The sequence below is a fragment of the Myxocyprinus asiaticus genome, chromosome 30 (genome assembly GCF_019703515.2).
Source record: "Myxocyprinus asiaticus isolate MX2 ecotype Aquarium Trade chromosome 30, UBuf_Myxa_2, whole genome shotgun sequence".
Taxonomy (NCBI): Eukaryota; Metazoa; Chordata; class Actinopteri; order Cypriniformes; family Catostomidae; genus Myxocyprinus; species Myxocyprinus asiaticus.
Window position 1 is genome coordinate 34,666,286 of NC_059373.1, and position 288,358 is coordinate 34,954,643.

General features: G+C 38.7%; 5 protein-coding genes across 8 annotated transcripts; 3 read left to right on the forward strand and 2 right to left on the reverse strand.

The window, feature by feature from the left end:
- The first annotated feature begins 10,232 nt into the window (after positions 1-10,232).
- rims3 (regulating synaptic membrane exocytosis 3) lies at positions 10,233-123,174 on the forward strand. Its single transcript, XM_051664015.1, has 7 exons — positions 10,233-10,387; positions 34,940-35,228; positions 113,589-113,730; positions 114,585-114,697; positions 115,315-115,416; positions 115,531-115,670; positions 120,151-123,174. The coding sequence occupies exons 2-7, from the start codon at positions 34,979-34,981 to the stop codon at positions 120,361-120,363; spliced, it is 960 nt and encodes a 319-aa protein (XP_051519975.1). The 5' UTR covers positions 10,233-10,387; positions 34,940-34,978; the 3' UTR covers positions 120,364-123,174.
- Positions 123,175-131,634: 8,460 nt separating this feature from the next.
- On the forward strand, positions 131,635-192,544 carry ptp4a3a (protein tyrosine phosphatase 4A3a). 2 transcript variants are annotated; one of them, XM_051664017.1, is made up of 6 exons: positions 131,635-131,725; positions 157,856-158,365; positions 159,110-159,202; positions 182,426-182,556; positions 186,509-186,583; positions 191,240-192,544. In XM_051664017.1, exons 2-6 carry the CDS (start codon positions 158,261-158,263, stop codon positions 191,355-191,357), a joined length of 522 nt encoding a protein of 173 aa, XP_051519977.1. In that variant the 5' UTR covers positions 131,635-131,725; positions 157,856-158,260; the 3' UTR covers positions 191,358-192,544. The 2 variants fall into 2 exon arrangements, with proteins under 2 accessions (XP_051519977.1, XP_051519976.1); XM_051664016.1 differs by lacking the exon at positions 131,635-131,725 and adding an exon at positions 134,808-134,952.
- A 29,226-nt stretch (positions 192,545-221,770) lies between these two features.
- Positions 221,771-224,977, forward strand: LOC127421186 (XK-related protein 8-like). Its single transcript, XM_051664014.1, has 3 exons — positions 221,771-222,146; positions 222,764-222,957; positions 224,145-224,977. Exons 1-3 carry the CDS (start codon positions 221,839-221,841, stop codon positions 224,879-224,881), a joined length of 1,239 nt encoding a protein of 412 aa, XP_051519974.1. The 5' UTR covers positions 221,771-221,838; the 3' UTR covers positions 224,882-224,977.
- Positions 224,978-226,452: 1,475 nt separating this feature from the next.
- Positions 226,453-257,555, reverse strand: LOC127421174 (eyes absent homolog 3-like). 3 transcript variants are annotated; one of them, XM_051663993.1, is made up of 18 exons: positions 257,440-257,555; positions 251,413-251,536; positions 251,031-251,080; positions 250,246-250,352; positions 247,524-247,587; positions 246,979-247,088; positions 246,635-246,754; positions 244,747-244,826; positions 241,787-241,967; positions 241,339-241,508; positions 240,786-240,869; positions 240,613-240,702; positions 240,457-240,515; positions 238,891-239,051; positions 236,294-236,408; positions 235,978-236,099; positions 235,582-235,682; positions 226,453-227,608 (listed from the first exon to the last, which is right to left on the reverse strand). In XM_051663993.1, the coding sequence occupies exons 2-18, from the start codon at positions 251,443-251,445 to the stop codon at positions 227,537-227,539; spliced, it is 1,719 nt and encodes a 572-aa protein (XP_051519953.1). In that variant the 5' UTR covers positions 251,446-251,536; positions 257,440-257,555; the 3' UTR covers positions 226,453-227,536. The 3 variants fall into 3 exon arrangements, with proteins under 3 accessions (XP_051519953.1, XP_051519952.1, XP_051519954.1); XM_051663992.1 differs by lacking the exon at positions 226,453-227,608 and adding an exon at positions 229,464-232,021; XM_051663994.1 differs by lacking the exons at positions 226,453-227,608; positions 246,635-246,754 and adding an exon at positions 229,464-232,021.
- A 1,229-nt stretch (positions 257,556-258,784) lies between these two features.
- LOC127421493 (serine/threonine-protein kinase Sgk1-like) lies at positions 258,785-266,029 on the reverse strand. Its single transcript, XM_051664575.1, has 12 exons — positions 265,835-266,029; positions 265,035-265,110; positions 263,055-263,162; positions 262,868-262,925; positions 262,695-262,778; positions 262,482-262,613; positions 262,252-262,364; positions 262,010-262,133; positions 261,808-261,903; positions 260,931-261,086; positions 260,744-260,833; positions 258,785-260,647 (listed from the first exon to the last, which is right to left on the reverse strand). The coding sequence occupies exons 1-12, from the start codon at positions 265,902-265,904 to the stop codon at positions 260,480-260,482; spliced, it is 1,275 nt and encodes a 424-aa protein (XP_051520535.1). The 5' UTR covers positions 265,905-266,029; the 3' UTR covers positions 258,785-260,479.
- Positions 266,030-288,358: the final 22,329 nt, after the last annotated feature.

Here is a 288,358-nt window from a genome sequence, read left to right on the forward strand (position 1 = left end):
ACCCTATGATAGGGCTCTCACAGACATCTACTATATAGGAAATAGTGAATGAGTGAACAAGTGAGCGATTTCGGATGCAGCTCTTACGTGCTACATTGGTTAAATTGCTTATAGTAAACACGTAAAAAAGGCCTATTTTCTACCATTAAAAGTATAATTTTTTATCACCATCTGGCTGTACACTTTTTTTTAAACACATTTAAGAAAGTTACTGGTTCAATAAATCTATGTTGCCATGTTATTATGAAATTAATAGCCTTTTCGTTATGACTTGTTTTGGATAGCAACAGCTACTGACTCATAATGGTGTATGTACAGCAGGGGACGCTGTTTGACGAAAACTAGACTGAGCACAACTGAAAGAGATGCCTCAGTCTTGATGAGGAATGTGCTGAATCAGTGCAGGGAGATTGTTGACACAGACACTGTGTTAGTATATATTGAATCTGGTCCTGTCATCTTATAATTGCTTTATTGATTGTGTGTAGGAGGTCTATGTGTTGTCTGGCTCAGAGATCTCACTATTGCACTGCAGTTTAAGATGAACTGCTGCTGAATGAGGGTGAAATTTAGCTGACCTTAGATTTATGCTGCAGATGCTACCGACAGGTCTATTTATGCTGCTGATATTCAGCAAAATTCACTGCTAACAAACTACATAGACACAAATAATGCTGTATACTGTATCTAGTCAGTGTTGGGTGTAATGCATTACTAAGTAATTAATTACTGTAATTAAAGTACTTTTTCGTTGAAAAAAGTAAAGGGATTACTCTTAATTTTTCAGTAATTTAATTACAGTTACTTCTGATGAAATTGCGTTAAATACTGTATAGACTATAGAACAATTCTATATAAAACAATTGAAATTTAACATCTAATGTTAAACTATATGTTTTCTAATTTAACGCTACCCCTTAAATTATTTGGCCAGTTCATGAATAATTAATTTGATTTATTTTGAATGAATTAAAAGATCAGTTTCATGTCTATCCTTATACTTTTCATCTGGTCGAGGTTGATAAGGGTTTAAGAAAGTAATTAGTAATAAGTAATGCAATTACTTTTCAGACAGAGTAATTAGTACATTAATCTAATTACACTGTATAAGATGTAATTACCCAACACTGTCTATAGTGTAGGCCTACAGCACAATGAAATCGTCAGTTTAAAAATAGAGCGAAACATTCTTTTTCTTCCCAAACTGCTGATATTATTTGAATTATTTGAACCTCGTTTGTGTCTCGTTTGGAAGGCTGCGTGCTAGGTAGGACGCGTCCTTTGAAGGCTGCAGTATACTGAGCGTCCTCCTTTAAACAAGCCTCGTTTAAACGAGACGGTCTTCGTAGGACAAACGGAAACAGAACGTAACATGGTTGCTATGACACCACGTCACTCTTTAACAAGTGCGAGCGCTTTCGAGTGAGAAGGGAACAAAGTCCCTTTAGAAGCGAATGTATGAGGTACATTTTAGGAGAGTTATAATGATGAAAAGAGAAAAGAAAATAGATTTTACAGGTGTACTTTTAGTCTAATACTTTCTTTTAATTATATATTAATATAATTATACATATTATATACTCTGCACCCATCTACTGAGGTACTTCAACTTGGGAATTAACATTACTTGCGTTTGAACATCATATTTACGGGCAAATTGGCATCATTTGTTTTAGACTTTTCTGTTGAAGCAAAGAATTGTGGGTTGTGAGTGCCTACGAAGGATACACCTCATGCATCCTCCGAATTCCCGTGAAAGAAGCTTTTCTGAAACGAGACTTTGATGTATGCAGCTGACAAATGCGACCTCCGGAGGACGCAGCCATCCAAATGAGATACAGCCATTGTCACGGTCCTGTCACTTTGTCAGGTTGGGTTTTTGTCTGATGGGACCATGACATCATCGCCCCATGTTCTGTCTTGTGTTTCGTGTCCTGTCTTCATGTTGAGCGTACGGGTCCAGGTATGAGTTACCGCCGTGCGCTCTTCGGTCGGTCTTGTTTCATGTCCAGAGCATGGTGTCTGGATCCTGACTTCCTGTCTGGTTTGGTGTATGGTCTGTCATGCACAATCATGCTCCATGTTCTGTTTGTTTTGTTCAAATTGTGTTGACGTTTTCTCCCTCATGTTTCAGGCACTGATCATTCCAACTTTCAGCTAGTGAGTGGCACCTGTCCCTTGTATGTTCCTGCTTATTTTAATCCCCTCGTGTGTCATGTTCTTTGCTGGTTTGTGAAATGTAGTCTGTAGTAGTCTGTAGTGATTGTTGTGTTATCATTATAGAAAGCTGTTTGGTGTAAAGTAACTTCCCTCACTTTCTCTGTCTAGCTGGTCCTGTCTTGTGTATCTGTTTGGTTGCCCGTTTCTGCCCGTGTGTCGGGAGTGTGGTTGCCTTTCAGTTTGCTGCGTGTCAACTGCTCTTCAGCGGAGGTTTCCTTGTGGCTCTGCTCCTCCCTGTCACAGCATGTGCGATTGCTGCGGGAGCACTCATCACAGAGGATTCCTCATAACGCTGCTGAAGTTATTAATTTGAACTGCAAATAAATCCTTTGAACTGTTCCTCTGCTCTTGGGTCTCTGTCTCGCTCTCGCTCTGTGACAATCATATGGCAAGATATGCAAACACACTTGTCTGGAAGCTTTTATTTGATGGAGATTATCTGATGCATTGCAGTTTTTATTTGTTTTGGAGTGCTTTCAATATGTGAAAACAAAAACATTATGATCAGAAAAAAAGCGTTCCCATAATGAGACATTAGGCAGCCACCATGAACATCTCTGGTTGCAGAAACATTATGTTTTGTGTTTTACTGTACAAGCAGTCTGTTCATAACAAGCATATATGACTCCATTAGGGCCACAAGGGAACATTTTATTGTTTAAAATCTGATTTTGATTGCATTCAACTCTGGTTAGTACTCAAGTGAATAATAATAATAATAATTCACAGTATTTAATCTCATTTAAATAAAAACACGGAATGCTGAGAAAGAGACCTGCAGTTGACCTGAAAACATCATCAGGGATCATTAATAAAGAAGGATATATGTAAACATCACTATGAAACTATTTGTCCTCTTTGTTTTATTCCCCTAGATTTAACATAAAACAATACATTTGTGTTTCCTTGACTGACACTGTATTTAGTATTATAATTACAATACTGTATATTGACACCTATACTGAAGCACTACATGTATAATACACTTATAATAAGAACAAACTTATGAAACACCTTAAAAAATTATTTGAACCTCTAATATAAAAATATGTACAATACCATTCAAAAGATTGAAAACATGAACATGAATTTATTTGCCAAACTCTCAGTATTATTATTATTATTATTATTTAAATAAATTATTATTAATTAGTTTATTTATTTATTTAAAAGTAAAAGTAATGGATAAGTTGAACCTAAAAAGTGAAGGAAAAGTGCTCAGCACATATGTGTTATTTCATAATTCTGATGACTTAACTATTATTCTTAAAGGTCGAATGTTGCAATAAAGAATGAGATGGAGTGTCCAAAGTATTTACTGGTAGAGTATGTTAATGTTTGTAGGGCTCTTAAAATGCTTCTTAGGCCATTGACCTCGATTACTGGTTAAACAATTAGACTGGTAGTCTAATGCCTTAACATATTTCTCATGCTCAGAGTCACAAAGTACGGGTTTCACCTTCTGCTTTAGACTTCAGAAACACTGTGTCCATTATGAAATGCATTACAGTTGCTGGGAAGAAGCTTTCTTGGGAAGTGTGGCACTGGGAATTTTCAGCTACATCTTCCTATATGGATTTATTCTTTCTTTTTTGTACAGTTGCCTGGACTGATTGTATAGAAAATAATAGAAAAGGAAAAAGAAAAAGAAAAGACAGATTGCAGGCAGAATTCTCAAATGTATTTTTAGCAATGGTGAAAGGCTGGGATGGTAGTCTATGAGTGGGTGAAAGGTCAATTTATGTGACCCCTACAGACAGGATGAGCATTTGAAATTCTTCCCTACACAAAGCCCTCTCCACTGGGATAACACTACCATCAGGATGGATTTCACAAACATGTCCAGGAGCAAAAACAAACATGGTTGAACCTCAGCCAAGTGGCTGTTGCTTTAATTCGGTTTAGCAGGTTAGAGCCTGGGGCACCAGTAATCCAATAGTACTCACTTCCAGGTGAGTATCCCTTCTCTGTCAGCCTATTTATATCTGCATAATCCATAAACCTCTTAACCCAGTTGTGTAGTAGCATCATGACATATTCTACACTGCAGTGTGCACTCTGCACAGAGTGGGTTTAAGAGAGCACTTGAGATAACAGCCTAGCTCTAAATGACATGTTCATTTGGAATGATTCATAGTGTTTTTTTTGACACTACCAGTGAAAAGTTTGGACACACTTACTCATTCTTTATCATACTATTTTCCACATTTTAGAATAATAGTGAAGGAGTTCCCATGTTAGCTGGACACCTGTTGACTGCTGTTCATTCTAGTCCAACTAATCCATTAATGATAATGATAATAATAATAATAATAATAATAATAATGATAATAATAATAATATATTTTAATTTTGTAAAGAAATTCATACATTTCCAGGCAACAGTTCATATAAACCTAATTTCGGTAACTCTTTACATGAATATTCCCTTTGTTAAGAGTCTTTACGTGGGTTTATTAACAACTATAATTCATTTACACATGTATTATTAAATCATTGATATGCGGTTATAGCAGCATGCAAGAAAGGGTGATTTTCATGCAGTGCCTGACAAATAGTTTGTCATTTTACCTCACATGTTATAAATGCTTAATAACACTTAGGAACATATGAAAATGTACCTTAATGTAAAGTGTCCACATATGAATAATTTATTAAGGAGTTGCCAATATTAGGAACCTATGTACATGAAGCTCAGTTTGGTTTAATGGTCATCAGGCTTTATTATATGATAAACAGTACACTGTGAATGAGCACAAAGACCTCAAAAGTGTTTTTGTAGAAGGCTTTAGGTAACTAGGACTAGGTAAGTTGGGACAGCACTCAGAGTAGCACCATTCTTTAGGCATCAACGTGACAAGGAAAGTCACAACACAAGTGAGTCAAGAAAATACATTAATTTTTAAACACAAAGAGGACTGTAGCAAAATGACATAATACCTAATTTTAATCTCACTATAATAGTCTTTTTTATGCACTACAGCATTGTGACATAAATCGGGTGTTTTATGTTTCTGATTAATGTAAGTATGAATAAGTGTATTTATTATGCATTTATAACATGTTATAATGTGTTAAAATGTTCACTATGTTCCCATGCACATGTTCCTCTTGTCATAAAAAAAAAAAAAAAAACAACAGTGAAGGAGGACAATAAACAAGTGAAGTCTAGTTATGTGTGCCTGGTCAGGATATGGGTGCATGATGATGTGAATTAACTCCATAAAGATCCCTAATATGGAAGCCCAGGAGTTCCATTAACAAAAGAATGAAGAAATAAATGATCCATTAATTTGAAAAAAAAAAATAAAAATAAAAATGAAAAAATAAACCAATTTATAAATGGACAAATAAATAGACACATTTAAATGTGTTTTTTTAATTCATGTTTTAAAATGTACTTATATTTTGCAATACAACTGCACATTAATAAGTCATTTTTAAATGCACCTTTTAAATGCCATTTTAAAAAGCATTTGGTAATTGCTTCTCTTCATCCATTTGCCAGTTGATTTTCTTCATCCATTTGCCAATTGCTTTTCTTTATTGTTTGACTTTTCCTTTTCTTTTACCATTTGTCAATCCATACCAGCTGAAGCCCAGGAGTGCCAATCAAAAAAGAATGAAGGAGTAAATTATCAATCGATTAATTTGAAAATAAAAACTTGAATAAAAAATCTGTTTATAAATGGACAAATAAAAAGAAACATTTAAATGTGTTTATTTAATTGATGTTTAAATTGTCATTATATTTAACAACAAAATTGTGCATGAATAAATCATATTCATTTCATCTTTAAAATGTCATTAAATGTAGCAAAAAATGAGTACATTAATGAGTCTTTTTAATGCACTTCAAAAGCAAAACTGCATTTTAAAAAGGTATTTGGCAATTGCTTTTCCTCATCCATTTGCCAATGGCTTTTCTTTTTCGTTTTGCTTGTCCTTTTCTTTTTCCTTTTTATTTTCCTTTTTCTTTAACCAATGAACTTTCGACTCAGTTATAAGACACACCCCCTCTCCCATGTGACACTCGAAGAGGATGTAAGACGGCCTGTCATTGGATGATGGTACGAGCAGTTTACATGATATTATTGGATCTGCACATAAGAAACGGATGCGAAACATATCAGAAGTTAATGGTGGCACGTTCACTGTTGCTGTGGAATAATGAACTGCCCTGTCATGGCTCCAGTGTTTGCCGGTTAATTCTGTTATTTGTTTTTCTCTCTCCCTCGTGTTTCACGTGTGGAGTCGGTGAGCTTAATCAGCATTTCCATGGGAACGCTGATCGCTTCCGGGGAGGCGTTGATTACGTTAATGGGTTTCTCACCACACCACAATTCAATGGATTGTTCTGGACCTCCACAGCACACACACACACTGATGAACACACTATCCTCGCCCCAGTGGTTTTCTTTTAAGTTCGACCAAGCTGGCGCTGTAGCGCTTTTGTGTAGACTGTTTCATTAAAGACTTGTGAGCTTTACCTCTGCTTTTGGGTCCTGTTTTTCCACAGCGTGACAGGCCCTACCTGAGCGTGCACTGTGATATGTGTCCAGAGCGGAGCTGGTAATCGTGACACTGTTAGCAGAACCAGCCTCCCGACCTGCGTCCCCAACTGAAACATGGCTTGAGTCGCTGGAGAAAGCCGATGGACTTTCCAGAACTTATACTGAAGAAAATGCACATCCCCTTTCAGTTTTATCACATTCATTAAAAAAAAACATTGTAAATATTTTCTTTTTATTAAAATAATTGCATGTGTACGATCGAGAAAAGGCGGACTGTCGGAATGATGGTCAGCTGATGATACAGAGAAAGCAAGCAAGCACACTTTTGTGGAACAAATGGGTGTGAAAAAGTGTTTGCCCCTTCCTGATTTCTTATTTTTTTGCATGTTTGTCACACTTAAATGTTTCAGATCATCAAACAAGTTTAAATATTAGTCAAAGATAACACAAGTAAACACAAAATGCAGCTTTTAAATGAAGGTTGTGACTATTAAGGGAAAACAAAATCCAAACCTACATGGCCCTGTGTGAAAAAGTGTTTGCCCCACCTGTTAAAACATAACTTAACTGTGGTTTATCACACCTGAGTTCAATTTCTCTAGCCACACCCAGGCCTGATTACTGCCACACCTGTTCTCAATCAAGATATCACTTAAATAGGACCTGCCTGACAAAGTGAAGTAGACCAAAAGATCTTCAAAAGCTAGACACCATGCCGAGATCCAAAGAAATTCAGGAACAAATGAGAAAGAAAGTAATTGAGATCTATCAGTCTGGAAAAGGTTATAAAGCCATTTCTAAAGCTTTGGGACGCCAGAGAACCACAGTAAGAGACATTATCCACAAATGGCGAAAACATGGAACAGTGGTGAACCTTCCCAGGAGTGGCCGGCCGACCAAAATTACCCCAAGAGCGCAGCAACGACTCATCCAAGAGGTCACAAAAGACCCCACAACAACATCCAAAGAACTGCAGGCCTCACATGCCTCAGTTAAGGTCAGTGTTCATGACTCCACCATAAGAAAGAGACTGGGCAAAAATGGCCTGCATGGCAGAGTTCCAAGACGAAAACCACTGCTGAGCAAAAAAAAACATTAAGGCTCGTCTCATTTTTGCCAGAAAACATCTTGATGATCCCCAAGACTTTTGGGAGAATACTCTGTGGACTGACGAGACAAAAGTTGAACTTTTTGGAAGGTGTGTGTCCCATTACATCTGGTGGTAGTGTGATGGTCTAGGGCTGTTTTGCTGCTTCAGGACCTGAAAGAATTGCTGTGATAAATGGAACCATGAATTCTGCTGTCTACCAAAAAATCCTGAAGGAGAATGTCCAGCCATCTGTTCGTGACCTCAAGCTGAAGCGAACTTGGGTTCTGCAGCAGGACAATGATCCAAAACACACCAGCAAGTCCACCTCTGAATGGCTGAAGAAAAACAAAATGAAGATGAGTGGGCCAAAATTCCTCCACAGCGCTGTAAAAGACTCATTGCAAGTTATCGCAAACGCTTGATTGCAGTTGTTGCTGCTAATGGTGGCCCAACCAGTTATTAGGTTAGGGGCCAATCACTTTTTCACACAGGGCCATGTAGGTTTGGATTTTGTTTTCCCTTAATAATAACAACCTTAATTTAAAAACTGCATTTTGTGTTTACTTGTGTTATCTTTGACTAATATTTAAACTTGTTTGATGAGCTGAAACATTTAAGTGTGACAAACTTGCAAAAAAATAAGAAATCAGGAAGGGTGCAAACACTTTTTCACACCACTGTGTGTGTGTATATATATATATTCTTTCTTCTTTTTTTCACACCAACCTGCTGTGTATATCTGTTTATGACGCAAATAAAGTTTGTACTTAATCTTTTGTTGTGCTCATCTTCATAAGATGTTTATTGACTGACAGGAGCTATACACACAGTAAATACACAATGTACACATTCTTGTATCACATTCCTCTTTTACAGTTGTAGTCTGGGTTTATGGATTTAACCATTTGAATTTGAATTTTGAATGAATTTACATTTTAATTGTACCTTAATCGATTATGTTATAGGCAAAATGTAATTGACACAGATAATGGCAATTAACATGTCAAAGATGTTTTTAGGCCAGACATTTTCTGAGAAAGAAAAAGCAATAACCAACAAGCATTTTACCCCTTCACTGCTAGAATTGTGTGAAATGAAACAGTCACTTAACATACATTTTTCTGGAAGAAGAAAAAAGACCTTCTGGTTGTGTAAACAAAAGATAACACTTTATTAAGCTTTATTAACAGAAACAGTTTAGCTTCCATTTCTTAGATCCAATAATATCATGTAAACTGCTCATACCATTGTCCAATGACAGGTTGTCTTACATCCTGTTCGAGTGACATGTGGAAGAGGGGGTGTGTCTTATAACTGAGTCGACCAGTTCATTGGTTGCTCTCATGAGTCAACAGTCCAATGGCATTTTTTTTTAACTCGATTCTCAATTGGTTAAAGAAAAGGAAAAGAAAAAGAAAAGGAAAAGCCACTGGCAAATGGATGAGGAAAAGCAACTGACAAATGACTTAAGAAAAGCAATTGCCAAATACCTTTTTTAAAATGCAATTTAAAAGCTGCTTTTAAAGTGCATTAAAAAGTGCATTTCAAAGACTCATTAATGTACTCATTTATTGCTACATTTAATTACATTTTAAAGATGAAATAAATATGATTTATTCATACACAAATTTATTGTTAAATATAATGACATATTTAAACATGAATTAAATAAACACATGTAAATGTGTCTTTTTATTTGCCCATTAATAAACAGATTTTTTTATTCAAGTTTTTATTTTCAAATTAATCGATTGATAATTTATTCCTTCATTCTTTTTTGATTGGCACTCCTGGGCTTCAGCTGGTATGGATTGACAAATGGTAAAAGAAAAGGAAAAGTCAAACAATAAAGAAAAGCAATTGGCAAATGGATGAAGAAAAGCAACTAGCAAATGGATGAAAAAAAAACAATTACCAAATGCTTTTTAAAACACCATTTAAAAGGTGCATTTAAAAATGACTCATTAATGTGCAGTTTTATTGATAAATATTAGTACATTTTAAAACACGAATTAAATAAACACATTTAAATGTGTCTATTTATTTGTCCATTTTTAAATTGGTGTATTTATTCAAATGTAATGCTTCTATTTATGTATCCATTTATAAATTGGTTTATTTATTCACAAATTAATCGATTGGTAATTTATTCCTTCATTCTTTTGTAAATGGCACTCCTGGGCTTCCATACCCTAATAACCGCTTCTGATTATTCTATGTATAACTGGCATCAGGGGACTAAATATTTAGCGCGCCAAATATTTCGCTCTTTCCGCCAGTGTGTCTACATGGTTACACACCTGCCCCAGAAGGGCCCAATGGGCAGGTGTGTAACTATGGAGACGCGCTCGCTGTTGGGAGGCTGGATCAGCAGGCGCGCGCCGCTCGCTCTTTAGTCAGTCGCTCTGTCGCGCTCTTCTGTGGATGCAAGCACCGTCCGAGCACCGGCACACGAACAGAAAACAAACCCAAACAATGACATTATTTGCAACAACACGACAGAATCACACCATTATCTGACAACTTGAAATAATTACGTGCCTCTTCTGCTCGCTGTTTGCCGGTAAGTGTTTTTGATATATTTGTGTGATCATAGATGATGCATTGAATTATTATGAGAGTAAAGCTGCAATTTAAAAGGCAATTAATGCACCAATCTCAGCTACTATGCATGCATCGTTTATGTTTTGTTTGAATGCATTTGTATGAACAATTCTAATGCAAAATGAATATTCTTTGCATGGCTATCGAAAACCTCTCATGCTGGATTTATTTTCGGTGCTGCCTATGTCATCTATTTACAATGTGTCTCTGTGATCTTTTAATGCATTTGAAAAAAATTATACCACGTTATTCTGAAAAACAGAGTTTTATCTTAGGTTATGGGTACTATATTTCACTGCATTGTCTCATATGGGACTTTTTGGGAGAAATTGCCTGATACATCAAATTATGATAACATATTCAGGGCTGTCCGATATCGGTTAATAAATAACCATTTGTGTTAAATGGTGCAATGCAAACACTGCAGTATTTCACCAACCTTTCATTTATAGGGCCATAATTCTACTGGTAGAGCAGCTTGCAAAAGTCATTAATTTCTTTATTAGACAAATCATTAGATGTTTCTATATAGATATATTTATATGAACATCTAAGGCAGCTTCCATATAAGTTTTACCCTGCTTTTGTGGATACACTGTTTTGAGTTTTGGCATGCTCTAAATAAATATTTATGTTGATTCAAAATAAATAGGATTTTTTTTCCTTCTGTGAAATACAATTTCAACAGAATTCCAGTGTTGATTTTTCAAAACAGAAGTCACTGCTATTTCTCACTGGCTGGTGGTAGATCATAGCTGTGTAAGTAACAAATGTGACTGATCTACTATGGGTCTGTTGAGCATTTGTAAAACTCAATTGACAGCTAATCAGCTCAACCTGTTGTTTAAGCTGTCTGTATCTATAGGTATATCATTGGATCAGTGATCCCTGTGATATACGTTTGTTCCGGCTCTGAGTCGATAGTGTTAAATCCATAAAGTGTTTGAAGGCCATAAGGGCGGTTGAGGGGCAGTTACACCTTTCACTGATTTAAGTACACCATCCATTTTCAGAGAGCTTTGGGAGGGCTGTAAATGCATTGGATTTATAGGTCTGTTCACAGTTGCCAGACTATTTGGTGCCTACACTGTTAAGTCAAAGGCAATATTTGGTTTAATGGGATGACTCTATCAAGAAATGCTAGGCATTTTCCAGTAAGTTGGCTAAATAATGGTTGCATGGCACTCTGATGTTCAGATAATATATCCATACATTGAGAGGTATAGAGACAGATACAAGTCCAAAGCCATCTTTACACTGCAAAGGTGGCACAGAAGCTGCATCTGAAGTGGCATATACCAAGGAAATGTGCATTTACACAGACTGTTTAATGTAGCCCAGAGGTGGCATCAAATTATTTCATTAGTTTACTTGTAGAGATCGCACAGAGATCAGAGAAGCAGGAAAGATGACTGACGCAAAACCCGGATGTCTGGTATGTGGATGTGCGGTTGTTACTGAGAAATATCAGACTGCTAGATGGTGCCATTGATCAGTCAGAATCAACTTTTCCAGAGACCTGTGTAATAAGGGTCGTAAGTGACCCAAGATACAGTATGTAATTGTGTCATAATATAAATTTAAGTTTCCATAAATCATATTTAAAAAACTACTGGAACTACTCTTTCAGATCAGAGTCTGCCATTGCTGGTTCAAACCAAATGATGCGTCCAAGCCTCTCAAAAACATCACTTCAGAACTACTAGTATCACAGCTTGGGCTGTTTCTAACATGTTAATGGAGAAGCAAGGATGTGTGTGTGTGTGTGTGTGTGTGTGTGTGTGAGAGAGAGAGAGAGAGAGAGAGAGAGAGAGATGGAGTGTGTGCGATCACCTGTTGATGATGCTGTAGTCTGTTAGTCAGCTTTCTGAAGATAATGTCATTTTGGTGAAATGCATCCTATTTTCTCAGTTGAAAAATAGCTGTTCAAATGGGGGTATTCCTCTCTATTTTGAGCTAGCCGGTGCACAATAGCGCAACACTGAGTGACGCTGACTCAATTCACGTCACCAACTGGCTCATATTACACACAAAAATGGTCTTTTGCCTCCACTTGCTAGCTAAATTATGTAACATCACAAAATTAAAGAGACAGATGGCTCTTACACATCTTCACTACTCTTACACTTTAGTCTAGAACGGCAGGGACACAAGCGGAGTGATACACACAGTGAAGCATCTGAGTGCTGATGGTGTGAGACATCATCATTGAATGTCTCGTCCAATCAGATTCGAGGACCGGAACTAACTGTTGTATATTGATACATATATTCTACTTTATCACGGCGATTTTCTGTGCAACGATGGTGAATTATCAGTATCCCACATGTGTGTACACATACATATTGTACTGTACATGCTATTTGATACTCAAGGTTTCTGTTTCTGTGATTGATTTGAGTTACATTTGGCATTGCTGCTTGACAAAGAAGCAACGTGGAAGTAAACTGTATCAAGTACAACACACTGACTGTATGATATGGCTGCTGTCTTGCTTCTGGGTATAATCCTGAAATTGTATAAGTTGTGCATCTATTTAGTTTCAATAAGTGCCTGAGAAAATACATAAGCATTGCAAATGTGTTATGCTTAGCTTAATGTGTGTTTGACAGCTAATTGCATCTTAATATAACATTTTAGCATGGAAGTAATGAATCCCATTCATCATTTGTTGCATCATCTCTTTGATAAGTAAAAAAATATAACAGAATAGGTACTATTTATATTTTGTTCTTAATGCCTTGAAAATGTTTTGAAAATTGTACTCTATCTGGGCATTTTGTAGATCCATTTGTGATAGATATACATGCGGGCCTCTTAAGACCTGTGGTATGTATTGAGAAACACCCTTTAATTTAAAGGTTGAAAACTGGCTCTCTTGTGTCTTTAAATAGATGTCAAAAACTTGGTAAGAATGAGATTTGAGAGCTAAAGCAAATATATTCAGATAATAAGAACTTAAATTTCAGTCACACAAAGCTGTCATATGGCTTCAGTAGACTTGGAATAAAGTGCACAAGTTGTATGAACGTCTTTTTATCTATTGTAAGCACTTCCTGCTATGCAAGCTCAATTTGTGAAATGTGTCAGAGCGCAATTTCTAATCAACTGAGTACACGTTGCATTCTCAGAGTTGCCACAAGGGACGCTATTGACTATAGTGGTCAGTAGCTTAAACTGTCTTCTTCTACAGTCAGCTTTTTCAGGCCAACTACTGGCTGTTTCCAGAGATTATTTAGCAGAGATGGGCCACTTCTATTAAAATGAATGGGAGAATGTCAGATTTTATTGCTGATTTGAAATATGTTCTTGATTGTCATCTTGACCAGCCATTTTTGAGATTTTGGTCTTTCTCAATTCAAGTAGATTGAAGCTGCACTTGCATGACTGGAAATAACCTCCCGAGAGCGTTCCAAAGATGGCAGACAGTGGATTGACTTGCTAGAAAGACTTTGCTGTTTCTCAATGTGCGTTCTTTTGTGTTCTTACGTTCTCACATTCTACATCATCATCCACTGCCGAAGTTTGATTCCAAACCTCAAGAACGCAAGTACCGAGAATGCAGGAAATTACCCAGATGTGTCCTTGATTTAGAACTTGGTACTACGGTGGCAGACAAAGGACATTTATCTTTTCTTTTTTTTCAAGAGTTTTCCACTGTAAGCTCGCAAAAGTCTGACAGCTCGTGAGAGTCTTTATACTCCGTCAACATTTGTTTGTTTTTTTGGGCATCATTATAATATAGTAATAAACACATGGAGAAAACAAGTGTTTACAGACTTTATTCTTTCAACGTGTCACTAGTCCTGCAAAACCTCACTGGTGTGATGATATTAATGCTGTCACTGGTGTGCCAGTAGTTCTCCCACTGGATTCAAATGTGCTGTAACAGTTAATTGCACAACAGCAAGATAGCAGCACATCTCAAAGCTCGCAATAGATGGGTTCTGTGTCCTCCTGTCCTTCCAAGTTTGTTCTTCTAAGGTATCTTGGCAAGACTTGTCTTCATAAGAACGCAAGTCCATTTTCTATGTTCTTAGAATTGAGAAACACCACTGTCAAGGCAGTATCTTGCTGAGCAAGTAAGTTAAATTTAAACTGTTGTCATGTTTTTAGCTAGATACCTCCACAATAACACATGGGATTTAATGACACGTACATTTGAAGTTAACTCTATGCCCCCCTTGAGAACTGAGGTTTACCTAGTAACACAATTGCACATGTTGAAGTCAACGTAAAAAGGTCTTTGCAGCCCAATTTACTTCCATAATCTGACGTATATTCAAGTGAAACAGGATATGCAATGGGGGAAAAAGTGTTGCAAGTTCTTGATGAAAGTCAAACTTTATTTATTTAGAATAATATGCAACAACAAATTGTGCACAATAAGACCAGCAGCATATTAAGAAAGTAAATAGGGTCAATTTTGATTTCATGTTGACCTTTAGTGTGTACAGTGAGCAGTGTTGGGTGTAGTCTGATCACAAAGTAATAAATTACTGTAATGTAAGTACTTTTTAAGTTGAAAAGTAGTATCAAGCATTACACTTTAAATTATTGTAATCAGATTGAAACCCAACACTGATTATGAGACCGTGCACTTGCAATGTGTTGGCCAAACATTCACATTCGCATTTGCATACTTGCATAGAGTATTATTTCTAGTCGTATTGTTAACTGGCAATCAGTATAGTGTGACCATCGTGATATAGATTCTGCAAAATTAAGCTCCTTTATCACATGGCATTTATGCATGTTTGAATGTATACATACCTCAAGGACTCTGTAAACATTTTCATGCACATTGAAATTTAGATATTTGAATACAAAGCCTATATTTGTTGATGCTCTACTGTGCAAGGCAAACATGCCCCCATTTCTTCCAGTAATTGCAGCATCATAACACTGGGATTAAACTCACAACCAAAGGACACATTAAATATGCAGGTACACTGTGGTCGACTGCAATTTATATCCCTTATATTTTTATTTCTACTCCACCTCTTTTCTAACTTTTCCTTAATAATGCAGTCTTTTGGTAAATATCCACCTTTTTCCCGGGGTTCTTACTGGTAAAACGAATTTGGGTGTGACTTCCACCGGAAGTCATTCTATAGCATTCCCTAGCTCTGGCTGTAGTCATTTTAGACCCTGTTTACAGCTGGTAATAATGATCTAATCGTAGATGGTCATCACTAAATATACAGTTGTAAATGGGATGCAAAATGTTTTGTGATTGGATCACAAAAAACACATACAGAGGTGGTCAAAAACCATATCGCATTTGAGGTTTAAAACGCCGTCCTGATGTACCCCGGATGACAGCAAAGCACCACCTCTCACCTGTCAATCACCCGCCGAACAAATGTTTAAACGTGCGGATTTAAAAGGAAATAACCATCCGATCGGATAACTTAAGAAAAAAATAAGAAAAAGCGATTACAAACCCAAGGACGAGAACTTCACGGCTCTTCGTCAGTGTGTCTGTCTGATTTGACAGCCTGATCTCATTAATATATGTAGCTATTTGTACGTTAATATGTGTAACATTTAAATGTACATGATTGTAAGTTTGGATAGACACTAAAACGCACAATATGGACTTTAGATATTTTAGATCCCTTTACCCTACCCCAACATCTAAACATAACCACATTTCAACAGTATAAAAACATGTAACAAGTAGATTAATGTACAGTAGCAATAATGTTTAAATATATTAAGTTATATATATTTTGTAGCCGCTAATCCCACACCTACTCCTAAACCTAACCATAACCATTTATTAAGCATATAAAACATGTAACAGGCAGATAAATTGAATCACAATATTTTATTCCAAAAAATGGCAAATTTCAGTTCAAAAGTAGTCCAAAAGCAATTGGGGTTTATGTCAAGTTGTCGAACGGTGGTTGATGGTTGTGGTAATGTGTTTCACTGTCACCTTCTGCATAAAGTGGCCGCCTTCGGCATATCACGGCACCATTTCGCGGCCCCCTTCAGCTTATCGAGGCCCATTTTGGCATATCGCAGCCCCATTTCGCAGCCGGCCCACCGGGAAAAGTCCCGGTTCTCCCGATAGCCAATCTGCCTCTGGTCCTGGAGAACTCAAACTCACCCGGGAGAATTCACTTCATCGCTCACTGGGTGGCCAAGAAAAAAATAGGATAAAATGAGATGAAGAAACAAAAGAAGGAGGGAAGTGAGAAGAATAATTGTGTCAGCAGCACAGTTCAATAAGAAGCAAGAGATTTGGACTGAAATGAAAGGAAGCAGTGAGGGAGCAGAGCAGGAACGGAGAATGACAGGGACAAGAAAAGAACACGGAAGGACTCGTCTGTGTGCTCATTTGCAAATGTGCTGCTTCAGAGGACATTCGGTTTTTATTTTCACAAAGTGTCCTCAGCCTCTATCCTCCCCTTGTTCCTGTGTCTTTTTGGGCACCCTGAATTAACGTATGCAGGATCAGCCTCCACAATCTCTCTCTGCCCCCTTTCCTTCTGTCTACCTCCCCTTCTTACACATTTTCCTAATTAGGCATAACATGATAAAACAATAAGCTATAAATCTCTTCCATACTAATCTGAGTTTCTGTCCTGCCATGATTGTGACAAGCCATGAGCGACAAGAGATTTTGGCAGTGATCTCAAAGAGACTTTTTAACTATCGGTCCACTAGTATGGTCCACTTTTCATATTATTCTGGCCAAGAAGCACCCATGCAGACAGGTAGCAACCACCTGACCGTCCTGTAAAGCATTGAATTCAAGTTTGCACTGTTTTTATGTACTGTTTAATTGCAGCAAAATTTGAAATCCAAGATAACTCAAAAATTGTACAGTAGTTCAGAAAACACAGAGCTGTTTAGCCATGACGTCAATTTATAGACAAATCCGGAAGGTAATTCGCAATAGGTTCCCTCAGGATTTTCCAATGGGTTTTTTAGAATAGGGATTTTCAATTGTGAGTAAGATAGGATCAGTGGTGAAAATGACTTCAAGAGTCTTTCACGTTTTGTTTTAGAACATAAATTACACAGTCATACCTCAATTGTGGATTTTGAAGCCGTTGTGCCTTTAAAATGCATGTTGCTTACCCGCTGCTAAATAAGGATTACAACAGTTGTCCAATTCGTAAAGCACGTAGCTCACATGCTCATGGAAGTTGTAGTCCTTAATTAGCAAAAAAAAAAAAAAACCAGTGGCTTCAGAGTTTATGTTTGAGGTATGACTGTGTGTAATTTATGTTCTAAAACAAAACATGGAATTCTGTTCAAATAATTTTAACCACAAACATTATTTTACTCATAAATCTTAAACTGCTGTTATAAAAACCCATTGGAAATTCCTGAGTGAACCCAGGGCTTAAAACTGCTAATTCCAAATTTTTGGACGACAACCTGAACAGCTCTATTATCTTTTATGTGTAAAGAGTGCAGTGCCTGACCACTTTTTCAGCCATCTTGGTTCCGGTAGTATTGTTACCATTTACTTCTTCCATAGTGGTTTCATAAAATTAATAAAAGAGCTCTAAACCATTTAGCAAACTCTGAGGTGAATCACAAATTATGATTTGAAGAAAAAAAGCACTTGAAGAGCTTAATGTAATTTATGATGTCATTAATTGCTTTTAAATATGAATACAATATGATGGAAAAATATAAAACTATAGATTTTATTTTAAATTAAAATGTTAATGTTTGCAAATATACAAGTAGATTGAGAGTGAAGGGATATAGGCTTGATTATGTCATACACAGTGCATCATGTGAGTAGGTGGTTACTGCTGAGCTCCTTTGGTGAGCTTTGTTCGCATTTCTCTGAATGGTTTATCGCTTCTTTTCATGATCATGGGAAGTGTAGATCTTCACCAGGAACTCCGCAATAAAACATACTTTTTTCGTGATTTTTTTCAGAAGATGAAATAATGCAGACTGATAGCTTCAACAGAAGCATATACCATTGATTAACAACCTCAGAGCCCACGGTAGGTCTGTCTTTCAATGTTTATAAGTTATTGTTAAAAATAAATTTCCCTATGTAAAAAATGAGTGGGATTTTTGCTTACGGAACCAGATTGTTGCACTCTACAGACTCTGTGATCAGAATTTCTGTCCACACAAAATTAATAAGTATTGATTATTTCATAGACAGAAAACATAGCAAAATATATACAGTTATGGATATCTCGTTTACTTGCTGTTAAGTGCCTCAAACAAAGTGTTGTGTGCAATATACGGTACGTCAGATGGTCAGTGAGCGGATTGTCAAATCATGTTCCTAGTGAAATCTCATTGGTTCAAATTCCATTTCCACACAGCTGTATTAAACAACAAATATGTTCTGATTGACTGTGACTTCATTGTTTTGCACAGCATTAATAATTTCAGTAAGGAAAGACAAAATACTTGTGCTTAAAACATGTCAAAACAATACATTTTTTGTAATTACATTTTTTTAGTAAATCTTATAATAACAAGAAACACACACACACACACACACACACACACACACACACACATATATATATATATATATATACACAACATTTAAGCCCCACAACCCTCCCCTCCCCAACCCCGCCTCCCCAAAAATAGAACAAAGCAGGTGGCGCAGTTGTAAATACCTATAAAACTGAGGTTTGTGGATCCCAAAATGTTGGACCAAGTTTTCAAATGATCTCAACACTCCACTTTCACATAGGTCACCTAGTGTAGCAACCCCCCTCACAATCCACTCTGGCCAGCAGAAAGGGGACATGCCAATACACAATCTTGGGTTCTGCCATATGCTCGAGGCAACATTTAAATAAGTGTCCAATTTAAACAATCTGGACACATTAGTCCATACCAAGTGTAAATGCGAAATAACTTTTCAGATTAGTTTGATAGAGATGCTTTGTAATGGTGAAATAGGGGCAAGAACTGCCTGTTCAATAACAAACCAGGGAGGGGCTCTCTCAGGTGGAAGCAACCAATGATCCAAATGTCTGAGACTGAACGCATAGTAATAAAACAAAATCTTGGGTAGGCCTAGCCCACCTTTGTCTATCGGCCTATGTAACTTATTAAAATGCAATCTGGGACGTTTACCATTCCAAATGAAGGACTTTGCTATGCTATCAAATTGCTTGAAATAAGAGAGGGGGACATCTACAGGGAGAGATTGTAGCAGGTAGTTACATTTTGGAATACAATTAATTTTAATAACATTAACCTTCCCAATCATCGATAAATGTAATGAAGCCCACCTCGAAAACCTTATTATTAAAGGGTCAAAATTAACACTAACTCAATCAGACAAATTTGCTGGGAATAAAATCCCCAAATACTTAATGCCCTGTTTGGGCCACTGGAAGGTGCCCGGCTGGAAAGCCGTTACTAGACAGTACGCTGTCAGAACCAAAGCTTCGGATTTAGACCAATTGACTTTTTATCCTGAGAACTTGGAAAAGGAATTAATAATTCTGTGGAGGCAAGGCATAGATCTAGTAGGTTCAGAGACAAATAATAAAATATCATCTGCGTAAAGCAGAAGCTTATGCGCCACACCTCCTGCAACCACCCCTGGAAAATCATCCTCCTTTCTTATCGCGGCTGCTAATGGTTCCAGGGCAAGACAGAACAATAATGGGGAAAGAGGGCAACCTTGCCAAGTGCCCCTATCCAGAGTAAAATAATCTGAAATTAATCCATTTGTTTGTACCGCTGCTACAGGGTGTCTATAAAGTAGCTTAATCCAACCAATAAATGTACTCCCGAACCCATACATTTCCAAAATCTTAGATAAGATAATCCCATTCTACCATATCAAACACCTTTTCGGCATCAAGTGAGATGGCAGCGACCGGAGACTGATCATTCACTACTGACCACATGATATTGATGAGACGCCTGATGTTATCAGAAGAGCTGCAGCCCCTAATAAACCCCACCTGATCTATATGTATAAGAGATGTTATAACTTAATCGGTTAACCAAAATTTTTGACAACATTTTTACATCTAGTTGGATCAGGGAGATTGGACAGTAACTTTACACTCGTTTGGATCTTTGTCCTTTTTAAGAATCAGACTTATCCGGGCTTGTGTCACGGTTGGAGGAAGCTTTCCATTCTTTAATGATTCAGTATAAAATTCTAACAAAAGTGGAGCCAGTTCTGTAGCATAGGATCTAAAAAATTCTGCGGCAAAACCATCTGGCCCTGTAGCCTTGCCAGTAGGTAGGGACTTAATTACCTCGTCAAGCTCCTCCAAGGTTATCTCAGAATCAAGAGAGTTTTTTTGCTCAGTCTTCAGTTTAGGAAGATCTAATGGTTCCACAAAGTTTCTAATATCTTCATCAGTAGACGAAGACGAGGAACTATAAAGATCAAGATAGAACACTTTAAAGGCATTATTAATATCAATGGCTGAGGTAAACATTTCACCACCAGCAGATTTCACTGAGGGAATGATAGAAAGAGACTCTCTCTGCTTTATATATCTATCCAAAAGCTTCCCTGCTTTGTCTCCCGACTCAAAGTATGACTGTCTTGCCTTGAATAACCAAAACTCCACTTTCTGCAACAAAATAGTATTATACAGTATCTATATTTCAATCGGGTTAATTCTCTGAGGCCATCAGATGACATACGGCGCTTCAGCTCTGCCTCTGCACTTTTAATATTTCCTTCCAACTCCACGAGTTCTCATGCTTTGGATTTTTTGATGAATGAGGCATACTGTATGATCAAACCCCTAAGAACCGCCTTAAGTGCCTCCCAAGCCACGCCCACAGAGGATACCGGGGACCAGTCTCCATATAAACACTGATTTCAGTCTTTAACATTTGTTGGAAATCACGATTTGGCAAAAGGGATACATTAAGGTGGCAACTATATGATTTAGTTTTCTCTATATGTGGCAACACCTCTAAACTCACCAGGGCATGATCCGAGACTAAAATGTTTCCAATTAAGCAATCAGCAACAGATGAAATGAGGCATTTGGATATAAAAAAAAATCTATTCTAGAATAAATCTTATTGACTGATGAAAAAAATGTATAGTCTCTATGGGTTCAAAAGTCTCCAAATATCTGTAAGACCAACTATTGCTCTGGGGGCTTACACGCTTTTGCTTCACTATGGTCAAGGAATGAGTCCATCAAAAGATTAAAGTCTCCTCCCAATATTATATCATGAGGGGTGCCAGCGATTTGCAACATCCCTTCAAGATCTATAAAAATGCCCTGATCATTAGCGTTAGGTGCATAAATATTATCCAAAATCAGACTTTGCCCCTGAATTTCTGCTAAAACAATAATGATTCTTCCTAATTTATCATTAAACTGTTTGAGACATTTGAATTGTAAATGTTTATTTACCAATATAATGACTCCCTTGCTCTTACTTGAGCCAACACTAAAGAAAACATGTCCACCCCATATCTTCCCAAATTTTTCAGCTTCCTATGGGGAAAGATGCATTTTTGAAGAAACACTATATCATATTTCTTACGTTTAAGAAAAGAAATAACCTCCTTCTTTTTATGAGGTACCCCAACCCATTCACATTCCATGTGGAGAGAGATAGTACACTCATATTAACATTTGACATTTTGATATAATAGAAAACATAAATTGTGTGCCAAAAACAAAATTATGAAGACCACATTTCAACATTAATGCAACAATAAAACCCCGAACTTCCCTCTGAACAAAACAAACAGAAAAAAGAAAAATGTGCACATTAACCCCACGCACGAAAGCGCCAACCAGCGTCAATCCCTTTAAACTCAAAGAGTCCATGTACGCCTACGAGAGCCCCTGCAACAACTTTGCCATCGGATTGCTCAATTTTGCCTCACAAATTTGTAAGGCAAAATTACATAACATCAAATATTTTGTAAAACAAACCCCAGCCAATAGGCAGAATAAACACAAAGAACGTTTAGATTCATTCACAGAACTGTCTCGAAGGTGTGTTCCTTAGCAAAACAAATTCCAGCCGATATAAAGCCGTTCATTTTCCTCGGACAGACAAACAAATCTTCAATGAGCCAGCTGATGATTGCAGCAGATGATGTAATCATTCCAATGTCCCACGAAAATACTCCACAAATCATACTCCAGCCAACAGGAGGCATAAGCACAAGGAACTGACAGATTCATAACTGTATAACTGTCCCGAAGTAGTTTTATTTAACAAAACAAGCTTCAACCGCTAGGCGGAACCAGCACAAAAGGAAACGAAACACACATCCTGGTTCCTCGGATGGTCAAGAGTCAATTCACTCAGAGGCCGCACAAAAGTATATCCCATGATTTACACAGTCCGCCAACTTTAAAAAAGACATCCTCTGTGTGGGCATGTAGATATTTTGCGGTCATCCGTAGTGTCTATTCTCAATCTGCCCAGGGAACTTCACTGTAAAAGTGATCTTCTGTCAATGCAAAAGTTTCTTTAAGGAAAAGTGTTAATCCACAAAACAAAACAAACTCCAGCCGCTCAGTGGAGCCAACGCAAAAAGAAACAAAAATGGTGCCCAGCTTCCTCCGATAGCCAGAGTATGTACAGTGAGTCAATCCACTCACAAGAAAAACACCCAATGGTTACTCACCCATTGTTTCAATAAAAGACATTGCCTGATTGTGACATGTAAATACTTTTCTGCCGTCCTTGGTGTTTATTCTCAGTTTGGCCGGAAACATCAGAGCAAAAGTGATCTTCCGCTGATGTAAGAGTTTCTTGCATTCCTTAAACCAATCGTGTTTCTCTCTTGTCGAGTTCGCAAAGTCCGGGAACAAGAAAATATTGTGATTCTTCCAAGAAAGCTTTCCTTTGCTCCTCGCCTGGCGTAACATGAGATCTTTATCTCGTGTCGATCTCAAAGATTTAAAAAATTTGGCCAGAATCGATTGGGGCCTTTCTTCCTCAGCTGATCTGTGAGCTGGGACTCTGTGAGCTCGCACGATTTCCAGCTTGTGGCCTGTTATGTCGAGCAGACTCGGGAAAAGCTCATCTAGGAATTTCACCATATCTCTTCCCTCCTCATGCTCAGGAATTCCAACAATTCGAATGTTATTCCTGCGGCTTCTATTCTCAAGGTCTTCAAGCTTTTCAAGAACATGTTCCAAATCAACTTTGGTCACGGGCAGATTAGCGGCTAATTCCCTCTCTGATGACTCCAAATAATCGATTCATTTCTCAACATCTGTCACTCTTGTGACTAACTCAGATAATTTTTTTCCATCGCCGTAATCGATCTACATATTACAGCGAGATCCTCCAAGTCCGCAAATATCTTCGTCAACATCACCGACATGTTGGACAATTGACGCTGGATTCCTTCTCCCGCCGCACCATCCAAATAGAGTCCCCGGTCCACAGGCCTGTCTGGGCTTTCATCTTGAACCCGTAAGTGTCTTTTAATGTCTCCAGAGCCAGAGGATTTTGACTTCTTTGCCATGTTTACCTCAAACAGCAAATGTGTAACTGGGTGTTTCAAATTTCACCGGATTATATCATGAAAATAATAAAAAACATTAGCAAAGTGCGCAGAGCTGTCTCTCACACGTCTGCCCTTCGCATGGCGTCACGTGGCTCCTGTCGATTCATACTTGGTTAGGACACATGGTAAGGAGGCTCATGCTCATCATATCAGTGTCATGAGGTTCTGGCAATTTTGTCGAAGCCCCATCCAGAAGGAGTGCAAACACATCCATCTTCAACATTGTGATGGTGATGTGGTTTTTATAGCAATCAGTAATGCTATTCATCATTATAATTAAAGCCTTGATTAAGTTTGAAATTTGTGATGTCAACAACATATTCAAAATGTTCAAATGCTGGTTCACAGAATTTGCAAGCACCAAGTGTCATCCAGCTTCACAATCCAACAGCTCCTTTGATTCTCGCACACACAAACTAATGGTGTGTTAATGAAGAGTGTGTTGTGGGTTTCTGTAGTCCAGGCTCCCTTTAGTTGTGTGTCTGTGTAAGTGAGCGTGACAGTAGCATTACTCATAACGTGACACAGCACAGCTTGTGCAGTGAGAGATACCACACAGACTGCATGTAGAGAGCTGTGTTTGATTATAGAGTTCACACATCCTCTCCATTTCTCTTCTCTCACCCTCAAGTGTGATGTACAAGAGACCCAGACTGAAATCATTGGCAGTATGCAGATCTGAAAATAAACTGAAATGCGTATCCTGTTCGTGACACCAAAATATACAATAATGAAAAAAGAAGCAACAGAATTATCGTTCTCGCATTAGGGTCAGCGGTATGACCAAAAGTTTGTCACAATATCAATAATTTTATTTTGATGTACTGTATATATCATGAAAAAATAGTTTAGACCTTTATATTACATAACCATGTGGTAATGCATATTTTTGGATAATCTGAATAAAATATTTAACAAAATAACAATACTTACAATATCTCATTTGATTCATTTCTGTTTTTATTTGGAATTCGATAAATGTAAAACATAACAAATGCATAATAAATCTCACATTTTATAACAAAAAAAGTGAAGAAAAGACAGGAATAATATTATCATCAAAACAGATTATTCCACCTTTAAATTTGGATTGGATAAGTCACTTTTGAGGCATTGCAAAATAAAAGCATAAAGAAAACAAAAAGGCGAACACATTGAAATAAAGCTAGTGTAAGGTGCAATATCTAAAAATGGTAATAAAAATCCATAAATAGAGTACAAAAAGAAAATACATACTCTTGTAAACAGGATTTCAATTGAAGGGTGATGTTTCGAGCATCCCGCTCTTCCTCAAACTTAAAATACATTCATTAATTCGCCATCTTAAAAAGTAGGCCTATAAATCACATGATATTCTAAGTCACCTGATAACATTACAAAAGCATATAATGTCATACATAAATAATATGCATGAAAGCAATCCCAAATATAAAGACATAATATATATAGCACACCATTATAACTCTTTGACAGTAAATTTGCTTATTCCTCTACGCTCATCGTTTTATCCTTTGCCATTTTACCGCATGCTTAATTTTTTTCCCTGCTTTTCTACTGTTTCAACTGCGTGTATATTACTGCGTGCACCCGTTTTCTTTCTTTTCTTTTTTCCGCTTGTCTACATCTCGCATTTCGACTGCGTGCATTCGTTTTCTCCTCTGTGTTTTACATGGATTATTGCATCAGTCTCAAACATCTGCTGATCAGAAGCACAACTGACAGCAAACAATTGCGTGAGGAATTCACATCGATCTCAAACCCTCGCCGCTCAAGAACAACCATAACATCAACAACAACAACAAACAATTGCGGTAAGTCATGGCATCTGCTCATATTATTGCTTCCTGCATTGCATGCCACATGTTTACTATAGCTTCTTCTGTCAGCTGTGAGGGGTTTACATGTGATAAATATAAGGAATTAGTCAGGCTGATGAAGAAGGTTAATGAGTTAGAGACACACATCCGAAATGCTAGTGGAGGTCAGTGAGAAAGAGAAGCCAGTAGATACTCTTTCGAATGCGGGCAGTACAATGAGCAACACACACACTTTGGTTCCGGCTGTAGAGCCCCCGCAGCAGGGCATTTGGGTGATGTCTCGGCAGCATACTCACTCAGCAAAGCGACACAACTCTCCCGTTCATGTTAGGGTTTCCAATCGATTCTCCCCACTCAGTGATGCACCCACTGAGAATCATATTGAAAGAACCTTGGTTTTAGGAGATTCTATTGTAAGGAACATGGAAATAGAGACTCCAGCCACTATTGTTAAAATGCATTTCTGGTACCAGAGCATCTGACATTAGATCAAAAGTGCTGGCAAATGCTAAACGTAGATTTTCTAACATTTTTATTCATGTCGGCACTAACGATGCCAGTCGGAGATCACTAAAGATAATGTTAAAGAGGTGTGTGAACTTGCAGAAACAATGTTAGACACTGTAATATGCTCTGGCCCCCTCCCTGCTCGACATGGTGATGCGATTTATAGTAGATTAGTGTCACTGAATGGCTGGATGTCTGAGTGGTGTCTGGAGAATAGCATAGGATTTATAGACAATTGGAAGAGTTTTGGGGTAGACCTGATCTGCTAAAGAGAGACGGACTCCATCCCTCCAGGGAAGGTCCTCTCTAGTAATGTGGCTTATAGTCATAGTAGTGATAGTATTTGACTAACTTCCCAGGTCAGGAAGCAGACAAACTGGCTAATCCTAACATCTGCTAGCTGCCTTGAGACGTCACACAAGTCACATAAACAACAACACATAGAGACTGTAACACCTAGATATCACATACAGACTGTGTCTGTTTCCCGAACCACCAAACACAAACCCCTCCCTAAATCATATAGAAAAAAATTTGATTTAGGTAAAACTTGAAAATAACAAAAATTTAAGATAAACATCATATAAAGGTAGGGCTACTAAACATTAGAGCTCTTTCAACCAAAGCACTAATTGTAAATGAAATTATTACAGATCACAGTTTGGATGCACTCTGTTTGACCAAAACCTGGGTTAAACCAGATGAATATATTAGTTTAAATGAATCTACTCCCCCAGGTTATTGTTATAAACATGAGCCTCACCTGAAGGGTCGAGGAGGAGGTTGTTTGGTGTTACTCAGAAGGTATAAGTTTAAATCTTTTTAACTAATAATGCTTAATGTGACACCATCAGATACATTTAAAAAATCTCTGTCGTCTTTTTCGCTTGCTACTGTATATAGATCACCCTTGCCGTATTCTGATTTCCTTGGTGAATTTGCAAATTTTCTATCAGATCTAGTAGTTACTGTGGATAGAGCTTTAATTGTTGGTGACTTCAACATTCACATAGATAATGAAAATGACACATTGGGATTAGCATTTATCAATATTCTAAACTCTGTTGGAGTCAGACAAAATGTTACAGGACCAACTCATCGCCATAATCATACACTAGATTTAATTCTGTCATATGGAAATGATATTGATACTATAGAAATTCTGATGCAGAGCAATGACATCTCAAATCACTAGCTCATATCTTGTATGCTGCTATCAGCTAATGCTACTCAATCTACACCATGCTATCATTCAGGTAGAACTATTCTTTCAACCACTAATGATAGCTTCACTAATAATCTTCCAGATTTATTTCATATACTCAGTAAGCCAAAAAGTCTAGAAGAACTTGTGAAAATATAAATACAGTCTTCTTTAGCACTCTTGATAGTGTTGCCCCCCTTCGATTAAAGAAAATTATAGAGAAAAGCCCTGCACCATGGTACAATGATCACACTCATGCTCTCAAGATAGCAGCTTGGAAAATGGAGCACAAGTGGAAGAATACAAAATTAGAGGTATTTCGCGGTGCATGGAAGGATAGTGTCTGTAGCTACAGACAGGCAAAAAGCTGCCAGGTCAGCATAATTTAGCAAACTCATAAAAAATAACCACAACATTCTTAGGTGTTTATTCAGTACTGTGGCTAAATTGATTAGGAATAAAGCCTTGACTGAACCAGATATTCTTTCGCAGTACAATAGTAATGTCTTCATGAATTTCTTTACTGATAAAATTTAAAAAATCAGAAATAAAATTGGAATTATGCAATCGTCTGTCACAGTACCACAAAAAACAGTGTCTCATAATTTTCCTCATGAGCAACTTCAGACGTTTGCTGTAATAGGTCATGAAGAGCTAAAAAAAAACTTATTGAAACATCAAAAGCCACAACATGTATGTTAGATCCAATACCAACTAAGCTCTTAAAAGAGATATTCCCTGTAATCTCAGAACCTCTTCTTAATAATATTAACTCCTCGCTATGTTTAAGACATGTCCCAAGAAACTTTAAAATGGCAGTTATCAAATCACTTATTAAGAAGCCACAGCTTGATCCTGGAAAATTGGCTGGTTATAGACCAATTTCAAATCTCCCATTTATGTCGAAAATATTAAAAAAGGTAGTGTCCTCCCAACTATGTTCATTTCTACAGAGAAATAGTATATATTAACTATTTCAGTCATTTAGGCCATATCGCAATACAGGGACTGCACTTATCAGAGTTACAGATGACTTGGTCTTATCATCTGATCGTGGCTGCATTTCTCTTCTGGTGCTTTTAGATCTTAATGATGCCTTCGACACCATAGATCATGACATTCTCTTGAATAGGCTTGAGAATTATGTTGGCATTTGTGGACTTGCATTAGCATGGTTTAGCAGACCACTACCACTTTGTCTGTGTAAACAAGGAATTGTCAAATCAAACAAAAGTTATGTATGGAGTGCCACAGTGATCAGTTTTAGGGCCTCTGCTTTTCTCCTTATATATGCTTCCCCTGGGAGATATTATCAGGTATCGTGGAATAAATTTCCAGTGTTATGCAGATGATACCCAACTTTATATTTCAGTGTATCAATGAAATGAAAGATTGGATTGCCAGAAATTTCCTTCTACCCAGTTCCGACAAAACAGAGGTACTAATTTTTGGACCAAAAACCTCTAAAAATTAGCAGCTAAAATATAAATTGACTCTCGATGGATGTACTGTTACATCGTCTTCTACAGCGAAGAACTTAGGTGTTATATTTTATACCAATCTGTCCTTTGAAAATAAAATTTTCAGTGTTTATAGAACAGCATTCTTCCACCTCAGAAATATTGCTAAGTTACGACACATGCTCTCTGTTGCTGATGCTGAAAAACTAATTCGTATGTTCATGACCTCAAGACTAGATTATTGTAATGCATTACTGGGAGGATGTCCTGCAAGTTCAATAAATAAACTTCAGTTGGTTCAAAATGCAGCAGCCAGAGTGCTAACTAGAACTAAGAAATACGATAATATTAACCCAATTTTATCATCATTACATTGGGTACCTGTTAAATTTTGTATTCATTTTAAAATTTTGTTAACTATGTACAAAGCTTTGAATGGTCTAGCTCCGCAGTACTGAAGTGACATTCTGCCACGTTATATTCCATCACGTTCATTACGATCGCAAAATTCTGGCCTGTTAATAGTCCCTAGAATATCAAAAGGAGGTAGATAATTTTCCTATTTGGCTCCTAAACTATGGAATAGTCTCCCTAACACTGTACGGAACGTAGACACACTCACTCAGTTTAAGTCTAGACTGAAGACTCATCTTTTTATCCATCAACTCACAATTAGGCTGCTTTAGTTAGGTCTGCCAGAACCGAAAACAATTATCATGCTCTATTACTCTGCAAAAAATTTAATGGCATCTACGCTAATATTATTCTATTTGTTTCCCTGTCTCAAACTCAGGATTCATATTCACTGGCCAGAACCACCTCCGTTCCTGCTTGGTGTCGGACTCCACTACTATGTGTCTGAGTGATGATGACTAAATGCAGCCGGTGCCAGCCAGACATCACTGCAGTCTATTACGGTGGACTTCAGGGGATGAACTGATGCCAACTCCAACCATAAGACATGGGATACTTCATATGCCACTGCCTGAACCTTGGACTTAGGATAGACCTCACCTAAATGACCTGCTGGTTGAACTGTGATGCACCTCACTGATTTCTTCCTGCATCACCTTGGTCTAATGATGGACTACACTCTTAAAATGGAATAAATACATAGACTTTCAATTATTTGCCAACAAAAGCCTTCATCGGCCAAGTAACAAAGGACAATGCATCAATGTGAACTTCTGCGGTTAATCCAGGCTGAACTTCAAAGACATTAGTCATTAAATTTACAGTTCATACAAAATTTTTGTATAAACACTGGCCCTTAACACTTACTTACTTAGTTTGCTAATTTTAAACCATGACCTGCACTGCACATAAATAACTAATATTGGCATTATATCCATGCCCCACAGTGAGCCTGATTTCTCCCAAGGTTATTTTTCTCCATTAACCAACATCTTATGGAGTTTTGTTTTCCTTGCCACAATCACCTTCGGTTTGCTCACTGGGGTTCTAAATACAATTATGATTTAATTATTTAATTATTTATTTTTATACACAATTTACAATCATATATAATCAAACTACACAATGATGACTCTAAGACTTTATAGATATTACAGTTTTTATTTTCTGTTAATGCATGATTTTCTGTAAAGCTTCATTGAAATTATGTTTTTTGTGAAAAGCACTATACAAATAAAAATGACTTGACTAGGCATTCTTATTCACAGTACAGATCTCAAAATATAAATACCTAGTAATATATACAGTAGACATGGTTTTAAAAGAATGGTCTAATGGCATTATAAAATACCAATATACACACCTGTGATCACACATCTGGATTCTGTATTACAGAGTTGCAACATTGTTTGGTAGCTATTTTTTTTTTAGTTTGTTAGACACTGCTCTTGTCTAACAAACACCTCTTAATAACCGATTCAACTTATTTAGGATACATCACTGTAACATATGTAAGTTTAATGTCAAAACTCAAACTTTAAACAACATTAAAAAACACATACACAGACACACATGCAACGTGGTCATGTGCGTCTCTCTCTCTCTCTCTAACTGCCGTCTCCGGCTCCCCCTTATCACCTCACGGCCCGGCCACGCCCTCCTCCTCGTCACACTCCTCCCCCGCCCGATTTAGGCCGGGGCACCACCGGTCTTACTAACCCCCCTCCCCCATCTGTGGAGGGGAGATGCTGCCCCTCCGGCCATTCTGTCAGCCGGTGGTCCACCCCGCCTCCTGTGAACCTGGGGGAGAGACAAGGGGAGGCGTGGGGAGAGGGAAAGGGCGAGTGGAGACACACAGATAGAGAGAGAGGAGAGAGAGAGAGAGAAGAACTTGCTCGCCGTCTCTCGGACGTGCTGTTGCCCAGTCCTTAACCGCTCCTCCACTCTCTGGTGGATGCCAGTTCCCTCCTCCCCTTCTTCGGCAGACGGCAACGAGTCCTCCGGCCCCTTGTGGCCGGCAGCGACCCCTCTGTCCCCAGGCAGACAGCCGCGGCTGCTCTGGCAGTGGCGAGGACTCCGCGACAGTGCATCCCTCCTCCCTCCCGGGTTTCGGCACCACTGTAACAGTATAAGGACGGGCAAGGAGGAGGCGGGAACCAGCTGAACAGTCAACATAAAGGTTTAAGGATAAAAATGGACTTAAAGCAACATAAAACAAAAGCAAACACAGGCACACATGCAACGCGGCCGCATGCGTCTCTCTCTCTCTCTCTCGAACTGGCGTCTCTGGCTCCCTCTTATCTCGCTCTCCTGCTGATCAGCTGATTCAGCGCCGGCCATGCAGCCTCATGGCCCAGCCAAGCCCTCCTCCTTGTCACAATCACACTTTGTATTTTTGTGTTCCTACATGTTTCTTTGTTGCTTACAGTACTTATAGCCATGTGGACACATCTACTATGGTATAAACGGTAAAGCAGAATCTCTGTCAGTTGACACATTTTGACATACCGTCATACCACTCAGCCCTAGTGTGCAATGGTTTTTTTAATGGATAATTGTTTCTGGCGATAGTGCCAAAGACGCTTACTTACATTGTCAAATCTTACATCTCCTTGTTTTCAATACAATCAGTTTAATTTTTTCCTTAACCAGTTGACTGATTAATAACTGTAATTACATGTATCCGTTGCCCAGAAATTGACGAGGCCAATAACAATTATGATTTCAACTCTATTAACTATAATTTGATTAATAACTTGGATACTCATGAGTCTCACACTCACCCTGACAGTAGGGTCAAATGCAATTGGTCATGACTTGCCTCAGTCACCATTCATCATTTTAACTACATGATGTTTGCATCTCCAGTGAGTACAGAAAAGTGTCTGGGTTTTAAACCAAGAGGAGCCCAGATGTCTAAGATCTTTGTCAACGCCACCCCAAAGATGTCAAATAATAAATTGTATCTCTCCAACCCATAAAAAGATCCACATAGAGATAATGTTTTGAGCACAGACCCAAATTAAGACATCCTTGTATGGAGAAGTGGGTTAACAGGGCAGTGATGGATGGGCTACCCCATTTTCTACAGTGACGAATGACGACCCCTTCACTTCTCTGAGATTTAAGCTCCTCTGCAGTGGAGAGAATGATTGAGCATTCCTGGGGAGGGTCATGTTGGAGTTTGCTTTACTGGTGAACTATTTCTGAATCTTCTACAAAACCCTGGTTCTGCTCAAGTCAACAAAATTGTGGAAACACACTTCCGAAAGGACAAGCTTATACCAGCTCAAATTTCCATAATGGTCCTTTAATGGTTAATTTGTGCTGGATTGGTTATGCTCTAGCTAGTGGACCAAACCAGCAACACTTAGCTGGTGAAGTTGTTTAACCAGCATGGTCTTTCCAGATCAAGTTAAAGCTGTTTGACCAAGGAGGTTATGGTGGTTAACCCAGTGCACCCTGATGGGGCCACCAGCACAATAGTATCCCATGATGGGGAGTCATCATAGTCTCGCTCGGGATGTGAAAGTTGTTCCAAAAGGTAGACAGCAAAATTATACTGCCCTCTAAAATACTTTCTATTGATCAAATTCTAAGACAGCATCCAGTGTTAATTTTCACACAGTTTTTTTTAAACATAAGTATTGTGTTTTGATGAAATTGTCCATTAAATTTAGTCAATTGCATATAATTTTAGTTGACAAAAACAGCATTTTAGTTGATAATAATCCCCAAAATGACAAAAAAAATTTTTTTATCAAACTGTAACCAAATATTCAAATATTTTGAAAAATGTATAAACTACTTTGTATTTATAAACTACAATTCTTTGAACATGTATCAACATAAGTAAAGAATAATCCACGGCTAGGTGTGCCTTAAGAAATGTAATGCACGTTCAATGCAAAGTGCATTAAAATAATTTTACGCACACTGCACTAGCCGTGGATCATCCCTTACTCACAATGTTTGATACATGTTTAAACAACTGTAGTTTATCAAAACCCACACCTAGCCATGGGTTATCCCGCTTATACCATGGAAACTTGCTACGGAAAGGCTACGGTATCTCAGATAACTCCTCTAAACGGTTGTAGTGAGCAGAATAGCATCTCAGAATGCACAACATGTTGAACCTTGAGGCGGATAGGCTACAGCAGCAGAAGACCATGTCGGGTTTTACTATACTGGCACATTTCAGCCCATTGTCATCCACTCGTCTCTCCCACCTATCCAGACCTCATGTACACAACCTAAACCAAACTGATTACTATGATAAAGACTTACTGTGCTTTCTGTTCATTTCATTTTCATTTCAAAGCAGTGTTAGGTGCAAATCCAGCTCTAAATTATTATTATTATCACTCAGGGAGGCAGGCTGATTCATTTCCAAGAGGGATGACTGTCTCGGACTGAGAAACACTTGAGTTAATATGAGAAAACACACATCAGAAGAGTGGAGGGGGAAGGAGAGCGCTAGTGTAGTGTGAAACAAGCAGAAGCTGCTCACAAAGAGAAATGAAGATAACAGATGGACTACACTTTTTTCATTCACTGCTTTAATTTAGCAAGCAACTAAATTTGAGCATCAAACCCATGTTACATTGTGGGAAAAATACATCTGAGATGTTTTATCAGAAGAAGTCTGATTTTGTTTGTCAGCTCACTCACACACTTTTAGATGTCATCCCAGTCCATCTTGTAAATAATTGATCAGGCCAGCATCATTCTGTGCCTGTGTGCCAGAACATTTCATACTGTTAAAAGCTGAGCCAAGCCTGCTGAGGAAATATGTGTGACAAATCACTATTTCCGCTCTTGAAAATGCATCTCTCAGTGTGTAATTTAATTGGCTTTTATTATATTTTACGTTTAAGAACATACATGTATTCAAGTTTTACAAGTTTTATATACTAGGTATGTATCATCACTTCAATATTGTGAAATTGGTAAAGAATGCCATTGTGTGGCCTCAGAGACATTTATGATTAATTTTTATTTAGTACAAATGAACACTAGAATAGCAAGCCAACAGACTTGTGACAAATATAAAGTCAGCTGCCTATTTACTGTCAATCTACTGATTAGGGCTGGCCAATAAATAGTTAAAAAAATAGTGTTTTCAATATTTTTTAGCCTTTTGACAAAATTAAATATCTCAATATTTATCTGTTTGTGTATATGTGTGTGTTTTCATTTTAACCAAACAGCTGTTTTTGAAATAAACAAAACACTGTTTGTACAGTTTTTCCACTAAATAAAGATGAGGAAGAATTATTTTGAATCATTTTTAATTATAAGCACCACATTAAAATCATCATGATATTCAAACTGTTAGTTAATTTCTATATGCAACAATACGAAATACTGAATACATTGTAAATATTTAATATATCGCCCAGCCCTAAATGCTGCCATGTTATTTTACAGAGACAATCCTCCTGCATGGTTGCATGTCAAAGATCTTGCAGGACTTGAACTTGCATCTTTTTAGTTATCAGCCAACACTAGGCCATAACCTCCCCAATGCAGCCCACTTTTTAAGAAAACATTGTTTCTTACTTGAATTATTCTTCATGTATCAACCTGTGATTTTTCTCCCGCTATCTTCCTCCAGCCTCAGTTCAGCACTGTGCCCAGAGGCTCGTGTAGAATCATGATGCTCAGCAGCTCTGTGGATGTACCCAGCCCAGGGGGGATGAGCGCAGTGGCGGCCAGGAATGTGGTGCGCAGTTCCAGCATCAGCGGGGCCATGTACAGTTTGGAGAAGAGCCCCAGCAGCACGGGGCCCGACGCCACAGGCCTGGTAGGAAACAAGAAGCGTCGCTCCAGTCTGGGAGCCAAGATGGTGGCTATTGTGGGGCTGTCACAGTGGAGCAAGAGCACTCTGCAGCTCAACCAGCAAGGTTTGAATATTCCTGTCTGGTTACTCTCTCTACCTTAGTGTTCCCGGTCACACACAGTGGCCCCAAAAAGTATTTGGACACTAACTTTGAAGAGCCCATATTATGCTCATTTACAGATTCATAATTTTAATTTGGGGGTCTACTAGAATAGGTTTACATGCTTTATGTTCAAAAAACACATAATGTTTCTCATACTGTACATTGCTGCAGCACCCCTTTTCACCCTCTGTCTGAAATGCTCTGTTGTAGCTCCTGTCTCTTTAAAGCCCCCTTTCTGAAAAGCCCAGTCTGCTCTGATTGATCAGCTGGCCCAGTCTGTTGTGACTGGTCAACCACTTAGAGCGTGTCGGAAATGTAACGCCCCTTACCCTAACCGAGTTTCTGCTCCCGAGGCTTCCTGAGCAGGGCGTTCCTGAGGCAGGCACTACGCAGATGTGTTACATAGTGACGTATCTATGTCACGGAAGAAAGGGCTGGACTGCAAACCAGATGTTTCAGGCAGTTCAGGAGCAGTGTTTTCTGTGGGAGAGAGTAACTCCCTTTGTGGACTTTGTGCTTTGTATTATTGCAGACATTTTACATGCACAAACTATATTAGCTATATTACACACTAAAGGAAAGGTAAAATCCCAAAAAGCATAATAGGGCCTCTTTAAGCATCCAAAAGAGGCCACTGTATATTCTTATTGTTTCCTTTGCCTCTGTTCACCTTCACTGTCGCAGCATGAACAATTTCACAGCTTAGTTTGTCATTTCTGCATGCTATTTAGTTTTTCTACTTCACTTCCTTTCATTTAATTTTGCTTTCTTTCACCTCCTCTCAACTTTCCAATTTGCTAGATTCGTAATATCCCTTTTTGACTTTACTGTTTCACATTAACCCTGTGAAGGCCAAATGTTAAAATAAGTGAGCAAACATTTTTTTTACCTTTCAGATGTTGTTATAGGAGGCCTCTGATGCAGAAAAAAAGTTTTTAAAAAGTTTTTACGTTTTAGTAATTGTTTTAATGACACGTTGTAATATTACAACAGTGGTCAGGGAGGGCAGCAGAAATCCTGTATTTGTACTTGCATTGTCTGAACAAATATACAGAACAACTAAGTGTTCGTTTGCACAGTTGATTGCTTATGTAGCCCCATAACTGTATATATCATGAATAATAATCACAAATCATATTTTTTATGAATTGTTATTTATTAATAAAAAATATAGGAAAACAGGAAAAAATGTTTTTACAAAACTGAACTTAGACTTAGTCCCAAAGTTCAGGTATGGTAGTGCCAAAGACAGTTCTTGTCCTCCGAAAAACAAAGACGAACATTGCACTTGTGGCATAGAGTATTGGTGTAGCCAGTTTTGCAGAGTCTGCAGCGTCCTCTTGTTGTCTTCACTGGTAAATGTGCAACCATGTCCCTGTGCACATCCACCGGGGGTTGTGCAGATGGCCTCTTAGCTGGGGTCCGGTTTGGTTCACTCCCATTTGAGGATAGTCTCTTGTGAGCATTCAAAGGGCTCCGTGATGTCACTGTCTGTGTTACTGGGCTGCCACCGGCTGAAAATGGTCACCCTCTCTTTGGTTTAATTGGAGTTGTGTTCACCTGAATTGGATTAGAACAGAATCAATTAAGATGTCAAAAATACGTTAAGATACAAGTCAGATATGTTATAAACAGTGAAATATTAAACATATTACAAACAGTAAATAGCAGAAATGCATTCTCACCAGGATAAGAGAATCTGCTAGTTCTGCCTGAAACTGTCTCCTGTTCAGCATCTCTTTTCGCAAAATCTTGAGCGGTTTGCAGTCTCACTTGTAGAGGAGCCAGGGGTTGATCACAGCAAGAATAATGGTGTGCCAGAAGATGTACAGGTACCACCGTTTCGATTTTATGCGGAACTTATATTTGGCAGCAAATTAATCCAATAAATCCACACCTCCCATGAATTTGTTGTAAGTTCCCACAATGTAAGGCCTCTCAACTTTTATGTAGGTTTTGGTGGCTTTGTCCCAGCGTTTAATTTTCTGCACAGGTTCTGGACCAGCAAAGGATGACACAAGTGTCACCGCCCTGTTGTCAAACCATTTGACAGCACAGATGTTGTGATTCCCCTCGACTCTGAAGTCAAAGCTTCCTCTCCCACTCTTCTTCAAGCTCTTCTCATCTGCAAGGTTACAGTTGGGTAGGCGTACCTGTCTGGCTGTTCCCACGTAATAAATTCCACAACGAAGGAGCTGAACTACCAATGGGATGTAGGTGAAATAATTCTCTGCATAGATTTTGTAATTCTGCCCTTCTGGAAGCATGGAAGCAAGCTTCATCACAACATCCCCTGACAATCCAAGTTCAGATTTGGCTCAATGTCCATTGACACTGCCTTGGTACACCTCAAAATCACAGACCATGCCAGAGATTCCACTTCTCACCCATAATTTGAACCCCCACGGGTGTGGATTTCCTCGCAGATACTGCTTTATGCCGCTGAATTTCCCCTTGAAAGGGATCATCATCTCATCCACAGAGTTGTGTTCTTCCAGTACAACCTGCAGACACCTCTCTCTGAATGAGTCGAGCCAAGGTCTTAGTTTCCACAGTTTGTCTGTCTTTTCTGTCTCTGGCACTGTCAAGTTGTTGACAAAATGTAATGATCTCAGCATTTCTTGGAATCTGTTGCGTGACATCACATCTGAAACTTGGTTGTACTGCAGGGCTGTCTCCCAATACATACTGACTCCAGACATTTGAACTAGGCCCATCTTAAATTCCAGTCACTTTCTCGATTTCTTTTTTATTGGTGTTAACAGATCTTCCAGTCTTTTGAAAGCTGTACTCATTTGTGTTTTGTGTCAGAGCCTGAAGCATGTCTTCTGACACGAACCTCTGGAAGTACTCAAGTGGTGTGTGGATGGAAACATCACCATTCGTGACATCTGGACCAGAAAAATCAGTATTGGGACTGACAAAATCCCTTTTCAGCCAGTGATACCGGTCACAGGGCATGGTCGGTTTCTTTGGTTGTAGCTCAATGTCCTCATAATCATCGTCTGGGCAGTTAGTGGGTTCAGTGGGTTGTTGGTTTCCTTTGTCCACTTCACCGGCATCTTCATCTGTTTTTCTATCACTTGCATCACTGTCGTCTGAAACCAACTCAAGGTCACTCTCTCCGTTTTGGATGATAGCAAGAACATCCTGCACACTATACACAGGTCCTTTCCATGCTGGTGGCATTCTGAAATTGGAAAAGTAGTAATTATTTAAAATCTATTCACACAATATTCACAAAATATTGTATTATTCACTCCTAAATCATCCCAGAGCATTAATTCCAATGCAACAACCATCAGCTAAAACATTCAGAACCATTTAGAATACTTCCACCTGTCCCAGGACAATGCAACAACCATCACCTAAATCATTCATTCCAATACAAGAGCCATCACATAAATCATTCCAGAACCTGTTTTTTCCCAACTGTTTCTGTCTAAATAGCTAAGCACAAGGCCAGTTCAATGTATTTTTGTACTGACAAGATACAATTTCAAATACTGCAACCAGAAATTATTTACTGACTGATTCAGTTCTGGCCTAAACTCAAAATTTTAACAAAGAAAACCTGTTTCTGCCAAACTGTTTCTGACTAACAAACAAAGCCCAGGGCCAGTTCAATGTAATTTTTTACAACTAGAATGTAGTAATTTATTCAATTCAGGTCTAAATTCAAAATGTTAACAAAGAAAACTCATTTAGAACTTAGTTATAGTGAATAATCAAAGACATTATATCTCTATTAGTATTAGTCTTCCATTTGGGCACATGTGAGAAGTGCAATGTGCCCCCCAACCCTTGAAAAAATGCTACCTGACTCAACCAGTGTTGTAAAATAGCAACACAAATATAATAAGCTCAAAATAATTTTTTTAAACAAATTTCACAGTAGCTAAATATCTACATGTTGTTCACATTGTAATAATCACTAAAAATAATATTTAAGGCATTTTACTTGTATCTTGAGCTATTCAATCCAATAAAAACCAGTTATGTTGCTCCGAGAAAGTTCGCAGGTTGAGTGAGCTTCGGGTCAGATGGTCCGGCACCTTTATACATTTTAATGGCCAATAGGATTCAGAGGTGGACCAACATGACCCATTTATTATTTAAATGTGGTCTGAAAAAAACAAACAAAAAAAAAACGTAAAGATTGAACTGAGTTTTTTTTAGGGTAGCTCAAAATAATTGTTGTAATATTACAACCATGGCCCTCACAGGATTTTAACCCACTTTCGCAAGGTTACCAAGTCCTGTCAATCTCACAGCCCTTATTGCAGTATGCATCCACCTGTCAAGCCCTCTCTTTTTTCCTCTTCTCAATTCTGGTTCTGGTCGCTATGACTTCACATACTCCTGATCAAGCTGTTCTCGCAAAGCACAGTGTTTTTTTGTTCTCTGTAGGAGCCAAACTCAAAAACATTTCAAGGTATCCATTATATTAATTTGACATATTATTGTGATTCATTTGTTGTAATTTAAATATTACTTTATTATTTAGTCTGGGATTTGCAACTGTATACATATAGAGGATGTTCTCAGGCATATAGGGGAAGTTTCTGGGCCATTCTGATTTCATTGGTTGTTTGCAAAAGATTTGTTTGTTTGTTTATTATATGGTTTCTTTTTTTATTATTTTGAAATGGAAGATCAGATACATAAAGCGATAAGGCGATAAGTGATAAATCCTGTCTCTTTCAACTTAATCTGAGTTTTTGTCTTAACCAGCTGTGACAAGACAATATGTTGGTTGTTTGCTTTTTTATTTCTATTTGTTGTACTGGGTAGTCCCACCCACTGTCAATTCTTATTGATCCAAAATCCCACATTAAGTGATGATGGAGATGGATCTCCGATGGAGATCACAATCACCGATTTAGGTGGCGTTCAGGCCAGGATTATTATAGTTTTGGATTTTTTATGTATTTTGTATTTCTATTTTATATGCAATTTGTCATTCCAGTTTAATTTAGTTTTCATTAGTTTTAACAATTTGTCTGTTAGTTTAAATGTAGTTTTTGTTTTCTCAGTGTTTTCTAGTTTCAGTTAAGTTTTAGTATTTTATGGCTAGCAAAGCTAAAGTGTTTACTAGTATCATTTAAATATTGAATTAAATTTTTTTCATGGCAGTCTTGTGTTACCTCGATCTAGAGGCATTCTCATGTTTAAATAAGGTGGATTGTAAATGTTTCAAATGTTATAATATATTGTGTATCAAAAGCTAAAATTAAAATTAATTCGAGGTGATTTTTTATTTTATTTTAGTTAGTTTTGGAGTCATGAAAAAGTATTTTTGTTTAGTTTCAGTTTTTGTTTCAAATCATGTCAGTTTTTATTTTTAATTCAGTTAACGAGAAAATGTTCTTTTAGTTTTCATTTTAGTTTCTGTTAATGATAATTACCCTGGTTCAGACCCAACACAGTCATGCATTAAAAAAGCAAGATGCAGTACAACAAAAACAACAGAATGCAGGTGTCTTGAGATGCTTTTTTAACAAGTTCTTTTTCAGTTTTCAGAAAGACGCAGTGCTCCTACATAATAAAAAAAAAACAGCGAGATGTGGTGCAGCAAAGGCAAAAGATGCCCATCTAGCACATGTTTAGATAGACTGACAATTTAAAAACAGTGTGGGCAGATGCAAAAACACTTTCGGTGTGAACAGCCACTAAAAATGGTAGAGAGGTGACAGACTTAACTGCTGCCGCCAACATTTCTCTCTGATCTCCCTGTCATGGATTGCTAAAATAAGATCAAGCGCACCATCCAATCGATTTGGTATGGGCTCTTCTCACTTGGGCCAGCAAGCAACTTAGACTGATCTCACAGTAAAATCAGAAACAGTAGGTTGACTTTTCTTTAGCTAAATTCGGTCTGTGTTATCCAAAATGCAAAACACTGCCCCCAGTGGCCAAAGCGGTAACTGTTGTTGGGCATATGGGCACGTGAGAGTGCCATTTTCTGGGTGAAATGTCCAGAGAGGGGCACCAAAAGCGAGTTGTTTTCAGCTGGATAGGCTGTAATAAAGTGAAGAGGAATGCATATTTTATAAACTTTACTCCCAAACCCCATACCTAAACCTAACCATCAGTGGAATAAAAGTTTAATGTAAGAGGTATAAATGCAACCTCCGAATTGCACTCGTTACTGATAATTCAATTGCGATAACTTTCTGGTTGAACATGTGATCCGAACCTAGCAACACCCACATTTTCTTCAGGAAATGTAGAAATCTAGTCATCAATTCATGTCTTAATAGGTGCTAGTATACAGGGAAACCTTTTCATTTGCTTCGCCTTGACTGATCTTTGTGCGTGTTTATTTGTGGCCGCAAGATAAAAAGGCTGCGTGTTACTCAAGCAAGCATGTGGCGAGAGTGCCCTGCTCAAGCGCTGGAACAAGCTAACCTTCCCATCACCCTGTATGACTCACGGATCAGTGGAAGTGTGGCTGAGTAATAGAACATAAACTCAGCTTCTCCCAGGAATAAACCTACATTTAAATTTCATTAGTTCACATTTAGGTGGTGAGAGAGAGAGTCTTGCTGTGAGTTTATTCTTTTTTTACACAGTTAATTTTTATACCTTTATTGTCGAAAATGTTCTTTAAATTTAGTCCATATTTTATGTCACTAATTCATTTTAGTCCATTATTGACAGAATGGCATATACTGTATTTGAAGTCGATAAAAATACGTCATAGTTGACTATAAAGTGCAAAATGGCTCAAATGTGTATCAAACTGTAACAGATCAAACTGTAATGTATTGTTTTTTTAAATGTACAAACATTTTTTAGTTTAAACATGTATCAAACATATAAAAGATTTATCAACATATGAAATATAAAATACATCATGTGAAAACTGTCTTCGTTCTAAAAACCTGAGCTCCTCAAATAATAGCATGCAGTGAGTATACTGAAGTATGACCTACTTCATAGTACTTACTGTGTTGTGAATTATTCATGCTTTAGAGGCAGTTTAGGATATTGCATTATGTATAGCTCAATCTCATGGTGTATTCACAATGAAAGTTACACATTCTGACTAGTGTGTAACTTAAAGTTCACCTGTGCATTCGCTTCGTTTTCTGTGCAAATGTAAATTGTAATAGAATGTTTATATTCTGGATAATGCTGATTAATTTTATATAGGATGTTTTTGAGTGAGCTAATCATTTGAGCTAAGCATCTCTTTTACTTTCACCTTCATTGTCGTTGACATTGGTGAAATCAAACCATTAGCCAACTAACTTTTTCATCAGTAATTTTGTAGATGAGATTAACACTGTTATAATCTATAGAAGTTTCTGTTGCGTGCAGTCCACCGTTTTTCTCTTCCTTTCCTTTATTTTATACTGTCTTATTTTTACTCTCCTTCAGTGTAATTGTGCTCCTGTAGGGTAATTACAGACTCTGTGTTCAGGGGGAAGGATCGTGGATCTCTTTCCCTCTTTCTCTTTCTCGTAAGTGTCAACAGCAGCCCGCATGTGCTAACACAGTCAAACACTGCAGTGTGGCCATGTGAGTGGTCTTTGCAAAAGCCAAAAAACCTGTCAGACAAATCAAGCTGGTGGTTTGTAATGATTCTTTAGTTGGTAGTCCATGTACTGCAAATAGTGCTAATTGTCAATTTTTTTTCTGCCACATACTGTATATTGCTGTTTTTGAGTGTTCAGTTCTGCTCATGTTTTTACTGTGAACCATTTCTGAGGGTTGGCCACAGACTGCAAACTGGAAACTGAACTGTTCTCACCACAATTGTACAGAGTAGTTATCTGAGTTACCATAGACTTTGTCAGTTCGAACCAGTCTGGCCATTCTCCGTTGACCTCTCTCATCAACAAGGCATTTCCATCCGCAGAACTGCCGCTCACTGGATGTTTTTTGTTTTTGGCTCCATTCGGAGTAAACTCTAGAGACTGTTGTGTGTGAAAATCCCAAAAGATTAGCAGTTACAGAAATACTCAAACCAGCCCGTCTGGCATCAACATTCATCCATGCAATTATCTAATCAGCCAATCGTGTGGCAGAAGTGCAGTGCAAAAAAACCTGCAGATATGGGTCAGGAGCTTCAGTTAATGTTCACATCAACCATCAGAATGGAGAAAAAATGTGGTCTCAGTGATTTAGACTGTGGCATGATTGTTGGTGCCAGATGGGCTGGTATGAATAGATGCACTGGTTGACGGTCACTATGCCACCATGAGGACTTAGAGCACATTGGGAATTCCAAAAAAAAAATAATAAGAAGAATTTTGGCTATATGAGCTTATGGGTAGATTTGAAATGCAACAGAGAAGGTTAAATATTTTCTCTCTGAGTATTTCTGTAACTGCTGATCTCCTGGGATTTTCACACACAACAGTCTCTAGAATTTACTCAGAATGGAGCCAAAAACAAAAAACATCCAGTGAGCGGCAGTTCTGCGGATGGAAACGCCTTATTGATGAGAGAGGTCAACAAAGAATGGCCAGACTGGTTCGAAATGACAAAGTCTACGGTAACTCAGATAACCGCTCTGTATAATTGTGGTGAGAATAATATAATCTCAGGGTACGTTTACACGACAACGATGTACTAAAAACAGAAAAGTTTTCCTTCGCGTTTTTGAAAAGTTTCGCGTACAGACGACAACGTTGTCAAAACAATCTGCGAAAACGACTAAAAATGCTGTATTATGCATGCCAGGCCAGTAGTTGGTGATGTCACTTTGTAAAGAAACACTACGCACCTGCACACATAAGCATTCTTCCACAGAGCGGTGAATACAAACAATGAAGATGGCGATCGCTGGTCGTAGTAGTGATGCAGTAAATCTACACTTTGGTGGAGAAGCGTCAGTAAACTCTAAATCTTGAGCAGCACAAACACAGTCCTGTAGTCTGCCATTGTAGTTTTGAATGTCTCGCGCATTGTTTTGAAGTACTCGCGCACATGCCTATAGACTGAACACGTAATACGTGTGCGCATGACGCAAAATTCGTTTTCACAAATTTGTGTTTTTGTATGTTTACACGGAGACGATAACGGCATCGTTTTCAAAAACTTGCACTTTGAAACCCATTTTCAAAAGTTTGCGTTTTCAGGCCCCAAAACGGCGTTGTCGTGTAAACGAACAGCCAAAACGCATAAAAAGTTTTTTGTTTTTAGTTGAAAAAGTTGTCGTGTAAACGGCCCCTCAGAATGCTATTCTGAGATGCGGGTTGGCGCTGTTTTGGGGGCACGAGTGGCTGATCGGTGTAAATATATATATATATATATTCTCAATTGATTAGAAATATATTTCTAAACTAAGTCTAACAAATAAATAAATGAATAAATAACATAGGCATCAAAACAGATTTCAATTTGAATATATAATTAATATATTGTATAATATAGACTTTTGACCTATAACCACACCAATAATAGTGTGCTAATAATAAAAATATCAGAAAATCAGGAAATGCATAGTCCATTAATTAAGTCTTTGGGGGTAAATTAGAGCTTCTACATTATGGGAACTGAAGTTTTATTCCACCATGGTCCATAAAATGAAAGTTAATTTATAAAATATTTATTAAATTGAACAGATTTCAACATTAGTCTTTGTGTTATATGAAGTTCACATTAAAACTTGGAACTTGGAAGCTTTTTACCAGGCCATCACCATTTATTTTTGGTATAATTCAAATGCATTTTATGTATAGATTTTACTGTTATAGCCTTGACCTAGACCTAGATTTTAAACATTAAACAAACAAAAAAATCAATTTAAAAATCACAAATGATTATAATTACAGATAATTGTGGGGAAATTATTTCTTTAAATTTTTCAAAAATGCCAGCAGTCCCACAGTTTCCACTACACCAAACAATTTTGCCCATAATACAGTTTTTCAAAACTTAGTGTACTTGTTAACTAAGTCGACAAAAGAGTCAGTGTAGAGCATGAAATATGAGATGAAATATGAGACAAGTGAAGTTTGAAGAGCACAAAATTTCCAATCAAGCTGTAATTTGTTCAAATCAGGGAAAAACATTTTTTAATGAATTACAAATTAATTATCTAACTGTGTGTATTTAGGATACATAAAATGTTAGCTATGAAATTAGCTTTAACAAGACAAAGGAGTTGGCCATTTAATTTCAAAAACATTAAAAATGTCATTTCCATCAGCATAATTTCCATCAGCGTCACTTCCAGCACAGAATTCTATTAAACAAAATACAGAATTTGAGATGTGCTGGAAATAACACTGTGCTGGGAATTTTCATGACTTTTGAAAAAAATAAAACAAATAAAAAAAGACAAAAAGGACATAAATCTCTGATGCATGTACATACACTGTTGGACAATTGTGTGATAGTGTGAAAAATGTTTTAACGAGACTTTACTTTCTAGAAGTTCACTGTTAAAAGTGCCAGAAGTTAAAGAAACACCTGTAGATGAATACACATTTAGGTGGCATTTCAAAAATATTATAAATATCATGTTTTATTCCATATGTTGTGTGGTTACATGTGAATTACATACAAGTCATTCATACTGAAAAATGCTGGTATTGTTTAAAAATACACTAGCAGCAGTTATATGAATGTCTTTGAAATTTGAAATAAAATTCTGCATCCTGTTTGCTAACTCAATTCAAATTCAACTTTACACCAGCATAGAAATTGAATTGAAAAGGCATTCTTCATTCAATTGTGAATGCTGCAAAACCCTGATCTCTTGATCTCTGATCTTTCTCCCTCTCTTTCTCTGTCTCAGTAGCCTACAGTATGTTGATGCCAAGTGTGCTCTCTATAAAGCATGACCTTTTCAGTGTGCTGTTGTGTCTCTGGCTCTCCCAGCAGGGCTGATTTGACTGAGGAGCTGGCTGGGTTTGTTTGGGGGGAGCTGTTTGGGTCCATGGTTCACCTGTCTGCCCTTATCCTGGATAACTGCTTTACTTTGCCACTTTTCCACTTCCACTCATCCTGGATCCCAGCCAAGCAACTGAATCCAATACTGAGGTTCAAGTCTTATTCTGCTCTGAATCAGTGGTGTGGTAAATACGGGTGCAGTCGTTTTTATCATGTTATGAGTTTAGGGAGAGAAATTAAGTGATGACAGACAGTTGTATGTGTCACTGACTGACAAGACTGATAAACACACTATTCCTTGATTCATGTGTAAATGCTTTGCTTTTTTATTTATACATAAGTACAGGCCATAGTTCTGAGCTTTGAATGTGGCTTACTTTGTTTAGCTGGATATGTTTCAGGATAACTTGGCATAATCCAAGAATTTTCAGATCTTCAAAACAAGTATAGATGGCTGATCACCTTTTATAAGTCTCAATTAAAGCTTTTAAAGCATCTAAATTAATCCTTAGGATAGGGTAGGACTAGTCCTTGTCTCAGACGGCATGTCCATGGGCCACCAGCATATCGTTCAGTAACAGTCTAATGCATAGGCTATTGAATACACTATTGGCAATCAAAAGATCCAATCAGATTCCCTGACTGCTACACAACTTCTGGGAGTCAGGATTCACAGGTTTTTACCAGTCCACTGGGAAACAAAATTGTATTTAAAAGAGACCAGGTTGACAGCATGCAAACTGCTCACACTGTGAATGTGAAATTGGTCTGAAATTTCCGACATTTTAATCACTGCTCCCTGGTGGCCAATGCTGGAAATGTTGTTGAACATATGGGCATGTGTGAGCTCCAGTTTCCGTGTGAAATGTCCACAAAGGGGCGTCAAAAACTAATTGTATGTCTAGTTGTAAATGATATAATACAGTCATCAGTAATGCATATTTTATAAACTCTAACCACTAACCCAAATACCAACCCTAAACCTAAGTATCAGTGGAGTAAAAATGACATTTTACATTTGCGTTGGATGGAAATGCGGCCGTTATTTAAGTTAGTTTTTTCCCCACTGTAGTCTATTAATATGGTATGATCCATTTCAGATTTACCTACAGTATTTCTAAACAGAGCATAAAAACAAAAAACTGTGTTGTTTGATTTACATGTCGGTCATAAAAAGTCTCTTTCTCTATGGGCAATTCTTGGAAAGAATAAGCTGCAAAGTGGACCAAATTTTAAACCAATAGAGCACAAAAGTCTGGATCTGAAAGTAAAAATCCCATTCATTGTCTATGGGTGAACTGATGTTTAAGATAACTTATAACTTTAAAGACAGACCTACCGTGAGCTCCGAGGTTGTTAATTGATATGCTTATGTTGAAGCCATCAGTCCGTGTTATTTCAACTTCAGTTAAAAAAAAAGTGTTTAATAGCACAAACCCTGGTGAAGAACTACACTGACTGTGAATCCTAAAGAGAAACGATCCACCAATCAGAGAACTGCGGCCAACAAAGCACACCGCCCTCACCCATGACATAGTGTGAATAACACAGTTTAGTCAGTCTCCCTACACTCTCAAACAACTTAAATATTTGCATATATCTGAATATTTTGCAATAAACTTAAAATAGATTGTTTCTATGCTTACAATCAACAACTTTAAATCAATAGTTTTGTATTTTTCCATAGTTTTTAATTTGATTACATCATTTGCAATGTTTGTACTTCAGTACAAACTCTTGTACCTTTGTCTTTTTGTCTGAATGTGTTTTGTGTTTCAAACCTCCTCGTGATTGCTATAATGTGGTTCGCTCTTGGTGGGGCGCGTGGTGAGTTGTGCATGGATGCCGCGGTGGATGGCGTGAAGCCTCCACATGCGCTATATCTCCGCGGTAACACGCTCAACAAGCCGCGTGAATAGATGCGCGGGTTGACGGTCACTACGCCACCATGAGGACTTAGAGCACATTGGGAATTGGGCATTCCAAATTGGGAGAAATAAAAAAAAAAGAAATATGAGCTTATGGGTAGATTTGAAATGCAACTGAGAAGCTTAAATATTTTCTCCCTGACACGTATTTGCAAGCGATGCGCTTTGACCATATGGTTGAGTTGCTGCCATGGTACAACATGGCACCTTCACATTCCAGCACCACTGAATCGCAGATGAGCATCGCTGGCACCTGCTCCATTTCCATGCGACAGTAAGGCAGCTTCACGGGACTCCTCTGAACCTCGGTTTTTATTAAAACGCAGCTGACAACACTTCTTTCAAAATGAGCTGTCAGTCTTTCCCTGCGGGGCCTCTGTACGTAGGGTCATCCTAATGAAGTGTGTGCTGCTATATTTAAGCATCACTGAATGTGATACTGAGAAACAGAGAGCCCCTCAGTAAAATGAAGTTGAGTAAATGACGGCAGAATTAAAAATTTTGGGTGAACAATTCCAATCCTTTGTCTTGTTTTATTTATACCTGAAGCGACGCATGTGTTCTCCAATGTTTACTGCAATAAAGGAAACAGCAGAAAATTAGCTTGCTCTCAGGTTAGTGGCCGCATAGTTTTTAGTATATTAACAGACTGAAATTGGCAAATTACATGTGTTGTTCCATTTAAATGGAGAAAGGCGTTTGTGCAATAAATCTCCCACTCAGTTTTGCTTGGTTTTACCGCCTTCGGTCAAGATGAGTCATTGAAATCAATTTGGACTGCTGCTACATGCTCCAGTCCAGATGACACACCGATCAATGTACTGATCACGGGACTCAAAGCAGGTGCTGTTTTCCGCGTAGTGTCTTACATTTCTCTGCTAATAGACATCTCTTTCATAAACCCAGCAGGGCGGAACTTCACAGGGGTGAACAGCCTCTGTTCCCACCAACAGAGATGACATTAACAAAATTGCTTTAAACAGTTTTGGACTCTCATTTATTGGCTTTGTAATTGTGTTTGGGCTGCTTCCATAAACTTAATGTTAAGTGGTCTCATAACCTTTTTGCTTTCTAAAAAAAGTTTTTGAAAAAATGTCATTCTTCTTCTCTAACTTCAATGCTACTCCAGCTACAATTGGCAGTGCGAAACTGCGAAAATTATTGTTGGCTTTTGTATGACGAATTTCTTAAGTTCTTCATTTTGATAGTCACTTTGGACAAAAGCGTCAGCTAATTAATTAAATATAAATGTAAATTTAAATTTAAACCTTCCCTGCTGAATTTCCATGCTGGCCTAAGCTGGTTTATTGCTGGTCTAGCTGGTGGACCATGGATTTTTTTTTTAGCACACTAAAAAACAAAAAAATACCCTAAGAGTATTCCATACAACTTGTGATTTGTGTGATATTCCAAGTCTCCTGAGGCCATACAATAGATTCGTGTGAGGAACAGAGCAACATTTAAGTTGTTTTTCACTGAAAATCTTCCCCTTAGCGACAGCACTCTGTTTTTCAGAAGAACATAGACCATTTTAAAGAATATTCCAACATGATCACACTATTTGGCATATTGGTTCTGGAAGTTGGCATGTTTCCGAGAGTTCCAGTTACCCTAGGATCGACAGCCACATAATGCCGACCAACTGACAAGCGCAATCTCCTATCAGACATTTTTGCATCAGCTCCAGTGTTTTTACCTTCCCTAGTGGTGCGACCAAATTTTTTTTTGCATCAGCAGCGTGGGAGATCTGGGTTCAGATCCTGGCTTCAAACCAGAAAGTAATCGTGTTTGCATAATCAGTGATGACCGCCGTTCAGAGGTTGCATTTTTCCCTCTATCATTACATTTTACTCCTCTGTTGGTTAGGTTTAGGTTTGGGGTTTGGGTTGGGGGGTTCGGTTTATAAAATATGCATTCCTCCGTATTACAGCCTGTACTGCTGAAAACAACTCACTTCACAACTCACTTGTGGAAAATGGAATTTCACCTGGAAAATGGAGCTCAAACATGCCCATACGCCCAACAACACTTACCGTAACTTATTGAAACACTGGGGTCAGTGTTTCGAATTTTGGTAAGCACAGACTGATTAAAGCTAAAAAAGAAGTCAGCCTACTGTTTATGATTTCACTGTGAGATCAGTCTGAATTTTCGTAGGTGTGGGAATTGACAACTATGTTCCAAGAACATTTCCTGTTGTCATACATTTAAAACATCCACAGGAGGCGCTTCATAGTGACTCGTACCGCTAACATTAACATGACTGTCACAGATTGTCATCTTTAATATTTTTATCATGTTGTTCGGTGGCTGGATGCTCCCTGGATGACTGGAACTTACAAAATGAAAGTGTTTAGAAAAACAAAAGCAGCAGTGAAGCAAGACTGTTGGTACATACTAACAGCAGTAGGATATGTACAATAGCACATATTTTATCTCTGGTCAGTGAATGAAATATATACCAACTAATGGTAGATTTGATAGGTAGAGTCTCTGGCCACCTAGTTAAGTCAGAATATTTTTTGTGACCTAATAGATGGCTCCCATTATAATGAATGATCTTGCGCAAGTCACGCACTAGCAGTGTTAACAGCTTCATTAATTATAATGGGAGCGATCAAATATTCTCAACCTATCTGCTTAGGAAATAATTGCAAATATCTAAACTATGATTCAGTTTCATCACCTTTTTTGTGTAGACGCACTCAGTGTCAGCATGATAAAGGAACACATCTAGATAAGTCACTTCAGGTAATCGTTTGATGTCCTTAGAGAAAAGTTGTTGCTTCAAAATCTTATTTAAAGTTGGAAATTAAAATTGGAAGACAGCGCGCAATTCGTACAAATCACAATTCGTAATTAGACTATTTTTATGATATTTTCATTGTGATTTTAGTCTTTTTTTTTTACCTCAACAGCATTCGTCCCTGTTCACTTTCATTTTGTGGGAAAGAGCTGCATTAAAAAAATGCAAATGCTATTTGCACCCTGGTGCAAATAAGGGTATATGTGATTTACACCTCAGTGCAAACAGTGTCAGATACTATTTGCACCCATATTTAAATACATACAGTATATGGGCATCACTGCAGTGTGTTTATTGCGTTTATTTAGAGTCCCACAGACACACTAAATTAACCGCTTCCCCTAAACCTAACCTAACCTTACCTTAAAATAACCTTTATTTTACAACAGTAACCATAGTTTCACCATGGTATTTTGAGGTATTAACCATGGTTGCTATATTACTACTATATTACTGTATGAACACCATGGTTATTTGCATTAAAACTAAACAAAAAATAAACAAAAAATAGTTACTACAATATTACTATGGTAATACAGTGATGCAATCTACACAAGCGACGCCGAGCCACGAGACGAGTGCGATAGACAGACCCCGCCTCTGGAACAAACACTTCTCTGCACTACACGACATTCACTGTCACCAAATCACTGTGATGAAATCAACATTTATATTCATTTTTATCTATTATTTTAAGTAGTATTAAAGGAAATATTAAAAGTGGAAACAGGAAATCTAATGGGAAAAAGAGTGGGACAAAAGGCGAATTCAAACCGGGGTCGCTAGGACAACAGTACCTTTACACCCCATGCCATTGCAGTGACCTCTATTTTTTAGTTTGTCATGTATTCCTGTGGTTTCACGAGACTAATGTCTGCCCAGTTTCATTAGTTCCAGTTGAGTAACATACATTCGTGGCAGCAGTTCCTTTTTGGAATTTGCCTTTATTCACTGCTAGTAGAAAAGAAGAAAGAGCATCTCCGACCCTGTAAGTTCTGACTCATCCATCCACAGCTCCAACCCTGCTCTTCTGGTGAGCCCTGCACTCCCAAAAACAGCTCAGGCACAGACTTAGTGGAGAGCACCTTTGAACCTGCTATGAATGTGCATTAAAGCTTCCTTCGTGCAAACAACGGCCAACACAACAAAGACACACTCAGAAATCATGCACAATACATACATATACTTGTTAACTCTCTTAACAACTCACATTTTGCACCCCTCTGTATACATTACACCCAGAAAATGGAGCTCACACAACACTTACTGCTTTGGCCACTAGGCACAGTGTTCACATTTCAGTAAGCACAGACCAATTTCAGCTAAAAAAGTAGTCAGCCTACTGTTTCCTGTTTCACTGTGAGATCAAACAGGAGATTGGATGAGAATGTGAGAACTCTGATGTTGTTGGATCTCTGATATTATATTCAAGTTGATGAGATCTTCCTTTCTTGGGTTTGAGAAGAGAGATTTTGTTCTCTTGGCTCAGAATGTAGCCATATAATATCTAGGTTGTTTATGTATGTGTAAACAACAACCTGGACTCAAGTCACAATAAAGACAAAAAAATTACTTGACTTAGATTTGTAGGAAATTGACTTGAGACATGACTTAAAGGGATAGTTCACCCAAAAATGAAAATTCTCTCATCATTTACTCACCCTCATGCTGTCCCAGATGTGTATGACTTTCTTTCTTCAGCAGGACACAACCGAAGATTTTTAGAAGAATATCTCATCTCTGTAGGTCCATACAATGCAAGTGAATGGGGACCAAACCCATGTAGCTCCAAAAATCACACAAAGCACACTAAATGTAATCCATATGACTCCAGTGTTTAAATCCATATCTTCTGAAGCAATATGCTTTAACAGGTGTGGGTGAAAAACAGAACAATATTTACAGTTGCAATCAAAATTATTCAACCCCCCCAAGACAGTAAGGGTTTACAAAGGTAAGCTTTTCTGATGACCAAGAATTTTTAAACTTTACATCTATATCAGTCGAGTGACACATTCAAAGTCATAGTGTGAATATATAACCTAATATTTGTAAATAGCAGGATTCTTTTTAAATACAGCCATGTCATAATTATTCAACCCCTATTGCATGTAGCTGTTTCTTAAATATGTAAGGCTACACAAGTAATTGTTTAAAACAAAATTAAGTCATCAATCTGCAATGGCACTTATTTAAGTTTTAACATTTAAGTTTAGCATTGTAAGCAAAAATGTATTTATATGCAAAAAATGCAATTAAAAATAAGCTGTCTCAAAAGCTAATAGAGAAGATTATTTCATTACACAAGAAAGGTCATGGCTAAAAGTACATTTCCAAGGCACTTCAATTTCCAATAGACAAAGTTGGCAGCACCATTCATAAATTGTTTTAAATATGGTACAACAGCAACCTTCTTGGTTGTGGAAGAAAGCAAAACTTCACCAAGGAAAATGTTGACTTGAATATTCAAGAAGTAATTAGGAAAGACCTGTGGAGTCCTGGAACAAGGTTTTATAGACGTTAGACACTAAACTGAATATGAGTTTTAGACCAATGGGTCAGCAAGTACATCTGGAGTAAGATGATAAGGTGATGACAAGAACGACACCATCCCCACAGTCAAGCATGGAGGTGGGTCAGTCCTGTTATGGGGGTGTTTTGCAGCTGCAGGAAACAGCTATCCTGACTATGTGACTGACACCATGGATTCTTTCAGGTATCAGGCCATTTTGGCATGAAAAATGTGATGACTTCAGTGTGTAAATTGAAGCTCGGTGATCACTGGACTTTCCAGCAAGACAATAACACCAAGGATACATCCAAGTTGTCCAAAATCTGGTTCAAGGATAGGTTGTGGAATGTCCTTAAATGGCCCTTTCAGTCCATCATTAAAATCCCATTGCAAACCTTTGTTATGATTTCAAGGAAGCAGTGGCAGCACAGAAACCAAAGAATGTCAATGAGCTGGAAGCTTTTGCTCATGAGAAATGTGTACAAATTCTAATAAAGAGGTGTCCGAAGCCTGAGAACACTTACCTGAAACATTTATTTGCTGTTATTAAGGATAAAGGTTGCTCCACAAATGATTGACTTTGGGGGTTGAATATTTTTGACATGATATTTGTGGAGAGAATTTGTTATATTTTATTTTAAAATTTGGGTAAACTGAACTCTTTGTTCTCAAAATCACTCAAATGTGTATTAAAAACTTACTTTGACTGTTTACTGAGGTTTTAGTTGATGTGTTTTAATTCACATCACCAGAATGTTTTGCTGGTCGGGGGGGGGGGTTGAATAATTTTGATTGCAACTGTAAGTCCTTGTTTACTCTAAATTAACACTTTAACTTTCAGATGTGAAAGTGAAACTAAACAGGCACTACATGTGACTTTCAGATGTACTAGTGAAAGTGGAGATTTAGAGGAAAAAAAGGACTTACATTTTGATCTGTTTCTCACCCACACCTATTATATCGCTTCTGAAGATATGGATTTAACCTTTTGAGACTTGACGTGGACATGTGACAAAAGACTTGACACTTGACTCGGACTTGAATGATACCTCACATCATGAGGCTTATTAATAGAGGAGTGGCATGCTATTACTTTTCTAAGCCATCAGTGTCTGGTGGACGATAAAAAAGGTGAAAAAAATCCCATAGATTTACATTGGATGAGGGCAATCATAGAGACCTGGAGGTGGGCTCTTTTGACTTTGGACCAGTAAGCAACCACCCGGAACAGCCTAGCAACCACCTAGCAACAGCATAGCAAAACTGAAACTCAGTACATTTACATTTATGCATTTGGCAGACACTTTTATCCAAAGCGACTTACAGTGGCCTTATTACAGGGACAATCCCCCTGGAGCAACCTGGAGTTAAGTGCCTTGCTCAAGGACACAATGGTGGTGGCTGCAGGGATTGAACCAACAACCTTTTGTTTACCAGTTCAGTGCTTTAGTCCACTATGCCACCACAATCAGTAAGATTGTGATTCGATTTCATAAGGCATCTGCAACACGTATGCAGTCAAATCCCATTGTTTGTGTTCAATTGTTCATATCATTGCTTGTTGTTGATGTGAGTCATTCTGCTCTGTTTCCTGTTGAGTTGACTCAGGGCTCAGCACATTGTTGGAAATGTTTATAGTCTAAAGAGCTGAAATTTGTTCTTATTATGTGTTATTGTACATCCCTGACAGTGATATTTTCTTAAATGTCACCTTGATGAGTTGAATTCTCTTTGTGAGAGCTCTGTGATCAGAAAGAAGTTTTCACTGGCATCACTGTCTGTCTCAGAATCATTGTGATGATCTTGGAAGCTGTTCTGGAGGGTTTATTCTCCCTTAACCTCTTTTAAACCTTGATATGTTGACACAGTTATGAGCTTCCAACAAACACACATAATCTCTATGATCGACTCTTGCTTTGAAATCTGTTGTTCTCATGAGAGATGCTTGTAAGTCCTGGGTGATATTTTGAATGTTCACAATATATTTGCAGTGATTTTACTGATGATATAAAATTGAGCAACATCGTGAATATCTTGATGATTTTAATGCACTTTTTGTTTTGGCCAGTAAGTTCCCAAAAGACCATGTCATTGGACTAGTATCCTTCCTTCACGACAAGGTGTTTTAATTGCATCTCTTTAACTTAAGCAGCAAAAACAGTGTTAGAGTTTGATTCATTTCCGTGAATCAGAAACTGTCCATTTTAAGTAATCGATTCATAACTGAGTCAACAATTCATTTGCGTAATTGCTCAGAATGTTCACGCAAGTCCCCACGCAGTATTTTTCATGTATTAAAATGTTTCAGTAAAATATATGTAGGTACATTTTTTATTATTTTTGTTTATTACTATGTTTTAAAAGTGTCTCTCAGTGGCATAGCCAGAAACAATATTCTGGGTGTGCCAATTAGGAAACTGGGTGTACAAGAACTAAAGCACAATTACATTAAATATAATGAAATGACCATTAACAACCATTGCATCAATTTCTTTTTGGTTATAATGTTTTTAAGCTCTGTGTAGTTTAAATGACTGAAAAAAAAAATAAAAAAAAAATAAAGAAATTCAATGGAGTAAGTAGACCTGTTAATATATAAAAATACAAGACTTAATAATTCGTCAAAAAAAACAAAAAAAAAAAAAACCTTTGGAATGATTCATAATTTTTTTCCAAAATATGCTAAAGACACAAATATAATAATGGTACAATTTGCACAATACAGAAAAAAGTTATAAAAATACACCAGGTTTTAGTTACATTAATTGGTTTAAAAATGTAATTGTGGATAAGAAATAAATCAGTAATGCATTGTGTTGAACAGAAGAATGCACAACTGTAAGAAGAGTCAAAACCTTTTTTGAACATTCTTTGTATTTATGGAGTACAGGGAGGTTTGGTTCATACTTAAAAGAGAAAAATACTACTGTTGTTACATTAATTATTAAGTCAATGTAAATATAGGATAACACCATGTCTGACTTGATGCAAACAGTAATGCATAAAAAGCTGCCATTTCATTCAGGTGTGCAGGCTTACGTTTTGGGTGGCAGTTGCACACCCTGGCACACACTGGTGTCTCTGATTTAAACCTCAGCAGCAAAAACAGTGTTAGAGTTTGATTCATTTTTTGTGATAGAATGATTTTGCACCAGCAGAAAGGTGTGTCACGCCACCTAGTGTACTGGTATAAAATTGCTTTTAATTGAGTGCCACCTATTGCTCCGGAGTGAATTTGCTTTTCATATAGCATGAGAAAAAGAATTCAGCCTTGGTGTGAATAGACTTTTCATCTACAGTTTGTTTAGCAAATCTTCGCTTTCTTTAGAATAACATGCACTGAAGAATTATGCACAATAAGACCAGGAAGGTGTATTATAAAGGGTAAATTTTGATGTCACATTGACCAAATTTTACTTTTAGGAATAAGGAAGAGATTTTTGCAGGCACTGAATTTAAAAATATGCTTAGTTAAGTCTAACACAGTGAAGCGGAGACCTGTGAACTGAGTCAAGAACAATGCCACAGCTGTACACAAAAATGATCACAGGTGCTAAATTTAGCTTTCCAAGTGACAACGATCAAGAGATCCGCCAAACAGAATGAATCACTGCAAAGCAGCAGACTGTCTGGCGTGCAGCACTGGCTCCATAAGACTGTGATCACATTAACAGACCTGCTTATGACAACTGAGGCCACAGCCTCCCGCTGACTAACACAACATGATAAGCTTCATTTTTCTCTTTAATGATGTGGAACTGAAAATATGGCTAGAATATAGTGCAAAGCTACGAGCCAGAAAAGAAGCTAGAAGATTTAGAGGGTGTTAAGAAATTGGTATTCCTTCAACTATGGGCACCTTTTGCCCTGTGGGCTTTTTTTATAACTGCCTTAAAACACACTTTTTAAACTCACTAGTTTATTTATTTTGTATGAAAATTATATCCAACAGTGGATATACATGCATCTCAAAAGAATTCCATCATGTTTGTATTTTCTCATTAACATATGTCATTTCCACCCCCTTTATTTTAAAGAGGCCCTATTATGCTCTTTGGGATTTTATCTTTCCTTTAGTGTGTAATATAGCTGTTTGTGCTTGTAAAAGGTCTGCAAAGTTATGCAAAGTTTAATAAAAAGCACAAAGTCCACACAAAAGGGAGTTATTCTCCCACAGACTACACTGCTCCTGAACTACATGAAGCTCCTGGTTTGTAGTCCAGTCATTTCTTCCGTAAAGTATCTACGTCACTATGTAATACATTTGCATAATACCTGCCCAAGGGCTACTTTGGCCTGCCCTCAAACAAAGGTAACTGTAGCCGAGGCCAAGATGAGTTGGGTTAGTGTTGTCGCCATGTCGAGAAGACGCTGTTTGTGAGGACTTCCAAAGGCAGACGAATTAAAGAATAAGTGGTTAAAATTTATTTTACCACTATTCCTCAGCAGTACAACCACAGCCAATGCTGGATTTTCAAGACGGTTACTCTTGAAAGATGGTGCTGAAAATCTGGCACTTCAGGATCACAACCTGTAAGTATGTTTGATTATTTGTGGATTTATCTGCTACTGAGAGTTCAAATGCGGAGGTTTGTTTTGTAGCTATGTTGTACACATAGTGCACTGCTGTAGGCCTCTGCTAACCTGCTAGCTAATGTTATTGTGTTGAAATAGTTTTTCTAATCAGCTGCGGGCCCACTTTTACCTACAATTGTGTAGAATTATGCAGATTGTTTGTCGTTCTTACTATCATGAATAGCGATCAAGTGTGGAGATGGATTTATTTTTACAAATGGTAATTTTACATTTGCAATCCATGGTAGTCCACAGCTAACTTGCTATGTAATGTTATTGTTTTGGTTAGGGTTTACTATTTAGCTGTGGGCTGGCTTTACCTAAAACTGTGTAACAAGATGGTCGATCTCAAGAGTCTTTTATAATTATATAATTACAAGCTGTAATGTTAAGGCCGCTTTCCATGGTAGTCCATGGCTAACTTGCTCACTAACTCTCTAATACCCTCGGTAATGTCTAACTGGGAGTAAGCCTCTGCTCTCTGTTCATAGCTCTGGCGACAAAAGTTTGGCTACACACATTCCAGCAAAAGATGACTAACTTAGATGCACTACGTGTCTTTTACTTGAAGCTTTGTTAAGTTTACAATAATCAACAGTGTACTTGTAAGAAAGCTACAAAATTAAAACTTACCACTGTGAAACATCCTGCTCAAGTCATACTTGCGAAGGTGGTTCGGGTCGATCAGCTTGTTCTTCCAAACTTTCATTATTGGACTCGGGCCCAAACTGATACGGCAAAAACCGATGCCACTGTTATGTTGTGTTACCATAGTTACAATAGTGTTTACAGCTTGGTACAACTCGATTATGGTAAGGGACGTTACATTTCGAACACACGCTCTAAGCGGTTGACCAATCACAACAGACTGGGCCAACTGATCAATCAGAGCAGACTGGGCTTTTCGGAAAGGGGGCTTTAAAGAGACAGGAACTACAACAGAGCGTTTCAGCCAGAGGGTGAAAAGAGGTGCTACAGCAATGTACAGTATGAGAAAAATTTGTTTTTTGAACATTAAAACATGTAAACCTATTCTAGTAGACCCCCCAAAATACAATTATGAACCTGTAAATTAGCATAATATGGGCTCTTTAATAAATCCTTACATTTATATAGTGCTTTTCTATGCCCTCATTGCATTTTACATTAGTAGCAGGAAAATCTCCTCAACCACCTCCAATGTGCAGCATCCACCTGGATGATGAGATGGCAGCCATAGTGTGCCAGAACGCCCACCATACACCAGCTGTTGGTGGAGAGGAGATAGTAGAGTGATAGAGCCAATTCATGGATGGAGATTATTAGGAGGCCATGAGTGATAAGGGCCATTGGGCACATTTGTCCAGGACACCGGGGTTACACCCCTACTCTTTACGAAAAATACCCTGGGATTTTTAATGACCACAGAGAGTCAGGACCTCAGTTTATTGTTTCATCCGAAAGATGGTGCATTTTTACAGTATAACGACCCTGTCACTAAACTGGGGGTATTAGGATCACCCCTTGCTGGCCTCACTAACACCTCTTCCAGCTGCAACCTTAGTTATCCCCAGGAGGTCTCCCATCCAGGTACTAGCCAGGCTCAACACTGCTTAGCTTCAGTGGGTAACAAGATTTTAGGTCACTGTGTCAAGTTAAACATAGTTTGAAACTTAGAAAAACACATCTCGAGACACCATTCGGAGTAAAGTATAGAGACAGTTGTGTGTGAAAATCCCAGGAGATCAGTAGTTACAGAAATATTCAAACCAGCCCATCTGGCACCAACAATCATGCCACGGTCCAAATCACTGAGATACAATTTTTTGCCCATTCTGATGGTTGATGTGAAGCTCCTGACCCGTATCTGTATGATTTTATGCACTGCACTGCTGCCATACAATTGGCTGATTAGATAATCGCATGGATGATTGTTGATGTCAGATGGGCTTGTATGTGTATTTCTGTAACTGCGGATCTCCTGGGATTTTCACACACAACAGTCTCTAGAATTTACTCAGAATGGTGCCAAAAAAAAAAAAAACATCCAGTGAGCGGTAGTTCTGCGGATGGAAATGCCTTGTTGATGAGAGAGATCAGCAAAGAATGGCCAGACTGGTTCGAACTGACAAAGTCTACGGTAACTCAGATAACTACTCTGTACAATTGTGGTGAGAAGAATAACATCTCAGAATGCTATTCTGCTATTCTGAGATGTGGGTTGGCGCTGTTTTGGTGGCACGAGGGGGACCTACACAATATTAGGCAGTATATATATATATATACACTACCGGTCAAAAGTTTTGAAACACTTACTCATTCTTTATTATAATTTTTTTTTTCTTCACATTTTAGAATAATAGTAAAGTCATCAAAACTATGGAATAACATAAATGGAACTATGGGAATTATGTTGTGACTAAACAAAATCCTAAATAAATCAAAACTGTGTTATATTTTAGCATCTTCAAAGTAGTCACCCTTTGCCTAGAATTTACAGACATGTAAACTTGACATTTTCTCAACCAACTTCAGCATCAGCCTGGGATGATTTTTAAACAGTATTGAAGGAGTTCCCATCTATATGCTGGGCACTTATTGGCTGCTTTTCTTTATTATTTGGTCCAAGTCATCAATTAAAAAATAATTTGTTTATTTTATAATGAAATAAATTAATATGTTGGCACAATTATATTTTTGTCTACAAAACTAATTTCAAACATTTAAGCATACGCCTTCAGATCAAAAGATTTTCAATATCATGAGAAACATTTCAGTCAAGTGTTTCAAAAATTTTGACCGGTAGTGTATATATAAATGTATTTTATAGAAACATGTTAATTCAGTGCGATCAACAAGAATAAATAGCGTGTAAAGTAAATTACGCAATTAATTGTTACACATTTATTTATTCATTCATTTTATTTATTTATTTTCTTTTTTTGTTTATGATGGATTTTCATGTTTTACTTTTGAAAGTTTAGGTCTGGGTCAAGTGTTAGACAATAAAATCTATACATAAAAACATTTAAAACATAGCAAAAATAAATGATGAAGGCATGGTAAAAGTTCCAGATCAGTTTTAATATGACTGTTTAAAAAAAAAAAAAAAAAAAAAAAAAAAGAAGTTTGTTTTAATAAAAATAAGCCCCTGGGACAAATAAATGGCCATAATTGAACAAACAGCAAAATATTGTTTTTGTTGAAAGCTGATGAATGACACAGTACCAACAAATCAATGACCATGTAATGTGTTTGCACTGGCGTTTCGGTTTATGTTTAGTTTTAGCACCCAGTTTAAAAAAAATTCTTTACTCTCTCTGTGTATTCTGTAATAACAGCGCTTACCGGTTTTGCTTGGTTATCTTAGTACAAGTGCAGCCTATGACTGGCGCTGAGCTGAACTGCCTGACCATATATGAGGCAAGAGCACTGTAATGGGGAAAATTACAGTCTTAGGGACTGTCTAGTGCTATTGTTGTGGCTACACCGCTTTTCTCGCACTTCAGGGGCATGTAAACATGGCAGGTGCCGGTGTGAGTGTTTCATACTCAGTCTATCATCTGAGCCAATGAACTCCTCTAGTTCAGCTCAACACCCAGTCACCAACATGGTAACACATTTACCATTTTGTTGATTTGTTTGTCTTTCTCTTTCTACTGACTGTCGTAAAAATCTGAAAACATATCTATGACATCAGAGCCATTATATGATTTGCTTACAAGGTGCGTTCGATCCACACTGTCCGTTGTAGACGATTACGCTTTTTCCAATGACACAGGGGCACTGCCACATGCTTTCAAGGTTTTTTTTTTAGATGGTCCTTGAACTGGCATTTCTGACCACCAGGGTCTCTGCTGCCATTGTGTAGTAACTGGTTGTAGAGAATATGTGGAAGAAGTTGGTTTTAGGGCCTACGAATGTGTCTGACTCATCACAGCTGTCGCCTTGCCAGAGATCCTTCGATACTGATGTTGTCATTCCCTTGAAAGATTGTTGTTATACTTCCCTACTCATTTCTCTGGTCATAGCGCCTTCTTCCTCTTCCTTTTCCACTACAAGGGAACCATGCAAAATGATCGATGTATTGGTTTTCCAATCTGAAGATTGTTGTGAATACGCCTTCCATCTGTGTCGTAAGTTTATGCTGATAGTTGTCAGCAGATGTACATAGCGTTTGGCTGTATTGCTGGAATCATTTGTGTAATGCAGCACTTTGTCTAGAAAGAGAACATATTGCCAGCTCGAGAGCTTCATTACTCACTGATGTTAATGAATAAATTATCCTGACATGTAATTGGTAAAGAGTATCAATTCCATATGCCATCGATCTATGGTCATGTACATTGATGCCACAGCAGTGGGTGAGGCAATGTGATTACTCAAATACTAAATCAGTATATCAATCTAAGATATATCAAATATCAGCAAAAGGCTTTTAAACAAATCACAATATAATTGTTTGATCTGTATTGTCCAGCTCTACACACTACAGATGTTTTGTTAGGTGGCTCTGTAATCTGGTGAAATTGTGCCAAGATGCTAATAATTTCAGTTCTCACAATGAGGGCTTGTCATAACCACTGCTTGGAGAAATGTGAGTAATAATAGGCTATTGATTTCAGAGATATAAACAGGCATAGAGTTGGAGAATATGACTGGTTCTCATCTCATTGGCTGACACTTCATGTAAATATTACTGAAACTGACATTTCAAAAATAACATCCTGTGCTCTGTGTTTTCACATAGGAGGCCAGTGACTCAGACAATGCTGAATCATTTGTGATGGTTTCTGAAAACACCTACTTTTCTTAACCACATTTAGAAAAATTACCCATGGAATCAGCTTGCATTACTCTCAGCAGTGTTTCTGGGTTTCTGAAAATTATTTCTTATGAACTCCATTATGCAGATATTATATACACAGAATAATATGTAGATATTTGTTCAGAACAGAGCTTTGCAAATTTTCTTATTTAGTTAAAGGTTTACGTTATGTTACCTTAAAGAGGCCTGTAACACAACTTCACAGAAGAAGGGAAGGAGAACACAGGGAAGCAGGTTTTCCAGGCTCAGGTAAGACTTTTAATTGGCCACTTCAATGCTTCACAACTTTACAAACTTGTCAGCTTCACAGGCATGTAGACTTTTAAACACATTAGCTTCACAGGCATGTAGGTACACCAGCTTCACAAACACAACAGATTAAACGCAACAGTGTCAGGAGCATCGTGGCTTTCCTTGTGCCAGACTCTCTCCCCCTCTCTGCTGGTGGCATGGCTGCTTATATGCCGCTCTCCCCATGCTCACTGGAATTAGAGACAGGTGTTAAACATAATCTAGCTCAGGTACAAGTGCCCTTGCCGCTTTCTCTCTCTCTCCGGACAGACGCTTGACCATACCCCCGCTGCCACATATCCCCACCGCCCGACTCAGGCCGGGGAGACATCTGGCCTGTCTACCACTCCCCCCCATTTCTGGAAAGGAAGTCGGCGACAGCCATCTGCACTCCCGGTCTGTGGATCACCTTGAACTTAAATGGCTGAAGGGCCAGACACCAACAGGTGATCCGCGCACTGGTATCCTTCATGCGGTGGAGCCATTGGAGTGGGGCGTGATCTGAGCAGAGGGTGAAGGCCCGCCCCAACAGGTAGTTCTGGAGAGTGAGGACCGCCCACTTGATGGTGAGACACTCCTTTTCAACGGTGATGTACTTAGACTCCCTCAGCAAGAACTTGCGGCTAATGTACAGCACCAGGCGCTCCTCCCCCTCCACCACTTGCGAGAGCATGGCCCCCAGCCCTCTGTCTGAAGCGTCCATCTGCAAGACAAAAGGGAGAGAGAAATCGGGTGAATGTAAAACCGGGTCTGGAGCTCCCTTTTTAGTGAGATCAGTCAGCGGGATGGTGACATCCGAATAATTAGGCACGAATCTCCTATAATAGCCAGCCAGCCCCAGGAACTGTCTCACCCCCTTTTTGGTCTTGGGCCTCGGGCAGGTTGCCATCACTGCTGTCTTATCAATTTGGGGACGCACCTGCCCGTGGCCCAAGTGAAACCCCAGATACCGTACCTCCACCCGCCCAGTTGCGCACTTCTTTGGGTTTGCTTTGAGTCCTGCTCGGCGCAGCGATCTCAGAACCGCCCTCAGATGTTGCATGTGCCGCTGCCAATCATTGCTGTAAATGATGTTGTCATCTAAATAGGCAGCGGCGTAAGCTGAATGCGGTCTGAGAATTCGGTCCATGAGACGCTGAAACGTAGCCAGAGCCCCAAACAAACGAACGGAAGTTCAAATGGTGTAATCCAAATGGTGTGGAGAAGGCGTTTTTTTCCAAGGGAAATTGGTGTCAAGGGGATCTGCCAATAACCCTTCGTCAAATCCAATGTCAAATAAAATCAAGCAGTGCCCAACCGATCGAGCAACTCATCAACGCGAGGCATTGGATACGCATCAAATTTAGACACCGCGTTGACTTTCCTATAATCCACACAGAACCGTACAGACCCATCGCTCTTAGGCACTAGAACAACTGGGCTGGACAAATCACTGTGGGATTCTTCTATTACCCCCATATCGAGCATTACATCCAATTCTTCCCGAACTATTTTATTTTTGTGTTCGGGTAATCGGTAGGGGCGGCTACGTACCACGACCCCCGGCTCGGTCTCGATGTGATGGTGAATGAGGTTCGTACGACCCAGTAGAGGGGAGAACACATCTGCAAATTCCTGTTGCAACCTGGCAACCTCCGCGAGTTGAGTCGGTGAGAGGTGGTCTCCGCAAGTGACTGGGGTGAACTGTTTATGTTTTGAATTCACCTTGGGTCCATGCTCTGCCTTTTCTGGAACTACCGTAGCCAACATCACCTGGACCGCCTCCCTCCACAATTTCAGGAGGTTGAGGTGGTATATTTGACGTGTGCCCCCTCTATTGGTTCATTTAACCTCATAATCGAGATCCCCCACTCGTTGTGCCCTTGCCACTTGGCGAGTAATTTAGAGCTCGATGTGGGAAGTAATACGAGGACTTTATCTCCCGGTGCAAATTCCCTTAGCTGAGTTCCCGTCATACATTCGGAGCTGTCGTTCTTGAGCTTGGAGCAAATTCTTCTGTGTTAGTTGTCCCAAAGTGTGCAGTTTGGCTCTAAGATCAAGAATGTATTGAATTTCATTCTTACTATTTGAAGGTCCCTCCTCCCAGGCATCTCGCAAAACATCAGGCACACCGCGTGGGCGTCGCCCATACAGCAGCTCAAATGGGGAGAAGCCAGTGGAGGCTTGCGGGACCTCTTGTACTGCGAATAACAGGGGGTCGAGCCATTTATCCCAGTTTCTAGCATCGTTGTGCACGAACTTACGAATCATGTTTTTAAGGGTTTTATTAAATCTTTCCACCAGGCCATCCGTTTGAGGATGGTACACGCTGGTACAAATTGATTTAATGCTCAATAATTCGTAGAGCTCGCGTAGTGTCCGTGACATAAATGTTGTGCCTTGATCGGTGAGGATTTCTTTCGGAATCCCCACCCGGGAGATTATTTTGAAGAGTGCCTCAGCAACACTGCATGCTGAGATGTTGCGAAGAGGCACTGCTTCCGGATATCGGGTTACATAGTCCACTAGGACCAATACAAAGCGATGTCCGCATGCCGACCATTCTAATAGCCCGATGAGGTCCAATCCAATTTTTTCAAAGGGGACCTCGATCAACGGAAGAGGGCACAACGGTGCTTTTGGGGTGGCCGGTGGGTTAACCAGCTGACATTCGCCAGCCAATGCCCGGCCAATAGAAGCGGGCTATTAGACGGTTCAGTGTGTTCCTTTCTCCTAAGTGACCCACCATGGGATTATAATGATCCGCCTGGAATACCATTTCCCGACGGCTCTGTGGTATCAAAAGTTGGGTTGTATCTTCTTTATTCTGAGCGTCCTGTGTCACTCTATACAACTGCTCATTTATAATTGCAAAATAGGGGTATGAAAGGGCAATGTCTGGCTGGAGTCGTTGACCATTGATGACTCTCACTTGGTCGAAGGCGTGTTTGAGGGATACGTCTCGCGACTGCTACAAAGCGAAATCTCCCTCAGGGAATTCCCTGAGAAGGGGAGGGGCTGTAGCCTCTCTCCATCTCTCATCATTAGGACGTGGAGCTGTCGAGGACGTCCCCGGCTCCACCTCCCCTGCCAGAGCATCGCACATTGCATATCTCCCTAATTTAGTACAGAACCCATCCGCACAAATTCCCTTCAAAAAATCTCTAAAGTCAGGCCAATCCATCCCCAAAATCAGCGGATGGGTGAGGCGGGAACTAACTGCGGCCTCCACTCTATGCTTTTTCCCCCGGAATTTAATCGTCAAAGTCACCACAGGATACTTGTGAATATCCCCGTGCACTTCACCCTCACCGTTTTAGCTGTGCCCAAAGCCTTGGGTTGAACCAAGCGTTTGTGGATAGTGGTTTGATTACACCTGGTGTCCACCAACGCATGGTGAGTACCCCCCTTGACACTTACCGGTATCCGGTATGCTCCAGCCCGGTCGGGGGCAGCCTGCGGGAGGTCAGAGACCTGCACCACGTCCCCAGCTCCACCAGAGGGCACTGATCCCGGAAGTGGCCTCTCCCTCTCAGGTCCCCACTACACGGCGGGGCATCGGGGTAGGGGGAGGTGTCGCCTCCCACGCCGGGGAGCTGGTCTTGGTGGCTGAAGTCCTCCCCGCCTGTGTGGGGCAGGAACGGGCCCTGGGGAGAGAGCAGAATGAGAGGAGAGAAGGGTAGGGGATGAGACAGGGGAAAACACAGGGGGAGGGGAGAGAGAGTAGGAGGGCTCTTCCGCCCTCGGGATCGCCGCCATATGGTCCTCCGCAAGCCGGATGGATTCCTCCAGCGACGCCGGACGGTGGCACTGGACCCACTCCGCCATCCCTTTTGGCAGTCGAAGTATTAATTGCTCCAGTACCACCTGGTCGATGATCCCGTCGATGCTGTGGTCCCCCGCTAGCAGCCATCTTCGGCAGGCGTCGCGGAGCCGTTGGGCGAAGGCAAATGGGCAGTTGGAGTTCTCCAGCTTCAGGCTCCGGAAGAGTTGACGATTCTCTTCCAGACTCCGACCAACCCGTTGCAAGATGGCTTTCTTCAGGTCACTATAAGCCAGGAGGCTCATCGCCGGCAGTTGTTGAGCCACGAGCTTCCCCGGACAACAGCGGAATAAGTCGGGCCGCCCACTGTCCGAGCGGCCAGCCCCAGATCTCGGTGGTGCGCTCAAACAAATCCAGGAACGCCTCGGGGTCATCCACCGTCCCCATCTTCTGTAGCGCAGGCGGGGGCAACGGCGTGTGAGTGTCCGGGGTCGTGGCTGGGGACGCCTCCTGGCTGAGGAGGCTCCGGATCGCCTCTGCTTGAGCGCGTAGGAGCTCCACAAACTGGCAATCTTGATCTTGCCGTAGCTCAAGCGGGGTTTGCTGGTGGTTCTGATGTAGGCCAGCGAGGGCTTGGAGGATCTCAGCCAACTGGGAGGACTCTACGGGGCGACTTCCGTCCATCTTCAACCAAAATATTTCCCGGGTTTCGGCACCAGTGTAACACTGTTCAGTGGAAAGGAGAACAGGGAAGCGAGGTTTCCAGGTTCAGGTAAGCGTTTAATTTGGCCATCTTGATGCTTACAGTTTCACAAACTCAACAGTCTCTCAGGCACGGAGTTATTTAACACAACAGCTTCACAGGCAAATAGTTACTTAAACACTTTAACTTCATAACACAATAATCACAACAGCTTCTGTAGCACCGTGGCCTTCCTTGTGCCGGTCTCTCTCTCTACGTCTGCTGGTGGTGTGGCTCTTTTATGACGCTCTCCCGTGCTCACTGTAATTAGAGACAGGTGTTAGACATAATCTAGCTCAGGTGCAAGCGCCCTTACCGCTTTCTCTCTCTCCGGAGAGACGCTTGACCACGCCCCCGCTGCCACACATGTCCTCTCATTTGACACATAAAGAGCGTGTACAGCACATGTACATGCACAGAGCAAAAGTGTTGGCCCCAATTGACTTGCATTGTATGTGCAAAAACACCTCACATCTCCATCAAAATAGCTTCATTTGTGTTCTGCTGAAGAAAGTAAGTCATACGAGTTTGAGATCGTAAAAGTGTGAGTAATTGATGAGAGAAATATAATATTTGGGTGAATTATTCCTTTAAGGAGAGATAATAAAGACAGTAATGTGACTAGCTCTAAGTCTAAGTATTAGACTTTTGTGCTTGTGCGTAAACATTTGTGCAACTGACATGAGTGATAACTCAAATTGTGTGGCTTGTCGAGGAGAGGTGTGCTATAACTTTTTGAAGCGATTTGAATTGATAAAATAGGCAAAAAAGTTTCCATAGTCTTACATTGAAGGGGGGTCCTGAGCCCTACTAGGGCTCTTTTGACTTGGGCCAGTAAGCAACCACCTTGCAACGCCCTAGCAACTATGGAAAACACTCTGGCAAAATGCACTTAGCAACTTGCTAAACACCACTAAGTTCACCTTAGCATTACATAGCAATGCCCTGGCAACCACCCACAACACACTAGCAACTGCATAGCAACATGCAGAAAACTACCTACAATCCCCTAGTGGTTGTGAGTTTTGTACGGGCAAGCACTGCTCACATTTTCTTCATCAAATCTAGTTGTTTAATATTGTTTATTTCTGATTTGTTAATACCGTTTTGTTGAAATCTGAGCTCATCATCTGACAACAGGGTACTAAGGGCAGTGCATGCAATAAGATTTGTTTTCCAAAGACTGTCCATTCTTCCTTTTCTAAAATGATGAATCGTTAAGAATCGTTAATGGAATCGTTAAGGGAAATTTTGAGTCTAATTGGAATCGAAAGCAGAATTCTGTCTGATTCCCATCCCTAATACCGTGGTCTCTGCAAAGCTGGGGTGATGATAAGTCACAGATCTGTAGTCCTGCATGTGTAAGAGAAGGGGGCAGGGGTGGCGTTATGAGTCTGGTACATGCAGACACTCCACACTGCAGAGGTGCAACATGCACACTGGCTAAATGAAGCATCCTCCTGGACCATGTACAAAAACAACAGCAGCTCACTCCCATGGCGAGACATCCTTAAGCACAAACACACTCATTCACGTGCTAAATCTTGGCAAACACATCCATGGCCAGTTGACATAAGTGCGGAGAGACAGAGCTGCCAAGATGAAGATCCATTCCACTTCACACACTCTCTCTCATCCCCAACTTCAGCTGATTTGATTACAGCTTGCTCCCTGTAATCTTACACCCGTTTTTCAGCTCAACTCTTCGCCCTTTACACTTTATACTCCAAGTGGATAGTGTATAAAGGGATAAAAATGAGAATTCTGTCATTCTTTACTCCAAACCCGTATGACTCTCTTTCTTCCGTGGAACTCAAAAGAAGACATTTTGAAGAATATTCATGCTGCTCTCTACCATGCTGGGAAGGTAGTGGACCTATCAAGCTCCAAAAAGGACAAACAAGCACCAATAAAAGCATAATTAAATGTCCATTTTTTTTCATATGACTTGTGCACTATATTCCAAGTCTCTTGATGGCATATAATATCTTTTTGTAATAGCTTAGGAACAGACTGAAATTTAAGCTATTCACTGAAAATCTTGCTTTACAGCTGTGGTTACCATTCACTTTCACTATATGGAAAAGAGCAGCTTTGACATTCTGCTAAGTCCTTTTGTGTTCATAGTGTTTCAAAAAACAAGAGAGTGAGTAAAAGAAGACAGTATTTTCATGCTTGGGTGAACTATAACTCAATCGACAGCATTTGTGGCATAATGTTGATTACCACAAAAATACATTTCAACTTAAAGAGGCACTTATAATTGAAGTGAATGGGGGCCAATTTGTAAACATTAAAATACTCACTTTTTCACAAGACGTAAACAATATGCGTGTAAACATGATTTTAGTGTGATAAAATTACTTACTAACCTTTATTATGTAAAGTTATATCCAAATTTACAACTTTGTAAACCCTAAAACCACCATAAAAACAATGATTTACAACTTTACAGCTCAAATAATACATGCGTTTTAACAGAAGAATTTATGCAAGTGCTTTTGTAAAATTATAAGCTTCACATTTCTATCTTTAAACTCTCCAAAACTTCTATTGTAAGTGCCTTATTGTAACCTCGATTTATGCTTTTGTTTTTTTGTTTTGTTTTTTTTTTTTAAGAAAAGGAGGGATAAGTCTAAATTAATTTTTGTGGTCATCAATATTATGCAACAAATGCTGTCAATTGAGTTTAACTTGTATTGAACCTGGAATATTCCTTTAACTTCTTAGTACATTTTACTAAGTGCTTAGAATCTCTGAGTACACTAAACAATTCTGGTTCCTTAATTGTTCCATTAACGATTTAATCTGTAATTATACCTGTAATTGATCTCAGTTACATTATTCCACATACACGTGCCACATTTTGTTTCATGAGTTTACTGGTTGATACGTATAGTCTAGGAGCATATTTAAAAACTGATAATAATAATAATAAAAAAAACCAGGAGCACATTTTATAAAAGAAATAAAAATAATTTTGATGTGCTGTCCAGAACAGAGTGGCTTGAGCACAGAACAGGGCTTGAGCTCTAAGGCAAATTAATCGGACAATATTTATCCATTTTGTGATTTTTGCCATTTGGCTGATAACTCTGTCCGATTGGCTGCTTAACAGAAGTGGTCTGTCTAGGGTCAGTTCCAAAATCTAAATATCTAAAGTCAATTTTTAGTTAATATTTTGTAAAATAAGCATTAATTTCTTCCAGTCATTTTGCATATACTGTATTTATATATATATTTTGCCTTCATTAAAGAAAATGAAATAAAAAAATAAAAAAATTCTTCATTTACTCTCCCTCATGCCATCCCAGACGTGTATGACTTTTTTTCTTCTGCAGAACACAAACAAAGATTTTTAGAAGAATATTTCAGATCTGTAGGTCCATACAATGTGTGAATGGTGACCAGAACTTTGAAACTCGAAAAGCACAAAGGCATTTTAAAAGTAATCCATACGACTCCAGTGGTTTAATCCACGTCCAATGATATGATAGGTGTTGGTGAGAAACAGATCAATATTTAAGTCCTTTTTTACTATAAATATGCACTTTCACATTCACATTCAGCCTCTAGTCAGGCTGGTCAAAGGTGGAGATTGATGATAAAAAAGGACTTAAATATTGATCAGTTTCTCACCCACACTTGTCATATTACTTCAGAAGACATGGATTAAACCACTGGAGTCGTATGGATTATTTTTATGCTGACTTTATGTGATCTTTGGAGCTACAAAGGTCTGATCACCATTCACTTGCATTGTATGGACCTACAGAGATGAAATATTCTTCTAAAAATCTTAATTTGTGTTCTGCTGAAGACAAAAAGACATACACATCTGGGATGGCATGAGTAAATGATGAGAGAATTTTAATTTTTGGGTGAACATTCCCTTTAAATCATTTTATATGCATTCAACTTGCTCTCTAGATACTGTCATTGGTTCCAATTCCAGTTCCAATTAACAATTCTGCTTGCTTAATGATTTAATTAACAATTCTTTTAGTTCTTTTGAGGGAACAGTTTTGTTTACTAATCGGACTACACTGGTATTGGGGAATGGTTTTCATTTGTTTGTCACAGTGCTATCTGACATGAAAACACTTTAGTGCATGACATCTTAATATTTGCATTACGTAACCAACTACATATACAAGCTTATCCAAGTTTGATCAAATTGTGCAGTAGCTTAGCTGTTAGAGTGTTGGGGGTAACGCGATAAAAGTAACACATGTTACATAATCAGATTACTTTTTTGAGTAACGAGTAAAGTAACACAATATTTTTTTTATTTAAGACCATAATATCAAAGTTACTTTTTAAATAAAGTAGCGCGTTGCTTTTGTACACCTCTACTGTCTCGGGATTGCAAGAAATCAGGAGTAAAAGTGTGCAAACTTCGGGGAGGAGACGTAGTGCAAGATGGGCATTGTAGTTCTATAGAGTGTGAGGCCAAAGACTATTTAGCAGACAGAGATGAGTCACTTCTATTTAAATGAATGGAAGAAATTGGAATGCCCAACCAAGAAGCTCTAGCACCCAACAGTCAACGCATGTAGAAAGGAAGTCCCACCTTGCAGGTAAAAGAGCCAATCACCTTTTAGATACAGACATCGCCTGTCAATCAACTCGCTAACGCGCATGCGCATTTCATGTTTTAGCATAATATGAGGTCAACATTCGGTTGAGTGAAATGCGGTTGATTCATGTGAATACACACTGCATTAAAAAATCAGTAAAAGTGTTTAGGCAGAGGGATTATAAGACTAGTTTTCCACTGGCCCGACATGATACACAGGATGAAATACTCGCTCAGTTCACTGACTTATGCAGCTGAACTGCTCCGTGTTACAGCTTCCTGTAACTGGGAGAATGTGATGATAAAAGCTGACTCTGGATCAGTGGCTTCAAGCAACATTCTGCATCGATTGTGTACACAGAGAAAATTTCTTAGTTTCTAAAAATATTCTAAATTTTTGTTTTATAATAAACAAGTAGTTTGATTCATGAAACAAACCATGACATTTTGGTAGCATTAAAAAAGATTCCATTCAAGTTGTATCAACATGCGCTTTTGAAGTTGTGGCGTCTGTACGCACCGTGGATCAGCTCAAAACAAGCGTGCACTGAGATGACTTAAGTGAAAAATATTATTTTATTATCAGACGCATTCCTTGAACATGTTAGGCTGGCATTCCCCACTGACTTTTGAAAAACATCTTAAATTGACTCTGACATTGTCGATTGGCACAACACATGATGAAATATATGATGCAGGTTCAAGTGTTGGACTTTGCTGCTTTAGGTAAGACAGTGGTTATTCTTCATTATTCATACTGGCTGCCATGTTGATGGAAACAAATCATGAAGATTCATATTATTGATTCTTTATTATAAATATGTCTGTGGCATGGGGGGGCATGGTCACGTGTCTGTCTGTGGGAGAGGGAAAGCAGTAAGGCTTGTCACCTGGGCTGTAATTACTCTAACACCTGTCTCTCATTATAGTGATGGCGGAGGGAGACCAGATAAGGCTCGCCAGAGCAGCAGAGGAGAGAGAGAGTGGCCAGAGCAGTAGTAGAGGAAAGACCCACAATTAAAGCCAGAGATTGTCATTAAAAGCACTGTTTTGAGTTGGCCACTAAGAGCCGTTTATCTAAAGTGTGTGTAAACCTAAAGTGTGTGTGAATAAACACTCAGCTGTTCACTGTCTCCTGACTCCTCCATTGCCCTACGAACTGATCATATCACAATGTCGTGAAGACCTACTTTCTAAATATCTGTTTGTTTACTATGTTGTTTTGACATGAGTGTTGTACAGTAGCTAGCATGACCTGTAATGTTTCTTGTATGAAATGCATGGCTTATTTGTATGGAATGCATAGCATAGCAGAAGAGAAAGTGGCTGTGAGGAAAAAGTAACACAAAAGTAACGTAATGCTTTACTTTCCATAAAAAAAAAAATATTACAAAATTTTTATTAATTAAGTTACTTTTTAAAGGAGTGACGCAATATTCTAACGAGTTACTTGTAAAAGTAACGTTACAACACTGGATGTTAGAGCGTTGCACTTGCAACACGAATGACCGAGGTACAAGTCCAGCTCACTAGGCAAGTTTCTATACAGCCACGCTTACTTCAAGATAAGTTAAGGGCAGCACATGTGGATGTACCTACTGTAACATGAATTATGGACTATCTGACAGGCAGACCGCAGTATGTGAATCTACAGAACTGTATTTCAGATTTGACAGTCAGTAATGTAGGTGTGCCACAGGGGACTGTATTGGCACCATTTCTATTAAATTTTTACACCTCTGATTTCAAATATGACATGGAGGCATGCCACCTCCAGAAATTTTCTGAAGACTCTGTGGTCATGGGGTGTTTTAGTGAAGGAAAGGATGAGGAGTATAGGAGCCTGGTGGAGAACTTATGGAGAAATGTGGACTGGTGTAAATGGAACAATCGCCAGCTTAACACCATTAAAACCAAAGAGATGGTGGTTGATTTCAGGTGGGCAAAACCAGCACTGTCTCCAGTCAGTATTCATGGGGAGGACATTCAGATAGTTACTTCCTATAAATATCTTGGAGTGCACTTGGACAATAAGTTGAGCTGGGCCACCAACACGGACATTGTAAATAAAAAAGGCCAGAGCTGACTCTATTTTTTGAGGAGTCCATGATCTTTTGGAGTTCGCGGGGTAATGCTCCATTCCTTCTATGAGCCTGTGGTGGCAGCAGCACTCTTTTATGCTGCTGTGTGTTGGGGGAGTGGCATTAGGGCTGTTGACTTGAACAGACCGAACAAACTGATAAGAAAAGCCAGCTCTATTTTGTGGATCAGTCTTGACCCCCTAGAGGTGGTGATGGAGAGAAGAATGCTGGCTAAGCTCTCAGCCATTATGTACAACACCTCTCACATATTACACCATTGTTGTTGCACAGAAGAGCACATTTAGTAGGAGATTGATTCCTCCTTGATGTAAGAAATAACGCTACTTTAGGTCCTTTATATCTGCAGCATGTAGGATGTACAACAGTTAACTGAACTGAAGCATGCACATTAGAGTATACAAATATTAAGCATACTGTTTTAATTGAGTATATACTGTATAAATTGTCATATTGGGTTGTATGCATTGATTAGCACTATTATGAGCAGCAAGGTTGTTGGATATACATGGAATGACATTGTGTGTGTGTGGGCATGTGTGGGTGTGTGTATGTGATGTGATTTACAAGCACTGTGATTTTTACAGACACGCTAACATTGTCCGCCATGCTTACATAACGTTTCTTATGTAAGTTACATTTTTTAATTTTTATTATTATTATTATTACTGCAGTATGATGATGGTGATTGATTATTTACTGTAATTTTTTGTCTTTTTTCATATTTATTATTGTATTATGTTGCATTTACTGTATTGCTGTTGTTCTGTTTTGTGGTATCTATGTCTCTGCTGCTGTAAGGCCTCAATTTCCCTCTGGGGATGAATAAAGTAATATATTATCGTAAGTTGGCACATGACCTGAATGTGTCATAGAAGCAAACCAAAATGATGTGGTTGCTTCAGCAATTGCGCTGTTCACCTTAAATTTGCTTCTATGACACTATCCGTTACTTTTAGGTTTAAGGTTTAGGTTAGGGAGGTTGGTTTTGTTGATTTAAAACTTGATTGAGCATTGAACTTAAAAACCTCATCTATTTGGAAAACATTTAACGGAACATTAACGGAATCAAACCTCATGAAAATCATTCTGTTCTAGAATTTCCAGTATTTATTTGATTTCCAACCTTAGGCATTGCCCATAAAAATAGCAATATTGATTGACCACTGCTTACCATACCGTGATTGAGTTTGACTTACTTCTTTAAGATGCCATTACTCTGGGCCGTTAAGAATAAGCATCCTTGCCTCAGTAACCCAGATGGACAGGAGGTGTTGAGTGGGTGGACTGGTCAGCGCCAGGCTGCTGGGCTGGAGTGGTATCAAAAGGCAGCATATGGTCCAGAACATACATTCACAGGTTAAAAACAAGACAGTGTGAGTACTCAGGGTTGTATTTATTGGAGTCAAAAAGAGATTTGGGATGTGCATATCATTTGAGTGTGTGTATGACAAGAGAGAGAGAGATTTTATCCTCTGTGTTTACCTTTAGTTGTTTATCCGGTGTTTGTGTACATGATTACTTGACGCCCAACTATTCCCCAGTGCAACATCCTGTTTTCTTTTAATGCAAAGATGAACTTCATATTTTTGTGCATCACTTCTGCTGTCACTATCTATATGAACTTGTTAATGTTGACTATTAATATACATTATACAGTATATATATATATATATATGTATATATATATATATATATATATATATATATATATATATATATACACTGGTGGCCAAATGTTTTGAATAATGTACAGATTTTGTACTTATGGAAAGAAATTGGTACTTTTATTCACCAAAGTGGCATTCAGCTGATCACAATGTATAGTCAGGACATTAATAACGTGAAAAATTACTATTACAATTTGAAAGAAATGTGCAGAACTTCTTCAACTACTTCAAAGACTACTTCTCATCAAAAAATGCTCCACATGCAGCAATGACTGCTTTGCAGATCCTTGGCATTCTAGCTGTCAGCTTGTCCAGATACTCAGGTGACATTTCACCCCACACTTCCTGTAGCACTCGCCATAGATGTGGCTGTCTTGTCGGGCACTTCTCACGCACCTTACAGTCTAGCTGATCCCACAAAAGCTCAATGGGGTTAAGATCCATAACACTCTTTTCCAATTATCTGTTGTCCAATGTCTGTGTTTCTTTGCCCACTCTAACCTTTTCTTTTTGTTTTTCTGTTTCAAAAGTGGCTTTTTCTTTGCAATTCTTCCCATAAGGCCTGCACCCTTGAGTCTTCTCTTTACTGTTGTACATGAAACTGGTGTTGAGCGGGTAGAATTCAATGAAGCTGTCAGCTGAGGACATGTGAGGCGTCTATTTCTCAAACTAGAGACTCTCTAGTACTTATTCTCTTGTTTAGTTGTACATCTGGCCTTCCACATCTCTTTCTGTCCTTGTTAGAGCCAGCTGTCCTTTGTCTTTGAAGACTGTAGTGTACACCTTTGTATGAAATCTTCAGTTTTTTGGCAATTTCCAGCATTGTATAGCCTTCATTCCTCATAACAATGATTGACTGATGAGTTTCTAGAGAAAGCTGTTTCTTTTTTGCCATTTTTGACCTAATATTGACCTTAAGACATGCCAGTCTATTGCATACTGTGGCAACTTAAAAACAAACACAAAGACAATGTTAAGCTTCATTTAATGAACGAAATATCTTTCAACTGTGTTTGATATAATGGCAAGTGATTTTCTAACCAAATTAGCAATTTAGCATGATTACTCAAGGATAAGGTGTTGAAGTGATGGTTGCTGGAAATGGGGCCTGTCTAGATTTCATCAAAAATTACTTTTCTAAAATAGTGATGGTGCTGTTTTTTTTACATCAGTAATGTCCTGACTATACACTGTGATCAGTTGAATGTCACTCTGGTGAATTAAAGTACCAATATCCTTCCGAAACAGCAAAATCTGTACATTATTCCAAACTTTTGGCTGCCAGTGTATATATACAGTATATGGGCTTGAGTACTCATGACTATATCTAAATGATTATTTAAGCCCATCTAGAGTATATAGAAAAGAGTTAAAGAGAGTGCCAAACCTTCACTGCATCTCTGTCTTTGATGATGAAAAGCTCAGCGGGATAAATCAATATCCTGTTTAACCCATTGAACGTTTAAACACGCATTTAAACACACACACACACACAGTCACATACCCCTCAGATCAACTGCCACTTATTAACGGTCTCTAAGAAGAGACAGTTGTTTTTATTATCCCACCTTTCCCAGAATTTAGACTGGGAGGGTTTCATAAGGAGATGTATTACACCATCATCAAGTTCTTGGTTACTGTTGCTATGCATGGTACAATGTTGCTGTTGCAGCTACAGCCAATAAGCATGTCACAGAAACACTGGGCTCTGAAAACAGCAATCTATATTGCAGCAAACAAGCAGCCGTAGAAACACACTTTGGCAAATGTCAAGCTTTCCTTCTTTAATGAAGTTGCTGACCTGTGTCGCATCATAATTGCGATATCCTGTTACATATGCGTCACGTCTGTAGTTGTCTGTAGCTACACTCCTTATTGAGTGTTTATCGGTTTTTTTATAATGAAGTCGACTAAAAACATCACAAACTTTACTTTCAGTGTTCCGCCAAAAAAAAAAAAAAAAAAAAAAATATATATATATATATATATATATATATATATATATATATATATATATATATATATGATAAATATGACAAAAATAATTCTATAGTATAAAACAAATCTAATTCTTAAAATTATTTTAACAATTATTCAGTGTTATATTATAGTAATAAATCTGATGGTGTCTCACAATAATAATTCAGTATTGTATAATATTCAGCTGGGTTCCAAAAAAATAAGTGAGTGAAGTTGTAGTTTTTGCACACCCTGTTCATTCACAAAAATGTTTTAGTAAAAAATATTTGCAGGTAAATAATGCTTTTTATTAGGCTACTGTGTATCATTGTATATGGGTGCAAATAAAATAAAATGATTAAATATGGTTTTGTTGGTGGAAAAACTGTGAAAAACACGCCTTCATTATTTCAAACTAGATTTTTACTTCCTGCATTAAACATTTTGAATCTACTTGACTACAGTGACTGTTTAGTTGAAATGATGGTTCCTATGATTAAAAAAATAATAAATTTTAAGCCATTTCAGAGCAAATATATAATTATCGAGATACATCTTGAAATCGTCATTAATGATAAGTTTGGCATAAGTGCAAAAACAGCTTCACATTATGTAACACCTGAATTAAAAACAAAACAGTAAAGCTAATTTTTTTAAACCGATAGTTGTAAAATTGCTGATATATGCACACTTCTGACTGTACATCAAATGTTGTTTTTTTTTAATCAGCATACATTTAAAAAAACAAAATCCGGTATGCTCAGAAGTTCTTCTAAAAACATATGAAGGTGCTCTTGAATGAAAAAATAAATATTTGTGAAAAAATAAATGTTTAAAAATATTACTACAGGGGGCCTGGGTAGCTCAGCGAGTAAAGACACGACCACTACCCCTGGAGTCGCAAGCTCGAATCCCAGGGTGTGCTGAGTGACTCCAGCCAGGTCTCCTACGCAACCAGATTGGCCCGGTTGCTCATGGTCGCTATAATGTGGTCCGCTTTCAGTGGGGCACATGGTGAGTTGTGCATGGATTCCGCGGAGAATAGCGTGAAGCCTCCACACACGCTATGTCTCCGTGGTAACACGCTCAACAAGCCACGTGATAAGATGCGCGGATTGACGGCCTCAGACACGGAGACAATTGAGATTTGTCCTCCGCCACCCGGACTGAGATGAGTCACTATGCCACCATGAGGACCTAGAGCACATTGGGAATTTGGCATTCCAAATTGGGGAGAAAAAGGGGAGGGGAAAAAAATGTAATAAATATATATATATATATATATATATATATATATATATATATATATATATATATATATATATATATATATATATAAATAAAGAGAAATATTTTATATTTATCAGAAGAAGGCAATGGATTTTCCGGGTTTAAATGAAGAAATTGACTTCAGTCCTTTTCTTTAAATAGTTGATGTATTTTTCCTATTGTGGTTATAATTTATAATATATATATGTATACATTTTTCTCTCTCTCTCTTGATTGTGATATCATTTACTATGATATAAGTACCTAGATATAGTCCACCTAGTGGATTTCTGACACTATGTGTGTTATTGATTTCTTCTGAGCAGGTGTGCCCAATTTAGCAATAATGAAGTGAGAGGCTTTTCTTAAGTCACTTTTGTGTGTTGTAGGCTGCACCCTGAAGAAGGCATTTTTACCGATACGTGTAGGTTTGCAACCCTCTTTTATTCCACTGTTTTTAACTGTTATTGTTATAGCCATTAACAATATAGGCTTTTTGTTTTGTGTATGAGTTGTAATTCTTTATTTTTATGATTTACAATAACACAGCATTGGGACTTGGATCTCAAGACAGCATGTACAACCATACATTAGCTTATATTCCTTAAACGCATTGTATGTCAGAACAGGGCATATTATCTGTAAAGACATGTAGAGCTCACAGTAAATACAAACAGAGGAAGGAAAAAAAAAAACCTGCGAAAGTAAAATACAAACAGTGATAAATGGAACGTGATAATCAATTGGCTCCTTCAAGGAAGTCCCAAAGAGAAGACCAAGTGTGCCAGAAAATGTCAGACCTATGATGTAGGTCACAAGTATGTTTTTCAAGTGGCAAAAGAGTAGCGGCCTGGTACATCCACATTTTGACTGAAGGTATTTGTGAAGTAGACCATAACAATAGTAATAAAAAACTCATGAATTTCAATGCACGTAATTTATCACAATCAAGACCTACGTCAACTATACAATTCAAGACATATATGTTTGGAGACATAGTAAAAGACTTTCCAATGATTTTTTTTTATAAGTTTATGTATCTCTTTCCAAAAGGCTTTGATCTTATCACAATCCCAGAATACATGCATCACAGTGCCGATGTCTATCTTACATTTAAAGCATAATTGAGAAGTGTTAGGAAATAATTTGTGATGGCGAACCGGTGTAAAGTAAGTCCTATGGATAAATGTAAAATTTTGCTCATGGACTGAAATTAGGGCACACTTAGGAAAAACACTTGCTCAAACAGAAAACCATTCCTCCTCACTGAAAGAAGACCCAATGTCCCTTGCCCGTATCACACTCAAAGAATCAAAAGATGAAGGACTAACATTAGATAACATAATGTATAAGTCAGAGATCTTCCTCTTAAGAGTAAATGAGGGAAAAAAGCTGTTTTTCTACTTAAGTAAGAGTAAATCGTATGTTACCTTCTCTTATCTGTGACTCTATAAAGTGCTGTAGTTGAAGAAACTTATAAAAATCATTAACGGGCAAATTAAATTCCTGTCTTAACTGCTGAAATGATTTAATTTTACCATCTTTAGATAAATCAAGCTCAATGTTCTGTACTGATAGGGGAAGATCAGGGTTGAGCGCAGTGGGAGATTTAAGAGATAGCTTAGTTGGAATAGCTAAGTATTTCCTAACATCATTCCTCACCAGAATATTTTGCCACAGTGGACTTATTAGACAGAGATTGAATCCTTTGTATATTAGAAATAAATGGCAAAGAACATAACAATCTTGGATAACACAATGAAAACTCAATCCCAACCCACAGGGAATCACGTCTGTCGAGAAACCAACTTAACATATGTTTAATTTGAACAGACCAATAATATAACTGAAGATAGGGAAGCAAAGCCCCACCCAGTTCTCTCGGCTTCATCAAAATGGAGAGTTTAAGTCTAGGCTTTTTTTTATTCCAAATATACCTTGTTATCAAAGAATTTATCCTTTTGAAAAAACTTGTTGTCAAATAGCATGGTAGACATTGAAACAAAAAGTTTAACCTGTGAAGAACATTTATTCGTATGACATTAATCCTGCCGAAAAAAGAAGTTGGAAGGTTTAACCAATCTGATAAATTCTGTTTAATTTTGGTAAAGGAGGGTAATTGGCACTGAATAGATTAATTAGGCATAATATTAATTGCTAACTGGAAGGGGGAACACAAAGAGACATCGGGAGGGACATGCATACACAATGCCAGAGATTTATCCAAATTGATCTTATAGCCTGAGAAATTACTGTAATTATCAATTACTGCTAAAACTGGGTCAGTAGAGGTCTCAGGGGATTTAAGATATAGCAGAACATCATCTGCATAAAGGGATATGCAATGTTCCTCTGGGCCTATTTTAATGCCATGTATGTTTGCGTTGGATCTTCAATAACCAGAGAAAACAAAAGTGGTGAGAGCAGGCAGCCTTAACGACAGCCTCTATTTACTGAGAAAGTATTTGATAAAACTCTGTTGGTGTTGACCATGGCCATAGGTTTAGAATATAAAAGTTTGACCAAATTAATAAACTTAGGTCCCAGTCTCTCCTTCTCTAGCACTGTAAAAATAAATTGCCACTCAACCCTGTCGAATGCCGGCATCGAGAGATACAATAATGGCAGAGTCCCTTGTACTGTTTAAATGATCTATTATATTCAGCGCTCTACGAATATTATCAATACCATATCTAGACTTCACAAACCCAGTCTAGTCTGGATTAATAATATGAGGCAAAACAGTTTCAAGCAGCCGAGCTAACGATTTGGCCATAATTTTATAATCCACATTGAGTAGACTAATTGGACGATATGAGGAACATTTTAACGGGTCTTTATATTTCTTCAAGAGCAAATTAATAACAGCCATTGACCAAGATGCAGGCATAGAATCCGTTTCTAAGAGACTATTTATTGCTGGCATTAAAATTGGGCAAAGCTCTGGCCAGAACGGCCAGAACGGAAACCCATCTGGGCCGGGAGCTTTGCCTGATGGCATTGATTTAATAGCTTGCCAGATTTCTTCCTTGGTAAAAGGAGCATTTAAAAGGAGTTTAGCATTTTCAGAAACACTGGGAAGAGGACACTCATGCAAGTATTTCAGCAGATCCTCGCTGAGACCACTGTACTCAGATGTATATATAGACCTATAGAAGTCAGAAGAAGTGCTATTTATAACCAAGGGGTTATAGGACTTGCTGCCGTCAGATGTCTTAATTGCCTTTATAGCTCTTTCATTCTGCTCCCTTTTTAAGTGCTAAGCAAGCAGACAACCGGGTCTGTTTCTGGCAGTGGTGATTTCTCAGGGCCAGCAAAGCCTTCTCTGCTGGCGTAACATGCCTAATAAATATATATTTTTTCATCCTTTCATTCTCATTGACCTTTTTGCCTATGTATTTTCAATCGCTTTCCACTCCTAATTAATCTACAAATAGCAATAAAACAAAAAGATTTATCCAATCAGAATTTATTCCTCGATGCTTACAAGCAAAGTGTGACAACTGTTTCACAAATTGCATGCCCGAAGCCATGCTCCTTAGCCAAAGCAGCACGTGAGTCTGAGCTCCACCCCGTCAGGCCTTCAGAATTTCCACAAAATCCCTCAACATTGCAGTGAATAGGCATCTAAAGTAAGATTTTCTGATTCATCAGCTAATCAGATTGATTTATTTGTTCTTTTGGGTGTGGTCTTTAGGATATGTCCCAGTCCAGGCCTTCTAGCTGGCCTTGAGTGACACAATCACGCTTTAAGTGATGTACGTAATTTGAAAGCGAAGAGCACGAGATCTTGCTGACGAGTCAGCTGTCATCACTGCTGGTATTGCCGTTGAGAAAGAGATCCTTATGGATTTAAAAACCTAAGATGTTCTGCATGATTGTGCAATTGATTAATTAAACAGGAAAGGAGGACTGATTTTCACCAAGCAAACTGGTAAGTGCTTTTTGCATTGTTATAGCAACATCAGGAGTTTTCTAAGTGTAAATTAGGCTGCTTGAACATTCAGTGTTGGATCAAGTTTTGAAAAGTATCCTTGTACCCTGACAAAACAAAATGTATTGCAAGCAAAATTTAAATCACAAATATTATTAGAGAGCTTTTTCTTGGTATCAGACGTCCTTGGTTCTAGCTTTCGTGCGTGGACATGTTTTTAAAATTTCAATTGATATTATTAGTTGACTGCCACGTAATGTATGAATGTCTTATTCATTGTGAAACTGTGTTTTCTTAATGGCATGAATCGCACTAAAGGCCTAGACTTAAAATGCACAGGCCTACTACTTGAAGTAAATGAGGAGAAGTAGATCTGGCCAACCCAGTCCCTTTTCAACTTTAAATGTTCCTTATTGGATAAGTGAGTTTCCTGTAATAATGCTATCGATATGTGTTATTTTTTAAGAAACGTCAGAATTTTCTTCCATTTAACGACGTGACCAATGCCCTTCATGTTCTACGCTATTAACTGAAGGATGTTGCTCATATATAAAAGACAAATAGTGTACTGTCATGAAGCAGATAGGATGCACAGAGGTATAAATTGTGTCAACATGAGATGCAAAACTCGAACAGGAAAGTACCAAAGTTAGAAAATAAATCGAACTTGTGAACCCCCTCCCCAAGACCCCATCCCCAAACGATGAGGCACAGTTAGAATCAGAAAGTCACAAGATAGCGCAAAGAAACATACAACAACTGACAACATTCCGGTGTACCACCAAGTTTCACAGCCCCCCACTCTTAAACTGCTCCATTAACATAAACACTATAGATAGATAACTAAAAAAAGTGAGCCCATTGGGATATTTAAAGGGAAAAAAACGGGTAGAGAAAATGTACCAGCCACGTAGACTAATTGAAAATATACATAAAAACAGTACAATAAAGAATGAGTGAGTCAAACGTGACAGATAACAATGACCATCTTGTTGTTACCTTAAAGAATATTACTGATCGTACGTGTCCAATGGGAACAAAAAACTGTTCCTCCAAGGATCAAAATGTAGGTTCCAGTCAGTCTATTTATCCACAGAATACAAAAAAGCCTTAGCCAACTTTGGATCGTCGGACAGACGGATCTTCCCATTATGCAGGCACCTGAGCCTCGCCGGGTAAGCGAATCCGCTGTACAGACTGCGAGCAGCCAGGGATTTTCCCATGAAGCTGAATTCACGATGTCTCTACAGGAAGCCAGCAGACAGGTCTGAGTTACAGTCCTCTTCAGAGCCACCTTCAGGATTGTTTCCTTGTCAGTGAAGTGCAAAAACCGAACTAATATGCTTCTCGCAGTTAAATTCGGGTTGTTAGGAGCAAAAGTGGGAGTCCTGTGAGCCCTCTCAATGTTTATGTTGGGAAAATTGGCAGGTTTTGAAGAAACGTTGCGAGTGGGGCAATGCCTTCAGCTTTCTCTGGCAGGCCCACAATTTTCAGATTCTTATGGCGGCCCCAGTTTTCAAGATCATCTACCTTAGCTTGTAGTTGTTCCACCATTACCCTCAGATTTGCCTGTTGACCTTCATTGACTGCTACCGAATCTTTAGTGGTTGGAATCCTCTGTTCTGCTTCAGTCAGGCGAGTTTCGGCGCCTGCAACTCTCTCAGTGAGGGCAGCTAAAGAAGTTTGAAGGCAAGAAACAGAATTGGCTATCCCCTCTAGCCGATTAGAAATTCTGTCAAGACGCGTTCCATTAGCTTTTATCTCAGATAAAATCAGCAACACGTTAGATTGAGATTCGTCCACGCTGACGTCTTTATCAGCCAAAGCCGAGGGTGTGGATGCGGTCTGAGAAGACTTTTTCTTGTCCTTGGCTTTCTGTGAATGTGTCGAGCCGAAAATAGGAAAATCTTTTGTCTGACGACGTGTCTGCCATAACTATATTATAGGACAGTATAAAATGAGAATTCGGAGGGAAAAGATGCAGAATAATCTATGTTTGAGCTGAGCAAAGAACTCAGGCAGCCGTCTCACTCTGGGTCACGTGTCCAACCACAATTAAGGCTTTTTAACTATATTTTTGATCTGGAAGTATACATTTACATTTGTTTGAAGGAGAGGAATGGGGCAAGATGAATTACATGCTTTATCAATACAATAAAATACTACAATGTTTTTTTTTATCTGAATAATCGATTAAATAATTGACAGATATATATCTTAACTTGCAGCAATATACACTGGCAGCCAAAAGTCTGGAATAATGTACAGATTTTGCCCTTATGGAAATAAATTGGTACTTTTATTCACCAAAGTGGCATTCAGCTGATCACAATGTATAGTCAGGACATTAATAACATGAAAAATTACTATTACAATTTTGAAAAAAACATTTTTAGAACTTCTTAAACTACTTCAAAGTTTCACATCAAAAACTGTCAGCTTGTCCAGATACTCAGGTGACATTTCACCCCACACTTCCTGTAGCACTTGCCATAGATGTGGCTGTCTTGTCGGGCACTTCTCACACACCTTACAGTCTAGCTGATCCCACAAAAGCTCAATGGGGTTAAGATCCATAACACTCTTTTCCAATTATCTGTTGTCCAATGTCTGTTTTTTTTTGCCCACTCTAACCTTTTCTTTTTGTATTTCTGTTTCAAAAGTGGCTTTTTCTTTGCAATTCTTCCCATAAGGCCTGCACCCCTGAGTCTTCTCTTTACTGTTGTACATGAAACTGGTGTTGAGTGGGTAGAATTCAATGAAGCTGTCAGTTGAGGACATGTGAGGTGTCTATTTCTCAAACTAGAGACTCTGATGTACTTATCCTCTTGTTTAGTTGTACATCTGGCCTTCCACATCTCTTTCTGTCCTTGTTAGAGCCAGTTGTCCTTTGTCTTTGAAGACTGTAGTGTACACCTTTGTTTGAAATCTTCAGGTTTTTTGGGGGCAATTTCAAGCATTGTATAACCTTCATTCCTCAAAACAATGATTGACTGATGAGTTTCTAGAGAAAGCTGTTTCTTTTTTGCCATTTTTGACCTAATATTGACCTTAAGACATGCCAGTCTATTGCATACTGTGGCAACTCAAAAGCAAACACAAAGACAATGTTAAGCTTCATTTAACGAACCAAATATTTGATATAATTTGATAAGTGATTTTCTAACCAAATTAGCAATTATGATGATTACTCAAGGATAAGGTGTTGGAGTGATGGCTGCTGGAAATGGGGCCTGTCTAGATTTCATAAAAAAATATTTTTTTCAAATAGTGATGGTGCTGTTTTCTACATCAGTAATGTCCTGACTATACTCTGTGATCAGTTGAATGCCACTTTGGTGAATTAAAGTGCCAATTTCTTCCGAAACAGCAAAATTTGTACATTATTCCAAACTTTTGGCCGCCAGTGTAGATATTGATTTATAAAAGCTGTTATAGCTTGCTGGTTCATGTCTTGAACATGATTTAATTACATTAAATATTTTGCTGTTCATTTCAGGTGATACTATTGAGCATACACACTTTATATCAATGCTTACTGTCTTTATTTCCAGCTCATTAATTCAGTCTCAGCTTCTGAGTATCTATCTGGATTCTGTCCTCTGTTCTCCCCTCCTTTTCAAATTCTTTATTTTAAATGGAAAGAATCAGACATCCCGGAGCCTTATGTAACCAGCCAATAATGTGGATGCCTGAAATAACTCCAACATACCATGACGTATAGATCCCTCGGATGCGTGTACATACACAGTTCCACGAAATGAACACAAACCATGTGTGATAGACATCGATGTTCATACGTCAATACCACCACATGTTCCCATTTATAGATACTACATATATGCTTTCTAGGGCTGAACAATATAGCTATATAAATTATATCTGGTTATTTTCTCAATATTTATGTATTTATGCTCTAAAATGGTTTTAATGTGTAATTTTGTCAGAGGACCACAATTTCAACTAAACAGCCTAGTGAAGCAGATTGAACATGTTCAAGTACCATACAGAAAATTCTAGTTTATATTAATCAAGGCATGTTTTCCACACTGTTTTTTACTAAATCAACACAGAGTAGAATTAAATATAATCATTTGTATCTGTACGCAACAATATTACAATACATAGCACTAAATAGTATTATTTACCTACATATATTTTAAACAAAACTTTTTTTATTGAAACCTAAAAAAAACATTTGACTTTTGTGAACATTGCTGAGTGATGATACAAATGATTCCTTGAATCATGATAGTTTCAACTGATCATCAGAAATAGTGTAAATCAAACTTCTCAATGGTTGCATTGTTTTTTATTACTGAAGTTCAGAAACACTATTAAAATATCTCTGTCTTAACCAGTGTTGGGAAAGCTACTTTGAACTTTAGCCTACATAGCTACATTACAAACTACTAACATAAATGTAGCTAACTACACTGAAGATTTTTAAAGAATAAATTATTTTTAGACATATAACAGTCAGGTGATATTATTTAATTCTGCAATGATTCAGAATTCATTAGTATCACCTGATATATTTAATTAGTGTGACATTCCCTTACAAAAATTAACCATGTTTTTCTTTACTACAGTAACCTAGTATAACCATAGTATTTGTAGTAAAACTATAAAAACTGCTAAATTAACCATGGTTACTACAGTCATGGTTACTACAATATAAATATATCGATATTACAGTATTACTGTAGTAAAACCTTGGTTAATTGTATCAAAACCATGGTTTCCGCCTAAAACTTGGTTACTACATTCATGGTTACTATAATATTACTACAGTAAAGCCATGGATAATTTTCATGAGGGTTTAACAATTAGGGTGACAACATTAAATTTAATGTAAATTTCTACTTAATATACACTAATACAACTAGAACACACTACATTTTATATAACTGAATTGAAATTAACAGATAACTAAACAAAATATTTCATAAAAATAAAAGAAAAAGGCTGGGGACAAGTTAATCAGTGAATCAAATATCTGAACTAGTCCATTTACATGAACCGACTTACTAAAATGAATCAGAGTTTCCAATGCTAAATACTGGATAAGGGAATAGTTTATTTTAACCGTTTTTACCGAAATTCAAAACACTGCCCCAGTGGCCAAAGCGGTAAGTGTTGTTGGGCATATGGGCATATGTGAGCTCCATTTTCCGGCAGAAATGTCCACGGAGGGGCACCAAAAGCTAGTTGTTTTCAGGTGATACACTAAAGAGGAAATGCAAGTTTTATAAACTGTACCCCTCAACCCAAATCCCAATCGCGCTCGTTACCGATTATGCGAACGCAATTACTTCTTGGTTTCAATGCTGGAACCCAGGTCTCACACATGCCTGTGGTCAAGCCACAAGGGAAGGTAAACCCATTTGAGCAGATGCAAAAATGTCTGATAGGTTGATGCCACTTGAGTCTGCATAATGTTGCCAATCCTAGGGTACTGGAACTTTCGGAAACAACATGCCAACTTCCCGTGTGATCATGTTGAAAACACAGTGGAGCTGGTGTCAGCATTTAGCCAATAGCTTGAACGTACACACTTCCTATATTTCATTTCCCTGCATCGCGGCTGTCCTCCAGGGCTGATATTACTCATCAGTGCTTCAGGGAGAGATAGTTTTAATTAACACTTTCTAAATGCTATGGAGAAGAAACCCATGTCTCATACTGCATGCTATGGCACCTCACTCACATCCCAATTACATAATACTGATATTTTGCCCACACAACTGCATGACTGTAACAACATGGAGTCAGTTACCCGCTGTGTGCACTTTCTTCAGCAGAGAGGGTGTCAAGTGAGATTTGTAGATGATGCACTGAAATACCATAATCATCAAACAAAGACAAAGATTACAGGCTTAACATACAATTACAGTGATGCATTTTTTGGCAGAAATGTTTTTAATATGTAACACTGTTGTGCCATTTTTTGATTTGAGTAGCTCTGTTCCAAAATGTAGTAAGCTGCACACCTAGATAGAATTTTACAGTTGCGCTCCTGATCTGAATAATGTTCCAAAAGGTAAGCAGCAAAATTATGCTGCCTTCAAAGACACCTTCTTTTGGCCAAATGTAATAATTGGTCGTACTGTAAATGTAATGAAGGCCCTATTTGGTCCTAAATCTTATGAAGTCCCTAAATGCAAATACTTTTGGTCCTAAATATAATTTAAGGAGTCTAAATGTAATTAATTTTGGTTTAAAATATTATAAACACCCTTAATGAAATAACCAGTGGCTTTAAATGCAATAAAGGCTCTAAACACATTTGGTCCTAAATTGAATTAAGGGTTCATTTTGGTTTATATGTAATAACTTTTGGTCCTAAATCTAATAATCGTAACACTTTACATTACGTTTCTCTTTGTTAAGAGGTTATATAAATAGGTTTATTGATGAGTAATAATTCATTCTAAAATGCATTATAAATCATTGATATGCAGTTATAACAAGACGACTAATCATGCCGACTAGTATGCAGTATTTGCCATATAGTGAGACAGTTTTTACTTAAATGTTATAGATGTTTAATAATAAGTTATTCATACTTATTTTCATCAAAAGCGTGAAATTCCATTATTCATGATGTAGCAACAACATTATAGCAACATTATATAATATAACATTATAACAACATTAAGACTATAGACCTTTTTCACAGACTGTGATGACGCGTTTCACCTTATTTAGCAGCGTAAATCTCGCAATTTTTTTTTATATTATACATTTTTTAAATATAGAGTGTAAATTAATAACATTGTGCTTATTGTTATATTACCCTGGAATTAATTTGTTTAAAATTTATTACCACAGTCCACAGCTGTGAGAGGTTTTCAATTACAGCTGCTGAGAGAGTGACAGTAAATTTGGCATCTTCTCCCATCTGACTTACTTAATCCACTGCTCTCTATTTTTTCCTCTCCTGGAAAGTCATTCAAACGTAATAGTGGATGTTTTGGTCTTGGCGCAAATGGGTAAATGAAAATAATATTTGCTGTGATGTCCCATTCACTCCCATTCACAGCTGTCAAAGTTGACCATGCAAATGTTTACTTCCACTTTCCAAAACCCAGAGTGTGAAAAAGGTCTATTATAATGTGATTAAATGGGGGAGTCATTTTGCAACAGGTGTCAAAAGAACAGTGTTGCTCCAAGTGTGATCTCAACTGCTACAAGAATCCTGTAGCATGTTTAGGATTTCTTTTTTTCCCTTCCAATAAATGTGCCAGAAGGGTGTTTGGTATATTTAAGGTAAACTAGTTAATGCTTGCATTTAGATATGTTAGTATTTGTATTAACTTTTTTGATGTAATTTTTCATGATGTAATGATGTAAAGTCACTGAATAAAAATGAGTGTTTATATGTCATTTTTAAAGCTCAAAGGTGTCTGTTCCTATTCAGATTCATTGTATGGAACAGATCAGCATAAACGTTCTTCAGAATGTCTTTGTTGAAGAATATGGGTTTAGAAAACATGAGGAACAGAATTTTTGGGAGAACAATCTATAATTTACTGTCAAAGTACAAAGTTGTACAAGAGTGAAAGACTGGCTGACTTTCATAACATAAGCAAACATAAGGTGTTGTACAAGCATGAAATGGGAAAGTTAGAGAAAAAAAGATTAAAGGGTGAGAGGTGTAGAAAACGAAGCAAACAAAGCAAAGGTACTGAGCAAGAGGCCGATAGAATGGGATCTTGGTGCATTGCAGACAGAATTGCCATGGAAACGGGGTTTGGGGGGGGGCAGAGAGAGAGAGAAAGAGAGAGGGGGGGCGAGAGAGAGAGAGAAGGGGGGGGTGAGAGAGAAAGAGAGGGGAGGTGAGAGAGAGAGTGAATGAAGTGGGGGGGGGGGGGGGGGGTAACCTCTCAAGGACGGGTTGGTCAAAAATGACCAACTTGCGTATTTATTTACATTTAATTTGTTTAATGCAGGTTTAAACTGTGAAATTATAAACTAATATTGTCATCCAATATATCATTTGAAAGATCTGGGTCTCAAGATTTTATATTTTAAAGAGATTTTGACGATCGCAAAGTTACAACAATAAGATTTTATTAAACGTGTCAAGAGTGAAAATCAAAACACGGAAAATGAAACCAGAAGTTCTGACCTTTATTGTCTTCTAGCCAAACACAGATGAGCACAATCATCCAAACTTCGGTATGCTTTTCATTGCAAGAGTCCAATAAATAAAATTCATTAGAGATTTTAGTCCAAAAATGTACAAAAATGAAGAAATATTGATCAATCTGTATTTGTTTAGGTTTTACATATTCAACACCTTATCATTCATGTCCATTCTCTGCGAAATCTCGCACTCTGTGTAGTGTTTCAGTAGAAAAACACCCAAACATGATATTTGGGAGGGTCTTATGAATGCCATACTGTTGACAAAGAACTCGGCTTTTGGACCTGTGATCTGATCCACCCTCCTCGGCTTCAGTCACCATCACTGAGGGTTTGGAGAACACAAGCTCCCGACTGCATTTTTTCATCAAACCCCCTGTTCACCTTTTTTGCACTGCTTTTTCTTTGCCGTACACCCAGGATCTTTAGCCCCTGCCTCAAGCCGAGAGGCGGCATTCCTCCTCAGCTTCAGTCACCATCACCGAGGGCCTGGAGGAACTGCTTTTCACTCAAACCCCCTGTTCAGCTGCACATCCAGGGGGCTCAGGCATGCCATTCAACCCGAGGAGAGCCACCCTTCTCGGCTTCAGTCACCATCACCGAGGGCCTGGAGGAACCGCTCCTCCCGACTGCATTTTTTCATCAAACCCCCTGTTCAACTGCACATCCAGGGGGCTCTTGCATGTCAATCAAGCCGAGATGAGCCACCCATCCCAGCTTCGCTCACCGTGAGTTAGACCCTGGAGCACACGCGCTCCCAATGCATTGACTTAGTCATTTTTTTCCACTGCATTTCGTTCAGTTTGCATTGGGAGCAGGTGTGCTCCAGGCTTCACTGACAGTGATCAAAGCCGGGGAAAGCGAGGCTCCCCGGCTTGAGGCAGTGACTAAAGGCCCTGGGTGAACGGCAGAGCAAAAGCTCTGAAAACTAAGTCAATTTGCATTTGTATGGGGAAAAAATTAACAGAAGCATCTTTATTATATGTAAAAGTTTATTTCCATTGCAACATTTCAAATTGCAATGTTCTTTTTACATTGTTTATAAAATGCATAAATATATATGGAATGCAGTATAATATATTCCCAAATAATAATACTAAAAAAAATTATATCTTCATGTATATTTTGGTTTGTGTGGTATTTTTTTAAATTGAAATATAAACAAATTGTGCATTTTGAACCACTTTGATCATTGGTTTACGGAGTTACTACAAGTGGTCTATTGGCGCCTCCAAGTGGCCTTTTTTTGGAAGTACACTTACATAAATCATTATGGAACAAAGAGTTTTTGTCATATCGACCTTCATCAGTCATGTGGCTTTGTATCAGATGTGTTTTTGGGGCACTGTGCATAATCTTGCATATATATATATATATATATATATATATATATATATATATATATATATATATATATATATATTATAAATAATATTTGCGGTCACTATTGAAAATATTTGAATTGCTCTAACAAATTTTTTTATAATACAATGAAAGCACTCACCGCGCTCTCCCAGCTAATTAGGTGCTTAGACCTATGTATCAATATGAAAATGCAAAAAGGTCCGCACTCTAAAAATACTTTATTAAGTTCAAGCAGGAGATAAAAAACGTTCCGTATCTGTCACTCACTCGATGTTGTGTCGATGTAGTTACACTAGGGGTCACTCTTGGGAGCCCGAAACACCTCTGGTCTTTGATAAAAGGCCAATGAAAATTGGCGAGTGGTATTTGCATGCCACTCCCCCGGACATACGGGTATAAAAGGAGCTAGTATGCAACCACTCATTCAGATTTTCTCTTCAGAGCCGAACGGTCATGCTCATTGAGCTGAATTCTCACTGTTCATTCACCTCTGCTGGATCTGATGGTGCATTTCAGCAGCTTCTCCCTCCTCTGCACTGGTGCACTGCAGAGAACGCCCCTGGGCGCTTCAGCAGAAAAAAGAGAGTATATTTTCTGAAAGAGTATATTTCTCTAAAAGAGTATATTTCTCTAAAAGAGCAGCACACACGGAACTTCTTTTTAAAGACGCGTCTCTTTAAAGACAACTTTCCGATTGTGTGTTATTCCTGGTTGCGGTCGTTACCTCTCAACTTTAGACAGTCATGATCACTGTCTTTCGTGTCTGGGCGCAACCCACACGGAGGCAGCGTTCGTGGATGGTTCATGTTCTCACTGCGGTGACTGCACCGGCTCCGCCGCAGCCCGCCCCTTCGGCCCGGCCCCAGCGTGGAGCCCACCGTAGGAAGCAGATGCCACCTGTCTCACAGTCGGCTGCTAAGAACCCACGAAGGTCGTCAAAGCGCCCCTGAGATGTTCTCACTGCGAGAACATGACCATGGCAACGTTGTGGTCTGCGTAGCCTCGATCTGCGGCTAGCACTGGGGGCGATTTGGGGACCACAATGGGATCGCCTCCGCCGGGTATCCCCCCGCGGACCTCCCATTCCCCTGCACGCTCGTCCACCCGATCGGGCTTCCGGATGAGTCCACCGGCTCGTCTCACGCCGAGTTTGGCCTCTTGTTCGGAGCTCGTGAAGCTGATGAGCTCTCAAGCGCAGCATCGGAGAGCGGGCTTGTCCAGTCGGATGCAGAAGCCTCAGCTGGGCTCCCCCCTTCGGGGATGATTGCCCAGTCACAGGCTGATGCAGAGATGATGGACATGCTTTCCCGGGCGGCCGCGAGCGTCGGGCTAGAGTGGAACCCTCCGCTCTCCCCTGAACCCTCGCAGCTCGATGATTGGTTCCTGGGCTCACGGCGCCGCTCAAAGCAGCCACGCCCCGCTCCAGTGCCTTTCTTCCCGGAAGTGCACGAGGAGCTGATGAAATCGTGGGAGGCATCTTTTACTGTCCGATCCCGATTCCTCAGTTCCCCCGCCCTCAATACCCTCGATGGCGGAGCGGCCAGGGGCTATACGGCGATTCCCCCGGTGGATAAGGCGCTCTCGGTGCACCTATGCCCGCAGAACGCCGCCACCTGGCGCGGACGCCCAAAGCTCCTCTCCAAGCCCTGTAGGTCCACGTCGTCCCTGACGGCTAAAGCCTACAGCGCTGCTGGACAAGCCACCTCTGCCTTGCACGCCATGGCTCTCCTGCAGGTCCACCAAGCCAAGGCGCTAAAAGAACTGCACGAGGGTAGTTCCGCCCCAGATCTGATGCAGGAACTGTGTTCGGCAACCGACCTTGCTCTCTGAGCAACGAAGGTCACGGCGCGGTCTCTCGGGCAGATGATGTCCACATTAGTGGTCCAGGAGCACCACCTTTGGCTCAACCTGGTCGAGATGGGTGAGGCCAACAAGACACGGTTCCTTGCTGCCCCCATCTCCCAGGCTGGCCTATTCGGTGACACTGTCGAGGACTTTGCCCAGCAGTTCTCGACGGTGAAGCAGCAGATGGAGGCTATCCAGCATATCCTGCCCCGGCGCGGCTCAAGATCCCACACCCCGTCTGCTCGTCGCCAAGGGCGTCCCCCTGCGGTGACTGCACCGGCTCCACCACAGCCCGCCCCTTCGGCCCGGCCCCGGCACGGAGCCCACCGTAGGAGGCAGACGCCACCCGTCTCACAGTCGGCTACTAAGAACCCACGAAGGTCGTCAAAGCGCCCCTGAGACGGGTGACCCATTAATTTCGCTGCATGCCCAAGTGGCTGCGGTACCCAACAGTTCAGCAAAAGAGCAGTTTCCTCCTTTCCTGGGTCACATACCCAGTGTGCACGGTCGTCATCACGACCACCGTCCACGGGTTTTTCCTTGCAGGATTGGTGCTCTAGCGGCGGTCTCCCCGCCCCTGCGTGCCCAGCTGTGGCACACATCCGCCCCCGCTGTGACAGTCTCCACGATTGTGAGGACAGGCCTCTTCCTCCCCCGTCCCAGGCTGTTCTGGGGGTGGTCGCAAGGAGCCAGGTAAATGCTTCGATGTCCCTAGACTCAGCACGGCCACGACATGGTGTGGTACCTCGAGGTCTGCCCCGCCCGAGGCCCCTCCTGCCGGTATGTCTGGCGACGTTGTCCCTTTGGTTCCCCTTACGCGGAACTTGGATGCGTGGCTTGCGCTTTCCAATCTGTCACGATGGCTGGTCCAGACCGTCCGACTCAGCTATGCGATTCAGTTCACCAGGCGTCCGCCCAGGTTCAGCGGTATCCATTTCACCTTGGTGAAGGATGAAAATGCTACTACCTTGCGGGCGGAGATCACTACCCTCCTACGGAAGGGTGCGATAGAACCCTCCGGCCGAGATGAAGAAGGGGTTTTACAGCCCCTACTTCATCGTACCGAAAAAATGCGGTGGGTTGCGGCCAATCTTGGACCTGCGAGTACTGAACCGGGCTTTACACAGACTCCCATTCAAGATGCTGACGCAAAAACGCATTCTGGTGAGCCTCCGGCATCAAGATCGGTTCGCGGCGGTAGACCTGAAGGACACGTACTTCCACGTCTCGATTCTACCTGGACACAGACCCTTCCTGCAGTTTGCATTCGAGGGTCAGGCGTATCAGTACAAGGTCCTCCCTTTCTGCCTGTCCTTGTCCCCTCGCGTCTTCACGAAAGTCGAGGCAGCCCTTGCCCCATTAAGGGAAGTGGGCATTCGCATTCTCAACTATCTCGACGATTGGCTAATCCTAGCTCACTCTCGAGACATGTTGTGTGCACACAGGGACTTGGTGCTCTCACACCTCAGCCGACTAGGGCTTCGAGTCAACCGGGAAAAGAGCAAGCTCCTCCCGGTTCAGAGCATCTCTTTCCTCGGTTTGGAGTTGGACTCAGTCTCTTTGACAACACGCACACATGAACGAGTGCGCACGGTCGGTGCTGGCCTGTTTGAAGGCGTTCAAATAGAAAACAGCGGTTCCACTGAAACTTTTTCAGAGGCTCCTGGGGCATTTGGCATCCTCAGCGGTGGCCACCTCGCTCGGGTTGATGCATATGAGGCTGCTTCAGCACTGGCTTCAGACTCGAGTAGCGCATAGCACCTTTCACCTCCTCTGAGCTGAAGATGTGCGCCATTAATTCCCAGTAGTGTTCACAAACTATGTTCCCTGGTTGACTTCTCCGAGCCCTGTGGCAGTCGAGTTTTTGGAGAGACTCACTGCTGGCTCAGTACATGTGCTAACTAAGAGCCCTGTTCTGGGGTAGGTGCTCCGCATGTGGCGGTTCCCTGTAAGGTAACCCCATGCGATGTATATCTTCCGCTAATTCGTTTCCCTGTTAGCAAACTGCGTCTTCCTTGGGCAGAGCCCCCTCTGCCACAGTCTCCATGTTTGTAGTAACTCCTCCCCCATTGGGTAGGATCTACCATGAGACTCTCTACATGGTCGGCAAGACCATGTGACGTATTTTTACACTTAAATACCCCCCCCCCCCCTGGGTGAGGTGTGGTCTCCGCGGTGTCCTCCCCTTGGGAGGGACATCCCCCGACTAGACCTGGTGGCTCAGTCAGATAATCACCCCTTCTTTTTTAGGGAGTGGAAAAAAGAAGGGGAAAAGAGGCCACGACTGGGTTAGACTGTCTCTATCTTTTGGGTAGTCAACTTGTCCCCAAAGGGCCGTTCGACACTCATAACTATGTTGGGGGAGGTTACGTGTCGGCCTGGTGTGCTGGCTACGAGGCACACAGTGGTCTGTCCGTTACACACCACCAGTTCACGTAAAACGATTCAGCCAGTTGCAGCGTTTCGTATAGGGACCCCTAGTGTCACTACATCGACACAACGTCGAGTGAGTGACAGATAGGGAACGTCCTGGTTACTTGCGTAACCTCCGTTCCCTGATGGAGGGAATGAGACGTTGTGTCCCTCCTGCCACAACGCTGAACTACCCACTGAAATGGCTGGACCTTGTCTCGGCTCCTCAGCATAAAACCTGAATGAGTGGTTGCATACCAGCTCCTTTTATACCTGTATGTCCGGGGGAGTGGCATGCAAATACCACTCGCCAATTTTCATTGGCCTTTTATCAAAGACCAGAGGTGTTTCGGGCTCCCAAGTGTGACCCTAGTGTCACTACATCGACACAACGTCTCGTTCCCTCCATCAGGGAACGGAGGTTACGCAAGTAACCAGGACGTTTCGGCTGTATGCCTTCGTCAGTGTAACCATACAATGATACATTTTTACTCTTGAATAACAAATGTCTAAGTGTCTACTTTCAAACGAGCCCATGTTTGTGTTTGTAGACCAAAGGGTTCAAGAACTGGAAGAGTTTTACTTTGGGTATATGTCATTTTCAAGCTCATGCATAAAAAAAGAGGCTGGATGTTAAGAGGTTAAAAAGAAGGGCTGAGATCTGCAGAGATCTGCAGAGCTCTGTGGTATCTTGTGTACACAGCCGTGGGTGTGTATGGACAGAAGGTGGTGGCTGGTTGAGAAAGAGTGTGGGTGAAGCTAGTACTGGGCCACTGTGGGTTAATGAGTATCATGCTGGAGACTGGAGGAGCTTCCTGGTGGAGCTTTGTGTGATTGCACCTTATCATCAGTGACAGAAAATAAACACAAAATCCTGTTTAGCCATTGCACCAATTTACAGACTAAACAATCTGAGCATTGAGTTTGAAGTTGCCGTTAATAGATTGTGACAATGAGAGGGCAGTATTTTATTGGTTGTTTTAAAAAACTGTCCATGCTCATGCTTGTTGCATTCAAGGAGTCAAAGTTTGACTGGTTAACAGGTTAGCCACTGCATGTTTCTCAATTGATAGCTATTCAAAAGTTGCCCTGTAGTCTAACTAAGGAATTTTTTTTTATTATTATTATTTTTTGCAACCAGCATGTAGTAATTAACCAATATCACATTAGTAAGAGTGCTGCTGTTTTGAAAATCAGAACAGCTGTGATTTGGCCATAGGCATGAGATTGCAGGCCTCAGCAGTGGCCTTTCATTTCTTGCCTGTGATTTGCCTCATTCTCCTCTTAATATCACACACAGCTGGCCAGACAAGTGTGTCTTGGACAACGAGGTACTTCTGAATCTCTTAAAAATGGCTGACCAGAGACTTTCACTGCTCTGCAGAGTATGGAGCAGGTTTGATTTTGATACAATTTTGAGAAGGCCAGGATTATTCTAGGGTGACTAAAGTGATAATAGTAACAGTGATACAGTACATACTTGATAAGGATGATGATGATGATGATGGTAGTGATAATAATGATGGTGATGATAACAGTGATTGTGATGATGGCTGTGGTGGGGATGTGGTGTTAATAGTGACAATGATGATGGTGATGGTGGTTTTAAATCTAATTATGATGATGGTTGTGGTGTTGATAAAAATGATGTTGATGATGTTGTGGTGGTGGTAATAGTGATGATGATGGTGGTGGTGATTATAGCATAATACTGATAGTGTGTTAGTGATAAAACTGATGTGATGATTTTGCTGGTGGGGATGATGATGTGGTGGTGATAATGATGGTACTGGTGATGGTGGTGGTAATAATAGTGATGGTGATGATGATGCTGATAAGGGCTGAAATGAATAGTCAACATTATCAATAACATCAACAATAAAAAAAAATTGACACAAATTTTCGTTGTCGAATAGTCGTTTGATCTCATTTAACGTAACATAAGATCATATTAAACTCTAACATTGACACGCGAGAGGAGCACTGCAGTTTGCGCCTGACTGAAGAGAGAAAGAATTACACAGCTCACAGTCCAGATGCACTCTAAACTTTCCAAACAGCTTCATGTGATGTAGCAAAGTATGAGGGAATTATATTGCAAAAATACCAAATAAGTAAATACAGAAGCACTCTCGTTGTGGAATAAGCAGATCCGGAGCTCTTTAAAGGAAACACCCCGGCGTTACATCTTAAATGCAGTTATATTTCATGCGTTATAGCTTTATTAAAGTTCAAATAATACAGAAGCAGATCATGTAAATAACTACAAACTCCAAAACTGGCATTTCTCTGTGAGTTTAGCGCCTCTTCTGAGTTGTGCGAAGTGTCCCGATCTAAGGGCGAGAGATTGAAACTGCACCCGGCTGATGCACACTCTGTCACAGGGACGCTCATCCCTCCAGCACGCTTAATGCAGCTAGATTATAACGTGATGGCCCGCGACTTATTGAATCATAATATGTGTTTCACTGTGCATTTATCGTGAAGAAAATTGGCAATACGCAGCTTTATTAGAGAGAGTTTGTTTGTTTGTGAGTTAAAGATGGATTGAAGTGAACAGAAAGGTGAGAGAGGTAGTCTTCGCCCCATTATACACTGCAAAAAAAATACATTTTTTATTTGTTTTTGTTTTGTCTTGTTTTCCAATATAAATATCTAAAACTCCTTTAAAACAACATGAATTTTCTTTAGAGCTATACTGCAGAAGAAAAATTGTTATCTGAGAATGTTGAATATAATATTAAAAATACAAATATTTTAAAATATCTAAAAATCCTTTAAATAAAGATGCATTCACCTGAGAAGCAGCATATAAGATATTTAGACTTGCTTTTAGAGAATAGATCTTGAATATAAGTATATTTTGTCTATTTTGCAGAATTATAACCGAGTGAAAAAATACACTTATATATAAAACACTTATATTTAAGATACATTCTCTTAAAGCAAGTCTAAATATCTTATATGTTGCTTCTCAAGTAAATTTATCTTGTTTTAAGGATTTTTAGATAATTTTAAATAGAAAACAAGACAAAAACACTTGATGACAATAGGATTTTTTGCAGTGAATTTCTTTACTGAATTAAACTTAATAAAAAGTATTTTTTCCCCTTTAGTTCAGTGAATATCATTTAGAGGTATTTTTAAAAGATGATTTTGTCCTCTTTATTGTTAGTAAGCACGTTTAATACAACCTTTTAAGTCGGGGTACAAGCTGAATAATCAGTTAAGAGCTAATGATTAATCATTGCAATAATCACTGAATAGTCGAATAATCGTTCTAATAATCGTTAGATTAATCAGTTATCAAAATAATTGCAGCCCTAATGATGATGATGGTTGTGGTGGTGATAAGTGTGATGCTGATGGTGGTGGTGAGGATGCTGATGATGCTGATGATAGTGCTGGTGATGATGATAGTGGTGATAAAAGGGATAGTGATGATGGTGCAGGTGAAGATGATGATAGTGGCGATAATACTGATGGTAATGATGATGATGTTGTGGTGTTGATAAATCTGATGGGGATGATAATGTTGTGGTGGTGGTAATACTGATGGTGATATGGGGGTGACAGTGATGATGGTGGTGATGTTTATAATACTGATAGTGTGGTGGTGATAAAACTGCTGTGACTATGATAATTTTGCTGTTGGGGATGATGCTGGTGGTGGTGGTGATAATGATGATAATGATGGTACTGGTGGTGATGATGATGTTGGTTGTGGAGCTGGTGATGATACTTACAGTAGCGTTAATAGTGATGATGATGACTATGCTTGTGGTGGTGATAAGTGTGATACTGATGGTGGTGGTGAGAATGATGATGATGATAGTGCTTGTGATGGTGGTGGTGATAAAAGTGATGGTGATGGTGATGGTGCAGGTGATGGTGGTGGTGGTGATAATACTGATGGTGATGTTGTGGTGTTGATAAAACTGATGGTGATGGTAATGTTGTGGTGGTGGTGGTAATAGAGATGGTGATGTGGTGGTGATAGTGATGATGGTAGTGGTGGTCATTATAATACTGAAAGTGTTGTGGTGATAAAACTGATATGATGATGGTGATTCTTTCTGGTGGGGATGATGATGGTAGTGGTGATGATAATGATTATAATAATGGTACTGGTGATGGTGGTGGTGATGATGACATTGGACACTGTATTTTCACTCAAACCCCCTGTTCAACTGCACATCTCAGGCATGCCATTCAACCTGAGGGGAGCCACCCTCCTCGGCTTCATGATTAAAATGATAGTGGTGTGAATAGTGATGGTAATGATGATGCTAATGATAGTTGTGTTGGTGATAAATGTGATACTGATGGTGGTGGTGAGGATGATGATGGTTCTGGTGATAAAAGTGATGGTAATGATGATGGTGCAGGTGATGATGATGGTGGTGGTGGTGATAGTAATGATGGTGATATTGGTGGTGTGATGATGATGATGATGATGATGATGATGGTTGTGGGGGTGATAAGTGTGATGCTGATAGTGGTGGTGGTGGTAATACTGATGGTGATGATGATGGTTGTGGTGATGATTATCGTGGTGGTGAGGATGGTGGTGGTGAGGATGATGAGGAGTTTTTTAGTTTTGTCAGGAGTGGAGTAAAGTGCTATTAAGAATTTTGAGGCAGTGGACAGTTATTGTCTGAGTGAACTCTCTGTGTTCCACAGTGCTCCCTTATACTTCCCCTTCCCTCAGTAGAGATATTCCTGACTACAGACTTATAAATAGAAACCCCCGCCCCACCACTCATCCTCTGCACCCTCTGCACCACATCTCTCTTTCTTTCTCTCTCTCTCTTTTTCTCTCTATTCAGTTGTTCCCCGTCCTTCGCTGTCATCCACTTCATATCAGTCTCTCTCTCATGAGTGATATTCATCGTCATGGAGATGTGGGGAACAGTATATAATGTGTTACGGGTGTCTCCCGCTGAGATGAGAGGTCTAATGAGTCTCTTTGGCAGGCGTGAAGACAACCGAAGAGGCATAGAGCCAGATGAGACATATACATGCAATCCCTGATTGAAGAACCAACATAGAGTGCAAAATGACCATAGCTATGTTCCGAATGGAATACTAGCTAAATGCTTACTCCATATTTTGCTGTATACACTGCAAATATACACTGCATAGTGTGAGAAATGATACATAATATGCAATGATAAACATTTCAAATAATAATATGCTGCTTTTAATATAGCACTCTCAATATCTTTAAAGTATAGACCTAAAAAGTCTCTTAGCATTTAATTTGTTTGAAATAGCTCCCGTCAAGTAAAGCATTCAAGCAGTAAATTATTGCCTGCTTTGTTTCTGATACATATTTAGTCTCTGAATAAGCAGTTTATTTTGTGCAAGCCCCCTAATGTGATTCTCCTTCGCGTCAACCGCCCCTTCACAGACCACCCACACGCAAATCTTTCTTAAATATCAGCCATTGATTAGTTGTGTCCTGTTGGGTGATAAGGCAGTATTTTTAGCCCTAAGTAATCTAAAATGTCTGTACCCCATGATATCTGTCTGGGGAGAGCGGGCTGTTGCCACAGATACCAGACAGAAGGATGTCTCTCCAGCATGCAGGCCATTTCCCTTTTTAGAGACGCAGCCGGTGGCATGCATGAAAACACTGATGCACTGTTCACCATAGCCACAGGTGGAAACAGATTTTGTGCAAATGTGAAAATGGCATGTTTGTATATGGATAGGTCTTCAGTTGGCATATTTTTAAAGCTGAAGGTGTAATTGTTTATGTTAAGATGCTTTCTTCAATCCAGGCCCAATATGCAGAGGCAACTATACAGTAAGCCATGCATTGGTTGATTTTCCAGGAAAGTGTAAACGCTGTGGATCTGTAGCACTTTCAAAACATTATTCTGTTTGTTTGAGTGGCATGTCCATCCCGAAACAGCAGCACTGGCGCAACCAATGGAGTGAGTTTGGGATAGGACTATCTGGTTGGTTGACCAACAGAAGACAGGGGTATTGTTCAGCAAAACTGTGTGAAAACAGGCATTATTTTTGTAATTTTGTTTGGTGACGCTTATGTTGTAAGAAAGACACCCATGAGCTTTAACCAGTATTTTTGTCTTGTTTTTCAGTAAAAATATCTAAACATATTAAGTTAAGTTACTGTAATACATTTTCAAATAATATATCTTAAATATAGTGTATTTTTTTACCCCATTGACAAATGAATCTAAGTTCAGTCAGGAAACGCTACATGGTGCATGCTGATAGGAACTTTGAACATAAAATCTGTTAGCCAATCAGCTTGCATGGTCTAAGATTATAGGTCATTTGACATACAGTTTGTTAGCCAGTCAACTTGCATACTCTCTCTGACTAATACTTAAATTAAATGCCTTAGTTGTTTGCAGGTAAACCGGTTTCCCTACAGCACGCTACGAGAGATTCCTCTCTGAAACCCTCCCCCTCCCCAGCACCAAAAGTCTTCAGCGGCTTCTTGGGGATTGTATGTATGTCTCATTGTGCAGCAGCAAGCCTTGTATGCTCAACACAGCATGTCTGTGTATGTTCTAGCACTAACAAGTCTTTATACTTGTTATGCAGCAGCAGTAGCAGTGTAAGCAGATTTAATATACACTATATTGCCAAAAGTATTCACTCACCCATCCAAATAATTGAATTCAGGTGTTCCAATCACTTCCATGGCCACAGGTGTATAAAATGAAGCACCTAGGCATGCAGACTGCTTCTACAAACATTTGTGAAAGAATGGGCCGCTCTCAGGAGCTCAGTGAATTCCAGCGTGGTACTGTGATAGGATGCCACCTGTGCAACAAGTCCAGTCGTGAAATTTCCTCGCTACTAAATATTCCACAGTCAACTGTCAGTGGTATTATAACAAAGTGGAAGCGATTTGGGAATGACAGCAACTCAGCCACGAAGTGGTAGGCAATGTAAAATGACAGAGCGGGGTCAGCGGATGCTGAGGCGCATAGTGCGCAGAGGTCGCCAACTTTCTGCAGAGTCAATCGCTACAGACCTCCAAAGTTCATGTGGCCTTCAGATTAGTGCGTAGAGAGCTTCATGGAATGGGTTTCCATGGCCGAGCAGCTGCATCCAAGCCATACATCACCAAGTGCAATGCAAAGCGTCAGATGCAGTGGTGTAAAGCACGCCGCCACTGGACTCTAGAGCAGTGGAGATGTGTTCTCTGGAGTGATGAATCACGCTTCTCCATCTGGCAATCTGATGGACGAGTCTGGGTTTGGCGGTTGCCAGGAGAACGGTACTTGTCTGACTGCATTGTGCCAACTGTGAAGTTTGGTGGAGGGGGGATTATGGTGTGGGGTTGTTTTTCAGGAGCTGGGCTTGGCCCCTTAGTTCCAGTGAAAGGAACTCTGAATGCTTCAGCATACCAAGAGATTTTGGACAATTCCATGCTCCCAACTTTGTGGGAACAGTTTGGGGATGGCCCCTTCCTGTTCCAACATGACTGCGCACCAGTGCACAAAGCAAGGTCCATAAAGACATGGATGAGCGAGTTTGGTGTGGAAGAACTTGACTTGACTCTACTCAACCCGATAGAGCACCTTTGGGATGAATTAGAGCGAAGACTGCGAGCCAGGCCTTCTCGTCCAACATCAGTGTCTGACCTCACAAATGCGCTTCTGGAAGAATGGTCAAGAATTCCCATAAACACACTCCTAAACCTTGTGGAAAGCCTTCCCAGAAGAGTTGAAGCTGTTATAGCTGCAAAGGGTGGGCCGACGTCATATTAAACCCTATGGATTAAGAATGGGATGTCACTTAAGTTCATATGCGTCTAAAGGCAGATGAGCGAATACTTTTGGCAATATAGTGTATATTGAACTTTATTCAAGATATATTCTCTGAAAACAAGTCTTAAATGCTTACTGTAGATATTTGTACTGGAAAACAAGGATACTGATTAAGAACAGTTTTTTTTGCAGCATGCCACTTTCAGGAATAAGTCACGTGGATGTGCAGTCTTATAGGTGAATCTTTTTAACACCACTTGCCCTTAGCCGCCGTTCTAACCAAACCCATCTCTCACATGTACGCTCACTGAGCTGCACCCTTTAATATTACATCAAAGTGTCCCAAAGGACAGACTCCCCCGCTGTTCTGGTATTTACAGTGGATCAGTAGCGAGAGGCTTCTGTGTGCAACTGGTAGAGTAGGCGTTTTGGTACAAGGGAATAGCTGTATAATGACAACGACAGAGAAGGGAAGAAAAACACAGAAACAGATAGAGCCATATATAGAAGGTGAAAAATTTGTTTTATAAGCATCTTGGAGGAAGCTGTCACCTCTGAACATATGTTCCCTTCGATTCAAGGGAACATGGGACAGGAATAGTCTACATATACAGTATAAGGGGACAATAATGGTTGGTTCAGTGAGCAGTATGTGTGAGTGGGAGTTTATGACCCCATCCTTTACGCTTTAAAGAAACTTTAGCCAGCATCTGAATAAACACAACTGGCACAGAATCCTGGAGGAAAATTGCATTAATCAAATGTTGATGTTTCAGAGCTCAGGATGCTTAGACATAAATAGATACTAATGAGACATGAGATACTGAGATAAAAAGAGACTACGCTGAGAATTTGGTTTGAGGAGTATGTTAGATCGGTGGAGAGAAAGTGGTGGGCCAGAACGTAACATGTGTCAGTGTGATATAAAAGCAGGAGCAACAATAACCACCTGCACCCCCCCCCACACACACACACTTCCCATTCCCTACAGAATCAATGGCTGTGAGCTCGATAACCACTTTATTCCACTGCAAACATAGATGCAACACTGTCACATTTACAGTTCTGCCCCAAAGGCTCAACATGCCACAGTTGCATTATAGACACCGAAATTACTCTGCCAACTGGATGTATAGTTCCCAATCTCTACCTTAACAGGCCAATTCTTCATATGTGTATGGTAATATTTACATTACATTTGGATGATTCAAAATTACTTTCAGTGGTTTGAGCTATTAAATTTACGTAAATTATCTGAAATGTCACTTACTATTTTCTTCTTTGCCTTAGAGTCTGTGGTATTTTAGTAATGGCTTTTTACAAGAAAACATAGTCCACATACCTTCATTAATTCTATGAGTATGTTTATCATTGTATTCCCTGGGAATCGAATCTACAACCTTGACATTGTTGCTACACATGCTCTACCAGCTGAGCTAAAATAGATTAAAGGGATAGTTCACCCAAAAATGAAGTCTTTTTTATTCACCCTCATGCCATCTGTTATGACCTCCCCTGTCTAGGGTAGGAGGAACAGTTATAAAATAAAAGGAAACTAAAATAAATGTAAACAAATTAACATTACTGAGCCCCTGTTTTCCCATCCCAGCACTATTTACCACACAATTTATTAAATCAACAATAAAGTTTTATTATGGGAACAGAAGAGAACAGTGACAAAGAAACTTAAGAGTTTTACATACAAAACAAAGACGCAAACAAAAGACAATATACTAAACCTTACTCCCTTTCTGACCATAAACAGGAGAAAAAGATATACAAAATAACTGGCACCCACCTCCCTAAAGCTTCCTTAAAATTAACTTGCCCTGCACTCAGGGATAACAATGAATGTCCAGTTACAATCAGTGCAACAAACCTCCCTTGTGATAACATTACACACAACTACAATACCTCACACGGTACATAAACACAGGGAGAAATTATCCAGCGTCTGGGACAGGAGAAAGGGACTCAGCAAGAGAGACCATGAAGATGTCTCTGTCATAACTCCAAACTGTCTCTGTCGTAACTCCAAACTGGACAGCTTTTATATCAGAGCACATGGCCACAGGCGCCAATCAGAAGAGGAAGACACTCAAGCACGTTGATTAACATCAGGTGCCACTACTCATCCTAGGAGAGCAGAATACAAAGCAGACAGGCAAACATGTATGCACCAAACATTCACAAAACATAATGTACTGGAACGTAACATATCCAAGATGTGTATGACTTTCTTTCTTCTGCGGAACACAAAAAAAGACTATAATAGGTGTGGGTGATAAACAGAACAACATTTATGTCCTTTTTTACTCTAAATCTCCACTTTCACATTCACTTTCAGATGTGAAAGTGAAATTAAACAGGCTTCACATGTGACTTTCAGATGTAAAAGTGAAAGTAAAAGTGGAGATTTAGAGTAAAAAAAGGACTTAAATTTTGATCTGTTTCTCACCCACACCTATCATATCTCTTCTGAAGATATGGATTTAACCACTGGAGTCTTACTCGGTCACTTGAGTTATTTTGTTTTATGGACTGTGAGCTTCATGACAGTAAGCAGGTGTCTGCTGGTAACACATTTCTTGCAGTTCTGCAGTCAGTCTGTACATAATTTTCTGAAGAAATGTCACTGATGCAGTAGCATTCATGTATTGCTCTGTCTAAATAAATCAAGAGACACATGATTATGAACAGTAGTCTCATTTGCAGTGTAGTTTTATTTTAGTTTGACCTCCCTTTATTTGCAATTATACATTATTAGTGGTGCCTGCTAAGGCAAGAATTACTATTACACTTGCCTGTAATTAACTTTTGGACCTAAATTGTCTTGCACTGTTTGTGCTATGTACATGTTTAATAACTAAAGGCGACATCATAAGCTGCCACATCCCTATTCAAAAATCATCCAGTAGCACTGCATTGTGTCTGTGACCTGGACAAAGAGCAGTCCAGTGCTGTTCTCCATTTAAAGAGTTATAACACTACTGAAGTGTGCACATATCAGAACACTAGTCCCACAGCTCAGAGTCTAGTGCTCTGATCTAATGCTGATGTAGCTGATTGTGAAGTCATCACTCTCTGTCAGTTTGCACCTTACATCAGCTGTCATCTTTTGGATCTCACAGCATAGTGTGCCATGATTTCCCCCTCTATCTATTCCCTAATTGCAGCCTGTTATACTCTCTCTCTCCCTTCACCATTCTCTCATTTTGTATGGTGAGGTCAGCAGCCTGGCCCTGATTGCCAGGCTCAAACAGATTGCCTGTGTGCACTAGTCTTGTGTATCTTCCAGGTTTGTGAGCTGCCTGCCATCAATTTACTGTACAAATAATAAAATGCACTGTGAACACAAAAGTACCCTAGAGCTAGTCTCACATAGTCAGATATATGACTTGCGGTATAATGTCTGGCCCAAAGTGTAGATTATTCTGGCTAAGAACAAACCACTTCGAAAGGAAGAGGCCTTCTGACCAACATGTAAAGCGACCAACCACAGTTTGTATAGAGCACAACAGTGCCTGCCTACTTTTTCAGCCTTATTGGTTTCAGAAGTATTTTTCCCATAGGGATTTCATGAGTGCCTTTCACGCTTGGAATTGTTAACACAGGGTCTTCCTTAACCCTTGGTAAACAAAATGTTTCATGTTCACACTGACCATACTTTACCCTGGGTTAATAATTAATCCTGGGTATTTATGTTCTGAGGTTTTACACTGTACATTCATAAACCCCGGTTTAACATTCTTATTGACATATTTGCTGTGTCAGTAACAATGATTGGATGAAAAAAGAGCTTGCGGTGGACATGCAACCTGTAAATATTCCATTTTATTTGTGTGTGTGGAAATGTTACCAAGCGAATCTTCTTTGTTTGTCTTTTGTCTTCTGAAACATACCATGTAAACACATGTGTGATAAGGATCGGTTCGTAGGCAATGGAGGAGTCAGGAGACAGCAAAGAGTTGAGTGTTTATTTAGTCTTTTACGGCACACAACTTTATCATAGAAGGGCTCTCAGTAGCCAACATAAACAGAAGGGTCTTTTCCATTTTTCTTTTACAACACGAGGTAGGCTTTATTGTGTGGCACACACTCAGACACCACTCTCCTCTGCCACTCTCTCTCTCTCCTCTGCCGCTCTGGCAAGCCTTATCAGGTCTCCTTCCGCTATCATTATAATGAGAGACAGGTGTTAGAGTAATTACAGCCCAGGTGACGAGCCTTACCTCTCCCGCAGGCAGACACATGACCACGCCCCCCATGCCACATAGCCCTACCACCGACTCAGGCCGGGGCAACATCCGGCCTGCCTAGGAGCCCCTGCAGAGGAGCATGATCGGAACAGAGGGCGAAGACCCGCCCCAGCAGGTAATAGCGGAGGGTACGAACAGCCCACTTAATTGCAAGACACTCCTTCTCGATGGTACTATACTTTGTCTCCCTGAAGGAGAGCATGCAACTAATAAATAGCACTGGCTGTTCCTCCCCTCTCACCTCCTGCGAGAGCACAGCGCCCAGACCCCTGTAAGATGCATCGGTCTGCAAAATAAAGGGAGAGAGAAGTCAGGTGCATGTAAAAGTGGCCCCCCACAAAGTGCGGACTTTACCTTAAGGAAAGCCTGTTGGCACAACTCTGTCCACTGGACCGGATCGGGAGCCCCCTTTTTAGTAAGGTCAGGCAGTGGGCTGGTGACATCAGAATAGCTAGGCACAAACCATCGGTTTTAGTTAGACCAGCCAGCCCCAAAAACTGCCTTACCTCCTTTTTGGTCTTGGGTGCCGGGCAGGCTGTGATCGCTGTGGTTTTGTTAACCTGTGGACGCACCTGCTAGTGACCCAAGTGGAACCCCAGATACCTAACTTCCACCCGCCCAATTGCGCACTTCTTCGGGTTGGCCGTGAGTGCCGCCTGCCATCTTGTCTATGAGGTGCTGAAACGTGGCCGGGGCTCCGAACAAACTGAACGGAAGTGTCACAAATTGGTGTAATCCGAACAGTGTGGAAAACGGCATCTTTTCCCGGGATATTGGAGTTAAAGGGATCTGCCAATAACCCTTTGTTAAGTCCAGCGTCGAGTAAAATTGAGCCGCGCCCAACCGATCGAGCAACTCGTTAATTTGCGGCATTGGATAAGCGTAAAATTTGGACACTGTGTTCACTTTCCAGTAGTCAACGCAGAACTGGACCGAGCCATCGCTCTTCGGTACCAGAACTACCGGGCTGGCCCAATCGCTGTGTGACTCCTGTATTATGCCCATTTCAAGCATTGCCTCTAATTCTTCCTGAACAATCTTTTTCTTGTTTCAGGAAGACGATAGGGGCGGCTCCCCAAAGTGTGGAGTTTTGCTCTAAGGTCAAGAACGTATTGAATTTGGTTTTTGATATTCGAAGGTCCTTCCTCCCAAGCTTCCCGTATGACGTCAAGCACGCCGCGCAGCCAACGCCCATACAGTAGCTCAAATGGGGAAAACCCTGTGAAGGCTTGCAGGACCTCTCGTACTGCAAACAGCAGGAAGCCACTTATCCCAATTCTTAGCGTCTTCATGTGCAAACTTACAAATCATGTTTTTTAAGGTCTTATTAAATCATTCAACCAACCCACTGCTTCCAGATATCACGTTGCATAGTCCACCGGAACTAATACAAAGCGATGGCCATGTGCAGTCCACTCTAATGGCCCGACGAGGTCCATGCCAATTCTCTCAAAGGGGACCTGGATCAACGGCAGAGGGTGCAATGGCGCTTTTGTGGTGGCCGTTGGATTCACCAACTGACATTCATGGCACACCGCACACCATTTGCGTACGTCGCCATCAATGCCCGGCCAAAAGAAATGGGCCATTATACGGTTCAAAGTCTTCGGGACCTAAGTGACCAGCCATTGGGTTATAGTGAGCCACCTGGAAGAGTGTTTCCTGATGGCTCTTTGGTACTAACAGCTGAGTTGTATTCTCTTTGGTCTGAGTGTCTTGCGTCACTTGATACAACTGCTCTTTGATAATAGAAAAGTACAGGTATGTGAGTGCAAAAATAGGCTGGAGCTGTTGACCATCAATTACTTTCACTTGGTCAAAGGCATGCTTGAGGGACTCATCACGTGACTGCTCCAGAGGGAAATCCCCCTCAGGGAAGCACCAAAGTATGGGAATTCCCTCATCTGCATCATTCTGATACGGAGCCAACGTTGACGGCCCTGGCACTGCCTCTCCAGCCATAGCGTCGCACATCACACACCGCAACACTACTTTGCAGAACCCATCCACACACATTACCCTCAATACATTTTTAAAGCCAGGCCAATTGGTTCCCAGAATCAGTGGATGGGTGAGGCGGGAATTAACTGCAGCCTCAACTCTATGGCTTTTTCCCCTGAATCGTATCTAAATGGTAACCACTGGATACTTGTGAATGTCACCATACACACATCTCATCCTCACCCATTTATTTCTATCCATTGCCCCGCCTTGCACCAAGCATTTGTGGATCGAGGTTTGAGAAAAACCTGTATCCACCAAAGCTTGATGTGTATCCCCTTTTACTCTTACCAGTATCTGATACGCCACTTACCCAATCGGGGGTGGCCTGTGGAGCGTCAGGGATCCGGACCAGTGTCCCCACCTCCATCACCGGACACTGATCCTGACTGTGTCCAGCTTCCCCACAGCTCCAGCACACCGGCCCAGGTCTTCCTTCCGCACTTGTGGGGGCGGTCTCACCAGCCTGGGGGGGATAGCGGAGGGAGACAGGGGGATTAGGAGGGACAGACGCATGACCACGCCCCCCATGCCACAACATGCAAAAGGAATGCAAAAGGAAAAGTCTCTCCATCATGGCAGTTAATGTATTTGCCATTATTGTTCGACATTTTACCTGTTTTGCTCTGACAGAGAACATAAGCTTTTGTGACTGTTTAAAGTGCGTGAATTCGACTCGACTGTGTCATTCACGGTGTGTGGGAGTGGGCTTTCTCTGTAGAGGTCTTTTGGCGCGCTTTGTTTGCCGTGATTCTCTGATTGGTGGATCTTTCAATTCAGCATTATGGATAGTGTAGTTCTTCACCAGAAATTCCACTATTAAACAAAATTTTAAAAAAAGGAAGTTGAAATAACGCGGAGTGATGGCTTCAACAGAAGCATATATGCAAGGAATAATGGACAGTCAGCCAGTTGTTATCACAAAATAAAACTCCGACAGGGTGATCAGGACCCCGACGTGAAGTGGAGAACTCTTGTATCACCCTGAAGGGGTTTATTAAAGCAATATCACATGAGCAAGAGTGCTGTATGGCCCTACATCAGCACGGCTGTGATTCGGCCACAGGAGCTGTTAGTTAGTAACAGTAATCAGAGTGAACATGGAGTGTGAGACAATGCCGATGACTTCAAAGAAACCGCTCGCTGACTGACGTGCACTGACTCAATGCACATCAAGCAATATTGACCCATGGCTAAAATATTTAATGTCACGGGGAAAATTTAAAAGACACACCTAGCTCTTTTACAAATCTGCGTTGCTCTTACACTTTAGTTTAGAATGCCATGAACTCAAGCGGAGTGATACAATCAGTCAAGTGTCTGATTGCTGATGGTGTGAGACATCAGTACTTATGGAAAGCTCTCAACCAATCAGATTCGAGGACAGGAACAACTGTTGTTTAATTTGCGATAACAACCGGCTGACTGTACATTATCCCGCTTATTACATGGCCACTAACCATATAAATAAATACATGAACATAAAATATTGATTTGCATTGAAATTATGTAATTGTGTGAGAAGAAATACATCGCTAAACAGCTGAAATCCACCTCAGTTTGCATCAGAGTTCTGTTGGTGTTTATTTTTTGAAAAGATTGTCTCATTCTTAATTATCCATCCTATTACAAGATTACTTGCCAAATAAACAAATAAAAGGACATGAAACATTGATTTGCATTGAAGTTATGTAATTATGTGATAAGAAATAAATCGCTGAACAGCTGCGGTTTGCGTTGGAGTTTTGTTGGTGTTTATTTTGTAATTAATGAATATCTGACTGCTCATTATGCATCTTATTACAAGACTACTTGCCAAATAAATAAAGAAATGCACATGAAACATTGATTTGTGTTGAAGTTATTTGATTAGCTTACTTGTAGAGATCGCACAGTGATCCGAGAAGCAGGAACAATGGCTTGCAAAACCCAGATAAGCGGTCTAATTCATGGATGTGTGGTTGTTACTGAGCAATATCAGACCTCTAGATGCGCCATTGACCAATCAGAATCGATTATTCCAGAGAGCCGTGTAATAACAATGATTAACAACCTCGGGCCCATAGTAGACTTGTCTTTTAAGGTTTATAAGTTATTGTTAATCAATTCCCATATGGAGAAAATGAAAGTAATTTTTACTTCCAGAACCAGTAGTAAACTTCAAATATACAGTGCAGCAATCTCCATGAAGGTTTGTACAGAAAACACTAAAAAAATTAGCTAAAATATCTGTAGACTTTGTGATCAATCACTGCCCGTCCAGAAATAATAAGTATTGATTATTTTACAGACAAAAACAAAAAAACAAAGAGGAATATACTGTACGGTTTATTCATGAAAATCTAGTTTAGTTGCTACGAAGTGCCTTAAACTATCTTTTAAAGATTTGAAGCCACAAACGTGGTGAAATTATGCAAACTTACACATAGGAAGCTCTCATAATACCAAACCGGAACCTATTAAACATGATTTTGCTTCCTGGCTGACTAATAAAACCCTGTGCACCCCCTGACTCCTGGAAATTGCATTGCAGTTGGGAAGTGTGATTGGAGCTTGTGATGTTCAAGTGCAATAAGTGCAGTATCCATTAGACGGTCAGTAAACATCAATCCGTGGGCATGCTTATTTTTTTTATTTTTTATTTTTTTTGGTTTGGTTTGTTGGTTTTTTTAAAATATTATTATTATTATTGCAATATGCTTTTACGCTGCATAACATTTAAGCATTTATTTCAATGCTGTATACGTGTGTGTGTGTGTTTGTGTAGATGGAGGGACAAAGAAGTTACGCAGCACCATCAGGCGGAGCACAGAGACAGGTATCGCTGTGGAGATGAGGAACCGTGTCACACGACAGGGCAGTAAGGATTCGACAGATGGCAGCACCAACAGCAACAGCTCAGATGGAACGTGAGTGTGATGAGTAGCCCACATCATATTCAACACCATCACCTGCCATTGTGTCAAATTCATCAGCAAAAAAACGCATCCTTATGAAAACATGTCCAGCTTACATTTAGAAACAAAATCCAAAGAAAAATATATGAAATAATATTTTGCATTGTGACATTTTCATAACAATTAAGCACATTTTCCCCTAAAATTCCCATTACTGTAATGTGTCTGGATGTTTGACTTTTAAGGTTTTTGTTTGTTTGTTTGTTTGTTTGTTTGTTTATATTGTTTTATATGCCTTTTTTTTTCTTTTTTCTTTTTTTTTTCTAGTGTAGAACATTCTCATTAATGTAATGCAATTGTTTGGTAATGGTAATGATTTATGCATTACAGTAGACCACTTATATTTGGGGCAGGGGGCTTTAAATGTGCTTAATTGTTAGAGGAATAATGTTGCCGTGCAAAAATCTACATTGCACTAAAATTAGGCTTTATTTTCTGTATGTAAAATATAATTTCTTTTTTCTTTTTTTTTTTTTTCTTTTTTCTTTTGGGGTGAAAAATTATTTTATAGACATGTTCCTAACAGTTTTTGAGATTCACCCATGCCAGACATTTTACCTGTGTATATTCATTAAAATTACACATGCTAAAATCTGTCTGTATTATAAGGTGCTTTCATTTTAAATGATGAGGTAATAAGTCCCACAGCACTATAAACTGCATCTGGGAAAAAGAAAACATGCTTTGTGTTTTTGATCTCACATTACAGAAACCAGGTACATTAGCTTGTGAATCTATTGATCATATTATCTAGTGAATCTATCATTATCTGTTAAAATTCAATATTCCTCTCTGGTGTATTGTAGGTTCATTTTCCCCACCACTCGTGTGGGCCCTGAGAGCCAGTTCAGCGACTTCCTGGATGGCCTTGGCCCTGCCCAGATAGTGGGGCGTCAGACATTAGCCACTCCTCCAATGGGTAAGTAGTTGACTGTGTTTACAAATGAATACTAGCATAATGCATACTGCATTGTATACATTGAATATTGCTTTGAATTTTATTTTATTTTTTTTATTTATTTTTTTTAAATAGTATCTGAAACAGTACACATTATGCAATGATAAACATTTCAAACTGTAGAATGCTACATTGTTGTTAAATGATGACACCATTGCAGGCAGAGTGTCATCCATTATCATATTGGCAATAAAATGGTTGTTGTGCATTTTTATCCAATTTTATGTTCAAATATCTTACGTCTTGGTCTGATAAAATAATATAAAGAAAATTATGTTAATAATCATTGGTTGAAATTACTTTCGGTTCTTTAGCCACACTGGAAATGGAAAGTCACACACATCTGGTCCCTTTCAGTCTCATTTGTAGCTGAATAATGAGTAGACCCAAATTAATGAATTCTTTGATATTGTTTATATGTCATTTGTGATCCAATATCAAGGCAGATGAGGTGCTAGATCACCAGTGGAGGGTGTATCCTGCATTGTGCCTCCACCTGCTGTTTGTTGATACCATTGCAAGCTGTCTGTGCAGAAACAGAGCAGGCTTTCATCAGTCATATGATTTTCTCGGTGCAGGTGATGTTTACATTGGCGTGGTGGATAGAGGGGGTCAATTAGAAGTTGAGATCACACAGGCCCGAGGTTTGACCCCTAAACCAGGGTCAAAGAACATTCCCGGTAACATATATCCAAACATTATTTTGTGGTATCTTTTTATCCTGTGTTTAAGGAATTATCTGTCCCTATTAGGCCACAGAATGTTTAATAATCTGATGTTTCCTTCTACATCAGCCACGTATGTAAAGGTGTATGTCCTGGAGAATGGAATGTGTCTCTCTAAGAAGAAAACCAGAGTGGTGAAGAAAACCCTGGATCCAACCTTCCAGCAATCCCTGATGTTTGATGAGAGCCCTCAGGGGAAAGTGTTACAGGTATTACACACCAAAACTAATCTATCCTTAACAAACAGAAAACAATACACTAACACTAATATCATCAACCTTCTGAAAAGATCAGTTTGAATTTCTGGGCTAGTCCAGGCTGGTTTATGGGTGAATTTCTCAAAACCTGTCAAGAACATGCCAGTGTCATTTTTCACCCCCAAATCAAAATAAAGAAATAAGAAATTATAGCTCATATTTAAAACGGAATATTATTAATAATATTATTAATTATACTATTAAAACTGAAGTGTGTAACATTTTTAATGTTAAAATACTTTTTCCTAATACAGCTTAATATGCAGAGATAGCTATGTGTAAGCCATTCGTAAGTGAATTTCCTCGTTAATTGTAAACACTCTTTCTGTGGTGCTATTAAAATTCCGCTGTTTGTTTTGAGCGACACGTCCAGCCCGACACAACAACATTGACTCAACAAGTGCTGAAATTCGGGTGGGAATATTTGTTTGTTCAATCAGTGGTAGAGGGGTAATGTTTGAAAATGCTGTTTGAAAACGATGATTATATGCAATCCTGTTGTGATTGCAGAAATGATATAATATGCATATTATTATATTTTGAAGAAAATTAAATCAACGCTCAAGACTGTTTTTTTAAATTGCAACATTATTTATTAATTATATTTAATGAAACTGTCTTCCCATCACCGTTTGCAATAAATTTCATTCTCATTACTGTAATGTGAAAAAAATTATGTATAATTTTAACTGTACAGTATTTATACATCATGGTAATATTTGTTTTATTTCTTTTAGTTTATGCAGATTTAAATGCAAATAAAATATGTTACTAAAATGTAAAAAAAATAAAATAACATTACTGTAAAATAAAACACAAAATTACTGTATTACAATAAAGGCCTGTATACTTTAAGTAAAATCTGAATAAGAATGGTTGTGACATCATTTCAAACAAGGTCTGACAAAAAAAAGGTGTTTTTGAGTTTGTTGCAATGGTTCAGAACAGCTTGCCAAGCGCAAACTTTCAGGAAAACTTTGTGCCAGCTGTTAAACACCTTTCTACTCCCATTGGTCCACGTCATTGGTGGGTGTGACCCGGTGCTCCACCTACTTTGACACAAACATCTTTTTCCGATTAATTTCTTCATTTAGTCGAGATCAGTCAACATGAACACACTGGACTGTAGAGTTGTCACTAGGGTTGGGAATCGTAAGGAATTTACGATTCCGGTTCTGATTCCTCTTAACAATTCCAGTTCCTTTACGGTTCCAGTAACTATTCCAGTAATTCTTTTAGTACCTTTTTTTTAAATAATTATTTGGAAATGAGAAATGCAATTCTTATTGCATTTTCTATCCTCTGCTGTCTGTTACCAAATAATGAGATCATTTCAGATTTCTACAGAGCAGATTTAACATCAGAAATAAATTTAATACAGTTCTTGTAAAATGTGGTTTGCAGACTTTTTAGAGACATAAATACAATCCAATAATAGACCCTAACTATATTTTAAATAAACAAATCTAAACCAACAAGAAATGTGATGGCATATTTCATTAATTCATTTATTCTTTTATGAAATCCCACTTATAACAACAAAACTTATTGTCATATGAACAACCAGTCAGTAACTGCACTGCTTGATTGAATAGAGACACAGATCATCATTAAATAAACAGTAACAGTTCCAGAGACAGTTTAGACCAGGGGTTGGCAACCTTTTTGACATTGTTTATTTATCATTACAAATGATATTATCAGCATAACAGTTTGAGTGAAACATTTTGAAAACCCACATGTGAATTTTCACAGAGCATTTTGTAAAAGTGCTTTAATGAAATAAAACCTGTCCTTTTGTACAAAATGAGTTAACACAGTTAATGTTACAAATTTGCTTATTTGGTTACTGATCCTGAAATTGTGTGGAATCATAAATATTTATTTTATTATGTCATTGTAATCATGTAATCACTGGCATGCAAGCAACAGCGAGAGAGGGGCAGGCTATTTTATTTATATGAAGTTTTTGCACCTGCATTCCAATCTACATCTTGATGTAATCCTTCCTCATGTGTTTTATCAGTTGAATGAGAGGATAACCACTATTAAAGTGTGACGAGACTCGCGCTGTGCGTGCAAGCCATTCGCGAATCACAAGCCGATCAACTATTTAGCCCTTTTCGGTGAATCGCACATGCAAAATCCTAAAACTTTATTTCCAGGTTTAATTTATATTTTGAATAGATTCAGATTTTTGAACCCCATGATGTGGGATTATGTTTTCTCTTTTAATCATTTAATGTAGCCTAATTTTGAGTGTGACCATGGTTTAAGGAGGGTGTGTACCTGTATGCTGGGTTTGAAACCTCAAGGATTAATAGTGGTGTTTTCCTTATTACATCATGTGTTGTTCTGAAAGCAAAAAGAAACAAATGAAACACAGAATATAGGCTATCATCCCACAGCCTGACCAAAGCAAAGCTGGTGCATTTACTCGCGTGTTTACCCAAAATTGAAGCGCTGCCGGCTTGTGATGCGCAAATGGTTTGCACGCGCTACGCGAGTCTGTTGGGTATTCTCGGGGCCGTGGGAAGATGATTTTTGTTGGGGGTGCTGTAGTGGGAGGTACATGCGTGTACATGGGTTTTAAGGGCCACACCTTGCACTGGCACAGACAAATAGACTTTACTTAATACATAGTGTGCAGCAGTTGTTCTGAAAATATTTTCTTTAACGAGTTTGAGCACGTTTCAGTGAACGTTTTCTTTTTTTTATTACATGCATAACGTCACCTTGTAATATAACATAGGCTACTATATTACTGTAACAATCACTGTTAATGAAGGAGAGCAGTCGTTCTACATTTCTGAAACTTGGCCGTACAACAGGTAAGAGGCAACACGAAGCTAACAAACAATTATTTCTCAAAATCTTTCCCTCACTTCTCACTCACACACCCCTGTGCGCCATGCACATGCACAAACACCGAACCCCTGGAAGGGCAGTTTTCCCATTTATCATCCAACATAAAAGCACAATCGAACTTAGTGCATTATATTATCAGTGCATTCATAACACACACATAATCTTTAAACATGCTACAATATCAATCAAATGCATGCCAGTCTTGTAACTACCAGGTCCCTTTGCACACAGCAGACAAGAACATATCCACATTTTAGGTTCAAAAGCCCAAACTACTCAGCATACAAGAACATAGCCGATTACATTTTTGCAGCAAGAGTATAGCCTATCAGTGTAATGTTAAAAGGTACTGACAACTGTTAATTTTAAATTGCTCGGCGGCAGCTTATAATAAACCAAAAGCGTTACCATGAGATACATGTCTAGGTGCTCCAATAGTTAAAATAGTCCAAGCGTGGCTTGGCATTCAGGGGTTGAGATCAAGGCCCTCATGATTTATAAATAATTATGACACTATGCACTATACCGGAAGCGTGTATGTTTCGCGCTGTAGATTCAAATGAGCCGGCTCGAGACTGGTCTGATTGGGAATTAAATACACTGGTAGAGCTGTGTGTTTTACGCTGTAGAGTCTGTAGAGGGCAGCGCTGCTGCAGAGATGTGCTACTGGAAACAATGTCAGAGTATTTCAGGACGGTGTTCCTTTGTTCCACATTGGCGGAAAATTGCACGCTGGAGAACCATTAACGGAACCGAAAGTCATGAAGAGATTCCGGTATTTTTTAAAGAATGGAACCAGTTCTGAGCAATAACCGGTTCTCGGTTCCCAACCCTAGTTATCACCCTTTTATACATCAATCTTTGCAGTAGTATCAATGTCTTTCTTTAAAAAACAAGTATGAAAAACCTTTTTCAGGAACTTAAGTGGATTCTTTTCACAAAATTAATCATACAATACAATAAAAGAGGGTAACTGGTGCATAGTATGACCACGTATAGCGTGTTGGCATTAGCATTAGCACCATGAATAAAGAATGTAAACATGACAAATTACACATGATAAACTGCATATGTAAACCATCATCGAGTGGCTAAAACAGTTTCTTTTACTGATCTCATGTGGATTCTTGTCATAGAATGAGCAAAGTAGTCGTTGATAACACATTTTATTGCCACAATGGTTAATGTTTCACATTTAGTCTGTTGAAAGACAGCATACGTCTCATATTTAAATGCTCCTCTAAACGCCTCTCCCAGCGGTGTGGCCGATGTCTGAATGTTTGCAAACTGTATGTCGTTGCTCAGCTGTTTCGACCTTCTGTCTAGCTCTGAGTGAAGAACGAAGAAGAACTTCACAGTGTATTGGAGACTTAATAAGAATCACCATTGAGAATAATGGGAAATGCAATGAAACTCTGGATGCGGATGACAATTTTAATGGGGATTTGCGGGAAGAAATGTGTTAATTATCATGAAAATTTTACACAGCATGTAAACTTAATGGTCCAAAAATAGGCATAATTTTCTTTATGCTAAATATAACCTTTACATTGTGATCCATTAGGTGATCATATGGGGCGACTACGGCCGCATGGACAGCAAGTGTTTCATGGGAATGGCTCAGATCCTCCTGGATGATCTCGACTTATCGTCAATGGTGGGCGGCTGGTACAAGCTCTTCCCTACTTCCTCTCTGGCAGACCCCAGCATTGGCCCCCTGACACGCCGCCTCTCCCAGTCTTCACTCGAGAGCGCCACCAGCCCTTCGTGCACCTAAACCGCCAAGAGACCCAGCCGTCCACGTCCCCTCTAAATATGCCTGTGTTCTCTATCTCTATGTGTGTATCTTTGTTCAACATACCCCGCCATACAGACCCCGAAGCATGTACACACACTTTGATAGATGTAACCAACTCCTATATAACCGATATATAACAGAAATATTCAGAGTTTGATACAAATCAGGCATGACACACAGCTGACATACACACTCATAGATGGATTTGGGTGTAACTGAATCAATTTTGGCTAGTTACATGCAGATCCATTGTGCGCCAGTCACAACAAACACTAAAACAGAGGCATTCAATATTTATATTGAGAATTGTTCCTCACAATGTAGCATTTGTGTTGGCTTCTTTGGCCAATGCCACAAAGAGCAGATGGGTTCTCCTAGACTAGTTGTTATTCTATAGGTTCTGGACCCTCGAGGGTTGACCAATTCTCTATGCCAAACCCGATAAAAGTTTATTTTTTAAAAACCAAAGCAATTCTTATTATCTGTAGTGTCATATTATAGAGTATAGATATGTAGCAGAGTCAATGACTTAGAAGAGATGCAAAAAACAAAGTCGTAAAAGAAAAAAGTCATAGACTACATACACAACTAAACTTTTAAAGGGCAGAGCTCAACTCCACTTGTCAGGTTATTAGAAATGCACACAATTCATGTTGCATAAAGTAGCGTTAATTCTCTATTTCTTTTTTCTGAGAGCTGAGTAAATAAAGATATAGATTGATATTTTTGTTTATGTATTTATCGACTCCATTCTGCACGTTAACTCACAACCCTTGTTGAACAAAATATATAGTGCTATTTTAAGCTTGACTTTAAAAAAATTATATAGAATTATAGAGAGTAGGTTATTTATTTTGCTAATGTTTCACTTTTGGTTCTGAATAACAAACTCGGTCAAAGGGAATCTAACCCTCTCTGTGTAACGGAGAACCAGCTGTCCAGTTAAACCAGCAACCCTCTTTTCCAGCTGCATTGTGCGATTGACAGAATGAAAAAGGTGGGTGTCGGCTGTCAAACAAGAAACTTTTCTTGTAGCATGTACTGAAACGAAGATATCTGGGATGTGTTGTCCTGAAGTGGAACTTAGTTGAGTTTAATGGAGCAGTTCTAGACTCTTGGGCTTCTTTCTACCAGCATATGGATCCAACTCAGGAGGTGACCACTGAACAAATACAACCTACACAACAATATAAGGACTGTCGATGGTGTCGCTCTCTCAACAGGATCTTAAAGCCCAGAACAAATCATATTCTTTATAATCTCTGACATTTTTCTTTTTCATCAAGTTATGAACTTTGCCATTGTGATAACTCCTGCCCAATCTGTTGTCTTCTTCAGGGTCCAGCCGTCCACTCTGAAGCAGGCCAGTAGTAGGATGCGATCTTTGGGGGTGCATTTTGATCTTTAGGTTGGGCAAGTGCTTGTCTCCTCATCAGACCGGGGTAGGGGGGCCCCCTTGATCCTTTCGCTATCCAGTGGTAACTGGAGTGCAATACCCCCCTAGCCCCCTCTTAAGCATATAAATGCCCATGCTCTAAAGCCAAATGGCTCTTTAAATGGCTTCTTCTGTCAATCTTTGGTATTACAGAGACTCACTCAAGATGTAAAAGAATGTACCACACTCCTGGCAGTTAAAGATATAGGACTGGCCCAACCTCCTCTGCAAGTCATTCTTCTGATGCTAAAAAGGGCACATTTATATTTATTTCCATATTTCCTCTGAAATTATCTATTGAGCAGAAAAAGACACCTTACATATCAGTGTTTCTCATTCTGTTCCAACTCAGTCTGTACAATTGTTGTCTTATTCACGTTCCATGTCAAATTTCCATTTATCTTCTGCAGAGAAGATGGGAAAAAACACTCTGATAGGTGAGAGGTGAGCTTCACAAGAGCAATCATTGCCAAGTCATTTAAGATGTTTGTGTAATTCATTCTGAAAACTATATTGTTCTGATTGGGACTTTTTATGGAGGGCTGCCTATCACAAGTGCACAAACTCTAACAGTTGATTGATGTCATGATTTGCATGCAAAAATTCAGTGTCAGGATAGTGTACCTTATAAAGCTGCTTTTTATGACTTAGTGAGACCATGAGCAAACCATTACATCTGATCAGAGTTGGGTAAGTTAGTCAAAGAAAGTATAATCCACTACAAATTACTTATTACCTCTCTTAAATTGTAATAAGATTACTTTTCTGATTACTTCATTGAAAAAGTAATCACAATAATAATTACTTTAAAGTTAGAAATACTGTATGTGTAACCAAAAAATGTACTTAAAAGTAATTAAATTTATTAAAAGTCAGTAACTGTAATCTGATTGCAAGAATTTTAAAGTGTTACACTACTTTTTTTACTAAAAAGTAATCATATTTGTTGTAACTAATTACTTTGTAATTAGATTACACCCAAACCTGCATCTGATTTATCATTTTGGATCACAACATTTTAAGTAATTTTTTCCCCAACATTTTTAAGTATTTTCAGTATGGCATTTTGTACAGACTGCAAAGTTGTTTTTACATCTGTCTTTCTATCAGCTAATGTTACCACTACCCTGATCAAGGTGTACAGCACAGAGTATTTTAACAGGGTATTTTCCTTGGAGGTTAATTCTAATTATCTGTGTAAGAAAATGTCACATTTGCTGAATATGTAACTGTTGCATGGGGGTGTGGTCATGTGTCGTTCTGCGGGAGAGGGAGAGCGGTAAGGATCGTCACCTGGGTTATGATTACTCTAACACCTGTCTCTGATTATAGTGATGGCAGAGGGAGACCTGAAAAGGCACGCCAGAGCATCAGAGACATGTGTTAGAGTAATCATAACCCAGGTGACGATCCTTACCGCTCTTCCTCTCACACAGACCGACACATGACCACGCCCCCCCATGCCACAGTAACTAATCTCGCATTCCATACTTTCAAAATCTCATGTTTTTTTAAGTTTACAAAAAATATGTAATAATTAGTTTACATACTTATTTTTCATTGTTTCCTATGTTTTAATATCCTTAGGCTGCAATGCCTTTTACCTCCTTGCACTTTACATGTACAAGTTTTGATGTAAAAATGCAGACTCCTTAAAATTATCACTTCTTTGTCACTATCACACTGACTGATCTTTTTCATGGACTTCTTTGATTTCGTCCATTTGTCTATATAGTACATTCAGAATGTTTTCCTTATTCTGGTTGTTGTTGCTTTACTAGGATTCTTTATTTGAGGGCAATTGCATAACATTTTTATGATACCATGCACAATAGATACATTGCTTTTTAATGGTTTCTGTAAGGCCAAATGTCTATGTTGGGCCAAAAAATGTGATAAAGTTGGCAGTGACTCTCTTCATGGTGGCTGCAATGCATAGTGGTAAATAGGTTCCGCTCACATTGCAAGAAACAAGTGTACCTAAATTGGTCATCACTGACTTGATAGATGTAGTTTTCTGTCTTCAACCGTGTTGTTGTTCAGGTTTTGCCTTTTTACTCACAAAAGTAAAAATGAAAGTCATAACTCTCAGTTGATTATTACGTAGATATTTTTTTTTTTTTTTTTTTTGTATTCGCACAAGTTTTGATTGAGTTGCACCTTCCCGTTGCACCACAGACAGATGACAGATAACAGACAAGTGTCTGTGTATTAAATTAGGAAAAAAAAAACAATTTACTTCTCAATTCTAACTAAAGATTAAATGAAATTGTATTACTGTATACTGAAAACAAAAATGTATTTGAAGTTGAATGTTTGTCCTTGGTAAACACTATAAAATGACTATTAGAAATTGATGTTTTTTCTATGTGATTTTATGTACTTGGAAACTTGAGATTGTATGAGTCCCTTTACTGTACAATGAAGTAGATACAAAATCTTTCATTGCAAAATGTAAAGAGTTTGAATGCATGCACATTTGTACTGTACTATTCTATTTTTTCACATGTAGTGGGTGGATGTAGTTTATTGGAATTCATAGCTAAACCAAATGCATCAGTGATGGGAAAAAATTATAATCTATAATTACCTAATTTGGAATTCAGAGATGATCAGAGATGATCCTTGGTACTTGCTGGACCCTGACAGTATCAAAAACAGCTATCAAATACTTGTGACATTTTGATTATCTTTAAATGCAAATCTATGTTCGGGCAATGTGTTTCTTTTTGAGAATGATGATTTGACTTCAGAATGTCACTGGCCATCTGGTTTGTTTAAACGCTTTGGTGTTGAACCAAAATATTTCATGATGCTTTTGTATTCCAGAGCACACCTTTTAAGTTAATTCATGGCAATGCAAGCCATTTTTGTCATCTGGGCAGTTTTATGTCATGCACAGTTTATGTGTGAGTGTAAGCAGGAGAGACCAGCATGACTGGGGAATGATCTTAATACACTGAGTGAGTATGGATAAAGAGAAAAGTAAAGTTATGATGTAAACTGGTGTAAACTGGTTCAGAGAATAAACCTATAACTTTTTGTGCATTCAGAAATGGTCAGTAGATTGTAAAACTAAGAATGATGTGTATGATTTTCTCAAACTATATGTGTGAATCTTTATTTAATGGGATTTTGCTTTGTCAGGTATTGTGCAATTTACATAAAGCATATAAATGCTTTTCTTTCCAGTTGGAATGTATTTTCCCTTTACACCTATCTGGACCATTTAAACCCTTGTGAAGTGTTTCTATGAAAATAGGTTTGTCACTTTTGTGAACATAATGGTTATTCAAGCTACATTGAGCTTTTATCTTATTTTTGTCAAATTAAAAATTGAAGCGAGAGGTCTGTTGGATTAAAGGCAATGGCTTAAGTGAATGCTATACCACAAATTCTTTTAATTAGGGCTTGTTAACTGCCTTACTTGCAAGATATTATTTAAAGACTTATTAGTGATTTAAAGACACATTAGTGAAGGTCTTGAGTGTTTGCATCAATATTTAAAGTTATTGTATATTAGTGATACTAAAGTATCTCTAACATGAATGTACTTCTTAAATATCTATTTTATTGTAGCTTAGATCTGTTTTGTGTTGTTCTTAATCTGAATGATATTCTTTAAAGATGCCCTTTGAACCCTTAAAGTGGCAGATAACAACTCTACCCTGTGTGTGCCACTGTTTTTGGAAAATATAGCCTGTTTTAAGGGATGAATGCGCAAAACAACTCTGGTATCTAATGCAATCTATTTGCCATCACATTTGACTTCAGCACTCGATTTTGATTTTATTACATAACTAAATTGGAAAACAAAAATGTGCCCGCATTTCAGTTGTAATGCTCAGTGCATGCCTATTTTAGTAATTTACTGGATTTGAACTTTATTGAAGTTTGTAAAATAATATGGGGAAAGTCAGAATTGTGAAAACAAGTATTTGTTTGTAGCATGTGTTTGCATTTTATTTTCTCAAAGAGCCATGTAATATGCTATCATCTCTTGACAACATTGAACTAAAGAGATGAGTATTTCTTCTTATTTCAGTTATATGGTTACACATAACCTGTATTAATTTATTGTGCACTCAAACTAAAAAATCCCTCTTGGTTTGGATTTACAAAACTAGCTGTTATTGAGATTTTTTTTTTTTTTTTTTTTTTTTACAAATGCAAAATGGGTCATTTGTAGTCTGTTTTCTCATCCATGTACCAAAGCTGTTTGCAGCTATGATCTCTTCTGTTGTCATCATTAATGAGTCATTCATATTTCTCATGACATCATTAACAGCAGCACGAGACACTATTGTGACATGCTCACCATTGTTGAGAGAAGTTTCATGAGAAATGTAGCTTCCCTGAAAACAATGCCCAGTTAACCTGGTTAGTTAGCATCCACTGTATTTAACCCATTCCAAAAATCTCTCATGATTTTATCTCTTGCATTAAGGGAGAGCACTATCTAAAGCCCTGGAAGACAAAAAGTCATGTCAGAGACATTGGTAGTTGGTTATAACTAATCAGCCCCAAACATTTTCATAATGTAAAGTATTTGAGTTGAAAGTGTGCTGCTGTTTAGTAATGATAGAATGGTAAGGAACTGTATGGGGAAGCTGTAATTTTATACTTGTGCTTTGTATATGTTTTCTATGTGCAGTATTTGATAATGTAAAACTGGTATTTTTGTGGTTTGTATGCTGCAGAACTGATTATTTGAGGTGCACGCAGTTTTGTAAGAAAAGGACAGGAAACTACACAAAAAAAAAAAATAAAAAAAATAAAAATAATAATAATTTTTGACTGAAGCCTGTATGCATGCAAATTTACATCTGGAAGCTGGAGGTCAATAAATTTTATTTAAGTCATCTTTCTTTGTGTCTGGATGCAAATTTGTGTTGAGTGAGAATTCGGTTTTTATTTGTTTCAAAATAGCACTTCAGTGTGGCACAATACTTGTAATTACATACTATACTTACTGTATGTAATATACAAGTATATGTGAGTTTATATATATATATATATATATATATATATAGTAAACAATTAGGCTATACATATATATTTGTAAAAATGTTGCTTGTTTTTTGCCTACTCAGTATTATAAATTATGGGTTCATATCTCATGAAGTGGTACCACTACCTGTACCAAAAAGTTTCCTGTTAAATCCGGTCTATGGCTTTGTTAAGATGGAACACTAGCACACTGCTTACTGCATAGTAGAAAACTGCTTAATAAACAGCACTCAAAACAGTATGCATTTATTGCGCCCAGACACAAGTTTGGGATATGATCAGGTCTTTGACTCGTGAGGGCGCTGCTCTCCCATTGCAGAAGTGATTCTATGGAAAATGGGCTGGTGAATTTCTTTGCCGCCTCAGTGACATTGCATGTGGGAGTCTGTGATGTAGCATTCTTCGCAGAGAGAATTCCTAGGTTTTCATAAAAATCAGGGAAGATATCTTACTGCTGAAGTGTTGTCGCAGCATCTTTGGAGTGATTTTACAGTCATCCATTTTCCAAAAATTGTGCTTTGAGTTTGGGCACTCTGGATTATAGGCACCTGCAAATGGGAAAGGAAGTATTCTTATTTAAAGTCCAATAAAAATAGTAATTAAAATAATACATATTATTAATAATAATGTTAACGAGAACTCACCTTTACAAAACAGTCGTTTGACGATAAACAGAGTCTGATATTGTTATCAAGGTCTTTTCTATCTCCATCCACAAATGTCACCATCACGTTCATTAACTAATGATATAAAACATTCTGCAGTTACAGTCAAACCAAAAAATTGCAATGTATATTTTTTCTGATTTTGCCTTAAGAAAAACCAATAGTCCACAAAGTGATGTGTATTATAATGATTTTATCATGGGTGTGAGTGCCAACCAATACACATCGCTGTAATTTACGGTGTCGATTGTCTTATTGCTTTTAAATAGGTTGGCAAATGCACAAGATAAATGCATGTTCAAAATAGTTCTACACAATCTCGCGGCAAAATTTGGCTAAATTCGTACGATATTGTATGTCTGCACTCCTATGAATTCGTATGACTTTCACTACAGCCACTGACATCGCTGGACATCGTTTCCATCTAATATGGACAATTACTTGCTTCTGTCATACACACAACAGCTTCCTATAATGTTTACACACTCTACTGATCAGTTAGGCTAAGATAAGGGGTTTGGGTAAGGGCTTAATATTAATAAGCATGTCCTTAAAGCCTCATGCACGAAACTCGCGCTTCCTTCCGCATTAGACATCCGGGCATTTGCACATTTGCACAAATTTATAATTGTACGAAAAATATGTACGAATTTTCATGTGACTGGGTTGAATATTTACATAAGGTAAATTACAATCTGAGATTAAACATCTGGGATTTTTTTTGTTGAAATTTAGAAATACATTTCGAATTTCAAATTATTATTATTATTATAAAAGTTGAGGTCAAATGAAAAACGATTTTGTAAGCAGATTTGTAGCATTGACCATGTTAACTCAAAAAAGGTCAGAAGCATATTCTCAAAATATGCTGGGAGGTTTCACACGAACATGTGGAGCCCATGCCAGCTCCAGTGCATGGAAGGGGGATATACACTACCGGTCAAAAGTTTTGAAACACTTACTCATTCTTTATTATAATTTTTTTTTTTTTTTTTTTTTCACATTTTAGAATAATATTAAAGTCATCAAAACTATGGAATAACATAAATGGAACTATGGGAATTATGTTGTGACTAAACAAAATCCAAAATAAATCAAAACTATGTAATAATTTAGCATCTTCAAAGTAGTCATCCTTTGCCTAGAATTTGAAGATATGTACTTTTGACATTTTCTCAACCAACTTCTTGAGGTATCACCCTGGGATGCTTTTTAAACAGAATTGAAGGCGTTCCCATCTATGTTGGGCACTTATTGGCTGCTTTTCTTTATTATTTGGTCCAAGTCATCCATTTCAAAAAAAATGAAATTACATTTTTGTTTTATAATGAAATAAATTAATATGGTGGCACAATTATATTTTTGTCTACAAAGCTAATTTCAAACATTTAAGCATACTCCTTCAGATCAAAAGATTTTTAAGATCATGTGAAACATTTCAGTCAAGTGTTTCAAAACTTTTGACCGGTAGTGTATATCAAATAGGCCTAAAACATTCTGAAATTAATGTCCGTTTTTCAATTAAACTTTCTTACTGAAATGGTATGCTAAAAACAGACATAAGATAAATATCCTGCTCCATAATTAGCCTAACTGTAAACAGAGGCAGATAACTATTTTGACTGTGTTTTTGTTAATACATCTCAAATATAAATAATAATAATAATAATAATAATGTTTTATTTATATTGCTTTTCTAAAACTCAATGTATTTTTTACAGGGAAAAATAACGTTTTGATGACTACAAGTGTCTTAATCACAAAGCCATACAAGAATCATTTTCTCTAACATAGAAGTAGGCCAGATTGATTCAATCTGGATCAAAACTGTGAATTTCCGACATTCCAGTGGTTATAGAGAAAGATCATGTGCAAATTAAATACGTTATAAATGGTAATGAGTCCAATTAACAGGCTCGTTCACAACGTCTTTAAATGATTACCACACTTAACTAAGTTTTTAAGGTCATAACACGCTGCACAGGTAATACAGTATGTTCTCTTAGTTCAATTTAGTTGTTTAAAGGTGACTTTTTGCTTAATTACTTTGACCATATGTCCTCTGAGCATGGTAGCATTTCGATTTTATAAATTAAAAAAATGTATGTATAAAAAAAATAATTTATGAAATGTATTAAAAATGAACGTAGAGTAGGTTCTCCACGTGCTTTCTTGTCAAATCATGAAATTGCATATATGAAAATGTTACTAATTTAATAATAATAATAATAAAACATTACAAATGATATTAGCACAATTTGAACGGAGAGTTGAATTGAAAATTGCTATGCTATGCTACTTGCTATGTCCCCCTTTTCTTTTAATGACAGCATGCACTCGAGCTGACATGACTCCACAAGTTTGTGCAAAACCTGTTGATCCATGTTGTCCCACAGAGAATGTGCTTTAATAGAATACAGGGCAATCTGACCTTTGATCACAAATAAGGTAACATTTCATTGGTGACCTAGAAATAATCAATCCAGTTAATTAGCTTTGAAAGTTTCTTTTTAATTTTATATCATGCAATTTCTGTGCTTTAAATACTTCAAACTTCTAAAACCTTCAGTTCACTGTGTGTATGTAAAAGTTGTTGCAGTTCAGAGGCAGCCTATAATTCAACCCAGATACTGTGTGCTTATTGGTATATAGCCTATACATTATTAATTTCAAACGTGTAATTAAACGTTAGTCACCGCAAAATGCTTTAGTTGTTTAGTGTTTGCACTTAACTTTATTAGCCTATTAGTTTGGTATGCGTAGTGTATTTTTCATTCTTCAGTCAAGAGCCTGTTTTCTTCTTCTTCTTCTTCTTCTTGGTGGGGCACCATTATCTCGTTTTACCATTTTGAGACGCCTTGGATGTTTAGACTTTTAGAAAGGCAACTGGTAAAACCTCTGACATTATATTGAATAAGAGTAAATGTTTTCCAAAAATACATGGGACAACCATTTGAAATCCGCTTCAAGTTTCAAACTGGCCACATCGTCATGTGGCGGTCCGTGACGCAAATTGTGATTGTGGGAGGAACAAATAACCCAGAACGTGCTAGGAAGAACCGACTCCTTTGAACTGTTCGTTTAATGAGTCGGTTGGAAACAGATTCAACGATCGAGTCATCATACACAGCAACACATGGACGGGGATTCCCAAAAGTCCTTCGTCTAACGTTTCAGTATTTAATCAAATGTGTTTTTCAGTTAAACTAGATGTTTACACTAGTCTTTTTTTTATTTTTATTTATTTTTATTTATTTTTTTATTGGAAGTTTGAATTCATCACTATATTTCTGCTGAAATTATATCAGTGTTTGTGGGTGTGTTGTGTTAAAGTTTATTTTTGTGAGGCAACTTTTGTCAAATTCACACAGTCCTAACTTCAGCACAGTTTTATGAAACATTAAAGCCTAATAATAATTAAATCATTGCCCATTTTTATTGTTCAAAAACACATGTTTGCCAGTTTGAGCAAAATCTTTGCTTAACTTCTTGGCTAAACGTTGTGCACTATATTATGTTGTAAATCTACTACAGTTTAGCTAGTTTATTGATACCAAACTCATTCAAATCATAGATATATCTAACCAACATTTCTCTACATGCCTTAACATAAGTAAGCTTTTGGAAATTGTCATCTTCAAAACAGGCTGATTTAGGTTTTATGACGTTCTGTCAAAATGCAAGTGCCCAAATTGTGATATTTTACCCAAGAATATGTCAAAGCACAGGCTAACTCAAAAAATGCAATGAAACACTCAAATAAATAATTTAAAAATATAAGCATTTCAATTTCATAAAATCCCATCAAATTGAATTGAGTAATCTTTCACAAATTAAAATGAAAAACCTATTTTAAGGTTTATTAATTTAACATTGTTGAAATTTAGTTATGAAATTGAAATGTGTAAATCTTTAAAAAAGGCTAATTTTCACTTCAGTGCAGTAACGAATTCATTTATTGTTGTTTGCTCTTCGACCTTTATTAACAGTAATTTTATTGCCCAATTTTAATCTGCAAATTCTTGTTAAATGCTTTTTGTGAGTTTTGACTGCCTGTTCAAGGAACCACTGATTGATCGTCATCTCTTGAATCATTTGGGCTTACGAATCGGTTCGTCTGGTCAATCGAAAAGAATCTTTCGAAAAGAACGACTCGCTCGCGACTCGGACATCACTACGATCGCATGGCGAGCCTTGTGATACGTTGTATATTGTTTGCGGGAACCTTTCGGTAAGTAGACTGAACGCGCAATCTTTCGCTATCATCATAAATTTGTATTAGATGGTCAAAACTGATGAAAATAGACTTGAAGTATTATCAGAGGTTTGTGTGTGATGGGAATCAAAGGGGGAATGTGTGAATGAGGGTGTTGCCCAAACCGGCTTTTTGTCGGAAACCGTGGTTGTCTATCTTAAGTGTAGTTATTGCTTATTTTACTCGGTTAAGAGTTTGAGTGAAGTATGTTTTAAATAAACAACAGTCTCTGGTGTGAATGTGTTTATAGTGCCGTTTTGTGGGTTATGTCGAGGCTAATAATGGCCGTAGTGAGGGAGCAACATAAAATGAATGTTGTTAATTTTTAGTCAGATAACACAGAGAAAACATGATTTTCAACATAAAACAAGGTTAAACGATGTGGTAATGTGTTTGTATAGCTCTGTTTCAACGGTTTACGACGACATTCTGTCATTTCTCTGTCCACGTCTGTGGTGTCGAGAAATCTCCAGATGTGAAGCGTACTTCTGGTGAAAAAAAAAATCAGTCTCATAACATCTTTCCTCATAATACTTATGTATTTTCACACGATTATCTATAAAACAGTCACTAAGTAGTCATGGAGATTAACATTGCATTCATGTCTAGTCTGTATCCAGTGTGTATACCAGCATCTGGTAAAAAACATGTGTCACCCACATCATAGATTCATATTTTTAGTCAGTAGGTGACAGTTACATAAGTCTTTTTGTTTTCAGAGGTAAGTTTAACAAGCTTATTCCTTCCATTTGTTTTGTGTGTGATGGCCTTTTGGTTGCCTGCAATGCCTGTATGGGTGTTTGTGTTGGGTGAACCTGGCATGATTGATAAAGTGAACGTCAGTGAGCCACCCACCCAACAGGCCATGCACAATTTAGATGACCAGACAGTTAGTGGTAAATTATTATCTAGAATCTTGCAGATCTGACTTCCATTCATATGGCAATACTTTCATTTCAGTAAGCAGGGGCGTAACAACAGGGACGGCAAGGTTGGCAGCCACCCTAGGGCCCGGGGTGAGAACAGGCGATGAAAAATGACAAGGTCCCCCTAGGAGGGGGCCCAACAGGATCTTTGCACTGAGGCCCATAAGATCCAAGTTACGCCACTGTCAATAAGGGTTGGAGATTTCAACTTGAGGTGGAGCGGGGACTGCTTTACGAAATATAGATCATAATATTGGCAGTTTGTTGTTTTGAAGAGTGATTTGTCAGGATCTTTGGCTTTGTTGTCAACTTTGTTTGCTAAGTTATTAAGAATTTTCTCAATGTTGTAGATTTTCCTTAGTGTATGATGCTACTATTGCTCATTCTTATGGTTATGGATTTGAACAACCCCCTAACCTCAAATATTAAACTTGGGTGCATAATTCATCCCACACTGTTTGTGCTGTGAACATTAATGACACCTCAAATTGTGCGACTTGTTGATGAAAGATGTGCTTTTACTTTTCTAAGCATCAGACTTGCTGTTTTCACCTGGTAGATAATAAAATGGGCAAACATGATGACACAAGAAGTCGACATGCTGTTTCTGAGACATTCAGTACCCTAGGATCGCCCACACTATGCAGACTCACTGACAAATGGCATCTTCTATCAGGCATCTGCGTACAGTACGTGTGATGCAAATTTAATGACGAGCGCCATCTCCAATCATCTATTTCGTCATCAGCAGAGTGCTCGAACAGAGTGCTTTGTGCCTGGAATTATTTGCACTAACTAGTGAGTCCACAAGGGGGCAACACTCACTGTTGAGCCGTTGCTGTCATGACGAAGAGCTAGAAGATGTAGTCACTGCTAAACAACGGGAGACAAATGTGGAAACAACAACAATGAATGTGCATGGCAAGAGCACGTGTGTGAGGAGGTCAGGAGATACCTGCTGGGTCTGATGGAATATAAAGTCATGTTTATGGGTTTAAACTCCTAAAGAGAAATAGTCCAGTACCTCAAAGAAGTCATAGTGCACATGCGCTAAACGCCTGTGTATGCACACAGTCAAATGAAGTACCTTGAGAGGTTAGCGTTTGACTGTACTCGGATGCTAAACGTCCACGTCAAAACCGAAGTGTACTTTGGGCTTTACTGCTTCGGCCACTGGGGAACGGGTTGTTTTGAATTTCGGTAGGCATAGACCGATTTTAGCGCAAAAAAGTCAACCTACTTGAACCTTTTTCACTGAGAGTTGAGTCTGTAAATAAAACTAATTGAAGGAAGGGTCCAAGCCATATTTAGGGACCAGAATATCACAGAGACATGGAGATGGGCCCCTTTGACTTGGGCCAGAAAGCACCTAATAACCAGTCAGAAAACCCTAGCTACAGCATAGCAACACACTAAAACCCACTCAGAACACCTTGACAACTGCAAAGCAATGCCCTGGAAACCACGTACAGCACCCAATGGCAGCGAGTTCTGCACAGGCAAGCACCACTGACATTTTCCTAAGAAAGTGTAAAAATTGAATTTTGTTTATTAGCTTCTCAATTCACACATTGATAAATCATTACCGTAGAGGTTGCATCATTTTTAGCCATCTTGTATTCAACTGCCATTTGCATGTCTACACTTTCATTTCAAGACTTTGTTTGCCAGTGTTGCAAGTTAAAATTACTCGTTGGTGTTCGAGAGGTCCTTTTCATTCGCACCATTCTCACATGCTTTACCTAATGGGTGCTTAAAAACTGGAGGCGTCTTGATAAATCAGCTGCAAAAGTCACATTTAAGCTGCAAGCATGTGAGTGTGACACATTGTGTTTTTCATCCTCCAAAATGATTCGGTCTCTGCAGTGGATCTCTTATGTGGTAAGAGAAAGACCAGCAGATTCTCAGGACCGAGAATTCTGCAGAACTTTCCCCAAGAGGGTCCCGAGCCTCAAATAAATACTTCCACATGACCTTCAGTCTGTGTGCCAGAAAGAGCTGTTTCTGCACTCTCAATGACATCCAGGATTCCTGGAGATGTCAGCTGACTTGCAGTGTGGTTTTAGCTATATGGGGCTCCCCTTTTGTTAGTTTACCTCAAGTAACTTTTCTAGACATGTTGTTGGTACTGAGGGTCTACTCAGAGATTGATGAAAGTGTATTGTAGTTTAGATGCTCACAGTTATTTCCTCAGTGGCGAGATTGGGAATATTGGATCGCTCCTGTTATAATCAATGAAGCCGTGCAATAAAGCTGTCTGTGTGACCTGCGGACAAGGTAAGGATTTGTTTTTGTTTTTTAATTATAATTATTTTTTTCTTGTCTCCTGCGCTAGCTTCTATACTGCTCCAGCTACTCTGAGAACTTGGCAGTGCAAAACTCCAGATATTGTTGACTTTTATGTGACAAATTGCTTGTTATATTCCTAATTTCTGAGTTGTTTTGGATAAAAGCGTCTGCTAAATGACTAAATGTATATCAAAATGACTTGTGCAGCTTCATTCATTATAATGAGAGCGAGCTATAGTCACTTATAGAGCCCTATGAGAAATACTCTGACTTAACTAGCCAGCTGAACTCTACCTATCAAACTTGTTATTAGTTGGCAAAAATGTTGTTCACTTACCAGAGATAAGATGTGTGCTACAATTTTTACTGCATATATCTAGCCATCTCACTTAACTGCTGCGGTTCATACGTCCATTTGTGGTTGCTTTTTTGGAGATCTAAACACTTTAATTTCCATTAGTTCCAGTCATCCAAGGAGCATCCAGCCACTGAACAACATGGTCCACATTTCCATAATGACATTCTATTACAATCCTATTACTGTAGTAACGTTAATCATGTTAAAGTCACTATGAATGATGCGCCTCCCACTGTTTTGAAGGAGTTTCACAACTAGCCGGATATGTTCAAGGGACAAAGACGTCACTTCCTTAAACCGTCGAATAGTCCTTGAAATGATCTATAATCAACATTTCAGGGGCCTGGGTAGCTCAGCAAGTAAAGACGCTGACTACCACACCTGGAGTCGCAAGTGACTCCAGTCAGGCTTCCTAAGCAACCAATTGGCCCGGTTGCTAGGGTGGGTAGAGTCACGTTGGGTTAACCTCCTCGTTGTCGCTATAATGTGGTTTTCGCTCTCGGTGGGACACGTGATGAGTTGTGCGTGGATGCCGCGGAGAATAGCGTGAAGCCACCACATGCGGTAACTTGCTCAACAAGCCACATGATAAGATGCGTGGATTGACTGTCTCGGACGCGGAGGCAACTGAGATTCGTCCTCCGCCACCACGGATTGAGGTGAGTCACTACGCCACCACGAGGACCTAGAGCGCTTTGGGAATTGGGCATGCCAAATTGGGGAGAAAAAAGTGGAGAAAATCCCCAAAAATTAAAAATCAGGAAAATGCAACAAAATATAATCTTGATTTACCTGAATGCATTGTTCCATATTTGATTTTGCGGCCGAGATGACAGTTCTCATGATAACCCAGGCTCTCAGATTAAACTCATTTACTGATGTCTCAAGAGGCTACTCTGGGTTGTTAGGGTGAGTGATAAGATGGAGAGTTAATTTATTGCTTGTTATGTAAAGATAAATCGTTCTGGACTAGATTGTCAATAGTGGTCAGGACTGCCAGGATTTCCGCTCTCTCTTGTATTCGATAATCATTATATTTTATTATTGGTGTTAACGGAGGAAGACATGGGCCAAGGGAACAGTTTGCATTTAGAATCAACCTGTAATTTGGTGTCAAAGTCAGAACTCGAAATCACTCTCTCATTATAATTTCTTCTCCAAGCAAGTATTGTTGCAATATGCTGTATTTTATGTAAACATTGTAGGCAGCATTCGTAACAGTAAAGTTACAGTAAACAAAAACAGTTTTAACATGGCATGGCAGACATTCAGCACAATAGAGCTGAAGGAAAAAAAAAACAATGACTTACTGTTTGCTTGAAACTTTGCTTGGTGCAGAACAATCTGGAATCATGTGTAACAGTTTAACAGTTACATGAAGTCCTCTTTACAACTTAAACTTCAGAACACTGAATCTTTGTGACACCTGCACTTAAAACAAGCTAGATTTGTTGGGCCCGGGTTGGGTTGCAAACCTCTGTTTTGGATGGATCACCATGTCTACACACTTTTTTTAACTTGATCAGTTCTTTAATTTCTAATGTACTTGCCCTTAAATGTCAAAACATGAAAAAAAATAACTGTAGCGGTCGTGCAACGTTCAAGTTAGACAGCCCCTTTCTTTGTAAATGGGCGGTTCTTGGTGAGAATAAGGTAATTTTATGCCAAAAGTCTGGCTATGTGAGACTACTTGAAATCTGTGTAAGGCTAAACTAAAATGTACAAACAAATTGCTCAAATTTATATAATGTAAATGATTTGAAAACCTGTAATCTTAACAGGATGTTACAAAACATTGAATGTAACCATGGGTTATGAAAATGTCTTGCATCCATTAACTTGAAAAGCTGGGGAAAGCAATCACTGTGCATTAATAGATCTACATTTAAATGTTGGATTGCTCTTTTGTGGGTTATTGTTCTCATCCCATAAAGTGGTTATAATAGAAATGCTTTTAATTAATCCAGTGGAGGGCCATGGGTGACTGCCTGAGCTTGCTGTGACGCAAGTCTGGGGTTTGAACACGAGGAGACCGGGTGGGAAAAGAGGGAAATCTCACTTCCCCATGACAGGCTGTTGAAAGAGGCTGCACTTTTCGTGTTCAGTCAGAGAAATGTTCACAAATCATAGTATAAGGTTAAACGTTCTGCTTTAGCACAAACTTGACAGCTCAGCATAGGCATTAGGGAGCTATTGAGTCCATACAATAATGTGAAATGGACCCTTTGAGGCCTGTGCTCTGTACTTTTTTTTTAATGTTAAAATAGCTTCTCCCATCCCAGCTTAATGTGCACAGACAACTGTAAGTAAGCCATTAGTAGGTAGATTTTTCAAAGAGTGTAAACACTCTCTCTATGTGGCACTTTTTCTTTTTTTTTTTTCTTTGAGGAGACAATCATATCAACATTTGGCTCAACTGATTGTGTGAGTTTGGGGCAGTTTCCTGTTTTTCGAACAATGGCAGACAGGGTGGACCAAAAGGGCTTTAGGAAACTTGTTTGGAAATAAGGCAAGTATCACTATTAAGGCTATTAAGGCTCAGAGCCAAGAAAGACATTCGAAACAGCTAAGCAACGACATACTGTTTGCAAACATTCAGACACTGGCCACGCTGCTGAGGGAGGCGTTTAGAGGAGCATTTAAATATGAGGACGCACAAGACAACATGTAAAACATCAACTAATACAACATTCAGATGTGTTATCATTGATTTCATTCCTTATTCTGTGCAGTAGATAAAGGGTGGGTCTCAGTCAGCTCCCTAGTTCAATAGTTAGGCTTTTAGAACTGTCTCATTCACAAAATCATTCCAGTGCACTGAAACATTCGCTCCCTAAAAAATCCCACAATGCACCGTAAAAACCAGGGAGCATCGTTGTTCACTATGTTCCCTTACTGGAAATGGTGCCATGTCTTCTGAAGTCTCTCAAGTCATTAGAAGATGAGCACAGGTGTAAAACTATGAAGTCCAAGCCTTATTTTCTCTTTAAAAGAGATGTTGTTTGTAATGTCTTTCATTCATAATTACCATGAAAGTGAAACCATCTTTTAAATATTTGAGTTAGGGATGTAACAGTGTCACGGATTCATGGTATACTGCTGTTTTAAAAAGAGACAGTTATCAAACCGTTGACATTTATAATTCACGGTATTGCATTCATGGTATTACTTGATTTTTTTTTTCTAAAATACAAGTAAAGAAATGAAAGTTTCCATTGTAAATATCAGTTAAATTAAGAGAGAATCCACTACATTTACACAACATCAAATAAACTTGATCAAATAAATCTCTAACTTGCGACATCCTCCTGTTTCACTCAACCGTCACTTTTTAAAAGCCACTCGCGTGCACTGTATGAAAGTTATCAGAAATATCCACAGATATACAGTCTCTAACGTTAATGAATGAATAGAATACATACTGTTTTACCACAGACTAAAAGCTGTTTATTTGTATACAGCATGGAGTTACAAAGTATAGACATCTGTATTTCCTGAGGTAATTTATTCTTTATAAAGGAGCGCATCTGAATTTGAGCAGATGAAGGGAAGCCAGGACTCAGACGGCTGCTCCCGGGTCCTAGTGTCTGCCGAATTTAACCTCTGTTAGTGCGACTTATAAAAAGATGCGACTTATCTGTGTTGTTTTTTCTCTGAACAACGCGATTTTGACCAGGTGTGAGTTATTTGACCAGGTATGACTTTATTTCCTGAAAATACGGTATATCATATATAAATATTAAACTGCTAATAATTTTAGCAAGGCACCTTAATACCGTAATACCGCATTTTTTGTTGTTGTGAAGGTTATCATACTGTGAACGTTTCATACCGTTACACCCCTAATTTGAGTTGTTAAATGAACGTTTACACTCTTATATATTTTTATTTCTTTGTCATTTATCTGTAATAATAACACTGTACGTTTGAATATCTTCAACGTAAACGAGCTATAGTGTCATTTATACAGCGATGTTGTTGATTAATAACAGCTGCGCTTCAGTGCGCATTGGTCAGACGTGTGAATGGCTTTCAGCTGCAGACAACACGTGAATGAAGCAGCATATTGAACAAAACAATCGCATGACATGTTCTTGGGGAAATGTCTCCATGCGAACGATCATACAGATGTACAACCCCTGGCAAAAATTATGGAACACTTAGAGGATGTTCACCCAGCTTATTTACTTCGTAACAAATAAACAAATCACAGATATGACACCAAAAATTGTGTAATAGCTGAACATTCTGGTTTCATGAAACAAATTAAATTACATTATTTTAATTAAGATCCAGATAAAGTAGAGGAAAAAATTATGGAATCACTCAATGCTGAGGGAAAAATTATGGAATCATCAACAAAATAAATCACAATTAGTACTTTTTTTTTTCTTTTTCTCCCCAATTTGGAATGCCCAATTCCCAATGCACTCTAAGTCCTCGTGATGGCGTAGTGACTCGCCTCAATCCGGGTGGTGGAGGACGAATCTCAGTTGCCTCTGTGTCTGAGACCGTCAACCCGCACATCTTATCACGTGGCTTGTTGAGTGCGTTACCATGGAGACATAGCGCGTGTGGAGGCTTCACGCCATCCCCTGCGGCATCCACACACAGCTCACCACTCGCCCCACAGAGGGCGAACCACATTATAGTGACCACGAGGAGGTTACCCCATGTGACTCTAACCTCTCTAGCAACTGGACCAATTTGGTTGCTTAGGAGACCTAGCTGGAGTCACTCAGCACGCCCTGGATTTGAACTTGCGAACTCCAGGTGTGGTGGTCAGCATCTTTACTCGCTGAGCTACCCAGGCCCCCAACAATTAGTACTTTGTTGCTCCTCCTCTGGCTTTTTTGACAACTTGAATTCTTAGAGGCACAGACTTCACTAATGAAAAACAATATTCTCCATCAAGCTGGTTCCAACTTTCTCAAATAGCGGTTGACCAATCAGCTTTGCAGGATGGAGCCTTGTCATGGACCAATTTTTTCAATTTCCACCATAAATTTTCAATCGGATTGAGATCTGGACTGTTTGCTGGCCATGTCATTGAGTTGATATGCCTTTCCTGAAGAAAAGCTTTAACACTCTTTGCTCTGTGGCAAGATGCATTATCATCCTGTAAAATGTCTTCATCATCACCAAACCTATTTTCTATCGATGGAATAAGAAAAGTGTCCAAAATTTCAATGTACACCTGTGCATTGACTGTTGAGGTAATGATTGCCATCTCCCCTGGTCCTTTACCTGACATGCAACCCCATATCATAAATGACTGGGGAAATTTGATTGTTTTCTTCAGTCAGTTATCCTTATATGTTTCATTAGAACGGCACCAGACAAAAGTTCCAGCATCATCGCATTCTTACAGTTCTGTCACAAACATTGACTCCTGTTTCCGCCCTTTTGTTTTTCATTTTTGTTGTGCATTTCTATTTTCAAGGCATATTGCTTTGAGTTTTCTGTGCTGACGCTTTGACGTCTTCCTTGGTCTACCCATATGTTTTCCTTTTATAACCTTCAAATTTTGTTTATACTTGCACCAAATTTTAGACACAGCTGACTGGGAACAACCAACTTCTTTTGCCACACTCTGAGTTGGATTTCCTTCTTGAAGGAGTTTTATAATCCTTTCCATTGTTTCAATTGACAACTGTTTTGTTGGGGCCATGTTTCCTTTCAGTTAGCCAACAGCTCCAACAAAAGTCCAACAGCTCATTAAGGTCTGTAAGCACTCTCTTTTAACTGCAGACTAATTAGCATTTTTAGACTTGTTCCTGTATTTGTTTTAGAAATGCAAATTACAAGGTGATTCCATAATTTTTCATCCAAAGATCCAACGTAAGGCTTTTTATTCAACACATCTTTCAGTGTAACGCACAAAGGGCTTTGCTTTTCAGCAACAAATGCACACAATCAGGTTCATGTGTTTCTCTCTCTCCTCCGGTGGACTGGACTGCTCTTTTATATCCCTCTCAGCTCTCACTGCAAACACAAACAGCTGTTAGAGATAATTTCCCACAGGTGTCAATCCTTACTGTTGTTCCTCTCGTGGCCTCGCTCTCCAGAGACGTCGCTCAGCCACGCCCCCATCACCACACTGTGCTATTACTTTACTAAGTGTTGATACTTAAAATTTCCTACTGATTGTTGATAAAAAAAAATACCATAAACTTGCATTGAAGATGTATCCATTGAAGATATCTAGGGACCATATACAATTGGGGGTGGGCTCTTTTGATTTATCAAATTTGTCAAATTTAGGTCTTAAAATGAGAAGACTGTGCCACATGAATTGTAGTCTGCTTCAGATTAAATATGTCTAGTAGCCAGTTGAACAGCTTTCTTTGACCTTCCAAATTCCCTTCACCTCTCCTTCATGCCAGTATTCTTTGTCACTAACTGAACACAGATGTTGTAGAGTCCAGCTCATTCACAGCATTTTACATTTAGAGCTGGAATTGCAGATATAAGTAATTTAAAGACAACATAAAATCACACTTGCAACATATTGCAAAATTAGAAAGGGCAGGACTGGGATTTGATTGGGTGGAAACATGTTAGGCTACAAAATGACTGTTAATAGTTTTTTTCCCACCCGTATGGACTTGGTTACATCAGCAGAAAAAATTTATTTCATACTTTTTATTTTTTTCAGAATAATATGTACTGATGAATCATGCACAATACCACCACAGGCATTTATTTAGGAAATAAATGGGATTAATGTTGTTTTAGAATTCTGAATACTGAGGTCAGGCTTAGATGAGTTTAGGGAGAGCTCATCAGTGTTTTTCTGATTCATTTGAGTGTTTTTGTCCAACTTTGTGTTTCCTTAAATCATTTGTTCACAAGACTGAGAGTCCAGCTTCTATTCTCAGACAGGAAACCCTCTGACATCAGAATAATGTCTGTGTTGTTTGAAAACTCACAGCTGGAATATAATATATATTTTAATTTTCATAGCTATTTTTATGACAAAATGCAAGCTAATATTCCCAAGACCAAAGCAGTAGTGTGATATACATCACTGTATAATGGCTTTAAGTGAAGGGGCCCCCTGCTTTCATGGCACCAGTCATGACAACTTGCACGTAGCTGGACAAATTCCTGCCATGGTGATCCATGCTTTTGAGATTATTGGAGGCCAATTGCATTATCCCCATGGGAAGTACATGGTTGTGTATGGCCATAAAGGTGCAGATTTGCCCCTATGGACCATCAGCTGCTGGGACACAAGCACACAATACCAACTCCAAATCTCATTTGTTTATCACCATGTACGGGACTCATGAAGTTATGCCACCATGGAGCTCCATGGAAATGACTGTTATAAACTCCACAGTGCTGTACATTTGTAGTTGTCCAAAATGGGGTTTTCAATGGCTGACAGTGATAAACGTATATGCTGTGATATATACTGTCTTATATATGCTGATATACAGTATACATAATATTTAGGGGTGCACCGATTGTGCCTAGATTTAGGGCCGATCTTATTTGCAGCATGCATACACTGCTACTCTAATAAATGAGCACTTGCCCTTGATGCATACAGTGTGGCCACTGGAGGGTGAGTTGGTGACATTTCTAAGCATTCACGAATTTAAACTTTCAGACATGCTGTAACTTAGATGAATATGCTGGTTTGTTTTAAAACGTGTCAGAATATTCAATTTTCTATAGTCAATACGGTAGTTATTCTGATTTGCTGCACAGAGAGGATAAAGAGCAGGGGTGGAAAGAGTATTGAAAAATAATACTCAAGTAAAAGTACTTTACTTCTTAAAAAATTTAGTTTGAGTAGAGTAAAAGTACCTGTCCTAAAAACTACTCAAGTAAGAGTAAAAGAGTTGCTCATTTAAAAGTACTCATGAGTAGTGAGTATTGAGTACTGAGTTGCGAAAGCTGTGCCCCTTTATAATAAAAACTCTATGCTGCAATTTAAAAATGAGGCACATATACCGTAATTTACATTCCCTTTTATGGCTGTTTACCATAAAGAATAAAAAAATATAAGTATTTTATAGGTGTTTGTGATTGATAACTTTTAAAATACATCAATTATCTATGATACTGTAAACACTTTAAAGAAATAATTCACACAAAAATTAAAATTCTCTCATCATTTACTCACCCTTATGCCATCTCAGATGTGTATGACTTTCTTTCTTCAGCAGAAAACAAATTAAGATTTTTAGAAGAATATCTCAGCTCTTTTGGTCCATACAGTGCAAGTGAATGGGTGCCAAAATTTTAAAGCTCAAAAAAATCACATAAATCAACATAAAAGTTGCCTAATCCATGTGACTCCAGTGGTGAAATCCATGTCTTCAGAAGAGATATGATAGGTTGGGTGAGAAACAGATCAATATAAGTAATTTTTTACTATAAATTCTCCTCCCTGCTCAGTCAATCTCCACTTTAACTTTCACTTTCTTCATGGCATATCGCCATCTACTGGGCAGGGTGAAGAATTTCTAGCAAAAATGGACTTAAATATTTATCTGTTGCTCATCCACACCTATCATATCACTTCTGAAGTCATGGATGTCATATGGATTACTTTTGTGCTGCCTTTGTGCTTTTTGGAGTGTCAACATTTTGGCATCCATTCACTTGTATTGGATGGACCTACAGAGCTGAAATATTCTTCTAAATACCTTAATTTGTGTTCTGCTGAAGAAAGAATGTCAAACACATCTGGGATGGCATGAGGTTGAGTAAATGATAAGATAATTTTCATTTTTGAGTGAACTATTTCTTTAAGTAGCACATGGGGGGCCACATTGTCCTCCTTTTGAGATGCAGTGTTCCACATTGATTTAGCTCTTGTATCTTTTAAGCCCAGAAATAGTTGTGTTGTCATTCTAATGCATGATGCACAATTTTCTAAAGTTTGTGACTGGTGGAATGTTCTGCCTGAAGTATTGCTCTACAAAGGTTGATACTTTTCTATCAGGCATTAGAAAAAACATGATAAAGGCTAAGCATAATTAAAAAATATTTGATCATCTCTACTTTTCTGGTAATTTATTATACAAATTAACACTCTCTCTACATCAGGGGTCGGTATTATCAAAAAAAAAAAAAAAAAAAAACGCTAACAATATTATAAAAAAATATTGTTATTAAAAATGTCACAGTTATATTCTGTTACATTAATACTTTTAAAGCTACTCAAGTTATTCAGCCAGAAGTAGTGAGTGGTTTTCTCATTTCCTTTTTATTGTTGTTAATAACCTTTTTATGACATAGCCTACTAGACAGTGCTCAATTCGGTTACATGTACACTTCAAGTCTGACATTTTGATGCAAATACTCTTTTTGTCCCACTGTTTACATTCACTTTAGACCAAACCCACTGCGTTTGCATTAATACCTCACCAAGACGGGCATTGATGGAATTATAAAGTGTATTTGATCATTTAGGCACGTACCCGCATTAGCACACAAACATTAGCCGCCTGTCAGTCAAACAGCATGCAGCTACAGACATCAGGAAATAAAAAGTCAATCTTTTATATTTTATCTAGATCAACCAGTGGTTGTCTTGCTATCGTGATCGATGTAATGAACACCCCTGGTCTAGATGTAGAATATAGGCTAAGTATAGAAAATTACTCAAAAGTTTATCATCGATATCGAGGACATCTCTCTATTTTTTTCAGATAAACATCAAGATTGTTTTATCACCCAGCTCTATTGATAACATTGCCTTAATCTCTCACATCAACCCAATAATCTCAGTGATAGATTGCTAAATTACAGGCTATGTTATAGACACAGAATGTATAAAGCAGAAATATGAAATTTACCTCGATATGGCAGGATTAATGCTAATATCTGGCTTGAGCAAGTTAAACTCACATGACACAGTCAAGCAATTGGCCTTTTTCACTGCGAAAAGCCCTTTCAGGTGCGGCCGTGATGTTCAAGTGTTGAACTGCTGTTTGAGGCATCCTCCACATCCATAATAGCTGGCGCCGATCTTCAGCTGCCATTCAAGTTTTTCACGTGTGATTTGATTTGCCAGGAGTCACGAGACTCTCCCTAGCCAGTTATGTTGATAGATAAAAATAAAATCAGGACAGGAAGTAGTGAACACAGAGGGTGGGAAAATAGCGCAGTAAAAGTACAGTTACAGCACTTAAAATGTACTCAAGTAAAAGTATAAAAAATTTAAACTACTTAAAGTACAATTCCTGTGAAAAACTACTTAATTACAGTAATGTGAGTATTTGTAATTCATTACTTTACACCCCTGATAAAGAGACTGCAAACGGGCATAAAAATGAATTAAACATCAAATAATCATGCAAATACAAATCTGAGTATACGATGTAACGTGAGTCATGACAGTCAGATGGTGTGTGGAGTGATAGAGACTGTTTGAGCAATCATGAGCGCTATTAGCCTGTCTCTTTTCAACATAAGCGCTCTCGGTGTCAATCGAACAAGCGTGCTCTTCAGGTGCTCTTAATATCTCATCAGTCACTCATCTCAGCGCTATTCCCAATTTAATTGAGGATCCCAATTTAAATCAGACTGATGTTGGTCGCAATGCCACTAATAACAGATATAACTGTTTAACCTTAAATAACGGCACCGCGTCTTCACGCATTTGCTTAATAATTATTGATTTGTATTGCAACAAAATGCAAAAGGCGGTAAAACATTAATAAATACTGATGATTCATCACAGGAGCAGTTTTGGAGCTAGTAATAGACAACTTTCTTATTTTTGAACGTATCTGCTGTGTGTGATGGCCTCATGGTTTTTACTGTTTGCCAGTATCTCACAGTGACCTTTGATATTGACAGTAGAACTATTCATAACAGTTTTCAATACAAATAAATGTTAGCAATTCACAGTTAATGTAATTTTACTGTGTGGGGCAAAAGCATAACTGCAAAATATAACTTGCAAACGAGAGGTGGTGGAACATGCTTTTACAAAAATGAAAGTTGGTGTACAGATGTAACAGCATTGAAGATTATGTGCTGTCCTAATTTAGAAGCGCTCTTCATCAACTTTAAGCCTTTCTATACACCGCTGTGGTTTTCCTAATTTATTCTGGTGAGTGTGTACATTCCGCCACAAGCATGCATGAACGCAGCATTGCAACAGCTGGCTGATCACATCACAGACACAGAGCAACAACACCCAGACTCTCTTATCATTATTCTGGGAGCTTTTAATAAAGCTAACCTCACCAGTGAACTGACAAAATACAAACAACACATCACATGCCCCACCAGAGAAAGAAATATGCTGGACCACTGCTACACCACTGTAAAGGATGTGTATCGCTCTGTCCCACGTGCAGATTTAGGACTCTCTGATCACTGTTTGGTTCATCTTCTTCCGACCTACAAGCAGAAACTAAAATCAGCCAAGCCTGTAGTAAGGACTGTAAAGAGATGGACTAATGAAGCAAAGCTGGAACTACAAGCCTGCTTTGACTGCACTGATTGGAGTGTTTTTGAAGTTGCAGCCACAGATCTGGACGAGCTTTCAGATACTGTGACATCATATATTAATTTCTGTAAGGAAATGTGCATCTCTACTAGGACATTTTTATCATTCAATAATGATAAACCATGGTTTACAGGAAAACTCAGACAGCTTTGTCATGCCAAAGAGGATGCTTACAGCAGTGGGGATAAAATCTTGTACAACCAGGCCAGAAACACACTGACTAAGGAAATCAGAGTGGATAAAAGAACCTACACTGAAAAACTGAAAAAACAGTTTTGAGCCAACAATCCTGAATCTGTGTGGAAAGGCCTGAAAAGCATTACCAAGTATAAGACACTTCCCCCTCGCTCTGTAGAGAATCAACAAATGGCTGATGAACTGAATGTGTTTTACTGCAGGTTTGAAAAGCCCAGTCTCACACCCCTCCCCTACTCTGATCTTCAATTCACATACAATAACACCTCCTGGAACCCCCCTCCTCACCCTCCTGCTACTCAACCTGCACTTATGGTCTGTGAGGAGGATGTATGCCGGGTATTCCGGAAACAAAGGTCTAGGAAAGCTTCAGGCCCAGACAGTGTCTCACCTGCCTCTCTGAAAATCTGTGCTGACCAACTGGCCCCCATATTTACACAGATCTTCAATTGATCACTGGAGCAGTGTGAAGTTACCCGTTGCTTCAGATGCTCCACCATCATTCCAGTCCCAAAAACCCCCAAAATCAAAGGACTTAATTACTACAGACCTGTCGCCCTCACGTCTCTGGTCATGAAGTCATTTGAGAGACTGGTTTTGGCCTACCTGAAGGATATCACTGGACCCCTGCTAGACCACCTTCAGTTTGCTTACCAGTAATAGGGTTCAAAACAGCAACTATGAATGCAAACTTTAATACAGTGAAAGAGACACTCTATTTGCATAACAGAAATATATGGAAATTGTTATTTATTTATAACATTTTTGAATGTCCATGTACTAAAATAAAATATTTGATGCCATGAGTGTACCTTCATTAACTATTACTATTATTTTGAATGGCCATGGAAAATGAAGCAAAGTGATAACAATTTTACCTGGTCGCAAAAAGTAGTCTGTTAATTTACCTGATGAACTTTCACCTTTTGCTGACCCTTTATGCTTCGCAGAGCTATTGTGTGCTTCTAAATCACTTGCACCTTTATTAGCAACTGACACATAAGTGCCAGCTTTACATGTCATACAGTCTGCTTCCCACGGATCTCGACCTGGACAAAAGCATGGGAATTTTGTGCAAATCTTCTGTAAATTTGCACTTTCATTTGGGCATTGTTTCCACTCAGCTGTCAGTTCTTGCTACTGTCAAGCAACTGTTTGATGCCGAACACAACAGCGCTTTGTGCATTCACGGAGAGATTGACAGGCAGGAATTTGGCCAATAGTTGCTGCAAGCCTCTTATAATTGACCAATTGGTGTGCGAGAAGGCGGGACTTACAAACAGGGGTTAAAGCAATGCAAATATGCGCGCGCACACAGTGAAGTATTAGACCAGATGCACATCACAATGCAACTAAAGCTGAATCCCAGATATTTTCGCAAATTTAGAAATCCCTGCTGGACGCTTTTTTAAGGTCCGAAAAAGAGGACATGTCCGGGAAAAAGAGGACGTAAGGTCACCCTACGTTAGCAGCGGTGCAGAAATTACTTTTAACATGGGGGCTATGAGGAAACATTTAGAAAATAAATTTTAAGTGACTACTACTAACAGAAACACATGTTGTAATACTAATATGTCATGCTTGGGTGGGGACAAAAAGTAAACAGGACTTATGGTGCTGCCTTGCTGCCGTATTTACAAAGTGCTCTGGGATGCTTTCGCTTCAAGTGTTCGTTCATGGCGGTTGTACTGCTGTGATAAGCCATTTCCAATTTGCATAGCTTACATAGCACCACATTGTTGGGTCTCTGGCTAAAATACTCCCACGCTTTAGATGACCGTGTGTGAGTTTTTTTAGCTGCAGCTTGTTCTTCGGGGGAATCCATGCTTAAACCGGGTGCTGCCATTTTAATTACTCCATTGCGACGCGCCGACGCATGTTATGCAAATTGACGTATTTCTGTAATCGATGACGTCGATTAGGTCGACGAATCGTCCCAGCCCTATCCGGGACCCTCACTATTAGCACTGGTGCTCCTTAGGGATGCGTTCTCTCTCTAATGCTCTTCTCCCTGTACACGAATGACTGCACTGCAAAGGACTCCTTTAATCTGTAATCTGTAATTCACTCATATTTAATTCAATAACTGTACATACCCTACCTTGCACATATATTACCACTTGCGCATGTACATATGCCATTCTATGTTATATGTCCTATTTTTTGTATGTCTATTTATACTCTTACCTTGTTTTATGTTCTGTATCACTGTAATGTTCTGTGTGCACTTGCTTGTTTCTCCTATCACCAAAAAAAAATTCCTTGTGTACGTGAGCACGCTTGGCATTAAAGCTCATTCTGATTCTGTTTCAAAAGTGTGCCTTAATAATAATAATATTATAAATAATATTATTTTGAGACTGCACTAAATTGTTAAAAGTCACAAAACAGTTTTTATATTATTGGGGACTGAAAATTAAATGTGCATTAAATCACTTAAATGAAGACTAAATATTTTACTTAATATTTACTCAAAGTTCTAGAATTAACAACAGAAAATAAAGCTATCAGTAGATTTTAAAACTGACACATGGGAGAACTACCACTCTGGCTATTCTGCTAAGTCAACACGTTTATCTAATGATGTCGATAAAATAGGCACTTATCGGCCAGTGAATTGGTCTGGCTATTGTTCTGTCAATTCTGTACATCATATATAATCAATATGAGCTGGAGACATTCCGAAACATGTTATGGATTAAATATGTTGTGCTGTTTGCCAGATCTAGATGACTAGAGCCACGAAGTGCTCAACCTTTCATTTAGTTTGCAATGTTTGATACAATCACAAAAGCTTCTCTAAATCAGCTTGTCAACATTCAGTTCTGATCTCATGCTTCCTGGTTAACTTAATCTTGTTCTTTCCACTACAACAACTTTATGATGCCCTTTTTTCCAGATCAACAGCACAGTGAATCAATTTTTAATGACAGATTTTCCATCGCTCAGTATGACAGTTGGTCTCTCAAACAAACCTCACAAATCCAGACTGAGTTGAAAATAAACCCCCACCCGCTGTTATCTCATATCCACTGCCCCAGTCCAGCCAGGGCTAAATGCATCAGAAAGCAGCTGCCGGGCCTATTTTTAACATGCAGGTGACACGTAGCACACGGGCCAGTCACATCATCTCTCTTTGCTGTTTGTGAGATACTGTACAATTAGCCTGGTTTGCATGTCTGGAGGTTCAAATCTTAGGGTTGTCTCTTTGACACATTTCTGGCAGTGGCAGTCAAGTGCTGCTTTTGAAAAAGGAAAAGTTTTGTTTTGTTTTTTTTCCTGAAGGGGTAATATCACAAGGAATTTAATTAATTTTTTTATCTATTGACATTAAAAAGCTTAATGAACTATTAAAACATACTGTAACTTTTAAAACCCAGAACCCATCCCAAAAACACCATTCATTGAAACAAAGCTGCAAAAACTGCTTATTACAAAACCTTGGGATTTCTGATGTGAGGTTCCCAAATTCATTAACTTTTTACTGCCCACATTTGGTATTCAGAAACTTGGCCTGCCCAATCATGGTGAGGTGACACAGAAGAAGTTTAATACTATTATTCCTAAACACCAGAGGAACTAATGAAAAGAATGTGCTAAATTTCTTGTGCTGTTTCTTGCTGTGTGTAGCACCTGCCATTCTGCATCTTTCTGTTAAAGCAGTTTCAGTGGCACATTACTGTGCAGATTTGTGAACCCGTCATAGTGTAATGCAGGCTTTCCAAAGAGGATGTTATTGAAGGATGGAACAGTGCAAACTACTTAAGACTCAGCAGTCTAAAGAGAGCACCATTTCTGATTTCAAATTGAAGTGGCAGAATTAAAGACAGTTAGAACTTTTAAGGGTCAGAGAAAAGGTGGAAAACTAAATTGAGTGTTGAAAATATAAACTTGATTCAAATTAATAACTCAAAAAATATAAATGCCCCAGTTTCACTTATAGTCGCTTTATTATGCATCAACTTTGGAGGCGTTTTGATGTTTTCCCCAGGTCAATTAAGGTTATCCTCCAGAAAATCCCCATTTTCAAAATGTGTCGTTCATATAAGACTATTTGTTGGCACTGCCCAAAGACTTGGTGACTGAAAATAGTAATGCAACCTATTGAAGTCCAAGAAGCTTCTGAGGTGCCAAGGTTTAGGTGACAGATGCAGAGAACCATGGTGCTTGTTTATTGGCAGAAATTAAGGTAGTTGTTGTGTTCTTCTAATGGGTCCCCAATGTGACCAGGGACCGTGTGTAAAGGGAACTTGTGTGTCTGTGTGTAATGTGCAGGTAAACTCAGTGGGCCTCTTCCATTTCCATCCCATATCACCTTGTTCTGGTGCCAGCGCACAGAAGCTCACACAATGTCACGGAACACTGCGAAACCATTGATTTCAACTGGTATAGTGTGTCACACATCACAAGTACGTAGAGGAAAAATGCAAGGGTTTGTGAGCATGCTGATCCATCATGTGACCAAAGGTTGAGGAAAGTAAGAAACGCAAATTCTCAGAACATTTGCTGTAGCGTACTGTGACGTAGTCATCCGTTGAATTTCAGGGAGGTGGGTCCAGTTGGGCTTTTGTTAACTCTGCGAGATACAGTACTGTGCAAAAGTCTTAGGCACATAAGATGTTTCACAAAAGCATTTGTCTTAAGATGATTATTTATATCTTCAGCTTTAGTGTGTCAATAGGAAATATAAATGCTAGACTCCCAAACATTACTTTTGCCAATAGAAAAGATTAGAATAGAAGAACAGCCCTGCAACAGATGCCATGGCCCCCACAAAAACCCCCACTGAACATTGTGTCAGTCTGAGATTACATAAAGAGACAGAAGCAATTGAGACAGCCTAAATAGATAGAAGAACTGTGGCGAATTCTCCAAGAAGCTTGGAACATCCTATCTGCCAACAACCAAGAAAAACTGTGTCCAGCTGTACCTAGGAGAATTGGGGCTGTTTTAAAGGCAAAGGTGGTCACACCGAATATTGATTCGTTTACTGGAATTAAAAATTCGTTTACTTTTTTATGTTTACTGGACTTTGTATGACATAAAGTGACACATGAAAACTATTTATTTCATTATTTTTGAAGACATCCTCACTATGCAACATTTAACAGTATTGTATATTCCCACTGGATTTCAAACTGATCCAGCTCTTTCCATACCCTCAAAACATATCTTATGCTTTCCTATTTGTCAAATGCTCTGTCAGAGCTTACCCATGCACACTGCTCAGTAATGCTCAAAATGCCAGAGATCTGCAGCTTTGGGGATGTGTTCATAAAATGTGCAGCGGTACGACAGACGTCACTGCATTTACTTCACAGCGATTGGCTGCCACCCCGCGTTTTTTGTCCACTCGTGCTTAAAGTTCAATGTTTCTCAACGTTTTTGACACTCTTACGCCTTGCTCCACTGTCAGTCCCACAACCATGCAACCCTGTTGCATAGCTCCCATAGACAATAAATTGAAAACACACACACAGTCACATTACAGCTCGAAATAATCTGTCCGAGATGGCAAAAATCATCAGATATGGAACTTTTATTCCATAGAGACCAAACAATCAACAAACATTGAGCCTGGTTACATGCATACCAATACGCTCTCTACTACCAATAATCAGCTTATTTAAAAAGCAAAAAAGAAAGAAATCCGTGACATTTGATATAATTGCATTATTCTCTGCTTTCGTCATTAAACCGTGAAGAGGCATGCACACAACACGTGCGCACATTGGATATGCCAGTAAAATATGCAACGCGAAATCGGTGTAGTGGACAAAAATCTACCCATGTCAATCGGTTTATGCTTACAGTGTTTATAATCTTACACCGATAAAGGAACACCATTGAATGTGTTTACATGACCACACATGTAGTCGGCTTATTAAGCATAATCAGCCTAGCATGTAAACCACGTAGGCATCAATTTTTAGCTAGCCTCCTTTCCAACACTTTATTTTAAGAAAGGATTCTGTGGAGAACAAATGGTTACTTATTCCATATTCGTGCAGTACGCTTCCCTCGTCTCATTCCAAACCCCCAATCTTACGTGGTACACAAGTTATTTTCCTATTAAAGTCATGATTTGGTTTAGGTTTGGGTCAGGGCTTAAACTTAGAAAGAATCGCAATAACATTGTTCGTTGGCTCATTTATTTTTTCTGTGGGAGTTAAAGTACATTTTTGTACTAGCCAACTCATACGATTTCTTATTATTTCATACTATTATAACAACTTGTCACAAGACCAGATTGGAAAACGTCCGCTCAGCTCCGCTCTCTCTGTGCTAGTGGAAAAGTACGGTTATTCTTGAGGCTGAATGATGTACAGCAGCACAAACCAGCCTCAACTCCTAACAGGGTCTTCATCTTTGAGAACCCCCTCTTTTCTTTTTTTTTTGCAGTCAAACTTAAGTATAATTTCTTTTTCTACATTTCACTAAACTCCCTCTCTCTCTCTCTCTCTGCACCATCCCTGTTTTGGCGAAGCTTAGTGCCGTCATACAAAAGTCCCAGAAGCCCAAAGCAGCACTTCAGATTGTCAGCACAAATATTTAACCAGTATGTGCGGGCTAAGGGATAAGGGACAAGGCTTGGTAATTGGTCTGTGAATACAGGTGCAACAATACTGTCATGGTTACACTCAGCACTGAAGTTCATGGTAATGCTGTAAGTTTACCAGTAATCTCACGCTGGTGGTGTTGTTGCCTCAACGGAAGTTGTTTACAGATCTTCACAGGACTCTGTGTGTATCTGTGAATGTGTGTGACCCCTGTGTCATGTTGACATAGCACAGAATCACCCAATTAACCTTACTCTGCATGAAATAAGCAAGTACAGTACCTCTGGGCCGACCCCCTGTGGATCTGTATTCCTCTTGTTGCTTGTTTTACATGTTGGTTTTGTGTCCAACAACTGAACTTTATAGATAAGTACTATACAATGATTTTATATATAGACAGATCAGCATATTTTGTGCTGATCATACAAAAGTATTTGACCACAGAATGCCACGATTGACCAACCAGAATCAAGTAATCCAGAAAGCCATGTAACATGACTAAAACAAATTATTTATTTAATATACAGTACTGTGCAAAAGTTTTAGGCACTTGTGAAAAATGTTGCATAGTGAGGATGTGTTCAAAAATAATGACATAAATAGTTTTCATTTATCACTTAATGTCATACAAAGTCCAGTAAATGTAAAAAAGCTAAATCAATATTTGGTGTGACCACCTTTGCCTTTACACCTGGACACAGTTTTTCTTGGTTGTTGGCAGATAGGATGTTCCAAGCTTCTTGGAGAATTCGCCACAGTTCTTCTATCTATTTAGGCTGTCTTAATTGCTTCTGTCTCTTTATGTAATCTCAGACTGACACAATGTTCAGTGGGGGGCTTTGTGGGGGCCATGACATCTGTTGCAGGGCTCCCTGTTCTTCTATTCTAATCTTTTGTATTTTCAAAAGTAATGTTTGGGAGTCTGACATTTCTATTTCCTATTGACACACTAAAGCTAAAGATATAAATAACCATCTTAAGACAAATGCTTTTGTGAAACATCTTATGTGCCTAAGACTTTTGCACAGTACTGTATAAAATATTATTATTATTAATTGTTAGGGCTGTGACTTACAATTATTTTGATAATAAATGAGTCTGTCCATTTTTTATTTGATTATGTACTGTAGATTAATGCATAAAAAAAGAATAGTGTAGGGAAAATAAGTGTGATCCATGACATGAGTTTTGCTAATGGTTACCTGTTTTTCTGAACGAAGATAAACATAAGGAGTGCTTGGGAAACCTGTTTGGAATATGCAGTTCCATTTGGTGCCGCTAATGGTGCAGAAATTACACAATGCACATGTAAACTTACATTCAGTAAAGTAAATAGGTAATTGTTATTTGGTTGTTATTGTTCTGTTCTTTCTCTTGCTCCACAAAGTGAATAAAATGATTTAGTTGGGTCTAAGCATTTAAGATTTTCTGGAAGGGAGGATTACATTTAGATGAAGTGTGATTGTTTTGAAGAGAGGAAACGTAAATTAGGTTAAGTTCCAGTATTAAAGTTTTAATTAATTAGCAGTGGTAAATGACAGATTAGGATTGCAGTTAAAGGTCTAATCTTAATCTAAAGGTCTTTACCTGCCTAAGTTTTGAGCATTTTATTAACTCAATACTGTAGGAGCACAGAGACTTTGATGCGGCAGTTATTGCCATTTCTAGTTTTTGTTTTAAGGGTCTAAAAAATATAACCAAGATCTACATCCGATCTGACTAGGTGTTATGGATGTGATCCTAATGGTGTGCTGCTTAGGAATGCAGTTTGCTGTGCATGCATGTTTATGGAATATAGCATCCAGATGAGCTATTATATTTGCCTACATATGCAGCCGGAGCACCTTACATGGAATACTATATCCCATAATGCAATGCCGACTGTAATTAGTATTATCATCTGAATATTTTTTTACCCAGCCTACTGTTTTATGAATACTGAGGGTTCTGACATACTACTCAATTGTTGTGCTGCTTTCGGTATACTATAGTAGCTATGTGTGCATTTTCGGACATGAAACTTGCAGTGTAGACAGCTTTGTTGATTTTTAATAGGAGCATTTGGAGGACTCGAAAGAATGCATTCTGCATGTACACAGCTAAATCCCCTACAAACACAAAGTTATTTGAAATCAGCAGCACTATTGCTGCTCTCTTATGAATCAGACAGCAACATACTGAAAAAGATGCCATAACCAATTTATTAATTGTTTATTAATTATTAATAATGAGCCCCTCTTTTTGCACATATTTGTAGTTGTTACTACACCAAAAAAAAAAAGTTGGTTTTGATTGGTGTGAAATGTAATGTTCTTATAGTTCACCCCAAAATTAAAATTCTCTCATCATTTACTCACCCTCATGCCATCCCAGATGTGTATGACTTTCTTTCTTCTGCAGAACACAAATTATGATTTTTAGAAGAATATTTCAGCTCTGTAGGTCCATACAATGCAAGTGAATGGGTGCCAAAAATTTATGCTCCAAACAGCACATAAAGACGTTATAAAAGTAATCCAAGCGACTCCAGTGTTTTTTTTTTTGTTTTTTTTTGATTGTTTTTTTTTTGGATTTTTCCCTTTTTCTCCCAATTTGGAATGCCCAATTCACCTCGTGGTCACATAGTGATTCGCCTCAGTCCGGGTGGCAGAGGACGAATCCCAGTTGCCTCCGCGTCTGAGATTGTGAACCCGCGCATCTTATCACGTGGCTTGTTGAGCGCGTTGCCACGGAGACATTGCGCGTGTGGAGGCTTCACGCCATCCACCGCGGCAACCACACTCAACTCACCACGCACCCCACCGAGAACGAACCACATTATAGCGATCACGAGGAGGTTACCCCATGTGACTCTACCCTTCCTAGCAACCGGGCCAATTTGGTTGCTTAGGAGACCTGGCTGGAGTCACTCAGCACGCCCTGGGATTCGAACTAGTGAACTAGCGAACTCCAGGGGTGGTAGCCAGCGACCCAGGCCCCCGACTCCAGTGTTTTAATCCATATCGTCAGAAGTGATATGATAGGTGTGGGTGAGAAACAGATCAATATTTAAGTTTTGTTTTGCTAGACATTCTTCTCCCTGCTCATTAGGGGGCGTCTGCATGAAGAATGCGGATCACCAAAAACATAAAAAGAAGAATGTGAAAGTGAAGGAAAAAGGACTTAATATATTGATCTGTTTCTCATACACACCTATCATATCACTTCAGAAGATATAGATTTAACCACTGGAGTCTTATGGATTACTTTTATGCTGACTTATGTGATTTTTTTTTGAGCTTCAATATTTTGGCACCCATTCATTTGCATTATATGGACCAAAAGATAAATTCTTCTAAAAATTTTAATTTGTGTTCTGCACAAATGAAAAAAGTCATATACATCTTGGATGGCATGAGGGTGAGTAAATGATAAGAGAATTTTCATTTTTGGCTGAACTATCCCTTTAAGTCAAATTATGCATTTATTGTGTTGTCATGATCGATCATTGCTGTCACTTCAGAGTATTCGAGTACTCATTCCCATTCTTTGTTCAGTGAGTCTCTGCACCTTTAAATTCTGTGCCATAGACAACACTGCTGAAGCCACCTGCGCTGGTCCCTGCAGTCACAGATCTGTGGGGAACGCACAGACTAGAACACATGGGAGTGGCATTCATACTTAAGAATCTCCTGCTGTTTGTGCATGTCTCTCAATGCATCTGTGCCAGTTCACATTGTACTCTACTGTAATCCTGAACTCTATAAATATTGCTTAAAAATACACTGTTAAACCAGCATTGGTAAGTAAGACTTTTTGATCTGAAATATTCTAATGCTGTTGAATGATGATTTAAATCAAGAGTGGGGCTATTTCTTTAAAATTGTAAAGATTACATAGCCCGTGAATGTATAATCCCATGTATAACGATATTTATAATATATTTTATTTTCTTAAAGCAATAGTTCATCCAAAAATTTTAATTCTGCCTTTATTGTTGTCAGAATTAGTTTTGACACTGAAATTATCTTGAAAAAGCCCTGAGAAAAAAAGGAAAAAGCCTAGGAGATTGTATTTACTTTCTCGTTTTCTGCTTTCTGCTGTTATGTTGCGCAATATTTTGAGTTTGTGTGAACAGTGGCATTGTGTGGGTGGGTTCAGGGACACTGTAATCTGCCCTCACTCACTCATAGTTACTATGTGCTGTCACTGTCTGCGTCATGTTTGTCTTAAATGGACTGTCCATGTTCTGCTTGTTGGTCTTTAATTTTACAGTCATAAACTCACTTGTGTCTTTTTCCGATCACTTTTTGACAGCTCAACACTTCGGTAGCAGCTTTATCCATGGCATTCTTGCAGAGAACTGGAGACTACTGCCACGCTCAACATCCAAGAGTTTAAACCAGGGGAGAATGCTTGACACACTACCCACTGACCTGCACTGATCTCTGGATGCACTGAGAAGCTGTTCCCTCTGCTGCCTGTGGTTCCACCACCCAAAATTCCTCACAAATCTAATGGGGTGATCTTGCCTCTCTGGCTAGAGTAAGCCATTAAAGAGAGGATACAAGACTTTGGGACTTTGAACATTAAGGAGTCATACAGTGTTTTATTCACATAGAAATATCTGAGACTGAACACGACAGTGAAGAAGATCCATTGGGTGATTTTGGTTGTAAACAGTTTCTTTCAAAGTTTGGACACTGAGTTGGAGGTGGCACAATGGCTCGAATGAACCGGCCGGCTCCAGTGGAGGTGTGCTACAAGAACATGCGATTCTTGATAACACACAACCCTACAAACTCCACTCTGAACAGCTTCATAGAGGTAAGAACTTTTTAGAGATGGACTGGTAATGAGTTTGACCATTACTCGCACTTACTGTGTTAGCCATTATTTCAAATCAGATCTGCTGATAAAAACCTACTGATGGGTCTCTAAAGAATATCACCGAACAACGCTAGTTCACAACTGAGGAAAGTCAAACCTGTTTAATGGTTATCGGACACATAAACATACAAATTATCGGTAATTGGTATTGCATTGGTTTTTAAAAAAACAAAGTTGATCTCTAGACATTTTACTGTGTCATTCCCGACACATTACTCTGTATGTCCCCTTCTCTCTGTGTCTATTTGTGTTATCTATTCCCTCCCATCCTCCGCTTCTGTATTTATCCCTAGCTTTAATGCACACACATTTTAACGGCACATCCCGTTTTGGCTCACATGGTCTATCGTAAGACAACTCCAATGTCACATGGCCCACTCACTGTTATCTTGCTGGGAAAGTGTGCATGAACCATAGAAGCTCTAATGATAACAGCACATCCACAAAGCCTCCGTTGCCATGGAAACCCATCCCAGTGCTCCCGTCACATGGCAGTGATGAGGGACAGAGCATGTTCACGGGTGGCTTTCCTTACCTCTCGACCATTAACATAATTGTGTTTGTGTTTTAATGTATTTTGAAAAAGTTATATAAGAGCGAATGATGATTGCTGCCCTTGTTTCATAAATTCGGTTGTGCTGTGTTGAAATTGCCTGTCTTTCTCTACCCATCATGCTTTAGGATCTTAAGAAGTATGGTGCCACAACGGTGGTCAGAGTGTGTGAGGTAACCTACGACAAAACCCCACTGGAGAAAGATGGAATCACAGTCGTGGTGAGTGCAAGATGTCTTGATGACTATGTTAGAGATAATATACAGTCACCAGGGTAGTGATAGACCGATATATTAATCAGCCGATATTTGTCCATTTTAAGATTATCGTCAATAATTGTCATTGCCACACCTGACATCCTTGTAAATGGATAACAAGCATTTTGCATTTTAAAACATGCCAAATAAATAAATTAATTAATGCACATGAAATTATGGATTTGAGTTTTAATTGTTTTATTATGTGAGAAGTAAGAGGTTGCAGAGTGTTATGAAAGACAGGAAACTATGTAAGAAATCGGTTTGCTGGGACAATGGTCAGTTATAAAGTTTAGTGGTCATTATACAAAAATATTTAAAGGTGAAGTGTGTCATTTCTGCGCTACTAGTGGCACCAAACGGAATTACAAAAATAAAGTATGTTTTCAAACAACCTTTGCCAAAACCCTTTAGACTCATCACGCAGTTTCACACTCTCTGATTCCCTATGAACAAATAGGCCATACTAAATAAAAGATAATAAACGTTTAACGTCATAATAAACAAGACCACTATAACAAACACACCGGACAGAAAGTGTTTCAGTGGAATCGGCTCCTCCGATAACATCGCAAGATTGAACAGCAGCTAGTGTGCAGGGGATCCAGAAGTAGGATGGGTCTTGGGAACTAGTAAGCATAACAATACATATTCCGAGTATCTTACGAATTTATCTGAAGCTCGACAGTAATGAGCTAACTTTTGTGGCAATACCAGGGTGTAGCTTACCTGTTGAGAAGCAAACAGCAAGAATGGAACCCCAAAAAGTCATCCACCATGTAAATGTTCACTCTGGTTTTACTCCTTCTGTCTTTGTCTTTTAGCAAGTCTTCAACTTTTGGCGAAGATAAGTTTCATTTCCTCTGTAACACGTCTGCCATGGACATTCATATTCTCCTGGTTGAACAGTTTACTACAAGTAGCCATGCCCCAAACTCACGCTATAGGTTTAGATGGACAAGGATGGGTAGAGCTGTGTGGGCCGCTCAAAATATAAGCATCAATGTTTTGATAGTGCCTAGGAGGCTCAGTGTTAATACTTTTGGGGGAGGTAAACCCATGAATGGCTTACTTATAGTTGTCAATGAACAATAAACTGGGATATTAGAACCTTTAACTGCAGAATGCTGCAAATAACCAATCAGCATCAGGTATTCCAGAGAGCAGTATCCAAAATCATGATTATTTCACATTTAAAGACTGGGATGGTGAAAAGAAGGTGAAAAGCTTCACATAGACAGTATTTGAAAGTCTTCTGCAAAAAGTATGACAGATCCCCACAGACCCCCTTGACCCTATATACTCTCTCACACACACACACACTATCTTCATTATAGAGAATGTTCTTTTCCAAGCAGCCGACACGTGTTTCTTATTACCAACGTCAACATTTCACTGTTGCTATGGTAGCTGCAGAGCCTGGTCTCTCCGTGTGGCCTCCGATTCGGTCCCCGCCCACCTTCCCCCACCACCCAACCTTTCTTTTATACTTTTTCCTCTTGACTTTCTCACAGCAAGTCTGTGAAGAAGAAAGACAGCGCAAGCGCAAGCTGTTGCATAAGTCTCAACTTCACTGACTGCTGTGGATTTGAAGGACACACTCACTGCACGGCAGTGTCAGCACACCTCTCCAGTCCCACAGCCAAGTTCTCCTACGTTCTGCCATTTGCCAAAACCAATAATTTACGCAAACACAACATCTTTTTATTTTGCCCTTCAGAGAGGTTGGTTGCCTCTAACCCACAGTGAATAGGATGTCTGAATGAAGATACAAGGGCAAAAAAAGGCTGCAACATGTGTGACGCATTGGATGTCAGTTTCTTGCGTACATGTATTACACCACGGCTATTCGGAACCAGTCCTGGAGGGCCACCATCCTGCAGAGTTTAGCTTAAACCGAAATCAAATGCACCCGAACAAGCTAATAGGGTCTTCGGGATTACCATATTTTCTGAAATATTAGTAGCATTTTTTTTCATCTTCTGAAAAGTCTTGTGACTTATTTACATTGCCGTAATTGATGTCGGCCGGTCAAACACGCATACCAAAACACATATTGTATGCTTACACACAAACATATGAAAACATCAGTCAGAGATGGTAGTAGCATTTTTTACGTTCCCTATTCAGAGTATTTTGTGTTTACAAAGTACTTTATGCAACCAGATTAAATATTTTGTCCATCATAACATTATTGTCCTAACAAACTCTACGCTGCTGTCAAACGCAACTCCTCACATGCCCACAAAATGAAGTTTCATCACACTGGTAGTAAAAATATTCAGTCAGTGAACCGGAGAGTTAGTTCTGAGCAAAGAGGGTTGCAAATATCAGAAATATCCACAGATAGAAAGTCACTAACATTAATGAATGTATAGAATACAACAGGCATACTGGTTTACTCGCAGACTAAAAGCTGTTTGCTTGTATACAACATAGAGTTACATATGATATAAACTGAAGTGGCTGCTGTCAAAAAAACATTTTCATGAAAAAAACAGAAATATGAAACACTGTAACACACTATTACTTAAAGCAAATTGTCCCAGTTAAAACAAGGCCAAATATTGCATGATACAACAGAGATGGAAACTCGAGACTGCAACTCGGATTTGAGTCGCACTTAAGTCGCAAAAAAAAATTACTCTTGACTCGGACTCGTAAACAATTGACTTGAGACTTGACTTGGACTCGAGATCAGAGTCATTAGCATGTTTAAATGAATTTTTTTTTAACATATCCCTTGAACTGGAAAAATGTCTGTGAGTTAAGAGGCGCTGCTTACTCTCCCTGTAAGAGCTGTCCGACTCATTCCCACAGATCGGTTCTTTTTTTAGTAGGTACGGCTGATTCAATAGAATCGACACAATAGAACGAATCGTTCATTTATTGAAATCTTCGCTTCGACATGACGGCATCATCTAACTTTATCATAATGTTTGGATTCAAAAACATTTAATATAATAGCAATAAACGGAATGCTGTATGTAAAACATGTTGGATGAACAAAGACGCTAGCACAACTACATAGAACTTCATTAGACATTTGAAAACTCACCCAGAAAAAGTGAGTCAGGCTTTCAAGCTGTGAAAACAGCTCTATTGCTTGATTTTACCTCTACTGCACTTTTTTCTACACTGTTTACAGAGTTCACACAAGGTCCTTGAAGTGCTTAAAGAGCTTGAATTTAGCTTTTAGAAATTTAAGAACTGGAATACCTGGAAAATAACCTTGTTTTGTTGAAAAGCTCTTGAAATTAAAACATACCATTTCTTCCATGTAATGTGTGTCCATCAATGAGATCCCACACTCCACTTTCATTGAATAATGTATTTTAATATCCTTTCAGTTCTATATAATCAGATATAAAGGTAAAATGAAATATTAATTTTAATCACACATAGCACAGATTCGATAAAAAAAAACACAAAAAAAACAAGAGGCTTCTCTCTCGTTAATAAATTAACCGCAGCACCTGTGCGAGTATGTGAGATGTTAAACTCTTAAAGTGACAGTACCATTATAGCGCTTGTTACACAAATGAATGTTAACTCATTGGGATATCCCAATGATGGTTTAAGTCATGGACCATTTCCTGCAAGAAAAAAATAAATAAAATAGAGCAGACTTCACATTTTAGTCTGTTACTTGCATTCGTGTTTTTTTACGCCCTAATTTTTATCTAAAACGCATGTTTGTTATTGATGTCTGCAGATCTAGCATGAGTTGCCTGTTGCATTTGGCACATAAGTCACATGTTGCAAGTCCGCAGTTGTTTTTTTGGCTCTTGTGAGCTCACGAAATGTGAGGTCATTTTGAAAAATGAAAAACATCATTTTGCAGAACTTGTATATTGCAATAAACCTTGCATATATGATGCATTGGACATCAATTACTTAAGTTTGTGTTTTATGCCATTGTTCTATTTAAAATGTTTGTTGTTTTTGTCTGCAGCTTCGTGGTGAAATTTCAGTCATCTGGCACATGAGTTGCATGTTGCAAGACCACAACATCATGATGCATTGGACGTCAGTTACTTGCGTTTGTGTTTTACGCCATGGTTTTATCATGATGGATTGGACATCAGTTATTTGTGTATGTGTTTTATGCCATGGTTTTATCATGACGCATTGGACATCAGTTATTTGCATTTGTGTTTTACACCATGGTTTTATCATGACGCTTTGGACATCAGTTATTTGCATTTGTGTTTTACACCATGGTTTTATCATGATGCATTTGACTTGTTACTGTTTGTGTTTTACTAAATGGTTTTACCATGATGCATTGGACTTGTTACTTGCATTAGTGTTTTAATCCATGGTATTATCATGATGCATAGGACTTGATACTTGTGTTTGTGTTGTACGCCATGGTTTTATCATGACGCATTGAACAATAGTTTATTGCATTTGTGTTTAACGGCATGGTTTTATCATGAAGCACTGGACGTCAGTTACTTGTGTTTGTGTTTTACACCATGGTTTTATCACGACGCATTCACCGTCAGTTCCTTGCACTCGTGTTTTATGCCATGGTTTCAGCATTGACTGTCGGTCACTTGCGTTCATGTGTTATGGAATGGTTTTATCATGACTCATTGGATGTCAGTTACTCAGATTTGTGTTTTACACCATGGTTTTATCATGATGAATTTTCCCTCAGTTGCTTGCGTTAGTGTTTTACGCCATGGTTTTATCATGACGCATGTCAACGTCAGTTTCTTGCTTTCATGTTTTACACCATAGTTTTATCATGACACATTTAACATGAGCTACTTGCGTTTGTGTTTTACGGCATGTTTTTTTCATGACTCATTGGACGTCAGTTACTTTAATTCATGTTTTATGCCATGTTTTTTTGTTTTGTTTTATGGTTTGTTTTATAGATTATCTTCTGGTGTGTAATTCTGTCTCACAAAATGTGCACCGGACTTGAGCAATCCGATGGCAAAGTTGTCTTGGGGGCTCTCGTAGGCGTACATGGACTGTTTGAGTTTAGAGGGATGGGTGTGCGGGGTTAATGCTCACGTTTTTCAGTTTTTTTTTTTATTTAGGGTTTGATTGTTGCACTAATGTTGGAATGTGGTCGTTATAATTTTATTTTTGACACAATAAATTTTTTCTAATATGTCAAAATGTCAAATATGAGCGGATATGAGCGGATTGTCTCTCTCCACTTGGAATGTGAATGGGTTGGGGCACCCTATAAAAAGAAGGAAGGTTATTTCTTTTCTTAAACGTAAGAAATATGATATAGTGTTTCTTCAAGAAATGCATCTTTCCCCGCAGGAAGCCGAAAAATTTGGAAAGATATGGGGTGGGCATTTTTTCTTTAGTGCTGGCTCAAGTAAGAGCAGGGGAGTCATTACATTGATAAGTAAGCATCTACAATTCAAATGTCACAAACAGATTAAAGATAAATTAGGAAGAGACATTATTGTTTTAGCAGAAATTCAGGGGCAAATGTTGATTTTGGCTAATATTTACGCACCTAACGCTGATGAGCAGGGCTTTTTTATAGATCTTGAAGGGATGTTGCAAGTTGCTGGCACCCCTCATGATATAATATTGGGAGGAGACTTTAATTTATTGATGGACTCAGCCCTTGATCATAGTGAAGCAAAAGTGTGTAAGCCCCCTTGTGCAACAGTGACACTTCACAGGATGTATAAAAATCTTGGTCTTACAGGTATTTGGAGACTTTTGAACCCATCTGGTAGAGACTATAAATTTTTTTCATCAGTCCATAAGATTTACTCTAGAATAGTTTTTTTTTTTATATATATATATCTAAGTCCCTCATTTCATCTGTTGTTGATTGCTCAATTGGAAACATCTTAGTCTCAGATCACACCCTGGTGAGTTTAGAGGTGTTGCCACATATGGAGAAAAAGTAATCATATAGTTGGCGCTTTAATGTATTCCTTTTGCAAAATCCTGAATTTCAACAAATGTTAAAGGCCGAAATCAATGTTTATATGGAGACCAACTGGTCCTCAGTATCCTCTGTGGGCATGGCTTGGGAGGCACTTAAGGCGGTTCTTAGGGGTCGGATCATACAGTATGCCTCATTCATCAAAAAATCCAAAGCACGAGAATATTAATATTAAAGGGAATATTCAATATTAAAAGTGCCGAGGCAGAGCTGAAGCTCCGAATGTTGTCTGATGGCCTCAGGAATTGACCTGATTGAAATACAGATATTACACTATTTTGTCATGGAAGGTGGAGTTTTGGCTATTCAGGGCAAGACAGTTGAGGGGGACAAAGAAGGAAAACTTCTGGCTAGATTTATAAAGCAGAGAGAGTCTTTTTCTACCATTCCCTCAGTGAAATCTACTACTGGTGAAATTTTTACCTTGGCCATTGATATTAATAATGCTTTTAAAGAATTCTAGTTTGATCTCTGTAGCTCCACGTCTTTGTCTACTGTTGAAGATATTAGAAATTTTGTGGAACCATTAGAACTGCCTAAACTGAAGACTGAGCAAAAAAATTATAACCTTGGAGGAGCTTGGCGAGGTAATTAAGGCCTTGCCTACAGGCAAGGCTCCGGGACCAGACGGCTTTGCCACTGAATTTTTTAGATCTTATGCTACAGAACTGGCTCCACTTTTGTTAGAAGTTTATATGGAATCATTAAAGAATGGAAAGCTTCTGCCAACCATGACACAAGCCCGGAACAGTCTGATTCTTAAAAAGGACAAAGATTCAAGCGAGTGTAAGAGTTGTCATCCAATTTCCCTGATACAGCTTAGAAAAATTTTGTCTAACCGATTAAGTAAAGTTATGACATCTCTTATACATATAGATCAGGTGGGGTTTATTTGGGGCCGCAGCTCTTTTGATAACATTAGGTGTTTCATCAATATTATGTGGTCAGTGGCGAATGATCAGACGCCGGTCGCTGCCATCTCACTTAACGCCGAAAAGGTGTGTGTTATGGTAGAATGGGATTATCTTTTTAAGATTTTGGAAATATATGGGTTCAGGAATACTTATATTGGATGGATTAAGTTACTTTATAGACACCCTGTAGTGGCGATACAAACAAATAGATTAATTTCAGATTATTTTACTCTGGATAGGGTCACCCGGCAGGGTTGCCCTCTTTCCCCATTTTTGTTCTGTCTTGCCCTGGAACCATTAGCAGCCCAGATAAGAAAGGAAGACGATTTTCAAGGGGTGGTGGCGGGAGGTATGGCACATGCTTTACGCAGATGATATTTTATTATTCGTCTCCGACCCCACTAAATCTATGCCTTGCCTCCACAGAATTATTAATTCCTTTTCTAAGTTCTCAGGACACAGAGTCAATTGGTCTAAATCCGAAGCTTCGGCCCTGACAGCATACTGCCCAGTGATGGCTTTTCTGCCGGGTATCTTCCAGTGGTCCAAACAGGGCATTAAGTATTTGGGCATTTTATTCCCAGCAAATTTGTGTGATTTAGTTAGTGTATTTTGACCCCTTAATAAAAAGGTTTTCGAGCAATGTGGGCAGGTGGGCTTCATTACATTTATCTATGATTGGGAAGGTTAATGTAATTAAAATGATTGTATTCCAAAAACTGCCTGCTAAAGTCTCTTCCTGTAGATGTCCCCCTCTCTTATTTCAAGCAATTTGATAGCATAGCGAAGTCCTTCATTTGGAATGGTAAGCATCCCATATTACATTTCAATAAGTTACATAGGCCGATTGACAAAGGTGGGCTAGGCCTACCTAAGATTTTGTTTTATTATTATGCATTCGGTCTCAGACATTTGGCTCATTGGTTGCTTCCACCTGAGAGTGCCCCTCCCTGGTTTTGTATTGAACAGGAAGTTCTTGCCGCTATTTTGCCATTGCAAAGCCTTTCTATCAAACAAATCGGAGAAGTTAAGTTACACCCTGTTATCTCGCATTTGCACTTGGTATGGACAAAAGTGTCCAGAGTGTTTAATTCGGACATTTATTTAAATGTTGCCTCGAGCATATGGCTGAACCCACATTTATGTATTAATAAGTCCCCTTTCTGCTGGTCAGTGGATTGTGAGGGAGGTTAATATAAGAGTGGAGTTGAGATCCTTTGAAAATTTGGTTCAACATTTTGGGATTCCCAGATCTCAGTTCTTTAGGTATTTACAGCTGTGCCATCTGCTCTGTACTATTTTTGGGAGAAGTATACATGCCCCTAAAGTGGCAGATACTCTGGGAGTGGTGATTACTGCTTTTGGAAAAGGTCATGAGGCATCAGTGTATTACTCCCTGCTAATTCAGAGTCTGGGGGATGGAGCTTTAACTTCTATCAAGAGATTATGGGAGAAAGATTTAAACTTGGTATTGGAGGAGGGAGCGTGGGCTAGGATTCTAAAAAACGTCAAGTCTGTATCTAGAGATGCAAGGGTGCACCTTATGCAATTCAAGATTTTACATAGATTCTATTGGACCCCCTCTAGATTGTATAGGCTTGGTCTTAAAGACACACCCACCTGCTGGCGATTCCAGTTGGAGTATGGAGACACAGCCCATGTTTTTGGTGGTGTGTTGAGATCCAGGAATTTTGGTTGAAGGTTCAGAGTATTGTGTGTGGCGTGTTGGGCACTCGGATTTCGTTTTGCCCCAGACTCTGTGTTTTGGGCGATGGGGCAGTCATTGATATAGAAGATAAACGCATTAAAAATGGCCAGTGTTATGACAGGCAGGCAGATTGTTTTAAGGGGTTGGAAGTTGGCTGGAGCACCCTCATTTTGGGAGTGGTGCACGGAGATGGGGAGGGTGGCAGCTTTCGAGGAGGTGTTGTGTAGAAGGCTGGGGATCTTGGATTCATTTGATGGGAAATGGGGCAGTTATTTTACGTTTTGGGGGGACTCTAGGGGAGGGGCTGTGGAGAGAGAGGTGTAATTTTGGATGTGTATGATTTTATATATATATATAAATATATATATAAATATATAATTTGTATTTTATTTATTTTTTGTGTATGTGTGTGTACTTATGTGTGACCACAGTGATGTTCATTGGGGGTTGGGGTGGGGTTGTTGATTGGGGAGGGGCTGAGGTAGTAGTGGGAGTAAAATGTTGATTCATTGTTTATATGTTTTGTTTTTTTCTTTGTCATCTCTAAGAATAAAAAAAAAAAGGATATAAGTTGGAACTTTTTATACATGGGTAAGGGGTCATCTGAAAAGTCCACAAATTGTGCTGAAACGTGCTAATACTGTAGAGGGTGTGGTAAGGGACTGTCTGAAAAGTCCACAAATTGCGCTAAAGCAGTGGATTGTTTTTATTGAAAAACAGAAGGTTCAGTATAAATGTTCAATATGATGAACAAAACTTCACAGATCCAACAATGTATGAATAAAATCACAGAGTCATAAAGACAAGAAGAAAAAATAAATAACAAAAAAATGTAAAAAAACAAACAAACAAAAAAAACATATAAACCAACACAGATATATTTATAAATAAGATAAAGAAGATAAATAATCGAAGAAAATATTTTTCTATGCCATGGGTCAGAAAAGTTCTCAGCATATAAGAAAAGATATACACTTTTTATTATTAATAACTAAAAAAGCATTTATTGCTAAAACTGTGAAGGATATGGTAAGGGACCGTCTCAGTACAGGGTCAATTTCTTGGTATTATTCATCTTCAGTGTAGTATTACTGACCGGTACTGCCACTCCCTATACGTATATTACACAGTCTGCGTCACCTACTCCCTACAAGGGCGCCCTAGGGGGCACCAAAAACTCCACCATCTAGGGGGTAACCAAAAACTCCACCGGCTGCCATTCCTCGCACAACGACTATCCCATACCTCCGTTATTACATTATAAGACTTGTGGCGCAGCTCCATTATGTTTCTATGCATCAACAAGGTCAGTGTCATAAATTATTTCATATAAATATTTAGGGGGGAAAAATTGTTGATCACTTTACAATAGATTTGAGCTTTTCTTAAAAAAAAATGTAATGACTTTTATTAATTCTAACTTTTTAACAACAAACTACCAAGTGTCTCCTTTCAAAAGAGACCACAGTTATGCATGTTATACCATGTGGGGATGAACTACAGCAATTGTATTTTGAATATGTCATTTTAGGCTTGTGCTCAAAACAAAGGGGTGCTCAGAAACAGGTTAAATTCGTGTTCCCTTTTGATTATGGTTCACTCTACATTGCGGTAAATGCTTTTGGGGAATTCCTTCTCCAATGACCTAATCGAAGCCCTTGTATAATAAAGCCAATCCTATGATTGGCAATGGTGTTTGAGTCCCTCCCCTTTAGGTGCAAAGTTGGCCTATAATAAGTGGGTGCTCAATCACCATTTCTTCAGAATTTTTTTTCTTCAAGACTGACATCGTCTCATCTTGACTATGACTACATCTCATATTGAAAAGCCCTCTTCGCCGTCGGCATACAACCTTCAGCGGACGGGACTTCCCTGCAGACGCAACAGGACGATTCATCGCCTGACTCTCTGCACTTGCAGTGAAAGACTCACCCGCCCCCTGCAGTGTTCTGGCAAAGATTCTCTCCGCCTCGCTGCCGTCAATGGTTCAAATGCTCTTTGCCTTGACATCCCTGGGATGTTAAAAGTTCTAAAAAGAGCCTCTTGCGTGTATGCGTCTTTCTCAAGATGTCATTCTGTAAGTGTTCTACATGTGAGCGACACATCGCTCTGCCAGATCAGCATGAGAGCTGTGTTTACTGCCTGGGCCGCACCCATGCTGAAGCAGCTCTCATGGGGACAGATTGCCCTCACTGTGAGAGCTTGAGTTTCCGGACGCTCTGCTCAAGGGTTACCCTCATTCTGAGGGACGATTCCACCTCCTCTGTGTTAAGTTCTGAGGGACCACATTGAGGAGATACGGCAGGGCCATGAGGTATAGATGGATCTTGTGCCGGTGCAAGCCCCACGAGCCCCTCAATCTTCCCACGCAGCATTCTCGCCAGTGCAATATGCACATGACGAACTCCAGCCCTCTATTGAAGAACATGGTCTGGTCACATTCGGCGTTTCTGAAGGCAGAGATGATGCCATGTCCCTCGCAGCATCAGACATGGGTGAATGGTCCACAGAGAATGTTGCTGCCCCTTCCGCCAGCGAGGGCGATGAACGTGCACAGGCCACTAAGAGAGCTCCTTTGCGTCCTCACACAGGCTTTTTAGGAGCTTAGTATCGAGTGGTCCCCTCCTAAGGAGCCGGCAAAGTCCCACCGGGACGAGTGGTTCCTGCAGGCCGGGCGTCACCAGCAGACTGCGGCCCAGAAATATTTTTTTCCGGAGGTCCAAACAGCTCACGAAGACCTGGCGCATGCCCTACTCGTCTCGCGTCCAGATCGGAGGAGCTGCAGTTCTGACGAAAGTAGACTATGTAGAGGAGAAGGGATATTTGAAGCTTCCCCCTATTGAAGAGGTGGTTGCAGCCCATCTCTGCCCAACTACCACTATGGGATGGAAAACCCACCCCGCCCACCCTCCAAGCCATGTCGACTGATGTCCGCATTGGCTGGACGAGCTTATACAGCGGCGGGCCAGGCCGGCTTTGCACTTCATAGCATGGTGGTGCTTCAAGTCTTCCAGGCCAAGCTTCTCAAAGATTTAGATGAGCAAGGCCCAAACCCTGTGTTTAAGGAGCTCCGCATCGCCACAGACTTGGTGCTGCATACTACAGAATTCACCGTGCAGGCCATTGGAAAAGCAATGAGTGATCTGGTGGTTTTGGACCAGCATGTCTGGTTAACAGAGCAGAACTCGATCTCTACCAATGATGAGCCTGGCGCAACGCCTCCTCATGTGGAGCGAGTGCCATCTCCTTTCCCTGCGAGTGACATATGTCCCGGGCGCTTGAACTGTTGAGTGGACAAGCTGTCGCGCCAAGGACAGATAGCGGAGGAGTGGAGAATTCATCCTTAGATAGTTCTGAAGATTTGGGAAGTATTATGCAAAGCAGAAGTCGACCTATTCGTCTCCGTGGAGACCGCCCACTGCCCTCTTTGGTACTCCATGACCCCCGCTGGAGGTGGACACCTTGGCTCACAAGTGGCCTGCAAAATGAAAATACGCATTTCTCCCGGTATGTCTCCTTCACTCTGTCATCTGCAAAGTCCGAAGGGACAAGGAAACGGTTCTGTTGGTCATGCCGAAATGGCCCAACCAATCCTGGTTTCCGGAAATTATGGTGATATTAGACGGCCCTCCATGGGAAATACCGCTGAGGAGGGATCTCCTATCTCAAGCGCAGGGCACAATTTGGCATCCCCAGCCACAGCTGTGGAACCTACACGTGGCCCCTGAACGGACCACAGTGAATGTGCCAGAATTGGCTCAGTTGGTAATAAACACCATTTTGCAGGCTAGAGCACCATCCACAAGACACCTCTATGCACTAAAATGGCACGTGTTTGCAGAGTGGTGCTCCTCACATGGCAAGGACCCAGTGAATTGCTCCATAGCGTAAATTCTTACATTCCTTCAAGAGCGGCTAGATGCAGGTTTTACTCCATCAACGCTTAAGGTCTATGTAGCAACTATCTCTGCATTTCATGCTCCAGAGGCTGGCTCCACTATAGGCAGACATGATCCGATCATAAAGTTCCTTAGGGGAGTGAGGTGCTTGAACCCCCCTCGCCCTGCTGAAGGCACTCACAAGCCCTCCGTTCAAACCATTAGAATCCGTTGATTTGCCTGTGCTTTCTCTAAAGACCACATTTCTGTTGGCTCTGGCCTCAATTAAACGGGTGCGTGATACACAGGCACTGCCAATTGACAGTTAAGTCAAGTCATTTTTATTTGTATAATGGTTTTCACAACACATTGTTTCAAAGCAGCTTTACTAAAAATCATGCATTAAAAGAAAATGAAAACTGTAAAATCTATAAAGTCTTAGAGTCATCATTGTGCAGTTTGATTAGATATGATTGTAAATTGTGTATAAAAATAAATATTGAAATAATTGTACATTTAATTGTATTTAGAACCCCAGTGAGCAAGCCGAAGGTGACTGTGGCAAGGAACACAAAACTCCATAAGATGTTGGTTAATGGAGAAAAATAACCTTGGGAGAAACCAGGCTCACTGTGGGGGCCAGTTCTCCTTTGGCTAACCAGTATGAATATAATGCCAATATTAGTTAATTATGTGCAGTGCAAGTCATGGTTTAAAATTAGTAAACTAAGGAAGTGTCTTTTAATGTCTTTGAAGTTCAGCCTGGATTAACTGCAGAAGTTCACATTGATGCATTGGCCTTTGCTAATTGGCCAGTGAAGGCTTTTGTTGGCAAACAATTGAAAGTCTACGTATTCCATTTTAAGAATGTAGTTCATCATTAGACCAAGGTGATGCAGTGAGGTGCATCGCATTTCAACCAGCAGGTCATTTTGGTGAGGTCTATCCTAAGTCCAAGGTTCAGGCAGTGGCATATGAAGTATCCCATGTCTTATGGTTGGAGTTGGCATCAGTTCATCCCCTGAAGTCCATTGTAATAGACTGAAGTGGTGTCTGGCTGGCACCGGCTGCATTTAGTCATCATCACTCAAGACACCAAGCAGGAGCAGAGGTGGATCTGGCCGGCTCTGGTAACCTCAGGATATGACAGGGAAACAAATAGAATAATATTAGCATAGATACCATTCAATTTTATAGAGTTATAGAGTATGATAAATGTTTCTGGTTCTGGCAGACCCAGCTAAAGCTGCCTAATTGTGGATAAATTAGGTGTATGCCTGGCTAAATAGATGAGTCTTTAGTCTAGACTTAAACTGAGTGAGTGTGTCTGCATCCTGAACTGTGTTAGGGGGACTATTCCATAGTTTAGGAGTCAAATAGGAAAATTATCAACCTCTTTTTTGATATTCTAGGAATTATTAACAGTCCAGAATTTTGCAATCGTAATGAACGTGATGGAATATAACGTGGCAGAATGTCACTTAAGTACTGCTGAGCTAGACCATTCAAAGCTTTGTACATAGTTAACAAAATTTTAAAATGAATACAAAATTTAACAGGTAGCCAATGTAACAATGATAAAATGGGGCTAATATGATCATATTTCTTGGTTCTAGTCAGCATTCTGGCTGCTGCATTTTGAACCAATTGAAGTTTATTTATTGAACTTGCAGGACATCCTCCCAGTAATGCATTACAATAAACTAGTCTTGATGTCATGAATGCATGAATTCGTTTTTCGGCATTAGCAACAGAGAGCACATGTCATAACTTAGCAATATTGGAAATTTGATTATCAAAGGGCAGATTGGTATCAAATATAACACCTAAGTTCTTCGCTGTAGAAGACAATGTTACAGTACATCCATCAAGAGTCAAATTATACGAGTAAAGACACTGACTACCACCCCTGGAATCGCAAGTTCGAATCCAGGGTGTGCTGAGTGACTCCAGCCAGGTCTCCTAACAGCAACCAAATTGGCCCAGTTGCTAGGGAGGGTAGAGTCACATGGGGTAACCTCCTCATCATCGCTATAATGTGGTTCTCGCTCGCGGTGGGTCGCGTGTTGAGTTGTGCATGGATGCCGCGGAGAGGTGAAGCCTCCACACGCGCTATGTCACCGTGGTAACGTGCTCAACAAGCCACATGATAAGATGCACAGATTGACAAAAGAGGAATTTGTCTCAGACGCGGAGGCAACTGAGATTTGTCCTCCGCCACCCGGAGTGAGGCGAGTCACTACACCACCACAAGGACATAGAGCGCATTTGGAATTGGACATTCACAACTGGGGAGAAAAGGGGAGAAAAAAAAGTATTATATATGTTTTAGCGGCTTAGTTTTAGAGGATTTTGGTCCAATAATTTGTACCTCTGGCCATCTGATCTTTGATTTCAGTGATACACTCTGCTAATTGTGAAATTTCTTAGGGTTTCAAAGAAATATAAAGTTGGGTATCGTTGGCATAACAGTGGAAACTTATTCCACGATTCCTGATAATATCTCCCATGGGAAGCATATATAAGGAGAAAAGCAGAGGCCCTAAAACTGATCCCTGTGGCACTCCATACTTAACTTTTGTTTGATTTGCCAATTCCTCGTTTACACCGACAAAGTGGTAGCGGTCTGCTAAATAGGACCTAAACCATGCTAATGCAAGTCCACAAATGCCAACATAATTCTCAAACCTATTCAAGAGAATGTCATGATCTGTGGTGTCGAAGGCAGCACTAAGATCAAAAACCACTTGAAGTTAAATGTAGCCACGATCAGATGATAAGAGCAAGTCATTTGTAAATCTGTTAAGTGCAATCTCTGTACTGTGATGGCGCCTAAATGACTGAAATAGTTCATATATACTATTTCTTTGTAGAAATATACATAGTTGGGAGGACACTACCTTTTCTAGTATTTTCAACATATACAAGAGATTTGATATCGGTCTATAATTAGCCAATTTTCCAGGATCAAGCTGTGGCTTCTTAATAAGTGATTTGATAACTGCCATTTTAAAGTTTCTTGGGACATGTCCTAAAGGTAGCGAGGAGTTAATAATATTAAGAAGAGGTTCTTAGATTACAGGGAATATCTCTTTAAAAAGCTTGGTTGGTATTGGATCTAGCATACATGTTGTGGCTTTAGATGTTTCAATATGTTTTGTTAGCTCTTCATGACCTATGACAGTGAAGGATTGAAGTTGCTCGTGAGGAAAATTATGAGATACTGTTTTCTGTAGTACTGTGATAGACGATTGCATAATTCCAATTTTATTTCTGATTATTTTAATTTTATCAGTACAGAAATTCATGAAGACCTTACTATTGTGCTGCGACGGAATGTCTGGTTCAGTCGAGGCTTTTTTCCTAACTAATTTAGCCACAGTACTGAAACACCTAGGATTGTTGTGGTTATTTGTTATGAGTTTGCTAAAATATGCTGACCTGGCAGCTTTTAGTGCCTGTCTGTAGCTACAAACACTATCCTTTCATGCACCTCTAATTTTGTATTCTTCTACTTGTGCTCCATTTTCTGAGCTGCTCTCTTGAGAGCATGAGTGTGATCATTGTACCATGTTGCAGGGCTTTTTTCTTTAATTTTCTTGAATCGAAGGGGGGCAACACTATCAAGAGTGCTATAGAAGACTGTATTTATATTTTCTGTTATTACATCAAGTTCTTCTAGACCTTTTGGCTTGCTGAGTATATGAGATAAATCTGGAAGATTATTAGTAAAGCTATCTTTAGTGGTCGAAAGAATAGTTGTACCTGAACGATAGTGTGGTGTAGACTGAGTAACATTAGCTGATCACAGCAAACAAGAGACGAGGTAATAATCTGAGTTGTCATCGCTCTGTGGCAGAATTTCTATAGTACCAATATCAGCTCCATATGACAGAATTAAATCTGTCGTATGATTATGGCGATGAGTTGGTCCGTCACATTTTGTCTGACTCCAAGAGAGTTTAGAATATCGATAAATGCTAATCCCAGTGTGTCATTTTCATTATCTCTGTGAATGTTGAAGTCACCAACAATTAAAGCTCTATCTACAGTAACTAGTAGATCTGATAGAAAATGAGCAAATTCACCTAGGAAACCAAAATATGGGCCGGGTGATCTATATACTGTAGCCAGTGCAAAAGATTACAGATATTTTTTAATTGTATCTGACAGTGTCACACTAAGCATTATTAGTTCAAAAGACTTAAACTTATATCCTATCCTCTGAGTAACACCAACACATCCTCCTCGACCCTTCAGGCAAGGCTCATGTTTATAACAATAACCCGGGGGTGTAGATTCATTTAAACTATTATTTATCTGGTTTAAGCCAGTTTTTGGTCAAACAGAGCGCATCCAAACTGTGATCTGTAATGATTTCATTTAAAATTAGTGCTTTGGTTGAAAGAGTTCTAATGTTTAGTATTCCTACCTTTATATGATGTTTATCTTCTATTTTTTTGTTATTTTCAAGTTTACCTAAATCAGATTTTTTCTAAATGATTTAGGGTGGGGTTTGTGTTTGGTAGTTTGGGGAACAGACACAGTTTCTATGTGATATCTAGGTGATGCAGTCTCTATGTGTTGTTGTTTATGTGACCTGTGTGACGTCTCAAGGCAGCTAGCAGACGTTCAGATTAGCCAGTTTGTCTGCTTCCTGACCTGGGCCCTAGTCAGTCAAATACTATCACTCTTAAGACTATAAGCCAAATTACTAGAGAGGAGAGTGGCACCTTTCCTGGAGGGATTGAGTCCGTCTCTCTTTAGCAGGCCAGGTCTTCCCCAAAAACTCTTCCAATTGTCTATAAACCCTATGCTATACTCCGGACACCACTCAGACATCCAGCCATTTTCAGTGACACTAATCTACTATAAACCTCATCACCATGACAAGCAGGGAGTGGGCCAGAGCATATTACAATGTCTGGCATTGTTTTTGCAAGTTCACACACCTCTTTAATATTACCTTTAGTGATCTCCGACTGGCGAAGCCGGACATCGTTAGCGCCGACATGAATAACGATTTTAGAAAATCTACATTTAGCATTAGCCAGCGCTTATAAATTTGATCTGATGTCAGATGCTCTGGCACCGGAAATGCATTTAGCAATAGTGGTTGTAGTCTCTATTTCCACATTCCTTTCAATAGAATCTCCTAAAACCAAGGCTCTTTCAATATGATTCTCAGTGGGTGCATCACTGAGTGGTGAGAATCGATTGGAAACCCTAACAGGAACGGGAGAGTGGTGTTGCTTTGCTGAGCGAGTATGCTGTCGAGACGTCACCCAAACGTCCTGCTGCGGAGGCTCTACAGTCGGAACCAAAGTGTCTGTGTTGCTCGTACTGCCCTCTTTCTCACTGACCTCCACTAGCATTTCGGATGCGTGTCTCTTATTCAATAACCCTTTAAAGCCTGAGCCCAAAATTCTGAAAATTCCATTCTGTGCCAGAATATGATATTCATGTCCATATTCATATTACATTAATATTCATATAACATCACACACCTGAACTGTATATACCATAGTGAAGAGAAGAACTAGGGCTTTCAAATTATATAAATATATGTATGATTATTTAAGGCTAATCATCCTTTATCAATAAGATTTCACATAGCAATTTTTACAACCACCATACTTCATCAGACAACTGCATTTTCAACCATTTTAATTACAAGCTAGAGGGAAACTTAGAGTGTATGAAATATACATAATTATGTGGGCAATGTAGAATAGCAGACAGATTAGAAATATAATCTATTGTTTAAAAGTTATGACCATTCTAGTGATTAGTGGGAAAACGGAATAAACAAACATTTAGAATTTTAAGATACATTTCACATGACCACTCCTCAAATACTCCTTTTGAGCACCTGTAATAATAAATTGAGATTGCATCTGAAATTGAAGGACACAAACACTGAAATATACATTTTATGTGTTCAATAAAACACACACTTTATTTAATTTGAACAGTAGAATTACATTAATTACATTATTAAATTCATAAATACTCAACAACTGCAATACCTGTGGAGAGAAGAGAGGGAGAAAAGAGGGGAGGGGGAGGACAACAACACCAATAAACACAGCCCAACCTAGGCCTCTTCGCGAAACTGGTCATACTCGGCTAAGTGCCAAGACTGAAAACAGTTCCTATCACAAACCAAGCAAAGTCTTTTGCCATTACATTCCGGCGCGCAACAAGCTACTTTAGTTTTATTTTCAGTCCTACTTTTCTGATAGCATAGTCAACATCTCTTAGAGGACTCTTCAAATTTAGGGACATGGGCTGTGTGGAGTGATGACGAAGGAGGGACTACAGGCTTTAGTGCATGCAAAGGGAAACTTGCATGAATATCGATACCTCCCAGCTGACGAGCCAGGTTTTCTCTGAAATCTATCTGGGTTAAGTTCACCGGTCTACGCTCATGCCCTGGTGCCACATGAATGTTTTTTGAGGACACTCAAAAGGCATGTCCGTATCTAAGCAAAGGCTCTCTCACTGGATCGTTGATGTGATCGCCCTCGCCTATAATTCACAGGGCGCGAAATGCCCAATTCGTGTGAAATCGCATTCAACTAGATGCATGGCCTCTTCATGGGCATGGACAAACGGTGTGTCCCTGCAGGACATACAGTTGAAGTCAGAAGTTTACATACACTTAGGTTGAAATAATTAAAACTCATTTTTTTAACCACTCCACTGATTTAATATTTGCAAACTATAGTTTTGGCAAGTTGTTTAGGACATCTACTTTGTGCATAACACAAGTAATTTTTCCAACAATTGTTTACAGACAGATTGTTTCACTTTTAATTGACTATATCACAATTCCAGTGGGTCAGAAGTTTACATACACTAAGTTAGCTGTGCCTTTAAGCAGCTTAGAGTATTCCAGAAAATGATGTCAAGCCTTTAGACAGTTAGCTCATTAGCTTCAGATTGGAGGTGTACTGAATTGGAGGTGTATGTGTGGATGTATTTTAGGCCTACCTTCAAACTCGGTGCCTCTTTGCTTGACAGCCAAGACCTCAGAAAAATATTGTGGACCTCCACAAGTCTGCTTCATCCTTGGGAACAATTACACAAGTAAAAACACCATGGGACCACACAGCCATCATACAGCTCAGGAAGGAGATGCATTCTGTCTCCTAGAGATGAACGTAGTTTGGTACAAAAAGTGCAAATCAATCCCAGAACAACAGCAAAGGACCTTGTGAAGATGCTGGAGGAAACAGGTAGACAAGTATCTATATCCACAGTAAAACGAGTCCTATATCGACATAACCTGAAAAGCTGCTAAGCAAGGAAGAAGCCAATGCTCCACAAAGACCGTAAAAAAGCCAGACTACGGTTTGCAAGTGCACATGGGGATAAAGATCTTACTTTTTGGATACATTTCCTCTTGTCCGATGAAACAAAAATTTAACTTTTTGGCCATATTGACCATCGTTATGTTTGGGGGGGAAAAGGGTGAGGCTTGCAAGCCGAAGAACACCATCCCAACCGTGAAGCATGGGGGTGGCAGCATCATGTTGTGGGGGTGCTTTGCTGCAGGAGGGACTTGTGCACTTCACAAAACAGATGCCATCATGAGGAAGGACAATTATGTGGATATATTGAAGCAACATCTCAAGACATCAGCCAGGAAGTTAAAGCTCGGTCGCAAATGGGGCTTTCAAATGGACAATGACCCTAAGCATACCTCAAGTTGTGGCAAAATGGCTTAAGTACAACAAAGTCAAGGTATTGGAGTGGCCATCACAAAGCCCTGACCTCAATCAGATAGAACATTTGTGGGCAGAACTGAAAAAGCGTGTGCGAGCAAGGAGGCCTACAAACCTGACTCCACTAACTACCACTACCACTAAACTAACACCAGTTCTGTCAGGAGAAATGGGCCAAAATTCCAGCAACTTATTGTGAGAATCTTATGGAAGGCTACCCAAAATGTTTGACCCAAGTTAAACTATTTAAAGGCAATGCTACCAAATACTAACAAATTGTATGTAAACTTCTGACCCACTGGGAATGTGATGAAAGAAATAAAAGCTGAAATAAATAATTCTCTCTACTATTATTCTGACATTTCACATTCTTAAAATAGTGATCCTAGCTGACCTAAGACAGGGAATGTTTTCTATGATTAAATGTCAGGAATTGTGAAAAACTGAGTTTAAATGTATTTGGCTAAGGTGTATGTAAACTTCTGACTTCAACTGTATGCCTTGCAGCAGGATGGTCTTTGCAAAAAAAACTTTTTATAATATAGACGGTGGCATCCATCTCTTCCTGAGTCTTCTCTGTCTAGTGAGTTTACTATCCTAACACCCAGCAGGTGAGCCCAATCTCCTTTATTACGGGCAGGTTACCTGTCATAATTTTAATACAAGTGCCCATATAGGCTGTAATCCAAATTACTCTTTCTAAAGTCACAAGCGCTTCCAATAAGAATAAAAGCCATGTGTTATACGCCATGGTTTTATGAAGACGCATTTGCCGTAAGTTACTTGTGTTTGTGTTTTACGTCATGGTTTTATCATGACTAATTTGCCGTCAGGTACTTGTGTTCGTGTTTTACCTAATGGTTTTATCATGACACATTCAACATCAGTTACTTGCATTCGTCTTTTTCCACATGGTTTTATCATGACGCATTTGACATCAGTTACTTCCATTAGTCTTTTACACCATTTATTTAACTATAATACATGTTTGTTGTTTTTGTTCAGCACCATAGTGAGCTCAGGAAATGTCAGTGTTTTGCCTGACTTCTAGGTTACAACAAACTTTAGATGTATGATGCATTGGAGTTACTTTTCAGTTACTTGCATTCAACTTTTACACCATTGTTTTATCTAAAACCCATGTTTGTTGATTTTGTCTGTATCTCCATGGTGAGCTCATAAATTATCAGTCATCTGGCACATGAGTTGCTGTGAAACTTTGCGAGGCAAAAATCCCCACTAGGAACAATCAGCAGTGTTATGCGTGTTGTTTGGTGTGCGTATTTGTGCCAGCACCCGCAACAAGGGAGTAAAAGTTTTGCACGTGCCATGCAGCATCCTTCCAGATCAGACCATCTGTACAGAGATCCATGCGAGCTTGTGTGTTTGAGCAAGTGACCCCTCTGCCTAATTCTGAAGTCCCAAAGTAGGCCATGTCTGTTTACTCAACCTACGTTACATCAGCGGCCCTCCATCCGCTCCAATGCAAAAAGTTTCTTGATGAGCTTTGTTTGCCCAGGAAATCAATAGGATGGACTGGAGGGAAGTGGAGGAAGAATTTGTGGCATGTCATTCATGCTTCAAAGGCTTCTCTCCAAAGCCAAACTCTAGGAGGCATTGCCTTTTTGCTTGTTTACTTGAAGCAACTCACACCTGCCGATGTTGAGTGTCCTGTCCCTGGGGCTGTTGTGTGACCGTGCATCACTCATCAGTCCCATGTTATATGCAATATTTTGAGATCTCTAAATGTCAACTTATCTGAGGCTGTGCTGTGAGAAATCTTGTTATAATTAAAGCACGCTCGCCAAGCTTCTCTGAATTACATGAGTGCGTGCATCCGTGCCTGTGAATACATGCCAGTTAGTGTGCTGGTCTACGCAGCAGCTGAGGCACATCAAAGTACCTTGGTGGTTTGGGCGGGCAACAGGACAGGAAGGGTGGAATTTTCTGTATACCCTGTTAAGAGGGGCTGTGATTCAGGTCCCTTACCTTTAGGTCATGGGAGCACAGGACAGAAACACATGCAAAAATGAATGCTGTTCCACCTGCCTCCCAGGCCTCACTCTTCACCCTACTGACAACGAAGCTTGTTGGATCGTAGAGGAGATGGATGTGTTTTCCTTTCTCATTGCCACTTTTGTGGTATTGCTCAGTTTTTTCCAACCAAGGGTATGGTTATTGGCAATACCCCAGGGGTAAAACAGAAATTGCAACTTTAAAATATTAGGGCTGTCAAAGATTAAAACTGGGACAACTGGGGGCCTGGGTAGCTCAGTGAGTAAATGGTTGCTAGGGAGGGTAGAGTCACATGGGGTAACCTCCTTCATGGTCGCTATAATGTGGTTCGCTCTCGGTGGGGCATGTGGTGAGTTGTGCGTGGATGCTACGGAGAATAGCGTGAAGCCTCCACATACGCTATGTCTTCGCGGTAATGCACTCAACAAACCACATGATAAGATGCGTGGATTGACGGTCTCAGACGCGGAGGCAACTGAGATTCGTCCTCCGTCACCCGAATTGAGGTGAGTCATTACGACACCACGAGGACTTAAAGCGCATTGGGAATTGAGCATTCCAAATTGGGGAGAAAAAGGGGAGGGGAAAAAAAAAAAAACTGGGACAACTTATTAAACTATTTCCAAAACAATTAATGCTTAAATTTACAACAAGATTCGGAAAGAAAACAAAATGCGTTCAAGTTTAATAAATTTGTTTGGATGATACTTGCAAAATTTGTTCCTTGGTGAGTCTGTTTTTCACCCACAGTATCAACTGGGAATTAAAAATAGTGAATAGCATGAATATATTGGTGTATAATGAAAATAATAGTGGTTTTTTATTGGTAAAAATGCTTGTTGAGCGAGCAAATAAAATCAAATAAAAAAACCAAGCAAATTTTCACACCCAGCTTGAAGGAGTCCGTAAGGAATGCATTGTTTCGATTTAAAGGCTTGTCATTCACTGTAAATAGGCCTTTATGTTGCAGATGGAAAGCATTAACGTATTGTTCTCTTTCCAGGACTGGCCGTTTGATGATGGCGCTCCCCCTCCCTCTAAAGTTGTAGAGGACTGGCTCAGTCTACTGAAGAGACGCTTCATGGAAGAGCCCGGCTGCTGCGTGGCTGTGCACTGTGTGGCCGGTCTTGGAAGGTCAGTTAATGTGCTTGCAGAAACAGAATCCCAAGTCCTGAAAATGTCAACATGCCAGTTACCTGGTTTATACCTAACACTGAGAACTCAGAGGGAAATGGGTTCATTTCTCATCTGGTGACCCATAAGTAAGCCCACCTCTGGTGCCCTGTTCAAGACGTTAATCTAGAGAAGAATGTGGGCAGTGTGCGATATAGAACATTATGCACCTCTGGTTTCTCAGGAGACTCGTCTGCTCTATTAACTATGGACAAAGTTGATAGTCCCCTATGGACTAAAATTGTGCTTTTGCCTTCATAGCAAGCAAGAGGTGCTGTCCGGAGGCTTTAAAGGGGACAGATTGCTCCGCCAAAGTCAATAGTCTCCAAAGTGCACTTATTCAGCTGCAAATCCCGCTGTGTTTTTAGGGCCATCGGGGTGAAGGCCGAAGACAAAACAGGAAGTTGCTTTTTTTTTTTTTTACGAGCATTTGTTTTTACTGTCCTTCTCAAACGTGTGCTCTTTCCATGACCTTTATGGCAGACTGTCTATCCCACATGACAAAGATTCTTTAACCATAAAGAATGCTCATAGTTACAGTAAAGCTCATGGTTACCTCAGGGTCTTATTTTATTCAGTAACATTATTTAGCAAACTCATTTAGTTTGGTATACAGTGTTATTATAGCTTGAACACATAAATACCATCACTGACAGGCAAAAACAAAGTGTTTTTCTCAAAACCAACATTCAGTATTATACACTTTAACAGTTAGTATGGAAAGCAGCAGAAATTCACTATTGTTGGTGCCAATGTTGATAACAAAGCTAAAACTAAAATGCTATTGAACAAACTCCTTTAATTAAAAGTTAAATATCTCTCTCTCTCTCTCATATATATATACACTATATTGCCAAAAGTATTCGCTCACCCATCCAAATAATTGAATTCAGGTGTTCCAATCACTTCCATGGCCACAGGTGTATAAAATGAAGCACCTAGGCATGCAGACTGCTTCTACAAACATTTGTGAAAGAATGGGCTGCTCTCAGGAGCTCAGTGAATTTCAGCGTGGTACTGTGATAGGATGCCACCTGTGCAACAAGTCCAGTCGTGAAATTTCCTCGCTACTAAATATTCCACAGTCAACTGTCAGTGGTATTATAACAAAGTGGAAGCGATTTGGGAATGACAGCAACTCAGCCACGAAGTGGTAGGCCACGTAAAATGACAGAGCGCATAGTGCGCAGAGGTCGCCAACTTTCTGCAGAGTCAATCACTACAGACCTCCAAAGTTCATGTGGCCTTCAGATTAGCTCAAGAACAGTGCGTAGAGAGCTTCATGGAATGGGTTTCCATGGCCGAGCAGCTGCATCCAAGCCATACATCACCAAGTGCAATGTAAAGCGTCGGATGCAGTGGTGTAAAGTACGCCGCCACTGGACTCTAGAGCAGTGGAGACGCGTTCTCTGGAGTGACGAATCACGCTTCTCCATCTGGCAATCTGATGGACGAGTCTGGGTTTGGCAGTTGCCAGGAGAACGGTACTTGTCTGTGCATTGTGCCAACTGTGAAGTTTAGTGGAGGGGGGATTATGGTGTGGGGTTGTTTTTCAGGAGCTGGGCTTGGCCCCTTAGTTCCAGTGAAAGGAACTCTGAATGCTTCAGCATACCAAGAGATTTTGGACAATTCCATGCTCCCAACTTTGTGGGAACAGTTTGGGGATGGCCCCTTCCTGTTCCAACATGACTGCGCACCAGTGCACAAAGCAAGGTCCATAAAGACATGGATGAGCGAGTTTGGTGTGGAAGAACTTGACTGGCCTGCACAGAGTCCTGACCTCAACCTGATAGAGCACCTTTGGGATGAATTAGAGCGAAGACTGCGAGCCAGGCCTTCTCGTCCAACCTCACAAATGCGCTTCTGGAAGAATAGTCAAAAACTCCCATAAACACACTCCTAAACCTTGTGGAAAGCCTTCCCAGAAGAGTTGAAGCTGTTATAGCTGCAAAGGGTGGACCGACGTCATATGAAACCCTATGGATTAAGAATGGGATGTCACTTAAGTTCAAATGCGTCTAAAGGCAGATGAGCGAATACTTTTGGCAATATAGTGTATGTATATATATATATATATATATATATATATATATATATATATCAATGAATTAAATTCAAATAATGGCTTGTAGCCTTTTTGGGCTGACACCTGAGATTTTTCACACTCAATACAATTCACAAAATAATTTTTCCTCTATTCCCTTCCATCACAATATGCAGATCTGAAATGTAGGTGGCGCTCCAACGCATCTCAGCTTCAAAAATGCACTCGTCCATAATCATTCAGTCTAATTTTCAGTTCATGCACCACCTCTACTGTTGCATCGAATATCTCGGCTTCTGAGTGGACTAGAAGCTCAGTCTAGTTGATCCTCCCCTTTTTGATGAGATATATATAAAATGTTATCATCAATAGTCGATAAAAGATTTTTCTGATGATTTGTTTAGCACAAATTTCCCGCTGGACTGTATATTTTGTCCTGGACATCTGAGATGTAATATTGGATTATTAGCACAAGCAAGCTCGCAGACAAGTACAAAATGGCTAATTTTTTAGAAAACTGCCTAAGGTATGAGAAGATATAAAATTTGTAGCTTTGGGGCTTACAGCAGCAGTGGTTGTTGCATAAAAGAGAAGTTTGAATTTGATGTCTCGCAGAAATAATATTTCACCTAGAGATTCTTTTGAAAATCTTATGAACTGTGATATTAGGGTAACAAATAAAGTGAACAGTTTTATTCCTGAGAATGAGAGCTTTCATTTGATAAATGACTTGTCTATTTAAGTGCTATGCAAAAGACTTTTAAATTCATATTAGTATTTCTACACATTACCTCCAGGTGGCACTTATTTGTGACACAGATGTTTTCAGGCCTGATTTTGTTATTTTATGTAACTTAAATGTAAAAGTTTGTTCTGTGAAAAGTTCAGATTTTAAGCTTTCAAATGATACCACATATGCCTGACTTATTTATCCAGGTACTTCAAAGTTTTAAGCGTAATATTATTTTGCATCTTAGAGCCCAATCCACAGAGTTTAGGAGGTTTAAAGTAAAAGTCATACTCACCCTCACATCATTCCCATAACTTAGGACACATCCACACTAATCCGTATTTGTTAATGACAGAATTTTAATTTTTGGGTGAATTATTCCTTTAAGTATTTCTCAATTAAATAAACATTACTTAGAGTTTTCCCAAGTAATTATTTATAAATAAGCAGTCAGTACAAATTAAACAGGTTTGGTTTCTCCCATGGATTCCTTTCAGCACCACCACAGAAATATCATCACTGACAAAGAAAACGTATGTCTTGTTCTCAAAACCACTACTCCACAACATAACATACTAATGCAGTTATAAATATGAAATAGTATGTGTCTTATAAGGAGCTCTGGTACATGATGTATTTATGATCTCTATTGTCGCACGTACAGGCGAAACAAAATACCACATACGACAGCTATAAAACAGCGAGTGACGTTAGGAGGAGGAGGAGGTAGTCTGGCCTCGCTGCTCTTGTCTTTTGGGCAGTAAAACTCTGTCTCTGACGCACTTCATCCACTTCCAAAGGGAATCGGCTTCAACTCTTGAAAGAGTGCCAGAGTTTTTTTGGCCTGACTTGTTTATTTTCATCCAATTCAGATGGTAAATACTGTTCAGAACTGGGGTTACACCATATGATTGAGCATTCCTGCCAGTAAAGTGTCTTAAAGTAAAGTTTTTATAATTAGTGGTGTATGCTAAGGCAAGCCTCCCTATTACTATTGCTTATACGGTGGGTTATGGATTTTAACAAACCCGTAAGTATTAAACTTTTGCTTCTAACTCATCTGTGCAGACCTGAATGATTCCTCAAATTATGTGGCTTTGTGTTGTAGTGTCTAAGTGTTTTTTATATGTTTTAATCAGAGCTCCAGTACTTGTGGCCGTGGCACTGATTGAGAGTGGGATGAAGTATGAAGATGCCATCCAGTTCATCAGACAGTACGTTTAGCTCTCTCTTGACTTCATTCAAGTATGACAAAACTTGAGCTCTTGACGTCAACTGTTTCATTTATACTATTGGATCTATAACAATAGTTCTCAGTCTGCTAAAATTTAGACAAGCTTTACAAAGTGTCCGATAGGAATGAATCCGAGATTTCCACAGAGTAAGAGTTTGCAGTAAAATGCACTTAATAAACTGGTAATAACTGAATGATTATTATTCGTACGTGGTCTGAAATGAAAAGAGACATTGCAAAGCACATTTGTCTGCTGTTTTTCTTGAATGAAATCCTTCAATTACATAGTAAATCTCAGAATCATAATCAAAACAAACTCATCAAACCAATCATAATCAAAACAAGCAGCTAAATAAGAAGAGAATAGCCGAGTTAAATTATTAATAGTAATACATTTACCTTGGAGCAAATGTAGGTGTCCTTACAGATGTTATACATTTTCATTTGGGAAATGACACATGATTTATCCTCTGGTTGCTCTTCACAAGATGTATTTAAAAAATGTGGAAAAGGGAAAAAAGTATGCTGTGTATATCCACTCTATATACTATTATAAGTGACACGGCAACTAGAGCGGAGTGAAATATATCAATCATTCACACTATTTTTGTGAAGATTACGCATTTGCTTTGATATAAAATTGAGCAATGTTGTGAATATTGTAAGGTGGTCCAGGGGTGCACAAAACAACCAAAGTACAAAGCAAATAAAAGCTGAAAACACAACCGTAAAAAAAAAAAAAAAAAAACAGCGCAACAAATTTATGCCATAACACAATAAAATTAAGTCTTAACACAATGGAAATAAGCCACAACACAATAAAAATAATACACAACACAACAAAATGAAGACACAAACAATAAAAAAGCCACAACAAAACAAAAATAAGCCACAACACAATGTAAAAGCCACAACACAACAGAAATAAGCCATAACACAACAGAAAAGCCATAACACAACAGAAAAGCCACAACACAACTAAAATAAGCCACAACACAACAGAAATAAGCCACAACACAATGGAAAAGCCACAACACAACTGAAATAAGCCACAACACAACAAAAATAAACCACAACACAATGGAAAATCCACAACACAACAGAAATAAGCCACAGCACAATGAAAATAAGCTGTAACATAACAAAATTAAGCCACCACACAACTGAAATAAGCCATAACACAACAGAAATAAGCCACAACACAATGGAAAAGCCACAACACAACTGAAATAAGCCACAACACAACAAAAATAAACCACAACACAATGGAAAAGCCACAACACAACAGAAATAAGCCACAACACAACAGAAAAAAGCCACAGCACAGCAGAAATAAGCCACAACACAACTGAAATAAGCCACAACACAATGGAAAAGCCACAACACAACAGAAATAAGCCACAACACAACAAAAATAAGCCACAACACAATGGAAATAAGCCACAACAAAACAAAAATAAGCCACAACACAACAAAAATAAACCACAACACAATGGAAAAGCCACAACACAACTGAAATAAGCCACAACACAACAAAAATAAACCACAACACAATGGAAAAGCCACAACACAACTGAAATAAGCCACAACACAACAGAAAAAAGCCACAGCACAGCAGAAATAAGCCACAACACAACTGAAATAAGCCACAACACAATGGAAAAGCCACAACACAACAGAAATAAGCCACAACACAACAAAAATAAGCCACAACACAATGGAAATAAGCCACAACAAAACAAAAATAAGCCACAACACAACAAAAATAAACCACAACACAATGGAAAAGCCACAACACAACTGAAATAAGCCACAACACAACAAAAATAAACCACAACACAATGGAAAAGCCACAACACAACTGAAATAGCCACAACACAACAGAAAAAAGCCACAGCACAGCAGAAATAAGCCACAACACAATGGAAAAGCCACAACACAACAGAAATAAGCCACAACACAACAAAAATAAGCCACAACAAAACAAAAATAAGCCACAACACAATGGAAAAGCCACAACACAATGGAAAAGCCACAACACAACAGAAATAAGCCACAACACAATGGAAAAGCCACAACACAACAGAAGTAAGCCACAACACAATAGAAGTAAGCCACAACACAACAGAAGTAAGCCACAACACAATAGAAATAAGCCACAACACAACAGAAATAAGCCACAGCACAACAGAAATAAGCCATAACACAAAAAATAAGCCACAACACAATGGAAATAAGGCACAACACAATAAAAATAAGATAAAACACAACAAAATGAAGACACAACACAATGGAAATAAGCTGTAACATAATAAAATTAAGCTTCCACTCAACAAAAATAAGACACAACACAAAAAAAATAAGCCACAGCACAATGGAAATAAGCTGTAACATAACAAAATTAAGCCACAACACAATGGAAAAGCCACAACACAACAGAAATAAGCCACAACACAATGGAAAAGACACACCACAACAGAAATAAGCCACAACACAATGGAAAAGACACACCACAACAGAAATAAGCCACAACACAATGGAAAAGCCACAACACAACTGAAATAAGCCACAACACAACAAAAATAAGCCACAACACAATGGAAAAGCCACAACACAACAGAAATAAGCCACAACACAACAAAAATAAGACACAACACAAAGGAAAAGCCACAACACAACAAAAATAAGCCATAGCACAATGTAAAAGCCACAGCACAACTGAAATAAGCCATAACACAATGGAAAAGCCACAACACAACTAAAATATGCCATAACACAACAGAAATAAGCCACAACACAATGGAAAAGCCACAACACAACAGAAATAAGCCACAACACAACAGAAATAAGCCACAACACAATGTAAAAGCCACAACACAACAAAAATACACAGCACAATGTAAAAGCCACAACACAACTGAAATAAGCCATAACACAACGGAAAAGCCACAACACAACTAAAATAAGCCACAACACAACAAAAATAAGCCATAACACAACAGAAATAAGCCACAACACAATGGAAAAGCCACAACTCAACAGAAATAAGCCACAACTCAACAGAAATAAGCCACAGCACAACGGAAATAAGCCACAACACAACAAAAATAAGCCATAACACAACAGAAATAAGCCACAACACAATGGAAAAGCCACAACACAACAGAAATAAGTCACAACACAACGGAAAAGCCACAACACAATGGAAATAAGCCACAGCACAACAAAAATAAGCCACAACACAATGAAATAAGCCACAGCTCAATGGAAATAAGCCACAACACAACGGAAATAAGCCACAACACAACAGAAATAAGCCACAGCTCAATGGAAATAAGCCACAACACAACAGAAATGAGCCACAACACAATGAAATAAGCCACAGCTCAATGGAAATAAGCCACAACACAACAGAAATAAGATACAACACAACAAAAATAAACCACAACACAATGGAAAAGCCACAACACAACAGAAATAAGCCACAACACAATGGAAATAAGCCACAACACAATGGAAAAGCCACAACACAACAGAAATAAGCCACAACACAATGAAATAAGCCACAGTACAATGGAAATAAGCCACAACACAACAGAAATAAGCTACAACACAACAAAAACCACAACACAATGGAAAAGCCACAACACAACAGAAATAAGCCACAACACAACAAAAATAAACCACAACACAATGGAAAAGCCACAACACAACAGAAATAAGCCACAACACAACTGAAATAAGCCACAACACAATAGAAAAGCCACAACACAACAAAATTAAGCCGCAACACAACAAAATTAAGCCACAACACAACATAAATCAGCCACAGCACAAGATTTATCAGAGAAAAAAGAGTATTTATACAAATGCTGCATTTATTTGCCCTGAAGTGCTCTGTACAACTCATACTTGGTTAGGTTTCTACCAGAACTCTTATTGCGGTGCTGTGGTTTATTTATTTTTTATGTTTATTTGCTTTACTTATTTTTTGTTGTGCACCCCTGAGTCACTGTAAATTATTGAAATGATTTTTATATGCTGTTTATTTCACCATTTAGTTTCCCCAAGAGCATGTCATTAAATTAGCTTTGTGATCCTTCCTTTTCTCAAGACTTGTATGTGACCTGTATGAGTGTTTTAATCCAGCCACTGATTCAAACACATTAGAGAAACAGGTCAAACTACTAGTCTAATTTAATTTATTCAAAACTCAATGATTTGTTTGTGACATCACTTTAAAATGCTGGAACCGTTAATAACGTATGACTTTTTTTAGTAGTTAATTATTAAAAATATTAACTATTTTGATTTTTGTTTTTTCTTTGTAATCCTGTTTACTATTAAAACACACAGGACTTTCAAAGACTTGCATTAGAAAATAGGGTAACACTTTACAATAAGGTTCAATTTGTTAACATTAGTTATTAGTTAACATAAGGAACCTTATTGTAAAGTGTTACCAAAAAGAACATATTGTATGATAAAATGGCAGACTACAACAGTTGCTTAGGTAAGATTGGTCAGTAACATTTTTGGGCCGTGCTTAGCGAAGGGTCAGCTGTAAGATAAATCAACACTGTAACTGTGATCTGCACGACTTTAATTTGCTAATGGCTGTTTTTTGCTTTCATAGGAAGCGCAGGGGTGCGATAAACAGCAAGCAGCTTACCTACCTAGAGAAATATCGTCCCAAACAGAGACTGCGCTACAAGCACCCGCACATTTTCAAGAACAAGTGCTGCATCATGTGACTGCATCCTCACCCTAATCGAGCTGAACCGAATGGACTGGGCCACCACTGATGCACTTTGCTGATTTGCTATTCAAATACAAACTGATTCGGTCTGGTTGAAGTTGAAAACCCCACTGGTGCCTAAATCCTCACTCTGTGGAGTGGATACTGCCATGACCTTTTTAAGATGCACCACTTCGGTGGTCACTAAAAGGCTGTGTATCTCCAAGATCAATGAGATAGGCCAAAAGCAGCCTATGGCCTTTGACCCTGCATCTGGACTGACATGACACCCTAATCATGCCTCAAATGATTGTGATTTGTCTGAAGGAGCCAGCTGGTGTAAAACAATGTGAATCGTGGAAAATGTGTGCTTTCTCGCTCTCTTGTTTTTGTTTCTACCACTATTCCTGCTCTCCCCTGCCAGGAGTCAGAGTTTTAGATGACTACAGTCCTTAATACTTTCAGTTTTAAGCACAAATCTTTCCACTTCTGACCTTTTTCTTTGATACTTTGATGCTGTTGAGCAAACAATGGTAGAAGTGGATTGATGAAGGGCTCATGTGAACAATATTTCTATTTCATAATAGAAATAGAAAATGCTGTTTCCAATAGAGTTGAGTACCAGACACTAAATGGTTTCTGAAAGCTAGATGAAGGCCTGTGTCTATGAAGGCTCAAAAATGCTTCTTATGAATGTTTTTGTGCTAAACTTGTTCTTTCCATATCAAACTTCTGGTTTATTGGAGTAATTTTAATGTGATAGGACAATTGCAGGCCTGAATTGAAGGGATTGTTAAAAATTTAGTTTCAAGCCTTTATGACTTAAGTACTTCTATGGAACACAAAGAGAGAAACTTTGATGAATGTTCAAGGTTCTGTTTTCCATACAATGAAAGTGGAAGGGACCCAGGAGCTGTCAAGCTTCAAAAAGGAGAAAAAAACACCATAAATGTAGTCCATGCGACTCTTGCACTTTATTCTAGGTCTTCTGAAGCCATATGATAGCTTTGTGTGAGGAACCAACTGAAATGTAAGTTATTATTTACTGAAAATCTTGCTTCACAGATATTGTCACCATTCACTTTCATTGTTTGGACAAGAATCACATGGACATTCTTCCATATATAACTCCTTTTTTTGTTCCACAGAAGACGGAAAGTCCACCAGTTGCATAATACAAATAAAGGCTATTGCAATGATGAATCTTCTTGTGTTTTTTCATGAGATGACTACACAATGTGTAAGGAGTTTACAGAACTTCAGAATATTCCCATACTGCCATCTGCAGGATGAGGACTCAAAATGTCCTTGCTAAAACAGCAGTCACTAACTGATTGGTGGAGAAAAGACATCCCATAGGGAATGTTCTCTCACATTTCCTCATTCATTTTTGCATTGTCTTTGCATATAGCTTACATATAAAAGTATGCATCTAAACTGGAAAGGGGAAAGATTCAGTGCACTTGCTTTGCGTAATTTGTACATGCTACGTACTTATATTTCACATGCAAAAAATACGACTGGTTAAATATAGTTTCTTATTGCCTTTAGAGGATTTTAGGAATTCGAATTAAATTAAAAATTATTTGGAATTATAATGTTTATTTATTTATTTTTTAAACATGCAAGCCTGTTACATTAAAAATGTGTCAGGGTTGAATGTTACAGGGTTGAAGGTGAGTTAAAAAATGGCTAATACACTTATACAGTATCAACACAGCACATTTAACAGAGTCAACAATTTTGTACTTTGTGTCAAAGATATATATATATATATATTTATTACGTGGTGCCAAACAGGAAATAAATACATAATACATCAATTATGAATATATACTTATGTCATGAAAGATTTAGCATGTTAATATTGGTATGATATTTTGATAGGATTTTAGGCTTGGTGGACTAGATCTGCTAATGCTGCTGCTGCTATATGAAGACTTGCTAATGCTAGAACATACACAGACATATACTCTGTTAGCATATGGACATGCTGCTGTTGCTTCACAATTTGACAAATACAAGACATGCTGTAGGACATGCTGCTGCTGCTGCTGCACAATAAGACATGACAAACAATCCCAGAACTTGTGTAGCAGATGAAGCAGATCTGGACATGTGGAGCTAGGGTGGCGGAGGGTTTCAGAGAAATATTCTTGCAGCATGCTGCAGTGAAACCGGCTTACCTGCAAAACAGAGCAATTTAAATGTTAGACAAAAAGAAAGTACACAAATTAATTGGCTAGCCAATTACACGTCAAAGGACCAGTCAGCTTACACCATGCGAGCCGATTGGATTAACATGTCACGTGTGAGCGAGCCGATTGGCTAACAGATCACAAGTTCAAAGAACCGATCAGCTCATGCCATGTAGAGTTTCATGCCTGAACTTCGGCCATTTATAACTCTGAATATACAGCGTATTTATAAATCCTGAATAAATAATTGTAAATCCTAATATGTTTATAAATCTGATTCCGAATGTATACTTGTAAATCCAAAATTCCGAATATATAGTTATAAAATCTGACTATATAATTATAAATCAGAAAAGATAGTTACAAATCTGAATATATATTTGCAAATACAAATATATAGTTATAAATCTGAATATTATTGTAAATCCGAATAAATAGTTATAAATCCTGAATATATAGTTATAATTTATGAATGGCATCGCTGCGAAACACCCTTTTTGGTTCTTTGTGGCACCTTTGTTTTTAAGAATGTAGGCTATAGTTATAAATGTAAATGTCTAGTTATAATTTCTGAATATATAGTTATAAATGCAAATATATAGTTATAAATTCTGAATATAAAATTGTAGATGTGAAAATACAGTTATAAATCCTGAACATATTTATAAATCTTTGAAGGATTTTCAGTAAAGTGGGAATTTTTTGATTGTGCCACACATACAGTATTAATAAAGTGACTTAATTTATTACAATAAATGAATAATAATTTTCTTTTATAAAACTTTTAATACAGAGCTCTTTTCTAATTTGAATCCCTGAAGCAGACAATTCTGTATATGGCATTTATGGAACATGATTGGAATCTGAAGACAAAAGACTCTCTTGACCTATCCATCAAGTATCACTCATTGGATGCCACTGCTTACTTTTATCTTAAAACATGATATTAATAGATAATAGATTTAACTTGGGTGGTTTTAGATAATGAAGAAAAAGAAAATTCCTATAAGGGCATTGTGGCTGTTCTTTGCATCTCTCTGCTCACTGCACATTTTGGGAAGTCTGTGAGTATCCATTACCTTGAGACTTATGAATATGCTCATCATAAATGCCAAAAATAGTCCATATAATGCAGGGCTGCCAACTCTCACGCACTGTGCGTGAGAATCACGCAATTGACACTGTTCTCACGCTCTCACGGCAAACGTCCCTTTTCTCACACAGTGATAACGTCGCGGAGCAAAGAGGACACTGACAGTGCATGGTCAGACAAGACAGAACAGACAGTATGGCGGGAACTCCGTGCCAAAACCAAGTGTCAGATCGACCGACCGGCCTAACCGAACGTGTAAACGAACGTCTTGTGCTCAGTGTTGCCAACTAGTTTCAAATGAAAGTAGCTAAAGCCTGCTCGAAAAGTCGCTAAATGTCGCTAGATTATGTTAGCATATTCTTGTCCACCCTTTACATGTTAGAAGTGACAGAAACTTTCTTATCTTTTCTCTCACACAGCGCTCAGCCATAACAAACCACTATGTGCATATGTACAAAAATTCATTATTTTATTGTCTAAGTAAGTGTCTGAATTCAGAGAGTTCAGAAACAGGAATGAACAACAGTCTAAAAATCTCTTGTGATTAAGTGCATGAAAAGAATAAAAATAAACGGTCAAATTAAACTCTTTAAATTTAAAACAAAAGGGAGCAAACAATACAGATTCGTGATTGGTCCTTGACAACGCTGTTTGCACATGCGCAGCTCATTCACGTCTATGTCAGCTGCCGTGCGGTCAACTGATTGTGCTGCTCCGTCTTCTCACCTGCTCACCTCTCTCTCTCTGTCAGTCTCACTGAACAGAGTAGACGCAGAGAGAGGTGTGCCTCCAAGTCCGGGCAGGAAAGCAAGACTACGCGCTCGCGGAGCAGTACTGGCGACTTTCTTCTATGGAAGGTAGTGAAGCGTTGTCCAAAACGTTGCTAGATTTGTCGTTAGGCGCTTTTTTGAATAAAAGTCGCTAAAGAGGTCTGAAAAGCCGCTAAATCTAACAACAAAGTCGCTAAGTTGGCAACACTGCTTGTGATTTAAGCATCATACACGGCGGGCGACCCACGTGACGACCTGACGTAATATCAACGTTTTGAAATTAGCTTGTTTTTAACTAGGTAAGGGTCCAAGCTGTTGTTTAAAGACTATAAATTGACAATACAGGCTAGATAATATATAGATGTAGATATTTTATACCTAAAACAATACTCAACTTTTCCTGCATCCTGCTGTACTTCCCTCAATAAGCATTCAGAGAAAGGTGTTGTAGGCTATTCTAAGTCATTCTGAGTGATGAACTAAAAACAAAAAGCTACTACCTGTCTATCATGACTTTCACTGATAATTATTAAAGAAACATATCACTTAACACATTCTATGACACAAGTTCTGTTTTCATTTTTCAAAGGCAAAGGGTGCTTGTGAGTTACTTAAAGAGAGCAAACATACTGTACAGACATACATACAAAGTCTTAATTCATTTCTTTCAATTTTTTTCTATTATTTTATTATTCATATATCATTTTATATAATCATTTTTTACTCATTTTTCATATTGTTATTTGTCAAATTCCTTAATTTTATGTTGTGTGCTATATTGTCTCACAGGTTAGAGATAAAGAGTTTCAATTTCAAGTTCTTCAATGTCATGGAATGATGTTGTGAAGAAGTAATTGTCCATTGACTTTGCATGATATAGTAACACTTGTTGAATTACTGCTGGTCATACAAAGTCAGACTGAGCATTGAGAAAGACAATTAAGATTATTCAATAAACTCTGCTCATTTTTAACATCACTTCGTGTCCTGTCTTCTTCTGTATTCCCCCTGCTGACTCTTGGGCTGGTAGGAGAGTGAGTTAACATAAGCTGTTGATGTTGACTGGTTTTGGATATCAGACAGAACTCTGATATATGGATATCTTCTGACGGAGAGAGAGGTCTTGTGTACACTGGATCTAACATGCATTTTCACTGCCTCATGTTTTCATATTCTAAGCATATCACTGAATACTGTACATGGTATCACATCTCTGTCTATAGGATATATACATAGGCGGTGGGTGAATTAATTGCAGGATAAGGGTACGTAAATAAAATTAAGTAAAGAAATAAATAGATAACATTTAAAATGCAATACATTTTTCCTATCTGAATCCATACATTAATTTATTTCAAACTGCAGGTTCTACCTACTGTATAATATTCACACTCCATACAAAACACTCCAAATGAATACATTTTAGATTATTGTTATTTGCACAGACATATTCATATTGATAATTACACATCTCAAATTGAGGCCTGTCAATCCATCATTCTTTATATAGTCATTCTCTGTATCCCTCTTTCCAGGAAATCAAGAGAATCTCCAGATGATGTCATGTGCAGCTTTAAGAGAGCCTTTAGAGCCCTCTTTCACAGTTTCTTGGCCAGACAACCTTTCCTTCTCCTGGATCTCTTTCTTCTGAGCTTCTGAAGTTTTGTCTGTAAAACATATTCATATATACCCCCATTTTCTGATGAATATTTCTGTTTTCTTTCCAATAATAAACATGTTTCTATCATTGTTTACATTTACAGTACTGTGCAAAGTCTCAGGCACATTAGATGGTTCACAAAAACATTTGTCTTAAGATGGTTATTTTCTATCTTTTGCTTTAGTGTGTCAGTAGGAAATATCTGTTTTAGATTTTAACATCTGTAGAATTGAATAGAATAAGAACAATAAACCATAAATCTGGGATTACAGTTGTGCTCAAAAGTTTGCATACCCTGGCAGAAATTGTGACATTTTGGCATCGATTTTGAAAATATGACTGATCATGCAAATAAACTGTCATTTATTTAAGGATAGTGATCATATGAAGCCATTTATTATCACATAGTTGTTTGGCTCCTTTTTAAATCATAATGATAACAGAAATCATCCAACTGGCCCTGATCAAAAGTTTACATACCCTTGAATGTTTGGCCTTGTTACAAACACACAAGGTGACACACACAGGTTTAAATGGCAATTAAAGGTTAATTTCCCACACCTGTGACTTTTTAAATTGCAATTAGTGTCTGTGTATAAATAGTTTAAATTTCTATGACAGATTTGTGTTGTAGCAGTTTAATAATTGCTACAGTATCATTCAGTGTTCAACAGCCACATCAGACTGGTTAAGTAAAAAATTTTCTTCTAGTTGAAGTTCTGTTAATATTTTTGCATCTGTGATTATTTGGCAGCTTTAATCACCTGAAATGTCCGCTAACATTATACCAAATGTTTATAAGTGTCCAGGATAATGCTATTTGTTTTTGTTTTTTGTTTTTTTATCCCCTTTTCTCCCCAATTTGGAATGCCCAGTTCCCACTACGTAGTAGGTCCTTGTGGTGGCGCGGTTACTCACCTCAATCCGGGTGGCGCAGGACAGGTCTCAGTTGCCTCCGCTTCTGAGAGAGTCAATCCACGCATCTTATCACGTGGCTCATTGTGCATGACACTGCAGAGACTCCCAGCATGTGAAGGCTCATGCTACTCTCCGTGATCCACGCACAACTTACCATGCGCCCCATTGAGAGCGAGAACCACTAATCACGATCATGAGGAGCTTACCCCATATGACTCTACCCTCCCTAGCAACCAGGCCATTTTGGTTGCTTAGGAGACCTGGCTGGAGTCACTCAGCACACCCTGGATTCAAACTCGCGACTGGTCTGAAGATTATATTGTAATGAAGTCATTAACCATTTTTATATATTTTTAAAATGGCTTTAAATTAAATTAACAAATGTATTAAGGCATTAGCTGTTAAGTTGCTCTAAGCAGAGTTTAAAATGAGCACAGAAGTCATTTAGGCTTGTAATTTCATTGAAATCCTGTGGTTATATGTCTTCATTTCTTTTATTGTTGCATTTTGTTTCTCTGTTCTCTGTAAAAATATATGAAGTACATTAATTTTGAGTCTGTGTTTGTGCATGCACAACTGTTTAAATAGCCTTTAAATTAATGTTAGGCAAATGAGGACATAAATTAGGTTAGGCTACTGCATGTCTGCCCATAGAATACTCATTAAAAGCAAAAATTACCAACTGGTAAAGAAACAAACAACTATTGATCCTCGATGTTGCTACAATGTCGTCATGACAGACTGGCACTATTCTAAAATTACGTTGTGGCACCAAATCCAGGAATTTCACTTTTCTGGTTGTCACAATGTAATCAGTTACGTTGCCACGACGAAGGTTTGGTCATCAATTTATGGTGCAGTTATGTATCGGACACGTAATTTGGCTAGCTGTGTGTGAATGTATTTACACGTGTGTGTGTGTGTGTGTGTGTGTGTGTGTGTGTGTGAGTGAGAGAGAGAGAGAGAGAGAGAGAGAGAGAGAGAGAAAGAGTAAAGCATTTGCTTTATTTATGAGGATAGTACGGAAGCTCTGAACCGCACAGTGGAAAAAAAATATGAGTGAAAAAAAAAAAAAAAGAAATTGTGTCTCAGTTCCTTCCTGAGCCTAAGTCTTAAATTTTTTCTCTCTTCCTAAAATTTTTTTTTCTCTCTCCCCGATGTTTATTATCATGAGCGTGTGTTTATTATCATGCATTTTTTTGAAGAGAGAAAAAAAAATTTAAGAGAGAAAAAAACTATTTTGAAGAGAGAAAAAACTTTTTTTTAAAAAGAGAGAAAAAAAACTTTTTTTGAAGAGAGAAAAAAAAATTAGGAAGAGAGAAAAAAATTTAAGACTTAGGCTCAGGAAGGAACAGACACTATTTATTTTTATTTTTTTCACCGTGCAGTTCAGAGCTTCCGTAGGATAGCAAATATCTGTTTGGGTATATATCATTTTGTTTAATACATTTCTGTGCCATGGAGCTTGCCAGCTATGTTTCTGATTTCCTCCGGACAGTCAATATATTTATAATAATATAAGTAAAATATATGTCTGTGTGTTTTGTTTGTTATAAATCTGCCGTTTATTTGTTGTGGTACTGAAATACATGCTTTTGACTAAATTTGCTGTGTCTTTACAGTGCCGGGTATAAACCATATAGGCGATTCACAAACTTTCTCGTGTGTGTCAAGGCTGAGAAATATTGATGAAGTCAAGTCATTTTTATTTGCTTAGCACATTTCACAATGCATTGTCTCAAAGCAGCTTTACAGAAAATTATGATGTAACAAATGGAGTTTTAATTTCAAAAAGTCTTAGTCATCTTTCAACAAATCTTTTTTTGAAATGCCTATGGAGAAAATTAATGGGGAATATCTCGTGCTTTTCCGTGGGTGCTCAGTCATTCCTGTGGGTGTTTGAGCCGGGATGTCCGGAGTGCTTAGATGATAAAAATGTCCCGCTGGGGCCTGGGTAGCTCAGTGGTAAAATACGCTGGCTACCACCCCTGGACTTAGAATAGAAAAGTTTAACATAAATGTAACCAGTGATGGAAACATGTAGTAAACATAAATATACAACAGACAATGGGGGAATGCATGAATATTTTTTACAGACAAAAATTCAGAGGCTCAGAAGAAAGAGATCCAGGAGAATAAACTGTGAAAAAGGGCTCTTGTCTGCTACCCTATCTACTCCAGGGGCGCCCTATCATGGCTGACCCTGCACTCTGACCCCAGCTTAGCTGGGATATGTGAAAAAAAGAATTTCACTGTATATGTGCAAATGTATAATGTGTGATAAATAAATATAATTATAAAATTATAAATTATTATAATGTCCAACAGTTCTATAAAGATAAAGCAGATTGTCTAAATAAGAGTGGCATTAATCATTTCTTTCATATTTGAGCAAACTTGGACATTATAATTGAAATATACCCAAATTAATTGGAATTTAATCAAGAGCTTGTGAATCATAACTGCATTTAATCATGATATTGTGATGTATCGTGATATATCAAATCGTGACATATGTATGGTGATACGTATCGTATCGTGAGGTGTCTGGCGATACCCAGCCCTAATAAAGAGACTGAATATATAAAGAATAATGGATTGATAGGCCTCAATTTGAGATGTATAATAATCAATATGAATACTGGTGTCTGTGCAAATAACAATAATCAACTATTTATTCATTTGGAGTGTTTTGTATGGAGTGTGAACATTGTACAGTAGGCAGAACCTGCAATTAGAAAATCTTGAAATGAATGAATGGATTCAGATGGGAAAAATGTATTTGTATTTTAAATGTTATTTATTTATTTACTTTATTTTATGTACCCTTACCCTGCAATTCGTTCACCCACCGCCTATGTATATATCCTATAGACAGAGATGTGATACCATGTACAGTATTCAATGATATGCTTAGAATATGAAAACATGAGGCAGTGAAAATGCATGTTAGATCCAGTGTACACAAGACCTCCCTCTCCGTCAGAAGATATCCATATATCAGAGTTCTGTCTGATATCCAAAACCAGTCAACATCAACAGCTTATGTTAACTCACTCTCCTACCAGCCCAAGAGTCAGCAGGAGGAATACAGAAGAAGACAGGACACGAAGTGATGTTAAAAATGAGCAGAGTTTATTGAATAATCTTAATTGTCTTTCTCAATGCTCAGTCTGACTTTGTATGACCAGCAGTAATTCAACAAGTGTTACTATATCATGCAAAGTCAATGGACAATTATTTCTTCACAACATCATTCCATGACATTGAAGAACTTGAAATTGAAACTCTTTATCTCTAACCTGTGAGACAATATAGCACACAACATAAAATTAAACAATTTGACAAATAACAATATGAAAAATTAGTTTAAAAAAAAAAATTATTATATAAAAATGATATGTGTGAATACTAAAATAATATGAATAAAACTGAAAGACATGAATTAAGACTTTGTTTGTATGTAGGTATGCATGTATGTACAGTTTTGCTCTCAGTTTACTCTCTTTAAGTAACACACTCACACACTCTCAAGCACAAACAGACTCACAAACACAAACACACGCACACGTTGCCTTTGAAAAACGAAAAAAGAACTTTAAATCCTTCTGTCATGGAATGTGGTATGTAAGTTTCTTTCAAAATTATCAGAGAAAGTCATGATAGACAGATGGTAGCTTTTTTTTATATAGCTATCAGTTCATCACTGAATGCTTATTGAGGGAAGTACAGCAGGATGCAGGAAAAATAGTTATTTTATTATTTTAGGTATAAAATGTCTACATCTAGTGCCTGTATTGTCCATTTATAGTCTTTAAACAACAGCTTGGACCCTTACCTAGTTAAAAACAAGCCTTTCAGGAGCTCCACCAGCTGCATTGGAGCTGTGAACATTTTGGCTGATTAATCACTGGCCTAGCAGGTCACACACACAGATAGGATTTTGTGAACAAGATCGTCCATTCGTGGCCACCAATACAACTCTCTCAAATGCTGTTTGGTGCGCACCAGCCCCTGATGTTCCTCGTGTGACCGAAGTGCAGTAGGAACAATCAAACGATTCCCTCTGAAAATCAATGGAGATTCAAAAACCAGTTCATGTCTAATAGGGAAATATGGACGTAAGTCACTGGAGACAGACTTTTGCAGTTTAGGCCAACCTGACTGAATAGTCTAGCATAACTGTGACAGTTCTGGACAGTCCTCGCATTCAGCTTTAAAATCCACTAGCGGCAACGCAGTCTGAAATGGCTGAATTTCTGCGATTTCACAAATCAAATCCTGTTCAATGGATGCAGTGGTGTCTGTGTGGCACAGCGGCATACGTGAGAGACAATCCGCCACACAGTTTTTACTACCTGGACGGTACTGTACATCATACTGGAAGCACAGGAGCCTAGCAGACCAACGAGCTACCCTCATGCCTGCTCTATTCATGCCCTTTGTGGAGAGAAGAGTGGTAAGGGCCTGATGATCAGTTCTTAAAGTGAACCGATGTCACCACACATACGTTCTCCACTTTTCTACCGCCCAAACACACGCAAGTGCCTCCTTCTCCACGGTAGAGTATTTCCTCTCAGATGTTGATAGAGTCCTGGACGCAAAAGCTATCACACTTTCGACACCATCAGGATGTAGCTGTGTCAGAACAGCGCCAAGGCCATAACCCGAGGCATCTGTAGAAATGAATGTGGGCAGGGAAGGATCATAAATAGCGAGAACAGGACTCTCCAGCAGTATTCTCTTAAGTGTATCAAAGCTCTCAACAGTCTGTTTACTCCACTGTAATGGTGTTTGTGCATCAGCTCTGAGCATCTGCCTCAGCGGCTCAACCACAGTAGCATAGTTTGGAAGAAATTTGTTGAACCATGAAGCAAGTCCCAGGAAAGAACGTAAAGCTACCATGTCTGTAGGTCGAGGTGCTTCTGCAATGGCAGTCAGATGATCTGGGCTGGGACGTAGTCCTTCTTTAGAAATTACATGACCCAGGAACAGAATGCTTGCTTGGTTGAAGGAGCTTTTGTCAAAGTTAATCTGCAAGCCAACCTCCTAGCCTTTGACGAACAGCTTGGAGGTGCTTATCATGGGCCTCCTGAGAATTACCATACACTAAATGTCTCCAAGTAATTCTTTACACCTTCCAGCTCCCTTAGGACCACTTGCATCATTTTTTGGAAGGCTGACGGTGCTGAAGCCAGTCCAAACGGAACTCGAGTGAAAGGGAAAAGGCCGTCGTGCGTTATGAAAGCAGTCAGATTATGACTGTCAGGATGGAGAGGCAGCTGGTGGTAAGCAGAACTCAGATCAATTTGACTGTAATGTGTAGCACCTGCAAGTTCTGTAAACAAATCCTCCATGTGAGGTAATGGGTAGCAATCCATAATCACACTCTTATTGGGTTCACGGAGGTCTACACAAAGTCTAATGTGTCCATCACGCCAGATTAGTGTACCACCACCAACGCACTAACCCTTTCTGAAGCATCAACTTGTTCGATTATGCCCGTGGTAAGGAGACGATTAAGCTCAGTGGACACCTCCTTACGGATGCTAAGAGGTAAGCGTACTGGCAATTTTTGACGTACTGACATCACTGTTGAATTAACTTGCACTTTGTGGATGAATCCTTTCACACATCCGAGGTGAGTAGCAGATACAGGTGACACTGTGTACACAGGACTTGTGGAATGCTCAGTCATATGATGAGGTCCAGGTGAGATTTCACATTCATTGTCTATGTGTTTTACTTTTCCGCTTACAATGTCCAGGTTCAGCAGTCTAATTAAATCAAACCCTAGCAAGGGAGATCCCGCAGTCACTACATAAAAAGTAGCAGAGACTACATTGTCATTTGCTGATACACCAGCTAATGCTGATAAGCAGCCAATAACTGGTAGGTTCTCTTCTGCATAAGTGACAAGGTTGATTTTGGGCTTACTCAGTGTGCACTGTGAAAAGTGTTTCTTATACACAGCTTCTGGAAGTATGGAAACTGATGCGCCCGTATCTACAACCAGTTGTAACTTATGTTTATTACCTCCTGGTGCTTCAATATTCACTTCACAGGTGATCTTATCATTAACTGTAGCAGACTGTTTAACGTTATCCATGCAGAGCACAGTCAAATCTGGAACTACCACCTCTGTTATTTCACTCACTGCTGCTTTACACATTTTAGCAAAGTGACCCTTTTTCCCACAGTGTCTGCATGTTACTTTAGCAGCAGGGCAGTTTTTAATCATTTGCCAGATGTTTGTCCAATCCACATCTGAAGCATTGTCGACATTGCTGACCAGTCGCTGTTTGTTTTCTATCCTCCGATCATCTCTGAGCAGTCTGTGACATCTTAGCTGAGCATGCGCCCTTTCCCCCTCTGCCGTACTTAGTATCCATACTAATTGCTAGTACAGACATCATGGCAGTAGCAGTGGAATTACAGAGTAATGACGAATTTTTAACTGCAGCTTCCACTTGACATGCGATTGTAATCGCTTTCTCTAGAGTGAGGTCATCCTCCAACAGTAATTTGTCCTTTACTGCAGTCAACGACGCGTTTGCAATCAACTGATCACAGAGCATTTCACTCTCCATTTGCCCGAACGCACATGGGGCTGCTAACGCTCTTAAAGCAGCAACATATTGCGTAATAGTCTCATCCGCTCCTTGCACACGTTGTCTGAACGAGTGTCGGCATGTTACTACGTTAACTTTAGACACAAATGTTTTTTAAGTGCAGCCATTGCTTCATCAAAATTAGTACCTTGGTCTGGCAGAGTATAAAACAGGCGCTGGCCTTCAGTCCCCAAGCAATGCAGCAAGACCGCCCATCTGCGTGCCTCTGGCCATGCATCTCCGGCTGCCTGGATGACTATCATGTAATTATGAAAGATTTTCTGCCATGTTTCAAATGGAATCGGTGGCTCCCCACTAACAGAAAGAAACGGGGGCGGGCTCGTCACTGAAGCGCTCATCCTCGTCGCCAATTTGTGGTGTCTTTACCCTTTTTAAGAGAACACACTACATGCGGTGTACAACTCAACTCTATCCTTTATTCCTCTCCTCAGCATTACTCAACACAATTTACTCACTAGAGCCCCTAGTGGTGCAGTTCCACATTACATGTATTATAAGACGCAATTACTATGAATTGAACATCAAGTACTGTATACTTCTCAACACAACATCAGGTCGTCACGTGGGTCACCCGCCATGTAACACGCTTAAAGCACAAGACGTTCGTTTACACGTTCGGTCGGTCAATCGATAGGACGCTTGGTTTTGGCACGGAGCTCCCGCCATAGGGTTTTATTAACTCACGGAGACGGAAAAAATGAGCTGCGAGTCATCTGAAGATTCAGCCGCTGTCTTCCACCGGCTGCTCACGGGCACGAGCCACACGACACAAAAGCTGCACGTGGTTAAAAAGCATTCAAAGCCGCTGTAATTCTGATCTGATGAATGACCTTGATTGGACTAATTTATTTAATAACAATTGTGATTAGACATGCTGGTGTTATGGACGTCTTTTAGTCACTGTCACTATGGTTACAGCTGTTAGAATACGGGTTGACTTCGGTTGTTCGTTCATACAGACAGTGTTCGAGCTGCTACTATAAGATGTTGTATGAACGAGACATTTCAAGACTCACACCTGTAAGAAAATACGATAGTCAATCCCAAACACTGACTGTGTGAATGTAGCCAATGTTCCCTAACTTGAATTGTTTAAATGACAGAAGCACTATTATCTAGAATTTTGAAACTATAAAAACCTTCAGAAAGTAAGGACTTAATTTATTTATTCCACTCAAAATGCTATGAGACTACTCAATAAGGGCCACATAATCATATGGTTAGATGTGTTGTTAGTTGATACATCGTGTATACTTTTCTGGAAAGGATTTAACTTTTTTTTTTAAGCCAGTTAAGTTGCTTAAAAGTTGCTTGAAAAGTTTCACAGCTCTGAAAGTATACTTCAAAATGTAGAACAGTCAAAACCTATTCCATAAAGCCCACTTAAATTTTTTTTTTAAAAATACAAACTTTCTTTTGTCTTATACTTCCAAAAAGCACTGACTTAAATCTGAAAATTGCATCAGTGGAGTACCAGACACATGTGCAACATTTCTGTACCTTACCCAAGTGTACTAAATGCTTTAGGTTTGTAATACCACCTACATAGCACCTATAGTACCCATATATTATACAGGTACCTATACACTTAAAACCTAATCATGGATAGAAAACAAAACTGCAAAACCCCTGGGGCCGGTTGCACCAGCTGGACGTACACCCGGTTGTAATGTTAGGCTGGACGTAAAATGCACCTTAAGTCCTACGAAGAGTTTATACCTGTTGCACCATCTAGGCATACTGCAATGTCTGAGACTAAATCTTATGCCTAATCAAAGTGTAAAGTGTAAAGTCTTAACTAGTTTCCAGTGACAATAAAAACGAAATAAAAACGTTGATACAATGGTGCGACTACAGGCTACATGATCAGCGGGCTTTCAGGAGTGAAAGAATAATGAGAGACCACACCAATCCTCTGGATATATAAGAGGATAGAGAGTTCATTGAAAGATTTCATTTCAGCAGGGCTGAATTGTTCAAATTAATTGACAAGCTATCACCACAGCTGCAACATGTAATGGACAGGAATGGAGCGTTGTCCCCTGCACTGCAGGTGCTAATTTCTTTTAATTTTTTTGCCAGTGGATCTTTCCAAAATACAGTCGCTGATATGGTGAATGTAAGCCAAAGTACAGCATACCAGGTGATACGATGAGTTTCTCTGGCCCTTCAAGATCAGGCTTACCAATATGTTCGTCTACCCACATCATGATTAGATGACACAATTAACTGATGTGGTTGTGCGGTGGTATCGGTCTGCCTGTTATTAGGGAGTCATGTTATGGGTAGGGCTGTCGAATTAATGCGTTAATTCAGTGCAATTTATTATATAAAAAATAACGTGTTCAAAAAAATAACGCAAGTAATCATGTCCCCGGACTGTGATAAAGAATATTCCTTCCATCTGAGCAATTCAAGCTTGAAGTATCTCCTGTTTTCTCCAGGGGCAGTAAGCGAAACTTCAGCTGTTTGGGCAACGCGGTTATACAGAGAACAAACCACACTCACCGACAGCAGAAAAAACAAGATGAGAACACGTTCTTGCGTTCAAACACAGCTTGATGGAGCACAAATACAAACACAGGGATCTCAAGACTTGTTTTTCTAGGCTTCAAACTATGTTTAACTTGACACAGCGACCTAAAAACGGTATGTTTATGATGTGACACAATCGAGACGCTCCAAATGCGTTTGATGCAGGTGTGCATTGAAAAGCCCTCATAATAAATATATCTTGGACTGACTGACGAATTCAACTCCAAAATGGATTGTGTGGACTGTAGGCCAATGATAGGCAGATGACATAAAGGTTCACCCAAAATGAAAATTTGCTGATAATTTACTCACCCTCAGGCCATCCAAGATGTATCTGAATTTCTTTCTTCATCAAAACATAATTTAAGACTTTTAGGATTTCATTTCAGGCCTCCTCCTCTAAACAATGCAAGTGAATGTACTCCATTTTTTGATGGTCCAAAAATGCATATTTAGGGTGCATCAAAATAATCCACACAACTCCAGTCGATAAATAAAGTTCTTCTGAACCCAAACGATTGATTATTTTTAGAAACAAAACAATACTTATATACTTTTTAACTACAAATGTTTGCTTCTGTACATCTCTGTGACGTGCGCTCATGAGAGGGATGACGTAAGCTCGTTGGTAAGGTCACGCGTCACGTTGAGGAGGAGTCAGGAAGCACGTCATTGTTTACATCGTTTTTTTAAATTATTATTATTATTTGGAAATGTTTTTTATTTTTTATTTATATTGTTTTGAAATTGTTTTGGACTGTTTTGGTTTGTGAACGGCACAGATTTCTCTTGTAAACAATGACGCAAAAAAAAAAAAAAAAAAAAAATTGGTCCACCAGTGTGTGTGTGTGTGTGTGTGTGTGTGTGTATATATATATATATAGTAGTGGCCAAAAATACTGGAACCCTTGGTAAATATGTGAAAAAATTATCTTTCATTCAAAAAAAGCACAAATATCTAACCTTTAATTGAAGTAAAACAATTAAAAGGGGAAATATCTCATTATTAAATAAATATTTTTCTCGAAAACACGTTGGCCACAATTATTGGCACCCTTTTATTCAATACTTTTTGCAACCTCCCTTTGACAAGATAACAGTTCTGAGTCTTCTCTTATAATGCCTAATGAGGTTGGAAAACGTTCTCATTCCTCCCACCCTCCAAAGGTACTTATCAGCAATCTGGCAGGGGTTTTGCGTGTGGTGGCGAGGGGGATGTGGGTCTGAGTATGCAGTTTATCAGACCCATGACCTCAGCATGCTGCGTCTCGAGACCTTCTGTGAGAGCGCTCCCCAGCTCACACTCATGATGTACATCATATTGCACTGCAACCATGCAAGGATTGCCCAATATGGGTAACCACTTCAGTTTAAAACCTATGACAGCACGTCAGCTCAGGTGATGATGGTCCACATGAGATGAATTCATTCTTATCTAATACTGTAATTTACATTAAAATCCAGAAACGGTGTAAGCCCCAACTTCCTCTTATTTAGTTGATTTCCTCATGTCAGTTTGTGGTTCCTCTTAGTTGAAGCAACATTGCCATCGAGTTTGATCTAAGAAACTGATCAGCAGTGACACAGGAAATGCAGAAACGTGTGGTTACCTGACCTTTTCACATAGTGTAAAGCAATGGTTCTCAACTGGTTTAGCTTGAAGACCTAGATTTAACATTTTACATCAAGTGCCAACCAAACACAGTATAAAAAATTGCTTGTACAAAAGTAAACAAAAATGTCAATCATTTATATTTATTAATATTACCATTAGTTGCACAGGCCCAACAATATGCAAAATTATTTATGGTTGTCACTATTGATTATTTTTGTAATCGAGTAATCTTACAATGAATTTGTCAAAAAATCTGGAAAAATTATTTCATAACTGACCATGCATAGTGTCACATCTGGGTGATTTTAACAGCAGGCTCACATTTAGCTTTGACTGACAACATAACAGAGCTGCGACTCTTTTCCCTGTCATAACAGCCATAAAGTGCTGTTGCATTACAGAATTGCTATAATGGTATTTCAGGATATTTTTCAGTTTCAACAGACTACTACATTGTTTTTCAAATCCAAAATGAAGTGCTCTTACACTTTTGCTGCAACACACTCTGACATAGGCATCCGTTGATCAGTGGCCATGTTTACATGCACTTAAGAAAACGGTTTGTTCCTGGGATTTTGCAGAAAGCGGTATTCTGAAACGACATGTAAACACGAATGTCGTTTTCCTTATGCCATTTAAGGGATTAAGAGAAAGCGATTTAACACTCCTAGGTTTCTTATGCGTTTACACTTATGTGGCTGTGTAAACGCATAAGTCTTATCGGTCTGCACATGTGGGTGGAAAAGACTGAATAACATCCTGGTTACTTTCGTAACCTCCGTTCCCTGATGGAGGGAATGAGAAGTTGTGTCAATGTAGTGACACTAGGGGTCACCCTTGGGAGCCCCAAACACCTCTGAACTTTGAGAAAAGGCCAGTGGGAATTGGCAAGTGGAATTTGCATGCCACTCCCCCGGACATACGGGTATAAAAGGAGCTGGCTCGCAACCACTCATTCAGGTTTTGTGCTGAGGAGCCGAGACAGGGTCCCGGCCATTTCAGCGGGTAGTTCAATGTTGTGGCAGGAGGGACACAACGTCTCGTTCCCTCCATCAGGGAACGGAGGTTACGAAAGTAACCAGGACATTCCCTATCTGTCACTCACTCAATGTTGTGATCAATGTAGTGACACTAGGGGTCCCTATATGAAATGCCACGACTAGCTGAACTGTGTTACGTGGACTGGGGGTGCGAGATGGGCCACTGGCCCAGGAGGCCGCCACACTCCTGGTGGAGTTTGCCCAAAGCCCCAAGGGGGGCGGCACGTCCTGGGCATGGTATGCCAAAGCGATGGCATCAACGACCCAGTAGGCAATCCTCTGTTTGGAGACAGCGCTCCCTTTCCACTGTCCTCCAAAGCAGACAAAGAGCTGCTCAGAGTGTCTAAAGCTCTGCGTGCTATCCAAGTAGATGCGCAAAGCATGCACCGGACACATCAAAGACAAGGCTGGGTCTGCCTCCTCCTGGGGCAGCATTGCTTGCAGGTTCACCACCTGATCCCTAAATGGAGTCGTGGGAACCTTGGGCACATAGCTCGGTCGGGGTCTCAGGACCACGTGAGAATATTCCGGACCGAACTCCAGGTACGTGTCACTGACAGAGAATGCCTGCAGGTCCCCTATCCACTTGATGGACGTGAGCGCAGTCAGGAGGGCAGTCTTCCAGAGACCGCCTTTAGCTCAACTGACTCCAGGGGCATAAAAAAACAGGGCTCCCCACAGGCCCCGCAGGACCACGGAGAGATCCCATGAGGGAATGAGGCACGGTCTGGGAGGATTCAGCCTCCTCGCACCTCTAAGGAACCTGATGATCAGGTTGTGCTTCCCGAGAGAACTACCGTTAACTGCATCATGGTGCGCCGCCATAGTGGCCACATACACCTTCAAGGTGGAGGGGGACAGCTGCCCCTCCAGCCTCTCCTGCAGGAAGGAAAGCACCAACCCGACTGCGCATCTCTGGGGGTTTTCATGTCAGGAGGAACACCACTTAGCGAACAGACGCCACTTCAAGGCATACAGGCGCCTCGTAGAGGGAGCCCTAGCCTGAGTGATCGTGTCTACCACCGCTGGTGGCAGGCCACTTAAGTCTTCTGTGTCCCGTCCAAGGGCCAGACATGGAGATTCCAGAGGTCTGGTCACGGGTGCCAGATGGTGCCTTGTCCCTGAGAGAGGAGATCCCTTCTCAGGGGAATTCACCAGGGAGGGGCTGTCGTGAGGAGTGTGAGGTCCGAGAATCAAGTCTGAGTGGGCCAGTAGGGTGCTACTAGGATGACCTGCTCCTCGTCCTCCCTGACCTTGCACAGGGTCTGTGCAAGTAGGCTCACTGGGGGGAACGCATACTTGTGCAGCCTCCAGGGCCAGCTGTGTGCCAGCGCATCTGTGCTGAGGAGAGCCTTGGTCAGGGCGTACCAGAGCGGGCAGTGGGAGGATTCCCGGGAAGCGAACAGGTCTACCTGCGCTTGATCGAATCGACTCCAAATCAGCTGGACCACCTGGGGGTGGAGTCTCCACTCTCCCCTAAGTGTAACCTGCCGTGACAGTGCGTCTGCTGCGCTGCTGATGTCGCCGGGATGTGAGTGGCTCGCAATGACTTGAGTCGCTGCTGACTCCAGAGGAGGAGACGGCGGGCGAGTTGTGACATGTGACACGAGCGCAAGCCACCTTGGTGGTTGATGTATGCTACCATCACCGTGTTGTCCATCCGGACCAACACGTGCTTGCCCTGGATAATCGGCCGAAGCCTCCGCAAGGTGAGCACTGCCAGCAACTCGAGGCAGTTGATATGCCAACGCAGTCGTGGCCCTGTCCAGGAGCCCATGGCTGCATGCCCGTTGTGCATGGTGCCCCAGCCACACTCGTATGCCCCAGGAGCCTCTGAAATTGCTTCAGTGGGAAAGCTGTTCTCCGCCTGAACGACTATAAGGCAGTTAAGCACCAACTGCGCATGCTCGCTCGTGAGGCGCGCCATCATAGAGACTGAGTCTAACTCCAACCTGAGAAAAGAGATGCTCTGTACTGGGGAGAGCTTGCTCTTTTCCCAGTTGACCCAAAGCCCCAACCAGCTGAGGTGCCTGAGCACCAGGTCCTTGTGCACACACGACAAGCCTCGAGAGTAAGCTAGAATCAGCCAGTCATCGAGATAGTTGAGGATGCGGATGCCCACTTCCCTTAGCGGGGCAAGGGCTGCTTCTGCGACTTTCGTGAAGACGCAAAGCGACAGGGACAGACCTTGTACTGATATGCCCGGCCCTTGAAGGCAAACCACAGAAAGGGCCTGTGCCGAGGTAAAACTGAGACGTGCAATTACACGTCCTTCAAGTCTAACACTGCGAACCAATCTTGATGCCAGATGCTCGCTAAAATGCACTTCTGCTTCAGCATCTTGAACGGGAGTCTACGCAAAGCCCGGTTCAGTACTCGCAGGTCCAAGATTGGCCACAACCCACTGCCTTTCCTTGGTACAATGAAGTATGGGCTGTAGAACAACTTCTTCATCTCGGCTGGAGGGACAGGCTCTATCGTGTCCTTCTGCAGAAGGGTCGCAATCTCCACACGCAGGGCAGCGGCATTCTTGCCCTTCGCTGAGGTAAAACGGATGCCGCTGAACCCAGGCGGGCGCCTGATGAACTGAATCGCATGGCCGAGTCAGACGGTCCTGGTCAGTATCGCGACGAGTTGGGGAGCGCAAGCCACGTCTTCAAGCTCCGGGCGAGGGGGACCAAGGGGACGATCGTGTTGGACATACCGGCAGGTGTGGCCTCGCGGCGGAGCCGGAGGTACCACGTTGAGGGGGCTCGAACCCCAAGCTCGTGGCCTTGCTGAGTCTGGGGACATCAATGCACTTACCTGGATCCGGGTACCCACCATAGGACCGGTCAGCAATGGGGGAGGAGGGAACCGTCCTCATAATCTGTCACAACCGCCTGGGCATGGGTGTGTTTTTACCGCAGCTGGGCATGCAGGGGCAGGGGGCCCACCACCGCAGCGCCGTGCCTGCCGTAAATGTGCGGTGTCCGGTGATCGTGATAACGACGGCCATAAACACTGGGTGTGTGACCCAGGGAATGAGGAAACCTCTCTTTTTCCGAAAATGTGGGTACCACAGCTCCTCTGGCATGCGGCGAAATCAAAAGAAAAGGCAACAAAAGATTCTCCTCCCGGCCCTCCACCGTGGGATGGAGTGGTCTGCTTACCACCTCCAGGCCTGTAGCGGGTCTCCACGTCCCTGGGTCACCCATCTCAGGGGTGCTTAGAAGCCTTCCTCGGGTTCTTGGCGGCAGGTCTTTCTGCGGAGGGCTCTACGCTGGGGCTGGGCCAACCTGGGAGATGGGGCGTCAAGGAACCATACCTTGTCATCCTCCCTCATCTTGACCAAGTTGAGCCATAGGTGGCGCTCCTGGACCACCAAGGTGGACATCGCCTGCCCGAGAGTCCACGCCATGACTTTCGTCGCCCAGAGGGCGAGATCGGTCACCGAGCACAGCTCCTGCATTTATCCCAGGTCAGAACTACCCTCGTGCAGTTCTCTCAATGCCTTGGCTTGGTGCACCTGCAGGAGAGCCATGGCGTGCAGGGTGGAGGCAGCCTGTCCAGCGGCGCTGTAAACCTACAGGCCCTGGACGGGAGTCTCGGACGATTCCGCCAGGTGGCGGCGCTTTGCGGGCACAGGTGCACCTCAACCGCCTTGTCCACCTGGGGAATCGCCGAGTACCCCCTGGCAGCCCCACCATCAAGGGTAGTGAGAGTGGAGGAGCTCAGAGATCGGAAAGGTGCCTACCACAACTTCATGAGCTCCTCATGCACCTCTGGGAAGAAAGGGACCGCAGCACGGCCGTGAGCGGCGCTCCAAGCCCAGGAACCAATCGTCAAGCCGCGAGGGTTCAGGGTGGGGCGGAGGGTTCCACTCCAGCCCAACGCTCACAGCCGCCCGGGCAAGCATGGCCGCCAGCTCTTCGTCGGCCTCAGACTGGGCGACCGCACCCGAAGGTGGGAGCCCAGTTGAGTACTCGGCGACAGACTGGACCAGCCCACTCTCCGATGCTGCGATCGGGAGCTCATCCTCTTCGCAAGCCCCACATGAGACCACGAACTCGCCCTGAGGCGAGCCGCCGGTCTCATCCCAGAACTCGACTGGGGCAAAAGAATGTACTGGGGAATGGGAGGTCCGTGGGGGGGTTACCCGGCGGAACGGCTCCCATTGGGGTCTCCAAATCGCCTCAGCGCTAACCAACGCGGCCCCATACCCGTAGGTAGAAGGACCAAGGCGGGGAGCGCCTGGAGTGGCTTTTCCCTTTAAGAAGGAAAGCCGCGACCACAAAGTCGCCATGGTCACGCTCTCGCAGTGAGAGCATGAGCCATCCACGAGCGCTGTCTCAGCGTGTTTGAGCTCAGACACGCGAGGCAGCGATCGTGACCATCAGAGGCGGGGAGGTAACGACCGCAACCAGGAAATATACACAGACGGAAAGTCATCTTTAAAAAGATGCTCTCCGTCGGTGCCACTCTTTTAGAGAAAATATACTCTTTTATTTGCAAGAATATATACTCTTTTAGGCTGTCGAAGTGCCCAGGGGAGTTCTCTGCACTCAATCTGTGCACAAGGGGGAGAAACCGCTGAAATGCGCCATAAATCCAACAGCATGCAGAGGTGAATGGACCGACAGAGGAATTCAGCTAGCTGATACACAACTGCTTGGCTGGTCGTTGCGAGCCAGCTCCTTTTACACCCGTATGTCCGGGGGAGTGGCATGTAAATTCCACTCGCCAAATCCCATTGGCCTTTTCTCAAAGATCAGAGGTGTTTGGGGCTCCCAAGGGCGACCCCTAGTGTCACTACTTTTACACAACGTCGAGTGAGTGACGGATAGGGAACTAAACTGACGTCATATGATGTAGCTCAACAAGTCAACATGATGAGGATTCAACATTGCTGGGGAGTACAGTGAGAAAGGAAAAAATCACACGCACATATACACACACAATCAACTAAAACACACAATTTAGAATCTCGCATCAGTATATGTGCTCAAGTGCATTGGGCGAATCCCGGAGTATGACGTAACAGGGAAACCCCGCTATTGCAGTGCAGCTGCAGGCATGATGGAATGTTAAGGAAACAAGCACAGGAACAACTGTATTTTTTTTAGAAATATTTGGAAATAAAGCAAAGCAACGGCAAACAAAATATATCGTGTTTGTTATATGTCAGCGTTGCAGGGAAATTATGTTGTATTTAGGGCTGTCGAGTCTGTATTAGGCTGCTTTTTTATTAGATTAATTACATGATGTGCTGACTAATTAATTGCATATCAATATATACTGAGAAAGGCCCACAAATAAAGATAATTTAGTATATAATAATTAAAATAATTAGAAATGTATAATAAATATTATAATTCAGCTTAAATACATATATTGTGACAACAGACTTGCATTTAGACAATACAAAAAGTGGCTTTAAAAGTCAAAATATTGAGTGCATTTACATGTACTTTAAAAGTTTGATTTCAGTCGGATTAAAGCAATGATTCATCTTTTAAAAATGTTATGTTAATGCGTTAGTCTGAATGAAATTGCACCAGGCTGGTTTTTGCAAAATCTAACTAACAGACCTAGATAATGCGAATGTAGATCAGTTCCGTCTAGCATTTATACACATCAGTCGCTCCACAGTAGGCCTCTGCGTTATGCGCATGCTCTGAAAAACAGAGGTGCATTGTGACGTGTATTTAACCAGGAAGTCAAACTCAACACAAAGCAGAGAAGAAGAGCAACAACAACACCAGGTGCGTTTCATTCAGAAGTGATCATCCCTATGTCCTATTCCCTTCTAAGACTTTTCTATCCACTGTGAGAGTGCTGCAGGGCATAAATGTGTGGGGCTCAAACATTATGTTAATTTATAATTAATTAATTATATTTATTTATCACACATTTGCACATATACAGTGAAACTCTTTTATTTTCACATATCCCAGCTAAGCTGGTGTCAGAGTGCAGGGTCACCCATGATACAGCACCCCTGGAGCAGATAGGGTCAAGGGCCTTGCTCAAGGGCCCAACAGTGGCTTCTTGGTGGTGCTGGGGCTTGAACCCCTGACCTTCTGATTAGTAACCCAGAGCCTTAACCACTGAGCCACCACTGTCCCTGTTTTTCAGCCAAGCTGGGGTCAGAGCACAGGGGTTTTTTTACATTACATGAACACCCTTTGCTGTGGAGAAAGTGGCTTACTGACCGAACCACATGTATACGGGTGTAATGAGTATACCGTTTGCATGTAAACACATTGCATGTAAATTCATACACCGCTTTCGCATCTTAAGCAGCTTTCTCTCAATAAACAGCTTTCTGGTATGAATGTAAATGACTATAGGTGCCCTTATTTTCGATTTATCGATTAGGCAATTTGTAGTCAAGGATTTTTTTTTTTATGTAATCAGTGATGAAGCTCATTAATGGATGATAATCAAATTTGAGTAATCGTGACAGCCCTAAAATTATTTCACGACATATAACACTTTTGGTTTCTAAATGCCTCTCACATTTTGATGGTTTTGTGTTCACAGCATGCAATAATTCACTGCCCAAAACACACTGTTGTTGGCACGACCATGTTTATCCTCTTGGCAAATGAACCCGTAATTAAGAGACACTGTGTCCTACTTGTTTTATCTTGCATAGTTCTGTTTTTGAGAATGAGGGCGTGTCAAACAATCTGTCCATGTTAGTATCTTCTATCAAGTGACTAATTAATTTGTGTCAAAATATTGTAAAGTGTGATTGGGTATGCGTCATGCGGCCTTTGACGTCAACAACAAAAGAAATTGAAAGCAGTTTCTTTTCTCATTTAAAAGTCAATATTCCCATGGATTGTGCTATCGGAGCTATGTATGATTATATGGTTAATTGCAGTCACACAATAGGGCCCACGATCCAATCAGAACAGACCTGGGCCCATATTCACAAAAAATCTTAAGGCTAAAAGTACTTAACTCCTAACTCAAAATGCAGGAGCAACCTTTGTAAATTAGGGGAGGGTCACAGCTAATTTTAGGATTTGTACATTTTCATCTAAGAGTAATTCAGGAAGCATTTTAAAGCATTTAAAGCCACGACAACTTAGAAGTTGTCTTAAGGACTCCTAAATGCCGTAAGAGTGGATCACACACGATCCAAAGCATGGCTACTGTCGTCAATTCACATCAAGTCAATGCACTCAATATATAAGCCTATTTTTAAGATTTAGATTTATTTAAATTTCATGACAAAATTATTAAAACTTAAATATATTTACGTTTTATTCATGTAATTTTGTTAAAGGCAACTCAATTCAATTTGAGGGAATTTTGTTATGAAATTGAAAACTAATTTTTAGAAATAGGCTCAAATGTTTTTTGAGTGTGTACTAGGATATTATTACGACATTTACCATTTGAAAATGTATCGCCTGATTCGTAAGGATGTTTTCGTTTTTGTGAACTTATGCAATTACCTCTCCAACGAACCGAAACAATTACAGCCCAAATACACCGGAGATAAAGGCTTTGACAACTCCCTGGCCACAGGCAAAATGCAACCGAGTAGCGCAGATGAATTGGGAGTTTCTCAGTCATTCGTCAGCAGAATCATCCATCAAACTATAAAAACGACATACTATAAGGCATTGGCACGCGGAGGGGTAATCACTGGCACGCCAGCAACGGTGAGAAAGGAGTAGACTATTTTATTCATATGAAATTCTGCACCTGCATTCCAATCTACATCTTGATGTAATTCTTCCACATGATCACGCAGCGTGTTTTCATGAGCTGAATGGAAGGATAAACAAAAAGTTAACATGTGAGGAGACTGCAGTATACCCAACAGACTTGTGCGGCGCGTGCAAACCATTTGCACATCACGAGCCGGCAGCGCTTCACTTTTGGGTAAATGTGTGAGTAAACGCACCAGCTTTGCTTCTGTCAGGCTGCACGGATGATAGCCTATATTCTGTGTTTCATTTGTTTCTTTTTGCTTTCAGAACAACACATGATGTAATAAGGAAAACACCACTATTAATCCTTGAGGTTTCAAACCCAGCATACAGGTACACCCTCCTTAAACCATGGTCACACTCAAAATGACATTAAATGATTAAAAGAGAAAACACAAACCCACGTCATATTTCTTCCATGGAACACAAATGGAGATGGAAGGGGCGGAGTTACCTGGCTGCATTGCTGGTCTGACAAAACAATTATAATTAATGGAGAATGTAGCAACAAGCAAAACTTCAGTGAAGACAGCACCTTACAAATCTAAGTTGAATGCTTTACCATCATCCCACACTGTGCGAATATAGAAGTTGTTTTTGATACAACTGCGAATGACTAATGCTCTAAAGCTACCGGCAACACATTGCGTGCATTTGAAATGTCACTTCCATTAGTTGTTAAATGGTGAATGCTCCTGTGAAGTAAAAAACAAAAAAAACAAACAAAAAAAGTTAAGTGTTCCATTTGGGACGATACTACACTTTGAATATTCATACACTATATGGCTGAGTGCATGGTGTATTATGCGTCATTTGGGACACAGCTCAAGTCTTCCGAAACCATTCAGAATTTTTGTGTGGAGTATCCTTTAAAAACCTTCATCTCTGCCATAGCTCTCAAATCTCTTTAGTCTTGCATACAGTATATGTAAACTTGTTGTGTCGCGATCTGTCACAAGACATATGTAAATCAATGGTGTTTGGCAAATGAATTTTTATGATGAAGAGCGACTAACATTTTGGTCTGTTCCTTACACAAACCTTTTATATGGCTTCAGAGGACTTAGAATATAGTTCATAAGTCATATGAACTAGATTAATGGTGCTTTTATGGTGGATTTTGGAGCTCGACAGCCCCTGGTCTCTATGCTTTTGTTGAATGATTCCTTTAAGTCTAATGGAATTAGTAAAGAGGAAATGGGTACTATACAGTATGCATTTGAGGCACAACTAATGTGAAACTGAATCCAAAGTCATACTTAAGTGAATGACTCAACTATTCTGTCTTTTATATTTTATTAAATAGGAGCATGTGAGCATTTATAATGTAAAAGATAGCAACTTAGTCATGGTGCCAAAACTATTTAAATCTTTTGCATAGTGTGATAGTTATGTGTGTGTGCGTACAGTTTTGACAAGTGTGTTATCAGCTTTTTCGATCTATTCTGTCCCTTGCCGAAAAATCATTTAGGCTATGGAATGCTAAAGGAGTTTTCATCATTTAGAACCGATTCTAGTGAGATCAAACAAGAATCAATCTTACTGAAATTCTAAAAAATAAAACGAAAAAGAAGGAATTTCATTCTTAACAGGCTTGTTTGATCTCATTTGGAATAAAGATTGACAAGGGTGTGTTTGTTGGTAGCATTATGTATAATACTATATGATACTATATCTAAGCAAACTCATTTACCTCTTCTGTAAACACACAAAGTTATTTTATTATATCAGTAATATAATAGTGTGAAGTGATTTGAAAGGTCTATAAGCTTATTTTTCAGAATAGAAACACTTGAAGAGATTTCAAATAGTTCAAACAGTGTTCACTTTCATGTTATTTAGCTTTTCACTACATTATATGACTCATTATTGTCAGTACAAATGTCTGACACCTATTTCTAAATGTTCTCTTAATATTTTACCAAGTTATGGTTATTATTTCTTTCAAATTATTTTAAATTTACTCATTTCTTTATTTTCTTTTTAAAAGTTCATTTTTATGTATTGCTTATTGCATTCTATGTTGTTTCTTGCTATGCTTTTATGCGGATGTGGTTTAATATTATGTGTGTGCTGTATTGTCTTCCCAAGTTATAGATAAGTATTGCCTCCGTTTCAATAAACTGTTCGTTTTTTACCATCACACCTTCTCCTGCCTCCAGCTTTTCCCTTTCTCTGCATATGCTTATTGGCTGGTAGAAGAGTTAACATGACAAAATGTTGACTGACTGATATTTCCCAAGAGATCTAGTCACAAATAACCTGGATCTCAACATTTGTTCCCAGTATTCAACATGGAGGGTTAGTTCCTTATATGTGGTGTTTGTGGCTGTAGTTTCATGAGAACATGACATCTAATTCATGTTTATGGCTTGTCTCATGATCCTGGTGTGAAGAAATATTTGCTAGACCTCTCAAACGTGTGTCGTCTTGTCATGCTGTATGGAATACATGCCGGCGCATCATGAGTTATGATATTATGTCACTGTTATTATGCAGTGTTTTGTAAGTGCATTAAAGTCACTGCTCTCAGACTTTCATTAACTTTATGTGGGAGCATCTATCATCTATCTATCTATCTATCTATCTATCATCTGTCTGTTAATAAACCAAACAATACAGTATATTGACTTCTAAAGCCATTTTATGTATAATCTAATCTTTTTGATGCCAAGGACCCCCACATATAATGATCCCTTTGCAAGAAAAAAAAAGAAAAAAAAAAAAGAAACAAATAAAGACATGTTGTTTGCTAAATTAAATTTATTTTAGTTTTATTAGTGCCATTGCACTAAAGCAAAATTAATTATTACAATTTTATATGGAAAACATTTACTATTAAGTTGACATTGTGTCTTTTTCTATTATAGTAATGTAAGATGTTTAATCTCAAAGAGAAACATTTTCAATGAAATGTAAGTTTATTTGTGGAGTGCTTTTCACTATAAATATTGTTTCAAAGCAACTTTTAAGAGAATTTTGAAGTATATTTCTCACAACAAGGTTTTTTTATAATATGAAATTCTATTCAGTATTTTTATTTCTAAATGTTTAGAACTATGACTGTCAATAAAATAATTGTAATTATTTGGATTAATATACAATATATGGAATTACAATTATTTGGGTGCCTTAATATTATTAATTGTGTTATTATTACAGTTTGCAATATTCATTCTGCTGTTTTCCTTAATATGTAACCACCATGCACTGGGCTGAATAAGCCTTCAGTACAAATATTAGAGCATGTAGATGTTGTTGTTTTTTCTTTTCTCCGTTCATTGTTTAATTTTCTCTTTACCTTGAATGCAAAAGTGATATTCTCAAGGCCAGTCCATATGCTATCCCTTTAGAGTATTGCAATTGAAGCTCTAGTCTTAAAGGAATATTCCGGGTTCAATACAAGTTAAGCTCAATCGGCAGCATTTGTGGCATAATGTTGATTACCACAAAAATTGGATTGTCCCTCCTTTTCTTAAAAAAAATCAAGGATACAGTGAGTCACTCACAATGGAAGTGAATGTGGCCAATTTTTGGAGGGTTTAAAGGCAGAAATTTGAAGCTTATAATTTTATAAAAATACTTTTTTTTTTGTTAAAACTTGTGTATTATTTGAGCTGTAAAGTTGTTCAAATTGTCAATTTCTACAGTCGTTTTAGGGTTTGTTGGCCCTACATTTTCATGGCAACTAAGTTGAAAATTGGCTATAACTTTACACAGAAAAGGTTAGCAAGTGATTTTATCACACTAATGTCATGTTTACATGCATATTGTTAATGTCTTGTGGCTAAACTTTTGATACAATGACTTTTGGATTGGCCCCCATTCACTTCCTTTGTAACTGCCTCACTGTAACCTCGATTTTTTTTTTCTTTTTTTTTTTTTTTTAAGGAGGGACAAGTCAAAATTCATTTTTGTGGTAATCAATATTATTTCACAAATGCTGTCAAATGAGCTTAACTTGTACTGAACCCGGAATATTCCTTTAATTAGCCTTCCCTTAAACTATTTGCTTAATTCAATTTATTCTGGTTAACTTAAAAAAAAATTAAAATATTTGGCATTTCCAACAGAGTCTGATCACATGATCAAGTGTCATCATTCACTGAAGTCTCATGCAGATTAGTCACTTATCCCATACTTTATACCTAGCCACAGTATAATACTGTTTGGGAGGAGTTTACTTGTGGGTGGAAATTGTTTTTACTTTCTGTTTCAATAGTTATCGGCAATATATAGCCAACAGAGTACAAAGATCAACAGAGTAAGAAAGAGTTTATAAGGTCATGCTGTAAAGTGATTTCTGAATTTTTTGAACTGAGTCATGGAGGAGAGTTTCCCTTTCCACAGTACTTTACTTGATTTCTTGTTGACTTTGTTGGGGTTGTTTTTATTCCTGCTGGATGTGGGGCTGGACGTTTGGACCGTTGTATCGTTCTATCAGGATGGGGCCTATTGGTATATGGCAGTGCTGATCTTTCTGCTACTGGGCTCTTCAGTATTGTTACAGGTGTTCAGCTGGCTCTGGTACTCTGATGGCTTGGATCAGCTTGAGACTCGTGTGGAAAATTTTGTAAACGGGCATAAATTAATCAAACCATTCCATTTCATGCAACTCGGAGTCTACCTCAGGTCTGTAACTAAGATTTGCTTCATAATTTTCCCTAAATAATGCTGATGATACTAAAATAAAATTGTGAACGCTTAAGAGTGAACATGAAATCAAAACTGATTCCATTTACTTTCTAATACACATTTCTGGTCTTATTGTGAATGTTTAATCAATGCTTGTTATTTCAAGGTAAAAAATCTATTCATCAGAATGTTTTTAAACTTGTTTTAAACAGCTTTTAAAACTATTTTCTTTTTCATCTGATGTCGCCAAGCTCTCTTATTTTCCAACCACTTGTTTCCAATTATCTGTCATATAAACAACACCTTTTTACAATCCAATCAATTCCTAATGGATAAATTCAAGTCTTGCCCTACATTTTCAACATTGGATATCCTGTTGCACTTTAAATTATGTCACATTATGGAAATAAAATGGGCTACAAATATCATTTTGTGTTGACTTTAGCAAACTATCAAATGTGCATGTAAATCTAGTATGAAAACAATCTGAAATTCAAAGCATTTACACTTCTTAAAGTAAAACAAATCTAAATAGTGGCATCACTATTGGCTATTATAGTTTTGTTTTCGATTTTGATAAGCATTCATTAATATGCAAAGTGTTGTTGTCACAGGTATGCAGGGGTGGTGGAGATATCAACATGCCGCTTACTTCGACAAACTGATTGTTTCTATGAGGGTGTGACTGTAGTCATAAGCCATGATCTTCAGATGCTTCGACTAATAGAGACGTTTTCCGAAAGTGCTCCACAGCTCACTCTTATGATCTCTATAATCGTACACAGAGGAGAGCTGACGCCCATTACAGGTCTGTCTCAAATCCAAAACACTTAAACATTCATGTATGTCTCAGAATATGACCATTTTATGTTTCTAAAGCATTTAAAGTGAAGGTTCACCCCCAAAACAATCACCATTATGTCTGTTGATTTAGTTTTTCTATGGAAAACAAATATGTTTAGCAGAATCTTCATATTTTTCATTTTGATACAATGAAAGACGATCGTAACTGGTGCTAAGCTTGAAAAAGGACAATAATTTATCATAAAAGTAGTCCATATGCCTTACTGGTATATTCCAAGTCTTAAAATGAAAGCTTTTGGTTCTCATATGTATCAAGAACACACCAGGTTTGGACATGTTTAGCAAACGATTACTTCAGTTTCAGTCTGTTACACACATAGGCTATCGTAGGTTAAGAAGACTTGAAAGTTTGTGTCCTTTTTGGAGCTTAAAGTACTTCTTTTTCTTTCTTTTTATTTTTTTTTGAGCCTCATTTACTATTCCTTATTATTATATGGAAAAGAGCCACATGGATGTTTTGCTAGATACTGTAACTCTGTAACACTTTACAATAAACTTGTATTCATTAACATTTTTTACAGACTTATGAAAATACAATTGTTCTTTGTTCATGTTAATTAATAATGCTTTAACTTATGTTACCTTGTTTAACTTTTAATGTAAAAAACTGTAGACCTATATGTATACTGAACGTTGATATTAACATTAACCAAGATTAATTAGTGCTGTAAAAGTTTCATTGTTAGTTCAATTTAACTAATATAGTTAACTAATGTTAACAAAAAAAGTGTTGCCGATAACTCTTGTGTTGCTTGGAGAAAAAATATGCGGGACCTAAAAGTCAATAAATAATGACATTTTTAGGTGAACTGTTCCTTGATCAAAAAAAGACAATGTGTCCGGCTGTTTTTATCAAGACATTTTTTTTTGAGATTCAGATTGCTTCTTGTAATGCAAATAATGCTCTGTGCATGAAGCCTGAAAGTGAACTCAGTCCCTTTGCTGAAACTTTCTTGAATTTTAACTTTTTTTTATTTAAAACAAAGATTGTATATTCCTCAAAAGGTAGTTAATACTTTACCAGGACCTTACTGATAAAGGATAACTTACCATATGTATATAGTAAGTTTTCCGTTATCTATGTGTCATTGGCACTGTTATTATATTGTATAATTATATTTTCCATTTCAGGATTAAAAACCCTCGCATCAGCTGCTGCAATTGCCTGTAATGTTGTCATGTACCACCGCTGCATGCGTGCATGTCTTCCTGAAAAACGACAGCTAGGCTTTACCTCCTCTTTTGTCTACTTCCTGTGGAACTTGGTTCTGATCATCGTGCGTGTAATCGCTCTTGCACTCTTCTCCTCTGTACTGCCCTGCTACATTGTCACCCATTTCATCTCTGTGTGGATGCTGCTAGTTTTGGTGGCTTGGAGCCAGAAAACAGACTTTATGGAAATTTGGTATTGGGAATGGCTGTACAGAGCTACAGTTGGACTCATCTGGTACTTCAGCTGGTTTAATATAGCTAAAGGAAATACCAAAATAAAGAGTATTGTCTATTATGTTGTCATGGGGCTGGACACAATGGTGCTGCTTGGCTTATGGTGCTGGAAGACAGTGGAGCAAGCAGGCTGTTTGAAACCCTTTGATCCATATATAGTGATCCCTGTACTGCTAGTTTTGTACTTTTTTGGAATTGGACTGAAAATAACATACTACAGATGCCTCCATCCAAACTGTGTTGAATTAGAAAGAGCTGAACCACATAAACTAGGGGAGATGGGCCGAGAACCAGCATGTTATGAGGAGACAGACTCAGCTCAAGAGACTTCACCTGAAGCTCCACCTCCAGCATCTCCAGCACAACCAATCACTGGAGTTAACAAGAGAATGAGGACTATGGCTGCTAATTTCTACTCATAGTTCCTGGTTTAAATTTAGAAAGACTTATTTACCTACTCACTAATCCTGTCATTATTTAACACAAGTTTTATTTATTAAAAATAATTTATAATTGTAGAGTTTTATACATCTTTTTTGTTGTACAGAATAATATGGTTCATTTTTTTGTTTCATGCAAAATATTAATCTTTTGCTAAATTGTGTCTTAAATGACCATTATGATATTAATAGACACGTTTTCTTTTGAAGTTTAATATCTACATGCAATAGAAATGCTTTTGCTTTCCAGACATGCTTATATGTGTGGTCATGATCAAATAATTTGCATTTAAAGGGGTTTCCACATGACTTAAGTTCAATGCATTGGGCAACGCTGACACAAGAGATATTAAATGTCTCATCTCATATTCATAAATATTTACCTTACTAACCATTTTTGAGCATCCAGAGACCTCAGTTCTTGAACATATATAAATTCACCAAGAACATCCCAAGACCTTTAAAACATAAAAGAGTCCTCTTGTTACTTTCTGCAGTGAATCAGTGTATCAAAGCAAAGGCCAGAACTTTTTTCTAATTGATGGACTGATCCAGAACTAATTGATTCTGTATGGAACAATTTGTAACATTTTGTATAACAAAAGATTTTGCTAAATGTTTCCATATTGTTTTCAGAAATTTTTATATTTCAAAGCGATGCATTGTGCAGTTCCATTCACACTCATTTTACAGGCATTTTTTGCATTTGTGTAGCAAAGTGCAGAAAGGAAAAATAAAAGACTTAAGTAACAATTACTTAAGATAATACAGTTATGCCCATTTAAACTCTGTGCAGGCAGCAGATTTACCATTAACATTTACTTGCAAATATTAATGTGGATATACCCAACCTACATCATCCTTAGAATATAAGAACACAAATCTAAACTGCACCCCTGTAGGGCTTTACTAGTTGTTTAGATCAGTGTTACTATCAGAAATAATTAATAATTATTTCTGTAGTTATTAATCAATATTTAAATTAATTAATTGGATCTAACTCATTAAAACCTCATATGGGACTCCAGTAAATGTAGTGTGCTACGTTTAGGAGCAAGTTTGGTTATTAGCAATAATTAATAATGATTAAAATCAATAGAACATTGATGAGAACCAATGTTAGCTTTTTTAAATCCTTTAAATCAACAATTATCAAAGATAATTGTTAATTGTTAACATCGATGAAACATTAATTAAAATTAACACTAGCTTATTGATCATTCAAATTCAACAATCATCAAAGATAATTATCAATTATCAAAAATCAATAGAATATTAATAAGGATTAACATTGACAGGGCACCACCCTGGAATCAGGGACTAATAACCAGATAGTAAAACAGTTTCAATATTAGATTGTTTTCTTAGGAAAATCGACATCCGAAGAATATCGATTTTCGGAAAAAAACAATGAATGAAGGTTTGAATCCGAGCACTGACATCCCGTCAGCATGACACAGGTGTATGCAAAACAAACCAAAACACTTCCCTTTGTAATATAAACAAAGTTTATTTATGCAGTAATATCAATTAATAATTAATACAATGCAGTCAATAAACGTCCGACTTACAACTACAAACTAAACAGTGATATGATTAGATATGGAAATAAAAATAATCCTATAACACATAAGGTGTGTGTGTGTGTGTGTGTGTGTGTGTGTGTGTGTGTGTGTGTGTGTGTGTGGTTAGTACGAGAGAGAGAGAGAGATGATTAAGTGACAGACCCAAAGCCGATGTCGCAATCGTGGGAGAGAAAGCAGCTGTTAGTTCATGGCTCAGAGATGCGGTGGACGGCTCGTAAACAGTCCCGCGTTCTTTGACTCTTTAATGGATGAACTCAGTTGCTGTCTCACCCGCGATAGCGAAATTGCACAACAGTCCAGAGTAATACAGAGTATTAATAATGAGCGGACATGGCGGTCCATAAACTGTACAAGCAAAACCTTGAAACACAAGAATAACACGCTATAATATTCTATCTCTGCCTAGACGTAAACCTCTTACTTGAATCGCATGAGGACACAGGTAGAATGTGTTTTCCTCCATCCTTTAACTCTGACCTGGTTCCTTGAGGCTCGGGTGATGACGGGAGGCCGTTTCCTCGCTCTGTCGGCGGGCGTACGCTGACTGCTTCTCGGCGGAGAAATCAGAAATGTCGACTTGATTGAAGATGGAAGATAAATATTTAATCTCTTCACTTCTGCAGGCAAATGGATGAAGATGCGTATTGCTCAGCGGTCTCTTTCGGATCCGAGAGTGTTTGGTTGAACACAGAGTAATCTCAACTCGTCCAGCAAGATGGAGATTGTATGGCCACAGTTTCAAGTCGGACGTTACTTCCTTGTGCCACGAGGTTGCACCTGAGAGCAGCGATGAGCTACGTCTGTACACGGTGAACAAAGTTGCTGGAAGCAAATCCCGGAAGCATTTCAGAGGTACTTCTACTCCTGATGATGTCATGGTTTGAGGGACGTTCTGTTGTGTGCCTCATCCAAGAGGAGTTGAGAGTTTGATCCTTTAGTGAGCAAGGCTTCATGGGATTTGTAGTCTGTTTTGGACTCCCTTTGTTTGATTTTGGCGCGATTTTTATCAGTATAATTTATGACCTGGTATGTGGGGGCCTGAGTTAGGTTTTTAAGACTGTGTTAGGCCTGCTTTGTCTTCTATCCGAATACATGAGGCCCAACACCCCCAAGGAATAATAATCTGAAATGGTGATATGACAGATTGCAATATTTAATATAATCACTGAGTTTCATGCATAGCAATAAGCTGAAATCATGCACAAGCACTGGAAATTCCATGTTACCATGACAACATTAGCAAACAAACATATTAAGACCAAAATACTGGTCCCAGCACTGATGTAATCATCGAAGGATTGGAAGATCCAGACAACAAAGTGAAAGCAAGACAAAATAATACACAAATCCTACTGAGTCAACCCCAAGAAACCTGTCAGGAACATATCTGGGTTATATTTCGCCCCAAAATCAGTTGAAGTTATATTTTGCTTAAAGAAAAAAGAAGCCTATTTTAGGACCATTAAGATTTTTTTGCATTGTGACATTCTTATTACCATAATGCACATGGACAAAAAAAATTTTTTTCATTTTGGTTCATTCTGAGCAAAAACAGTATTTTTCGTTCTGGTTCAGAAGTTCTGCAGTCTCTTTTCCGAAAGGTTACTGGTTAAAACAAAATAAAACAATGCTTAATAATGTTCTTTTTAAAATGACAGTACTCTGTACTAAGGGGTGGGTGATATACCAGTTGCAGTGTTGCCAGCAACCTGGTCTGGAAAAACAAGCCCAAAATAAGCCACTTGCCTCAACAAAATTTGAAATGTTTTCCTGTATGGTGGATTTATCAGCATAGAAATCATAAGAAGCATACAGTTAATTAACAGTTAAGTGTAATTTTAATTACAGATCTGCTTCTAAGTCAAAACCCGGCAGCTTCAAATCTGTATTAATGCATCATATCTAACAATAATTCAGTGAAGACTTGGAAACAACAGAGAAATGTACTTTTTATCCCTATGTTTTTACCTCTGTATTTTCCTTGTATTTGGATTAGACATGAATGTGTATGTAGTAATTACTGTATACATCGTTGTTTAAAAGGTCTTCATTCACAGAATACAACACCCACAACAGACAATTAGGCAAATAAATAGTGATGCAGCAGTTTCCGTTAGAATCAAAGCCCGTTTAATTTTTTCAGGCAACATGAAGTGGTGTAGTTCCAAACATTTACTGTGATAAACCCCCTGTGATCTTTGGTTTCATGAAAAAAATAATCAGAACTAAATTCACTGGTTATAACCAGTTACCAGCATTTAAAAATATCGTTTTCACTCCAGAACAATTGAAAATCACTTTATTCTGGTTTTTGGTTACGTTCTGTAAAACATTTAGTTCGTTTTCGGTTTTCATTCCTTAAACCATTTTTAGTCCCTGGTAATGCATTTGGATGTTGTAGGTATTTTAATCCAAAATCAAAAGAAATAAAACTATATTTGGCATGCAAAAAATAAAAAGCCTATTTTAGGGCCATTAAGATTTTTTTACATTGTGACATTACAATTCTCATTACTGCAATGTGGAAAACTTTAGTCACTCTGATATTCTCATTACCGGAAAGTATAAAAATCATTGTACATTTTTTCTTTCTTTGTGTAACAGTGAAAAAAAATGGCTGTTCCAGTAATGAGAATAATCACTGAAAACAATGGGAATAGTAAAAGTGAAATGCCTGAATGCATTAGTGCTTAATTGTCCTGAAAATAATGTCACAATGCAATCTTAATTATCCTAAAAATAGGAATAATTTTATGTAAAATTAATTTTTATTATTATTATTATTATTTTGGGCTTAAATATGACCAGGACATTTTCTTGACAGGTTTCATGAGAATCACCCTGGTAAATACCTACAAAATAAATAATAGAAGTTTTTTTCCCCTCATTATGGATTTTTATTTATTTTTTTGCATTACATCCTTGGGAAAGGGAAAATGTGCTTAGATTTACCCCATTATGAGCCAGAGAGAAACAAGTTAATCAGTTGAGCCAGCCTCAAAGTATATTTAATGAAGTTACGCAAAACCAAAAACAAACATTATTAGGTACAAGCATTTGTAGAAATCAACCAGTTTCAGTTTGAATATGCTCCTACTGTTTTAAAAGCTTCACCAAACACGTTCGCTGGCTACAAGAGCTGATAGATCCCCTGATTGTCTATGCATTAGTAATAAATCCCAATGTCTCATGATGATGTGGTAACTAACTGTAGTTAGACAGTATACAGGGACCAGTTCATTGTTCCTGAAAAATGCAGGAAACAAATGATAAAGTAGGACATAGAAAAAAAAGCACCAGAAGAGTTGAGCCATTTTCATGATTCAAGTGAAAGAATAACAGCATTTGATTGGCAGGAAATGAAAGAGTCTGTGAGGTCATAATAGTCATTTATGAAAAGACAAGATAGCCTCAGAAGTCAGCATACATGAAAAGCACCAAACTAGAAGAAAAGTACAAATAACGGCACAGGCTATGACTCAAAGTTAACACTTCACCAGAAAACAAACAAAAAACAAAAATACAAACATATGTTCATCTTATTTTAGTAATTCCCTTTAAGATAATACATTTACTGAATGGTGATTAATAGTTAAAAAGGCACAATATAAATATGTACAGGAAAAGAAATGCACACACACTGACGAAAACAGAGTACATGTTCTTATTTGTCAAAGCTGCTTGCGTAAAAATGCCATTTCTTCAGGCTCAGTATTGTTCAGTCAAAATCTCACAGCGGCCAGGAATATTACCCACAATGCTCGCAAATATATCCAAAATCAAAAAGACTCATCACTGACCAGAAATATATTGCACACTATCAAACGGTTTTCTCCCAAATATGTACAAAGTAAAGAAAATATCACAGGCTAGGGCCCGTAGCTTCAATTTCACAGCTAATTTTAGAGAAAGCCTCAAAATCCTTCTCAGTCGTTTATCATTTAACTCAGGGGTAAAAGGGGTAAATGAATGTGGTTAGTTCATATGGCTCATATTAGCATTAGAGATAAAATAGATGGAATTCTCATGGGCTGAGGCTTGTTACACAGCCACAAATCACATCCACAGATACCCAAATGCTTTAAACATTTAAAGTAATTTTAAAAGGAATAACTCAGCCAAAATCTACTCACACTCAAGTCATTTTGAACCTGTTACGACATTTTTATTTTTTTTTATTCTGTGAAATAACACAAAAAGAGATATTTGGAAGAATGGTCATGCTCATTTTGAGCTCCAAAAAGGACAAAAAAAAGCACCCGTGGTCATTTTTCATAGAAAGTTCCTCTCCGCTGTAGCTCTTAAATCTCATTTGCCCATATGCACATTCAAATATGACATGTGAAGACACGTCGTGCAAAGTCAGATCTCACTGGTTCTCACGTCTCGTAACTGACTGCGACACAACATATTTTAATAAGCGGGTGAATGAATGAGATTTGAGCGCTACAGCCGAAGGGACAACTAACAGTGAATAATGACTTCATGATTACAGTCTGTTCCTCGCAGAAAGCTATCGTATGACTTCAGAAGACTTAGAATATCCTCACGTAGACTACTTTTATCGTGCTCCGGAAGAAAGTCGTACAGGTTTGAAACGACATGAAGGTGAAGGAATTTTGATCGAATTTTCATTTCTGGGCAAACTATTTAATTTTTTTTTTTCAAAAGAACTAAAGCGATATAACGAGTAAAAAGAAATATGGTTATATCATTGGACATTTTCAGTCTGTAATTTATAACTTTCCCCAATAAAAAAAACAAAAAAAAAAAAGAAGGGAAAAAATGTATGTAGGGAAAAAATGTATGTAGTTTAGAAGAATCTATTTATTACAACACTAAAAATGAAATGGGATTTCCTAAACCCTGCAAGTACTATTTAAAAACAGGCCACATTTGCGATCCATTTTTATAAAATGCTTCCAAAGCATGTAACCTGCTGTCTCATATTAACTGATCCTTACCTTTGGAATGAGTGCAAATCAAAATGAGTCCAACTTGCATTTCAGCCCTTGAAACCAAACATGAAGCGACCATGAACTAAACCTAGAGAATAAAAGTCCAGAATCACTGCCAGTTTTGTGTGTCAGTGCGGACCTTTGGTCATGGACATGGACGTTGTTCAATTGGTGAATCCAGTTGTTTTGAAGATGGTAAAGCTCCATTGCGAGACAGATGCAGATGCAGTGTGGGAGTGTTTTCCCCATGCCCTGTTGTGTTTATAATGAGGTGGAGTCCCAGTGCAAACCCCGGGGGGAGGGGGGGGGGGGGAGATAGCTGCCATTGAGAGGATGGAGGGCTTGCGAGATCAGAGTCACAATAATTTTCTAGAGTTCCGTCAAGGACCACAAATGTTCCCGAGTCCACCTCAGCTGCTGTGGATAAGAGTAATGGTGCAGCTGAAGTATTCTCAGCAGGGTTGTTGACCAACTCCAAGTCTTTTCTCCTGCTTCAACTATAAGAAGTCCAGTTCCAGAGCTTGGTGAAGGGAAATCAGGTCCCCATGAGCAGAGATTCGCCAAAACGGCATGTTGTGCTAAAGAATCAGGTATATACTGATTAGATCATGCTGAGGTAGCTAAAAACAAAAGTAGCTTTACAGAATTCATACCTGCAAACTCAGGTGAAAAAAAGTGACATGCCGTGTAGGCCAGTGGGGTGGATTATAATTCATTGTATCCTTTTGTCCTTGTTATTATTTTTAATGTTGTTATTATTATATGTCATTAGTATTTTTTATACCACAAAATTCAAGTTTGAAGTACCACCGATGTTTTTGCGAATCCGCAGTCAACACACCACGCTTTATTGAACGAGCTCTGCCGACACACACAAACAAACACGCGCAGAGGCTCGTGATGCGCTGCTCAGGGTTTTTAAACTGGGGTCCAGGGACACCCAGGGGGCCACAAGGGGGTGCTAGAGGGTCTGCGAAAAATTTGCAAAAAAGTAAAAAAAAAAAAAAAGCTAACATTAACCAATTTTAACATCATTACGGTTTAATTCTGCTTTTTGAAGACTGGTCCCAAATCATGAGATGAACTGCGATTATTCTATTGACAATCCTAATTTTTAACAGTAAGATATAAAAACATTTCTGCACATACTTTTATTAAAAATACATATTATATTATTTCAATAGTGCAGAAAATACATGTTGTCAACAATATACAAAGTAAATATTTTCCAGATAATATTTAAATAAGAATTCAGTTTTATTACAATAACAGTAAAAACTGCAATTATTTAATTTAATAACATGTTGTCTTTATAAAGTCATGCTTACTATTTTTCTCACACATTACAAATAATAATACATAATCATAAATAGCATATACAGCTCTGGAAAAAATTAAGAGACCACTCCAAATATTCCAAAGTTTCTCTGAATTTACTATTTATAGGTATGTGTTTGAGTAAAATGAACATTTTAGTTTATTCTATAGACTACTGACAACATTTCTCCCAAATTATATAAAAAAAAAAAAAAATAATAATTGTCATTTAGAGCATTTATTTGCAGAAAATAAAAACTGGTCACAATAACAAAAAAGATGCAGTGTTTTCAGACCTCTAATAATGCAAAGAAAACAAGTTCATATTCATTTTTAAACAACACAATACTAATGTTTTAACTTAGGAAGAAATCAATATTTGGTGGAATAACCCCTGATCACAGCTTTCATGCATCTTTGCATGCTTTCCACCAGTCTTTCACATTGCTGTTGGGTGACTTTATGAAACTCCTGGCGCAAAAATTCAAGCAGGAATTCAACAGACACTGGAATGGCTGCCATAGATGTAGAGATGCTGATTTAAGAAACATTTGGAGTGGTCACTTAACTTTTTCCAGAGCTGTATAGCTGCCTTCATATTTCCGGGAAGGAGTACCTCAGGAGATCATACAGGTGCATCTCAATAAATTAGAATGTCGTGGAAAAGTTCATTTATTTCAGTAATTCAACTCAAATTGTGAAACTCATGTATTAAATAAATTCAATGCACACAGACTGAAGTAGTTTAAGTCTTTGGTCCTTTTAATTGTGATGATTTTGGCTCACATTTAACAAAAACCCACCAATTCACTATCTCAAAAAATTAGAATATGGTGACATGCCAATCAGCTAATCAACTCAAAACACCTGCAAAGGTTTCCTGAGCCTTCAAAATGGTCTCTCAGTTTGGTTCACTAGGCTACACAATCATGGGGAAGACTGCTGATCTGACAGTTGTCCAGAAGACAATCATTGACACCCTTCACAAGGAGGGTAAGCCACAAACATTCATTGCCAAAGAAGCTGGCTGTTCACAGAGTGCTGTATCCAAGCATGTTAACAGAAAGTTGAGTGGAAGGAAAAAGTGTGGAAGAAAAAGATGCACAACCAACCGAGAGAACCGCAGCCTTATGAGGATTTTCAAGCAAAATCGATTCAAGAATTTGGGTGAACTTCACAAGGAATGGACTGAGGCTGGGGTCAAGGCATCAAGAGCCACCACACACAGACATGTCAAGGAATTTGGCTACAGTTGTCGTATTCCTCTTGTTAAGCCACTCCTGAACCACAGACAACGTCAGAGGTGTCTTACCTGGGCTAAGGAGAAGAAGAACTGGACTGTTGCCCAGTGGTCCAAAGTCCTCTTTTCAGATGAGAGCAAGTTTTGTATTTCATTTGGAAACCAAGGTCCTAGAGTCTGGAGGAAGGGTGGAGAAGCTCATAGCCCAAGTTGCTTGAAGTCCAGTGTTAAGTTTCCACAGTCTGTGATGATTTGGGGTGCAATGTCATCTGCTGGTGTTGGTCCATTGTGTTTTTTGAAAACCAAAGTCACTGCACCCGTTTACCAAGAAATTTTGGAGCACTTCAGGCTTCCTTCTGCTGACCAGCTTTTTAAAGACGCCGATTTCATTTTCCAGCAGGATTTGGCACCTGCCCACACTGCCAAAAGCACCAAAAGTTGGTTAAATGACCATGGTGTTGGTGTGCTTGACTGGCCAGCAAACTCACCAGACCTGAACCCCATAGAGAATCTATGGGGTATTGTCAAGAGGAAAATGAGAAACAAGAGACCAAAAAATGCAGATGAGCTGAAGGCCACTGTCAAAGAAACCTGGGCTTCCATACCACCTCAGCAGTGCCACAAACTGATCACCTCCATGCCACGCCGAATTGAGGCAGTAATTAAAGCAAAAGGAGCCCCTACCAAGTATTGAGTACATATACAGTAAATGAACATAATTTCCAGAAGGCCAACAATTCACTAAAAATGTTTTTTTTTTATTGGTCTTATGATGTATTCTAATTTTTTGAGATAGTGAATTGGTAGGTTTTTGTTAAATGTGAGCCAAAATCATCACAATTAAAAGAACCAAAGACTTAAACTACTTCAGTCTGTGTGCATTGAATTTATTTAATACACGAGTTTCACAATTTGAGTTGAATTACTGAAATAAATGAACTTTTCCACGACATTCTAATTTATTGAGATGCACCTGTAATTTTTAGGGTGGTCCTTGGTAACAAAGTTTGAAAAGCCTTGCTGTGAGAGACTGACAAACTCAATTGCAGGCTTATGTTCGATTATACGGAAATAAAGCAAACAGTATTTTGACTTCTAAAGCCACTTTTTGTATCATCTTATCAATGCTTTTCTGGTCTTCCATAATAATGTAATGTCTTGGATTTATCTGAATATTTTAGTTATACCATTAACTATACTTGGAGGCTTTCTCAGCAAATATTGATATATGTAATAACTCTCATATCAGCAAATCTTGTAATTGACAGCATTAATCATAATTTTTTATTGTTGTTGTTTTAACAACCCCTCAACAAAATACAAACCGGCTCAACACAAATCACCTAAATGACAATTTGGATTGAAAATGCCGAATGGTAAGGAGTTTGCAGCTATGAGAATTGCCTATTAAAACATGTTTTCGGTTGTTGATGTGGTCAAATACAAATACTAAAAAACATAAATCAGTGGGTTAAAGAATGGAGGTATCATCAGAAATCTTTCGCAATGGGAGAATACGAGGTGGTTATGTAAACTTTGGCAGGAGAGTTAAATGTACAAACACATGCGTTGATGCAGTACCTGTTTTGCAGCAAATTCTTCATCACGGCCATCTCCAATAACAACATAGGTCACTTTCTTCCCAAAGCGAGAGACAATACGCTCAAAGCAGCTCTCTTTTCCTGTAAATATAAGGGTCAGTTAGCATTACTCAAATGAATGTCACCCACAGGATGGGTAAATTCACCCATGTAGCCAAAATGTAATGCAAAAATGTCTAATTGTCATTACCAGATGTGCATTTATTCCTCGCAGCCAACACTAGTTTTCCTTTGTATCAAATTAAAAATGGTGCCTGTGCCCTTCCTAAACCCATGTAACAGCTGAAACATTTTTACTTGCATTTTTACTCAATGAAACTACTTGTAACAAGGGAAAAAAATCATTTGTCCCTCTAAGTTTGTTAGAGTGTGTTACCTATCTTAGTTGCGCTGTAGATGTTCTCGATAGGAAAGACATCACCCAGGCCATAAAGAAGAACTTTAGCTAAAGCAGGAACCAGTTGAGTGGTGGTGACCAGAACATTCATACATCTGCCCCTTTGAACAAACACCCAAACAATTAGCCCATTGTTAATGTGCACGCTACATTGAATCAGAAGGAACCACATTGAGAAACCTGCTAATCGTGCTGTTCTAGTGCAGTGTTAAACCCACAGAGGTGGATCTGATCATTTCTTCTAAATCAGGAATGCTTTGAGAGCAGAGTCAATTGCAGGATGAGTGAATCTCACCTGGACTGAATGAGCAGGAGAGATTTGAGGGCCGTGCCAAGCCAGGCATCAGTGACAGTCTCAATCTCTGAGCGCAGTCTGAGCAGCAGGTCTCTCTTCATTGGACTCAACAGACCTGCAAGATCATCAAGAGAGTTTTGCAATTGACACACACACACACACACACACACACACACTAATATATATATATATACAGGTGCATCTCAATAAATTAGAATGTCGTGGAAAAGTTCATTTATTTCAGTAATTCAACTCAAATTGTGAAACTCGTGTATTAAATAAATTCAATGCACACAGACTGAAGTAGTTTAAGTCTTTGGTTCTTTTAATTGTGATGATTTTGGCTCACATTTAACAAAAACCCACCAATTAACTATCTCAAAAAATTAGAATATGGTGACATGCCAATCAGTTAATCAACTCAAAACACCTGCAAAGGTTTCCTGAGCCTTCAAAATGGTCTCTCAGTTTGGTTCACTAGGCTACACAATCATGGGGAAGACTGCTGATCTGACAGTTGTCCAGAAGACAATCATTGACACTCTTCACAAGGAGGGTAAGCCACAAACATTCATTGCCAAAGAAGCTGGCTGTTCACAGAGTGCTGTATCCAAGCATGTTAACAGAAAGTTGAGTGGAAGGAAAAAGTGTGGAAGAAAAAGATGCACAACCAACCGAGAGAACCACAGCCTTATGAGGATTGTCAAGCAAAATCGATTCAAGAATTTGGGTGAACTTCACAAGGAATGGACTGAGGCTGGGGTCAAGGCATCAAGAGCCACCACACACAGACGTGTCAAGGAATTTGGCTACAGTTGTCGTATTCCTCTTGTTAAGCCACTCCTGAACCACAGACAACGTCAGAGGCATCTTACCTGGGCTAAGGAGAAGAAGAACTGGACTGTTGCCCAGTGTTCCAAAGTCCTCTTTTCAGATGAGAGCAAGTTTTGTATTTCATTTGGAAACCAAGGTCCTAGAGTCTGGAGGAAGGGTGGAGAAGTTGCTTGAAGTCCAGTGTTAAGTTTCCACAGTCTGTGATGATTTGGGGTGCAATGTCATCTGCTGGTGTTGGTCCATTGTGTTTTTTGAAAACCAAAGTCACTGCACCCGTTTACCAAGACATTTTGGAGCACTTCATGCTTCCTTCTGCTGACCAGCTTTTTAAAGATGCTGATTTCATTTTCCAGCAGGATTTGGCACCTGCCCACACTGCCAAAAGCACCAAAAGTTGGATAAATGACCATGGTGTTGGTGTGCTTGACTGGCCAGCAAACTCACCAGACCTGAACCCCATAGAGAATCTATGGGGTATTGTCAAGAGGAAAATGAGAAACAAGAGACCAAAAAATGCAGATGAGCTGAAGGCCACTGTCAAAGAAACCTGGACTTCCATACCACCTCAGCAGTGCCACAAACTGATCACCTCCATGCCACGCCGAATTGAGGCAGTAATTAAAGCAAAAAGGAGCCCCTACCAAGTATTGAGTACATATACAGTAAATGAACATACTTTCCAGAAGGCCAACAATTCACTAAAAATGTTTTTTTGTTTGTTTTTTTATTGGTCTTATGATGTATTCTAATTTTTTGAGATAGTGAATTGGTGGGTTTTTGTTAAATGTGAGCCAAAATCATCACAATTAAAAGAACCAAAGACTTAAACTACTTCAGTCTGTGTGCATTGAATTTATTTAATACACGAGTTTCACAATTTGAGTTGAATTACTGAAATAAATGAACTTTTCCACGACATTCTAATTTATTGAGATGCACCTGTATATATATATACACACATACATATATATATACACACACATCCATATACACACATACATATGAAATACATGGCATAGAAATGTAGTCTCTCTTCCACACTGCATTCTACTGGAGTATATGCATCAATGCTTCTGCATTTTGTACATAAGTGTACGTTGGTTTCTATACAAACTACAGTATAACGTGTTGGAACAGCGCACCAGTTATCCCACATATACAGCTCTGGAAAAAATTAAGAGACCACTCTAAATGTTCAGTTTCTCTGGATTTACTATTTATAGGTATGTGTTTGAGCAAAATTAACATTTTTGTTTTATTCTATAAAGTTCTGACAACATTTCTCCCAAATTCCAAATACAAATATTGTCATTTAGTGCATTTATTTGCAGAAAATAACAACTGGTCAAAATAAAAATAAAAAATGCAGTGTTTTCAGACCTCTAATAATGCAAAGAAAACAAGTTCATATTCATTTTTACAACACAATAATAAATGTTTTAACCTAGGAAGAGTTCAGAAATCAATATTTGGTGGAATAACCCCTGATTTTCAATCCCATCTTTGCATGCTTTCCACCAGTCTTTCACATTGCTGTTGGGTGACTTTATGAAACTCCTGGCGCAAATATTCAAGCAGGAATTCAACAGACACTGGAATGGCTGCCATACATGTCGAGATGTTGATTTAAGAAACATTTGGAGTGGTCACTTAACTTTTTCCCAGAGCTGTACATGTTCCTTTGTTGATTCAATCTGGCAGCACACAAGTATGAAGCTGTCATGAACTTTATACAAGACAACTGCACCACCCTGTGGACTTACCTCCCACATTCCCTTTGAATCCGTTGTAGATCTCTTTGAGACGCCGATACCTGAAGGCCAGTTTGCGCATCCACTCCACGCCTCCCTGTACAGCTGCGGTGGATCCCGGACCCCCGCCCACACTGGGCCCACTGAAGCCATCGCTAGAGAAGTTGTAGTTACTAAGCAAGAACAATCAGTGTTAGATGATAGTATAGTGAGATCAGGTTGTTTTGTGTTATTACACCCAAGACTAACCAAAAGCACTAACAAAAATGGCTCACACATTTAAATTTATCAGCAAATTTTGTGTTTAGATGTAACATGTGAATAGAACCTGTTGTCGAAAAGGAGTTCTGTATTGATGCTATTTGTGAACAAAGACATTATCGGTTCGAAGACGTACAAAGTCAACATGATACCAAGTCCGTTGTCAAAAAACTTCTTAAGGAGTTAAAACAGTTACTCCATGCTGTTTACTTGCTTTAGGTCGCTAGCGCCTACACTGTGCATTCATAATCACTTTTTCTAATAAGCCTTTTAACAGCAGAGATGGTTGATGGTAATATGTGGCAAATGACAGAGTTTTGACAGCATTTTTGTATGGTAACAAAGTATATTATGGGTGATTCCCACAAAACCTGTCGAGAAAATGTCCAGGTCATATTTAACCCAAAATCAACACAGAGAAAGTTATGAAGTGATATTTTGCATTAAGAAAATTAAAGGTCTGGAGATACTGTTTTTTTTTTTCAAAATTCACATTGCCTTTTCAATGTACACTCTTTTCAACATGAGAGAATTTGAACGTGTTCGACACGTGCACTACGATACGCTTTAAGCAAAGTCAACCGCAGGCACATTTTTCAGGATACCTTTAAGCACATTTTACCCCCAATTCTCATTACCGTAATGCGTCTGAATGTTTTACTATTCCTATTGTTTTCTATAATGATTCTCTTTACAGTAACCCAGTCATTCTTTGACTGCATTACAGTAAAGATGCTGCTGTTGTGCATTTTTTTTTATTCAAATCAGCAAAAATGACAGACAGTACCAAGGGAATCCTACTATGATGTATAAATACTTTATAAATGTTATACCATTTCTTCGCATTGCGATAATGAGAACATCACAGCGACTATGTTTTTCTGTAATTACAATTGGGAGGTAAAATGTGCCATTAACTGTAACATTATTGTCATGACAATGGAAAAAAAATATTTACGGCTTTAAAAGAGGCTTCATTTTCTTTATGTAAATTAGAACTACTTCTTTGCTTTTTTTTTTTTTTATGTTGAGGTAAAACAGGACCAGGACATTTTATAGACATAGGTTTTGCGAGAATCAGCCGTAAAGCATGGAATGTTACTGCTTAAGAGAATAACGTGGTATCTTTTGGTTTGCTGAAAAACTTGATTCGACTTTTTTATGGGAATATAAAAGTTTTTATTTGTGACAAGGGCTATTGACTGCAAATGCCTCCCCTAGCCATAGATGTGCATATAGGCAAGATACACTACAAATAAGATAAAGTTCTTTTAAAAATATCTCAATGCAGGCATGGATAACACTTTGTTTCATCACCTCAAATCCTGCCCATTGTCATCCGAGGCAACATCATCAACATGGACTTGATCACATTCCTGTGTTCACATGAAAGACAAATGTCATACACATGAACCAAACAGACCGCACTATGGTTCAAAGTCAGAGAATGAGTTTTGCTACACTCCCGTTTACCTCCAGATCATTGAAGAAGAGATGAGTGTCTGCCAGCTCAAAGATCAGCTCCTCCATCTGCAGACCCAGATTAAGAACCGTCGATGGGTCCTGTGTTAAAAAAGTCAGCCCACAAAACAGTGAGGATATTTTTTTATTGTTATCTGCGAGTCTGTGAAAGGAATTTGCCGTACCTTGCCAAACTTCTGTGCAAACGAGCCAGTAAGAAGTGAGTGGAAAATAATGATGGTTTCATCCAGATCCCACAAGAAGACACGCTACAAAAAGAAAACTGAAGTTCAGAAGTGTTCTGTCATTTCTGTTGTCCAGTCCATTATGTTCCTCTCCGGACCAATTTCTCTACTTTCAATTTTGAACAAAGCAAAAGTATGAAATAATCGTGAAGCTATCCAACAACAAAAGTGATGCTTGATGTCAAGTCTGTAGTCAGCACTCAAGAACGTGAACACAAATGCTTCCATCTACAAAAACTCAATTTCAGCTGTCTTCAAGTTCTGAAATTTTACAGTTGCAACCGTTTAGTAAATATAATAGCACACATTCCTCAACTGTCAATAGGTTTACACTGTAGCTACCATTTACAGTTTGAAGATCACAGACATTTGAACGTAACTTTACCAACCTCGTGAGTACTGAGGTTTCTTACCATCATCGTAATGCAAGAACGCACCTTGTAGAAGTATGTAAGTGTATTTCAGGCCTAAGGCTGTGCAACTGCTGCATTACCTCAAGATCGTTGTCTATAGATGGTGAGCCTTCTGATTTTTTGGCTTTGCCTTTAGATTTGCCAGGAGGGTTTTTGCGGTTGGGCTCATCCTGGTCTTGTGCTCCTGTTGGGAGGGCCATCCCAGCGGGCAGAGCCACATCTGTGGGGAGTGTCACTCCTGGAGAAGCATCTGATTGAAAGAGAAAGACTGTATGAACTGTACCGAGTTGACAATGAAAATAATTGGATATAATCCAGGACTGTTTATCGCAACAATTCTGCTTGCAGTTGCGAACTCATTGAGCGCGTATAATAATTTTAATCGCTAGTACTGGACATGGCCAAGTCTAAGGTGGGGCTAGGGGGGCTTTGCTAAGAAAAGTTTCAATCTGATTGGCTGACTGCTACGCAGCTTATGAGTCACGGCAAAGCAACAACCTGAGATGTTAGAGAGGAAAGACAACACACCTGTTGTGTTGGGCAGGTCTGCTGAGGCACTGCCTTCTGTTTTAATGGCTGGATATCCAGGTGCCACCACACCTGCTCCATCTCTATCACTACTGGGTAACCCAGCGGGCAGGTAACTGGGAGGGGGAACATAGTACTGGGAGAACTGGCTCTGGCTAAGAGAGTTGTAACTTGAAAACTCCTAAAGTGAGAGTAGAAAAAGGAGGAGGCCATTAGAAATGAGACCATGTTCATGAATTGTTAATTGAATGTTTCAAATCACACAACGGTTAGTTTCACAGTTTCAAACATCATGTTTGAGGTATGATTTTGTGCAATTTATGCTGTAGAACAAAATGTGAAAGTCTTGTTTACCAAAGACATTATTTTTCTCATAAAAAAATAAAATAAAAACTAGAAAATTCCAGCGGGAATCCAAGGCAAATCAGCCCTATTGGTTGGCCTACAAATTGACATGAAACGGAAAAGCTCTATTCAGTCCAAATAAACTGCTATGTGACAAGATGATGACCACTGAATTTATCATAGAGAAACCACACTGATTCAAGCAAAGGCAGCAGCCTCACACTAGAGGTCAATCGATATATCAGTTTTACAGATTAATAGGTGCCGATAGTTGCTTTTTTGGAACCATTGGTTACTCAGGCATGTGATCGACAAAGGACAAAAAAAAAAGGAAATCAGTGCAACAGTCAAAAATACAGTATATCTTTAAATAATCTATGATTGAAAATATGATTACGTAATTTTTGGAGGATTTCAATTCTTGACAAACAGATAGCTGTTGATGAGCACAAATCTACAAAAATTGAGAGCAGAAGTTATGAAATTGGGAACTTTTTAAGTCTATTTAGCCTTTAAGCTTCATTTAAGCTTTCACACACTTTTTCTGTTATTCTTTCTTCTGACACCTGCAAACAGTTATATTTATTGAAAACAATTGAACGAACAGTGCAGGACCAATAAGAAAAAACCTAATAACCTATACTAAACAAAATTCACCCAGTAAAAGTTACCCAACATATTATAGGCAAACAGTCAGGATTGAAAATGATTAACAGGTAAGGAAGTCTAAAAATAAAATGGGCAGAGACCTTGTGCATGTTTTGCATCTTGCATTAGATATACTACAAAATATTACAGCTGTTCACTCAAGAAAGTTGGCCAATAACAGTTATGATTTAAAAACAATAGCTAGGACAGAAATAGAGGCCTTTGATAAATGTAAACCTAATATATTGTCCTAAAACATGACATGTACTCACAGAATCACCACTTAAACAGCTGGCATTTCTTTGAAAAGTAGCCTACTTGAACTGCAAGGGTAAAAAATGTATGTGGAAAAAACAGGCATACAATAGCCATTTACTGCTTACCAGAGGTGGGTAGTCAAAAACTGTACTCAGATAAAAGTAAAATTACTCAAGTAGGAGTAAAAGTACTAACATAAATAATTACCTGAGTAAGAAAGTATCTAATTAAGAGTACTCAAGTAGTGAGTAACTCGTTACTTTCAAATGACATAATGGACGTTAACTCCCCTATATTCCATTACATAATACACATTTAACATGCATTACAGAATTATTATTTTTATTATTATTAATGAATTCACCGGCATGTTGATCCAAACCTGTATGACTTTCTTTCTTCCATGCAACTCAGTAAGGAGATTTTAGACAGAATGTTTGCCTGAGTCACCATTTACTTTCAGTGAATGTTTTTTTTTTCTCCATATTTTGAAAGTGAATGGTGACTGAGACTGGCAGTCCCTAACATTCTGTCTAACATCTTTTGGGTTAAACAGAATACAGAAAGTCACATGGGTTTGGAACAACATGAGAGTAGGGAAATGATGACAGAATATTAAATTATGGCTGAGCTCTCACTTTGAAGGGATAGTTCACACAAAAATACAAATTATCTCATTATTTACTCACCCTCACGCCATCCCTGATATGTCTGACTTCCTTTTTTCTGCAGAACACAAATTATGATTTTTAGAAGAATATATCAGCACTGTAGGTCAGTACAATGCAAGTGAATGGGTGCCAAAATTTTGATGCTCCAAAAAGCACATAAAGGAATCATAAAAGTAATCCATACAATTCCAGTGGTCTAATTAATGTCTTCTGAAGCGAAACACTAGGTGTCAGAAATAGACCAATATTTATAACTTTTTTTACAAAAAATGTACGTTTCCGGCCAGCTTGTGGAAGAGGGTGGAGTCAAACTGCCGCAAGCGCGTAAGCCCCCTCTGCATAGATATTCATATGAAGATACCTTATTAACAGCTGTTTCTATGGCCTGCAATAATGTTACCTTTAAAAAGTAGTTTATGCAGTGGTCGGAGCAAAGAGCTAGGTCTGAGTCAGCTCCTCCTGTATTCAAACAGCTCTCTTTGTTCACCGTTTCAAGATGGCGCTGCAGTTGACGTATCTAAACCAGCCGAATGAGGCATCTATGTATATCTATTCCTCTATTGAATATACTCCTCTATTGTAAACAACACTGCGCTTCCGTACTTATTCAGATTTTACACGTCAGTTCTCGCGTGAACTTGCCAATGCACTTACGTCAAGCGAGAAGCAGCGTGTATTCGACCCATTTGAATTTGTTTCAAAAGAAGTTTTAAATATTGATCTATTTCTTACATTTAGCGTTTTGCTTCAGAACACATTAATCAATCCACTGGAATCATATGGACTACTTCTATTTTCCTTTATCTGCTTTTTGAAGCTTCTGATTCACTTGCATTTTATGGACCAACAGAGCTGAAATATTCTTCAAAAAAATCTTTGTGTTCTGCTGAAGAAAGAAAGTCATACACATCTGGGATGAAATGAGAGTAAATGATGGGAGAATAAAATTTTTTGGGTGAACTAATCCTATAATAGTCAAGCAAATGCATAAAACATCCTGTTCCACTGCTGATGGATTGTTGTTCTATAAATGCTCACCTGATGTGCAGTAGTGGCTGTAGTCACTGCAGTTGCTGAGGGGATGTTAGTGTACACACTGGATGTAGTGAAACAAGAACCTGAATGTAGACAAACAACCATTAAACAGCACATCAAACAACCAAGAGATGTGCAGTGAACAGCTTTGAGTTACAGATTCTTAGTGATCATGACTAATATTATTGCATGAAATGATGTATGATTGTTAATGAAAGTGGTGTTGGTGGATAGTTTTCGATGTCTTTCTTCACAATGGTCTAATATTAATAAAGCCCCATTCACACAGACAGCATGTTTTATCAATGGAGGTCACCAGGTCGCTGTACTGTTGGTTGCCAGTAGTACCACCGAATGTCCTAATAATATTGGTGGTTTTGTAGATAGAAATGTCACTATATTCTGACAAGGAATCAGTTTTCTTGCTGCAAAAAACTTGCAGTAGTGCTGCATAATGCACCATATCAAGAACAAGATTAAACTAACCAGTAACACCGCCAATTTCAGACACATCTGTGAATAAATATGTTATTTTATTTTGAGATGAAACAATTCATAAAAAAAGTGATATGGCTGACAGTAATATTAACCTATGTCTTGCATGCGATTGACTACAGTATCTCACTGGAGATGGATCAAGTGAGCTAAACCATCTTCACTCCTTTTAGTAGTCGCCACATCATGTTGCTCCTCATTTTCATAAAATAAAACTTTTCTAAACTTTGTCGAGTCGCTGGACCACACCCGATGTCACTGGAAATCGAAATCTTAAATCAATTACTTCTGGTTGCTTCGTCTCTGCAAGCGGTATTATTATTAACGAAAACTAAAACGAAAGCTGAATAAAATCATTATCATTAGCCAAGATAAAAAAATCCAAACAATTGGAAAAATGTTTTTTACTTTTTTGTTTTTACAAAAAAACTAAAATGATTAAAAACTAGAAATTTTGGGGCCTGGGTAGCTCAGCGAGTATTGACGCTGACAACCACCCCTGGAGTCGCGAGTTCGAATCCAGGGTGTGCTGAGTGACTCCAGCCAGGTCTCCTAAGCAACTAAATTGGCCCAGTTGCTAGGAAGGGTAGAGTCACATGGGGTAACCTCCTCGTGGTCACGATTAGTGGTTCTCGCTCTCAGTGGGTCGCGCGGTAAGTTGTCCGTGGATCGCGGAGAGCAGCATGAGCCTCCCGTGCTGGGAGTCTCCGCAGTGTCATACACAACAAGCCACGTGATAAGATGCACGGATTGACTGTCTCAGAAGTGGAGGTACCTGAGACTTGTCCTCCGCCACCCGGATTGAGGTGAGTATCCGCGCCACCACGAGGACTTACTGACTAGTGGGAATTGGGCATTCCAAATTGGGAGAAAAGGGGATAAAAAAAAATAAAAATAAAAATGTTAACTGATAGCATATTATAAATTGTGATACTTTTACAACCCGGCTTCATTAATAATGAAAGTGCCACCTGACAGCGATAACAATAGGTGGTCATAAGAAATTATGGCTATTATCAATTTGCACAAACTTGAGTGGCCCCAAAATAATAAAACTAACTATAATCAACTAAATAAAAAGTATAATGTAAAACAAATTAAAATGAAACTAGAGAACACTGAAAAAAAAAACTAAAACAAACAATTAGCATGAAACCTAACAAAGATTAATGTAATTTGAAAGGACAAATATAATTTTTAACATTTAAACAATAATAACCATGGATGTACGTCGCTGTAAGTGTGAAAGGGCTTAAGGTTTGACAGGAAGAGCATATGTGGAGCTGTTGGTGGGACACACACACACACACAGAGAGAGAGAGAGAGAGAGAGAGAGAGAGAGAGAGAGAGAGAGAGAGAGAGAGAGAGAGAGAGAGAGAAGCAGCAGCAGGCTTGCCTTGGCTGGGGTAGGAGTAGTGGATCTGGTTGGCTTGGGTGGAAGTATAGGCTGAGCTGAAGCTGAGAAACCCTGTATGGCCAACAGAGGGCGCTTCGGACTCTGCCGGCCACATAGCACCTGAGGCCGTGCATGGATCGATGGAGCGTGAGAGGGCAAAGATAGGAGAAGAGAAGTGATGCAGAGATGAATGAGGTGATTAGAGGGAGGTTACGAACAGGATGTAACTTTGAAATGTGGATTGACTGCCAGCATACAGTGTAAATGAGGGTTTAAGTGGAATGGGTTTGGGTGAAGTGTTCAGATGAAAAAAAGCACAGACAGCAACTGGGTGAGTCACAGACCAAATGGTGGCAGTCCGTACGTCTGGCCGGACTGAGGAAAGCTGCTGTACACGGTCGACTGGCCCAGGGAGGGGAAAGCCACTTGACTGGCATATGCAGTGACAGCGGTGCTGAGGAATATTGGAAGAGAGTTACTTGCAATAGAAGTCTATGGGGCAAGGCAATGCAGAGAGTTTAAAAGCAGAAATGTGGAGCTTATATTTTTGGTTAAAGCACTTATATTTAGTCTTCCACACAAAAATGTGTGTTAGAGTTGTTGTCTAAATCATGGTTTTAAAGATGCCATGTGTATCAGCTTGAAAAATTGAACAATTTTAAATAACTTTGCACAAACATGGTTTGCATGTGATTTTTTTCACACTAGTCTCATGTTAACATGTTTTGTGGCTTTACTTTTGGAACAATGTGTATTTCAAAGTTTATCTTGGTGTAATGCCTCACCCCCCAGACTTCAACTGCAAGTGCAACTAAGGGACAAAATTACTGTTGTGGGTAATTTACATTACAAACCAGATGTGATCTTTACAACAATATTCAATGCTTACTTGTTTCCTTCGTAGATTTGTGAGGTATATTCAGTGGCTGTGGTTGTGTCTTTGCATGTCGCTGCTGTTTAAAACAGAACAAAGAAGTTTCATTATTTTATGACAGCTAACCCTTGTTCCGAGATGGTAAATCTCTGGTTTGCAGGCACTGCACAATTCGCGCATCATGAGCCGGCAGCACTTCACGTTTGGTTAATCACGCAAGTAAACGTGCATGCTTTGCTTCGGTCAGGCTGCGCAGATAACAGCCTACATTCCGTGTTTCATTTGTTTCTTTTTGCTTTCACAACACGTGATTTAATAAGGAAAACTTAAGATTTCAAACCCAGCATACAGGTACACACACTCCTTAAACCATGGTCACACTCAAAATTAGGCTACATTATATGATTAAATGAGAACAACAATCTGAGTCTATTCAAAATGTAAATTAAACCTGGAAATAAAATTGTAGGATTTTGCAGGTGCGATTCACCGAAAAGGGCTAAATAGTTGATCGGCTTGAGAGTTATGAATTTCTTGCATGCGCAGAGCGAGTCTCGTCACACTTTAATAGTGTTTATCCTCACATTCAACTGAAATTAGAAAAATGCAAAATAGAAACATTTTCACAAGAGGACTCAAACATGCACAGTAAAATAAAAAATTGCACTCCGTGTCAAAAAGGTTTCCGACCCCTGGGCTAAACGATTAATTGAAATAAAATCTAAATCACGATATGATGTAGTGCGATTATCAAACCGCAAAGGCTGTGATTTCATTAAACAAATAGTCTGCACGCACTGCTTGCTGTGCTTACTGCTCTGTCCTCAGTCTCAGTTGCCTCTGCTTCTGAGACCGTCAATCCGCATATCTTATCACGTGGCTCGTTGTGCATGACACCGTGGAGACTCACAGCACGTGGAGGCTCATGCTACTCTCCGCGATCCACACACAACTCACCACGTGCCCCATTGAGAGCGAGAACCACTAATCGTGACCACGAGGAGGTTACCCCATGTGACTCTACCCTCCCTAGCAGCCAGGCCAATTTTTTGCTTAGGAGACCTGGCTGGAGTCACTCAGCACACCCTGGTCAATACTCGCTGAGCTATACAGGCCCCCCAAAATAATAGTTGTTAACATTATACAAAAATATTTTTCCATAATTTCTTACCATAATAATAACTTACTATTGGGTTCCCAAAAAATGATGAAAAGTGGGATGAGAACATATCACAAATTCAACAAATCTGGTACACAGTGTACAGATACAATGTCAAGGTGATGTGAATCTGTTTTTTCCCCCTTCTATATTTTACTGTATTTTTTATTTATTTAGTCTGGTTCTTAAAAGAAATCAAGTATGAACACCCTTTCTTGAACAGTTTTTCTACTAGCAGTAGAGCATGTTTGCCTATAACTTAATTTTGGTCAAAATGACCAAATAAGTGTTAATAATCAAATCACAGATCAATTAGATTTTTTTTGTCTAAATGATTCAGCCCTAGTCAGCAGGGGGGCAGCAAGTGCAAATCCAGCCATACAGGCATCACCTTAAAACTACATTTAACTTGACACAGCATCCTTCAGACAGCATTTATGGATTCAGACATAATTATTGATATATGTGATTAATTGCTATTAATTAATCGACATCTCATGTAATTAATTAGAATAAACATTTTAACCGATTAACGTATTCTAGATATTGATATATTTGCTCTGAAATAACAGAGGATCCATTATTTTTACCAAACAGCAATTGTTACAAAGTAGATTAAAAAAACGTTTAAATCTAGAAGTACAATACAATTATAAATAATTGTGTTTTTTGTTGTTGATTTTTTCCTCTTTTTCACCCAATTTGGAATGCCCAATTCCCAATGTGCTTTTAAATCCTCGTGGTCACAATCCGGGTGGTGGAGGACGAATCCCAGCTGCCTCCGCGTCTGAGACCATCAACCCGCGCATCTTATCACGCAGCTTGTTGAGCGCGTTGCCATGGAGACTTCACGCCATCCAGCGGAATCCACGCTCAACTCACCACGTGCCCCACCACAAGGGGGTTACCCCATGTGACTCTACCCTCCCTAGCAACCAGGCCAATTTGGTTGTTTAGGAGACCTGGCTTGAGTCACTCAGCACGCCCTGGGATTCGAACTAGGGAACTCCAGGGGTGATAGTCAGTGTCTTTTACCACTGAGCTACCCCGGCCCCCACGTTTTTAAATAATTGTTATTTCTATGCACCAAAATATAAAAAAAAAACATGGTAATATAAACAAAACAAACAAATCAACATTTACCAGCATAATTTTGTACTACAACATTTAAAAGCATGTAAAATGTTTTTCCGTGTTTGAATTTTCATGTAGAAGTTTTGAACCAATTCACTGAATCAGCCCGTTTAAAAAAACTAATTTGGGAAAAGAATCGAACTTCTCAACTCTCTGCATTTTTCAATCCGTGACATTTATAACAAATTACTTCAGTCTTTACCCTCATACTCATAAGAGGTGACACAAGAGCAGCTGCGAAAGTAGCTTTTTCTGGCGTGGTCTTTGGGAAACTTAACGGCCAAATAAAAAGCAGTATTCACAACGCTGGTTACATTTATATTGTCAACAAAAATATCAACTAAATACCGATATTATAGCCTTACATACACATCATTATTGTATGGCCCTAAAATAAACGTAATGCATTTCTGAGGCTCAAAATGAAAACAGAATGCTACTTACTTGTGTGTAAATGAGCGACAGATGATGGTGAATATGAACTGCTCTCCGACTGAGCAGTTGATTCGCCTTGGTCAGGAGCGTCACTGTTGTCCTTAGCAACCATCGGCCTGCAAAAAACTACTTTTACAACATCCTGTTTTCCATCTTATAAATTACAATAATACAACAGGATCATGTTATGTTCTTTTGATCAACAAATCAAGTAAAGAAAACACAACTTTAAAAATATCATAAGAGGACCCTCTAAGACGGAAATCCCTGAAGTTTCCAAATTTCTTTAGTTTCTGATGCCAAACTATTTTCTAACTGTTGAGGATAATAAAGTGTGACTAAAGATGAGCTTTTATCCAAAAGGAAATCATGCACATTCAAGACAAGACACTTTGTTCTTCCACTGTTTTCACCTTGCTCAAGGGCACTTTAGTAATAAGCAGAGCAGGATTATGATCTTACTAAACATGCAGTTCTTTGATCTCTACTCTATACCTTTGTATTAGGGCCTCAACTCTAAAGACACAGAATAATCCTAAATGTGATATACATAATAGTATCCTACATGTTCTTGCAAATTATTTATAAAATGTCCATAAATGCTTTAAACTTGCTGTGTGTTTAAGAACAAATTAAATGAATATCCAAGGACTTCAGGACCAAATGTGATTGTGCACCATTTTATAATTGACCATTAAACTGTATTATATGCAGGCTTTATATGAAAAACAGCCTACATGAAAATATAGGCTAAATGTACCACTACCTTGTAATGAATATGCACATGAACTTACCTTGAATCACTCTCTTGACTAACTTCTGGATCATGCCGAGCTTTCTTCGTCTATTAAATCAAACCAACAGATGAAAAAAAAAAACGTATTCAAAACCTAAAGATGGGGCATGACTTTATGACTCTCAAAGCATTGAGCGATTGACAGTATACATTTCACACATTAAAAACAACTATTTCTGAAAAAAGAGTTGTTGGCGTTTCCTGCAGTTGGACATGCAATACTAAAACAGCTTTAGACAAAACATTTGCATCATACATGCCGTTTTAATAACTTTGTGTAAACTAAGAGACAACAGGGAACATTTGTTCATATCAATTTTATCTATCAACACATGAATGTTTCTTCATTCCTGACCGGTCATTATTTGCAGTGTACTCACGGGTAGCTCAGGCACCTCTTGTGATTCGTCCATGGCTGTGAGAGAGGACTTCTTCACCGTAAGCCCAAGTAAACCCGCTCTCTCAGTCTCTGCAGTTGCCGCTGCTGTTTCTTTGGCCAAGACCCTGTGTAAAACACACAAGTCGCCACACTGAGACGTCTTTATATTTGCTCTTCCAGCCCCTAACTCTCCACCTTACAGGGCTTGATCCTTGTCAGGTGTGTGTACAATCACTCCGCTGAGCATTGTGGGAAATTCGGGGGAGAAAGTGGGTCTCGACTGTCCTAATCCCACTCTCACCCCACTGGCAGGTGAGCTCAGGCCCGGCAGGTGAGGCACGTGAGGCTCCCCCACAAAAGCACCAGATGTTTCCCCTGTACCCACCCACTCTACAGCACACATGTCTGGATTATGGCCGCGTCTCCTTACACGTACACTAACCTACATTTAGTGAAAACTAAGGAAGCCTGTATTCTTTCCTGATTATATCAATGGCATTAGGTGTTTCTGCGCAAGCTGTCAAGTCCAAAGGGTGGGCCGGGATAAGATCTAACCTAATGTTATTCACCCTATGTCTTATAATACTACATTTATATATAATTGGAATATGAAGAAGGAAACTGAGAAAGTAGGTCAGACGCTCACTTACACTTGCGCTAATTTAGCAGACATTCATGTAAATGTGAGGTTTTGTAAATCACATGTGACCCTGAACGATGCTAATGCAACGCCCAGCTCAATGTCCTACGAACGTGATCTGGAATAAAAAAAACAGACATGAAACACAAAAGATTAAACCTAATTAACCTAACTTGCATTTTTTAAAGCCCACATTAAGGAACTTAAATTCATATTCTGAAGTAATTCAATTCTCAGACTGATCTCACAGTGAAACTGGAAACTGTAGGTTGACTTCTCTTAGGCTAAAATCTGTTTGTGCAAACTGAAATTCGAAACAATGCCCCGAGTTGCCAAAGCGGTAACTGTTGTTTGGATTATGGGCATGTGTGAGCGCCATTTTCCGGGTGTAAATCCACAGAGGGGCACCAAAAGCAAGTTGTGAAGTGAGATTCTTTCAGTTCCACAGTCAATAATACAGTGAAGAGAAATGGCAGCACTTTACTTTACAGTGCAGTTCTACATTTACTTACTATATAATTACAACAACTACAGTAACTACCAGGAACTAACCCTAAACTGAACCCTAACCTTTACCCATATTGAGTACATGTAGTTACCCAATATTACTCAGTACTTTCTTGGGGTAAGTACACAGTAAGTATACTGAAAGTACATGTACTCTAAAATAAAGTGCAACCAGAGAAATGCATGTTTTCTAAACTGTACCCCCCAAACCTGAATCTAACCATCATGGAGTAAAAATGTAATGTTAAGGCCCCTGCACACTTCCTAAGAAATCGAAGAACGAACTGGTGTGACAAAATCTGTCCCAAACAGAAGGTGTTTTGAGTTTGTTTCGGTGGTTCGTAACAGCCCGCCCGGGCAAAGTTTGAGGAAAGCATCTTACCGGCTGCTAAACACATTGCAACCTTCGAATCGTGCTCATCACTAATTATGTGAATGCGATTACTTCCTGGTTTTGACGAGGAATCCGAATCCCGGGTCTCCCACACTATTGACACAACACGATTCCAGTCGCACCACAAGGGAACGTAAACATGTTGGAGCTGATGCAAACATGTCTGATGGGAGATGCTGGTTGTCAGTGAGTCAGCATTATGTTGCCAAAGGCACAGGAAGTATCGGAAACTACATGCTGACCTCCCGTGTGATCATGTTGGAATCTGACAGTGTTCTGCGTGCATCATCGGAAAGCAAGCTGGCCTTCCAGAACCGTTAAATGTGTTTTGAATTGTTTCGATATGTTTGTAAAAAAAATTATTTGTTCTGAATAAGGAACCCATTCTCAATTCCCAACCATGCTGAAAGCCCTAAACTGATCAAATTAAGCTTTTAATTCATAGAGCAAAATAAATAAATACTACCCTGGGTCACATATTATATTATAAATTGTGTTCGATCCAGAATTACATGATACAGGTTTTAATTCAATGCAATTCTATAATGCAGTTATTTATTTATGAAACCAGTGCTTTCTCAGCCAATTTTTAGTTGGGTTTACCCCAAATGAACTGTGTTTGAACCCAGACAAACTAGAGGTCATAAACAAACTCCTCCCATGCTTCCATAGTTAGACAGCTGTTGTGGGTTTAGGTTTTCTGAGAGCCTTGAGGTCAGAATAACTATGGCATATATTTATCTTAATCAACATCAACATGCATTTTCATTAACATATATAATAAATGATCAATATGCTATAAAGTAGGGATGCACCAATACCACTTTCTCTCTTCCGATCCGATATCAGAAATCTCAGTATCGGCTGATACCGATCCCGATCCGATTCCAGTGTTGTTTTTTTGCATAATCAGTTTAGAATATCTTTACATTATTGTGTGGAACTAATTGGGAGTACTCTTTAATATGTAAAGAAACACAAACCTCTAACTACACATTTCAATATAATTGTATAGTTTATTAAGAAACACTTTATTATATAACTAGTATACTAGATAATGTAGCAGCAAAATTAACAGTAATTCCAGTCTTCACGTCTTCAGTAGAAAAGCAGCTTTTTTTTTTTTTTTTACTTGTATCTGGACTTAAAGGATTCAGATCTCTTTTTTTGTTCAATTCAGTTGTAAGATATCAGCTCACTTTTCATTCACACAGTTATTTTTTGGAACCCATTCAACTTAAATATTATTATAATTTGTAAACAAATGATAATAATAATAATAATAATAATAATAATATATTTTAATAGTAATATATAGTAATATCTTAATCGTGCACCTTTAACTTTTAAACACTCACGCTTTTATTATGACATTCTGAACTCTCCAGTAAGTCCTGTATGTGTCTGTTTGTAGGCAAGTTCACAGTTTAATTCACTTCTTATTCAAATTCTGGAAAAATGCACCTCTGGTGCCATTCTAAATGAATATTATAAGTGAACCGAACTATTGAGCGTCTACATCTATGACGCTGTTCTTGAGTAGTGCTCAAATATTGTGCACCGCTGTGAAGGCTAAAAATAGCCACGAGTGCATCACCAGCCTGTGCGTGAGTTTGTGTCAACACAGCAGCACCATTCACTAACGTGCTGGAGCTGCGCATGCATTTTATATATTTACTTATTAAACGCAGCCTTTTGTGACTCACTGAGCTATCGCACATCTTCAATTGACTTAATGCACAAGTCTTATGAACTACTTTAATGGCATTTTTATGGTTCTTTTATGTCATTTTTTGAGCTTGATAGTAACAAACATGACTAACACACAGTATCGGATTTGGATCGGGCTCGTAGGACCGACATCCGATCCGTCTAAAAGCCGATACCGATCCAGGTATCGGATCGGTGCATCCCTACTATAAAGTTAAAGGAATATTCCAGGTTCAGTACAAGTTAAGCTCAGATCGACAGCATTTGGGCATAATGTTGATTACCAAAACCAAAAAAAAAAAAAAAAAAAATTTAAAACTGACGTCCTTTTCTTTCAACAAAAAAAGCAAAAATGGAGGTTGCAGTGAGGCACTCACAATGGAAGTGAATTTTTGGAGGGTTTAAAAGGCAGTAATGTAAAACTTATAATTTTATAAAAGCACTTACATTAATTCTTCTGTTAAAACGTGTCTATTATTTGAGCTGTAAAATTGCTTAAATTGTTGTTTTTACGGTCGTTTTAGGTTTTTTTGTTTTTGCCGTTACATCATCTTGGTAACAAATTTGTCAAATTGGCTATAACTTTACACAGTAAAGGTTAGTAAGTGATTTTATCACACTAAAATCATGTTTACACACATATCCATTATGTTATGTGTCTATACTTTAGAAACAGTGAGTATTTTAACATTTACAGATTGGCCCATTGTAAGTGACTCACTGTAAAGGCACGGCCACACATACCTTCTCACACCGATATTCCGTGGGAGAAGATGGCGTGGGCGGACGTTGAGCGCATGTGAAACCAGCAAAAATGTAATTGTCAAACAGCCTTTTTTAATGCTTCACTTTATACTTAGTGAGACTTAAGTTAAAGAGTTCAGTTAAAAACTCACCACTAAAATGATATCCTTGCCCATTATGAATATTCAGTGTAGCTGTTTACGAAGCACCGCCCACACAGAGGTCACGCCAACCCAAACAATTTCCTATTGGTCAGCGCGACGATTTCGCCTGTCAAAGTTCACCAAACTTGAACTCTAGGCGAAATCAGTGCGAGAAAATTCTTCGCCACCGCAAGTCCATCACACAAAATTCACGATTGCGTGGATTCCCATCGAGATGACTGTATTTCGCCTGTGGAATTTTGCTGTGCAAAGGTATATGTGACCGTGCCTTAATCCAGATTTTTGCCTTTTTTGGGGGGTATTTTCTCCCCAATTTGGAATGCCCAATTCCCAATGCGCTCTAAGTCCTCGTGGTGGCATAGTGACTCGCCTCAATCCGGGTGGCGGAGGACGAATCTCAGCTGCCTCTGCGTCTGAGACCATCAATCCGCGCATCTTATCACGTGGCTTGTTGAGCACGTTACCGTGGAGACATAGCGCGTGTGGAGGCTTCATGCTATTCTCCACGGCATCCACGCACAACTCACCAGGCGCCCCACCGAAAGTGAGAACCACATTATAATGACCACAAGCAACCCATCTACCCACCCTAGCAACCAGGCCAATTGGTTGCTTAGGAAGCCTGACTGGAGTCACTCAGCACACCCTGGATTCGAACTCGCAACTCCAGGGGTGGTAGTCAGCGTCAATACTCGCTGAGCTACCCAGGCCCCTTTTACTTTTTTTTAAGAAAGGGAGTGACAAGTCCAAATTAATTTCAGTTCAAGTTATTGATCTTATAATTTACTGTACCAGTCAAAGGTTTTTTGGTCACTGCATAATTCCCACACTTCAATGTGTTATTTCAAAGTTTTGATGACTAGTATTTTAAAATGTGAAAAAATAATAGCAAAAATAAAGAACGAGTCCAAACTTTTCACTGGCACTACAGCATAATCAAAAGCACCAGGTATGACAGCAATGTCCAGATCCACTTTAACTATGACCATTTAAACAAACAATTAGCTACTAAGCAATCTGCAATTAATTATCCCAATCATTTCACATCACTTATATTATCATTCACTGAATCACTCTGATGATGAACTAGATGACCTCAAAGTTAATTAACATTAACACAGGATGAATGCACTAAGATTGCAACAAGAAAGCAATTGCTATTATTTAAAAAAGGAGAAAACAGCGTCTATCCCGAGATAACATTAACTTTTAAACTAATGTGAAGAAAAATCAAGCTCTTAGTATGCTTGAACAATACTTCTTATATTTAAAGTGAGATATCCATGTCAGATATCGATATATAGGTCAGCTCAGCTAAAATCTTGATGCATCTCAGGTGTGTGCGCGCAGAGCAGCACAATCATCTGAGGATCATAAGGGCAGAAGCTAAAGTCATGCTCATCATGTTTGATTAAAGAGCTGGCAGAAGTGACTCAAGGACGGTTGACCAGTGGAGGTGAAGACAAACAGACACCCTCTCTGTCCTTTCCTAAACATGACGTTTTTGCGCCGCCGATGATGCCTAAATATACCGTCTAGGTAGGCAACTCACTTGGTTTGGAGACACAGCCAGTGCTTTTGTCCAACACTGTGGCTAGTTAACCTGAGATATTCACTCTTTCATACAAGTTAAATGTAAACTATTTGTAGAATATAGCACTCACATTTGCTGTTGATTTATAGGACACATAAAGAGTAGACAGCACAATATGTTTTCTAGTGCACACTGTAGAGGTGTTATTGTAGCAGTTAGCACAGCGTGTGTGTATGTAGCTCGCAGTTCACTGACCTTACTATTGCACAAGAAAGCACTCATTAAAGCATTTAAATATACATTGTACTGCACAAAAAGGGGAAAGAGAATCTTACCATGTCACCAAGTGCTACTTTTGTGGAAACTTTGTTTCCTTGGGCTGAAATTCCCTCGGTGGGGCGCCGTGTGTTGTTAGGGCAGAAGGGACTACTATTTGGCAGGAAGTCACTTTAGTTCACAAAGCGCATGCGCACAAAACAAACTGTACGTTGATGATATAAGATTTTATTTCAGTTAATAAAAAAAAAAAAAATAAAAAAGTGGTTTTTTTTCTTTATATATTTTTACCTTCCCTTGGCTCTTTTTCTTTTCCTTTTTTTGTTTTAAAAGTAATGTTATTTCCTGCTGTGTAATGTTTACTATTTGTAATGACACAAAACGTGCAATCTTGCATATGCACTTTTTAATATTTTTCTAATGAGAAAGTTGTAAAAAAAAGTCTATTCAAAGGGTACAGTCCTTTGCTTTGTTGTTGTGTGTTTTGTTTTTTTTTTTTTTTTTTTCTCTATTGTGTTCCCCAAAAAACAAACAAAAAACTGTAGAAAGCCTGGAAAGGTTTATTGACATCAGTTCATGCATAACAGCATTAGGTGTCATGAACTAACAATGAACAGTCATTTTTACAGCATTTAATAATCTTGGTATATGGTAATTTATAAACGTACTAAAGTTGAAGTTTGTATTGCATTAATGTTATTGTAGACAACTTTTGATATTGAACATTTATTTATGTACTGTATTATATACTGTATGTACTTTATTACATATCTAATCAAGTACTTTCTATTGTGTATTTTATATTATTGGTAACACTTTACAATGAGGTTCTGTTTGTTAACATTAGTTAACAACATTAGTTAACATGAACTAACAATACAAATATTTTTAACCGCTTTTTTAATCTTGGTTAATTTCAACATATACTAATACATTTTTAAAATCAAAGTTTTTATTTGTTAACATTAGTTAATGCACTATTAACTAACAAGAACTAACAATGAACAAATGTATTTTTATTAACTAACATTAACAAAAATTAATAAATGCTGTAAAAAATATACTGTTTATTGTTTGAAATGTTAACGAATGGAACGTTATTGTAAAGTGTTACCATTTTGTTAAAAAATATTTGTATTGTTAGTTCATGTTAACTAATGTTGTTAACTAATTTTAACAAATAGAACCTCATTGTAAAGCGTTACCAATAATATAAAATGCACAATAGAAAGTACTTGATTAGATATGCAATAAAGTACATACAGTATATAAATAAATGTTCAACATCAAAATTTGTCTACAAAAACATTAATGCAAAAAATAAAATAAACGTAATTTAATATTGGCAAACTAATTTAATATGACAACAAAGATAAGGAATAAATACACTGAAACACATATGGATTCATTTTAACATATTTATTAAGCATTCATATAGATCATTCTCCAATAGTTCATCATTCTAAGAATTGAATACTCTCATCATTAGAGGTAAAATATGTGACATGTAAATAAATATACATGGAAAAATATAAAACTATACATGAGTAGCTTCCAAAAATGGAAGAAAATAAACTTTATCTTTATTGCCTTCTTTGTAGTTATCTAAAGAACAATGTAAAGAACGTTATTGGTCCAAAGATATGAAATACATTACAATTAAAATAGGGATGACTTTCATGAGGGCATCCAAATCCCTCTTCTTCACTAAGTCGATACCAATCAATCGTCCCAACAATGTCTTGCATGACAATTTCTTCACATCTCAGTTAAGTCACCACATCTATTGCACAGCATTCCATATCTCTGTCCAGCCCAGAACATGCAGACAGGAATGATAGACACACATGGAAATGCATCGCAACGTACATAAAATAGCTGAACAGGCACAATTTGAACAAAAAGGACACCGTTCTTTCTGGGCTAGTACATGTAACTTCTGCACATGTTGCTTGTAATTAATAAAATCTAATAGTCATGCTGTGTTTTCATTGGACTGCAATCAACACAGAGAACTGTGATAAAATAATTACAATCTGTTTGATAACTGTTATCTGTGGTATAAAACATAAATCTATCTCACTAAATGTGATACAATGTACCTAGTGTTTAATATACCTAGTTTACTACTAAAATTGTCTAGAAACACAGTGTCTGGCATATCATGTTAAAGTGCTGGCATTGGAGAAAACAAGGAAAGAAAGTATGCTTAAGACACAACATTCCTTTATGGAGGAACACAGGAAGACTTCTACTCGTTTAGACAAAAGTATCAACGCAAGCAGCTTTGTGGTTGGGGAAAGTAACCTATTTTTGTTCTAATGTGTAGCCTAAATCTACAGCTGTTCTCATAGTTTGATACGTTTTGAATAGGACTGAAGGACAGGCTTTAGTCAAGCCATACTAAAACAATAATGCAGTTATTAAATTAACATTTGTTATTAGGAAGATGATAATCGTATCTGTTAAAAGTTTATTGATATCTGAGTCGGATAGCCTGTGTATTCTCTTGTACAAGTTGGGGTTGATTTATAATAATCCCCATTCAAACCATCCATGTATTTTGTACTTCTCTTGATCCTTTACCTCCACTGTGCAATGATGCATGAAAATACAATTAAATAAAACATCATCAAAAGAAACGTTTCATATGACACATTATCTAAAACTTTGATCAAATGTGAAAAGGTCACAGAAGGTATTTTGCCCGGTAGCTGGTGCCATCATCAAAGTCTACAATGTTGGGCTTTTTACCACAGCCTTGTCATCATAATAGAACCTCTCAGGCACTTCTAAGCTCACTATGAGCTCAGGTCCCCAGTGCATTCTTATCTTGCCACACTTATCTTGCATAATTTCTGGAAGTTGTTACAGTAGTTTGTGTCCTACGAGGCTCTAAACGTCCCATACTCCTCTTAGACATGCACAGGTGTCTAGATTGTATCCATGTCATACATGAGATCTAAAACTTTGGAAGAGCTTATTGTCCCACCCTCTGGTCCTTCGTCTGGGTTGACTCTGTTTCCGCTGTCTATCCCGTTGGTTTTAGTGAAGCTGGAATGGACGTTCTTGGAGTTTGCGTGTGCATGTCGGAAGTCCTTACTGGAAGGCGAAATCAGCCGGGGGACCATAAGAAAAACCCGGGAACGCTCCAGCCGCCTCCCGTACACTGCTGGTGATGTGCAGGTAATCGGTGTTGCAAAGGGAGGTAGACACGGGCAAGTGGGTAAACTCGGGATCGAAGTGCCGAAGGTCAGTGGGACCAGACTGAAGATTCAATAGAGACAACATGTTATTTACCAGATCAGAAATCTCGAATTATTTGTAAGTGTACACAAATCAAGCAAGTAAGAGTTAACTTACCACTGTGGGAATAAAAGGAGGTGTGATCTTCTTAGCCATGAGGTCGTCCCAGTTGATTGGTGAGAAGAAGCAGTGATACTTTAGTTCCAGCTACAAGGAAACAAATGCTGATATAAGAATCACCAATCCCAGGACAAATAAACCATATGCAAGTACAATGGTAGCGTGGGCATGCTGTTTGACTTACAAAATCATCTTTCGACCCCAGTCTCTTGGTTCGATCCTTGTGCAGCAAACCCTCCAGCAGGTCACGGCCGGCATTGGACACGTTGGGCTTCAGAACTAGAGGCTTGTGTAGGATGTTGTTGTACATCTCGGCTGTGTTGCGACTGTAGAATGGAGGCTAGATGAAGGCAAAGAATAAGGTTAATTCACACTGTGCAAATGACTTATCTTCTGCTAAGTCCAGAAACACAGTCTATACAAGTATGCAAATGCAGACACGAATGCTTTGCTAGCCCTTTGCAAGTGCGCTGTCCTGATGTACCTACTTAAAGTGCATCACAGTAACAAAGCTCAGTATTCAAGGTAAGTGTTGACTGTAATCTGATTTCAAAGTAATTAGTTAATGTAATCTAAATGCATTTTAGTCAGTAGTAGTGTAACACACTGCATTTTAACTCATTCTGATTTTAACTGCATTCTAACAATCAGATTGCAGTTATTGACTTACAATTAAAGGAATATTTTGGGTTCAATACAAGTTGAGCTTAATCGACAGCATTTGTGGCATAATGTTGATTACCACAAAAAATGACTTTGATTCGTCCCTCCTTTTCTTTAAAAAAAGCAAAAATCGAGGATACAGTGAGGCACTTACAATGGAAGTGAATGGGGGCCAATCTGTAAACGTTTAAATACTCGCTGTTTCTGAAGTATAGACACACAGCATAATGGATATGTGTGTAAACATGATTTTAGTGTGATAAAATCACTTACTAACCTTTCCTATGTAAAGTTATAGCCAATTTTACCATGACAATGTAATGTCAACAAACCCTAAAACCCTAAAATGACTGTAAAAATTGTTGTAAGATGTATATAAGACTTAAAATTCTTCTCACCAGTCCGTACAGCATCTCAAACAGTACTGATCCCAAGCACCACCAATCCACGGTACGATCATACGCTTGTTTCTGTAGAACCTCTGGTGCCAAGTACTGTGGAAAGAGAAAAAAATACATCAAAACTATTCAAAATGGGATTTCTTGACCTAACTCTGTGCTATCTTGTGTTAGTATTTTAGAAATTAACCATAAGGCTCACCTCAGGAGTTCCACAGAACGTTGTGGTTGTTCCGCTGGGTTCCAACCCCTCTTTGCAAAGACCGAAATCTGTCAGCACAATGTGGCCCTGAGAGTCCAAGAGTATGTTCTCTGGCTTTAAGTCTCTGTGAAAACCAAGAAGAAAAAAAAAAGTTAGTCCCTGTGATCACCTTTCACAATTATCAGAATTAAGGGAACAGTTCATGACTTCTCCTCTAGGGGATGCCAAAAGCACTCACATACCTGTAAACGATGTGCAGGGAGTGGAGGTACCCGAGTGCACTAGCGATTTCAGCAGTGTAAAACCTTGCTCTGGGCTCCAGAAACACCCTCTCTCGCTGGAGGTGGTAGAATAGCTGCAAATGAAAAACATATCGTGAGTTCATTAATTCAGAGCACTATTTACATCTATTTTGAGATGAGGTGTGGCCTGTTTTGATCTACGCAAGTGCATGAATGCATTGTTTACTCACCTCGCCTCCATTGACGTAGTCTAGCACAAAGTAAAGTTTGTCTGTGGTTTGGAAAGAGAAGTGCAGCCCCACCAGGAATGGATGTTTGATGTTCTTCATTAATACACTCCTTTCAGCCATGATATGCTTTTGCTGGAAAACATTTTGAGAGCGATTGTTATTATGATTTTGCAAAGAGCTTTCAGTTTTTTGTAAGCATGCATTAGGTCTTACTTCTTTCTTTTTCAGAATGATTTTCTTCTGCAGCACCTTCACTGCATAGTATTGTTCGCTTTCCTTGTGCCGTGCAAGCAGAACCTGTGGAACAAGACATGATTAGCAATCTAATATTAGATTTTGACATCTTGACAGCATGCCATTCGTCAACTGAACATCTTTGTGCCCACCTTTCCAAAGCTCCCCTTTCCAATGATCTTCAAGTAGTCAAAATCAGAAGGTTTGATCCTAAGTAAAAAAAAAAAAAAAGAAAATATATATTTTTTAAATAGAAATGTAAAAAGCAAGTGGCCTGACTCAAATGCATTTACCCACACACTAATTTGTGAATGAAAGAAAGCATCATTAAGTACATACTGAGTTTCTTCAGCCAAAGAGCTCCTGGGATTGGTCAAACACATGTGTTTCTCTTCCAGCTCCTCATTCTGGTTCTCATCGATTTTTAAGAAGGAACCAACCTCAGTGCTGGGGAAAAGAAGATTCATAAAGTGTTATAAATGGAAAACTTTGTTCAAGAATCAAAACTTAGAACATTAGACTTGACCACATTGCCTTACTGGAATAAAATCAGGTAGCTGACATGAAATGTCAAGCTGTTTCAGCAGTGTGCAATGTTTACATTTCTTCTCTAATGATTATGAATGCAATTTTTATTACTGAATATTAATATTAATGCATTTTTCACACTGCAGGACCATTTAAAATAAACTAGTGAAGGCAAGAAGATTATTAAATATGGTGAAAAAAAGCTTTTTTTAAGCCCAAGATCCCTAAGATATACACTTTTGTCAGCTACCTGAAAACACGGAATTTAAAGGAATATTCCAGGATCAATACAAGTTAAGATCAATCAACAGCATGTGTAGCATAATGTTGATTACCACAAAAATGTATTTCGACTCGTCCCTCCTTTTTCTTAAAAAAAAAAAAAGCAGCAAAAATGGAGGTTACAGTGAGACACTTTTACAATGGAAGTGAATGTGGCCAATTTTTGGAGGGTTTAAACAGAAATGTGAAGCTTATAATTTTATAAAAGCGCTTACATGCATTCTACTGTTAAAAATTGTGTATTATTTGAGCTGTAAAATTAAATTGTAATTTTTACAGTCGTTTTAGGGTTTGTTGACATTACATCGTCATTGTAATGAGGTTGTAAAATTGGCTATAACTTTACACAGAAAAGTTTAGTAAGCAATTTAATAATGCTAAAATCATGTCTGCATGCATGTCCTTTGTGGCTATACTTTTGAAAAAAATTAAAGTTCAAAAATTGGACCCATTCACTTCCATTGTAAGTGCCTCACTGTAATCCAATATTTTTTTTTTTTTTTTTATGTAATCAACATTATGCCACAAATGTTGTCGATTGAGCTTAACTTGTATTGAACCTGGAACATTCCTTTAATTATTCAGCTCTGTAGTGCTGGCTGTAATACCACTGTTGACCGATAGATGGCAGTGTTGGCCAAATTTGTGAGGGGCAGTTTAATGCAAGTTGGGCACTTCAAAATTTCTGACTTTTTGACTTGGCAAAGCAGGCAGCTGTTTTCAGTGCAAGAACACAAGATTACACGAATCTCCTAAATTTTATTTAAACCATTTGCATCCCTAGAAACGGTCCTTCCTGCCCAATATGACTTGTAAGCAATAGCAACAAAAATTATCATATATGATTTAGTCATATATTTTTGGAGACCAAATATTGGGCTGTTTGTGGCCCGAAGGCTTTAATTCGACCCATAAGACAACCCTAGAATATTCTATAACAAATGTTAGAAATATTGTGGTGCATATGGAGAGTAGAGGTGACGTGGTAAGAAATTTTCCACTGGTCCGACCTTAATGACTCCAGGATGGTCAAGACCAAATGTGCCACACTTAATTGAATAAAACCCTTATCCTTGTCTAGGGGACAAGAGGGATATTCTTAAAGGTGCTTACTGCACCCAAGCGGCCGCCTGAACCAGCTGCTTTTTGTGAAGCACTATTCTGGTGCTGTCTTTGCCTTGCTGGGCACAGATTAACCTACACAATTAGCACAATGAAATCAAACTCAGTTGATGGGATTACAACCTCTACCATGCCACAGTACAGTCACACAAGTTAAGACGCATATAAATAAACTACTCAGGTCACAGTGTGATTTGGTGAATGAATGGTGGAAATTTCCAGAACCACTGTTGCTAATGCATTTAAAGACCAAAATGTGGCTTTTAGCATGATACATGATCGTATTTATTCATAAAGCCTTCTATTCACATATATTCTGCATGCAATTTCATGTGCATTGTGTGATTGTTTATTCCCACGCTCATATATTAACAATGGGTTACTTACTGTTGACAAATGGGAGGATTGGAGACCAGTTTCTGGATGAAGTCGTTTAAGCCCATCTTTTTTTCTTTAATGAAAGCTGCAGTGGAAAAAAAAGAGACATTTATGTCAGAAGGAAATCCACAGCTGACGTCACTGCATATGAACTGAATGAAACGTCAACCATATGTGACAAGAAACGCTTACAAATATTAAAGGTATCGGTAAATTAACCATTTGCACCTCAAGTCTAGGGCAAAAATTAATTTTTTTTTTTTACAAATGTTGTGATTCAGGGAACCCGTGTGAATGTGGGTTTCATGTCACGAACTTGACTATCTCTGTTACACAACACACCGCATCGTTCACTGTATATGACTGTAAATATTCACTATTTATTTTAGTTAGGAATCGACATTTATCTGCTATATTTCGACAGTTTACTGTATTGAACAACCTAATTTAATTAATAAATGTACACAAATAAATAAATAATTAAAAACAGTATTGAAATGAAGAAAGTATATTCGGTAGAATAATAAAGAAAATGACGCGTAGACAAAATGCGACCTGCAAAACAAGCCAAAGCTATAATTACATGCAATTATATTTAATTTACAAAATAAACATCTAATGGGGGTCATACAGTCGACCATCAATAAACCCAAAAATATCTATCATTTCTCTAAAGACATCTTTTTCTCACTACAGCTATTTTATTTTTCATGCCTATTAATATTTTTATTTTTATTTTTATTTATTTTTTTCTCCAATTTAGCAGAATAACCAAGATCTATAAAAGGCACAAGAATAACTCGTCGTACCGGTGAGAACTGACACGATCCCCCTCATCTTGCAGTATGTCAAGTCACATCCAGCCTGGGTAACTGCCATCACTTTAATGCAATTATAAATATAAATCCAAAAGAGGAATGTATTCCTTCAGAAGGCTTCTTTAGAAACACGCAGATCTCAGGTAACAATAAACCGCTTGTGCTGATGTCAGCCTGTCGGTGCTCAGCGCTACTGTCTCCACTCTCCTCGCTGGACTCGTCTTTTTATACGGAACATGTGGTTGTGGAGGCGAGGCTCTGACATCACTTGTGTAGCCAAAGGGGACTAACGTACAGTGACGTTTGCGGGATCCCGCAACTCCCCCTTTCGGCCGGTAGGGGGCGATGCCACGGGCGGGGGGTAGTGCTCCACTTAGCTCGAGCCAGATGAGATGTTTTCTATCAAAGGAAAATCACTACACAGCTGGGCCATAATCTCATCAGAGTGTAACAGATTAACTCAACTCAATCCATATCTGACATGGTGAAGAAGAAGGTGAAGCAGTGAAAAATGAGAAATGAAATGCATGCAGTGAAAAAAGGGCATGGTGGAAAATGCATAATGAGATTAAAATCTGCACAAAATGAGTGCAAGACATGCCTTTGGTGAAAAGATGTGCTAAAATATTCACCCTTCTGTTTGCTTAATGTTTTACGATACATTTTTATAGGGTTCCCATGCATTACATTACATTTAGGAAATGCTAGACCAGTGTCAGAAATTAAGCTTTCCATATGGTGTGATATTTGACCTGGTGCTCGTGTTAAGGGGCATTTTTTCATCCTTTAAATGGCAAAATACTTTCATTAAATTAAATAATCAATTAAATTACTTAAATTTGAATAATTTGTTACCTATGAATATAAATGAACAAATTGTATGCAGTAATATGCATAAATAGACTTAGAATTGAATATTAGTAGGAGAAATATCACATTTTACAAATGTAAACAGATGAATTTATTAAAGGGGCATTTTTTCCCCCCACCACATTTAAAATTTCATGTGCACTTTTGTCACTTTTGATGGCACTTTTGCTCTAAGGGCCCCATTTATTTTAGACCCTGTGGTAGATGCTTTACCCCAAAGCAACTGTTATAAGCCTACATTATGTTCATTCCTTGGGAACTGAACCCATGACCTTGGTGTTGCCAGTGCCAAGCTCTACTAGTGAAGCTACAAGAACTAGAAGTTTCACGGCCATGGAATAACTGGGAACTTTAACCCAGTGTGATTTCGGATCATGGAAATGTATAAGACCACAGAAATTTCTATAATTCATATACGTTTTCCTAGATATGCTCAGGACAATTGTTCTTTGTCAATGCAATCTATAAAAAAGTTTTTCAAAATCCTTACCCAATAATCACAAACATCTGGAAAAGTCATTGGTCAAAAGGTCTGGGAATCATGAAGAATGGGGGGATTTGGGGCTTGAATCAAGTATCTGTTAAAGCTTGTGTTATAAGAGATCATCATCTTGAATCTAAACTCAATGATCAAGCCATCTGAGCAGGTCAAGGGTGCAAGAGGACTATGCTATCAAGGCTTAAATAAACTGATACTGTGAACTACATCAGCTATCACTGAGCCTGAATGCCTGTACGGCAGCTGCAAATGTGGTCCACTAACCCTGTAAGTTATATAAGTGTGTCGTAACATGATGCCATACTCACTGTCTCTTGGTAAATCATTTTTGGTGGTCCTGTATACACAGTTTACACAGTCAGAACAAAAAGGAGACTTCATTTGTTTCCATACTTCAGATATGTCTACGTTTTGCTGTTCCACTTTTATAGTAACATTTTATATTTTTCTTGTGGAATGCATAACCTGCTTTATCAGTTAAACCGGTCTGAAACAAATGTCCTTGTCATCCTTTCATTTTAAAGAAGGAGGTGGGGTACTTTCCGAGAGCTTGTAACTTGTCATGATGAAATAATTTAAAACAGCTGGTGGTGGGTTACTTTAGATAAGGTGTCTTGCCAACATTCGTTTACACGAGCTGGATCAGGTGGCATGACATCACCTGATTTTCATGCATCAGAATTTTATCTAACCAAACATGCCATTCTTCAGTAAGCAGTTAAGAGGAAACAAGAGGTTTCAAATAATGCGGAAGTGACTTCTATGGAAGTTCATCTACTGTAGTTTAGTGGAATACTGGATCACGCTTTTCAAAATCCAATGCACATATTTATTCATTTCAGCTTAGTGAAGACCCGATGAATATTAGACAGATGCAAGATTCTCTTTTTGGTCCTGCATCAAGAAATGCATAGTTTAAGACTTGTGGTAAAAATTTACATTTAAGGTTGTATTTGTTAACATAGTTAACAACTTTATTTAACATGAACTAAGAATGAACAACAAGTTTTCAGCACTTATTAATCTTGGTTAATGTTCATTTCAATGTAAACTAATACATGACATTTTTTTAAAGTTGTATATGTTGAGATTTGTACTAACATGAACCAACAACAAACAATTGTATTGCTGTAAATGTACATTATCCAAGATTAATAAATGCTGTAAAAATATATTGCTCATTGTTAGTTCATGATACCTAATGCATTAACTAATGTTAAAGAATAGAGCATTATTGTAAAGTGTTAACTAATTATTTTTAGTAAACAAGAATTTAGTTTAGTTTAGTTAGCAAAAGAGCAGCTTTTTGCATTTTACGCATCCAATGGCCACTAAAAGTATTCGGGCACTTAAGGCAAACTTAAAAATGTATGAATGTCAATGCATAGCTAACAAAATATCTGTCACAGAGCGAGAGCTAGACAGAGACCCAAGAGCAAAGGAACAGTTCAAAGGATTTATTTACAGTTCAAAATAATAACTTCAGCAGAATTATGAGGAATCCTCCGTGATGAGCACTCTGGCAGGCGATTGCATGCGGCGTGACGGCGAGGAGCAGAGCCACGAGGAAACCTCCGCTGAATAGCAGCTGACACGCAGCAAATTGGAATGCAACCACACTCCTGACACATGGGCAGAGATGAGGAATCCTCCATTGAAGATTCATGAGCGCAGAGAATATGCGCACAGCAAACTGGAAGGCAACCACACACCCGACATGCGGGCAGAGACGGGCAACCATAAAGGAACAACTAAGCAGAGAAAGTGAAGTTACTTCACACCAAACACCTTTCAATAATGGTAACACAACAATCACTACTGACTACACTCAACAATCCAACGAAGAACATGACACAGGGGGACGAGGGGATTAAAATTGGCAGGAACAAAAAAGAGACAGGTGCCACTCACCAGCTGAAAGTTGGCATGATCAGCGTTCCCATGGAAACAATCAAGATTCCCATGGAAACGCTGATTTCTAATGCCAGCAGCACCTGAAACACATGAGGGAGAAAACATCAACACAGCTAGAACAAAACAAACAGAACATGGAGCATGAGTGACACCATGCTCCGGACATAAAACAAGACCGACCGAAGAGCGCAGGGCGGTAACTCACAACCGGACTTGTGTGCTCACACAAAGAACATACACAAAACATGGGATGATGATGTCACGGTCCTGTCAGAAAAAACCCCAACCTGCAGAGTGACAGGACCGTAACATTACCGAAGAGCGCACGGCGGTAACTCACACCTGGACCCGTACGCTCAACACAAAGACAGGACACTAAACACAAGACAGAACATGGCCCGATGATGTCACGGTCATTATCAAACCAAGTGGCATTCGTTTTAAAGAAAGATTGCACAAGTACACTTTTTAAGCAAAACATTTTACAAAAATAGGTTTGTTAGGTTTGAAATGATACAAAAATAGATATACTGTTCAAAATGAGACAAAAAGACAAAGTATTTGGATACTCTCTGGTTGTCAAATATTAGGACACCTGAGGGGAACCAACTTTATACATCATCTAAAACCACCTTGACAAAAACTGTTTTTTTTTTTTTTCAAAATCCAAAAGTGAAAAGGTCTATTGTCATTTGATTTTAATTTTTTATCTTAATGCAATAAAATTTGGTACCGCTGTACCAAAAAGTTAACAAAAATTTAGGTAATGAACAAAATATTAAAGGCAACTGCTATTTGCACTAAGTGTAAATAGCAACAAAAAGCATCTTTGCACTAAGTGCAAATAGTGTCAGATGCTATTTGCACCCCTCAGCAAATAGTGGCAGATACTATTTGCACTCCTAATTAAATACTTGCACACAGTATAGTGGCATCACTGCTGTGTGTTTATTGTTTTTATTAAGAGTCTCACAAACACCCTACACCAACCCCTAAACCTAACCCTAAACTTCCCTATCAAAAATTAACCATTGTTTTACTACAGTAACCATAGGATCACCATGGTATTTTGTAGTAAATTCATAGTATCCACATAATTAAAACATGGTTACTACAGTATTTTGACATTATATTACTATAGTAACACAATGGTTAATTGCATTTAAACTGTGGCTTCTGCCAAAAAACATGGTTACTACAAAATTACTATAGTAAAACCATGGTTAATTTTACCAGGATCAAACCTTTCTCTCAACTCCCGGACTGTCACCTTGACCAAATCACTGCGAGACAATCAACTTTAATACTTCTTATAATATTAAATAAAAATGAAATTAAGAGTGGAGACAGGAAGCAGGATTGGAAAAAGTGGGACAAAGGAGGGAATCGAACCCAGGTCCGTCCGCACAAAAAACAAAACATAAAAAAACACACATCTACTCCGTATTTACACACTGCACTATTTAAGCAACACTTGAGGGTGCAGTTTGTCATAAATGTTTTGGTTTCCACAAAACTATTGGAGTGCAAATACCGGCGCTGTGTGGCAGGTGCTATTTACACCTAGTGCAAATACTCACTCTGAATATTAAATTCTTCAGAGAAAACAAAAACTATACTGGAGTGCTTCCATTTGCATATGTTAGTGTATTTAGAGTATGTGTTAATTTATTTTGATCATCTGAACTTCAAAATAAGAAGGCCCTATATCAAGATCAGATGAATAGACCAGGTGACTGATTTGTCTTTTATGCAACTCTATAACCTTATCTATATTTGTCTATATTCCTTTCCCCACTAGCTTGCCTTTGCAATGACAAAACTATGTTACTGTAACAGTATATCATATGGCAAACTGACAGTCTTTCCATTGCACACCGGAAGTCCTGTGAATGACTCATACTTTCATTGTTGTCAGAGGTCCAATTATTACTATTTATTTCCTGTTACTATACTTGCCATGTTACCATGGAAACACTGGTCCCTACAGTTCCACTGAGGGTGCAAGAGTGTGTGCATTTGCATGACAAGCGGAGAGTCATTCGGTCTTATGCCGTCTGCCACTCTCGGATGGGCAGGTAATGAGTCATCTGAAGTGAAGCAGGGGAGGTTATTCTCGACTTCTGCCACCTCCTCTCAAAGCTCTGGGCAGATTGTACCCCTGAGACCAACTTTACCTCGACACTGGCTAGCCAAAATGACTTAAGAGCCAACCCCAAGCCCACACACTCTTACAGATTCAACAGATTTTTACCTAACAGCATTTAGCCTGGCTGGACGCTGAGGGTTCTGATGTTTTCTATCTCAATTCTATGTTTTCATGTGTGATTTATGTATGAATTTCACCCACTACTTCGGTTTTCCTATTTCTTATCATCATTCATATGCGATGCCTCTTTATGTCATTATGTATTGTTCACCATAGTGAGTTTGTATTGTTAAGAGCTCAAGGTACTGTGAATTGGATGCAGAGGCCTGTGCATGTGGGTGTTAAGTGGGCACTCATCAACTGTCTCTAACTCTATTACAAAGAAAAAAAAAAGAAAAAAAAATATATATATATACATATATATATATATATATATATATATATATATACACACATACATATATATATGCATGTGTGTGTATACACAGTGTATATACGTGTGTGTGTGTGTGTGTGTGTGTGTGTGTGTGTGTGTGTGTGTGTGTGTGTATGTATGTATATATATATATATATATATATATATATATATATATATATATATATATATATATATATATATAATTTTTTTTTCTTTGTAATAGCTTGCATGAAAGAATCATTCACAATGAGACCAAGAATGTGTGATAAGTTTCATGTTGACTTTAAGACTTATGTCCCATGTTTAATATCAAAGTGAAAGAGAGCCAGCGCTCTCTCAGGTGACAGATGAAACAAACAGAGAGATCAAAGCCTAGACAACTGGATCAGACAAAAGTGGATAATGTCTGTTGTGATGGATGAATGAATGGACAGACTGTCAAAGCTGATCTACTAAAGACAATATGTGTCATGTTAATGATTGCCTTTGTAATGAATGTTGTTTGTACAATTAAATACTTATAATATTTATGCATTAACTAATGTTAACGTATGGAACCTTATTGTAAAGTGTTACCATTTTTGTAAAAAAGAAATTAATTTGAATGTCCACCACATTTTAAGGTCTTGAGATGGAAGAGTGCTGCAAATACTATATTTCATTCTAAAAGAAATGCTTAATACTGTAAATTTACTTAATACTGTAAATGGTACTCTGCACATAGAATTGAAAAGTAAATAGGAAACTTACATCTAAACTGTAAAAAGTGTTGACCTGAATTGTTAACATAAGGAACTATTTATTCCTGATTTAACCATTAAAATTGGTTTTGGTGGTGTAACCTTATTTATTAAGGTTGATTCAGTGATGTTAAAGGATATTTCTGACGTGAATAAAACCAGTTAATTTAGATGTTGTCATGTGAAGCACATTTATTTAGGTCAACATTTATTCAGTGATAGGGTAATGCCAGAAATGAATCAGTGCTTGGGGCAAAAATGCCAGTGAAAAAGTCAAAAATGTCCCAGATGCTTAAAGTGCCTCTGTAGTGAATTTCTCTGTTACATTTGATGCATTTTACATCATAAAGTTGTTATGTAGGCCTATGGGTTTAGTGCCTCTGCAGACTGTGGTGACCTGTAGCTTTCAAATATCTATATTCATGGTCTCAGATGAGTGTTGTTGAATGTTTAGCTAATATACAGTAAAGTGCTTTTTGATGGTAAAAAATCCCTGAAAACACTCACATCAACTCAACAACTTGAAACAAAACTCTGTGCATCAAAATCTACCATGACAAACAGAATAGAGCTGATACTAAAATGTAATGTATGTTTACAGCAACTTTTGTATTTAATATTAGGTAATAGTTATTATTGTTCTAATTTAGAATAAATCAATAAATATCATATATATATATATACAGTATATATGTAAACAGTATATACAGTACTGTTTACTGTATATATGAATTGATTTTTTGAGCATACTTTATGGGGTTAATAAAAAAATCATAAAAGTCAGATCAGGCTGAATATAAGAAGTTCTTACCAATGAAGGATTTCTTTCCAGACTTCATGCTCATTTAAGTGTGTATCTCTTAGAATGTGTATCCAAAGTTGAATCCTTTAGTGTGATTTAGTGGAAGTCCTTTAAAAAGCTGGTTTGATCTCTGTATCCTCAGGATTTCATCAGTTTTCATCTGTAGTGTATAAACATGTGTGTGTGGGTGTGTGTCTAAATGGGTCTCTTTCTCTTCTGCTGCAGTATTATTAGAGTCACACTCATCGCATCAATTTCAAAGATCAGCAAATTATCAGCCTCATCACTCTTCTCTGAGTTTTTCACTTCTCTTGTTTGCTCTTTCCTCATAGTTTAATGATAGCTGAAACCGAAGACACCTACACTGCCCTCCCAGCTCCCTTGTTCCCTATACAAAACAAAGGGACAGGTGTCAAATAGCAGCTCGTCTCACGAGTGTCCTGTCTCGCCCTTGGGAAACCTGTTACCAGGTTACGGCAGTCACTGAGGCAATACCTGCACCGACAATACGATCCTTTAATTGAACCAGCAGCTTCTAATGGCTTCTCAAGTCCCTTGCACCTATTCACTGCATTTTGCATAAAAAGACTGGGGAAAGAACAATGACTTGGCACGTTTTCGTTGTTTACTGCTGTAAGGAATTGCATATTCAGGCAAATGTGCATCTACACCTGGGCAGCAGGGGTTGTGCATGTGGGATGGCGCAAGAGAAACTATAGAATTACAGCCAGTAGGGAGTGTGCTTCTCTCAGTTCGTTAGAAATGCACAGAAAGAGTTTTTACAGCCTAATGCCAAGGAGTAAAAGGAGTAAATAACTTTTTATTTTTTCTAGTCTTAGAAAACCATCTATGTAATGGTGCTTTAAAGCAAGGTTTCTCAACCTTTTTGTCTTACGTACTCCACTAGCCCCATCAGTACAGCTTAAGTACCCTTTCATCGAATTCAGGGATCTGGTTTAATATTTATTTATTTTGTTTGTTAATTAATAATTGTATATTTATATTTGTAATTATTTTATTCGTATTTATTATTTTTATATGTTATATAAAAGTATTATTGTATACTGTATTATATATAATATACTGTATATACACATTTTATATATTATATTTTATATATATATATATATATATATATATATATATATATATATATATATATATATATATATTATTACATATAATAAAAATATATAAAATACATTGTTATATAATATATATTAGATTCTATAAAAACTTATTACATTATATTCATTGTTTTCTTTTCTTAAGATGGGACTAAAAACATGAGATAAATCACTGTTGTAATATATTTTTAATGTTTTATTGTATACAGTATATATACAATATTCAAATATATATATATATATATATATATATATATATATATATATATATATATATATATATATATCTGTGGCAGGCCGTGCATTTAAAGTCTAGGCCTTCAGTGTGATTCATGCCACTAAGAAAACACAGTTTCACAATGAATAGGACACCCTATGCCTTTGGGCATCATACATTATGTTGCAGCTAACTAGTAATATCAATTGACATTTTAAAAACACGTCCACACAAAGCCAGAACTTGAAAAGACACTTAATGCTCAAATATATATAAGGTCTCACAGCTGAAAATGCATATCAGAGCAAAAACCAAGCCATGAGGTCAAAGGAACTGCCTGCAAAGCTCAGACACAGGATTGTGTCGAGGCACAGATCTGGGAAAGGCTACATAAAAATTTCAGCTGCACTGAAGGTTTCCAAGAGCACAGTCTTAAATGGAAGTAGTTTGGAACAACCAGGACTCTTTCTAGAGCTGGCTGCCCAGCCAAACTGAGCAATTGGGGGAGAAGAGCCTTGGTAAGAGAGGTGACCAAGAACCTGATGGTCACTCTGGTTGAGCTCCAGAGATCATGTGTGGAGATGGGAAAAACTTGCAGAAGGACAACCATCACTGTAACACTCCACCGATCTGGGCTTTATGGCAGAGTGGCCAAACAGAAGCCTCTCCTCAGTGCAAGACACATGAAAGCCTGCTTGGAATTTGGGTGTTTTTCAGCGGCAGGGACTGGGGGACTGGTCAGAGTTGAAGGAAAGCTGTATGCAGCAAAATACAGAGATATCTTAGTGAAAACCTGGCCCAGAGCACTCAGGACCTCAGACTGGGCCGAAGGTTCACCTTCCAACAGGACAATGACCTTAAGCACACAGCCAAGATAACACAAGATTGTCTTAGGTACAACTCTGTAAATGTCCTTGAGTGCCCTAGAAAAAGCCCAGACTTGAACCCAATTGAACCCTGAAAATGGCTGTTCACGGACAGTCCCCATCCAACCTGACAGAGCTTGAAAGGATCTGCAGAGAAGAATGGCAGAAAATCCCCAAATCCAGGTGTGCAAAGCTTGTCGCATCATACCCAAAAAGACTTGAGGCTGTAATCGCTGCCAAAGGTGCTTCAACTAAGTACTGAGTTAAGGGTCTGAATACTTATGTCAATGTGATAGTTCAGTTTTTCTTTTTAATAAATTTGCAAAGTTATCAAAAATCTGGTTTTTGCTTTGTCATTATGGGGATCGGAGTGTAGATTTATGTGAAAAGATTTTTTATTTTTTATTGTTTTTAATATTTGTATATACAAATAATTATTTTATATTTTATTTGTATTTGTATTAATATGATTTTTTATTATTATTATTTATTACTTTATATATTACATTAATATATATTATTTGAGATATTTTCAGATTGGCCTATGGATGCAACAAATCAAAATCAAAAAGTACCCCCAGGTCTGACTACAGCCCTGACAGGCGATCACTTCTGCACAGAATCCAGAAACCAATATGCTGATCTAAAGAACCTGTAACATCAAAAGAACCTGTAACTCAAGTACCATATACAGTGAAAAATGGTTCTTAATAAGAACAGGTGCTTTGCTATACATAAAGTCCATTGTAGAACATACTGTATATTAATTGCATTGTCAATGACTTCATTCTTTCCTAAATTAGTTAAAGTATGGAAAAATGTATTGAACTCACTGGCTGCATGAAGCGTTTGGAACATCATTTAGCCTTATTCAAATCAACACATGCAAATTCAACAAAGCTGAGCAATGAAGTGCTTTAATGAAAAGAAGCAAATTCTTATCTAGTAAAAAGGTTTCCTCTCCTTGTTAAAGAAACAAAATCATTCACACATAGGGATCATTTTTAAAGAGAAAACCAAAAGTGTATTTGCCTCCTGTCCAGTGCACAATCATCTTCCTGTGGAATAGTTTTATGATAATGGCCTTATGGGTAATAGGTAGTGTCAATAGTGTCTGTAAATGGCATCTGCTAGGCCATGCAAAATAACGTGGTCTTTAAATGGCTGGCTTAATCACACACTGGGAATTTAATGAAGCTATTATATTCTTATTGCTGCCTATCCCTTTCTATATGGCACCTTAATATTTATGTCCTCCTACATTCTGCAGACCCATTCAGTTGGCCTAGAATCAAGGCAAGGACTCGAAGGCAGTTTCAGTAATAGCACTGCAGTACCTTCTTATCAATCGCAGCAAAAGCGACTACACGCAAATATAAATCAGGATTTGGTTCACTGTGTTCACATAGTGTACTAATTCAGCTTTTATGGACCGATTGTGAGCAATGGGGATGTACAGTTCCTGGGTATTACTGTGGGTATTACAGCCATATCTATTTTTAAAATGCTATGACAATATTCTCTCTTTAAAATTGAGGCCAGATGTGCAGAGTTATATGGTATGATCTGGTTGTCAAACCGAGTGGGTTTTCCACTTTGCATTGACATTTTCACATCTCAGTGTCACAGTGTTTCTCAGCCACATTGTTTCTCATCCACATTGAGTGCTGCCCTTTTCTTTAGCAGGGGAACTGAAAGCAATGGTACATTTTGTCAAGCAATATCATTAGTTTACTATGTTAGTAGTACTTCCTGTGTAACTACATTTATTTTGATTCAGTGTGAGACTGGAATTTCTTTTCTGGTCATTTTCCAAGATAAAAGTAAATTATCTTTTTTAAGGTTTCATTTGATTAGCCTCCCATGACTTTGCGCTTTTATGTAGTCTTTCAATAACATTTACAATTACATAAATTACTAGTTATATGATAGTTATACAAGCAGTGCTGGGCAGATTAATTCAGATTTTTAATTGGGTACTGATTACAAATGACATGACAAAAAATGCAATCAGTAACATAATCTTGCAGATTACATGTTTGGGGTAATCTAATACAATAAATTTTGGATTATTCCAACCTAACTCTTTTAATTGATGTCACTTATATTTCTTATGGAAGTTTCTAGAAATATGGACAGGTTACTGGGGTGCATTGCACAAAAGTGGTCATGCAATTTTGCCATTTTACAAACATCATCTATGTGTGGTAAGAGATCAGATCAGTTATGTTTGAGGATCAAATTTAAAAGATAAAAAAAAAGAGAATTATTTTTAAATATATAATGAACAATTTACTGCTGTTGCCTAATTAACATGTAATCCATAAAAAAGTAACTGTGGTCCGATTACGAGTATTTTAAAATGCAATTTAATCCAATTACAAGTACTTGATTTTCATAATATGATTACATTTTCCAAATTACATGTAATCTGTTACTACCAAGCACTGTATACAAGACATACAACTTCACCAATAAACTAACAGTGCACAATGTATTTATCTTTTTTAATAAAATTTCAATCTGGTCTCATAGAATCACATTACCATTCCCATATTTTTGCTAAATGATTTTCATGTTGTACATATCATAGCAGTTTCCTGATAAAATAAACACTAGAGGCACTAAAACAGCAATGACTTTTAGTCACTTTCACACTAATCACGAAAAAAAACGGCAGATTATCAGATCATAAACACTTCACGCCCTGTTCCTCACACATTGCTATCTTATGACATCTAAACACTTTTATTTTAGTGCATGACTTGTAAGGCGATACAAGTCATGCACTATCTTATATATTAACATTATATAACCAACTACATTTACAGGTTTGCGATCAAGTTGCGAGTTGTGATGCAAAGGACCAGGGTACGAGTCCTGGAGAGCATGTGACTTGAGTTGAAATTGTCATAGAAGCACCACATGACGTTGTTGCTTCAGCGATTGCGTTTTTCATCTCATGTTTACGTTATATGACATTATCGGTTAGGTTTAGGTTTGAGGTTTAGGGTAGGAGGTCGATTTTGTTTATTTAAAACTCTATAGATCATTAATAAAAACTTCATCTGTTTGAGAGAACAGTTCACACACTTTTAGCACCACACAGTGGACATTTAATCTTGTAACTGTTGCAATATGTGTAAAGAACCACATAATGTCATTTTGCAAAAATGTCGCCACACTCATTTAATTTTCATTTGATCAGGAGGCAAATTTACCACTATGGTGGTTGCTAGGGTGTTATGGGGCTTGCTTGGTGATTGCTTACTGGCCCAGGTCAAAAGAACACACCCATAAATATGGCTCTGATTGCTCCTTCAGTGTGAGTTTATGGTATTTTTTCCGGCCATATTTACATCAGCCAGGATAAGTCTTGGATAAGTCAGATCGCTTAGGAAATTAATAGTGCACCAACTCAATTATTCTCAGTTAACCACATAATCATTCACATCTTTAGCACAAACAGTCATGTGCCAAAGTTTAATACATAGGTTTAGGTGTTTATTCAAAAAATGAGCAAACAGCAATAGTGATACTTGTCTTTGCCAACACCAGTAATTAATAAAAGGATGTTAAGTGTGTCAGAAAGACATCCTGTAACTGCATTTTTTGTGTGTGTGCAAGCTATCAAATAAAGACTACATTTTTTTAAATCTCTTTTTTGCATCCTAGTTTCTCTCATTGCACAGTCTATGATTCAGACAGAACTGAAAGGAGTTGATCTTGTTTGCACTTTGATAACAAGTAAACAGAAGTGACGCTCTTGGGCTTACAAGAAACTCTATCTGGCTTGTCATCACCCACAATCATGAGTGTTTGGCATTCCAAAGCACACAGCATTCCCTTATTCTGGAAATCACTTGGCTTCATATGGTAAAGTTAAAATCTTTGCTGAAAATATAAAAAAAATTACATTCTGACACACTGTGCATTTCTAATTTGTTGTCAAATGCTTCTTTTTTCCATCTAACTGTTGGCTCTTTGTAGAACTATCATGTAATCACATCTTGTGTTATTTTAGAATCACAAAACAAGACAGTTACACACAAGTATTTAAAAAACTAATAAGGCAAGTATCACTATTACTATTGCTCATACTTAACCCTAAAGGCCCGGTCACATTTACCTTCGCATGGCCTAATTCCGCGAGCGAAATACAGTCATCTCAATAGCAATTAGCGCAATCGGAATTTCGCATGATGAACGTCCTGAGGCAAATAATTTTCCCTTGAGGATTTCATATAGAGTTCAAGTTTCTTGAACTTTGACACATGAATTTGCTGTGGTGACAAATAGGAAGTCGTTTGGTTTGGAAGTGACCTCTGTGTGGGCGGTGCTTCGTACACATCTGCACTGAATATTCACAATAGACATGGATATAATTTCAGAGGCAAGTCTCTTTTTAAGTGCAGCGTTAAAAAAGGTCTGCTTGGCAATTTGTTTTTTGCTGGTATTACTGTACACCTGCTTCTGATCCACCCACTCCTTTTTACCTGCGGTTAATTTAAAGGTAAATGTAAATTCAGTATTAAACTTTGATGTGTAACTCATCCTGCACCATTTGTGTTCGAATGAAACAGTTTGTTAGGAGAGGTGTGCTATTACTTTTCTAAGCAACCAGATTTGCTTAGCGGATGCAAAAAATGGGCTACAAATCCCATTCAATTGCACTGAAAGAGAGACCCAAGCCATAACTAGAGACCAAAATATCAGAAACTTGGGAGTGGACTCTTTTGACCTGGGCCTGTAAGCAAAACCCAGCAACAACCAGCAAAAGTATTTTAACACTTACTATAAGCTCATGAATAAAACAATAGGCAAAACTTCCAAAGACAACACATTGCACCGACTTTGATAAACAGCACAATTATTCATTGTGATAATCAGTTATGATCATTCAGTGTTAAAAGAAGTGTATGAGGATTGCTCACTCATGCTTAATCATGACATCCAAGAGTGAGGAGAGAGAGATCAGTTCCAGGAACAAAGAAGTCTGGATGAGCCTGCACACTGTCTAGGGCACACTGTAAATAGCCTTTGACCGTCACTGAGAGAGACTGATTAATTGGTCTTATGCACAGGCTCTTGAATCAAGGTACTCTGCTCCATACAGCAGCCTAGAGCAGTTACCAGCAAATCACTCTCTTTTAACTGGTGGTTCAATTTCAGTTCAGTATGTTTTTTGTGTAATTACATTCCAAAAATTAAATCCATGTATACTGTACATTTATAGCTCTGTAATCGCCCTACTCTGACCAAGATCTCAGCTGAGCTGGAGCCTAAAGGATGGTCATGAGCCAGATATAGCCTCTTACATTTTCCTATCACAAAGATAAGCTGTTCCCTTTGAGAATTATCTAAATTAACACACAGTGTGAGATCTAATATGTGATGTCCTTGGAGACACACGGCCAAGCACTGAAGATGTTAATTAAAGACTCCATTGCTGCATGATATGAAGTGGTGTTTCCTGCACAGCTTTTCAGCAGCAACACTCCACCGTGACATAATACCATGGCAAAAGAAAGAATATTAAACCATAGTTTGCAGTCTGAATTGAATGTGATGAGATAAGAATACTGTGTACCACAAAATAATACATACACTGTACTAATTGCATTGTATTCGCAGGTTGTACACAAAAACAAAACGGAAAGTTATTGCACAACATGTCCTTTTTTTATTTTATTATTCAACGTCAGGATTTTAGGTTAAAATGGATAAGAATGATTAATGGAAAGTATATATTTTAGGTGCTGTGATTGGTCACCATTTCATTTATGTTTGTCACCATTTAAATAAAATTTTTGCCAACACTAGTTAATTTTTAATAGTTCTGCAGTGTGAAAAACGTTTTGTGATCAGATCACAAAAACCACATACATATGTGGCCAAAAACACATCTAAACACATCACATTTGAGGTGTAAAGGCTAATGCATCCTGTATGCATCCCGGCAGCAGCAAAGCACCTCCCCTCACCTGTCAATCAACCACTGTGCTAAAACAAGAGTTTAAACTTTGCCGATGACGAGTGACTTTATAAGGAAAAACCATCCGATTAGAAAATTTTAAAAAGCAGATACACACACAAGCACCAGAACGTCACGGATCTTCTTCAGTGTGTTTGAAAACAACATGCAGGGTAGTTATGAGAAGCACGAACATCTGCTGCTCAGGTTAATACAGGTAAATCTCTAAAATAACAGACAATTCTGCTCGAAATATGGTTGCTTTTGTGTTTAAATTAAATTTTAGATGCATCTGGGAGAAAGAGCGTGCTGTTTTTTTGCACTTTCTTTGTCTTTTCTGACTTTGTTGTTTATTATCATGCAGAAACACGCTGACATAGTGATTGATGTCTGTCGTGATGAAACAGAGTCCCTCCCCTCCAAATCCGATCACAAGTGGTCACAGAAGACACATTTAAACGACCAGGAGTAAACAGCGATGTGTCTCACCTGACCACATGTGATCAGATCACCTGAGAGGCATCTTAATACCAGGTGGGAATGGGGTCTTACTTTCAGTCATGTCTGATTCAAAATGAAGCCCACCACTGCTGCAAAAAAGGAATTCTGTTTAAAACATGGTCATACTATATGCAGTATGAACTGAAATTGTTATGATTAAGATCAAGATCCTGCAGTTTACATTTGGTGGTTGTCTACACGTGCATTTGTCAGCTGTGGTCATTGAAGGTTTCTTGTGTAGTTCATTTCTAAGAAAGCCCTGCCATTCATTCCAGATTAAGAATGAAAAATGATTATGATAAATCCATTGAGTCTTCCACGGCTCTGCCCCCAGAGACTATTCCTCCAGCGGCTCCGCCCTCTCCCCCAGAGACTATTCCTCCTGCGGCTCCGCCCGGCCGCCTGCCTGATCTGCTCTGGCTCCCTGGTCTCCTGGCCGTCCGCCTGATCTGCTCTGCTTTCCTTTGTCTCCTGGCCATCTGCCTGATCTGCTCTGGTCTACTTGGTCCCCGAGCCTGCAGCGTTTGTTTCATTTTATTCTGAGTACTTTGTTTATCTTTTTTTCCATTAAAAGCTGCATTTAGATCCTCATTCCTCGCCTCTCCCTCGCATTGTCCAAGAATCCCCTTGCAGCAATGCAGGTCTTTGGCATTTAGAAGCTGCTAGTTTAGGACCCGTGAGGAGTCTGTTTCTCAAACTAGAGACTGTGATTTACTTGTCTTTTTGTTGTGCATTTGGCCATCCACTTCTCTCTCTATTGGTTAGAGATTCTTTTTTCAGTAATGCATAAATAGCCTTCATCTCTCTAAAACAATAGACTTTAGGAGAAAATAGAATTTCAGGAAAAATGTGTTTCTTTTTATCTATTTTTAAAGCCAAAATTTGACTTGCAAGTGTAAAGCAACTTGTAAGAACTCAATACCTCAGCAAATGGGGAAAAACCTTCTGTATTGTGATTTCCGCATGGTAGTGTAACCATTTTCAATTGTCCTAATAATAAGAACATTTTCTTGAGTAGCTTTGTAAGGAATAGGTGACAGTATATGTTTGCCATCACGGGTAAAGAAAAAATGGAATAAATACCACTTAAAACAATTATTTCAAACCGTAATAATAATTGGCAATTAATGATTTTGGCAGTATTTTTGGTCAGTTTAATGGTCCTTAATGGACAAATGGAAAAATGGAAGCGTATATACTATATAAAATATAATTTTCATAAAGTAACTTGTAACGTAATCACTTGAGTAGTTTTTTGGCAAACTACTTATTTACTCTTACTTGAGTCATAATATTTCTCAGTACTTCTACTTGTACTCAAGTGAATTATTTCTTCAGTAACAGTACTTTTACTTAAGTAAAAAAAATCAGTACTCTTTCCACCGCTGCTGGCAGGTGAAAATCCTATGTCTGATTGATTAAAAAAGGGTAAAGGCTCACATCCTCTCAATTACCTGCATGAGGTATCATTCATGCCCATAGCACAAACAACATAGAATGAGTTAAATCAAACTTTAATACATAGGTTTTGGGGTTTGTTGAAATCCCTAAACATAAGCTAATAGTAAAAATCAATGTAAAAGTCAGTAATAAAGGGATAGTTCACACAAAAATGAAATTCTCTCATCATTTACTCACCTCATGCCATGCAAGATGTGCATGACTTTCCTTCTTCAGGTTCTGCTTTCTTTGTTTTCTGCTGGTCATAGACATCTGGGATGGCATGAGGGTGAGTAAATGTCGAGGGAATTATCATTTTTGGGTGAACTATCTTTTAACATGCAGCTTATTTAGGGGTGAATTATAAGGCATTATGAATGCATTTTAATGCATCAGGAATATCTTTATGATGCATTATATTCTATATACAGGTCATCACCAATTATTTTTTCTTCAGCAGACTGATTTGCAACACAATTTTTCTGTGAACCTGAAGGTTTGACCTTTAAAAACCCTGAAGCTGAATTCTGTGATCTTAGATGAGTAAATTAGATGAGAATGTGTTTGAAGAGGGATCACAGCTTAGCACTGTGGCATTCTGCATTAATGCACTAATTTAATGTGCGTTGGAAGAAGGGCACTTGGTTGAGTGCAGTGCATCAATGTAAAGGACAAACTCAGATTAAAAATAGCCAGTGTCCACATGTTACTCATGCGTCAGCAGTTCTCAGAAGCCCAATAAGTTCTCAGACTGGCCTGATTAAAAATAACTTGATGCCCACATAATCTTTACATCACTGTATGTATCCGGACAGTGTGTGGAGGGGCTGCTGGTTTATCTCCAGTGAAAATGCACAGATGTCTGATTATTTCTGGTGATCAACCTGGCGTTATATAGGGTCAATGACAAATAAGGATATCCAAGATAATAAACAGAAAAATCTTTTGTAAAACACGTGTGCCAAGATCCAGGCAAATTCTTAGAAATGTAATCTTTGTGTCCATGTTCATTTCATATATTTTTGTAATGAGTAAATAAATAAAAATACCATTTTCAACAGAATTTTTTTTAATCACTATAAAAATGTCAAGTGGTGTAAACCTACTAAAATGCAGTGGCGAATTCTCAGGGCCAGCAAAGCCTTCTCTGCTGGCCTAACATGCCAAATAAATAAATATTTTTAATCCTTTCATTCTCAATCACCTTTTTGCCTATGTATTTTTAATCACTTTCCACTCTTAATTAATCTACAAGCAAATAGAGAAAAACTAAAAGTTTATCCAGTCAGAATTTATTCCTTGATGCTTACAAGCAAAGTGTGACAACTGATTCACAAATCGCATGCCCGAAGCAGCGCGTGAGTCTGAGCTCCACCCCGTTAGGCCTTAAGAATTTCTATAGAATCCCTCAACAGTGCAAATGAATGAGCAACTAAAGTCAGATTGTCAGATTCATCAGCCAATCAGATTGATTTATTTGTTATTGGTGGGTGTGATCTTAAGGATATGTCCCGGTCGAGGCCTTCTAGCTGGCCTTGAGTGACGCAATCATGCTTTAAGTGATGTAATTGAAAGCGAAGAGCACGAGATCTTGCTGACGAGTCGACTGTCATTACTGCCACTATCGCCATTGAGAAAGAGATCCTTATGGATTTACAAACACGAGATGTTCTGCATGACAGTGTGATTGCTTAATAAAACAGGAAAGGAGGACTTATTTTCACTTCAAGCAAATTGGTAAGTGCTTTTTGTATTTTTGTAGCAACATCAGGAGTTTAAGTGTAAATTAAGCTGCTTGAGCATTCAGTGTCGAATCAAGTATTGAAAAGTAGTGCTGCGTACCATTCAACTCGGAAAGTCGGATTTTACAACTTCCTACTAGGAAAAGTGTAAATGGAATGCATCTTGAAGTCAGAATTACAACTTGTAGACTCGTGCAGAAATTCTCATCTCTGATTTCACAGAGATGCAGGGGCATGATGTCACACAAAATTGTCCACACTCAGGGAGATATACAAAGTAAGTGATAAACATTCACTTTATTAAGTAATATCGATAAATGAGTTCGTTTCAACATTACATGATATTAAAGCTTGTTTAACAAACGCCTGCAGAAACAGGTGTATAAAACATTATAATCTCTTTTGATAATCATACACCTGAAGCACAAATGCTAGCGCTGCAGCATTGTTTATCAGTTGGGTTGCTAGGAGACATCTCTAATGAGAGTCAAACCCCTGCTAAGCTAACGGGAGAGTTGCAGTTCCGAATATCGGGGAATGGAATGCATTTATGATTTTTCCAGGTATTATAGACCTCCTTGGTAGATTCATATTAAAAATTATGATTTTTGAATGTCTGTTCAGGAGATGTTCATTTCACAAAACAGTCATGCTGCAGTTAAAATTAGGCTTGCTTGAGCATTAAGTGTCGTTTCAAGTTCCGGCTTTCGTGTGTGGACGTGTTTTTAAAATGTCAATTGATATTACTAGTTAGCTGCAACATAATGTATGATGCCCAAAGGCATAGGGTGTCTTATTCATTGTGAAACTGTGTTTTCTTAATGGCATGAATCACACTGAAGGCCTAGACTTTAAATGCACGGCCCACCACTGCTAAAATGCTTTCTTTGCACCTTTAATATACTTAAAGTTATAAACTTAATTATCATTTTCAAAAGGTTTTTCAAACATATTTTAGATACATATTAAAGATATTATTTTTGTTGTTCAAATATATAATTATTATCATTATTTTTTAATCATGAACATCATGGAGTTTCCATAGGGTTTGACCTGAACTAACCATACCTTTTCAAAATAAATAAATAAATTCTATAAAAAACTATTTTTTAAAAAACTTAGTGAACTTGACACACAGTCTGTGTCTGAATATAATATAATATAATATAATATAATATAATATAATATAATATATAAAACCTAGAATTTTTTACTCTAAACCTGTAATGATTTTTGATTCAGAAATTGAAAACATGTAATTATCTTCATAGAACCAAAGTTTTTAAGTCATTTTTACATGAATTGCATTTTTTATGTATTTTAAATAACCAAAATAGACCCAATAGACAAATAAATAAATAAATAAATAAACTAAAAAACTGTCAACGCCATCACATCATTCTGCATTGGTGCTGGAGTGCATGGGGGATTTGGGGGAAGACTATGCAGTAATGATAATGCCACAATGGGTCAGAGAGGTTATACAACAGTCCTTCAGCTGTATGCCCAAGTCATGGATGGGATTATGGTTTATAGAGGGTTAGTGAACGTCAGAGCTGTGCTATACTGATGCGAGTGTCAGCTGTGTGGTGGAGCATCATGACGGTATGGCCACAGGTTAGATTGCAATCAGGTCACTGACTTGTTGTTATGTCAGAGAGTAACCAGACATTTGCATATTCAGTAGAAGTTTTGAGTGCATCTTCATGTAATAATGCAATCAATTCATTTGTTAAAGTTTATGATGTGTTTTTTAACAGTATGCTAAATTAAAAACAATGTGAGGGATTTAATTCTGACATTATTCAACACATTTGTATTGGATAGAAAGACATATTTCTCGGTCTGATGGTAGAAAATCGTTTCATAATCTGAAAGTATTCTGTCTTTTGTTCCATTACTGACAGAGATGAGTGAGTCAGAAAGTAACTAAAACACATTTAACAACAATGTGATTTCGGGTGTTTGGCAAGCTGTCAACTTTTTTAATGTTCCAGCAGTTTATGTGAGTGAGAGAGATATCCCTGTTCCCTTTATCGTTATGATATCGATAAAAATGTTTTTCCATTTCACTAGGTAGATGAAAACATTTATTTTTTAAATGAAGGGGAGGTACTACAGATATACAGTATATACTGTATATATATATATATATATATATATATATATATATATATATATATATAAATATATCAAATTTATATACATTTACGTATTATACCAAAATGATTGAATGAAACTGAATTGAAAAATGAAATTTTGCAACATTATTTTTGTGAAAGTTCGTTTGTGTGTGTGTGTGTATGTGTGTGTGGGCGGGTTTGGGTGGTTTACGAGGAATTTTTTTTTAGGTTAAAAACTGGTAATTTCGAGGGTATTATGCTATAAATGTGGTTTATGAGGACATTTCTAGTGTCCCCATAATTCAAAACGCTTAAAAAACATACTAAACTATGCTTTTTTTTTTTTTTTTTATGTAAAAATGCAGAAAGTTTTTTGTGAGAGTTAAGTTTAGGGGTAGGGATAGGGTTAGGCGATAGAATCTATAGTTCGTACAGTATAAAAATCATTATGTCTATGAAGAGTCCTCATAAGGATAGCCGCACCAACATTTGTGTGTGTGTGTGTGTGTGTGTGTGTGAGAGAGAGAGAGAGAGAGACAGAGAGAGATGAGAGCAAAAGAGAGAGAGAGAGAGAGAGAGAGAGGGGGGGGGGGGTAGGGGGGGGGTGGGGGGGGTGGGGGGGATGGGGGGGGGGCCCAAGGACACTTTTCAATCGAAATTGAAATAAATTTAGGATATTATAGACATTGTTATTCTTATCCGATGTACTTAACCAATGTCTTTGTTTGAATTGTTTATTTTGTTGTGGTAGCCTGTAGGGCTCTTTGAAATAACTGAAATAATTTGGCGAAGTGATATGGAACCGTTATGCGGTCAAGACCTGGAACTATTTCATAGCCGTGCGTTTACTTGGAAAAATAATTGCACACTTAGAACGTCAGTCAACCAATCAGAATCAAACATTCAACAGACCCGTGGTATAATCACTGATAATCTTTGGCCCAGCTCTCAAATCTCATTCACGTACACACTAACACTGCAAAAAAAAAAAAAAATAAAAATAAAAAAAATTTAAAACAAGAAAAAAAATAGGCAGAAGCTGAATTACATATATATTAAGACTTGTTTTCAGAGAAATCTCACAGAATGTATTGTGGTTTATACTTCTAAAAAAAAAAAAAAAAAAAAAAACT

What these genes read in the sequence shown, in the direction of transcription:
- LOC127421174 (XM_051663992.1), bottom strand. Translation starts at nt 251,445, where the DNA reads ATGGACGAATCACAAGAGGTGCCTGAGCTACCC. An exon ending in AGACCTGCCCAACACAACAG is followed by an intron (nt 241,509 to 241,786) that starts GTGTGTTGTCTT and finishes TCTTTCAATCAG; the next exon opens with ATGCTTCTCCAGGAGTGACA. An exon ending in CTATAGACAACGATCTTGAG is followed by an intron (nt 240,870 to 241,338) that starts GTAATGCAGCAG and finishes TTCTTTTTGTAG; the next exon opens with CGTGTCTTCTTGTGGGATCT.
- ptp4a3a (XM_051664017.1), top strand. Translation starts at nt 158,261, where the DNA reads ATGGCTCGAATGAACCGGCCGGCTCCAGTGGAGGTGTGCTACAAGAAC. An exon ending in CTCTGAACAGCTTCATAGAG is followed by an intron (nt 158,366 to 159,109) that starts GTAAGAACTTTT and finishes ATCATGCTTTAG; the next exon opens with GATCTTAAGAAGTATGGTGC. An exon ending in GCCATCCAGTTCATCAGACA is followed by an intron (nt 186,584 to 191,239) that starts GTACGTTTAGCT and finishes TTGCTTTCATAG; the next exon opens with GAAGCGCAGGGGTGCGATAA.
- LOC127421186 (XM_051664014.1), top strand. Translation starts at nt 221,839, where the DNA reads ATGGAGGAGAGTTTCCCTTTCCACAGTACTTTACTTGATTTCTTGTTG. An exon ending in CAACTCGGAGTCTACCTCAG is followed by an intron (nt 222,147 to 222,763) that starts GTCTGTAACTAA and finishes TTGTTGTCACAG; the next exon opens with GTATGCAGGGGTGGTGGAGA. An exon ending in AGAGCTGACGCCCATTACAG is followed by an intron (nt 222,958 to 224,144) that starts GTCTGTCTCAAA and finishes TTTCCATTTCAG; the next exon opens with GATTAAAAACCCTCGCATCA.
- rims3 (XM_051664015.1), top strand. Translation starts at nt 34,979, where the DNA reads ATGATGCTCAGCAGCTCTGTGGATGTACCCAGCCCAGGGGGGATGAGC. An exon ending in TCTGCAGCTCAACCAGCAAG is followed by an intron (nt 35,229 to 113,588) that starts GTTTGAATATTC and finishes GTGTTTGTGTAG; the next exon opens with ATGGAGGGACAAAGAAGTTA. An exon ending in ATTAGCCACTCCTCCAATGG is followed by an intron (nt 114,698 to 115,314) that starts GTAAGTAGTTGA and finishes TTCTCGGTGCAG; the next exon opens with GTGATGTTTACATTGGCGTG.
- LOC127421493 (XM_051664575.1), bottom strand. Translation starts at nt 265,904, where the DNA reads ATGGCAGTTACCCAGGCTGGATGTGACTTGACATACTGCAAGATGAGG. An exon ending in GATCGTGTCAGTTCTCACCG is followed by an intron (nt 265,111 to 265,834) that starts GTACGACGAGTT and finishes TTTCCACTGCAG; the next exon opens with CTTTCATTAAAGAAAAAAAG. An exon ending in TCATTCTGAAAAAGAAAGAA is followed by an intron (nt 262,614 to 262,694) that starts GTAAGACCTAAT and finishes AATGTTTTCCAG; the next exon opens with CAAAAGCATATCATGGCTGA.